This window comes from Accipiter gentilis, chromosome 16 (assembly GCF_929443795.1).
Source record: "Accipiter gentilis chromosome 16, bAccGen1.1, whole genome shotgun sequence".
Lineage (NCBI taxonomy): Eukaryota > Metazoa > Chordata > Aves > Accipitriformes > Accipitridae > Astur > Astur gentilis.
This window is the reverse complement of record NC_064895.1, coordinates 13,989,069-14,277,426: the sequence shown is the minus strand read 5'-3', so window position 1 is coordinate 14,277,426 and position 288,358 is coordinate 13,989,069. Positions and strand designations below refer to the sequence as shown.

The 288,358-nt window shown below is 39.9% G+C and overlaps 6 protein-coding genes across 18 annotated transcripts; 3 read left to right on the top strand and 3 right to left on the bottom strand.

The window, feature by feature from the left end:
- The first annotated feature begins 29,566 nt into the window (after positions 1-29,566).
- On the top strand, positions 29,567-52,955 carry YWHAQ (tyrosine 3-monooxygenase/tryptophan 5-monooxygenase activation protein theta). The gene is made up of 6 exons (XM_049818764.1): positions 29,567-29,729; positions 30,919-31,303; positions 47,538-47,661; positions 50,197-50,360; positions 50,729-50,824; positions 51,882-52,955. Exons 2-6 carry the CDS (start codon positions 31,010-31,012, stop codon positions 51,939-51,941), a joined length of 738 nt encoding a protein of 245 aa, XP_049674721.1. The 5' UTR covers positions 29,567-29,729; positions 30,919-31,009; the 3' UTR covers positions 51,942-52,955.
- A 30,661-nt stretch (positions 52,956-83,616) lies between these two features.
- ADAM17 (ADAM metallopeptidase domain 17) lies at positions 83,617-120,781 on the top strand. 4 transcript variants are annotated; one of them, XM_049818755.1, is made up of 19 exons: positions 83,617-83,830; positions 95,880-96,012; positions 98,638-98,771; positions 99,743-99,831; positions 101,874-102,042; positions 102,858-102,988; positions 104,756-104,845; positions 105,944-106,057; positions 106,588-106,732; positions 107,263-107,351; positions 109,517-109,669; positions 110,527-110,726; positions 111,761-111,864; positions 112,545-112,679; positions 114,245-114,375; positions 115,439-115,517; positions 116,687-116,775; positions 117,451-117,507; positions 119,436-120,781. In XM_049818755.1, exons 1-19 carry the CDS (start codon positions 83,734-83,736, stop codon positions 119,784-119,786), a joined length of 2,490 nt encoding a protein of 829 aa, XP_049674712.1. In that variant the 5' UTR covers positions 83,617-83,733; the 3' UTR covers positions 119,787-120,781. The 4 variants fall into 4 exon arrangements, with proteins under 4 accessions (XP_049674712.1, XP_049674714.1, XP_049674713.1 ...); XM_049818756.1 differs by lacking the exon at positions 83,617-83,830 and adding an exon at positions 85,666-86,342; XM_049818757.1 differs by lacking the exon at positions 112,545-112,679.
- Positions 120,782-123,088: 2,307 nt separating this feature from the next.
- IAH1 (isoamyl acetate hydrolyzing esterase 1 (putative)) lies at positions 123,089-130,890 on the bottom strand. The gene is made up of 6 exons (XM_049818765.1): positions 130,792-130,890; positions 129,156-129,208; positions 128,545-128,693; positions 127,529-127,690; positions 124,179-124,297; positions 123,089-123,447 (listed from the first exon to the last, which is right to left on the bottom strand). The coding sequence occupies exons 1-6, from the start codon at positions 130,870-130,872 to the stop codon at positions 123,280-123,282; spliced, it is 732 nt and encodes a 243-aa protein (XP_049674722.1). The 5' UTR covers positions 130,873-130,890; the 3' UTR covers positions 123,089-123,279.
- Positions 130,891-132,123: 1,233 nt separating this feature from the next.
- CPSF3 (cleavage and polyadenylation specific factor 3) lies at positions 132,124-153,927 on the bottom strand. Of its 3 annotated transcripts, none has more exons than XM_049818760.1 (18): positions 153,785-153,927; positions 152,849-152,912; positions 152,087-152,184; positions 151,020-151,148; positions 149,867-150,044; positions 148,120-148,209; positions 146,889-147,039; positions 144,432-144,607; positions 143,894-144,052; positions 142,971-143,117; positions 141,808-141,960; positions 140,700-140,808; positions 139,842-139,940; positions 138,678-138,772; positions 138,021-138,108; positions 134,694-134,763; positions 133,998-134,094; positions 132,124-132,315 (listed from the first exon to the last, which is right to left on the bottom strand). In XM_049818760.1, the coding sequence occupies exons 1-18, from the start codon at positions 153,853-153,855 to the stop codon at positions 132,214-132,216; spliced, it is 2,076 nt and encodes a 691-aa protein (XP_049674717.1). In that variant the 5' UTR covers positions 153,856-153,927; the 3' UTR covers positions 132,124-132,213. The 3 variants fall into 3 exon arrangements, with proteins under 3 accessions (XP_049674717.1, XP_049674718.1, XP_049674719.1); XM_049818761.1 differs by lacking the exon at positions 153,785-153,927 and adding an exon at positions 153,236-153,487; XM_049818762.1 differs by lacking the exons at positions 152,849-152,912; positions 153,785-153,927 and having other exon boundaries at positions 149,867-150,012; positions 152,087-152,182.
- A 35-nt stretch (positions 153,928-153,962) lies between these two features.
- ITGB1BP1 (integrin subunit beta 1 binding protein 1) lies at positions 153,963-162,839 on the top strand. Of its 5 annotated transcripts, none has more exons than XM_049818767.1 (7): positions 153,963-153,982; positions 155,438-155,538; positions 156,422-156,500; positions 157,216-157,352; positions 158,576-158,668; positions 161,580-161,729; positions 162,455-162,839. In XM_049818767.1, the coding sequence occupies exons 2-7, from the start codon at positions 155,467-155,469 to the stop codon at positions 162,524-162,526; spliced, it is 603 nt and encodes a 200-aa protein (XP_049674724.1). In that variant the 5' UTR covers positions 153,963-153,982; positions 155,438-155,466; the 3' UTR covers positions 162,527-162,839. The 5 variants fall into 5 exon arrangements, with proteins under 5 accessions (XP_049674724.1, XP_049674725.1, XP_049674726.1 ...); XM_049818768.1 differs by lacking the exon at positions 153,963-153,982 and adding an exon at positions 153,989-154,268; XM_049818769.1 differs by lacking the exon at positions 153,963-153,982 and having other exon boundaries at positions 155,436-155,538; positions 155,964-157,352.
- A 281-nt stretch (positions 162,840-163,120) lies between these two features.
- Positions 163,121-255,989, bottom strand: ASAP2 (ArfGAP with SH3 domain, ankyrin repeat and PH domain 2). Of its 4 annotated transcripts, none has more exons than XM_049818751.1 (28): positions 255,841-255,989; positions 232,787-232,859; positions 228,691-228,836; positions 219,719-219,793; positions 218,087-218,136; positions 207,070-207,199; positions 204,849-204,934; positions 203,385-203,460; positions 202,796-202,882; positions 196,862-196,965; positions 196,656-196,725; positions 191,124-191,211; positions 189,176-189,224; positions 188,900-189,066; positions 187,403-187,536; positions 186,562-186,656; positions 184,679-184,868; positions 184,159-184,244; positions 183,847-183,962; positions 183,303-183,370; positions 181,338-181,451; positions 177,943-178,198; positions 175,330-175,491; positions 174,275-174,443; positions 172,504-172,571; positions 170,729-170,841; positions 166,717-166,839; positions 163,121-165,766 (listed from the first exon to the last, which is right to left on the bottom strand). In XM_049818751.1, exons 1-28 carry the CDS (start codon positions 255,964-255,966, stop codon positions 165,692-165,694), a joined length of 3,096 nt encoding a protein of 1,031 aa, XP_049674708.1. In that variant the 5' UTR covers positions 255,967-255,989; the 3' UTR covers positions 163,121-165,691. The 4 variants fall into 4 exon arrangements, with proteins under 4 accessions (XP_049674708.1, XP_049674709.1, XP_049674710.1 ...); XM_049818752.1 differs by having other exon boundaries at positions 170,729-170,838; XM_049818753.1 differs by lacking the exon at positions 255,841-255,989 and adding an exon at positions 244,796-244,908.
- Between the last annotated feature and the right edge of the window lie 32,369 nt (positions 255,990-288,358).

The window sequence follows — 288,358 nt, the reverse complement described above, 5'->3', positions numbered from 1 at the left end:
GCATTTTACACACCACTGGACAGCTTGAGTTCACTATGCAACATTTTCTATTTTTAGAAATGTAAGAACATTTTCTATTTTTATTATCTGGTAAGGGCAGCCTAAAAGTCATGACATTACCTTTATACTTAACTTTTACAAGGTGCCATACAACCCTGGGATCAGAACCGTATGCTGCGCAAGAGGAAGATATTGTCATAACCACTGAGAGCAAAGGGTGATTGCTCTTTGTCAAGCCAGCTATATTTTTCTAATTGTGCTCTCTAGTAAATCATTTATAAATAGATCCATTGTGCAGTTAATGTAGGCTCTGAATGAAATGTAAGGTCATGCTAGGCACCTATACTAAGAAGTGAATAGAAATAACATTGGTGAATCTTCTAACCAAAGAAGAAAAGCTGCAGAAAGATCACAGGCTATGCCAAGAAAGTCTCTGCTTGTATGAATGCAAGCGCTTTAATCTGCATGACAAAGACTCCCTTCCCCTTCCAAACTGTTACTTCTTTCTGCTTTGTGAAATCAGGCGAAATAACATGGCATTCGCTATTCATTCCATGCAGTCTCCATGCTGCAGTATGGAAAAAGAGGCTGAACCAGCGCAGGCAGTGCTGTGAGTACACTTTACAAGACACAGACCACTAAATTCTCATCAAAATATGTGCATTCGATACCTTGCCTCTATGCAGGGCAGGACTGTACTCTGCATTTCCTTTGTACAGCAGTCAGTCCCTTCACTACACCAGAGATTTTGCAAGCCTGACTCTAAAATACATTGCAGACTTTCGATCATTCATTCCATATAAAATTTTGCATGGTAATAAGATGTCCCTTAGATGCAACTCCTGTGCTGCGGTTGACGCAGCAGAAATAGCACAGGAACAAAGGAAGGAGCGTGAACCACCAAAACCCACAGTAAAGCGAGATTCCAGTCTGAAACACAGGTTGCCTGTTGATACTGACTTTTTGGGGGAGAACCAGGGAGACCCCACTGAGCCCCACAGGGCACTGAGCGATCCGCTGGCTGGTGCCACCTGCAGACACGAGACCCTGCCCGGGGACGGAGCTGGTGCCAGGGCAGGGCAGCTCCCCAGCTGCCTGCAGGGCAAGCCCATCGGACCCGCTGCCTCCCCAAATGGTGCCAGCATTGTGGCAGGGATTCTTAAGCAGACCAGATTTCTTTAATCGAGTGGTATGTGTCACTTTTGACTCATGTGCTTCTGCTCCCAATTCACCTACCTGTCTACTTACTGTAAACGTGAACCAGACTGCAGTGCCAAGCTCTGCTATGAGCTGCATGGCAAAAGCTAAATTAACTCCAGTGAAGACAAAGCTTTGCACAGAGTAAACAAGCAGACATTAGCCTTTTTTCCCTTTACCACTGACTTCTTGCATTTCGTTCTAGCCAATTCTCTCCCATTTTTTTTGGCAGGATCCTCAATCTCTGATCAGACAGAGCTCTTGATAAAGACAAGATGGATTTTGCTTAGAGCAGAATCCTGTTAAAGACAAGGAGGGATTTGTTCAGAACAGGTTTGGTGTTTTTTTTAATTTGATCAAGTGGCAACTGGTAGGAGAAAAAACCAACAGACTTAAGGACCAATTTTTTTTTTTAAAAGTAACTATTTGCCCTTCAGATCTGTGCCCCAAAAATATTTGAGATGTTGAACTATAAGACTAACCCTTTTACTTGCTTGCTGATACTGACAGTTTAGTAGGTTGGGACTGCAGAAACCTCTTATCATGGGGTGCAGAGACACTGTACCAGATTCTGATCTCAACTGCATGTGGTGTAATTTACCTTATGTTCATATTTTACACTAGAATAACTGAGATGGAAACATGCTTCACCCTTCCCATCTTTTTGTCTTTGGAGTTGAAGCAAAGGGAAGCTTTCCTTCAAAATGTAAGATCAGTGAAATGATTAAAAAAAGCTAAATAGGGCAGTTTCAGGCTGAAAAATGTATGATTCATAGCAACTTGTTCAGACATATTCCTAAGTTATATACATTATGGCAATTTAATTATGCAATAGAAGGGATCATGTACTGTTGCGTGCCCACTCATCCAACTAAATGCAGATGGGCTTGCACTACACAGAAAGTAACAGACAAAAGAGAAGGAGAAAGAGAAAAGTGTTGCTGGAATTTAAGAAAAAAACCCATGTAGCAAAAATAATACCCAAATGGCAAGTTTTGCATACCACAAAGTATTCATTTGTTCAACTGTAGCAAAAGGCTGGGCAGAAAAGCGTCCCAGCAACAAGCCAAGGCAACCCCAGCGTAGGATTAATGCCATTAAATGGAAAGGAAATGTCACAGCATGCATAAGAAATCTGAAGACTTCAGACAAGCAAGTAGCACTGCTTTTGAGTGAATTCTCGAGTGAATGTGGGTGTTTTATTATAAAGCTTGATGTGGAATTTCACAGCCTTTCCAGTATGTTTCTCCACTTAACGCCAGAGGTTTAAAGGCTAGCAAGTGTTGCTTCAGCTTCTTTAGCATTCTGATAAAATCTAGCAGGTGATTTCTGAACAGTTTGAAGAGGGTGCAGGTATTTTGTAGACCACCCGCATGCTGGGACTGCATCTTCCATGAGCCCACAACACTACCTACTTCATTCAAAGAGGCACTGTCTTCAAAAAAAATCCTGCTTTGTTTATGTGATGGAATACTTATGTCTAGGGGAACATCCTCACAAATTTGTATCCTATCAATCTCTTTTGAAAATAGTGGTGGCAAATGGCAGCTGAACATGAGGGATGCAATGATGGCCGTGCTCACAGAGAAAAATTACTGTTCGCAGTGATGGGAAACTTCTGAAAAACTCATTCAGTCCCCTGAGGTGCCAAAAGTGACATCCTTCTTTTGATTGACCTTCATATCGCAGAACAACATTGGCACCATCTCCTGTAGCCATCCATCAATCCTGCTGAAGACCATTTCTTTATGAGAACTTGTGGCTGCGGTTATGCTATTGTCAACATCAGATTTGTGCAATAAGAGATAAACCACTGGTATGTATACAATCTAGATCTGGTACCAACATGTAATTACATTTATGTAGAATTAGTAGGATCAGATAATGCCAAGTTTGTGGTCACTTTATGCCTCCTTTTTCAGCTTTGGAAGAGCAGATAAGAACTGATAGGCCACGAGGTCCCTAGCATGCTCTGTGGTCCCTGGGACAGGGGCATCCCTTCCCCAGATCCTGCTACTGGGACCACATCCTGCCAGAGGGGATCGCTCCCAGCCCTGCTCCCCCCTGGCTGGGGGAAATATAAAATATTGCTCTCTATATATAACTAAATAATATATATAAAATATATATTCTATAAACTATATAATATAATATAAAATGTACATTTAAAAAATAAATAAAACTTAATGCACCTGGGCATGCCCCCCAGATACATGCTTGCTGTGCCAGATCTGGCAGGGCTATAAGTACACTGCTGCACTGGAGGGAAATCTGCCTAATTCCAGGTGAATGGCACCTGAGCCAGGGGCCACATAATTTAAAAAAAAAAAAATGTATAGGGCACACAGTGCAAATGGCCTCTGAGCAAACAGAGCAGGCACAGCCTCCAGCAAGCCTTGCTTCATCAGATTTGGCTGTTTCCCAGCGGGGGGAACAGGATGAGCAGGAGGCTGCTTGCTGGCCCAACACCTCGCCCTGGCCACCCAGATGTGCAGGGGGACACAGGGGGATGCAGATCCAGAGGATTGCAGGGGGATGCAGGCATAGGCAGGAGGAGGCAGGTGCTTATAGGAAGCAGAGGCAGCATGGGCAGCCCCAAGGGAAAAGGGACACCCCGCTGGCACGGAGCAAGGTGACATGTGGCGCTGCCACTGGCCAAAGCTTGCTCCCAGTGCGTGGTGGGATCTTACACCCCACAGAGAAGGCCTACTGCACAGGGGAGGTCCTCACACGTGGTGTAAGAAGGAAACCTTGATTTACTAACTTGTGTGCCCCATTAACCAGCAGAGCCAGGCTGTAGTATTTGCCCGCAGGATGTACAGGGAAAAAAATGTAAAGCAAGCCAGAAGAAATGGGGTTGATTGATTTAATGAAGAATAGGAAAGTGTAGGAGCCTCCTGCAGGACTGAGGTCTGGAAGGAGGAACAGCCCCCCCCCCCCCCGGTGATAAGCCACACTGTGTCTAGCTCACCACTCCTACAGGGAGAGCAGCCACCGCCACCCCAGCGCGTAGGGAAGCCATTAGCAGCATTACCTCATCCCACAGGAGTGACTCAGATCAGCAGTATCACCACCTCTGCATGCCAAACATATCAGGTCAATAAAATTATTTCAAAGTATTGAGGAAGCAGGTCTAGCATGTAAGACTCCCTCAAGGGAAAAGGAATATACACAAACTGTAAGGAAAGGCACATTATTGTGCATTCCTGTACATCATCCATCTATGTAGTTACACGCAGAGGTGATTGATGTCCATCAGCGGTGATACTTTTCCTTCTCTCCAGGAAGAGCGCGGCATAGTGATGCTTCAGGTGTATATCTTCCCCATCCCTGCTGTGTGCCGTTATCAGTGAAGACAGGGACAAAGAATTTCATCTGAGTTTGGAGCAGAAAGGGACATACTCCTAAGGGCTTGTAGAGCTGGTTGCACAATGTTCAGCTAGTCCCTGGAAAATCGCAGCTAAAGAAAAAGCCCGTATTGCACCATAAATATTCATCATCAAGTTTACAGATCAGCTCTCACGCAGGAAGACCTTTGGGCTCTATTTGCAGAATTATGGGGTTTTAAAGCTTGCTGGAGGCTGAGAAAGAGGAGGAAGTCTGATCACAGAAACCATTCTGGTCTGGGTGCAAGCTGGAATGGTATATTGTATGGGAAACTGCTCTGCAGCTATCACATAAAAATGTGGAGTTGTGCTTTGGGAGTGATGCAAGGGATACGCTTTAGCTTGCCTCACATTCTACAGCTTCAGGTGAGAGAAAGCTGTGTCTAGAGAGAAACAAAACCCAAGCCTGATCCCATCCTGACTTTATATGTCAGCGCCCTGCTGAGCTGCGATCCACGTGTATGACACCAGTTCTAAGCTGGGATCATCCCTGCTCAGGTACCGTGTGCTGTCCTCCACCAAAGAAAGCAGAAGGGGATTTTGGTGCACGTTCTTGTGGAGAAAGCAGGATTCAGGTTTTAACGTTTTTTAAATACGGTAAGGCATTGATCAAAACTGGCTCACTGACAAGTATAATTTAACACAGTTTTCCTTTAAAAAAAAAATACAGCTCTCGTGCTCAATGATGGGCATCATCTTATGACTGATTTAAACCTACCAGAAGCCTAGAATGCAGGAGGCAGATTACTGACCTCAGATTTCAGCTGTTGAACATTTATATAATCAAGTCGGGAGGCAGAAGCTATTTCTTCGTTCATCTTCAGTCACAGTGTTTTCAGCAGCTTTAAAGACATTTTGCACTTCTTTCTAACCTAAGTTTTCAAAGGTTTGCGTACACTAAAGCAAAACCACAGGATTTAATTTTCTTGATGGAAAGGAACAAGGAACGCATATATTTAATAATCACATGAAGAGTACCTGTTTTATTTCAGTTTGCCTTTAAACAGAATAAAAAGGCATCAACTCACCCAAAATGCAAGAACTACCAACAGCAAACCGTGGGGTCTCCTCACTGCTCTGTCCCCAGGGCAGGTCACCACCAATGGCACGGTGCATGGCATCCTGCCAGCCAAGGGGGATTTGCTGAAGAACAGCCTTTGTGGCATCAAGATGGCTGACTATAATATTTGATGATATGGCGTCCTTTTTGCCAGTCATATTGAGAAATGGAAGGGGATCATTCTAGCTCCTAAGCTGTAGCAGGTCATGACAAACAAGCAGCAGAAATGGCCCCGGGGGTAAAAGTCAGTCCTTATTGCCAGCACGAGTTCAGCCTTTGTGCAGAGACTTGAGCATATTTCTGTGCATATTGTTCCATTCTATTGGAGCTGATAAAACTAACCTGTCTAATGGGGGAAGAATTACTGAATTCACTAATTCTTTTAGAAGAAAACCATTGCTTGATGGAGTGAGCCCAGGGCTGGGAAACAAGACAAAGGTAACCCCTGGAGAATGGCTCTGTGGACTCTGGGCAAAAACCTGTCCTGCTACAACCCTCTCCAATTTCTGCCATTGGCATCAGTGAGGCCAAGATTTCATTTTTTGTACCAAGCACAAATAAACAAGGATGTAAAACTGGGAACAGTAATGTTTACTGGACACTATCCACTGCTCTGAGGTCTCAGGGACGTGATTACACCAGCAGCTTCTGGCTTTGCCCAGCCCAGGTGCAGCAGCAAAAAGGATCTTCCTGTTAAAATGTCAGAAATAAGGTTCTCTGTTCCAACAGCTCATTAGCAGCAGACTCTCAACAGAAGTTTAAAAAGGCTGCTAGAAGGATTAACACTGCCTTGAACCTGACACTAACCATGGATAAGGGGAATTACACCAGTATAAAGAAAGGTGTGAATTTAATTAATCATGCTGGCAACCTAATTCCCCATGTGAGTATTTCTCTTCCAATATGAACCGTGGCCATTTTGAACACAGTTGATGTTTCTTAAGAGGTAGTTTAAACTAAGCTGCAAAAAAGTCACTCTTTATCCTGTAATAAGGGGATCCACATGGGAGATTATACGGCATAACTGCAGCAATATATAATTGCAGTGATCTGACTTCCCATGCAGATGAATCCTGACTCGGGTAGAGTCAGGCACAATGAAGTCAATGTATCAAGCACAATTTACCCCAAATGAGGATATAACCCCAAAATCCTGTGAAGTTCAGCACTGCCTTTGTTAGGACCAGGTTTCATTCCACATGCAGGCGACAGTCCATACAGCAACTTTTAATTATTTGCATAAAAATTTGGCCAGGATATTAATATTAACAGCACAACTTCTGGAAAATAGTGCCATGCACTATCTTTAAAGTCTGTGGACTCTAGTCTTTCATCAGGCCACTGATATAAAAGTCAATTTATGAACTAGTTTCACTACTCTTCTAATCAGGGTCACGGCCAAGTAAGTGTAATGACTTGGGCTGAAAGACATTTTGTCTTGGCATAAGAACATCACATTTTCCGTACAGCAAAACTTTTCAGGTAAGCTATCATAAGTAAATAGCACATGAAACCAGGATTGCCTATTAAAACACTTTTCTTGATGAAATTTTCAATACATTTGTTAAATAACACATGCATACTCCTTATCTTCTTAAAAGAAAAAAAAAAATGTTCTTCTCTGCACAATGAATGGAAAAGGCAAAGAGTGAAGGGTCTCAGAAAGTTTTATCAATGGAAAACACCTCACTCCTAAGATATTAAAGAACGGGGCTTCTACTTTCTGTGTAAGGTGGAAATGCCTGGCCAAGGACTGCACCCCAGCAATGCAGGACACTCGCTTTGGAGAAGACCTTTTCTCCCTGCCCAGCCTTGCACAGCACAGGGGTCACACAGAGCATCCGTGGTGCACAAGGGGCAACAGGCAAAACCCGGGCCAGCTGAGATGCCAATGGATCCTATTTCCACAGGCATCATAGACGTGCCCAGAACATGGACAGAAACCTGAACACTAGATGACCATGACGATGCCCTGCCCTGGAGTAGAAAACACTATTAGGGGGAGAGGAGATCCTAGGGCAAAAGCACAGGAGGACTGAAACTCAACAGCAAAACACTTCTGGAACTAGGAAGAAGAAGAGCCAGGACAATCAGCATGTTGAGTGGATCACCTGGGCCATGTTAGTACATGAGGACACAAGCAAACCCAGGCAGAACTGTGGGAGATGAGTCATGGTGTTCTGACTCACTGAGGGGTAAATCCCACTCCTGTCATGGCAGGGGGCACCCACAAAAAACTCCCATAAGGAGAATCTTGACAGGTTTCATTCGCCTAGTTTGATCCTCTCATGTGTCTTCTGGAGAGGATATTCCTCCCTTTCTTGTTTGAGGGGTGTACATTCCTGAAAGAAAAGGGCTAGCTGCACCTGCGATGGCGGTGGGAAGGAGCATCAGCCCTGCAGGCTCTCCCTGTTGCACAGGAGAGCACATGCTGTGTCCAGAGGTGCCTTGGGATCAGACCAGGGCACAGACCCCTCAGTGTACTTGCTTTGCGTGCACAGTTGTCACAGTAACATGAAGCATGTCTGCAACTTGAACTGATACACTGCCCGCCAAGGACCTCCCTCTGGGGCCTCCTCTGAGCAGAGGATCCACAGCAGAGGCAGGGATGGCTCTGATGTCTATGTACGATCTTTGAACTGAAGATTAACAACAGTAATCAGTAAATGAGAATTTGGTCCTGTCATGGCTGCTGGGCCACAGACACTGCCCTCCCCTCTGGAGTCTCAGCAGGGATGCTCAGTGAGCAGAGGGGCTCAAGTCCCTCCTCTCCTGGGGGGTTTGCCAAGGCTCATGCTAAGCTGTGACCAACTACAGCTACTTCAGTTCTCCCAGAAAAAGGTTTGCTTTCCACCAGTCAATTGCTATGAATCTGCAGCTTCCCCCGCAAGAAACCTTTTTTATTCATCCCTACTAATAATCGAAGTGACACATGGCCAAGCTATAACCCCCTCAGCCACACATACTTCTCCCAGTATATTCCCTTACCTACATGAATCATCTCTGTTCCCAGCCCAGGAAAGTTCTGTTTGCTCATCCTCGGGGGTCGTAGGAGCAGCTGGCAGCCAGCTCCATCTCCAGCTTCCCACCGACACAACCCGGCAGCCCCCAGCTCCCTCCCTTGCTGCAAGGCTCCTACACTAGCAGTTCAGCTTGCCTGCCTCTCCCCAGTCTTCCCAAAGGAGCCTCTCAGGCAGGGGCTGGAGCTCAGGCATCCCTCTTCATCCCTTTCATCCTGGTTATCCATTTCTATCCGGGGGAATGGTTTTTATCCAAGGCATTGTTTTCTCTTTCCTGCCTGGCTTCTTTAGTAACTTCAGTACTGCCTCCTTTAACTCTGCGTTTCCAGTTAGCAGCACTGAACTGAGCTGGGAAAGCAAGTTGTAAGGCATAATCATAAAAATCCCAACAAACACTTTGGATGCTTTTCCCCCACTTGAAAAACTATGTAGAAATTGGGGTGCATAAAACAGGGATTTCCTGCCGAGGTGCTGAAGCCCAGAGGGGAGACCGTCAGAGGCTCCAGCGCTGAGTCACGCAGGCAGGCAGGGTGCTGGGGAAGGCAGTCTCCCCTGAGGTTTGGGCTTTCCTGTTTTCCAAATAATTGGACATGTTGAATCCCACAACGGGGTTAAGTTCACACCTTAAGTCAGTAGGCTGCTTCAGAGTCATAGGGTGTTTCACCATCCCTCCGCTCCTCCCTCACAGCAAACTGGCAGACTGTTCAGGTTTTTCTCTGCAAACTGCCAAACCACTATTAAGCCTTAAACTCATGCTGCTGGAGAGAGGAAACTATTTATAGAATAAAAAATTCAATGAGTTTGCTGGACCTAGTTCATATTTGGTGACTTCAAGAAGTTATATAAGGGCAGATTTCAAACCACCACCATTGGAGAATCCTTCTCAGACTTTTCCCAGTTTTTCCTGTTGTTTTGCTTTCCTCTGCTGATTAGAGCTGGGCACCATTCTGCAAGAGTATTTTAACTGGTATATTTTTGATGTTTTCTTTAGGTGAGGGTTCTGTTGCTGTGGCCTGGCCTGGCCTGAGCATCTCGCTCAAGGGCCTCGCTGCAGGCGGTGGGATCCAGCAGCCTCCAGAAGTCAAGGTGTAGGATTCCCCTGAAGTCTACTCATAAGCCTGACAGCATGACAATGATCTTGGAGGAAATGGAAGATGTTTCCTTCCTTCAAATTGTTTAGCATTTATCAAAAGCAAGTTCTGAAAAAATATTTCGTGTAAAAAGCACCGCAACTTAACTTGACCTATTGTTAACAAAAGAGCTTTATTAAAAATTATTTAATGGTTTGCATAACAAATGCAGGATGAATATCATAGTCAAATACATAAATTGAAACTCAGAACTGCGCTGCCAGAAGCCCAGGAATTGTGGATGCTCGGCACTTCTGAAATATTAGTTGTCTTCAAAAATTGAGATGCAGACAGCTGTGTTGATAAAATATTGACCTTTTCAGTAACACAATTCTGAATATGGAGACAAAATTAAGGACACAATTTATAATCCAGAGGAACAGAGAGACCTGTTGTGCTATTGAAAACTGCTCCTGCAAACTTCTGAGAACCCCTCACAAGATGGTATCAGCCCCAGCTGCCACTGAAGCCAAAGTGCTTATGCAGCATCTCCATGAAGTAGAGCTCTAGTTTGCAACTGGTGGGAAAGGATCCACATTATCAATAGGGCAGCGTATCCATATCAGCGTGCATCACTGCTTTCAACTTGTCAAGAAGAAGGGTTGCTTCTCTTATTTCAAGACACATCATAGCAATTTGGATTGGACAAGGTGCCTGGTGGGATCTTCAGAAGCATTGCATTGCTTTTTTACATCTCAGTGTCTGGGAGCTCACATGCGTTAAGAAATGCTGCAGCTTTTTACAAGATAGAGCAGCAGCCTCAGGATGGTTTTGGCATATCTGCCTACCTCAGGTCTGTGTGGCACCTTAGAAAGTAGATTCTCAGGTCACCTGGAAGGTGTGTCTTATTTCCTCCGGTTAATGGAGACAGGGAAGTAGCCCCTGGGGTCTGTGTTTTAGTTGTAGTACTTCCTTTGTTGTAAACAACAAGTTGTGCCCTAGGAAAGGACCTGCTAAAAGGATCTGGAGGGTGAAATGTGCTTTGCTTGTGGCTTGGATTTCCCTCCCGGCATCAGAGGCCAGTGCACCTGAGCAAGTGCCCAGCTCCCACAGCCTTTAATGATGCTTTTGAGGTATTTAACAAGGAATTAAGAGTCTAAATTGCATGACATCTGTCAACATAATCTCCATTTTCTTCATAAACTGAGGCAGTGGCAACATTTAGGAACTTTAGATCTGTGGGTAAAGCTGAACTTCCAAACTTTAAAAGGAGCTGAGAGGTGTTTCAGGCCTAAGGCTCAACCAGTCCTTCAGGGTTCCTAATGATGTCAGCTAAAATGATGAGTTATATACCAGTCCTTGGCTTGCAATTTAAATATTTTAAATATCTGTCACACACCAATCTCAATCATTTAAATATTGCGTGGGCATACACCAAAAAAACAGGTGAGGAAGCAGACCTTAAACAAAAGCAAGATGCTGCATTAAGTGCAAAAAGAAAGAAATTAAATGAATTGTTGGAATACAATTTAGATGTTTAATGTTCAGTTTTAACAAGGTCTCAAGCAGTGCTTGAAGCAGGGGTTAAATCTAATTCATGGATCAGACAAAGCCTGAAAAACTCCATGAGAGAAACATGATACTTCTTTGGGCTGGAGGTTATTAGCAGCACATAAGTGACATAAGAGAGCAGGGGCTGTGTCCAACAGCCTCCTGTATCTGCAGCTACTCGGGGTGAGCAAAGCTTTCCTGTGTGCACAAAAGAAGCGCTGTATTATGCTTCCAACACTTCTTCATTCGAAAGAGCCTAATGTCCTCCCCAGCTTCTGTAACTCTGGAAAGTCCTGAGATGGAGGCATGGAAGGGACTAAATAAACAAATACCACAGTAAACGCATACCTACAGGGATACTCACTCTGATGCGCCAATTACAGTCAGGATGACAAAGTGATAGGAGCTTCCCAAGGATACTATGGGCAGGGCATCACTGCCTGTTGCACAGCAATGCTTGAAAACACACATGACTCCACCTCACATTATTGCCTTTAAACTGCTTATAATCTCTTAATAGCTAGCTGACACATTTAGGGGAGGCAGTCACACTTTCAGCACCGGCCTGCGAGTTTTAATGTGGGCTCAGCCTCCTTGATGATGCAGAATGAAGACAGAAGGAAAATCACCAGGGTACTTTGTGGCAAGGGCAGCACAGATTAGCGTGCAAGTTCTGTTATCATGATTATAACACCTTTAACAGGCATGATGCACATCCTTGAAATGCTTTGACAGAGATCAGATTTCAGCTATAAAGTCCAGATTACTTGATGTCCTTCATTTTTCTATTCAATTAGATTGATACAAAAGACTGCGAGGCTTCTGTTTCACTTTGCTTTCTTTGAGCAGGAAAAAAAGCAACATTCCCAGCTTTATTTTCCCTAGCGGTGGGATGCAGTGTTGTGGCCATATTCCTCCTTTCAGCTCAGAAGTTAGCTTGGAGCAGGTTGCTGTGGTTTCTCAAGCTGTCCTTTGCTGGACATTACAAAGGAAGTGTCTCCTTTGGACAAATGCTTCAAAGGACAAATACTTGGAGAAAGCAAACATCATTCAGAGCAGATCCTTCCTGGCAGATGTATACCTGCATTACCATAGGAACTAAGCTACTCCCAAATATTTGGCAGTGAAAGCTTGCAGCCAAAATGGCCAGTACTGTACATGCAAGGCATAGTGCCTGCAGTGTACCTTAAAATGTGTGTCACATCCTCCTGGGAATGTGCTAGGAAGGTTCTGCCCAGATTTGGGGAAATATTAATGGTAAAATTCACACAGAAAGGTAGATAATATGATGTCCTGAGTTCAGGGACCAAATCTACTGCTGGTCCTGCCTTTTTCACTGGGGAGAGGGAACTGTTCCTCTCCCCATCATTGAAAGGGAGTAGATTTGAACAGAAGACTTTTGTCCACAATGCTCCCTCTCCTTTGCAGACACAGATCCCTAACCCTTCAGTGGAAAGAGTGAGATGCTTCACAAGGCACACACCCCCTCCTCCTGCAGGTGAACATTTGCTAAGGTTCATCCCTGTGCCTCAGGCCCACGGCTTTGCAGCAGACTCACAGTCTGTCTGGTTCTCACTCCAGACCCAGCCTTGACTGCGAAAGAATGCAAAGAATGTGGGGAAATGGAACAAAAGTGATCTCCTACAGTAAGGGATGAGCCAGGAGAGAGCTTTTTGTCTTTCCCTTTCCATGCCTAACTCCAGATGGATGGATGTCAGAGGGATAGGAGTTATGTATAGTGCATTTCACAAACTTGCTCTGAGTTTAATAGCATTGAGATGAACACTCAATGCATAGTAAACAACTGTGTCCAACTGGGAATGGCAATTTCTTCTCCAGTGGACTCAGAGGGCTGCTTAAGCCTAAGGACTCCAGCACCTCAATGTCTTTCCTGTAGTGAGGGGCCCAAAACTGAACACAGCATTCGAGGTGTGGCCTCACCAGTGACGATCACTGCCCTAGTCCTGCTGGCCACACTATTTCTGATATAAGCCAGGATGCCCTTGGCCTTCTTGGCCACCTGGGCACACTGCTGGCCCATATTCAGCCAGCTGTTGACCAGCACCCCCAGGTCTTTTGCTGCCGGGCAGCTTTCCAGCCACTCTTCCCCAAGCCTGTAGTGCTGCATCAGGTTGTTGTGACCCAAGTGCAGGACCTGGCACTGAGCCTGGCTGAACCTCATACAACTGGCCTTAGCCCATTGATCCAGCCTGTCCAGATCTCTCTGTAGAACCTTCTACCCTCCAGAAGATCGACACTCCCACCCAACCTGGTGTCCTCTGCAAACTTACTGAGGGTGCACTCGATCCTCTTATCCAGATCACTGATAAAGCTTGTTGCCTCCTCCTCCACTGAGCTAATTGCCCAGATGATAGGGCATTACATCAGTCAAAGGAATCCACAGGTAAAGGAAAACCACATCAGTTGGAAGGAAAAGTTCTTTTATTCTAACAGTGCTTACTGAACAAGGGGGAAAAAACTTCTAGAGACATGTTGCTGGCTTACAGTTTTATTGATGCCCTCAGCTTTGAGCCAGCATAAATTATTATTATGAGGGAAATCGCTGAGCTCAGGCTATGCAGACACTTGCCAAAGGAAAGGAGTTCTGACAGTTGCTATAGAGAATTCTCTGCAGTTTTCCTGTCATTCTGCAGTATACTTCATGCTGACCTGCTGGGATTAAATGAACTTACGCCAAAAGTAGTGCTCCCCCTTAGTATGGAGCCTGTGCATCAACACAGCTTTCTGGTGGTGCACGGACTGGGGGGAAGTGTGCTTCTGTCTATTGTGGGGCAAGTATTCTGGAGGAATAGGATGTATTTTTCCTCCTGTGTCCTTACCCTCATTAAAAAAAAATCTGATTCTGCCTGCTGGCAACAAGCTTGATAGTGACATCCTTCAAAGTGAGGACAGCCCTAAAGGTGCCCACTTACTAATTTGCCTCTCATGCACTTTACTACCCTATACAGAAAGCAGCCATCGACCCTCCCAACACAGGCACACATACACCCTGAAACCTCTCTCCAGTTAGCCTTCTAGCCTCCTGCTCCTTCCCTGGATATCTAAAAATCCATGCCGTGTTTAATAAATTTCTCCTTGAGTTATGAGAAAAGCACTGTCTTTATACAACAGGCCCAGGGGAACAGCAAAAATTTGGGAAGATGAAATCCTTGTAACTTCAGATTTGTTTAGGTCTGGAAAGAATCTGTGAGAATGAAGACCCAAACCTGAAGAAAAGGCAAAAGGACATCTGCACTGGGTTAATGCCTGTAAGTTGGAAAGGAATTTCTTGTTCTTCTCCTTTGTTTCCCCAGAGCTTCAGTGGAATAAAGAGAAGAGAGGCAGAAGAGGGCAAGAAAAGGGCTGATACGCTACAGCACACCAGCTCTTGGGGATCACGGAGGGGCAGGTAACCCTCCTAAAGCCCATGGGTTTTAATACTCCTAACTGCTTTTCAGATGCTTAATAATGTTTTTTTGCTCAATGTTTAGCTCTATGTACTCCTTGCTATTTATTAAAAAAAAAAAAGAAAAAAAAAAAGAAAATATCTTCCCATCCCACGGGAAGTACAATTGATTTTGTGCATAAAATAAGGTAAAAGGTACACATGAATCATGGTAATAGTATCCCATACACAAGAAGACATGCAATAAGCTTGACTAATGTTTTAAACAAAGACATATCTGTTTTTCACAAGCAGCTTTTTGAGTCACGCCAGAAGCACAATGCATTTCTGACTCTATGCCTCCAAGAACATACAGCATTTCTGTGAGGCTCCTTATCTGGCTATTCAGGGCATTCAGCTCGTGTATCCACTGCCTCTTCTCACATCTGCACAAGGCCCTCTCACTTTTTTTCTTTATAAAGTTGCTGCAAAATGCACTCAGCAGTAAAACACTAGTATTTCTGTCCTGCCTCCACCTCAACATCAGTGTTATCTATCCATGCTTCTTGCAAATCATATTTCATTGTCCTTGTAAAGCTACTCAGGCCATAGGACAAGGGACTGTTTTGCTATCGGTGTGCAGGACAAAAGACTGAAATGAAGCAGCATCCTTTGAATAACTAGAATAACTCTACAGAAGTCACTAGGATTAGGCTGATTTGCTCCCATGACAATCTGTGCTGTGTCCTTTGTTTATCTACAAAATGTGCCCTGCACAACCAATTAAGGCTTCTTCAAGCTTGGGACCTTGGAACTGATCTTATTTAATACTTTCATTAACGACCTTGGCACAAGAAAATGAAAACATGCTAATGAAACTAGAGCATATCACAAGATTCAAAGGCTGTGTCAGTGCAGAGGAAGATCAGAGTATTATACAGGTGGGCTAAGAGTAAAACAGACAGGATAAAACTGAAGATCATGGAGTATAAAGTCATGTATTTAGGGATTAACACCAGAATTTCTGCTATAAACTTAGAAGCCCATAATTTAGCAGCAAAATAGGAGCACCCAATATTTCTAGCTAAGCACAATCTGACAACCCCTTGCTAATGTGATGCAGGGCTGAGAAACCAAAGTGTGATGCCAAGAGGTATAAGAAGAGTCATTTTCACCGGTAATAAAGTGAATGTGCTAACACCAAAAGTCCTACTGGGATCTTGCTGGGATACTCTAAGACACTGGGGGTTTTGTGTTGAACAAAGACAGATTCAGTCTCAAGAGGTACTGAGGCTGTTTTGGTGGGGGGAAAAAGAGAGATGCAAAGGGGCTAGCATATAGGAGGTTTAGGCTACACTTGTGCAGGCAGTATGAGTGAATCGTAAGGTAGGATTGCAGCATTTGAGACAGACGCAGCCAAACAGGCATGCTCCTGCTTTGAAACGTGCAGAGAATTTGCTCTTGTGCTTCAGTGAACAAGTACAGAGCCTTCCAGCATTCCTCATACCGCCTTCCCAAAAGTACCCCCAGCATACTTTTACTGTTCATAACTAAAGACTTCATAACTGAGAGGGGAGACAGACCTGCAGGAACAACTCCCTCAGAAGCTGCCTTAGAGAAATGTTGAAAAGTGGATCTTCCTTGCCAGGTTGGACTAGACATAACCATCTCCTTCCAGCTAATGAAACACTTCTTTTTGTTCAGATTTCTCAGCTGGGACTCCTACCCTGGCATTTTGATATCTGATCCCATTTTTTCCCCATCTGTTCACACATTCTCTCCCCCCACACCCCAAAACCATTCCCTCCACAAGCTGCCTACATGCATTTGAGAGATGAGATGAACTACAGAAGGGAATGTCTCACATCAGGCTCTTGTACTTAAACACGGGCATTAAGTAGCTCTTCTGCAATGAAGCAGCATCAATATTTCAGCAGCATGAGAAGAGTGGAAAGCCCATAGCTGAGTAGGAGCCAGGCAATCATCTGGGAATGTAGAAGATGCCAGGACCTAGTCATCCTATGTTGGACCTTTGGGAATATAACATAGCAAAGAGAGCAGAGTTTCCAGGGATTGTGGACTTCCGTACTACCCCGGGCTTGTTGAATGAGCCACAGTGATGACAAGCTATGTGCAGAAATAACCCTTTCCTGTAACAACTAGAAAGACTGGTTGAAAGAGAAAAAACGTACAGAGCACCTTACATTGATACCAGTGCAATCGAGTCAGCTGTGTACCATCTCCAGTGCACCAGCCAGGCTTGTGCGTATTGTAGAGAGCAGAACACACACCCATTACCTTCACCCACACTTCACCTCCCACTCAAGAGGTCAGCTGCCGACCAGCAGCAGTCCAGGGTGGTTAGACTCCAGGTAACAAGTGCATGGCTCTGTAGGCTGTAGGAAATGCTCATCCATGGGCTCCACTCCTACAGGTTTCTTGGAACCACCCCGGGATTCTGATGCCACCACAGCTGCTCATAGCAGAATTTTTTAATCCAAACTGGTTCAAACTTCAGCCAATGCTAAAGTCTACAGGGACAAGAAGATTTTTTTAGCTGCCTTCTCAGCTGCATCCAGTTCTGCTGTTGCCACTGATGTAGACAAAAGAGTTTTGCTTTTTACTCAGGCCAAAGATGAACTGCACAGTGCCTCAAGATGCAGGCTACTGCTCCATGTCTTCACTAATAATCTGGAAAAGAGCGTGAGCCGGGCAAGTTTACAACTGATATACAATGTTATTTGACAGTCAAAACAGAAGCCTGAGATAAGGTTGTGAAAAAACTGAATACAGACCTAACAAATGCTGGTTGAATGGACAACACAAAACAGAGGAAACTCCATGTTATCGAGTACAGTCTTGGAAAAAATCATTTAAGTATTGATCTGGTCAGCAAAATAAGAACATTTGCACAATGTTCACCATCACTCTAAAAAGCTGACAGAATATGAGGAAGCACTGGACTGAGAAAAGTCCTGAAAGCATTAAACTGCTGTCTAAATCAATATAGTCTCACCTTGCAAGCAGTGTTAATTACCAAGTCTCCCATTGCAAATATATATGAGAAACAGAAAGTGTTCACAGAGGTATAATGAAGAATTTCAGAAGCAAGGATAGACTAAATGAGATTGTACAAATCCTACAATGGGCTTACAAGAAAAATCTTCAAGCAATTAATTAAATACAACAGAGACACATTCACAACAGGCAGCAATTTTCTCTGATTTACACCAGACAAAAATCAGGCCTTACACTTTTAATGCGAATCAAAGGGAGTTTGTGCTCTGTGAAAGCAAAGCACTAAATGACTCTTGATGAAAATCATCCTACTTATCAGGCCCTGCAACTACTGTTCATTCAAACCAATTAAAAGACTGTGTGCCAAGAATAACAATAAAACCAATTGCATCAGCAATACAGAATATTCCTCTCCACCTGAAAAAATATATGACTTTGAATGAAAGTATATCAGTATGATATAAAAGGCAAAAATCTAGGTAATTCAGCCCCCTAACAAATAACACTTTAAACAGTATGAAATTTAGCCCTATATACAGCCCTGATGACTGCTTATGTCCCTCCTGAGTGAACATAACCTGGACATAATTAGTATATAGTCTTTGTATTGGTCCATTAGTAGTAAATTTCAGCCATTATCAAATTGCTCTCATATTTGTAGACTTTGGTTTATGTTCAACCTATTTCATTTTATTTACTTGCTTAAGGATCTGGAAAGAGACACTTGCAGAGGCTTAGTGGGATGGGAAGAACTGTCCCCTGGAAATGCTTTCCATAGGCTACAGAGAGATGCTAGGACTATGACGCTAAAAAATTCAGCAACTTGGAACTATGTCATGGAAAAAGAGAGAAATCCATGTCTGTCTTTCAGTGGAGTGTCCTACAAAGTCTGGGGAAACAGACTTTACATTTCCAGGATACACCCTTCCATTAATCTATAAGGGACACCTTATTGCAGCCTTTCAATATATAAAGAAGGCTTATGAGAAGGACTTTTTAGCAGGGCCTGTAGTGACAGGACAAGGGGCAACAGTTTTAAACTGAAGGAAAGTAGATTTACATTGGACATAAGGAAGAAATTTTTTACAATGAGTGTGGTGAAACACTGGAACAGATTACCCAGAGAAGCTGTGAATGCCCCATCCCTGGAAGTGTTCATGGTCAGGTTGGATGGGGCTTTGAGCAACCTGGTCTAGTGGAAGGTGTCCCTGCCCATGGAAGGGGTGGGACTAGATGATCTTTAAGGTCCCTTCCAAACCAAACCATCCTATGATTGTGTGATTCTGTAAGAATAAAAATATATTCACTAAATATCCAATGAAGCATTTTTAATTATTCAATGAAATTGTTTCATAAGACTCCAAAAGGTGTTCTTGATTCCCCTGTAAACTTAACATAAAGCTGGAGAACTAATTATTTCTCAAATGATTGCTCATTGTATAAAGTCTTTGTTATTTCACCTCATTACTGTATAGACTACGTTTGTCCCCATCATGCCTAAATCTTATCTGGGCAGCTACCTAGCCAAGAATGCATCAGTTAGTTACAATACTCTCCTATGGACACAACCTTTTTCATTTAAGATTTTTCTGCCCTCAGTAATGACTACCTGCCAATTCTAAAAAATCTCAAATCCAATCACCTTTACCAAAGGAGCTTTTTCTTACAAACATATTTGGAATCAAGACAAGCTATTTGAAGTGGTAGAACTATCTTATAGTTCAAAAACCTCAACACAACACAGTGCTGGTCTAAGGAGAAAGTCTGCCCATTATGATACCCACTCTGAAGAACAGCACTTTGTGTGATGTCCCACTAACACTATTTCAAGCAGAAAGGACTTTCAGGCTTGAGACATATAGCTGATGGTCACTTTCTATCTAAAAGAATTAAAAAAAAAAATAAAAGAGACAGAATATATGGAGGATAGCAGAAATTGACTTTCATGAAGCAAGATCTGATACATTTGGCACACTGGACAAAGTAGATCATATCTGGGGAAAAAATGGTTCTTAAGGAGGCAGCATTGACTGTTGCCTTGAGAAGGATGAATTTTATTAGTTTGTTCATAGAAATTTTGCTTCTGGTAAGTTCTAGGAAAATGTCTTTCCAGTTTCTCCTCATGTAGCATTTTCTATGATTCTGATACAGATTCTGATACAGCATGAGGTAGTACAACAGCCACAACATATTTTTAAACTATGCGTGCTAAGAAGGAAAACCTACTTACAATTAGTATCGAAAGCTTAGCTTTCTGTATCATATTGTATAGCCAAACATTTCTTCAATATTATGCACATTGATTCCATTGTATGGGAAGGATGGAGATTTTATGTATTTATTTTTAGGGGAAATTTTGGCCTGAAGCCAGGAAGCAGAGTTATCTGCTGAAACATGGGAGGAGGGGCTGCTGGAAAATTAATGATCAATAAAACTTCTACTTTGAAAACTTTCTTATGTTGGAGATAAGGGAAAGACAGGAGAGATCACTCTACATTTAAAATAACCCAGTGAAGTAAAAAATTGCAAAATGGGAACTTGAAAATAGGTCTTGCATACCAGGTGAGCGCTTTCATTGATGTTGTAGACATAATGGTTTCTTTTTTTTATGAGGAAAGTTCTGTAACCTTCTGCAGGGTAAGAATTCTGAGTTCCTGAAGAGTTTGACAGAGCAGGACATTCATTTCCTACCCAGCTCTAATGACAGCAGCATGGGAACAATAAAGCAAAATGGCCAATCAGTACTCCTCCAATATCGCACCCGGGAAAGTAAGACGCCATCTCTCCAGGAAAACATTTGAATAAAATAGTTAAGAAAGGTGGTAATCTGTGATGCCAGAAAAACAGATTTATGGAATATTTGTTTCATTTAACATAACATTTTATACTAAAGCTTTCCCTTTAAGTATGTTATGATTTCAATGATCCATGCATAGCTTGTAAGCACAGGCAAAGATTTACAGAAACATTGCATTTAAACTTACTTAAATCAGATCAATTCATAGAATTGCCTGTTCTTAAGAAGGGGAGCAATGCTAACTACATAACAATAGCATCTAACCTTTCAAAAACACTTTACTGAAGGTTACACAAACAAGAATAATTTGAGAAGAACAGGAACCATTTAGCTGCCCTGGGAGGAAACCCATAAAGAAGCAGAATGAAATACTGGGATTTAATTACAGCTTTTCTGTGTGTTCTATTTGAAAGTCTCCAGTGTTCAAACACGTGGAAATTATATCTGAAAACATCTCCCAACATCACTGCTGTAACATTATGAACATGTAGCACCTTCAGACTAAACTCCTTATGTACTCATCCACAGGTTGGGACCACATGTGAATCTCTCTATTCAGAAGTATCTCCCACTGCAGAAATGGCATTACCTACCAACACAGCAAATGACAGCGTGTTATCTTACTCTTTGTTGGGCTATGTGTTGCAAGTGTAGCTCTTTACCTCAACAGAAACCTCTATTCTCTCATTAGCAGCAGAACACAAGAAGAGGGAAAGGGGGGATGTCTCTCTTCTTTAGGTTTCTCCAGAAGGCAAAACCTCCCATTGGTAAGCTCATCCCGCTTATGTAGGAGGCAACCCATTGCCTAGATACTTCTTTCACTGATCCAAAGCTTTTTTTTCTTGCTTGTAGCTCCATGAATGCTCATCCTGCGTATCTGAGGCTTCCTACAACATTAATGCAAGTAATTAAGGGATACAATTTGCATTAGCACAGGCCATCATTAAGCAGCTTGCTTATACTGATGGCAGATAAGTACAACGGTGATAAAATATTTCAGTAAAGCAAAGATGCAGTATGTTAGCTGCCAAAAAGAATTCAGTTACTAAAGATGTATGTATAGTGTCCTGTTCTTGGTTTGTCAATGAGCATTTCAGCCTAAAATATATATGTATATGTGTATATATATATATACATATATGCATATATAGATATATGCTTATATCTATATATGCATATGCCATCCACTTCTTCCACTGAAGCATTATTTCATTCTATATATAAATCATTATTAATGGTGTACCAGGTACATAATCATAACTAGCTAGAGATTTAACATGCAATTTTCATAGTCCTCAGATTTCTGATCTATATACAAGGAAGCCAGTACTGAGTCCTAATTAAACTCATAACCAAGAACCTTGTCATTACAAATTGTAAAGAAAAATTCAATACATGCAGATCCTACTGCCACATTGAATTGATAGAAGAGCAAGAACTCTTCAAAACTGAGTTTGAAAAAATATCTTGCCTTTGAACAAACTTCTGAGGCTCACTACAAGTTTTATTTTAGCCTATAAAGTTCATACAATAAAGCATAGTTATATCACATCTTCCGACAGGTATCTCTGGTTAACTGCTTGACTACCTTCTTTCCGTCTCTGTGTTTTCTGTCCTCTTCCTTTATTCTTATGGTTTGTCTACACTGGGAATAATCTGATAATTATAGTTTGTTGCTACTGCTCCCTTAGCAGGCACTGTATTTCAGAATAAAAGTGGCTTGCTTTCTAGAATGGAGTTTCCAAGTGGGGAATTACCCCAGCTTACCTACAGTGTACAGGTATAATTATTCATGATTCCTTTACCAATCAGTTTACCCTTACAGATGAACACTCAACCTTCAAATATCCATCAGCCTTAATATTACATGGCACAGAACAAAAAAGTATGTTTAGATTATACAGAGAAACTCCATTGGGTGCTCTCAGATCACATGCTTGTCTATTTTTCCAACTGTTAATTGATCTAGTAAGAGATACTGCCTCTCTGCACCAATTTTGCCTGCTGACATCCCTAGCCCATCACAGCTACACCAGTTTAGATAACCAAACCAATGAGAGTGGCCTGCAGTGACCTGCCTGCCGGACCTGAAGCTTTCTTACAACCTCACCATGCTCCTAACTACACCTCCAATGTCCCCTTGCCAGCCTCTGCTGTGTAAGCTGGTTGACTGATGTTCCTGTTCCCGTTTGGATAACATATTCATATGGCAGCTGCAGGGGAAAGAGAAGAAGATAGAGAGAAAAAGCAAGAAGTGCAGAGATCAAAGGCATAACAGACAGAGTTGTCCTTGAAATAATTAAACAACCGATTAAGCCTTTCCAAGTACCAGCGCACTTCTACACATTTTGTTAACTGCTCTGGGGCCCCCAGCATAAGAAGGACATGGACCTGTTGGAGCGAGTCCAGAGGAGGGCCATGGAGATGGTAAGAGGGCTGGAGCACCTCTCCTATGAAGACAGGCTCAGAGTTGGGTTTTTTCAGCCTGGAGAAGAGAAGGCTCCAGGGAGACCTTATAGCAGCCTTCCAGTACCTAAAGGGGGCCTACAGGAAAGCTGGAGAGGGACTTTTTACAAGGGCATGTAGTGATAGGACAAGGGGTAATGGCTTTAAACTGAAAGAGGGTAGATTTAGATTAGATGTAAGGAAGAAATTATTTTTTTTTAATGATGGCGGTGAGGCACTGGAACAGGTTGCCCAGAGAAGCTGTGGATGCCCCATCTCTGGAAATGTTCAAGGCCAGGTTGGATGGGGCTTTGATCAACTTGGTCTAGTGGAAGAGGTACCTGCCCATGGCAGGGAGGAGTGGAACTAGATGGCCTTTAAAGGTCCCTTCCAACCCAAACCATTCTGTGAATCTATGATTTTGGTCTTGTTCCCTAGTGTCTGCTTCCCCTCCAATACTTCTCGCTCCCTTAAAGACATGCCAAATGTGTGCAGGGCTTATGCTCTCTGCCCTCTGCATTTCATTTTTGCCTTGCACATCCCTTCCTGCTACCTGCTTTCTCATTTGCCCTGACCATTGGCAAAACGGCAGAAGAGCCAAGAATCTATATATATCTGTTGCAATATAGACATTTTCTGAAACCAGCAATCTCATAGTACCACAATAAACTGTTCATGGATGAGCAACTTTAATGTTCCACTCCCATAAATCGGGTAATTTTTCTTAGATAAAAACAAGCCATATAATTAGAAAAGGGAACTAGTTACTTGTAATGAAAGAATAATCAAATCACCATTAAAAGGAAATTAGCTGCATTTATCTTAATTCTAGGGGCCCTACTGTTGTCTCCTGATAGGAGGATAAAATTTACTTGACAATCTCGGTGACTTTTGCCACTCCTGTTTGTTAATGCAAGAAGGGGCCCTTTATCACATTTTGGCAGAGCAAGTTGCATTTAACTGAACAAAAGCCATTAAAAGGCTATTTGTTTCATTTCCATAAAAAAAGACACCTCAACTTTCAGGGATGCCACTGAGCTCCAGCTGGCTCCTCTGTCCTCCCACTTGCAAGTCACAATTGCTGGGACAGAGCCAGGGAGAGACCCAAGGGAGATCTGCAAAAGCTTTGTGTCCAACTAAACAGGTATAGGGTATTCTTGGAGAGGAATCCCCCATGGGACATCTCCACCAGCATCTCTTGGCAGTTGCAGCACAGGGAGGCCCCAGGGCTTTGGAGCCACTTCACAAGAGGTCCACTGGACCTGCTTAGGACCAAAACTGACAAACCTGTTTTTTTAATGCCAACAGCACAAAGAAGGGAATGGTTCTGTTTAGCCAGCGCCCTCCCTCCTTCACGGCCCATCAGGAGGAAAGGAAAGCTGTCTCAGGTGGGGAGATAGCTCACCCAGGTAACACAGGTTTGACTCTGCTCCCCAAAGTCTTTTCCATTCTTCAGTACCACATGCTGCTGAAGGAGAGGATGCAGAGAAACCCTGTTATGTTCAGTAAGGTGAACCCAGAAAAAGGAGTGGAATTTAACATCAACTACTGGAACGGCAGGAGGGAAGAAAAAGTGTCAAAGGCTGAGTCTTTACTACCAACCATGATCAGTAGCTGCTTCAGTGTATCAGACTACAGCAGCATTCACCCCGCAGCAGATACTGATATTCATCAATATCATCCTTTAGCAGCAAAGACCAAACTACTCCCAGCGTGGAGATACACTTACCCTGCAGCAAGTTAAACCAGACAAGTAGCACTCAGGAGCAAAACTGAGGTTTGGTACCACCCTCCCAGGCTGACAGTCACATTCCTAACTCAAGTATTCCCCGATTCCTCTTCTCCCAGCAGAAGAAAATGGTTTGCATAAAACAGCAACCACCGTTAGCTACACACGCAACAACTTCTTCAGAGGCTTGTCCTCCCTGAAGCGATTAGTTTAGCCCAGTAATGAACAACCCATGCAACTATTTTCAAAAATTTAAGAAGTCCTGTGGCCTTCCTCCCAGCACAGTACAGATACAATACAGAATCAGGCTAAATAATATTTAAAGAGCTTGATCCCACTAGCTCACATTTATTTGTTACTTACTGGACTTTGATGATGCTTTAGCCTCTTATGTAGGTGACTTTTTATTTTTAATATAAGTAGAAGAGCACTCATGCCAACCTCTAGCACCTTTACAATATGAACATAAATTACATTAGTGTAACAAAAGATCTTCTCCTTATCACTTCATTCCCAAGTCTCCAAACCAAGTGTGACATAAACAACTCTAAGTAGTATCTTACTTCATCTAGAAAAGTTGTGACCATCATTTTAGTTCCTCTCCAAAGGCTTAAATACAGATCAGTCTATATGAATACACTTAGAACGTTTTTCATGTTTCAGCCAGAATGGTTCAGCTGTTTCTCACAGAGAAAAATCAGAGGCAAATCCAGTTTTGCCTAGGCTAACAAACTTTATTACCATTTTGTTGAAGAATTCCAACACCTACAACCACCAGAGTGGCACCCTTAAACTCATCAAGAAGTTGGCCAGTTGGAAGTTAAGTGTTTTGCTGGTTTCATGAAAAACTACCCAAATATGGAAAACTCAACTTTAGTATGCTCAGTGGACATCTTAAAATTTGCTAGCAGAATTTCCTTAAGACTCCAGCTTTCACATAAGACTGCTAAACCTCCAGTCGTCCTAAGCAAGCCCTCTTCTCTGCCCAGAAGTTTTACTAGAAGTTGGAACAAGAAAAGAAGGGCAGAGAGTACAACTACAGAAAGAATGGCAGCAAGGAGAACCAGATGGGGAGTGTATGGGCAGGAGCTGAGCAGAAGGCAGGAATCAGGAGAGGAGATGGGATAGCAGTGTAAATTAGGGGGCAGATAATAAGGCAAAGAGGATGACAGGAAGCAGCATGAGAGCAAAAGAGAAAAGTCCTTAACCACCAGAACACAGGGCCTTTATAAACATTAAATACATCCTCTTGCCATTAAGCGAACAGACATGAGACTAGTTGTAAAGAATCTCCATCCCACTCAAGGCAGGACACAAAATGAGTAAGTTTTTCAACCACTACCCACGACAGGGCTATTTCAGATAGTACAGGAGTATGCTATGGATCCAAAGTGCTCAGTTCAGTGGCAGCCTGTGTAAATCCTATGAGAGAAGTCTGCTTTTGGGGGTTCTTCATTTGTGTGTTTACCTTAATTCACTGTGCTATATGTTTGCTTTGTGAGATGCTACCTTCACCTGCCATGTACCCATTGTACAGACTGTAGGAAAGGAAGCTGCTGTCTGTACCACCTCTACCTCATTTGCTACAGAGATGAAAAGCGTGTGATGGAAGGGGCTGGCTCTGCTGGGAAAAAGAAAGGAGAGTCTTACAGTTATGGCAAATAACTGAGCCTCTAGAAAACTGGATTCTAACTCTGTCGTCAAGTTCACATGTAAGTCCAAGGAATTTGCATTATATTCCTCGTTTTTCTCCCACACCCCAATTGAGTAATTTGTGGCATGAGCTGCTAAGATACTGAATGTGAGTACACGCATCTGAAGTCAGTGGGAGGTGGACTTTCAATACATGCCGAGTAGCATAAAGCATTTACCACCCTGGAAATGAAGGTCTTCGATTTAGAATTTACCACTCTGGAAATTAAGGTCTTATATTTCTCCGCATAGGTATCCTGAAGGGTTCATATTTTTCATTTCCTGGACGTAAGACAAGATAATGCCAACCATTTCATAATGGTGTGACAAGGGTAAAGTCATTAATGTTAGTAGGATGATAGCACTCCTGAAATGCTCTAAAGTAAATTAATTTTTTTTTTTTCAATGAAGGATAACGCTATGCAGGAAACTGTACATTACAGTATACATGGAATAAACAATCAAAGAAACATTAAATAGAAACACAGAATTGGAAAGCTTCTGGAGTTTAGTCTCCTGCTCTCTCAGGCAACTACATCATATAAGCACTTTTATAAATTGATCAGGCTCCACTTTCAAAGCGGATGGGCTTCCTGCCCTCAGCACAGGGATGTTGTTCAGCAGTCTCATTGCTCTGAAAATTCCAAATCTTCTAATTCACAGTCTAAATTCATTACTGCCCATTCTACACATATTTGTTTTCCATTTAAATAACAATTCTCCATCCATGTTGTTTGCTCTCCTTTTGAGACATCAAATCTACTCTTAACCTTTATTTTGCTAAACTAAACACAACGACTTCTTCAAGCCTCCTCTCATAAAAGCTCCCCAAAGAACATCATTCCTACTTAGCAATAGGGTTCCTCTGGGGAAATGAGCTTATGGCTATGTGATTAAAAAACCGTATCACAGTGCAGTCTTAAGGCACATAAGCCCACGGGACCCAAACCTGAAAAGCAAGTGGCACACAGGAGGTCTGAAGCCAGACACCCAGGCCATGCAGCTGCTCTGCACATACATATCAGACTCTACATCATGCATGCAGTTAAGTCTGGATCCATCACACAGCTCTAAGAACACAGACTTGCTATGACCAGCACTTCCCAACTTTTAAGATGGTTCTGCATTTCTTAATGCAACATCTCAGTAGGTGGGAGAGAGATATGAACTACATGGTATGAGGTTAATTCTAGTATCTTCCCCGTTTTTGAGGGGAATCAGTGAAGGAGGTAGCCTTGACTAGGTCACCTGTCCTTTCTCAAATAAAACCTACTCACCCATGCCCTGTAGGTAGAATGGTTAATTTTCTCTCTGATGAAGATACGATGTTAATCACAAAAGGTTTTGTTGCACAATTGGTCAATTTTGGTCTTTACTTCATGTGTAGATGAAGCTAATCATTAGGGACTTTGGTCATGCTGACAGGGAAGAATAAAAAGGCAACCTACAACTGTAGCAAGTTGCCAAGACAGTAATTTCTGGGGTAAAGTAATACATTTCCATAATGCTTTCTGAAAGAGTTTCATTAACTTTGAAAAAGGTGTTATCAATAGGTCCTTTTTTATAACAGAATAAATGCTTCCCAAACTCAAATGACAAAGAGAGTGGCTCGTTCGCAGCATAGATCCAATTTCCACGTACAGAACCCCAGTCCTAGTCCAAACACAGATCAAGAGCTTTATGAGTTGAGACAATAACATCCTGGGGTTGATTCAGAGAATTCATCATCCCATCTGGATGCTGAAGTTCCTCAGCATGACTATATTTGGCGATGCTGAAACCAAAGGTAAGAAGTCTCATCACTTTGCACAAAGACTTGGTACCGCACAAAGACATTGGTGAACGCAAAGTAGCCTGAGCCCTGACAGACCAGATGCATTTGATCCACGCCTGGGTTTATGTTTGCTGAAAGCCAGGACAAACAGCACAAACCCACTGTGTCCTTACCACACCCTCTGAGACGGAGGCAGCGCCAGTGTAGACAAAATCATGCACCAACCTGGCCAGCGTTTTGGACGTACATATGGCAATAGGCGCCCCGTGTTTATCCATTCATGGATGGGTAACATTTTATTATTTGTAAGTCATAGTATGGACCTAAAATTCCAGCCTGTGTCCATTGCACCTCTGGCCTCTTGAACATTAAGGTGAAATCAAGAAGGGGGGGCGGGGGTTGAAGTAAATCTATTGACGGTTACTGAAGTGAAATGCTTGCCTCCCCCTGCGTGGGGCCTCGGGAACACGAACTGTTCAGGAACACCCTCCAGTCACCCCAGCCCCCGGGGCAGAGCGCAGCCACCCTCACCGACAATGGCGTTTGAGAACCTGCCAGTGGGGGGAAAAAAACCCACCAAAATAAACCAAAACCGCCAGGAGAGGAGTCTCCGTGGCATTCCTGCCACCCCCACACCGGGCCGGGGCGCAGGCAGGCCGGGCCTAGAGGCGGCGGCCAGCCCCCCTCCGTCCCGGCCGCCGGAAGGCGGACTTTGTCCCCGCACAGCCGCTCCGGAAGAGCCCGGGGCCCTCACCGCCCACACCCGCTCCTCCCGCCCCTGCCGCGGGCCGGGCCGGGCCCGCCCCGCCCGAGCCACCTCAGGGGCAGCCGGCCAGGGCCGGGCCCGCCGCCCCGCTCTTGCGGGAGCTTCCGGCCGCCGGCGGCCGAGGGGATAGGCGGCCCGAGGGCGCAGCCAGCCACGGGCAGAAGAGCGGCCGCCGCTGCCCCTTCGGGCGGCGAAGGACCGACGGCCAGTGCCGGGGGGCCGCCTCACCTCGGCCTCGGCTCACCCCGCCCCGCCCCGCCGCGCAACGGGCACCGCCTTGGCCGGCGCCGCCTCCCAAGCGGCAGCTCCCGGCCCCCTCCCCCCACCCTGGCCGCGCGCCTCGTCCCCTCGCGCCACCGGTGCCGCCGCCGCTGGCCCGGCGCCCCCTGCACTGTCCCGTGCCGGGGCCGGGCCCCGGCTGCCGGGGCAGGGGGGAGGGGGACGGCGGGGGAGGGGAAGGAGAAGGGGGGAGTGATGTAGAAGCATCACCATGGCGACAGTGACGTCATCTCACCCTGGATCTAATTGGAGGAAACCCCGTGGCCCTAGCCGCAGCCCACGGGCCAACCGAGCTTGTGCCCTGCCCGCGCTCGCCCCCGCGGCGGCGCGCTCTGCTTGGATTGGCTATCGGGGCGCGGGGGGGCGGAGCCCGGCTCGCAGGCCAGGCCGCGATTGGCCGCGTGGGCGCGGGCTGAGCAGCGGGTAGGCTTGCCTGTGCCAACGCCCTTTAGCGCTGGCTCTCGCCGGAGACGGGAGCGGCTCTTTCTCTCCGCCACAGCCCCGAGCAAGGCAGCCGATCGGGTGGCGCCCGCGGCCCGGCCTACCGTCAGCGGACTCAGGTGAGCGCGGTGCCGCGTCCCGGCGGCGGGCTCAGCCGCCGCGTCCTCCATTTTGTGATCGCGGCGTGGAGCGCTCGGCGGCCCCGGGGAGCGGGAGGCGCAGCCAGCCAGCCAGCGCCGCCATTTCGCACCCGGCGAGGGCCGCCGGCTTCTTCTTTCCGCCCTGCCGCCGCGGGGGCAGCGCCGGCCGCCCTCCGTCCCGTCCCCGCGGCCCCCCCGCCTCCACCTCCCCACCCCCCGCCGTCCCCGGGGACGCGGCCGCCCCTGGCTCCCGCCCTCGCCGGAGCCGAGACCCCACCCACCGCCGTGCCACCGCGCTCCCCCACCGGCAGTGCGGAGCCGCCGCGCCCCCCGCCGCCTCCCGGGCCGCCGTCCCGGGGCCGGAGCTGCGGCCGCCGAGGCTGGGCGGGGAGTGTGGGGGAGGCAGGGAAGAAGCCCAGGCCCCGCCACGCCCCGCCGCCAGGAGGCGAAGCGGGGCCTCGGCCGCCGGCCTGGCCCCCGGGCCGCCCCGCCCCGGCCGCTGCGAGGTCCCCTCGCCTCGCTGGCCCCGCGGAGCGCGGGTGCCTGAGGGAGGCGTGTCCCGGGCCCGCTCTGCCAGCCCGTTGGGTTTTAACCCCTTCCTTGCCTCCCCAGGGACGAGCTCGTCCCGCTCTTTTTTTTTTTCCCGTTTGTCGCGGCTTTGGCATCCGCCTTTCTTCGGCTGTCACCTGCAGGGCTCGTGGCACACGGGGGGAAGGAAGGGCTTTGCGGCCAGCCCCCCCGGGCTTGGTGGTGGCTAGGTGTCCTTCTCCAGGTCCGTGTTTGACAGCATTTTAGTATGTTCACGTAAGGCAACGAAGAAAAAGCAGGGTGAGGACAAAAAGTCTCCTCTGGTGGAAAACCAGTTATTTCCAGCGCTTGGTCTTAAGGCTGCTGTCCCTTGGCTAGCACTGAGTGTGCCTTCCCCAGCTGGGTTTCTAGGTCGTGGTTTCCCTAGGGGTGGACCCTTGAGATGAGTGCCTCTCCCCTTAGCCCTGCGTGCAAGGCCAGGATGCTGCAGTCTGCCTCTCCACAAGAAGCACCTGGAGATGGGAAAGGGGAGGCGAGGCTCCCTGTGACCCTTGGGTTTTGGTAGGTTGTGAGGGGTGGCGTGAGATTGTGTTCTGTGGTGTTTATCCTAGCGTCATGATTACTGTCTTCTTTCCGGCAGGTTTTGAGGTGCATTCTCACATTGCTAGTGTGACGTCCCCAGCTTCTCCTGCTTTTGCTACTATACTGCTCTTGCCCCGCTGCCAGCCACCATGGATAAGACCGAGTTGATCCAGAAAGCCAAGCTGGCTGAGCAAGCTGAGCGCTATGACGATATGGCCACCTGCATGAAGGCAGTAACTGAGCAAGGTGCCGAGCTGTCCAACGAGGAGCGCAACCTGCTCTCGGTGGCCTACAAGAACGTAGTGGGGGGGCGGCGCTCTGCCTGGAGGGTCATCTCTAGCATTGAGCAGAAGACAGACACCAGTGACAAGAAGATGCAGCTTATCAAGGACTATCGGGAGAAGGTGGAGTCTGAGCTCAGGTCCATCTGCACCACTGTGCTGGTGAGTGTGAGCTTTCCTTTTTCTTCCATTCTTTTTAAAAGAAAGACAGTAGTCATGTGTGCTGCTGCACTGGGGGATAAGACTAGGAACTTGACTGGGGAATATCATGCGAAGTATTATGCTGGGGTAGGGGAAGTCAGTGCAGTAACTTCTGCAACTGTTACGTGGGTTACTGTGAGGAGGAAGATCATCTGCGCTGTGCTATGGGTCCTGTATGTGTAGAGGTATTTGAGGCACACGCTCAATTTTGAGTGTGTATTTGGAGTACGTTTTTGGATGGAGAGATCCATAGGCAGCATTGTGCTACATAATTGCAGAAATGCAGAGAATTTAGCCTTGTGCCTGTTTGTGCTGTGTTTAGTAAGCTTATCTATTCATAAGATAAGCTGTAACAAGAATGAGAAAACCCCTTTATATCTTCAGATCAAAGCTACCTGTTAAAAGCATTTGAAGTACTTGGGTGTGCATTTCATTTACTCCTTGTGAAGAAAAATACTCTCAAGGGGTCTTTAAGGGACGTTTTGAGGATTTTTTAAATATAAAATATGATTTTTATGAAGTAAGACATCTGTATTGAAGATGGGAAATAAAGATGTATAGAAATTTGCCTTGTCAGAGTCAAGCTGTCTTCTCAGGGGAATCTTTAAGATGAATTTGCAGTAATTATAGAATAATGTAAAACTAAGGTGTGAAGACTGGCATGACACCCCAGGCATGCATCAAAACCTAGGAATACATTTTGGTACAAGCAGCGGAATTCCAGACGCTATCAATAGCGAAACTGTACTGTACTGTAGTGGGAGCTGAAGAGACGCGCATTAGCAGTGTGGAGGCTGCTGGACCTTATTCTATGTGACCAGGGAGCTGTGGCTGCGGGAAGCTGCATGTGTGTAATGCAATAGTAATTGTGTGGCAGATAATCTTCAGAGGTTTACCTGCTCCTCTTAATTACTTTTTGTTGTTGTTCTTGTCTAGTATTGCTAACATGAGAACAGGAAGAAGCAAGTTGGTAAGGAAATAAACGATTTTGAGGTAAATGTAGCCTAGATTGGTTTAGGAGACCTGAATTTAAAGCAGACAGGTTTGGAAGTAACTGAATTTTCTTAAGCGTTCTGGTTCACATACAAGGGAGTGCTTCTTTCGATTGTGCTGAAAATACTTACATGCTTCCTTGCATACTGCCACCTAGGGTTTTTTTGTTTTCTAAATCAGTCAAAATGCGTTACCTTTGCTTGAAAATAATTTGGAAATTTATTAGCTTAATGAATCAGTTGAGTTAATTCCTTAACACATTTAAGAGTTCGTGGTCTTCCAAAGAAGCTGTTTCTACAGTTACAGGCATCATTAAGCTGTAGAACTTTCACCTTTGTGAAAATGATGTGACTTGTGTAGGGCACTGATTCCTATTTCCTGTGAAAAGAGTTTCACTAGAACCTGTGTGATGAGGTGCCATCATTCATGCTGTTGTCACTTCTCTCAATCTCCTCTACTCGGTGCCCCACTTCAGAACTACTTCTTAATCTCACTCTGTCCTTCTACCAAATCTAGTTCCTAAGAGAAGGTTATGCATAAAATCTCATACTGGTTGCTGTGCCATCTTGACAAGGAGCTCGTGTTTCCCTAGGGAGATTGAACATCTCTGAATAGTAAAGGTAGTGAGCTATTTCACGCATTGTCTATGCTGAAATTATTTCAGTCACATCAAATGGCAGACAGCAGGTAGTCTGGTAGCCATGCTAACACAAAGCTGATGTAGGGAAGGCAAGCTCTTCCTGTGCTAGCTGAATTTTTCCCTACATTCTAGTCTTTCCTTGTTCTCAGCAATGGCCTGGTTGGCAACTCTCTCTTCCCTTCTCTTCTGGAAGGCAGCAGAAAGTAGTGAAGACCAAAACCTGTGTTTTGCCCTGCTGGCAAAGATGTGCCTTCCTTTGGTAGGAGGAGATGTCAGCTATCTACTGGAAGCCTTCTGATTTTTAGTCCTTCTTTGAGGGCCATGTGCAGTTACGTTCTGTTCTGCTTCTCTGCCTTTCCTCTTCCATCTACCTCTCCTTTGATCCATAAGTCAGCATCCAGGAGGTTGGAATTCACAATGCACAGGCACTACAAAGGACCGATTTCCTAAAGCTGAGCCACAAAGTAGTTTTAACTCCTCCTTCTTTGAATGATAATTTCTTCTTTACTATAGTAACTGCTTGTAGCTTTTTTAAATCTCTTAAGTTGAATCTCAGAGGCGCTTTTTTAATTTTAGGAAGTAGGAAGGCAGCTAAGCTGAAACAACTGCTGGCAAGTAGTATGGAAAGGTTGCTTGTCATCTGGAGTATTTGGATTTAGCAAGGGTGGATGTATTGGGTGGAGTGTGACTGCTCTTAGTCATACTACTAACAGGTTTTTTTTGAAAGGCTTTTTTTTTTTTTTTTTTGTTACTGGCATGGTATACCTTTTCAAAATGAAGTAGATCTGTTGTAGAAACCTTCATTTAGAAATACTTGTGCTAGCATTACAAAATACTGCTAATTTTTTATTAAAAAGGCAACAACGCTGAATCTGCAATAACTTCTTTTCCTGTAAAGAATGTCTCAAGCTAATTAGGTAAGGCATTGTTTTAGGGCATGGTTTGATAAGAAACTTAAATTTAATCACCACTAGAATACAAACATCCAAAATCATGTTGAGATATACATATAGATACATAAATAAAAATAAACCTTTTACTAATTTAATTAACGTACAACCACCATCTGTGGTCACAGTAAGATATTCCATCTCATGCCAAGTGGTGAAGACCTTTCTTTAACTGCCTGTCTTGCAAGTAGGAGTAGATGTGATTTGAACCCTTTAACTGTTAATTTTGTGACAGGTCTTGCAGGTGAGAGTGGCTCTTTAATGAAGAAATGGTATGACTTTTTCAAACAACTTGCACAAATGTTTTATTTGAAAGGTATGGTAGGAGGTTTTATTGAAGTCTTTGTACTGATTGACTAATTCTTTGGTAATGTAGAGAATGAATGTTGAATCATCCCTTATTAGTCAACTCTCTTGTCCTTGAATAAAGAAACAGGTTTGCAACTTAACTTTTTTCAAGGTAAAGTTGAACTATGTTGTTTCATATACTCTGTGAGTGCAAAGTTCATTTTTCTTCATATTCTCTGAGTGATTTCAAGATGGGGATACTAGATAATGTAGAAGGGTTGGGTGCAGCAGCAACTTTCATGTCATTAGTGAAATAACGTGAAACTTTGAAGATCGGATGTACGATATAAGACTAATGCTTTATTGTATATACACCCTGCAGTTTAGTGACATCACATTTTCAAAAAATGTAACTTTTGAATTGGAACTTCTCTGGGGGAGTGGATCAAACTGCTGGGTTTTCTGAGATCCTCAATCCCAACTACTTGCCCACAGTTTAAAACTCGATGAAGATGCAATGGCTAAAATTATTAGGGCTTGTATCTTGATGGTTACTTACTCCTAATGTCTCTAGCTGAAACTTAAAAGTTTTATTTTAATATGCTTTTAAGTTTTTTGCATAGAAAAGTTACATATATGATGCTTTTCAGTTGTTCCCAAACATCTGTTTTTACCATGTCCTCTGTAAGCAGTTGTACATTGTACTGTGTCAGGCCCACGTTGGCCAGTTTCTCTAGAAATGAGCAAGGGCATCATGAACTTTTAAAAATGGACCAACAGTAACATTACTTGTGCTGTTGATTCTTTCTGTATCCTGTGACAGTGCCTGCAATGAAATAGTCTTGAGCTGTAAGGTGTATCTTATTTGAGTTTTTACTTCTTAAGGTTGAGAGGATGCTTGTAAATGTTTGATCTTCTGTGAGATTGCAGTGTTGATTGTTGAAGGCATGTATTAGTGTGTTGCTCTTGCCAGCTCCCCTTTCCCTCCTTCCCTCCTTCCCTCCTTCCGCCAAGGTTGCAATGTTGTTACTACTTCTGCTTTGTGTAATTAAGAAACAATAAATGCTAATAAAAACAAGGGTAAAAATCTATGTCCACTTCTGATTTTTATCCATTTTGTTGATCTAGTTCTAAAATTAATCACTTAAAACAAAAATCCCCATACTGGAACGTAATGGTCAAAGTGGCTTTTTTCAACAGGACAAGTTCATAGCTTCATTGAAAATGAAGTTGGCATTTTCTTGCAGCAGCAAATAGATTCCTCATGTCAGCTAAAATATCTGATGTGAGATGATGAATAAGCTTTGACCATAGCCCTGTTTTTTCCCTACTGTTACCTTTGGCCTACAGAAAAGTGAAATCTAGATTCTTTTTTTTACATGTGCAGAAATTTTGCAGATTCAGTAGGTACCAGCTTGATGCTGATATTAACAATGTGCTAGGGTTTCATGTCTTGTGACTCCTTTTTCTCTGCTTTCCTATTTTCAGTGAACAGCCAGAGTTTATACAGAAATACATAGTGTTGTAACAGTAAAACTCTGGCATCTGAGTAAAAGAATATTACAGTCTTTTGACACTGGGAACTATGCAGGATGCAGTTTTATTCTGAAGGTCAGGCTAACTAACCACTTAAGTTAATACTACTTTTGGACTTGAATTAGTTGTCCCAATAGTGGTTGGTACAGCACTTCAAGTATTTTTTTTTTTGCCTTTTGTAAATTAAAGCAAATGCGATTGACTCATCCTTTTTAAGTAACTGACTGAAAGGACTAGCTACTTCATGACTCAAAGCCAGACCTTAGGTTGGGAACGTTACTTCTTGGCAAATCCAGAATTGTGGAGTGAACGTTAACTGAATGTTTTCATTTGGAATAATGGTCATCTTTTTGATGAAAGGTAATACATGGGGAGAGAGTTGATTCTCCTTTGTGTTCTTAGCACAACTTCTAGCAAATGTCAACACATTTCTGGTAAGAATTGTGGAACTTAATGTGCAAATCTTTTCTAGTTTAATATGCTTGAAACTTAAATTCATGATCCAAACTTGCCTTATAGTTGTACCTTCTCTTACTCAGTTTTTGCCCTTCATTAGAATCTGCCGCTGGAGTACTACACTTTTGTGCAAGGAGAACTAAATTCGTTTCTAAGAAAGGACTGACACTTGCAGAAACAAAGCGTAGAATGCACTGAGGTTCTTGAATTGGCTGAAAACCCAACTAAAAATAGTTCAAGGAATACTGATGGTAGCTGAGGCCTCCATGCCATGCAGTCATTGCTTTCTGCCACTTACCCCTGCAACTGCATACTGAATTCCTAGAACATACAAGCAAGCTAGTGAAGGATACAAGATAAATGGCAGCAAGGTATTGTGCCTGAGGTTCTGAAAACTTGCGCCATTTATGTTATTTGCATGTGCAGTGTCATTTCCTTTTTCAGAAGCTACTGGGGTGAGTTTAGGTCACTGATTTGATTTGCATGGATATCTCCATCTTGAGGTAAAGCTGAGAATAGGGTAAACTTATGTCTGTTGAAAGTAGAAAAACCTGAAGATCAATGGCTTGTCTGTTCTTAAAAGTTTAAGAAATGACCATGAGAGAATTGCACTTCTCTAAAATCATAGCTCCCAACAGCTCCAAAAGGCTTGTCATGAATGTAAACATCCTGTAAGAAGCAGGATGTGGAGTAATTGAAAATAAGAAATCATAATACTGATGCAGGTGACTAGCTGTTGAGAATGGGGCAGCCAAAGCCCCATCTATCTCCAGCGTCAAATCCATTTTTTAATGAGGTTAAGCTATAGATTAACTAACCTGGTTGTAGTCAAGGCTCTTAAAGCTTCTTCCATACAATACCTCAGTCCACTTGTACAGTTAGAATTATTAAATTTCCTGGAGGACATTTACTGGTTTGGTGGCCGTGAGAAAGTAGGATGTGCTCACTAGGTAAGACTGGACAAAAAAGACACAAATTCAATTTTTCTGCTAATGCAGTGAAGCTTTTAACAGATTTTTGTAGATCACTGTCATGCTCACCTGCTAGACAGTTGTCTTGCAGGCGTTTCTACTACCTTAGATACTAACATGATGGATGCCTTTTTGAAGTAAAACATAGAAGGCTCTATATCAGAAAGATAGAACTTGATGAGGAAGAAGCACAGTCAAGCTTGAAGGTTATCAGCAGTTGATTTCTTTATGATGGCATAAATTGGGGTTGTTCAGCACATTATTAAAGCAGTAGATTTCTGTAGCATAATTTCTGTATTGGCACAGAAGCTTGGTATTCTGTTTCCAGTAATGGGGGATACCTGATTTTCAGAGGAAGGTAGTGAGGAAAATGGGGGTGGGGGGAGGGCGCTGGTAAAAATGCATGGTTATGCTTTCTTTGTAAGTTTGGTAGGTGAAGATGTATGCTTGATTAATAAGTGTTTTCTTATTTGTGTAGATCTTAACCCTTTTTTAGTTTTATGCTCTTGGTTTTAGCGAATGATGGGCCTAGTGCCTCTAGATGTTACTTGCTGTTTGTGTTTAAGTGCTTTTGTACTTGACCATAAACTTGAAGCTAATTTTATCACAGACTAACTAGGTAAGGTAAGTAAGACTGTTCTTGAACACCGCTTTTGTGGCACTTAATCCATATACCTCTACTAAGTTCACTGGCCTGACGTTTACATTCCTCCTCAACCTTTCTGCTTCCCAGGATGCTGGAACCAACATCAGAATGCTCCAGCTGAGCGTACAGCTGACTTGTAAGCTTGTAATTTTCTAATTCAGTCTGTACATCTGAATAACAGTCCACATGAACTGCGCACTTAGACATAGGAGGCAGTAAAAATAATTTAAGTGCCAGGTTTCACATCCTGTGGTTCTGTGCACCCACCAAAACATCAGATGCAAAGACCTATGAACTAGAAAGTCCTAAATTAGTTGTGATTTTGCTTGTGCCTTTCTCTTAATTTCTTAAAATAATCAAGGGTTTGATTTACCAGTTTCTAACATTGATAAAGGTTTATTCCTTGCTCTAGCAATCTTTATTCTGTCCCTTAATTTGTACGATCCATCCACTGAAGCAGCTGGATACAGGAGTCATGTTAGGCTCTGGAAATGGAGAACTTTCCATTTGCTCTGATAATACATCTTCTAAATACACTACATACACTCTTATGAGGCTGTCAGTCTGATATTTTCTGGATAAAATTTCTTCAGGAAGTTCTGTTCTGAAGTTGAATACATTTTGCAAAATTCTTGTAAGCAGAAATTGTTTTAAATGGAGGTAGGTAGCAGGGTCTTAGCAATAAAGTCAAGGTTCACTTGCTATTAGAAATTGTTATAGCAAGGTTATCTGAAATGTTGGCTTCTGGATTTTGTGACTTAAAGGTTAGACTTCATTGTTGTAGGTTTTTCTCACTTGGGGAGTAACCAATTACTGGCACATTTCTAATACACTGAATGAAATAATACATTGCTGGGTTTCTGTTGCGGGTGATCCACAGGGCACATCACACACAGACCAATGTGATCAAGTGAAGCCCCTTTACTACAACTTTTAGTACAGTTATATACCTTATGCGCTTATGCACACGCCTTATACAATACTCTAATTGGTACAATACCCTGTTTCACGCAGCGCTATCTTATCCTCTATTGGCTGTTCAAGCTTCTTCACGAGGTGTCCAGCGGTTACTTATCTCATTCTTCGGCATCCAGGAGTTGTTTGTCAGGCTCTTCTTATCTTCCTTTTCCCAGCGTACAAGGACACAGCGTCCTTGTCCGCTTCAGCACTTTGTAAACTTATGCTTCGTTCCCAGCTAAAGGCTGGATTACTCACATGCCCTCGCCCAGCCAAGAAGTCCTCAACACGTTTCCTTCAAGGTAAAGCTGGACAATGCAAAAGACTCTTGCAGCTGCACTAAGCAATGAGAAGAAAGTGCATCTGTTTCATTATCTTTCTGGATTTCAGTGATCACAAACCTCTGATCTAGGGCTTTGAAACACAGAGCAGAACTGAAGCAAGTAAAGCTTTTAGGCCCTCCAGGGTTTATTTTTTGTCATAAAAGGCTCAGTTACTTGCACAAGGGCAACATACCTTAAACCCATGTAACTCCTGTATGCTGCTGTTCATTTTGAGTATAGTTGGTCTAGATATATCTAAGTCAATCATTTAATCATACCTTATGGGCTTCTGTAGCTGCAGAACACAGAAATATTTTTAAATGCAGATTTAGACTTTTTCTATCACATTATGGAAGATCCAAAATGGAGGATGCTGGAAGAAACTTTTAGGTAGTCAGGATTCTGAAGGGAAGAACTTGATGACAGTAATGCATGTTTACCAAGAGGAAAATAACACTTGAAGTATTTTGAGGAATTAGAAATATGAAAAATGCAATCGTGGAAGAATGTTAGCATTAATTTGAGATAAATCTGTCTGATACCAAGAAAATTTTCCTGAAAGCTTTTGGCTGTGTTGTATGGTCATTACTTCAGCAAAAATTTACAATTATTGAAAAGGGGTATGACTTTTTTTTTGAGACTCATTTCTACATTTGGCAGGGGGAAACTGGAAAACTTTAGGCTCTTCCATAAAAACTTGAGTAATTCTTTGACTTTCACTGGATTGTTGGTTTTGTCTGATGAAAATCTATAGAAAGGAGAACTTGCATTTCCACACACTTCTAGTTCCTGTCTTACATAGTTCTTTGGGGACGACAGAACTTTCTAACTTCTTGTTTTAGGAGGAATGTGAGTAGTGAATGTAAATGTTAGATGAAATTAATTTCAACCCCAGGTGGGAATAGTGTGGGCAGATGTACTGCAGCTGAGGCTTCCAATGCATTTGTTAAGTGGGATTCCAGATACTTCGTTCAAGGCCAGTCCTAAATATTGACTGCCAGTTTTTAAAACTATGTAGACAAAGACTCAGAATCAAATGGAAAAGATGAATTAGGTCACACTGTCTGTTTCCATGCCAGGTATGTTTGTCTCTGCTTTTGACAGTGCTTTGTCAGGTCATCTTAAGGCCATGCCATTACTGGAAAGGCATACACATATTTTCTTCAATATATAAACTGAAATACTAATGGTCTTAAGAGGTCTGTATGAAAAGTATTTAATGTTCTCCCAAAAGGAGTTGATGCATAGAGCCTGAATCCAGAAGGATGAAGAACTTGCCTCTGCTGAATTACACTTTTGAAAGTGATCTTACTGTTGCAGCAGGGAACTCTCCCTTTCCTGTCAAGAAAACAAGGGCTGAATGTTAAAACACACCTAGGTTGCAGTGAGTCATACTGTGGACTTTGGAATGACTGATTATACTTGAAACAGTCAAGAAGTCTTAATACCAGTTTACTAGACGATTAAAATAGGCAGTCATTTGTGAGTAGAAGAATTATTGAAAGGTCTGGGCCTACGCCGATCATTTGTGCTGTCAAACACTTTGGAACATTTAATGTATTTAAGTTCACATTCAACAATCATATTAAGGGAGTATATTGGTCTGAGCTGCCTCACCAACTTCTTAGCTGTACTTGACTGCCACTGGGGTGGAAACCCTGTATGCTGTGCTTGTAGGTGGTTTTTCTCATTGGAGTTGGATGGACCTTCAGAAATACTTAAGACTGAAGAATTTTACCAAGTATTTTGCGTGCTGCAGCCCCGGCTGAATTTATGTAGTGTCACACGCTTCGTGTGGTGTGCCTGTTGGATGCAAGCTGCTCATCTAGATGGGACTGTGATGTAGAATCCATGTTCAGGGTGGTGGGTTAACTTGCTAAAAAACCTGGTGTTGACATGCACTCTGCATGTGCATTATTTTTAAGGAACCTTGTCTCAAAATAGTTTTATTTTGAAACAGTTTATTCACTTGCCTGTGACCATATGGTTCTGTGGGGTTTGGCCAATAAGTGTGCACTGTTATAGGCAAGTACAACATTAAGTAATCAGAGTTACTTGCTGTCACCCATATAACACATGTTCTGGTGGCTAACTTCGATACTCCTTAAAAAAAACAACAAAACAACCCAAAAGTACTTTAAAGCTCAAAATGGGGAACATTCAGTGTAAACTCAGGAAGGGAAGGAACACCTGGGAAACAGCCATAAAACTCAATCTAGTCTCTGTAAGACCTGTGAAAATCAGTACCGTCTGCTGGCAGGTCTGACAAGCACTTGGACAGTAGAGAACTTCTGAGCAGTTGATTTGAAGTTCACGCTGGTGTGTTTTGTTTTGTTTTTTTTCTTCACCTCATTGAACTTTTTCCATCATGGGTTGAGGAGGAATGTAAAAATTTTTTATATTATATGCATTGATATTGATTAGTTTGTTCTTGTATCAAAAAAGAGAAATATCACTGGATATTTTTTTCTCTAGATGTTTTTTGTGTCATGAGTTAAAGCCCAGCAGAGGACTTTGTCTTAAATTACTAAAACCTGCAAGTACAAATTACTTGCACAAACTGTTCTGATGTTTGCTTCTAAAGAATAGCATTTAAAATCATATGGCCAAAAGATGAAGATTGGAATAAGGTGTTTTAAACAACTTGAGGTAAGATATATGGGCCTTAGACTCAAGAATATTGCTGAAAAAGTCTGACTTGAAAATCAAACTGTATATAGACTTTAGTCACAAAATTCTATGCCAGCAATTTTGGACATCAGCACACTCCTTCCTCCTTGCTAAAATGCAGCAACTTCATCAGTTTATATTTATGGGAGCAAACTTTTGGAGAGCATTGCTGCTTATGATAGTTGCTTTTACATTGACTTTTTTTCCTTATGGTGGAGCAAAAGTAACAATATACTGTACTAAGTTGGTGAGAAATGCAAATGGAAATGTAGATCAGTCTTTTAATAGCATAACTTTAAATAACTTGGTGCTGGTGATGTGACCCAAACATGTCATAGGTGTTGACATCTGAGTGATGGTGGCATTGCAAATATTTTGAGTTACTTCAGTTTACCACATTGTGAACTTTTGTCGGTACCTAGGTACATGATATCTTTAGCTTGCTTTGAAAATTGACCTTAAACTACTTGTTTAAGTAGATAATCTCTGGAACTGACCTGGTTCGTGTTCGTCCTCTGGTATTTAATGGGTAAGTGTGAAGAATATATCTATTAGCTAATGGTATTGGAATATACGTGGAGACTTATGTATTTGCTTTTCTTATTGAAGTCCAATTCTGAATGACTCTCAAAGGTCAATTTGGTATTCAAGATTTTTTTTTAATTCAGATTGTTTATAGCTGAATATGTGGGAAGACAGAACAGCACAGATCAGATAGTGGTGGTATTTTTCTGCCACTTGAACCTACCACATAGTTAAATTGTATTAAAAGTATTTAGTGTACACTGTGGTTGAACTTGATGTCTCAATCAGGCCTGCCTTTTAAAAGAGGCTTAGATGGGGGAGGTTGGTGGGATTTTCTGTTTGGATGTCAGCTTTTAAAAGAAGGGGTTGTCTTGAAAACAGGTAACATAAAGCATGTGGAGTGGGACTGGTGCGTGAATTCCAGAGGAAGTGTGCATGGTGTATGTAAGGAGAGGCTGGCTGGATGCACATACAACAAATAATTATGAAGGAGCTGTGTCTTCAGGGAGCTTCTTTGTATCGGGCACTTCAAGTAAAGATATGGCTGGCATATTCCTTTAGGGCTTGCTTTTCATAAAGCTGAAATAATGGGGAAGTGATGAGAGCAGATGAATTAAGCTCAATGTTTCTGGCTCAGGTTAATCGCAGTGGTCTGATACTACAAGGGCATGTTCAACCCCTGTTCCTGCTTAAGCAGAGGGGAAAAGAGACTAAGAAAGGACAGTTACTCAGCTGGGAAAGAACCGGAGAAGGATCCAAAAAGGCAATTGAAATGTAACTTTCTCTCGGCATGTAAAGGAATAAGTCTGCCAATGGAGAGAAAAATAAAAGAAATAAATTTCAGCTTTAAAGGGGGAAGAAATGGATTGCTGCCAGATTCCTAGCCTGCTCCCCATGGCTCCTTCAGGCAGCTGCAGATCTGTTCCAGGGACTGGTAGCCCTTTGTTGCTGGCATCTCTTTAATAAATAAATAAGCCTGCCTTCTGTAGGAGGGGAAAAGAGTAAAAGAATATGATGCTATTAGGATGGCAAGAGTGTTAGCACACTGTGAAGGCAGAAATAAATTGAGATGGATGAGCAACACTAATGAGAAGTGGGGTGGGAAATCCTGTCACGCTACGGGAGGACCAGTGTGCCACTTGAGAATAATGTATTGGTGTGGGGGAAGTAGCAGAGACCAACCACAAGCTGTCACAGTGCAAACCTATTCTAATGTGACCACACCAGGACACAAAGGGTCTGGCTTGAGGATAGAGTTTTGTTTCCTGTGTCTTCTTACTGGTGGTGGTGGTTCTGAGAGTCTCTCACCAACAGGGCAGGCCTTCAGCTCGAACATCATGTGGCTTTTCATGGCAGCCTCTGACTGAGGCATGTGTGACATTGTAGAGCATGTAACTGCTGGTTGTTCAGGTCTTGGTTTAGAAGGTGATAAGAACAGTTGCAGTTCTTAGTGATGGTGACAACTATATTTTGATACATAACTTTCTCTAACAACAAAAAAAAAGTGACGGGTATGTTTGCTGTATGTGAACATGGATGGCAGTCTACTGTATTGGCTGACTTCATCACAGAATCATACCTGTGGCAGTGCCTGCCTCTCTTTAGGTAAAATTTATCATAATAGACTTTGAGGTTGGCTGTGGTCTGCTTCATTCTTCAGGTTGCCTCTATTAATTTTACTATCAACTGATGTTTAAAATGAGGGTTTCTGGCTGATTGCTGTCTGATGGAAAGGTAGAAAAGCCCAAGTGGGGAAAGATAGAGAACAGATGTAGGAAATATTGAGTTTTCCTGGCTATTACTGACTCACAAGAGTGTAAAGTAAATAATTTAGTTTATTGTGCTGTCTACTCTCACTGCCCTGCCAACATTTTGTCTGTTAGAGGGAGGGTAAGATGCCTTCGAAGAAAATATGATGATGTCCTGACATGAATGGCTCACTAAGTGTACCAAATACATTAATGATTTGAAAGATAACGTCTGGATAGATAATTAATTAGCTTTACTCAAAGTCTGTTTGTATTCTGTTCTATCCTACATGATTCATAAATGAGTTCTTGTTCCATTTAAGACTATTAAAAAACCAAAATCAGATACATGAAGTCCAGAACGAGGATGTTCCACCCTAGCTGATAGAGGCGCAGATCTCTCCCTTACCATGCACTGTGGTAAGGATTAGGAGGCCCTCAAGACGAACTGGGAGTGGGAGCTGCTGACTAGGCAGTTCAGCTCCTCCAACTGAGGAGAGCCTAGGAAATAAAGCACTGTATGTAACCCGCTCTTTGCTGTCTGAAAAACTGCAGTTCACTCCCAGCATCCACTTTTTTCTCTCAGTTTCTCAGAAATCTGCACAGAACCACTGTTTTTCAAACCTGCATAGTGGAGGCAGCGCTTTGAGAATGCACTGCCATACAGGCTGCAGCGCTACATGTTTGCGGTAGGAGTGGGGTCATGGCAGAATCCTTCTGTGCTCCTGGAAGAAGCGTGTGGCCTACCCCATCTGAAAGAAAAAAAAAAAAAAGTGGGCATTAATGCTCTAAGGAATGTAGGTTTGAGGCTCAGTTTAAATTAGATACGCTAAAGTTCTCCTGTAAACATTATTTAGCGTACACTAGATTTGTTAGTATTTTTAAGTTATAACCAAGCCACATCAGTTATGCATGGTACTCTACTGCTAGAGCTACCTTCCAAAGACAGACTTTTGTGATAAGATCAGTAATATTTTTTGTGTGCTAAGTTTACAATAAATCTTTAGGGTTTGGAAGGCAAAACCTAAACAATTCCCTTGTTGATGTAGTTGTAACATCTTGAGAAGTTTTATTTTAGCATTTAAAAGAAAAATGAGAGATGAAGTTATGTCAAATATCTGGTTTAAAATCCCATACAACATATCTTTCTTGGTTGTCTGGTCAGTGCTCCTTAGACTATGGCATAGTTTTTCAGATCTAGTCTGAGCACATGGATAAATAGCATCTCTGCTGCTTAATGCAGTCCCTGCCTTAGGATGGTCTTTAAAGGCTGGTCATGACTGATTTAAGGAACCTTTTTAAAAGTAGGTGTATTACATGTAAGCTTTCATCATTCTGGGCAGTTTCTTGTAAAAATCAAACTTCTGTATTAAACTTGAGGTTATTTCATTGTTGTCTCTGAGACTTTGAAACTGGTTTGTGTAGTGTTGTGCTTTTATGGCTGGCATTGACATCTGTCATAGGAGAAAAGCATCAAGAAAACATTGAGCCAAAATGTGAAGTTTTTCTCATTGCAGAAACCTGTAGGGTGGGAATAACTCATTTTAATACGGGGGATGTCTCATGCAAAATAACAGTATTAATATGGGGTTGTATTACCCATCTGCCTACTATGTCTTAACTGTTGTTTTGAAACATACCTAAGTTTTTGCTGCTTTTTCCATAACACCACTGAGGTGTACCATTCAACATGCTTGCGTGAGCCCTTGCATACTTCACTGTGTTAAACTGTTATACAAATTCCCCACTTATCCCTGTGCCATACTATCCAGTGTCTAGTCTCTGGCAGTGGTTTTCTAGCCTTACAGAAAGCCTTAAAAATGTCTGCTTCTGATTTGGTAAGTGGAAGGGTATGTCAGGCTCAGTATCATCTTACCTTCCTGCTGTTTTCTCTAGGGTGGTAATAAAAGCACTTGCAACTCTTTACTGTTTCTTAATGCTTTGGTAGGGGGATCTCTGAAGGGAGCTTGTCTGTGGAGCTATATGCAATATTACATCCGTGGTAAGCACACTGTGTGGACGCAAAGATGGTTTTTTTTCACCCAGTTGGAAGTACCCTACTACACGTGTTGATTTAAGATAATTGCCAACACCTCAATTGGAATTGGAATGAGTATGTGCTTTCAGCAGGATTGCTCTGCTACTGTTGATTATTAAAGGAAGTAATAATGGTATGGTCGCATGCTAGGGAGTAGGTCTGTGTCTCAAATTAGTTCATTTTGATTATAGTGCTACAGTTGCTAATTAAAATGCTCCTGGTTTTTGCCTTGAAATCGTACAGTTCCTTAAACACTTTCTTTGTAGCTGTTTCATGAAATTGGATACATGTTCCTGTAACAAAAATCTTACTTAACTAACCACAGTTTGCAAGCTTTGTGGAAACTTTCTGCTGCTTTTATGACCTGTTTGTTTTCCAAGTAACTGAATGCAGATCTTTATCACTTAAATTCTAAGTGTAAAGTTGCTCTGAGTATTGTGGGGTTTTCCTTGAGTCTATTAGAGCTTATTTGCATCTTTTGTCAACTCCAGAGAAGATGGGTCAGTTGTGGCAATGAGCTGGGTAAAATTGCCAGGGCCCAGGGACAAGGAGGTGAGCCAGACGCTGTTTTCCTCCTCGTCAGTTCTCTGAAGTACCCCCTTCACTGGGGAAAAATGCTGTGCCTCTTCTCTCCTTCACCTTCACCCCTGCCTTGGAAGGGCTAGGAGGCCTTGCAGCCTTGGAGAGAGACTTATCTCCTCTTGCTGGAGGCTTGTAAACCTTTCCCTGTCCCTCTGGCTATCAGATAGGAGAGCTGTGAGCCAAGGGAGCAACTTTAGCAGCAGTTCAGGGTGTGCTAGAGCACTTGATAGCTCTTCCCGTTCCTGGCAGCCGCAGGGCAGACGTGAAGGATGCCTCCCCGCTGCGCTGGAGCGGATGTTACTTTAGGGTGTTGCAAAGAGCTGGTATGGTTTGGTGAGGCTGGCTACCGACTAGATGCGTGTGAATCCTTGGTGCTCTCTGGTAGGTGGGCTGGAGATTCCTTATCACAAGTCTCATGAATGCAATTTATAAAAAAAATTAGCAGAGTTGTTTTTCTTACTTCTTTCCTGTGAAGTGGGAATAAGTTCTTATTTATAAATAGCTTTGAAACTTTCTGCATAGTGTTTCATTTTTCCAGTAAAAGCTTACTCATTTGCAACAACGTTTCTGAAATGAGAAGTGCATATCCTGAAAGTAAACTCGGTCCTGAAACTATATGCCAGTAAACCATTTCTTGTTACTTTTTCTGCAGTATGATCAGATGATGACTGGTCATTTTAATGTACTCTCTAGCTTTGTGCCTTTACACAGTTTGTTTAAATGAGTGTGCCTCTATCTAAAATGCCCTTAAAACTCCTTTTTTCCTTGGAGCAAACATTTGAGTCCATCCAAACTTTCTGGAGAGATGAAAAATAGATTGAACTAGTTGCAACAGTGTATGTAATATGTCATTGTCTTTTTTGTTGTTTCAGGAGCTGTTGGACAAATATTTAATAGCTAATGCAACTAATCCAGAGAGCAAGGTGTTCTACCTGAAGATGAAGGGAGACTACTTCCGATACCTTGCTGAAGTTGCCTGTGGTGATGACAGAAAACGTAAGTACCTTGTGGTCTTTGGGTCTTTGATAGCTAATGAACTTCAGTTTTGGGCCATGGGTGAGAACAGTAAATGAAGTACACATGCCAGTATCTTACTCTGAATTCACGTGAGTTAGATGAGTGGGAACAACTACGTTTCTGTTGGAAATCTCCAGTGTTTACACAGAGAGTAAAATTCTGAATAGACCTTAAGCATAGTAGGCTAGGGAATTTTAGCTGGTATTCCTGCCATCTATCCTAAATTTCTGGATAGATGTTCCATAATGCTTATTCAGAGCTTCTGGAAAACAACTTAAGTGAAGGTCTCCTAACATATTTAATGTCGTTTGTTTGTATTTATTTACTAAAATAAAGTTGGTGAGGAAGAGTAAACAGGTTTCTGCAACTTTTTTTTACTCCATGATGGAGTTCTGTTGATCTGTAAGTTTTAATCATTTCAGTGTGAAGCAGGCTTCGTTGTAGTCGCCTAAGGTTATAAAGAAGCAACAAAATTACTAGGTTGGTAAACTATCCAAAAAAGTGTGAGCTGCGCTCTGAAACGGTTGATCTTCACAGGGATAATACTGTCCCTGTAATTTTAGTTTGCCATTTTGGATCCAGCAGAAAAGGCCTGGAAAACTTCACAGCTGGTACTGTCACTTGATACTGGGCATCCTGAGAATGTAGAACATTCCTTGAAGTTGGAAGATGTGCATAGGTGGTTGTAAGTACCTCAGAAAGCTCTTCTGGGGAGGATTTTAAGTCTCTATTCAGAGGATGTATTGAATTAAGTGTTAGAACTGTCTTGCAAGGTGCCCAGATGCTGTTGTGATGTTAAAAACTCTTGGTATGGCATAAGCTAGTGACACGTTTTTACATAACAAACTAAAATTAGTCCTGCAGTGATGCTGTGACACAGAAAGGAGATGGTGTGTTGGAGTGGGCAGAGTGCTGAAGTGACTGTCCCTTTGGGTTGGGCATGGTAGGCATCTGACAGCGTTGGCTATTTTAAACTGATTGAATTGCAAAGTAGGAGGACAGAGCTGGTTGTCCTTTAAATAAAGGCTTTGTTAGCTTCCTTGTATTGTAGGAGCCTTTAAGTTGAAAGATGAAAATACACAAAATAGAGTAAAAGACTTTGCATTAATGAGTTGCATTCAGAAATTCTTAACCCTTTGCCTGATTCGAATGATAACAGCAGGTCCAAGTGTAGCAGAGATAACTTGGTTTTGGTTTTCACAAAGATAATCTGATTTATATTTTGTCTCAAGCAACAGTTACAAATCTGTGGGCTTGACTCAGCAGAGAAATACCAGTTTATCTTGGCTAAAAAGACTGCATTTGAAGTGATATGCATGCTGATATGGGTGTTTACTGTAGAAGAGGGACTGATTGATAAACTTATTAGCAGATCTTGGTGTTTTGCTGGGAAGTTACAGCTTATATGTATCAACATGCATACATTTTGTGCTTGGCTCTTTGCAAACTTCTAGGAGTTTTACTTGAAGCTTTTCTGATGTTCCACCTCTAAACATCTGTTTATTTTCTCAGTTTCAAATATATTTTATGTACTTATAAGCTAACTTATTTCCTGCATTTGCTAGGTTTCTTGCCTTTTTTCACCTGTTCTCAACAAATGAATAGTCCATTAGCACTCATTACAGTGTGAGTACTGAAAAAACCAAGTCTGTGTTGTGACTCTTTTGAATACTTAACAGATTTTACTTACCAAACTCTTTTTTTCTCAGCACTTTCTAGAGCAATTATGGTATTAGCTCCCTCAGAGAGCTCTATTCTGAGCTCTGACAATGGCCTTTCTTTTCATGCAGTCTCCTTCCATTCTGCAGGCATGTTTAGGGTAGCTGTTGGCCCTTTGGTTGTCTACCGGAAGAGAATCTGGAATAGACTATGTGTCATACTCTTAAAGTACTCACTCTGGCCTGGTAACCTCTTTTCTCTGTGGTATTTCTCCTGGTTATTTTGGGCACGACCTTGGTTTTTTTTATCTTGACCTATCTATGCCCAATTTTTGGAGGCAGACTTTCAGTTTTTCAGGAACTTGCAGTACATGCCTCCCAAACTTTCTCAAGAAGCAGTAGGGCTGTACAGACAGTAAGTAGCCTTCTTTACTCTGCATACTCAACTCACAGGAGCATGTCTGTCCTGTGCAAGGAATGAAGCAGGAGTTCTGTAGAAAAAGTAATGCACAGATATTTTTTTTTTTTGTACCTGAAGTATCAAAGGCCATTGAGGTAATACAGTCATCTTGGATGTTTGTATTTACTAATTTTTGCGTGTTTATCTGTCTTTTGAATACCTTTGCTCTGTAGTAGCTTAATTAGCTCCCTGTGTTTTGTCAGTGTGACAACTGTACTTTAAAATGGGTTTTAAATCATTGCTTTGATTAAAGTAAGTGCAGTGTTTTGCTAAGAGCGGGCTTAAATAGAGGACTATTCAGTCTCCTACTAATGGAGTACTTTAGGTAGTCATAGCTTATTTAAAAAAAAAAAAAAAGACCCCAAAAACCCTTAATGTTTCTCATTCTTTTAACAGAAACAATAGAAAACTCACAGGGAGCTTACCAGGAGGCATTTGATATCAGCAAGAAGGAGATGCAGCCAACACATCCAATTCGCTTGGGTCTAGCTCTTAACTTCTCTGTATTTTATTATGAGATTCTCAACAATCCTGAGCTTGCCTGCACACTGGCAAAGACAGTAAGTTACTTCTTTCTTCTGTATGCCTGCAGGGACAGTAGAAGAGAGTTTATGCTTAAAATAACACGAATGATTATTTCCTAGAGTTTATGCAGGAAATTATCCTATGTAATGTGTCTGGTTTCCAAGCTCATATTGTTAGTGGGATTAAAGGGGCACAAGCAGGCTGTGTTTACAATGTGACTTGAATTTTCAGCAACATGGCAAGCTTTTATTATGCCTTTATTATGCTTCTGTTTCAAACAAAGCAATTCAGGACATTAACTTCCAATGTAACTTTTTTTTAAGCTACCATTACTGATAGATTTAGCTTCTGGTTGTTTAATGATCAGTTAATAGAAAGACTAAAGATGGTTTAATTATTCCAGGCGTTTGATGAGGCTATTGCAGAACTTGATACACTGAACGAAGACTCGTACAAAGACAGTACTCTCATCATGCAGTTGCTTAGAGACAACCTAACAGTAAGTTGCCTTTTTATGTGCTATCTGGTTCTGTAACCATGTATTTGCTTAGTAGGACTGAATTTGTGATGAAACAAAACCCTTTTGCTCTGGCACAAAAACATAGCACTGATTTGGGCTGTTTACCCTACTATACCTTTTCATAATTTAGTTTGAATATAGTGTAAGTTGATGTCAGCAACTTCATGCTGTGTAATCTAGAATAACACCTTGGATAGCTCACATTCTTCATTGTTTGATGGCCTTTTCAGTGGAGGGGGAGAAGGTGCATTCAGCTAACGACGTACAAGATGGGACAAGGAGTCAAAAAATAGTAGTCTGTGATCTGTCAGGGATTCTTAATCAAGCTTTACCTCATTACCTCAGAAACAAAATATCTTTCCTGTTGTATATCCAGTGCAGCTTGCTTTATTCATTTTCCTGATTTTCATTTAAAAGATCCAGAATTTCAATGTATTAAGAATAAAATCAGTTGATGTTTGAGTACGTATTAGAATGATTAACCATTTAAGAAAAGTGCCTAATGGAACCACTAGGTTCTATTAAAATATGTAACTAAGTCAATTTTTTAGGGAATATCCCCTCTGGATTTCACTGCATTTAAAATTACAGCAACATTTATTATTTTGCAATACAACTTCAGTAGGAAAGTCTTTTATTAGCACTGTAAAATGCTTAGCTTCAATAACCAAAATGGCAATCTTCACTTTCAGGATTCGGACCGCTGCTTTTGAAATTGATGTTACTCTTGAAGCTACCATTCAGACTTGTTGAATGATCTAGAATCAATGACATAGCTTGCTATTAAACACAAAAGCCTGGATCTATTCAGAACACTGCTCTGCCTCTAATACCTGAGGTGCATAGCTAGTTGTGCCCTGTGCATGGGGAACGATTTCCAATTACCTCTCTCCAAGCAAGTGTACTTCCGTGCACTGGTACTTCGTAGACATCCTTAAGTCTAATTCATTATCATTTCTATACGGTCAATAGTTGTCCCTCTTTGGAAGTAAAGCTGTGCTTCTGAAAGCTGACACTGTTTTTCTTTTCTTTCTAGTTATGGACATCAGACAGTGCAGGAGAAGAATGTGATGCTGCAGAAGGTGCAGAAAACTAAACTGCACGTGGGGCATCATTCTCCCTTTCCTTCTCAAGAAACCTTTTTACACGTCTCCATTCCTTATAGCTCCACTTGGATTTCCTATAGCAAAGAAAACCCATCCATGTGTATGGAAATCAATTTATAGTCTTTTCACACTGCAGCTTTGGGAAAACTCCATTCCTTGATTTGTGTTTGTCCTGGCCTTCCTGGTGTGCGGTTACTGCTGTAGAAAAGTATTAATAGCTTCATTTCATATAAACATAAGTAACTTCCAAACACTTATGTAGCGGACTAAAGTGTACCTGGTATTTAAAAAGAAATCTGAACCAGTTCCTGCCAGTTGACTGTGTTTTGTATTACAGTAAGATATGAAAATGTAGTTAATTGCAACTAAAGAGTGTTCCACATAGCTTTTAATTCTCCACATTCCCTTCTTATTCTGCAGGGTTTCCTTTCCATAATTGACTTTCACGTGCTACTGTGTATTCTTTTCAGTAGGAATATGGAAGTATTGGGCCAGATCAAGTTGAGCATTTCTAGTTTGGAAAATGACAAATTGACTTGCTTCCTGTATCATGTAATACAGAAGCTTGTGTGTTTGAAAACAGGGGCTTCTCTTAATCTTCAGTTGCTGCTGTTTAAGTTGATATCCCTTCCCAATAAAAGTTCACTTACACTCCTGCCTTTGTAGTTCTGGTATTCACTTTACTATGTATTAGAAGCAGCATGTTACTACCGAAGTACAGGCAGTGCTTTTTGGCAGACTAAAGTGCATGTCATTTCTTAATACACTGGAATGGGAAAACCAATTGAAGTTCACATGTCCAAGTATAAAATTTAGTACTTTTCCATGCAGGTTTGTGCACATGTGAGAAGGTGTCAAGTTTGTCCAGTGATTGTTATTTAGAGAGTTTGGACCACTATTGTGTGTTGCTAATCATTGATTGTAGTCCCAAAAAAGCCTTGTGAAAATGTTATGCCCTCTGTAACAGCAAAGTAACATTAAATAAAATTACATTTTATAAACCACTTACTGTTGACTTGTAACAATTCCATGTAATCACTTAAGGGCTAAACTTAAATGTAAGTATCTTGTGCTAAGAAGTATCTTTCTCAAATTTAGTGCATACTTTTAAAAAGTCTGCTCTTAAATGAACTCATTTTATGAAAATATCCTGCATAACTTTTCATAGTTAACCTGACATGTGGACTTCTTAATAACTAAATCCACTTGAGCTAATGGCTTCACCTTAATAATGACCTAAGAAAAAATAGCCAATTTCTTGATATTCTTCCATGGCATGCAAATCTTCTCATCTAAATTATGCATTTTTTTTATAATTGCTTGCAATTCTGTGATCTGTTCTCCTGTTGTGTTTTTTCACTGATGGTCATCGTTATTATTACAGTGTTCCAGCTACACTTGTAGTAATGCAGAGGAATTTGTCCTGTTCTAGAACAGTAGTTCGTGTGATGCCACATCATAATCTGCTTTCTGTTGTTCTTAGACTGCTTTTAGTATTACTGTTTCCCCCAGTTCTTGGAGCTTTTTGTAATAATTCATGGCTCTGCTTTTTTTTTCCCCACCTTTTTTTTCTTTTCTTCTTTTCTCCCCTAGATCTCTTAAGAGTTTTTTCCTAAACCTCTACCTCTTAGTTTCGCATGTTGGTGGGTTTTTGAAAATATTTAACTCCTATTAGTGTCCTGGCTAGACAGGATATGACATTATGAAAAAGGACATATTTCTAGTCCTTGCAGGCTTCTGATGGTACAACTTCCACCTTCCATGTTTTTGTTCATTCTTTGAGTGTGCACAATGAGTGTTCCTACAATAAAACTGTTCAGATTATGTGCTTCAATTGACATGCATTGCTTTTAAAAAAACCAACCAAACAAAAAAACCCAACAAAAACTGTATCAATTCCATTTTCTTCATGCAGTCACTTTGAATTGCTGTCAAAGTATTGTGTGGCAGGATTCTACATAAACTCATATGCTTCTTAATTGGTGTTTTGGTTTCATAATTTATTCCCCTCCCCCATGCATTTCTTATTGATCCTTTATTTGTTTCATAAAGGTTTTTAACTCCGAAGTGCTCCCATTCTCTAGTAAAGATGTTTAGGTACTGATGTTAGCAATGAGCTTTATCTGCTCATTTAAGAGTTTGCTTTGTTTGCTGTCTTCTGGAGTGCTGCTGTCTTAGCGTGCATTACATTATCAGCTGACGCCGTTCTCTTGTTTCCTTCCTCTTGCAACTTGTTGGGAGAGCTGTCAGTTTTCCTTACAGGAACAGTATCTGGGGCTTGTATCTAGATTATAGCTTAATTTATTAAATGCTTTTTCTAATGTCTATCAAGCTGGGCAAATTCTAGCTGTCTCTTGTTCACTGCATCTACATTTTGCACAAAAAATAAGTCTTGAAACTGCAACATCAGCTCTTGAACTTTAATAATAATGAATGCAGCAGCATCTTTCTTCATACTATTACTTGCAGAATTTGGCCATTGATGTGTATTTTTTGGAAGGGGGAAGGAATGAAAGGTGTGTAGGGGAATAGGATGATGGTATGAAAAAGGAATAGACCGTAATTCCGAAAATGAATTTGCCTAGTCCCCCCCTCCCAGGTAAATTCATTATTAGTGCAACACCCCAAGTAATTAGGTGCATTCATGTGGTATTATGGTTTCCAGCTTCAGGAGATAATTTGCATGCACTTATATGCTGCTCCGCAGCTTAGGAAATGCTGGACAGACTAACACCTCAAATCCTGAACCATACTTAATCTTTGTGAGCCAGACATACAATTGACAATGCAATCTAAGACGCCTTAGTAAAACAACAGTGTTTTGTTAGATTAAGGATGGGATTTTCATATGCTGAATCCAGTTGTACACAATAAATTCTGGGGGGCAGAGTTATTGTCGTAACCTCTATAACAAGTTTCACATTAGTGCAGTAATCATCTCAACTTCCTTGTTAGTATTTTCAGAATATTGAGAAAAAACTGCCCTCTAGAATTCTCACTTTTCTGCCAGATGGTGATGGTAGTAGAGGTGGTACTTCATATAAAGCCATTTTCTTTTGAGGTATTTGTGCTGTAACTTAGTTCAGCAGCAAAACAAGGAGTTTTGTACTTAATTTCTCAGTATCTTTGTTGAAATGAGTAATGTCAACAAACCACACTCTTTTCTTCTCTCCAAGTGTAGTTGCAACATTCCTGGTGTGATAGCAGGCTACTTGTTATACCAGTAGAGAAATTATTTTATGATTCTGTAAAACAAATAGAGCAGTTGCTACATTGCACCTGACTTTGTTTTGTGCAGTACAGAGCAGTGTAGGGAGACCAGAGTAGGTTGGGGGAGGAGGTGGTGGTGTTTGTTTTTATTTTTTTAAAGCTTTTGACTTAGACACACATCCTCCCCACCCCCCACCCCCCAAAAAAAGCCAGTAGAAATGTTGATTGAGATAACCAGAATTTATGTGACCATACAAAATACACTAATATTTTAAATGTTAATGTCGTTTTCAAAGTAATAGTAACATCCTGAGTATGTCTGAGAATGGTCTGATACCACATAAACTTATCTTCCATATCAAACCAAGACTGTAAATTGGGCAGTAAATCATCATATATAGGAAAAGCATGAACTTTGAAATTTGTTCTTAATGTTACTGGAAGACTACAAACTTGAAATCCCAATTCTACAACTGAAATACCAGACCTCTGTAACAAGAACTAACTGCCCTTTTCTGTGTTAGCATAGCTAGATGACACAACTGCTGAAAGCTCCAGCAATTACAGCTTGGGCAGCTTTCAGATGAATAAAATGCCAGTGTGGGAAGGGTGAAATGTTAGTACCAGCTTTGGATTACTGCCATGATATTTTCCACTACACTGTGAAGACTTGCTAGAGGAATGCCTTTGTCATCTTCTGCCAGAATCCTTAGATTGATAAACAGACACAAGTACATCTCTGATAATAAAGTGTAGCCTCAAACTATGTGATCAAGTATTTTAAAACTTAAGTTTCTGTGTATGCAAACTTGTTTAAGGGAAGTTTGTCTGTAGTGGAGGATCTGTGACTTGACATCAGTGTAAGAATCCCTGAGCTGAGATTCTGTAAATGCCATTAGAAGTGGCTCATAAGCTCTTTTATTGCAAATTATATTCTCAGTTGTCCAATCTCTTTGCTTAGTTAAATCCTCATTCCTGCTGTTGTCATCATAATTGTAAAATCCCCCTACTTCTGGAAACAAAAGGACAGTTTGTAAAACCTGTTTGGGGGGAGCAGGGTGGGGTTGGGTTTTTTTAAGGTCTTGGCTTCAAATTATGTATGGCTGCTGATCTTGTTATTGCTGAGCAGATGCTGGGTATTTTAGATTTGTTGTAAATATGTTGGAAACAATAAAAGGGGCTCGTTATGGCCCTGTAAGAGAGGGAGGAAAAGAACAGGGAGATGTTTGTTTGTATGCTCTAGATTACTTAAACTGCACTCTCCAAGCAAAACTGATGTGTTATGGCCAGGGAGCAATAAAGTTTGGTCTCAGCAGTGACAGCAGTAACAAAGCTGTGTATTATAACATTCTTCACATAACTCACGTCTTCCAAAGAGATTTTGTGCATGTATTACAGATACTGTAGCCTCTGTGGTACAGGATCCATGAATCAGCCCAGTTAAGTTTAGATTAGAAAATACTTCAGTTTCTACTTGCAGAACAAATTATGCCAATGTCAACTGGGAGGCAACAGAATGCTTGGGGGGCTATTTTATAAAATGGCAGAATCAAGGGTTTGCTGTGCTCTCATCCCTTCTGAAAAATCCAGAGTGCTATAAAAAGTTGCTTTTGCTCTGTTAGCCTAATTACTATTGGTTTCAATATGTAGGTAGTGTAGATTCCATTTATGTAGCTAATTTGATCTGAATAAATGGTCTGAACAAGATCTTGCTATCTGATTTTAAAGTTTTCAGTCATTGGTGAACTTTATTCATCACTTAATTCACCTTTAACGTTAGAATTAATCAGTTTAAATACAGGACCTTGAGAATAGAACTCAATTTTCATACAAACACTATTAGCATTAGTTTTAGAGGTACCCATGCAAAATTTATTTTTATTCTGAGTCTTCAAAGTATATATATTTGTTAATATGTAGCCATGCCAAAATGCATTAAATAAATGTTAGTGCCCAGTAAATATTGCATCAAGTGGAAACTCTGTTACTCTCATGGGAGTTTGTTGCTGTTAAGCCTTGCCCTTGAGAGATGGCTGAGGTTTTTCTCAGTGGGAGGAACAGGAGGAACTTCTCAAGGAGTACCTAGCATCACTAGAGAAGTTTGTGTACAGTAGTATTGCAGCTAGAGCCAGTTTAACTGACTCCATGTTTTTGCTATTCCATTTTGTCCCTTCCCACAATTTTTATCCCATCTGTGACAGTTTCAATAAAGTAGGAGACAAAATGATGGCTTTTGCTAGGCCTACTCTTTAATAACTTACCAACTGAGTTCAGAACTACTCTGCTGTAAAACTTCTGTTCCTACAAATGTGTTTCTAATGTTCTGATTACTCTCCTGCTCTATTCCACTCCAGCTGTCCTTGGCCTTGCTCTTCCTTTCTACCCTGTCCTAAGGATCTGGAGCGAGGGCTGGGCCCGCTGTAAGGTTGGTGAAGAGATGCTGTTCTTGAAGGCACAAATGGTTCTCATCTCTTGCACCTTGAAAATACTTGTAGGAGGGGTTGGTTTCTGCACCCAGGTGCAAGGCGTGTAGGATCCTGGAGGAAAGAAGATACAGCAAGCTGTTTGCTACTGAAAGTGCACTGTAAGGCAAGAGAATAAAAAAAGGAAGACAGTGCATAAATCAGAGTAGTATTGAATGCCTCTTATTATTACCTCCAAAGTGGAAAGAACTTAAAATATCTTGTCACTTAAAACAGTGGTGCATGGATATACAGAGGCATAAAGGTCTCTTCTGTGGTAGAGGCTGAAAAGATGTTTATAGCTCCATGTCTGTGGCGCTCCATTCTTCTACAAGCAACAAGACAATACGTTGATGTGCTGTTCTGTATCAAGAGTGCACAGTCACCTCTGGTGGGGCTGCGGAATGTGGTTCAAAACCAGCAGCTTTGGTAAGTAACAAAAAATACTAATTTATAGAAATAATAATATAAATGGTTTCTGTGGAGAAGAAAGCCTTAAGTGTGCCAACCTAATCAATTAGAGACTTTTGCTTCAAAGTGGGACAACGTACGCTGTGGCTTATGCACTAAAAATAAGACTGGAGGAGACCCCCTAGATCATCACATCCCACTCAGTCCCATCATAGGCACTACACAGCGTGTTTATCAAGCCTTATATTTAGATTCTTCTCCTCCTTTGCTACTGGAAGCCTGTTCCAGGTCCTCACCCTGCTGATAGCTAGAAATCCAAATAAAAAGCTTATTCTTAGCCAGTTTATACCCACTTGTTTTTGTGTCAGTGCTGCCTGTTGGCTAAAATCTAGTAAGCATTCTGCTGTCAGGAGGTCTGCACAGGAAGAAATCTTGGATTAATAGATCAGAGTGCTCCAGGAACCTTTTGTGGTATACAGGGATGGTAGGAATTGCAAAGCTTTGATATATCTATAACAGTAACTGGTTGTCAGAGGCAGGTTCTAATGCTGCACATCTTTTTGCTCAAGGTTTTGCTGATTTTGGTGGGGGTTCCATTCCTAGATGGTTTTGCAATAGATTTGTATTTTGTCAATGGTTATTTGTTTGGTAAGGGGGACATTTTGTTTTGGTGTGCGTGTGCACATAATCTATATTGCAAAGGGAAAAAACAGCTGAGGAAGGAGGAATCTCTAAATTCTCATTTTGGTTGCCTAATAAAATGATCTTTAACAGCATGGGCATTGATGTTTCAAAGAAATAAACATTTTATTTTCTTTTTCCAAATTGCTGCTCTTTATAAAGGTGGCTCACTTGTTACTTCACTGTCTTAAAAGATAAAAGTTGTTAGTCATTGGCAGGAAATATTGCTTATCTGTCTGTCTTGACTGATGGGTCAACTGCAAATACTATTTTTGTCCAATTAGAACCAGAGGAGAAAAGGTGGATCATTCTTGTCAAAGGCGCTTCAATTTTTACAAGATGCTCAAGCCTTCCAAATGGAACATAGCATTTTTTTCAGGCAGACACAAATATGAGATCAATATTAGCATCCTGGAACTTCATACTTTATTTCCTGACTTTCCAGATTTCACTTGTCAAGACACCTAGGCAGGCCATCTTACTAATGAATAAATCATTGGAATTAAACAGTGCAGTAGGAAAAATAATGGGAAAGAAAACAAGTTGACTGTTCAGTTTCAGTGGATTTGTAATACTGGAATGTTTTTTTGTTTTCTCTAATAGTATGAAATTGCTACACCCAAAAAAGCACTATAATTTAGTATGTTCTCCTGTTAGTAATCACATCTTTCCTCATCAAGTAGAATCTAGAAACCTGTTACTTCAAGAAAACCCATGAAAGGTGTCACGTCAGTGTGGATCTAATAATTTTTGTTACAGTAAAGCTTTACAACCATGCTGTGGAGAGCATTACATAGGCAAGCATCCAGAAAAGTCGTGTCCCTAGGAACTCTCACCTGACATGCTAACGCTACTTTTGTGACTAATGACTTTTTGACAACCTTTGGTAACTAGCCGAGTGCTTCAATGACTACCTAAAACTATGGGGTAAAGCCCTAAAGCCCATTTAAATTAACACAAGGTCATTATTTATGTAAAAGAATGAAACACAGACTTCTCTCATGCACTTTAAAAGATAAGTAGCATAAGAGCTTGACAATGTCTTCTGGGTTTATAGTAGAGATGGAATCATTCTGTCATCTGTTTGTAGTCTTGAGTCCAATTTGCTGGAGACAAAAGGAAAAGCTATGTGGATTAATTTGGAGATTTAAGAAGGTAACTGTAGAGAATAACCTGTTGAACTCCTGAACTCAGAAGCACTGGAGAGCACTCTCCTCCTCTCTTGGAGAAGGGGAAAAGGCATCTTTCACCAAGAAAATCTTCTGGTTCCTCTTGTGGGACATAAAAAGCAACCCCATGCATTTGTACTTGAGATTGCAGTGGTTGTGATCTTTTCAGAGAAGTTCTAGAGAAATTATTCTCCTTTTGTCATGATGAGCTTGTTTCTAAACTGCTGGATTTCTGCTCAGTTTCCTTAAATGCTCTTGGGTCCTCTCCAGTGAAAATGTTGCTGCAAGGTGCAGTGTAAATAAAATTCTCCAGTGAAGCATGATTGTCTAAAAATGTCACTACGAGAACTGATGCAGATTAGCATGTGAAGGGAGAGAAGGATGAGAAATCGGTGGCAAAAGGAAATGCTGCAGCAAAGCTGAGCAGAGTTTGGAGAATCCCTACCTAACTTAAGAAAGTGAATCCTTAAACCAAACTACATGGTGGCACCTCCTGGTAAAAAGAAGCAAACAGGTCCTTTGGGAAAGGAGATCAACCTTAGGGAGGTATTTGGACTGCCACTTACTAATGCAAACCATTGCACTTGATGAGAGTGGTGATGTAGTCGAGGGGTAAAAGTTGGGGGTTATTCCTATTTGCAGGCAGCATGGAAGTTAGTAATGCTAAGGCTGCCAAAAAGGAAGTAGTTTGCCATTTCCTTACATGTGTTCTATCACTGTTTTTCCATTTGTGTGTGTTCATTTTTTTCCCTTAATAAACCAGTCCTGCTCTGTACAGTCTGGAGTGCTTGCACAGTGAGATGTTCTGCTGAATGATGGGGATCCAAGCACTTGGAATAATTTATCAAGGCAACCTGTAATACCTACAGTCAGCTAGCTCTAGTGCCAAGTCTCCTGATGAGAGTCTGGTCAGAGCATCACAAGTACTGGCTGCTTCCTAAAATACTAACTGAACTAGGGGGTTTTGGAGTTTGTTTTTTTTTCTTTTGGGGGGGGGGGTGGTGTTTAGCAGGAAATCTATTGTTTAATTTGTAGAATTGAGTCATAGAAACTATTTCCTGTCTGAATGAAAACAGTGTCCCTGATTATCCCAAATATTGCACAATTTTCTATTAAAAAGTTTTTACTGAGAATCAAATTCTGAGATTTGCTTTTTTTCTTTGAAATGTATTTAAAATTGTTAGCTCTGAGTCCCTCATTAGGCATTTTTGTCCAAATAAAAAGTCCTCAAAAGCTCTGATAGTCATAGCCAAATGGGACTCTGAATTGCATTTCCATCTTACAAAAGACAGTTGGAAAGATAACTGTGTGGGAAGCGATACATTGCAGGAACAGTCATGCCCTGGCAGTGGGGATGGACCAGATGACTTAATTTCTCTTTTCCATTAGAGCTGTCTCTGATTCCCCAGCTAGTCATGCAAGCACATGACTGACAATAAGGGTAGAAAAATATGGAAAACATATCTCCCAGCGTAACAAATAAATCCTTCTGTTCTTGATTCCATCACCTTGCAAGCACTGATTAATTGAACACCATATAGTGTTATATCATTATGTTGTTCTTCTAGATGAAACCTTTAAAACTGACTTGCCATCTGCTCTGCCTGGAATTCAGAACTGCTTTCTCAGCTGCATGAGACATCTGCTTGATGCAGCTGATGGGTGAATAAAAGGAAGATTTGAGAAGAACAGCTCAAAGAAGCAGTTGCAGGGTAATATACTCTATGCCCTGTTTTAATAATGTCCCATACAAGTCATCTACAAGATTGTGGATGTGCAGCACTGTGCTGACTACTTCTACGTTATCATACAAATGACATGGGCTTGCTGTGCCAACTCACACCAAGGTGTGAAATTACTGTCTGTGTAGTTGGTTAGACTGGTGTTAAGATGGCTTTTTGCTGCTGTTTGTAAATCAGCCATGACCTAGCTATTATGATCCAGAGGATTGGGGTTTTTTTGGGGGGGGGAGGGGGAGTAAAAACTTCCCTGACCATTTGCCAAATTTTCCTTCCCCATCACTTGGTGCTTCTTGCTAACTGACTGCTCTCCCTCAGCCAGGTAGCCTGTGGTCTTGCAGTGTCAGATCTTATCTGGGATATTAAGAATTTTGAAATCAGCATTTAGATTATTATCATTGGATAAGTCTTTGAAATATGTGTTATTAACCTCATGCTGCAGAGTTTGTACATGAAATTTCATTCCCACTTCATGCATCCCATCTGTATCATTCTCTATTAATGTTATTCATGTCATAATTACAAACAAAATCAAAGACCAAAGAATCCAGAATGTAGCATTAAGATGAGAATGGATTAAAAGAATGCACTTAGACAGACTCACATCTAGATGAAGAGAGATGAGGGTGTACAAGATAATTAACTTCAAAAGCAGAATACACTGACCAATAAAACACCATTGTTGTTTTGATGGAAGCTATACAAAAGCACACTATTGTCTGAAAGTGGATGTTTACCCTTGAGATTCCTCATAACTCTGATCTGCAAATACTAGATGGATGCTCATGTAGCCAACTGAGACCCAGGAGGAATTTGCCTCTCAGATCCATTTTGGAAGAACTGTTGTAACTTTTATTTCCTTCTCTGTAAGAGACAGTGGAGAAGCATGCTTCTTGCTGGAACTTTGTCATATACTTTCTACTACTGCAGAAATTTAGGGTCTCTGAAGTGTCCAGTGTCTCCTGACCTCTTCTTGTGGCTTTTTTTCTTAATAATTGTGGCTTTCAGTCTTTTTCTGTAGGTATTTTGTGTTACAGGATGTTGAAAACCTGTTTTGTTGCCCAGATTTATAGACTAGATGTTTTGTGGAGCCTTCTGAAGTAGATGTCTATTACATGCTTACTTGAATGTAAAAGGTTGGACCAGTCCTGTGTTCCTTTGGCACTGGTAATCAGCTGTTTTCTTCTCATGTGGGCCACAGGAAAAGTGCTCTCCACGCTGCCGCCTGTGGAGCCAGAGACAACGACAAGATAGAGGGATGTCAATTATTTTACATGCCCTGCATTCCTCTTCCCAAAGTATTTTCCTGTGCAGAGGGATCCCAACTTCTAAAACAGGCAATGAGAAAAAAATCTTCAATGTCTTAAGAAATATAAATAAATACATGTAGATTACAAAAATCTTATTGGTTAATAAGAATACTCTGATAATGAAGGAATTTTAACATTTAGAAATAAGGAATGTCTGACTACTGAGGGCCTTTTGTGGAAGAAATGACCAAAAATTCAAAATCCTACATTTAACAACATATTTCTTGTTTGTTGCTACTTGTTTTTTCTCTTGACTTGTGAAGTTTTTCCATGTTTTCTGTTTCCAAATGGAATAGAGAGATTGTTGCTGTGCAGGGAAACTGCCTCAGAGACCTACCTCATTGAGACAAAAGTAACTAGTAGATGTAGTTTGATGTATTTTTATTTGTTTTTTGTCCTCGTCACTCAGCTTTCATATTCGCTTGCATCCACCCACTCCCAAAACTTATTTGCTATTAGTAATGTGTTTACTTGTTTTCTTATTTCAAAGATCCTTGGCTTACAAACACTACACATTGCTTTTAAACAACATTGCAGCATGAAATGTATCAGTCTGAGCCTTATAAATTACAGCAACCCAAAGGCTATGCTGATTTATACTTGCTGCCAGTGGTGTCTGAGGACTCTTGCATTAAATGCGAATTGTCGCGGTACAAAGCTGCAGTGGCAGCCTGTCCTCCTGGGCTATGCTTTCTATACTGACAGCCAGATTCTGCACTGGATACGTGCTCTGGAGGATCCCTCTGAGGCCACAGCTATGTGGTCAGTTTGGTCCAACATAAATACATACTGCCTTCAGAAACTTCTGCTGTCTTATCTGTGTTTGTCCCTAGTGCCTCCCTTAGGCTGGCATAAGGCAGCCTGAATGCAGAACCCAATACGAAGGCAGACACCTTTCACTTACCACTTCCCCAGCCAGGTGCTGACCCACACACAGCCTGGTTCTGTAACAAGAGAAATGCATGGGAGGAGAGACCAGGAGGACTACCCCTCCCTATGGCAATGCAAATTATGTTGGACTGATTGTGGCTATGTGACAAAAGGACTGAGTATAAGGACTTTTGGAACACCCCTATCGGTCAGACTCAAGGTGGGTTTATTTGTCTGGTTTGCACTGGATTCTGAGTCTGGTCTTGTAATGTTTATTATTGACTTAAAGTAAGTGATACCAGATTCACACTCAGGGCTCCATGATAAAAATCTCCTTAGGAGTAATACTTTCCAGTAGTGAAAGCTCCCAAGACTCAAAAGTACATTGCAGAAAAAGAAGAGTTGTATCTAAAAGACAAAAATCATGATCCTCACCAAGGAAAGAACCTTGGTATCCTTAGCAGAACTGTCAGTCCAAATCATACCCTGGAAGAACATAGGCATGGTAAGCAAATACGTGTCTTACTACAATTTTCATGTATTCTGTAAGATCCAAATTTCTTCCTACCTTTGCAGTTGGATTTAGGGGTAAAAAAAAAATTTTAAGTATCAGAAGGCAAACGTTGTTTTCAGTCTTCCCATGCTTTATTGTGTGGGAGGCTGTTTCTGTAGTGTTCCAGAATGAAATGTCCTGGTACTGATGCCTGTAATGAAGGGAATGGGAGATTATGGGATTATTACAACAAACAAGATGATCTGATAATTTTCCACAGAAAATTAGTTCACTAAAAAAGTTTAACTGCTTAAAATGAAACTATCTAGGGCAAGACTCCTATTAATTTCAATCAGGAAGCCAAGAGTATTTGGAATCCCCACTTTAAAATTATAACCTAAAAGATGCTTCACATTCGTAGGAAGTAAAAGGGTGGGAAAACAATAAGTAGCATGCCAACTAGTTTCAGTTGTGCTGGTGTGTGTATACTGAAATATGTATTTTATTTATAAATATTATATTGTATATATTTTTATATGTATTTGTGTATATATTTATTTATTTATGAGATGTGACCATGTCTGCTTGCAGAATACTTACTCATTTCGTTTTGGAAATTAGTTATAATCAGATGGTAACAACTTTTTGTTACTAAGGACCTAGGCTGAACCCACGCCAGTAACTGCACATCATCAGCTGTAAGTTTGCAGTCATCTGAACCACTCATGCCTTTGCATAACTCAAATTTCTGGACTCAAATGGGGACAGAAAAATGTTATTAAAGTCAAAATTTTGCCCCAAATACATGACTTTGATTATGGCATCTTCTCTGAAGACTGTTTAGAAACCACATTTGACACAGTAATTACTGGTCATGTTGTCTGGAAAAACAAATAGAAGTATAAATCCTCAAAGATTGAGATAAACCCTTATTTTCTGTATGTTCTTGTAGACTTATATGAGAATAGCCAGTTAAATACCTATTCTTTAAGTAAATTTAACTTTTCAAGTAGCTCATTTGAACATTGTGTAAGTTATAGGGAATGCTAGAGGCTTGCACAGTAAAAACAATGTGAAAGTCTAATGAACTCATACGATGTAAAAAACTGCTCAGGTTTACTTACTATCATATATGCAGTATCTTTGCATTAATAAGAGCGAGACAAGTAATATACATTTAGAGATCTTAGAAAAACATCTCCTCATACTTAAACTGTTTCTCTACACTGCACAAATTGCACACGCATTTATAAAATACATATATATAATTACATAAAATATATAATTACTGATTATAACATTTTATAGCTTAACATCACACCTGCATTGCTCTTATCATTAGACAATGTTGTCAGCCACTAATGGGGCAAATATTTTAATAAATGCAGACTAGTTTTTTTAATGATTTAGAGTGATAAAATCATTAAGGCTGGAAGGGACCTCTGGAAATCATCGGGTTCAACTCTCCTCTCAGAGCAGGTCCGAATTCAAAGTTACAGGTTCCTCAGGGCCTTGTCTTTGAAACACACTTAATGCTAAATAGTCATAATACTCTACATAGCATTAAAAACATTAACATAGTTGTTCTCACTAGTCCACTGTCAAATGGATACATTAGACTTATCCTGTGTTAAAACTCAGCTACTATACTTACTTCTTCCTACATAAACAGCAATTTAGGGGTTTTTCTCTCAAGATCTTAACGGCTTTTATTTTTATACTATCTTTTATTTTATACCCCTTATTGCATAAAGCCAGTAAGTACAAATATGTTTGTATAGTCACTGGTGGTGGTTTTATTCTTGGTGAATTATCATTGCATTCTGAAGATTGGGGGTTGGTGAATTACACTTTAGACTGCTATTACTCAGATACTAATAAAAGCCAATAATCTGTATTCTTAAGGGAAAAAGACCTGGATTTATATCAGCTGTGATAAATGAGAAAACATGTCCAACAGCAACACACTAAAATTCAACTGGTTTGATTTTGTTCTAATCACTTTAGTGTTTGTAAAAGGTCCTGAAAAGTAATGTTTTCTCTAATCTCAGTATAATTGCACCAAAAAAAGTAGCAACACATCCTTGCTTACGCTGGCTCTAGTAATGTTTCTCATAAAAAGACATAGAAGAACTGGGATTTGGACCAAGAGGATGGTTTAATTTGCAGGGGACAGTCTGCTGATCTTACTAATCTTACAGCAAGGCCTTTGTAAGTACAGCTGGAAGATGCTGGTACATACATCTGATCAGTCTGTAATCCTGCTGAAAATACCCAACCAGGATGACTGTTGTTATGAGTCTAGGGGCCTCGTGATGCAGACACTGCTGCCCAAGAAGCTGTACTGAGAACAACTTCTATGTAAAAAGTAAGTGGAGGCCCATGGTACTCCATCACAAGTGTTATTGTCTGTGTCTGATTTTTCTCAGTCAGCTGTCTTTGATGAGTCTTCCAGATAACCCAGGGATCCAAACAGGAGTAGACCTTGTTTCTGCATGACTATTTACACCTTTCACTCCTTTTTGTTACCCATATTTGTGAAGAACACAAATAAGTGAAAAAACAGCCAACGAAAAAAACTATGAAAGTGCCTAAGAGTTCAGGGAAGTTAATTACAAATACATACAAGGACAAACCATATTCAACACCATTTAACTGGTCATCCTGGAACAGATTTTGTGAATCCCAAAGGGAAAAGGCAAGGCAGAGGAGAAGGAGGTATCAAGGGCAGAAGTGCAAGAGCAAAAGCTCTGATGGCTCTACACAGTTTGATTTTTTTCTCTTAAACTTTTTCTTGGTCACCTCGTTGACCTCATCTTTCATGGCCCTCTTTATGGCCTGTTTCAGAGTCCTTCTTTGCCCTGGTCCCATGGAGTCAGCTTTTCTCAGCATCCCAGAGAAAGCAGGAACAGTTACCCACTGCTGGTTTCTGACAGCAGAGTAAGTTTGATTCAGCTGAAGCAAGGTATACAAGTAGCATAAGATCAGAATCAGGTCTTCTGTGTGTGTCTTAAGAGATATGAACTGTATCCTTTGAACTGCATTCTTGATGATATTTGTCACACATTTCCTCATCAACTTCAAAAGTGTTTGAATGCTTTGATTACAGTGCTGTTTACCTACTATCTTAACGAACAGGCATTTGCTCGGAACAGACATTCACTCAAACACTTCCTTTATTGTCTTTTCCCTCAAGTGCAAAAATACTTTCATTTACAAACAGCCATATTAACATCCCTGGTTAAATATAAAGCAGTATTCTTTTGAGATCAAAAACATTTAAAAGAGTGATAACCAAGTATGAGTTTCTACCCTAGATTTGCAGTAAACTCCGTGCCTGTGTTTTCTGCTTTAGGGACCTTAGAAACTTCCTGCCTACCAGTTCTTCACCTTTAACAGTATACAGTCACATGTGAGAAACAGGAGCTGTATCAGTCTCACTTTTCATAAAGAAAATTGTCCCTTGTCTCTAAGATAATCACTTAAAAATGGGTCTAGCACTGTGCTTATATTCAGTTTATTTCCCAGTTCCTTTAAATCGGTGCTTTAGGTCAGCAGGTGTATAATAACTATGAATACTTGGCACTTACATTGCATACTTAATGTATATCAATATCCACACTCTACCATTGAAAAACTAATTCACACACAGAAAGGTGAAAACACTTGGCCGAAGGTCTCCCCACTTCTGTAGAGGTACCTTGAGTTACAACTGAAGAAGTATTTTGGCCAGTGTTTTCCTTACTGTGCCCCATGAGCCGCTGGTATGGGCTCTGCAGAACCATACAAAAACATGTTTTCAAGAAGAATTTTAATAACAGGCTACAGTAAGTTTTGAGAGTTGACTACACTCCAGTGGTCCAAACTGTTTGGAGACTACTGACCTAGACATTTGTGATCACAGAATCACCACAGTGCTCCCAGGTGCCTTACAATGTCACAGCTGCGTTACCAGCGCAATCTAAGTCACAGCTCAATGAATAAGAGAGCTCAGTGGCATATTTGCTGTCCCAGAGGGTAGACCTCTCAAGGTTTTTTACTACCACTATGCAGAGTATACTTCCAACCAAACCTCTCCAGGTAGGCCAGAAGGATGAGAGCCTGCACAGGTGTAGCAAGGAAACATGCCTTCTAGCAGTACTCTCCTGAGGCAGAAGTATCCCTTGGAAGTATGCTTCTCTGTCTTCCTGTTGTGTGCCCTGTATCAGATCTAGCTGGTGAAAAAAATCACAGAGGAGTGTAATCAGGTAGGGCTGGGGAGTGGCAATTGTATGAGTCACATTTTCACCATATGGAACTGAGAGGCCTGCAGTGGATGTAGCAATGAGGCACCATGAAAATGAGAGATCAAAGGCACATAAATACAAAGACATATAAAAATAATGGCTGAAATCTCAGCTGATGGGCAGGTGACTCTTGAATTGCATGTAGGTCTTAAGTGGTTCAAGTGTGGCTCCTGCATCAAAGCTCCATCATGAGGATGGCCAGTCTGGGTAATCTAAACCCCAGCTGTTAGATGAAGTGAGCTAACTGGTGCTCCCAAGCCTGACATCAGTAGGTTGTCTGCAAGTCAAAGACACATGCAGGCCCATTTTGCAGTGGTGAACTGGTGTCCCTGATGCAGGCTGCTCACAGAGATTTCCTTTTCTCTTTGGAAATAGCTAGCATGTGCAGATTCTGCTCACATGATGATTTTGGTATAGTGTTCATAGACCCAAGGCATTTGGTGAACGCCTTTTCTTTGCAAAGAAATGACTTAAAAATAAATCCTCTTGGTCTCACTCACATAGTCAGCAGAACTATTTTGTCTGAGAAAGAACTGTGAGGAGCTGGATCCACATTTCCTGCTCAGTGCAGTCGCACCTATTCAGAGTGTGAACTACTTGCTAGCCTGGAGCAGTAATGCTTCAGACTTACGTTGCTCACATACCAATGAGTTAACAGGGCCAAAAATAAATAAGGAGAATGAAACCTCTGAACAGGTTGATAGCTTGTTAACACTGAGGGCTGCACCAGCTCAGCAAAAAGCTGCCTGCATTCCTCGAGTTCTGAGGTGAACGGGTTCATTCAGCCAGTGGTGCAAGTTAGCATAAACCTGCCCTGTCCCGCTGCTGCAAAGCTACCAGGTCACTACAGAAGATCAGAATTTCTACTTCCTCTTGTCCTGGTCTTTTACCTCCACCGAGGCTTTAAGATGGTACCCAGAGGAGCATTAAGACAGACACGCAACATCTCATTGTGCAGGGGAGAATCACTGCATCAGAGCAGAATTTTTTTTCAAGAGCACCTGATTCTGCAAGAGGCTCTGGCTTCCTGTTCTCACCATGGAAGCCAAGGAAGATGCATGGTCTTATTTGCTTGGCTGAGACATTTGTCTCTTTTCAAGCAACTCTCAGCGATGCCACATACACAAGTGTGGTCTACTACAGCTCTAATGAGGAATACCAAGCAAAGTCTAATGCTACATTCCATGTATTCCATGAATTGCTCTGTATTTGAGATCTTGCCAAAAAAACTAGAAGGCATTAACTCATTTCAGCACAGCCTCTTTCTAGCCAACCCTATTTCTGTTTCTTTGTAATGCAGATTGCACAGCATTCAATACATTAATTTTTCATAGCAAGTTTAAGTCTCCATTTACACTTAAATCTCATATTGCCAATGTATCTTGTGAGGAAAAAACCCAACAGGAGTTCCACCTTGCAACTCTCACTCATTGGAAGCCACTGGATACTGATTTCAGAGTTTGCCCAAAAGTTTCATTTGTCTCTTACAAAGCTTCCCTTGCAGTTCTAAGCCTATACAGAGACTGTTTATATGTATATATAGAACGAGATACATATACATACACAGAGGTATATGACCAAAGCAGTCAACATAAAGTAGATTCCCAGAAGAGATTTCCAAATCCAAATGTGTGCAAATTTAATCAGTTAAAATTTCTGCAAATTTTTTTTTTTTTTTGCAGTTCAGTAGATGTTCAATTGTCCAGCTGCCAGGTTTTGCTTGGGTTGCTGAGGTATACTGGCAATCAGTTCCCTCTGTGTCTCATACACCAAAATAGTACAGCTTGAAACTAGCCGACATTTCATTACTTCCCAAAAGCTCCACATTAGTTGCCTTTACATTAACAACATTCCTGGAGCTATATTAGCCTGATCGGAAATATGGCCCAGAAGAAGTACATTTTATCTTAGCAAATACTTAGATTCTCTTTTCTTCTATTATATTTCAAATCAGAGAAGCTTTTTCTTAGGACACAAAAGAGAACCAATAAAAATATCTGATGTCCTCTGAAAAGCAGGAGATTGGTACCAGAGATGTTAACTTTTACCAGTGTCTGTGACAGCTGTTCTGTGGGTAAGAGAAATCACCAGGATATATGTTAAATCACCAGGATGTATTTGAGAACCAGAATATAACAAAACCTAGCAATTTTAAATCAGGTCCGGTTCTTTTTTTCTTTTTGTTTTTACTTTAGCCATGAGTGTTACCAAACAATTGCACTTGTGGAAAAAAAATCTGGTACCAAACAAACAAAGCTAAAACATGGATCCTTTGAATTTAAAAGGAAGTATGTTGATCTGTGACATTTATACATATTTATAAAAGTCACCTCAGTGCTGACAGTAGATTAAAAATTATGAATAAGTTATCACAATGGCCAAACAGAATAGAATGTGTCCCTCCATTACATATTGCAAGTTCTTTTCAGGCCAAATTTTGTGAAGTGTGCACAGTGGAAGGTGGAGCTGCAGGACCTGTTCACATCAGCATTGATGCAATGAGAACTGCCTAAATTGCCTAAAGTGCCTAAAGTGATTTAGGATGAGACTTAAAACCCCATCCTGCTTCCATTTAAAGCAGTGTCAAAGCTCTGGTTCGCTGAACAGGGCTGGGATGCCTGTGAAAGTATGAACCACCTTGCCAGAGTGCACCCAGAGATGTCTGTAAAGGTGAGAAAGGCAGGTGTGAAACTACCCAGAAAATCATAAAGATGAGTGGATTATATTCATCATCCTGTTATGGAACACTAGAAAACTCTGGAAAACTCCTGAATGGCTTTGCCATTGACATCTGATGGATCTTAAATATATATGTCCAGTGCTAAGACAGTAGCAAGCTTTAAATATGGAAAGGTGTTTTCTGTTTCCCTTAAGATCCCTATTAGGAAAAAAGTGCACCAGTCAGATGGCAGAAGTATCTTTGTTATTTATACACATAATTCTACATAAACATGTGCCACCTTTCCCAAGAACTGGAAAGAAATAGATGGAAGACTGGCAGCACCATCTCCTGGCAGATACAAGAAATAGGGACCACTTTGTGTCAGAGAGCAGGGCCAAGTAATTTCTTTGTGGATTTTAAAAAGACTGTAAGAGGAAGTAACTTCACAAGAGTATATTCCCTCCCTAGGAAGATTAACTTTGATATGCTTCAGGGAAGAAAAGCATTATATGTTATTATAATGATGGAGAACACATACTCACAATTATGAAGAACAAATTCAGATTGCTTCTGCATTTAAAAAGCTCTCTCATGTTGGTGCCTCTGTTTTCCTTTATAATGTAGTAATAGCAGATTTCAAAACCAGCAAAGCAGGTAAGTTAGTCCAGTTGCAGTGTATTAGTGTAGTCCTGGAAGACCACAGATGACCACAGAAGTTCCCTGTAACCAGAAAATAATGAAATATGTAGATTTCAAGAGATGCAGCCAAGTTCCTGTCTTTGCTGAGTAGGTAGGGGAAATAGCGGGAAAAGACTATTAATAAACTGCTGGAGCATTAATGTGGAATGTTATACATATTTAGAAAATGACAATGGGCCAAACAGCACTAAGTAAAGGTGAGGCCTTCAAAGTAATGAAAGGTTGTATGGGACAAAAAACATCTATGGAGATAGAGAGGAGACTAAGTCAGATGAGTTGGTGAAAGACAGCCATGGAAGAGAACAGAGGAGAAAACAAAAAGAAAAAGGTGAGGAAGAGAGGAATTCTAGAAACTTTTACCATTTTTCCTTGAACAGTACAGAACTGGTATGCCACAGGAGTCCAGATCATTTATCAGAACAGTCTCAATCAGCAAGAGGAAGAAGACTTTACCTCAGCGATCAAGATCTAAGTATACAGTAGTCTTGTCTGTTAACTCTTGCAGGTGTGTTCTTGCTATTAGGTCCCATGTTTCATGGTATTAAACAAACACAAAGCCCTCTTTGTGTTACAAAAACACAGATGACTGTTTGCTGTTGGGTTTTTTCCCATGTTTTGGAGGTTATTTTACTTTGAGAAAGTTTTAAGGAAATTTTTTGCAGATGATCATGAAAGTGGAAGAGACTTATGAACTCATTCATTCCATCCTCATCCCAAAGAAAGAACACTCCTTATAAGACACTGCACTTCCCAGAACTTCACCCAATTTAGGTTGAAAAGCCACAAGTAATAGGGGTTCCAATAATTCCCATGGGAAAATATGCAGCTTTATGCAGCCTACCGTCTCCCACATGGATGGGGTGGGGCTCTGCTTATCTCTTTAGCTCACAACCAAGATCAGGCCTTTTTCCTTGGGGCATCATTTACTATTCAAACATTCACAAAACAAAGGTAATCCTCCATCTTCCTCCAGGGCCTGCCACAAAATCTACTTTCCTTTCTAAGTGAATTATTAAACTGTGTATTATAGGAATCACTCTAGTTAGTGGGCTAAGCTCTTTTATCGAAGACATGTTCTTAAAGGAACTCTTCTTCTGGACAGGGTTAGCTGTCCAGTTAGTTATCTCTGCACTTCTCTAGCTTTTATTATTAACTCAGGAAAACACATTTTACTGGCTACATATATTAAATTCTTTTGTTTCTTTTTTTTATTCATGTGCTGTTCTTGTGCTACTCCTCACCAAAACACGCTACATGCTGTTTCCCGTTCGTTTCTAATCATATCCTATGTATTTATCATATCCTTGTTTAGGCCCTAATCACACTAATAACATGGCTCAAATTCCTTAATGGGGTAAGGGAAGAATGCATTTCTGTCAATACTGAGTATCAACACACTCCCAAGGTGCTCTTGTACTGGACACAAGAAGGTATGTTTGTATAAACAAATAAAAAACAAAAAAATCACACCCAGACCACCACATGCCATCAAACTAACCTACTAATACAAAATAAATTCTTTTTAGTAATGTGTAATAAACAATAATGCTAAATCAATTACACTTTTCCTAACTACTGTTTAATATTTTGCTATTATATTGTCGAAGCACCTTAATCTAACAATTCGACTGCGATGGGCTCTGTCAAAATGCAGATCACAAACAGTCTGTAACCCTAAAAATATTTACAAGTAATCAACTTTTATTAAGGTGTCCTTGTGAGATAAGAAGTAAATGGAGGAAAAAACATTCAGTGGGAAAATTCAAGTGATAACAGAAAAAGAAACCTTTTACCTGGCTTTCTGTATCTTGCTTTATAAGTTACAAAATAGTGAGAGAAAAGAAAGTCCACTCATCGATAAAAAAATGCATCTGTACTGGGACCTCTACAGTTTAATATACAATCTGAAAATACAGATAGTTTGCAGATAAAACAGATAAAACTATTCCAAAAAGCTCCATCTAAAGTTGATTCTAAGAGTTGCGGAAAGATCCTGCAATATTAAATGACATCTGATAAAAAGGCAAATGAAAATTGAAGTTTATAAATGCCAAGTATAACCTTCACCAAATACTCACAATAATGAGCACTTGTTTAGTAGTTACTACTTTGGAAAGAGATCTTGGAAAGCTAGTGGAGCATCAACTACCTGACACCTCAACTCTGTACTCAGTGGACATCAAAAAATAGGAAAGTCACTAGAATTAAGACATGAGCAGAGGAAAGGGATATATTATATGCTTCAGAAAGGGTATACTATATCTAAAAAAAAGGGATATATTATATGCTTCAGAAAGGGTATACTATATCTAAAAAAAAACACAGAAAGAGGTAACTAGAATAAACACAAATATGAAATAATTCCGCAAAATAAGACTTTTCAATTGAGGAAAAAAAAAAAGCCTCAGAGGGTTACAATAGGTCTCATGAATGCCATCAGAGGAAAGAGTGATAAAATGTATAAAACTTAATAATAAATGCTTTTCAAGAAGATTTGAAAGGATTTCAATAATCTTAGTGTTTCAAGTGCCAAAAGCTTGCTAGGTTCTGAAACCAACTTACTGACCTGGGCATAAAAGCAGCACTTGGAGATGATAAGGCCATAATGGAAAACCCAAGAGAACTTCCTGTGTTTGTGTTCCTCTGCTGGAACACTTCACCATTGTCCTTCTCTCTGATCTGTTTCAAACTGAGATGTTGACTTAAAGCAAGGTTCATGAATTAAGAATAAGACAAAATGAACAGTAACAGATTCTCAACAGATTCTCTCTGTTCATCCAAAAAACTCGAGGATGCAATAACTGAAATCCTAACTGTGGTGTAAATTCTTGCTTAAAACTTTCTTGGCATCTAAGGAGTGGATTGTATCAAATGTTCATTATTTATAAAAATGTTTCTAGGGGAAAGCTGGAGAACTACTACCATGAAAACTGACACCTGTTCTGCACAGACCAGCAACTAGAATTAGTGCATACATGGACATATATGATTTACTAGGGAAAGGTCAACATGGGTTTTGTCAACACTGTTTTTGCAAAGAGAAGTCTTGCCTTCTAAACTTGGTATGAAATTTTCTGAATGTGTCAGCAAGTACTCGGATAAAAGGGATTGGAGAGATCCAGTTTGCTGAGATTTCTGAAAGACTTTCAAGACTTTTTGGCCAAAGGCTCTTAAGGAGACTAAGCACCCATGGGATAAGAGAGAAGAACCCTGCATGGATTAAAATGTGGTTAAAAGACTAGGAGTAATAGGTCAGTTCTCACAGTGGAAGGAAGTCACTAATGCACCTTCACATATCTGTGCTTACTGATAAATAATTTGAATAAGAAGGTGAGGAATGACGAGACAAAGCTTGCTGATGATACTGTGTTATTCACGGAAGGAAAGAAAAGATGTGGCTGAGAAGAATTGCAAAAAGACCTTTCAATACTCAGGGCTCAATTACCCACACTCATGCTTTATGATATGGGACACATCTTAATGGTTCTGGCACAGGACCTAATGGAGACCCATGCTCTTCTGAAGTCTCGGTAAGACACCCTTGTGTCATCTGAAATAACACTAGACTCCTTCATATGGGCAACTGAATTGAGTCTTTGGTGACTGGCAGTAAAATGATAGATGATTGTGAATACAGACAGATGCAAAGTAATGCATGTGGGGAAAACACAGTTCTACATTACATGTAGAATAACGGTGTCTGAACTGACCATTACATTTCAGGAGTGAGATCTCAGAAACTGAATGTTACTTGTAGGACAATGTTGCGGTAGAGATGGACACGACAAGTGTCCATCAAAATGGATCATGCAAAATGGCTACTTTATTGTTCTAACACACCTTTTTATCCCGTTCTTCAGAGTATGTCTTAGTATATGATGGGTTTAGTTAGTAACTAACAATTCATGATTGGTGAGTTCGTTAGGACGGTTCTTCTTACCACTATCTTGTTTTTGTACCACTCTTCTCGGATCTTTCCAGACTTTCAAGGATACACTACAAGCTGCTCAAGGTCGCGCTGTTCTCGAACTATCAGGCATTCCGCAGACCCGTTGCATCCCCTGACAATTCCCCCTTTTTGTATTCATGCTAAAAATATTGTCCCAACTGCCCTCTGCAGTGCCCTTTGCAGAAGGCTGAAAAGACAGGGCAACATCAGGTGCACAGTTATCACAACCACGATCACTACCCCCACAGTCTTGAGCAGAGATATCAACCATCCAGACAATCCCCAACCCTCGAACATCTTTGTCAGCCAATCTAATTCATCGCTTTCTGTCAGCTTCCTGACTCCCTTCTTCAATTGTTGAATACTATTGAAAATGAATTCTGAGTGATCGGATAGATACATACAACACATCCCTTCAAACTCATCACAACCATGTCCTTGTGCTAAAAGCAAGAAATCAATTGCAGCTCTATTTTGTAGCGTAGCATGTCTGACACTATCAATGTCTAGCAGTAAATCAGATAATACTACACCAGTCTGTATTCAGGGACCCCAGAATTTGTGATTCCTGGGGTGGCAATGAGGGTGAACGCCCAATCCATGGAAACCAGGCATTCCCATCTATTGAGTCCATGACCTGCTGCACAGGGGTCTCCATCAATAAGTTCTTAAACTTTGCTGATGTCAGTGTAACCCCCTATTAAACCTGTGAAAAAGGTATTGCTTGGTGTTGCTGTACTAAGGTATAAGCAATCTTGTCTGGTCACATCAGCCAGGGTCATCCAGATGTTTTTTTTTGTTTGTGGCGGTATCCATGACTACGTCCATCTGAGGACTGTGAGGAAGATGAACCATCTGTACATTCTTGTGCTGTCTTGCTCCACGAACTCAGCCCAGCAATTGGTAGGTGCCAGCTTTACATGGGAGTCCCCACGGGGGCAACGATGGCCTTGCCGTACACCAGCCCGATGGTCTTCAGAAAATCCCGGTATTTATACATTTGCAGAGGAACGGATTTCAGCACATGTGGCCAGTGGGTGTCAAAATCCGCCTCAGTTGCAACCTATGATGCATGTGCTAGCTGGCCAGGCGTGCTGCACGAGTCATAGCTATCCTGTCTATTGGCTCATGGGCTTTGTGATGCAGTTGCAATGCAGAGAGAATCTTGACCTGTTATATTGGCCAAGGTGACCTACACGTTAGTTTTTGGCTAAGGTGGTATTCATATTGCCGCACCCTCTGGGATGTTCCAGATGATGATGATCGTACAAATCAAGCAGGAGTCCATTGTGGGCCTGTATCTGTGGAAACACAAGCATAACCTCGCCCCCAGGTTAATAGCTCACATGGCCCACTCCACTGAGCAGTAACTAAATCTTTAACATGTACTTTGATGTCTCTTTGTAAATTCTGTATTGAAGAAAGAGAAGAGAAATGTTGAAAAAGAAGAGGTAGAGAAGAATTATCCCCATAATGAAGAAATTTAAGAACATAAACTGCTTTATCTAAACATGCCTGTGGTGGCTCCCCAATCATTCCCCCTTTTTGTATTTTGAAGCAGCCGCTTCAGTGTGCCATGTGCACGCAGCTCTACTACTTGTGGAGAACCATTTTGATATACTATGTTGCTGTTCCAGTTGTTGTTTTCATACCATACTACTGCTGCTTTACCTGTTTTTTCAGAACCACAGTGGGGCCTTTCACAGGTTGTGGCTGGCTTAAATTTTTCTGACCAAATGGTATTTCTTGAGCAAATTTCAGTAGTGGGTGTGACGGTAGATGATACGAGATCCACCCTTGAAAACCCGCCATAGCTGCTTGCAGCTTGCAATTGTTTGCCAGACACCATTCAAAATACCAATTTTGAACAGGTAAAACAATTGTAGCTGGATCACGTCCTGTTAGTTCTACACATCATTTTCTGGCTTTTATGATTACATCAGCAATAAGTTCAAACAAGCCAGGAGCAGTTTTTCATGGCCAGAATGACAAAAACATCCATTCTAAAATATGTAATGGGTCATCCCACTCAGAATTCCACTGCACTAAAGCACCAAATGGCACAGTTTTGTCAATTAGTACAAAGAATTGTACCAATTGAGACAGATATATTCGAGAAACAAATTTCTTATATATACATTGTTCCACCATATGAATTACATTTAACGCTTCCTTATTTAATATTCTGGGTTCTGTTGGATCATTGGAATTTTTTAATAAGTCCAATAGAGGTTGTAACTGCTAATTGGTCAGTCCAAGATAGGGCCTCATCCGGTTCAAGGATCCCATTAAATTTCTGTACATCATTGAGTGTCTTAACAGCAAGGTTAAGTTTCACAGGTTGGGGCACAACCTGCTTGCTTGTAATTGTCATTCTCAAATATTTCCAGGGTTCTATTTTTTGCACTTTTTCAGGGGCAATAACTAGCCCATACTGTTGTAACGAATTTGTGGCCAAATTTTTCACGTCATTCAACTGCTCCTTGTTGTCCAATGCTAACAGAATGTCATCCATATAATGATAATAATAACTAGTAGGGAGTTTTTCCCTTACAGGTGACTTGTTTGTAGCTTGTGCTACGAACTATTGACAAATTGTTGGTGAATTTTTCATGCCCTGCGGCAGAACTCTCCATTGATATCTTTTTGCTGGTTCTGCATGATTGATAGAAGGCACAGAAAATGCAAATTTTTCTTTGTCTTGGGAAGCTAATGGAACTGTAAAAACAACAATCCTTAAGGTCCATGACAATGATTTCCCAATCTTAAGGGATCATGGCAGGTGAAGGCATGTCTGGTTGCAGAGCCCCCATCGTGGCCATGACAGCATTGACTTGCCGTGGGTCATGCTAGAATCGCCATTTTCCTGATTTCTTTTTTATCACAAACACTGGAGTATTCCATGGACTGTGAGAAGGTTCAATGTGTCTGGCAGCTAGTTGTTCTGCCACCAATTCTTGCAGGGCCTTCAATTTTTCAATTGGTAGGGGCCACTGATCCACCCACACAGGGTTATTTGTTAACCAAGTTAAAACAAGCGTGGGTTGTCTAACACCCTGCAGCACAGTGGCCCCCGTTAAAAATCCGTGGTAATTCTCACCCCCCACTGCGACCAGCAATCCCTCCCCCATAAATTGAGGGGAGCTGCCGTCACATATGGTTTAATAACTGTTTGTTGGCCCTCAGGATTGGTAATCAGAACTGGTGTGGCTGAGGTCTTTGCTCGCGCAGATCCTCCCAGCCCCATTACTCCCATACCAGCCTCCTCTGTTGGCCAGGTGGATGGCCACAGATAATCGGCAATAATAGTCACATTGGCTCTGGTGTCCAGGAGCCCTGCAAGCCTTACTGTAGTCGGTGATCTTCTGTGATTTGACAGCGTGTACGTCATATGTTGTTGGGATGATGAAACAGTCTGAGACCAGCAGACCTGAGGGGGTCCCGTAGAGCTGAAGCCTCTATCACATCACAGTCGCTGTTCTGCTTTCGAAATACAACTCGAAAAAAGAATAAGTTGAGCAATGTGAGTACCTTTTGGGATTGTTACTGGTGATAGGGGGTTGAAACCATCGCGCAAATTTGACCTGTAAAATCAGCATCAATAAATCCTACATGCACAATTAGTCCATTTAACATGCTACTTGATCTTCCTAGTAGCAATGCACTCAGTCCTCGTCCTATAGGACCCGTTGCATTAGGAGGGACCTTAACGATGTCTTTTGTGACTAGAGTGACTGTGTCGGGGGTGGATACATCCAGCCCTGCTGAGCCAGCTGTTGCGGCTGACAGTTTTTCGCAGAGGGGAATTGGTCAGCTGTTGGGAGGGGATTTGCTGTCTTCGTGCGTACTCTCGCGCTCTTTTTGTGGTTTCCCTGTAGCGGCTGTCCATTAGCATGAAATTTGGAACAACACTGTTTTGAAAAATGTCCTGATTTTCCGCATTTGTTGCAATTAATCTCCGGTGGGTTGTTCACCAGTTGTTTACCTGGTGGTGTTCTGTGTGGACAAGTTACCTTTATGTGCCCTTCTCTGCCACACCCAAAGCATTTTCCTGAATTTCTCATATCATTGGCTAGGGCGGCCACCGTGTGTTCCAGTGTCCCAACTTTAGAACATGCAGCTACCATGTCGGGAACAGAAGGATCTCCTGGCAGAGCCTGCATGATCTTTTGACAGTCCTCATTAGCATTATCTTTTGCCAACTGTTTGCATAGCATTTGCCTTAAGACCTCATCTTCTACCTGTTTTTCCAGGGCGGCAGATATTTTCTCTACAAACTGTAAAAAGGGTTCTGTGGGGCCTTGGCGGATAGTGATGTATTTTTGCTTCGGAGCTGCCATGTCCATGGTTCGCTTTATTGCCATAAGGCCTATATTTTGTGCCTGTTCGAGAGCAATCGGAGGCCATGTAGCCTGCAGCTGAGGGTTACTATACTGCCCTTCACCAAGCAAAGCATCCTCTCCAAGGCCTAATCTCGGGTCACCCTGTGGCAGTCGTAAATTATTCTGTGTTGCTGTGCGTGCCATCTGCCTCCAAGTAGATTGAAATACTTGCAATTGTACGGGCTGAAACAGCACTTGTGCGAGATGCATAATGTCATATGGACGCATCAGATCTGTGCTGATTACTCGAATAAGTTGCATCACCTCAGAAGAATTTATTCCAAATTTTTGTACTTTATTCTGCAAATCCTGCACCACTTTCCAGCCGATTGGATTGTGCTCATCGTGCTGGTTTGTGCCTGCAGCAGCTTTGAAAACAGGAAATGTAGCAGGAGCCTCTGCTGAGTTATCTAGAGGCTTTAGAAATGCTGGTGTTAGAGAGCATGGGCTGAGGTGTTCTACTAGATCCCAGTTGCCAGTGTTGGCAGCATATCTCTTAACTCCCTCCCAAAATTGATCAGGGGATCTTGGGACTACAGTTATTGTGGATGGGGGCAGAGTCCATGGCAAGGGTTCTTTCAGTAGGGTTTTATCTCCGAGCTGCAGAGATCGCATAGCGTCAATTAAAACTTCTTCTGCCTCACTTGCATTTCGGCTCTCACTTTCTGGCTTGGTGTTATTTGCCGGATTCTCCGTATTTTTCTCCTCGGGGAGGGCTGATGGAGTCACCCCTTCCGCTGCTGCACCAGTTGGTGAGGAGGGCCCCTCATTGCCCAGTAAGGTATTTAATGGCGCAGGAGGAGGAGGTGGATAAGGGAATGATCTGATTTTGCCCGTGAGGGGTTTTCTGCCTGCTACTGCTGATAAGGCAGCATCGGCTGCAGTTGTTACTTGATCAGAATCTTTTTCCTTGCTAACATGTTCTGGTTTCTCCTCTTTCTTTTGCTGATCATTCACATCACATTCTGCTTTCCATTTTTCAGAGTCTCAGTTAATAAACGCCATATGATAGCCAACTCGCACAGCTCTTTCTGCTCTTTAGAGATCTCATCAAACATTTTCAAGGCCACAGATTGCCATGCACCCACACTAAACGCAGTAAGTGTTGTGGCTTGAAAGCCTTGGGTCTTACACCATAATAAGACCCTTCTCAGGTTTTGTTCTGAGGTTTTAACCCCTTTTCTTTATAATAAGGGTTTCCAGGTAGACAAAATTGTCTCCTCTTCCTTAGTTAATTGCTGCCCCATTCTAACAGTTTAGTCTCCGGTGGCTCACCATATTAGGTGTCTAGGCTCAGGTCCAGACCAGGCAGATTCCACTGCTCTCAGCTTCACCAGGCTCCATCTCCGCAGCTCTTCTCGCCGCTAGTATACTCTTTCGCAGCTCTCATCGCTGCTGGTATACTTCTTGCTAGTGCAGGATTTATCGCCATTAGATGATCTGTTCGCTCAGATGCATTGGGGACACCATTTGTCGCGGTAGAGACGGGACACGACAAGTAATAGATCATGCAAAATGGCTACTTTATTGTTCTAACACACCTTTTTATCCCCTTCTTCAGAGTATGTCTTAGTATATGATTGGTTTAGTTAGTAACTAACAATTCATGATTGGTGAGTTCGTCAGGACGGTTCTTCTTACCACTGTCTTGTTTTTGTACCACTCTTCTCGGATCTTTCCAGACTTTCAAGGATACACTACAAGCTGCTCAAGGTCACGCTGTTCTCGAACTATCAGGCATTCCGCAGACCCATTGCATCCCCCGACAGGACAACATCAGCTCAACGTCAGCTCAGTGGAGATCAACAGCACATTGAATGTTAGAGATATTTAGGAACAATATTGAGAACAAGACAGGGAATATTGTGCCACTTTATAAATCCACTGTATGCAGTTCTAGTCCCACCACCACAAACAGGAATAGTAGAACTGGTAAAGTTCACAAAGTAGCAACAAACATCTTTTGTTGAAAGAACAACTATATTTCACTTGGACTTGTCAGTCTGCAAAAGAAGCCTCGCCAAACTGAAAGGGGATCTCATAGAAGCTATAAAGTGATGACTGGCATAAAGGAAGCAAAATTGTTTACTGTTCTTTCCAAAGCAAGAAGCAGGGGGTCATCAAACGGCATCACGAAATGTCAGGTTGAGAACAAAGAAAGTGATTCTTCATACATACAATTACACTGTGGAACTCCCTCCCAGCAGGATGTTATGGATGCTACAGGTTTACAAGCAGTAGAGGGTCAACCGGACAAATGTCTGGAGGAGATATATTGAGAGCTACTAAGGAAGAAGACATGACCTCTGACTTAGGGAGTCAGTAGATGCAAATTGTTGGAAATTCAAAGTGGACCCACCGGAAGCTTCACCAGCAGTTTGGCCTCTTATAATCTTCCCATCTTCAGAGACAAGAAGCTGGGAGATATACACTCTTAGTTTAAGCACTATGTTTGTCCATTGTTCTTATGAAATATTTAATTTTATTCATGTATAGCTATTTAAATATTTCAAATTAACTAATGATCAGTGTGGCAAAAAGCAGTATGTGCAATGGTGACGTTTTTTCCCCATTTTTCCTGAGTCCATCACTTGCAATCATTGTTGCTAGAGGCATCTGCAAATAGATACGAGATCAAGCTAATTCCAGAAAACATTAACTGGCACACTACAGCACAGCTGTAACTCAAGTATGTCTTCCTGGTTTTAATCGCAATAAGGTGTGCTGTTTGGCAACAGCTGACTCACAGACCCATCAATCATGATTTGTACCAAGTGCCACAATCCTCAGTCGGGCTAAGAAAAATACACAAAACCTAGTAAAGTCAGCTAGTGAAGTCACTCGCATGGACTGAGAAGAAACTACCTTCTGCGAGTTGCACACACCACTGTATGGGGGACATCGCTATGCATGTGAGAAGACGCGAGAGCGCTGGAGTCCTGCCCAGGGCGGGCCTGCACCCCGAGGTCACCCCAAAGAGGGGCTGCAGAGACACGGACCCCCCTGCCCTTCCGGGGGGGGAGGGGGGAGGGGGCAGAGGAGAGGCCTGTTCCCCCTCCAGGAGACCGGTAAGGGCACCGTGCTGAGGGATGCCCCGAGCGAGCGAGTGCCCCTGGGGGGAGGAATGCTGCACCTAGCGCCTCAACCCCTCACAGCGCGGCTGTCGCTGAAGCGAGCAGCCGCGGAGACACCCGCCGCACCGCCCTGAGGGCGGGCCGCCCCCCCAGCCGCCGCGGAGCAGCCAGACCCCCGGCCGGGCCTCGCCTCCCCTCAGTGCCCGCCCCCGCCGCCTGAGATGGCGGCCCCGCCCGCACCCATAATGCTCCGCGGGCAGCCGCCGCGCTTCCGGGTGCGGGACCAGGAGGGCGGCGGGCCTGGTGCGGCGTGAGGGGCCGCGGGGCGGGCGGAGGGCGAAGTTTCCCCGACCGGATGTGAACCGAACGAACGAGCGGACGGACCATGAGGCTCCGACTGTGGCTGGTCCCTGCCCTGGTGTTGCTGTGGGGGCCGGGCGGACTGGAGACGCTGGGGCGCCCGCCGCGCCGGCTGCGCTACGGTAAGGGGCAGGGCGGGACCACGGCAGCCGCGGGAGGGGGTGTGCGGGAGAGACCATTGCTGCGGGGCGGGGGGAGAGGGGCACGCTCGCCGCTGCCGAGGAGTATCGGTGGGGTGCGTGGGGTGGGGAGAGACCACTTCCCAGGGGCGGGGGTGGTGGTGGGGAGAGACCACCTTCTAGGGGCGGGAGGGGTAGTGGGGAGAGACCACTGCCGAGGCGCGGGCGTAGGAGAGGGGCTTCCAGCTACCGAGAGGTAGCAGTGGGGTGAGGGAGAGACCACCGAGGGGGTGTGGGGGGGAACTGGGGAGAGACTACTGCTGCGGGGCAGGGGGAGAGGGGCACACTCACCTCCGCTCGGGGTAGCGATGGGGTGATATGTGGGGTGGGGGAGAGACCACCTCCATGAGGCGGGGGGGTGGGCACACGCACCTCCGCCAGGGGGTGGCGGTGGGGAGAATGGGGAGAGGAGCCTGGGGCCCGGGTTGGAGCTGGGGACCCTCCGGCCTGCCTGATGGCCTTCCTGAAGGCCGGCCCGAGGCGGCGGGCGAGGCCGCGGCCTGCTCCCGTGCCCGCCGGCGGGCGGGTGGGTGCGTGTGCGCTGGGGACCCTGGGGACAGTGCAGGCCCTGTCCCCTCCCGGGGTGGCGGTGGCCCCCCTTCAGCTGAGGGCATCGCTGATGGGCAGCGTTTGGGGGTCATTGCTCTCTGCAGCGGGGTGACGAGTTCGTGTTATGTTAAGGCAGGATAATGATGTAAATGGCTTCCCTTCATAGTTCTGGTTGGAGAGTCACCGTTTGCAGAGAGAGCCTGAAGCTATTGGAGCTGAATGTGACTTCTAGAAAGCTTAACACGGAGGAGAACCGCCGCTTTATTTAACTTCCGTAAACTTAGTTTTGCATCTAAACTTTTACTTCAGAGTAAAGAAGTTGCAAACTTCTGTTCGATGAGAGCTTTTGCAAGAGGTGGTGGTCGTGTCTTGCCCAGTCAGATGTCCTGTTTCCAGTTGATGTGGCCTGTGGTGACTGCTTCATGTCCCCCTTCTTTGCTTAGATCTCTTGGCAGATTTCCCAACAGACATCCGGGCTGTGCCTCTGTCCTCCTCTCCTGCACCTGAGGTGGACTTGTAGTTCTGTGCAGGCCTCAGCAGTTGGTGACTGCAGGAAGCTGGGAAGGATAGGGTTCAGTCAGTGGTGGATGCTCCAGGAAGTGTAACAGAAGCAGAACAAACACAGCGTGTCTTTTCAACATCAGGGAGTTCAGGGAGCTCCTCAAACAGAGGTTGCATCTTAGGTCCTCTAGAAGGCATAAAAATCTGACAGCCCATCTGCTATGATTTGTATAATCTTTATCTGATAGCTTTTGTATTCTTGGCCTCCGTACCACCGTGCCTGGACTATGGGCTCTTCAATTTTATCAGATACTGCATGGAGGAAAAACTCTTTTCTTCTGTTTCTAAACATTGGCCATTTTTGTTGTCAGAAATGGTCAATATGGAAGAATTACTCATTTTCTTCACACCCTTAGGGACTTACAGACCTATGTAATTTTTCTCCTTTGTAATTTCTCTCTTTTTTTTTGAGTGGGAAAATCTTAGTCAATATAATAATTCTTAGTATGGGAAAAAATGACTTTATTGGTCTTTGTAACTTTTGTCTATACGTTTTCTTTTGTATTAGATTTTAATTTTTATTTGCAGTGTATGACCAGGACTGCAGGCAGTATTTGTGATACAAAGGTACCATGGTTTTATAGTGATGAATACTTTTGGTTTTGTTTTCTTTCTGAGTAGTTTTTTGGCCTTTTTTTTTTTTGCTGTCTAATAGTCATTCCAAGATCTCTCTCTCTTTTTTTTTTTCCTTTTAAAATTTTTGAGTGGTAATAACTATGCTGAAATACTTTGTTCAGATATAGTGAGAATTTTTTTCTTGTGTGTTATTTCACACTTACTCACATATTGAATGTCATCAAGCATTTTGTTGTTCTGTCATTCAGTAAACTAAATACATAAAAGCATTTTGTGAGGGAGTTTGAAAAATCCAGGTGTGCTCCTCTGTGTTACATTTATTGGCACATTTTGTACTTTCAGAATGCTAATATATATATGAGATACTACTTCCCTAGTGTCTTGGTTAGCCACAGGTCTAGTAATTCACAGTGTTTTTGTTATTATTACCTGTTTGTCAGATGAGGAAGTTGAGTGTATTTATTGTTTAGGCCCCTAGATAATACCTGGGCTGGAAATTGGTCCTGCGCTTACCACCTTTCAGGCCACCTGTAGCAAGACCAGTGGCACTGTATTTGCATACCAGGATTAGTAGTTGACCAGTTTCATTTTTTCTGTGCTTTATAACTCTTGGGTAAATACATTCATGTCCTGTTGACTTACTGCTCATTTTGTTGGTTTGTTCTAAAGACCCTTTTCTTGAGTCTTTAACTGGAGGCAGGTCTTTAGATTATCCTATCAAGACAAGCTTTTGGGGACCTTCTTGGTCACCTCTGCAGTGAATGCTAAGGTGAGTTAGTCTCTTACTTTTTAGTACTACCTTTAGCATCTGTTCATGGAGTCATCTTTGCAGCTTACTTGTTTTACAAGTCCTTTTGATTATTTGGCTGGGTTGTTTCTTTTGATATAATAAAAGCTATTTCAAGTACTAGCTTTATGCCTTTTACAAGCCACTCTTAAAAATATCTTTGCCTACTTTACTGTGGGTTTATGATCTTTTGCTGGAGTACTGTTGTCCTCATCTTGCACACAGCTTGGTTTTCTGAAATACCATCTTTTCCTTCTAATAACTTCAGCATTGCTATTTTGAGAGCTCTGTTTAACCACAGAGCTTGAGTTTTGTGAACCGAAATCAGATTTCTGGAGAGCAGTATCTTTAAGGAAGTTTCAAGGATTATCATTTTGTGGTTTCTATTAAGAACTTTCTTGCTTGTTTCTCTAAAATTTCAGTTTTTCAGAGAGGAAAAAAATTATTATACAGTGAAAACCAGAATGGAATAAGTAGATAAAGACATGGGTCCTTTCCCAGCATTTTTGAGCTGAAGTAATCTTAGGGTGTGGTGTTCCAGCAGTCTAAACGGATCTAAATTGGGACTGCCACAATCCTGCCCTCAGCTTTCTGATCCCTTCCCCATTCCTGTGAGCTAAGCTGCCTGGAAGCTAATCATTTTGGTTTTATTGGTAAGGGATAGGGTGTCTGTGTTCGGGTCTTTTCTGTTTGTGGAGTTTGCTCCCTGGACTAGCTCACAGCATGACTGTCCAAGTACCTGCCCTGTGTGTTGTGGGGTGGTAGTGGTTGTGCTCAAGATGAGGGATGAAGGTGGGATGGTATCCGCCTCAGTTTGTTGCCTTTAGATAGTTTGGAAGCAGTGCTCTTTTTAATAATGTTGACAGCAGGGATTAATTTATGGGATAAGTGTGACTCTACTAGTCAATACAATGACTGTTATAGTTTTGCCTCTGAAAAATTAAGGTAAACTCTTTTAACATTTTTCTCTCCATTGTCATTTATCTCTGAAGATAATCTTTTATAACTATTAAATATTAGTGCTGTTTGTCATGGAGCTCAGACATATCTGAATGATAACGGGGCTTAATATACCTGAAAAGAACAATGCAAATACCCAGCTTCAGTGCTGTTGAATATATCACTGAATATATCTAAAGAACTGCTTGAATCTATTTTACAACACAGTGATATTAGTAGTGTTCTGCTACGAAGGAGCATGTATCTGAGATTGCCAAGAATAGAGTCTGTATGTAAAATGTGTCTTACTCTACTGTTAACCGGTTTTGAATGAGATCTTTTTTTATCATAAGCTAAACAGGGAATTAAATAAGATATCTGCCCAGGATAGGAACAGCTGATATTCTTTGAATCACTCACTGCTAGTCTTTTTCTACCTGCTATATTGCACTAATAAAATCTGAGGCAGGTAAACTGGGCTTGAATTGTTTTTTCTCCACACTGCTCAAATGCCATGCAGAACTCAAAACGAACTGCCTGAGCAGAAGAAATGACCCATTATAAATGGTTCGGTACAAACCCGTGTAATACACATTAAAAGACTAGAATTTACAATTTGAGTGAAAAAAACAAATGATAGTGGTGTTGAATAAACTGGGGGAGCTGAGTGATGCAGAGGGCAGCATAAAATCATTTGCATTCAATTTTGAATTCTACTTCACACTTAGTGTGACAAAATGCATCACATGGAGGAGAATCCAAGAACACTCAGCCTAATAGCAGTATCTTGCAGTTCGTGATAGCTGCCTGGGATGCTGTGGGATTATTTCAAGATCATTGCAGGAATTTGTAGATGCAGTGTTTCCACAGGTGGTGTTACAGGCTAAGTGATAAAGTAGAGTCTTCTGTACACTTTGTCTTCATATGAACAGCAAATGCTTCATGTAGATGTGGCCTTATTGAATGCAAATTATCAATGTGATTTTTGTGTTGTGGATTGGCAATCTGTTCTGTGAAGGTACTTAATATTAAGGTTTTAAAGTACTTTTATTGGGTTTGTTTTCTTTTGTTCCTGTGAATCAGTCAACGTTTCCATTTCTAACTGGAAAAAAAAAAGTGATAAAAGTGTAATTCCTGAGAGAAGTACTCAAAGTCAACAAAGTGAAAAATGTCAACACTAGATTAAATTCTAATTATTAAGAATTACCCTTAATATTGCAAGACTTTTGTGATAGGAACATAATCAAGTGCTCAGTGTGAGTTTGGTTTTCAGTAGTGCTGATTTGGTCTGACTTCTAGGCAGGCCAAGAAGTAAAACTCTTGGTTGCATTTAAGATTTGGGGTAGTTTTATTTTTCTTTCCCCCCACTGTAAAAACTGATAACTTCCCTGCTACTGTTCATTGCTGATAGCAGCAGTGACTCATCTCAGTTTCACGCTTCTGCTACCCTGGAGTTTTTGTGTGTGTGTGCAGAAGCCCCAGCATGGCTTTCTGCTCTGCAGCTGGAACGGCTGAGCAAGGAAGCACAGCCAGCCAGCTCTTCAGTGCAGAGTTCTCCTGATTGCACTCTAATGTTACACCAGGATTTAATTATGTGTTTAGTAGTCAGTAGAGATTTATTTTTGAGATAGAAGTTTATATTTAACTTCTGTTATAAACAGGCTGACTTTTTTTTCCCCCCAGCTTTTTTATAAACTGCAGGAGTCCGAGTTTGCTTGTTTCCCAGACTGATCAAGGGCAGTCCTTTGCTGTGTGTAATAAAAGGTTAACCAAGAGCCAGGTTTCTTTAACAAAGAGCAGTACATCCTGCTGTCCTGTTCTACGGATTTCATATGCCACACTCAAACTTGCTTGTTTTGGGGATATCCTGCAACCCTCTCAATGGTTCTGATGGTCTTCCTGGTGTCTTATTCTTGCAGATGTATGTGACCATACTGCTCCTATTTATGTCGCTTGTGCCCTGCATCTCTTCACAGTATCCATCCTTGTCTTCCTGTGCTGCTCTTAATATGCATTGTTTGTACTTTTTTGTCCTCCTTGATACCTGCATTTTTAACCTATGTAGGTACATGGACTTGGGGGTGGTAAGGGAAGGGGGCCCTGTTGTGCAGGGAGGCACCTACAGCTGCCACCCACTTGATGTTGATCTATAATTACTGAGGTGTTGAACAAGAACATGGTATCCCTTGCAATCCTTGGTTTCCTTGCTCACCTTTTCAGATTGTTACTGAAATCATGGAGTTCTGCCCCTCAGTACCTGTGGCGTGCCTTGAATTTTGGAAGGTTGTGTCTGAGTGAGTCCAAAGTCGTATCTTCAAGAAGAGATGCAGTCAGATGGGGAGAAGAGGTTCATCTCACAAACATAGTCCAGACAGTAATTAGTCTTTACCTAGAATCAGCTGCACTCAAACTTATTTTGTGACACAGCATGATTTTGTGGTGTGGTATCTAAGCACAGTAGTGAGGCTGACAGTTTTTGGAGAGCCAGACAAATGATGTTTCCAGAGAACACTACATCCTGTGACTTGGCTGTTCTTCTCTGCAGGATATGTGAAAGCATCTGATTTTTGAGTTTTGGGGTTTTTTTTGAGCATCGAGTCATATGATGCTGTTCTAGTTTTAAGATGACACAGCTGTATTGCCCTTGTTTCACTTTAAATATGAGGATAATTCAGTGGGCTTCCTTATTTTTTATAACGTCAGTATTTGAGCAGGATATTGCATTCTTTTTTTTTTTCTCCATAAAGTGCCTTCTGCTTTGACTAATAGGACAGACTGAGTTATTAATCAAGTAGATCCAACAGAATAAATTTTGTTCCTCACTGTTCCTTATTTAAGATGTGTTCAGTGAAGGAGAAAATTTGCAAGGTCAGAAGAGCGTGAGGTAACATGTAAGAGCCATCGGGGGTATTCAGCTGTATTCAAAACCACCAGAAATAGCAGTTTAATTATCTGTACGGCTTCTGCTAAACAGAATTTGCACCCTTAAGGAAATATTCGCACTGTCTAGAAACAGATGTCTATTTTACCGTAGGGAAAAAACTTTGGAGTTGTATAAGGGTGCAGCTATATGAATAAATTTTTTCCTGAGATGAACTAAAAGGTGTTTTGTAAGTTGTTAGCTTTTCCATGGTATCCATCACTGGACACTTCTGAATTTGTGGTAAGTAGAGAGTAGTTTAACCGGTGTAACTGCAGGAAAAGTATACTGTGGAGTAGCTGGTAGATGGTAAATCAGCAGCCTACCTTACCTCCCAGTGTGAGGTCTGTGTAACCATACCCTGAGGCTTTGTCTGTACTGTGCTGGTGACTAACTGAATTTGGGCAGCTTGTTTTCCTCACATGGTTTAGCAAGTTTTGTGCAGTTGGGATCGAGTCAGAAGCATGTCTTTTAAAACATTCAGCAATGCTGACATGGCTGGCCATTCTTAATGACAGGTTTGTCTAGAAATGTGTTTAAACGGAGTGTAAACCTCTGTCCTGTTATGGTTTATAAGCAGGCTGACATACATTTGGTTCTTGCTTTGAACCCGTTTCTCACACAAGTTCTTCTGTTCATGTATACTCGATGAGCAAAACAGCAGCCCCTCTTTATGCAGTGGAAACAAGTAAACATGATTTATCTAAACTGTTAAAAGCATGGGCTGTTTCACAAGGGATAAGTGTTTCAATTCACTTTGTTTTCTGTCTTTGGCAATGGCTCTGTACCAGATGCACTGGAGAGAGATGTAGCAGCACGTGTAATGAGCTGTTACGGAACAGCTTTCCCACAGATGGATCTTCTCAACACATCCTCTTCATCAACAGTCTCCTAAAAGCAGTGTAAACTGTTCAGGGAAGGTACCCATAAACATTTAGGCATGACTGCATCACCTCCTGCCTGGTGAAGACTGTTTGTGTGCCTGGTTGAGATATGAATATATTGGCCTTCTCCATTAGCACTCCCTGGCATGGTGCTCCAGTCAAACCATCCCGCTATATTGCAGCCAGTAACCGGCTGTTACCACAAGCACGAGGGCAGCTGTTTTATGTAGGGTGGTGGTGACCTGCTTTAGCTCATGGTTAAGGTTGGAAAGACTCCAGTCTGTGTTTCCTGGTCCAAATTCTGACTGAGTCTGTGAATTATATTTGAAGTTACTTTATTTGGTTACTTTAATTAAAATATTTTAATGTAGGAAGAAGAGCATAATTTGGAGAATAAAAAATAAATAGTAACAATAAAGAATATGGAGCCCTTCAACCATTCAGTCACTCCCCAGCTGAATCAGAAAAATTGTTATTAGTTAGCTGCTCACAAGCTTTTGATAGGTATTTGATACCCATTGGAAGTCAGCTTGAGATCAGTACCTGGGTTGTAGTTGACAAGTGCCATGTAAAATACAGGCTGGAGGCCTTTTTTCAGTCTTGGACATGCCAGTGATTTAACAGTCACACTGCAAAATCCTCCCCAAGTGTGTTTGCTGTGTTTGTTCCAGGGCTACTGTCTGTAGGCTTGTCATCCCATTCCAGTGCCTTTTGACAGGAGATTTATTTCTGCTTTTATTCCCCTTGGGGTGGTTGGAGAAATAACTGCAATCATTCCTGCAAACCCCTCTGATGCTCTTGTGGTCATTTTTATATCCTGAAAGTAATGTTTTTTTTAAATATTGTTGGATCTTGTGTTTTAAGTAGAGACATTATCATGGGATAATTGTGAAGAGAGTTTTTAAAAAATATTAATTATATCTTCTGGGTTAAAACTTGATGCTTCTAGATAAGATTAACCTTTCTGTAAATAATGCAGTGCAAAAGAATGCTTATGAAATGGCTGACCTGCCACATTTACTTGTTGCTTTCTGGGCAATATGTTGGGCATGAGATCATGGGAATTTACTGTTCTGCTTATGAAAGCTGAGCTGATTGGAGAAGGATGCCATTGGTATTTGAATTGGTAGCTGAGCACTTGAAGAGAAACCTCTTCTTTTGAAATATATGCAGTGGCCTCCGACTCAGTGAGCTAAGCTGTTGTCCAGCACATTCTTGATATCTTTGCTGCTGGAGTAGCCTGCTGCAATGCATACTGGTCCATAATTTATTTAAAAGATACTTTCCTGTGTTAAGTTGCAAAGTCTAGCAGCAGTAGGCTTTTAGCCTTGAAACGAGGTGAAAGAAAAAGAGGAAACAATTAGTGAGTTCAAAGTTGGGGGCAGAGGAGAAGTCACTGTTGTGGATTTCTTTGTGAGAACTTCGGAGTATTGTCTTTGTCACCGATGTTCCTTCCCAGTTTCTTTTACATACCTGAGATGTGTATGTTCTGTGTCCGTCCCCACCCCCCCCCCCCCCCCCCATCCCAGGAGAGAAGGTGGAATGAGGTGAAGGCTGGCGATCATAAATAAATAAATATGTGGGATATCAGGATGAAATTAAGGTGTCCCTCTCCAAAAAGAGAGGAATGCAGAAATCTAAGAGGGGGTGGAAGGGAAGGAACCACAGGAAAGTGGTTTGGGAAAACCTGAGTCAGCTTGGTGCTGTTGAAGCCCGTGGGAAATGACTCTTGGACCATAGTGAAGATAATGAGGAAGGAATGCCAGAAAGATTATTAAACTTGAATAAAAAGTAGTCAAGTATATGCTTGCTGTGGCTCCCATCCACAGACTGCTGTACAGTTGGACTCTGTACAGCTCTGTATTTTGTTTTAAAATAACGACACTTCATCTTTCATTTTCAATAAGCCATGACCATGGATTCATTTTCACAGTATGGAAATTTTACAGAAAAATTTTGGTTTGAGTGTGTTACCAATATATTTTTTCCACATCTGTCTGACACCTGAATTAGTTCACGGATTTATGTCTAGCAGCAGCATGACTTTAAGTCTACTTGTGTCACAAGTAAAATTAAAAGCAAACAAATTTAGGAAGTGTAAGAGGAAATACGAACAAGTGCATTCTTGTTTCAGGGTAACAGGAACTAGGAGTGTCCTGTGTTTCATTTGTTACTTTAACAATCATCTTACTCATCTTCCTCAAGTCTGTAGGTCTTGTTCTTACTACCCATCCCCTGTCTCTGAGAGACATTTCCAGAAGGATATTTGTGTGTGCTGAGGTGGAGCAGGACTTCTGAAGTTCTCCTTGCCTACCAAATAAAAAAACCTAATTTCTTTAGCAGACTTCTCAGTTCTCTTGCCATCAAACCGAGACATTTTATTTGGCCATAGTGGCAGCTGCATCTTGCTCTTTGGCATGACCTTCCTCTGGTTCTGGGCTGTACTTTGCAGGCAGAGGTGGAAAAGGGCAGAGAGAGTAGTATTTTGCAGCTGGGGTTGTGCCTCTTGGGCAGACCTTGTGCTTGGCAAGTTGCTGTGTCAGTCCCCAGCAGCACAGCTCTGGTACCACACCTCTCTTGCTTCATGGCCCACATACCACACACTTGCTCTGTATCACAAACCGACGTTTGGTATCCTTTATGTCAACATTCACTTTAGTTGAGGGGTCTGCTCTGGCTGAGCGTGTTGAAAGAATCTCAGGTTTAATTAAAAGAATTTAGGACTAGACAGTTTAATGAGGCTTTTTTTCAGAATTGATTTTTCCTGCCTGTCCCTATCCTCCTCCCAGGTGGTTCTGGATGAAGGCAGGTGCCAGACCATAAGCAATGAATTGTAATAGACTTTTTAAATAAAAGGGATTTGGGAAGGGGATTTTTTTAGGTATTTGCTCACTGCGTGGCTCTAGTGAACCAGCTCTGCAGCCTCTGGCAAGCTAACGATGAAGGCACTGCCTGGCATGCCGTAAGTGTGCCCATAAGTGGAAAAAACCCACAACACAAAGGTGTTGGAAACTTGCCTTTGCATATAACCCTAAATGCATGGTAATCAATTGCAGGTGCTCTCAACCTGTGGGTTGTAAACAGAAATCAGGAAATGGCAACTGCACTGCCCTTCCTGTGTTGCTCAACAGCAGGGGAGGGAGAAGCCTGGGAGCCGCTGCTCGGTGGCTTCTGCTGCACAAGAAGGCAGCTGTGTCACTTTGATAGTCAGTCTGGTGCAGGGCCAAGAGGGCTGTGAGGGTCATCTTTGTTTCTGCAGCTTCCTTGCTTCCAGTGTACACAAGCATATGTGTGCACATACACTGGTGGTTAATTCTTCCCACCTGCCCCCTTGCAGTGAGGTGCTTGCCTTGGCCCAGGTAACATGCCCATTCTTAAAGGTTTTCTTGGGTTTTAGAGGCATGTATTTGGGGATAATTGATGGTACTGAGTGTCAAGTTTAAATAAATTTCAGGAGCTATATCAATCTGGATTTCAAGTTGGCCATCTTGGCTTGTTGCACAAGAACCAGTAAAATGCAGCTTCCTAGTGGTGCTGCTTACTAAAAGTCTAATAAAACATGTGAGGTTACTTGGCTGGGTGGTATAAGCTAGTGATTGGGGACTCTGAAGAAGTGAAAAGGCCATCTTCGTTAATAAAAACCCACTTTGATAGCTATCATGTCTGATTTAGAAGCACAGCTGAAATGAAGGGGAAAAAAAGGGATTTTTTTTTTTTTTTTTTTTTTTTTTTTTTTTAGTGAAGAATGGCTGGATGAGCACTTCTGCTTCTTGTAAAACATGGCTGACTCCTCATTTGGTTCATTGAAAAGAGTGAACACCTCTGGCAGAGAAGGAAGACAGTGATGTGGGAAAAAGGGCCTCTGTTTAGGGCTGTAAAGGGCAAATGAATTGATTGGCGCTGGTGGAAGTGAAGGTGGTTGTCAGGTGCCTTGCTGGCTGGTGGGTGCTCCAGAGGAGGAGTGTGGGTGGGTGCTCCCAGCGAAGGGATGGCTTACCAAGCAGCAGGAGGCTTTATCAGCAAGAGTCAGACACCATTGGCAGCCAGCATTATGCACTTGTTAATGGTGGAAGAATATGCAGAATATTGACCTGAATTTTTAATTTGTGTGCTGTTCCCCATAGGGGTTTGGGCGGGCCCTTGGTCTCCGTCCTCTGAATAAGTTCTTATGTTCAGAGTAGGGAAATCAAAGGAGTTTTGTGTGGTGGTAAGGTACTGGGAAACCAGGGTACCTGGAGGTGCCTCATATGAGGTGCCTTGTTAGTTATTTCTGATTGATTATGCTACACAGACACCTGTTTTCTGGCTACTGTTGGACAGAAAGGCAATAAATGCAGTCCTGATCTGTAGTGAATTTGGTAGAAGTTTCCTAGGTTAAATTATTTTCTTCCTTAGACTTGGATGAGGACCAGCAGGTGAGGAGAGTGATTCACTCCAGAGAAATGAGGATGTTCTCCCCCATTTAGTTTCCAGAGGGCAGCCAGGGAGGGCATTAGGTCTGCACAGCTGTGGCAATAAAAATGATAGGTTGGTTGCTCAAAAATTGCTATAAGAAGTGAACTAAATACTTTGCTTCTTTCAGATTGTGTCTTGCCTCACACTATGATTTCTGTTCACCTACACAAAATGTACCTTTACAGAAATGTACGATAGTTATCCTAAAATTAGAGCAAAATGTGGTCTTGCTGTTGAAATTGGAGGCTCTGTTTTGCTGGTTTATGTGTGCATTTGTGAAAGAGTCTCTTGAAACCAAAACTTTCCTTGTTGCTCTTCCAGACACAGTTGAGTCCATGCTTTCAGACTACGACATCCTTTCTCAGTCTAGCATCCAGCAACACTCACTGAAGAAGAGGGACCTCCAGCCTGAGACACATGTGGAGAGGCTCTTAAGTTTTTCAGCCCTGCAAAGGTAATTAACATCAGCAATGAAATAGTGTAATATTTTCCTTCAGTTTGTAATGAATAATGCACAGTTCCAAACCCAGAAATAGTTCTTGTTTTCTGTCATGACTGGCCAGTTCTAAGTTAGTGGTTATATGACTTCAGAGAGGCTCAGAGGAAACAGAAAACTAAGTTGCATTGTATTACTCTGCTGAAGTGGCAGTGATTTAAGATTTCTTTTGCTTTGTTCTTAGCTTTGGTTTTATGTAGATTACTTTCACTGATTAGGTTGGATCCCATTTATACCTCATCTGGCAACATTGTCATACTTCTTGACTGTCCTCTGGTTCTTGAAAATCTCTGCCTTTGCTTTGGGGAGCGTGTGTAGTGTGTTGCCCAAGAGATTTATTGTGTTTTTTTTCATGGAGGTTTAATCCTCTCCCTACTAAGTGAAAATTTCCCATTCAGTAAAACTCTTCTTTTAATCATTTTTTTCATAAGATGGGAAATAGAAGCACAGGTGAAAGGGGAAGAAGAGGTAGAAGAGAGCAGGCATAAAGGTTGTATGGATTTTACTGAGTGTCAGAAAAGCGTCTTACAGGTATTTGAGTGCTAAAATTGTGACTCTCAAATGGGGGAGCAGAGTGAGAATAATGTTTTGTATTAAGAAGTGTAGATCAATTTTTGTTCATCTGACATCTTTGTCTACTGTGTTCTCATGTGCCTTCCCCTGTCTGTCATCTACAACTACAACTGTCATGCAAGTTGTTGTGCATATTTTTTTAATCTCTAAATGTGTGGAGGGGGTAATTTTTAAGTACCAAGGGGGTAATTTTTAAGTACCAAGTATAAAAGGTTAATGGGATCAAATGTCTGGCTGTCCCTGTTTTGCACTGCCTCGTGCACCCTGACTTTATGGCGAGGTTGCAATATGGCCAATGATAATTACAGAATAATTGCAGAGGGGCATACCAAAAATCTTTGACCCAAAGCCCACGTAAACCAAGAGCCGATGAGGCTCCTTCCAGAGAAGGTTCTCTAGTTACTTCTTGGGATAGCCTTTAGTTTTTGTGACAATATATCTGTGATGGGTTAACCCTGGCTGAACACCAGGTGCCCACCAAAGCCGTTCTATCACTCCCCCATCCTCAGCTGGATAGGGGAGAGAAAATATAACAAAAGGCTCGCGGGTCGAGATAAGGACAGGAGAGATCATTCACTATTACCGTCACGGGCAAAACAGACTCAATTTGCAAAACATACTCAATTTATTACAAATCAACCAGAGCAAGGTAATGAGAAGTAAAATGAAATCTCAGAACACCTTCCCACCACCCCTCCGTTCTTCCCGGGCACAACTACCCTCCCGGATTTCACCACCAAGCCCCCCCAGCGGCACAGGGGGACAGGGATGGGGTTTATGGTCATCACACGTTATTTTCTGCCGCTTCACCTCCTCAGGACGAGGGCTGATCACACTCTTCCCCTGCTCCAGCGTGGGGTCCCACCCACGGGAGACAGTCCTCCACGAACTCCTCCAACGTGGGCCATTCCCACGGGCTGCAGTTCTTCACGAACTGCTCCAGCATGGGTCCATTCCACGGTGTGCAGTCCTTCAGGAGCACACTGCTCCAGCGCAGGTCCCCCACGGGGTCACAAGTCCTGCCAGAAAGCCTGCTCCGTGGGCTCCTCTCTCCACAGATCCGCAGGTCCTGCCAGGAACCTGCTCCAGCGCGGGGTTCCCACGGGGTCACAGCCTCCTTCGGGAACCCACCTGCTCCGGCGTGGGGTCCTCCACGGGCTACAGGTGGAGATCTGCTCCACCGTGGACCTCCCTGGACTGCAGGGGGACAGCCTGCCTCACCAGGGTCTTCCCCACGGGCTGCAGGGGAATCTTCGCTCCGGCGCCTGGAGCATCTCCTCCCCCTCCTTCTTCACTGACCTTGGTGTCCGCAGGCTTGTTTCTCTTACATGTTCTCACTCCTCACTCCGGCGGCAGTTTCTCTCCGTCCCAACTTTTTTTCCTTCTTAAAAATGTTATCACAGAGGCGTTACCACTATCACTGATTGGCTCGGCCTTGGCCGGCGGCGGGTCTGTCTCAGAGCCGGCTAATATGGGCTCGCTCTCTCTCGAACACAGGGGAAGCTTCCAGCAGCTTCTTACAGAAGCCACCCCTGTAACCCCCCCCCCCCCCCCCCCCCCGCTACCAAAACCTTGCCAAACAAAACCAATACAATATCATAGAAATCTACAGAGTTCAGATTTCTGTTTATGGTCTTCTGACTGTATTATTTCAGAAAATAAGAACTTCAAGGTAACTTAATTTCAAATACACGAACACATTCCTTGGTCTGATTTTCTTTAAATAGTTACCAGTAACTAGTTTTGTTTGACAGCAAATGGAGAAGATCCGTCATGAACAAACTGTGGCGGTTTTGGATTTTGGGGTTTATTTTTTATTTTTCTAATTAAACATCTTTGACTCTTTAAAAATATTTACAGTTATGAATTACATAGTATATGTTTTTGTAGCCTGCTTATCAGAATTAATGCTTTCTAACTTCTTTTGGGCCCTCAGTAAAATGGAAACTTGGATGTATCTGTTATGTGTATACTTTGCTTAAAAATAAATGGAAGTAAATTCTTTTACAGGCACTTTAAATTATACTTAACAGCAACTGCTGAACACTTTTCAGAAAAATTTCAAGCATTAATTGTGGATGGTGAAGGCAAGGAAAAGAAGCATCGTGTTCAGTGGCAAGACTTTTTTACCGGACATGTCGTTGGTTAGTATGGACTAGACTGTGTGTCAGTGCTGAGAAAGCACAGCTTTGAGTCTCTTGGCCAAAGTAAATGGTGTATTGCCCTCATTTTCATCAAATATGGTTAGGATAAACAAGTAAACTTAATTTTCATGTCCCTGGGGTTTTCTGGTTTTGTTTTTGTGGTGGGTTTGGGGGATTTTTTAGGTTTGGTGGGTGGTGGGGTTTGTTTTTTTTTTTTTTTTTTTCAGCTATTGCACCAAGGTTCTAAGATAGGACTCTTCTGTTTAGTTTGGCAGGACACAAAGGTATAATTTAGTCAAGCAGCAGCTTGTGTTTTTTTGTTTTGTTTTGGTTGTTTTTTTGGTTTTTCTTGAAAACTATGATGGTAGCTTTAATTCCAAGTGGAGTGTAAGACTTGAATGTTCATTGTCCCAGAACACAAAGCCTGGGTAGTAGTGATGCAGTGTTGCCCAGATTGTTATATTAAAAGACTTTAAGATGATTCTTTGCAGATTACTTTTCTGTGAAGAAGGGGTATCTTGCTCCACTTTAGTCCAGCACTAATGGTTCCGCTAAGTTGTTTTGATTTTTATGTTGCCTGTGTGATGTGGTAAAAGTCTTTTCCACTGGTATCCAGGCTGACGCCATGTCAGACTGCTGTCTGATAGTAGTAAGATGCAAGCTGCTTTTGTTGGCAGAAATATTCTGTGTCCTATTACTAATCCCCAGAGCCATCTCAACACTTTCTGCAAAATTGTCAATTAAATCTGAGTCTTGATGACTGTGACCACTAGGAAGTTAAGACTGGGGAGCAGTGCTGTTTCATTTCTTTTTTTCCTTTAAACTGGACAGTATAGTGTTCTTCAGAGAGTGAGGAAAGTAATTTGGCATGAAGTTTAGAAACAATTAAAAAAACCCAACAAACAGTGTCTATGCAGGAATATATGCAAATGGAGCTGAATTAATTTATTTTTTCCTTGCTTATGTTAAAGGAGAGCATAATTCCAAGGTTGTGGCACATATTGGGGATGAAGATTTTACAGTGAGAATCAATAGTGATGGAGAAGAATACAACGTTGAGGTATGTGGGTGTTTCTCTTTCTAGTTAGTCACAGTGACACCTCTGTAGCTCAAAATAGACTCGGTGGTGGTGTTTGTTTTGGGGTGTGTAGGGAGGAGGGAGAGAAATGTGAAACCGGTTTGACTTTTGCAAGTGTTGAGTTTCATTAGTGAGTTACAATCTCTGACATTCGCATGTTTTAGATACATTGGGGAGAAGGTATGTTTTAAACAGGAAAGGGTTTTAGAAACAGATATGGATAAAGTTAGTAATTAGTGGTGATCGTGTCCTCTAGAATAACAAACTGTGCAGCCTTCTGAGCAGAGTCAAGGTCTGTTGAGCTTTCTAAAATTTTGGCTTTGTTACGTCTTGGAATTTTTCCCATTCTTAGAGCTTTATTTGAAAATCTGGTATTTTTTCTCCCTTATTTGTGTTTTTCACCATTTTCATTGCTTGTGTTATTTTAAACTATTGGTTTAAAAAACATATTCAACAAATATATAATTAGAGACTATCTTATGGAGCTGTTCAGTGCAGTATATTCCCAGACACAAGCTGTATTAGAATGGCTGAATAACAATAATTGTGGCTGAGTGTTATATGGATATTGTAATTGTATCCAAACCCAAGAATATGCAGAATTATGGGTAAACCTGGGAAATCTAGTCATGTTAAAGTATGAAAATGTGATTAGAATACCCAAACCACTGTCCTTGCGTTTTACATTAAGAGCATATACTAGCTCTTTGTGATTTAAAGCGTTTTTGTGTTTGTGGTCCAGAGTAAGGTAAGCAAGTCTCATTCCTCAGTGCAGCCAACCCCCTTGCTTCTCCCTGGCTGTGTCTGTGCAGCTAAATAAAGGCAGACAATGGCGTGGAAGCTCTGGCTTGCCCATGCTGCCTAGCTGTTAGCATCTGTGGGTCAGCTTCAGCCCCTAACCAGCCGTGGGTGAGATGATGCCTGTGTGCAGTCAGAGATGGTGTGTGCCAGAGACCGTTGCCAAAAGGCAATGCGGACAAAGCCGCTCCACTGTTGCCTGCCTTTGCATCATGGTCCTCCTGTACTGTTCAGAAAGGCTGCGGACCTTTGTATAAAAGCCTGGTGCCCTCACACCTTGCCCTAGGGTGTGAAACATGTGCCTTCAGTTTTGTGCTACAGGCATGTGGCTGCTGGGCTGGCACAGCCTTCACATTTCAGGACCTTTTTGCTGTGATCTGAAAGCACAGTATAGTAAGTTATAGTTGTCTGAAGTTGAAAGAGCACTGCCTAAGGGCCAGAGGAGACCCAGACCTAGGTGCTCTGTATTGTGGATATGAGCAGTCTATGCTTCTTGGCCTTGCCTAAAGAACAGGCCCTGTCCATGTTGTATTTGTTGGTGTTGATGTAGCTGTTATGTACAGATAATAATAGGGACATGTCACTAAAGAAAAAAGATGGTTCGTATGCATCAGCTATGGGAATTAGTGTCTTACGTTGGCATTTCATGGTTTTCCCGTTTTCTTTGGTTTTGGAGAAATTTTCACACTTGTGACTTGGGTAGCTATCGAACATTGAAGAGCCTGCCTTCTGCTGTGAAGACTGCATTCTGCTGGGCGCTTAGATATTCTCTGTTATCTGCCAGCTCCTGTACATTTGGTCAGTGCGTTTGTTAGCATAGTTTAAGCACTTCCTCCCCGGCCGTGCCAGTATCCATACTGTTATGGAGGGAGCGGAGGAGCCTGAGATGCCCCTTTAGCTTGCTCATGTTCTGGAGAGGAAGAAAAAAATTCTGCCTCTTCTACAGCCTTATCCAGGTGGCTGCCACTGCTCTGTTGAGAGGATCTTAGATTTTTGGATGCCTGTGTAGCATAAAAGAGTTTAATTCTGTTGAATTTCTTGGGGACGTCGTTTTATCAGTAGATCTGTTGCTGTGGGTGAAATTATTGTAGTCCAACACATTTGTGTGTGTACACATAAAGCTGTGGAGATTTGATGGTACCTATGTCTAATTATTTACTTGTATAGACTTAGTCTTGGCATTCACTGTGTTCCTAATTGCATTTCTGTTATTCTTGTGCTGTCAGCCACTGTGGAGATTTGTAGATAATGTGCAAGATGAAAGACTGCTGGTCTACAGATCTGAAGATATTAAAGATTTCTCAAGATTACAGTCCCCCAAAGTGTGTGGTTATTTAAAGCTAAACGAAGAAGAACTGTTGCCAAAAGGACTGGAAGACAGGAAGCAAAACAAAGGTGAGTGTCTGTACCTTGGGAGAGCAGCCTCTTTGAAACAAATGCTTGAGTTCTGTCTGTGTCGGCAAGTAAGATAAGAACCTGGGCAATAATCTCTGTTGCTGCTTCTAGTTTAATTATTAGCTCTTTAAATTAATTGGTGGGGGGAAAAAAAGCAGCACTTTTCCTCATGCCCATTCACAACCCAAAAAAGCCCCAACAACTGATGAAAGGAAGAAACTGTCACTCAGGGCATGTTTCTTTCTGGCTTGTTGAAAGGGTTTGGCCCTCTGTGTAGGCTAAGGAAAGGAAGCTATTTCATAAGGTCTAAGTAGTTTTTGTTGTGATAGCTGGCAGCAATGTAGGTAAGCTTTCTGAGGCGAACATTAAAACAACTTTGCATTTCTGTGCACTGTGCAGCAGGACCTGTTTGGCCTTGGTGGTCACTCAAAGAATCCATCTTGAGCTATGATGGGTTTTTGAGAGTTCTTGGTCCCTTTTGCTGTGTCAGCAGAGGTTGGGATAATGACTAGGAATAGGAGGAGGAGATGTGTTAAGGTCGAGGTGATGACCATAAAAGCTCTATAGGTAAATCTGTTGAATAACTCAATTTCACTACTTTATGTTCCTTTCCTTACAACAAGTTTGAGGACTGTTAAGAAGACAAAATTTAAGTACAGTTATTTAAAAAAAAATAAAATGTAAACCTAAACATCCCCATTTTCCCCCCAAAAACCCACCTGAACTTGCAGTCATTTCTTATTTAAGGGTAATAGACACAGCAGTGGCAGTTTTACTGAATGATTATTTAATTGTATTTAAAATGTTCACGTTAGCAAGCATCCATCGGAAGAAAAGAGCTATTTCGGAGAACTCCAAAAACACATGCAAGATGTTGGTAGTGGCAGATCATCGTTTTTTCAAGTATATGGGCCGTGGGGAAGAGAGTACCACTATAAACTATTTGGTAAGTAAAGATACTCTGTTACAATTTGCTGGAATAAATGCAGGAAAAAATACTGAGTCAGTAGTTAAAAGAAGGTACATCTTATACTACTTTTGCACAATATAATGTATTTATGTGTCATGGCTGTGTGTGCTTTTTACCTGGGAAAGTGCTAAATCATGCTTTTAAGATATTTTATAATGGTGATACTATAGTTAAATAGTCTTCAAGTTTCACTTATAAACAAATCCCTTCCCTTCACAAACTTCTTGTGGCTATGCTATTTTCTGCCTAAGAAACTTTTTCCAGTTGGAGCTTTAGAATCTCCTGGATTTTGAAATCCACTGCAAATGATCCAGGCATCTTTGAAGTTCAAGCATGTATAAAGCTCATATGAGAGGCAAAAGCAACTTGTATAGATTTTTTTTTTCTTTTTTTCAAAATTCTTCCAGGATCCTTTGTCCAGAACAACAAAATTAGAAGCAGGCGTGGTAAACAATTCATTTGGTTGTACATGGGTGTTGTGGGTTAACCCCAGCAGGCAGCTCAGCCCCACCCAGCCACTTGCTCACTCTTCCCCGATGGGTTGGGGAGAGAATCAGAAGGGTAAAGGTGAGACAATTTGTGGGTTGAGAGAAAAACAGTTTAATAGGTAAAGCAAAAGCTGCATACACAAGCAAAGCAAAATAAGAAAGTAATTTACTGCTTCCCATCAGCAGGCAGGTGTTTAGCCATCCTCAGGAAGGGGGGGCTCTGTCATGTGTACTGGTTACCAAGTAACCCAGCCAAAACCAGTACAATGGGGTTGTCTACCTGACAAGTTTTTGTGAAATAGAATGCCTGCCCACAGCCTTTCAGCAGAAGTGGAGAGTATGGGTTTGGGGATGGGAGACAAAACCAAATGAAACTACTTTTTGGAGGTCTGTTGTTTGTCAAGAGTCTCTTTCTGAGCCTGAATCTTTGAAGTGCTAATCACTCTGTTCCACCTTTGCTGGCTTTTTGACCTTTCTGTCCCCTGAAATGTTTACATTCTTCAGGTAATGGAGCCTCAGTTCGTGTGTTTGCAGAGGTGCTATTATTTCAGCATCTGACACATGCTGAGGCTAACCTACTGTTGTGTTTCCTGGGTAGATGTGTACTGCTAACAACACAGTGATTGGAAAACTAAAGCATAAACTATTATCAAGTGTCTCTGAATGTCACTTTTCATTCTGAGCAAGTTTGATGGCTTATATTTAGTAGAAGGTGGTTTTTAGGAAGATGAGAACAGCTTGAAAAGGGAGGTATTGATAGCGAGCACTGAGAGACTTTCTGGAACCTTGTGCTTGAACCATAATAAGGAAAATAATAGGTTTTTGGCTGGGAGAGGGAAGCAAGCCTCAGGGGTCAGTTAAACTAGTTAAGCATTGTGCTAAAACAAAGCAGTAAAAACAACTCCTGCCTCTGCCCTTCCCCTCAAAGAAACCTGGAAAACTAGTATATGAACAAAGTGTTTCCTAAGATGTCTTATTCTTAATATTATCTTCCACTACACAAACAAAAGTGATAAAGGGGAAAGTTTGTACTATTTTTTTATGATGGAAAATTTTCAAGGATATTTGATAATACTCTCTGGATCCAAGTACTGTTGGTTTTGGATCAGTGAGTACAGTATGTCTGTTACATGAGGTTCAATTTTAATTTGAAGTGAGTGTTTCTAGATAACTATGTTGCAGCTTCTCTGAGTGTCTTGAACTTTATTACGTGAAAGCTTGGAACTTAAATAACTTGTTTTTCTTATCTACATAGATTGAATTGATAGACAGAGTAGATGACATCTACCGAAATACTTCCTGGGACAATGGAGCCTTCAATGGGTATGGCATACAGATAGAGCAGGTATTCACTGAACTATACAAAAGGTTTCCAATTTAATGGATAAGAACATGGTTTAGATATCAGGGTTTCTGATTATTTTATCTGGATTAGAGATAAAATAATCAAATCCTTTATTATTAACTCCAGCCAGGACCACTCTGAAATAGCATCTTACTAGTGGTGGTGTTACTGATCTGACACAGCATGCCCATTTTCAGTTCCTTGCAGCGTTTGAGATGGGACTTTTCAGGGGGAATCTTTCCATGTTTAATCTCAATTCAAAGGTGCTTTTTTTCCCTGAATATGGGGAATTCTTGTTTCTGTCAGACATACTCTTATGCATGCATTTAATGTTTGTGTCTATGACTAGTACTTAGCTTACAAAGCCTGAGTGGGCCTCAAACACAGATGAAAACACACAAATTCTGCCTGAACAGCTTTAATGACTCTCTTAGACATCATGGTATCATGATGTGATAGTGTAGAAGCTGCTGTAGGGTGGACACAGGGGATGTAGTGACTTCAATTTATATGATGGCTTCTGAAAGTTAGTGCACAGAAATCTGGAAAAAGGGCATTAAAACGAAGAGCAATCCATCAGCTCAGAGTACTGCAGGAGCTGTGATGTGGAACACGGAGGCTAATGGTACAAGCTAGCTGCCCCTTTACTGGGAAAAGGTCTGCAGGAACAAGGAAGGAGAGTTAATTGGGCAGGGAGGGGAAAAGAACATGATGCACTAATTCTAGGCTAGGAAAAGTAGCAATCCTTTAAAATATGTTTTGGTTAGCTAGAACTCTGAAATGAATAGGGGTTATTTATATTAGAGGTAAATCCTGGTAGTATTTGTTTTTTTTGATAGAGTAACATGCATCTCAAAGCAGAATGTTACAGTGAAAACTGTTGATGTTGCCCTGTAAAAGGGCTGGTATAGTTACTTATGATGTATTTGGTGTATCTTAACTAGCAGAGGCTGAAAAGTTAACATTAGAAGCATGCTGAGTCTGAATTTTTCTCCTTGCAGATCTATTGAGACATTTAAGATGACATTGAAAGCTTTTCTGTAACTACTAAATTGACCAAAATTCCTCTACATTGTTGTTGCCCTTTTTGAAATGTAGATTATCATCCACAATGAGCCAAATATTGTAAAACCTGGAGAAAAGCATTACAATATGGCAAAAAGTTACCCAGATGATAAGAAAGATGCCTGGGATGTGAAAATGCTGCTAGAGGTAGGTTGTAACCCTTAAAAAATTGTGCCCCTCACAGCGAATTACTCATTCATACAGCTGCTCTGTAGTAACAGATGAAACTCCTCTACTTCCTTTGCATGATGTGTAGATGTTACACAAACTAGCTGATGTGCCCTGTAGCCCATGGTAAAGGGCTCCATTGCATAATTACAGAGCCCGCATCAATTAGTAGTATTAGTATGTGGCCTGAGTAAGAAAGGCAGTCTTGATATATCTGGCCCTGAGACTGGCTGTCTTGTAACCTTCATAAAATTCTTGTACTTGGATTTTGCCTCTCTGTGAAAAGGGGAAATGAATAGACAAGTTATATAAATGAATGCATACAATGTACTTGGGTATTACTTTAATTTTCTACAGCTCTGTAGGACAGCTAAACAGCTGCTTTTTTTCTGACTTAACTGGATCTAGAAGGTGCCTGGTCTAGCTCATTAGATGAATGTTCTTTTTTATAGACTTCTAATGTGCACCATAAAGCGTCTTACAAAGATTTGATTTTTTTTTCCTTAAAGCAATTTAGCTTTGATATTGCTGAGAAAGCAGCTCATGTGTGCCTTGCTCATCTCTTCACATATCAAGATTTTGACATGGGAACACTTGGATTGGCTTATGTTGGCTCTCCCAGACCTAACAGCCATGGTGGCATTTGTCCTAAAGGCAAGGCTTCTTTTTCTTCTGTCCCAGTTCTAGGTTGAAAGCTAGTTTTTGTTATTTGTGTTTAATCCTCTTCTCTGACTTCCATGGAGCATGATGTGTTATTTGCCTAGACTCTAGTTGTTGGTTTTTGGATAGAATAGATGGCCGTTTTCTTGGCTGGAGCTGGAAAAAGGAGGGAGGGAAGGATAAAAGTCACTAAGCTATCTGGTGTGAACAAGCTGGCTAGAACAAACCCTAGACCAAGGGCTGCTTTGTGTGGGTGCATCTTGCAGCAGTTCTGGAACGGCAAATGCTATTGTCTTGGAAATTTCTTATATTTTCCCCTTTGCTGCAGTACGTGAGCTGTTTGTGCTGTGCTTGAAAGATTCCCCACTCCAAAAACTGGCAAGAGACAGGGTCTCACTGGTGAGCCTGTGAGAACAATAAAGCTGTTCATTTCCCCAAACAAGTATCCCTCTCTCCACCAAAAACCCCTGAAACCCAAGGAAAATGTTTGTCAATTTTTATTTGTTTATTTCTCACTTCTATAGCTTACTATAGTCAAACTGCAAAGAAGGACATCTATCTGAACAGTGGATTAACCAGCACCAAGAACTATGGGAAGACCATCCTCACAAAGGTAGGAGAGTATCCTCCTCTGCAGAGCGTGAATGTTCCCATGTATGTACATGCGTGTTGTGTGCCATGGGATTGTGACAAGCTTCCATGCTCTCTCAGAAATGAGCTGCTGGCTTTCCAATTGAGTCAGATCCTTGAGGACAAGGACATAGGTCACAAAACCAAAATAATCGTTTTTGTTCTTGCTGACAAGGAGAGTCAGGACTGAATGGAATTAGAAGATTGAATGCACTGTGGAGCAGGAATGAGGAAACATAGCTAGTGTCTAATAGAAGATGTAGTTGTCCACATATAAACAGGATTTTCAAAGGATGAACTTAAATGTATTTTGCTTTAAAAAAAACCAAAACAAAACCCAACAAACAAACCAAAACCAAACCCTCAAACAGAACAAGCAGTGTTATACAAGAAGTAGCCTTACAGTAAGAATAAAATTAGTCTGCTGACTCAAATAAGAAAAAACTCACGTTTGCTATTATGTACACCTACAACATGCAGATGGACTATTGTGTATGCTTGGTCTATTCCATTTGCAAGGTAAAGCAGTGAAAGTAGTGCAGGCAAAGTAGGTGGTTTAGTTTGGGCCTTTTAATGAAATCTGTCTATCTGATTTTTGTGTGTGTCCTGAATAAGTAGAGCAGAGAACAGTGTAATAGGGCTTATTAGTGCTAGTACAAAGCCTAATGTAAATTGATGTTGTCTGGATTTTTTTTATACTTGATGACACAGTAAATACGTAAAGGCCTGAATATGAGCTTTGTCTCACTTGTAAAGATACCAGAGCAGTGCTTGTGTTTGCATCTACGAAATCTCTGCAGTTGGGCATATTTCTCTCTTGCTGAATTCTGCTGACTTCTCAGCTGTGCTTTTCTGTAGCCTGATTGTAAAGGGAATTCATAATTGATGTGTGGGCTAAAACTTGGCACAGAAGTTGTCAAGAAGCTAGGAAAAAAAAAGACAGTGAAGCTTTGTGTGAGAGGGATGTCAACAAAGAGCTCTAGCTGTTGCCATGCTATTTGCATTTGTTGTTCCATCTCCAAGCTGGAGATTACAGCCTTGGATTACAAAGGAAATTGAGTTTGCTGTCTTTCTAGTGGCAGGCACAAAGCTTGGGATGAGGCAGTGGGAGCATTATGGATTGGTTTCACAGGGAGAGTGTCGCACAGTGTCCACTTGGGTTTTGAAAGACAAAAAATATCTGCTTAAAACCCTTCCCCAAATTAAACGCAATGAAGCACAGGACTGATCTCTGGGCAGCTCTCCTGTTAGCTATGCCAACACTGGGTACTGGTGCTGCTCATTGCAGTGCTTGGTCCTTCCTGTGCCTGCACAGCAGCTGAAACGATGGTTAGCTTGTCAAACTTGCGCCTCTCTCTCTTGTGAACTGCTCGGTCTCCTTGTGGTTAACTTTTATTTCTGTGCTAGTTTTATTTGTGGTTATCACCTTGTGAGCTTGACACCATCTGCTGGTCAAGGCACTGCAGGGAGGCACACAGCAGGGCAGAGCTGGTTTGGGATCCTCAGCAGAGGAAGTTGTGTCTGGCATAAATGGTGTTGGAAATCCATCCCTGTTGGGCCACGTTTTTAGATGTCTTTCCTAGTAATTGTGCAATAGAAGAGCTTATTCAGCACTCCTAATGTCATTCATTTAGAAGAAATAATTTTAATGGCAAGCTATGTTAAACAAGAGATTGGCTAATCATAGTAGCTGGTGTTTGTTTGGATTGTTTTTTGTTTCAACTCTTTATGCCTTCCAGCTATTTAAAAGCAAATTTTTGTATTTTAAGTTTCTGCATTGCATTGAAAACAAGATTGAATTGGTATTCTAGGACAGCATTTTGCCTTTAACAGTGGTTTAGTATTCAAACCTAGTCCTGGAACTTGTCTTTGGAAATGGACCATAATTTTACTTGCCTTCAGTTCTCCACTTCAAAAAAAAAAAACCAACCACAAACCACCAACAAACAAAAAAACCAAACCAAACCCAAAAAAACAACCAACAAAAAACCCCAACCCCTCAACCCCCCCCCAAAATGTTCATAAGAAAATCCCTTTCCATCTCAGTGTATCTTAGAATTGCTGGTGGCCTGGAAGTAGTTGGAATCTTCTGTCCTGTCCTGCTCGGAATAATTTTTTTCAATATTGCTTTTTTCATGTTCAAAAAAGGAGGCTGACCTTGTTACAACTCATGAACTTGGACATAATTTTGGAGCAGAGCATGATCCTGATAGTCTGCCAGAATGTGCCCCCACTGAAGACCAGGGAGGGAAATATGTTATGTATCCAATTGCTGTCAGTGGAGATCATGAAAACAACAAGGTATAGTTGCATAGTTTTGTTTCCAGGTACAAGTCTCTGCTATGGTCAATGACCATTTGCATGGCAAGTTTATTTAGTTAATGATTCCTGTAGCTTGAAACTGTCAGGATGTAATGGCTTAGCTATAAGAAGAAAACATACTTGCATGCTGTTGGGTTCTCTGCCACATAAGCTCATCTTTGGATTCTGAGTTTCACCAGAGTCATAGCATGCCCAGGTGCTTTTTTTTAATTAGTTGTCTAATTGGCTGTGGCCACATGCTCCTAAAAGCAGGTCATCAGCAAGAGCCAAATACAGGACCTTCAGTACCAAATTGTGTTTGGGTGGTCCGTAGCTATTCTTGTTGGAGAGAGACTGCCAGATGCCACAGCCATGGTGCTCGCCAGTCTCTGATGCTTGCACTGGCAGTGCAGACTTGGCATTGTGCCTGTTCTGCAGATGAGAAGCCAAGATTATCAAGGGAATGATTAGTCTGCAGTCTGGTCTGACTTGCTGTCGTTCACCCCTAGCCCTGCTGCCGAGAGGCAGTGCAGTCTCTCCCTGTTGCTACAACTTCACAGCCCTTCCTTCCTAGGGATGGTTGCTAGTGTTCCTGAAGCCATGGTAGAGCTGCAGCTGGTTCTGTGACCCTGAGCCAGACCGTGTGCAGGTGTCCCTGCATTGTAACGCAGCAATGTCCTTTATGGACCCAACCATTACTTTCCCATCTTAAAATTTTTCCAAGGTATCAAATTGACAGTATAGAGGGAATAACACCAGAATTTGGAGGTGTAAGGAGGCTGAGGCTGTCTTAGATGCCACTTGTTGACAGAAAGGTACGCTCCTCAGTGCTGCTCTTTCCCCTCGTGACTCTCTAGATGTTCTCAAGCTGCAGCAAAAAATCCATCCATAGGACCATAGAGATCAAGGCCCAGGAGTGCTTCAAAGAGCGCAACAACAAAGTGTGTGGGAACTCCAGAGTGGATGAAGGGGAGGAATGTGATCCTGGCCTCTTGTACCAACAGGCTGATCCCTGCTGCTCTGCAGACTGTAAACTGAAAGATGGTGCCAAATGCAGGTAAGGGGAAATAAGCTGCAACTTCTCTAAACATAGGAGAAAACAACAGGTTGGGCTGAAAGCTCCTAAAGCCACCTGCAGTGTCACAGACCTGTTTCCTGGCCTTAAGGTTAAATGTGTGAGCTGAAGACAATAAAGGACTTCAGGAAAGGCTGCTGTGTGCATGCACTGTTTGCATACATTGTTTTATAGCATTCTTTTACTTTTTTGTAGAAGTGTCAAGAGCTACAGGCTTGAAGATTATTATTGTTGTTGTTACTATTATTATTATGGAACTTTAGGCAGTCAAAAATTAATATTAAAAATTTCCTGGGCAAAAAGAACTTTTGCTTGTATGGCAAGGTGGCTTTGAACTGGGATCGCATACTGGTATTTTCAAGACTGCTGCAAAATGTGTTTGAGCAGACAACACAGTGACTGTGCTAAATGAGTCCTCTTTCTGTTTTTCTTGCTCTTGGGGTGTTCATGGCCCTGTTGCAGTGCAGTGTCCAGTCTGGTTTTTCAGAGTTCAGCTCTGCGCCATGTAACAGTAGAGAGCTTGTGCAACTCCTGTTGTTTAGCAAGAAATCCCTTGGTTTTAATGAGAGTTTTTGTACTAAGGGCCTTCTTGCATTAGGTGCAGAACAACAAGTATAAAGACAGTGCAGAATGAAGAGTAGTAAACTTCTAGGAAAAACAGAAGGTGGGGAAATGCATGGGGAAGAAAAGAGTAGAAGATCTTGTCCAAAGTTGCACAGCAAGTGACAAGAAGAGGATCCAATTGCCTTGAATAAATATAAGGGTGTCTGTGTTGTCTCTCAGTATGTTGTACTTTCTACATGCTTTTACCTTTGGTAAAAGAAGAGTGAGTGGGTGTGTCGAAAGGTGGTCGTGGGAGGGGGCAGAGAAGGTGAGGATTTTGAATCCGTGAGTCAATCTCCAAGAAGTAGCTTCTTCCCCCCCTAAAACGTCCTTTTTCCCTGGCTTTGTCACGCTTGTACTTCTTTTTAAAAGATGGCTTAATATTTCCTTCTTTCATTTTGATCTTTCCACAGTGATCGGAATAGTCCCTGCTGTAAAGGCTGTCAGTTTGAAAGTGCACAGAAGAAATGCCAAGAAGCCATAAATGCCACTTGTAAAGGAGAGTCTTTTTGCACTGGTAGGACGTGGTTCTGTCCCCTTCACGTCAGCTAGCCAAGTGCTTCAGGCTCAGTGTCCTGTTCAATCTGCTTTCAAACTAGTGCCCTTTATTCATCCGGTACATGTAATTTTAGACGCCAGTTAAGCATCACAAAATGGCCCTATAATGAGTTTCATTGTAGTTCAGGAGTCACTTGGTGATTTACTGCCCAGAACATGAAAAATGTTGTTTTTTTTTCTTTCTTCTTCTTTGTTTCTTTCCCTTAAAAGAAGAAAAAACAAAATAGTGTGTCACTGGGAGGGGACAAAGATGAGCTGAATCTTGCCATAGAAAGGGTGCAATTACTGCAACTCTGCTTCACTTCCCCACTTGTTTACTTCCTCCTCATAATCTGTCCTGGAGGCAAGGAGTCAAGTCAGAGCTGCTGCTTTGCTGATGGTGCCTGCAGGGTCTGCTACCTACTGCGTGGCTACCAAAGTGCCACAATGCCTGAGTTGCTGAAAGCTTCCAGAGCTTCTGCTGCCTCTCAGAGGAGCTGGCAGGCAGCCTGCAGATGAAAGCCGAGAACAAGCTATTGGGGTTCCTTCCTGGGATGAGTCTGGATTTCCTTTATTTTCATTTTTTCTTTTCCTGCATGCTTAGGTGCTCTGCCCTTTGGTCTAACACAGTCTTCCCACTCTGTTGACCCCCATCTGTAGGGAACAGCAGTGAGTGTCCCCCTCCAGGGAATGCTCCAGATGACACAGTCTGTGTGGACATGGGAAAGTGCAAGGATGGGGAGTGCGTCCCTTTCTGCGAAAGGGAGAAGAACCTACGGTCATGTGCGTGCAACGGTGGGTGACACAGGACTGAATTGAAGTGTGTGCTAAGGGGGACAGTTTCTGGTTTCTGAAAAAGCTTAAAGGTTGTTTTTTCAGGGCTAGTGTTTTCTCTTTGGAAAAAGAATGGAAATGTCCTCTTGTCCTCTGATGGTCTGGGTTTGAAGACATTTAGATGAGACTTAGAATCATAGAATCATTTATGGTGGAAAAGACCTTTAAGATCATCGATTCCAACTGTAAACCTGGGACTGCCAAGTCCACCACTAAACCATGTCCCTAAGCACCGTGTCTGTGTGTCTTTTAAATACCTCCAGGGGTGGTGACCCCACCACTTCCCTGGGCAGCCTGTTCCAATGCTTGACAACCCTTTCGTTGAAGAAATTTTTCCTACTATCCAGTCTAAACCTCCCCTGGTGCCACTTGAGGCTGTTCCTCTTGTCCTATCGCTTGGTACTTGGGAAAAGAGACCGACTCCCACCTCACTACAGCCCCCTTTTCAGGTAGTTGTAAAGAGCGATAAGGTCTCCCCTCAGCCTCCTTTTCTCCAAATTAAACCACTCCAGTTCCCTCAGCTGCTTCTCATAAGACTTGTGCTCTAGACCCTTCACCAGCTTTGTTGCCCTTCTCTGGACGTACTCCAGCACCTCAATGTCTGTCTTGTAGTGAGAGGCCCAAAACTGAACACAGCATTCGAGGTGTGGCCTCACCAGTGCCGAGTACAGGGGACGATCGCTTCCCTGCTCCTGCTGTGGCCACACTATTTTTTGATACAGGCCAGGATGCTGTTGGCCTTCTTGGCCACCTGGGCACACTGCTGGTGCCCAGGCATTTATGGTCTGGCACCCCAGTTAAAGGAGAGGGCACTCCCCCACCCTCTACCTCCTCTGCTACAGGAGGAGGGGAGGGAAAGTCTGACTGTTCTCTGAATGTAAGGAGATCCCAACCAACCTCTGGACCAGGCATCTGGCAGGGGAGTGGTGGCCTCCAACAAGTGATTAAAGAAAGATTTCAAAGAGTTTAAAGTGCCTTGAGAACACAGGATTCGCGAGTCCAGTCCCCTGCTGCTGCAAACCTGCCTGTCATATACTGCCATCAATAAGCTTCACTGTTCACTTGCTCCCCATCTGGGCTCTTAAATCCGGTAAAGCAGCTGGGAGCGGGAGGAAAGCTTCACAGGGCCAGTGCAAGGAAGCAGTGTGAGCCACACGGTTTGAGATGGAGGGCATAGCTAAGGAGAAAGGTGCCTAGAGGATCCAAGGTCCAAGAAATATTTAAATCTGTATCTTGGATGTGTTTGGAACTCTTCACCTGCCTGTTGATTTCTGCAGTATTGAGGTATCAGCTTGGAGAGCTTGGTCCCACTGTGTCCCTTAATATGTTGCACAGGCACCTGGTTGAGTTTCAGGCTTGGTCATTGGAGTAACTGAAACTGGGTGACTCGCACAGTCCTGCCTTCCCCCGGGAAGCTGGGCAGGAACACAGTGAGCCAGGGGACATGTGGGGTAATGTGTTTGCTGGTTATGGGTTGCAGGTGATTCTTGGTGCTTCTGAGGAATGAGTTTGTTGTTTTATTACAGAAACAGATAATTCCTGCAAGGTGTGCTGCCGGGATGAGCAGGATAGGTGCATACCATATGTTGATGCTAATGACCAGTTCTTGTTCCTGCGCAAGGGGAAGCCTTGCACTGTGGGCTTCTGCGATACAAATGTAAGTTTTCTGAGATGCCTATGCACTGCATGCTCTGCTTCTGTGGCAGGGTCTTTTAGTCTGTGATGAGGACTGTGCTAGTAAAGAGAAACTAAAGCTTGACGTGCTGCTGAGCAGGGTGATACTGTGTAAGTATCTCTCCATGGGGTAAATATTAAAGGATGTCTGAGGCTGCAGATGGAAGTTAGTTCTGCAGAGACCTGTGCAAGGTGAAGCTGTTACCTTCTACTGTTGCTTATTGCCCCCTTCTGCTGCTCCTCACAGCTCAGCCAGCTGGCAGTTTGTGTGAAGGAGGTGAACGAGCGCTGCTGTAAGCTTGGTTAGGTTTGCAGCACTTGCTATTTCAGTTGTTCACGTTAGCTCAATTAATTTTGACTAAAATAGTTCAGATCAGGGAGCAGTTACATGAAAATATAGCTGGCAGTATCTGAAAGGGGCAGTGAGCCCGTGGCAGGAAGATTGGTGGGTTGCTGGCAGTCAGTGACCGTTTCCATGTGGTACACCTGCACAGATAGTTGCGTCACCTGCAGACCCCAACAGTTGAAGCAAAACTGGATGTTGGCAGAAGTGAGTTTGGGAAGGTGTGCCCCAGCCCTTCCGCTGGCAGAGCTGAAAGTGTGATGATCTACTGTGTTAAACCAGCACAGCCAGATCTGGGAGTCTATCTGTCTGTAACCTTGGGCTCCTGAGAGCTGCAGCCTTCTCGGTGGGTAATGGGAACTGAGGCTTCCGGTGCTTAAACCTCTCCAGAAACTTCAGTTTTATGTTTTCCCTAACACGGGATGAGGGCAGGGTGGTTTTTGCACCTCTCAAATGTTAAAACTTCAGCTGTTTCAGACAGCAATAGAATTGAAACTGTTCTGGCAAAAATAAAGTCAGTAAAAATGGACTGCTGCTACCGGGCGTGAGTGTAAATCTGTATTCAGAAGGTGAGTCAAGTGCTGCTGTGTCTGGTTTTTTTCACTTCATTACTGTCTTTGTATCTTCTTCCCTCTCCAAGAAGGCAGTAGTTAATGCTTAGATAGCGTAAGATTATTTTGTAAATAAGTGTTTACTTTCACAGGGCAAATGTGAGAAGCAAGTACAGGATGTGATTGAACGATTTTGGGATTTCATAGACCAACTCAGCATCAATACTTTTGGTAAGATACATAACCGAATCCTTTGGGTTTGTTTTTTTTTTTAGTTCATGACACGAACCTCTAAACTCTTAGAGGGAGTTAGCTGGCTGGTTTTATTCACCTATATGCAAGAGTAGCTAGTAGCTGTGTTTCCGATACATAAAAATACATTTTTGCCTAAAGTTTGATGATACTGATCTTGCCTTTTAAAGCTGAAAGGACAGGGGATCATTTTGCATTTTTGCACTCCATTATTTTCTAGGCACCTTCCAAGCTTGTAAAGGAGATGATAGCTTCTTGTCTGAATACTAAGAAGTAGGTCAATTACAGACAGTCAGAGGTCTGCTAGACCTCTGAGGTCAGCTAGATTCAGCATAGTATACAGTGGGCCTCTTGGTGGGATTTAAATGTCAACAGACTGGGAGAGGAAAACTTAATTTCTTTCTTAGTTAAGAAAACCACTGAGGCCACGCATGTCAAGCTGAGTGCCTGTACTGAGTCACTGTCCAGCTATTGTGAGTGGGCCTCCTTGGTCTTGATCCCCACCATGCAATCCATGCAGGTAGCCCCCTGGTGTAACCCCCCGGTGTCTCACTCTATGTTACTGGAACCATACAAAACCTGTTAATAAGCTGGTGCTGTGTAATGACTGGGTAACTGCATACGCTCACGGTAATGTTGTGCCTACACAGCGTTATTATCTGGGTTTGGGGCTTTCAATCTTGAGTTCTAGGGTCCAAAAATTGTTTCTTAGGTAATTGTTAAAGCTATTTAGCCTGCTTAGTTAGAGGCAGTTTGTATGTCTTTGATGTACAAATATTTTGTTTGTGGAGGCAGGTAGTTATCACATTACTGTAAAATCAGAATTTGGTAACAAACTCACAGTGTGTCTTCTATAATCCAAAGGGCAGCTTGTCTAACTGTTCCCAATCAACTTATTAAATGTTACAGCCTGTCAGTATGTCTCATCAGAGAACAGAGGAGAAAAACTGTAATTGTTAACATATTGGATACAACTTTCTAAAAATGTATAATTTCTTTTATCTCAGCCTAGTCCTGCAGGCTGTGCTTCTCTGAGCAATTCTGTGGCTTGCCTTGCATGAGCAGTGGCTGCAGAATGGGGATATGGATGTGTATGTTCATGAAACAGTATTTGGTAGGTGACTAACAGATTTGAACTGATTTCACAGGGAAGTTCCTAGCGGATAATATAGTGGGCTCTGTGCTTGTCTTCTCCTTGCTTTTTTGGATTCCTCTCAGCATCCTTGTGCACTGCGTGGTGAGTAAGCTGTCTTTGAAATGAGTGCTCTGTTGGATTGAGCTGTAAGAGAACACCCTTCATGTACAAAATGGCACATGTCTGTGGGAAAAGGTGATGGGAAGCTTTTGGCAAACCCCGGGGGGCAATCCAGCATATGTAAGACCTACTGCTCCTTTCAGTCGGCAGAACTCCTGCTAAACTCTGCTGGGCTCTGGCAGACCCAGTGCTCCCATGACTATTCCCTGGAGCTCTTCTCATTCTTTCCTAGGCAGATTTTCTTCCTCTGCCTCCCGAATTCTCCCAAGTATAATTTTGGTAACTTCAAAGTTTTCTAAAGCCCTGCTAAGAAACAAGACATCCACATTTTGTTGGGAGACCCAGAGCAGGAAGTGGTCTTGTTTGAGCTTGGGTGGATGGGTAAAGAGAGAGAGCTCATGGCAACTGGGAGTGGGGGCATGTGGCGTGATGCTGACAGCAGCATGGGGTTAGAGCAGAGGGATGCTGCGTCTGCAAGCACTGCTGGGATGGATGGGAAGGCATGGGAGGTAGGGGAAGGGAAAAGAGCCCCAGGCACTGTTGTGTCCCTGCAGGGAAACGGGGACAGGGACCTTGCAACTGGGAAACTAACTTTCTTTCTTATTTTGTGTGTGTGTTTGTGTGTGTTTTGGTTTGCTTTTGTTTGTTTTCCAATAGGACAAGAAATTGGACAAGCAGTACGAGGAGAACACAAAGTCCTTGTTTTGCCCCAGTGTAAGTGGCTGTCTGAATATGAATTGGCAGAAAGCTATCCAATGTGTATTAGATAATCTGAACCTAAGGTGTGTACGGAGTGTTTATCAAAGAAGCAATAATAGGGAGACCTGGAGCCCTGTGCCTCACGCTGCAGATGGATGAATCAATTCGAGAGGAAACTTTTCTTGAACAAGCCTGTATTCGATATATCAAGCACTGCAGCTTGGTGGGGTCTGATTCTTCCTTCCTGTAAGAGCAGTGCCTTGACCTTGTTGACAAAGCAGCTGTCTTGCAGCAGCCGCAGCTCCCAGGGCAGGAAGCTCCTCTGCTCTGTGGAGCACCGCTTCACACAGCGGGCACCTGTGACGGGCTCCCCTCGGCATGAGCCATTCAGCAGCTTCAACCACAGACTGCTTGTTCCCAGCCAAGTGGTGTCAGTGAAGCACGAGGCTTAGCAGGCGATGCTGCAGAAAAATCTCTGCGAAATGTGGTGGTTTTGCTGCAGAATGGTCATTTGCAGGAGTCAGCTCCTAGTGGTGAGATGTGCTAAAGCCTTCCAGTTGCTTATGGGAGAGCTGGGACCCGACAATAACATTTCTCACCTTGTAGATACCAAGTTGGGAGAGGGGAAGAGCAAAAAAGTGCCTAGACAAATTTTAATTACAGTCCAGCACAGGGCACCTTCTGACATAGATTATATTTTTTGTGTGTGTGTCCTGTCCAGTGCTTTGACAACCCAATTATTACTAATAACTGAAACATTCAATTAAGGAAGTGTTGTTTTGTAACAGGAGGGGAAAAAAAAAGCCTTGCAGAGCTCCTTCTTGTATAGCCACTGGGGGAAGCATACTAAAGTCAAAGACCGCTGAGGCAGATTGCCTCTGTCATCTGCTTTGATGTAACTGAAAGCGATTTTAGTTCAAGTCCCCCATAGCTGGTCTTGAATGCCATAAGAAAAGTCACCTTAAAGTTTTATACCTGAATTCAATCAAGAACATCCCAGAAGGAGGTGTAGCAATAGAGCACAGATATAGTTAATGGGCTCCTTGCACCAGGAACAGTTTAACAAACAAATCTTGTGTCTTTTGGATCTGCTGAGGATTAAGTGGTTGGGAAATGCAGTACTGGTAGCAGGTAAACATCTCATCCTGCCCAATGTTAGCATTTACTAAGGTGCATGGGGATTTTTTTTGCCCAGAAATGTATGGGTATTTTCCAAACCATGCTCAGATAGAAGCAGAAATCAATGGGGTTTAAGTTAATCTGGGTTGTAGAATTTGGGTGTGATCACAGTGGTCCCTCCAGTCTTTGACCCTGTGTTCAGTGCAGCTTCTTGCATGTGAAACAGGGAACTCCTCAGGTTGGAAGAGGGGAGTAAGGTGTACTTTGGACTGATTCCCTGCACTGAGCTCTTAGTGTCATCCGGTGTGACCCTGCATTTCCAGTGCTAGGTTTTGCCGAAGCAGTGTTGGGCCCCAAGGAGGTGGGGCTGAGTCATCTGCTCTGTCCCAGTGAGGCTGCCACCTGTGGTGCTTTATATGGAGAAGGAACAAGCAGAGAGAAAAGGGCCCTTCTGCCTTTAGTGCTTAGTGTAGCTGATTTCATGAGGAAAAAACAGTGGAACAAATTACTTTTGTTGGATGCTCCCTTGCTCCTGTGTAAGTATAAATCTACTGTGGAGGAAAAGGAGTTGGATTTTCAATTTCATAGTGCAGTGGGTTCAGCCTGACTAGCACAGAGTAACCTGCAGTGGCACAAGGGCAGTCGGCACATCTCTGCTGGGAGTGGAGGGGAGGACACAGTAGCCTTTGAACGGTTCTAACAGGAGTGCAGGTGCTCCTCAGATGGTGCCTGTTGCCTGTTCCCTTTGAAAAGGGTGTAAAAACTGAACCCTGGACTAGATACTGGTTGCTTTTCCCAGTGATGTGGCTGCTTGTGTTTTGCAGAACGTGGAGATGCTCAGCAGCCTGGACTCTGCCTCTGTTCGAATCATCAAGCCCTTCCCCACGGCGCAGTCAACAAGCCGGCACCAGCCTCTGCAGCCCATCACGGCCGTGCCTGCCGTTGCTGCGGCACCCAAACAGGACCACCAAAGAATGGACACTATTCAGGAGGACCCAAGCACTGACTCTCATATTGACGAGGACGGGTTTGAGAAGGACCCTTTCCCAAATAACAGCTCAGCCGCCAAATCTTTTGAGGACTTGACAGACCATCCTGTCATTAGGAGTGAGAAAGCTTCGTCCTTTAAACTACAGCGCCAGAACCGGGTGGACAGCAAAGAAACAGAATGCTAGTGTCTTGCTGCCTTCTAAACATGACTTGTGTCTGCAAAACAAGGATCTGAAACCATTTCATTTATATAAATATAAATATATGTATATATATTTTTGTGAGGGAGTGGGAGAAATAAGGAAGTGACCTACTGCAGATGCTGGTCATGTGTATGACCTTCCTTAAATTACATTTATTAGAGCATTATATCTTTTAAAAAGGAAAATCCAAACTAAAACTGGCTTGTTTTTGAAGCTTATTGGATTTGTTTTTCTATTCCCTTGACCTTCAACATTTCCTTCAGCCTGTGGTGCAAAACCAAATATCCTGCTGGATATTGGATTATGTATATCAGCCTTTTTTATAATTTAATATTTTGTAGTCTGACAGCACTGATAGACAAAATTAAGGGACTTTTAAAAACAAAATGAAAACACTGCATTATGTTCCATATAGAGTAGATCATTTAGCAATTTAAGGTACATGTAAGCAAAGCCTAAACAGATGACTTCAGAACAACACAAGAGTAATGAAACAGATAAAAATAGTTGCACAGCATTGAATGAAGATGCATAATTGGAATCAAGCAACTTAAGATATACAGCTTCTAAATAAATAAAAGGATCATAGAGAGGCTGTTAAAAATGAAATGCTCCTCCAGCATGAAACTCTTTTGTCTCTAGTACTGAGGTTGTCTTTGTCTTCGTGGCAGAGAAAGGCTTTCCTTGGGAGTTCCCCACTCTGCATGAAGAGGCTTGCATGTTGCAGGTGTCTGGTAGAAGGAAGTGTAAGGGGAGAAATCATTTATGTGGATGAGGATTGCTTTAATGAACTGTTTACAGTAGTTGTTTCGGTGCAGAAATGTTTTTCCGAATGTTATTTTGAAATGGTTAACACTATTTTTGAGATGTTCAAAGAGGTGAGCCTCAGTTTTCAGCATCTGTGCGGCCTTTGGAAGCTCCTACTACATAAATAAATGGTGTGGGGGGAAATTCACTCCACTGCAGGGGGGGGGGGGCATTTGTTTAAAAACAATTGTGAATTTAATGAAAAAAGAAATAAACTTTTGTTAAACTTACAGGGCAAGTATTGGGAGGAGACTTCATGACTTCAAATTCCCACACAGTACAATGTGATGTTAAAAGTTGGTAATCTGATGGTGTTCTCTACTTTGATTCACTTGGAGATCTGCAAGGCGAGCTGGGAATGGCACAAGTGTTGTTTTAGCTTAGTAGCAGATAGACTGATGCAGTGGAGTCAGAGCAACACTCATGACAGTAAAGCAGCATCTTAAGCCTGCATTGGTTTTCTCCCATGATCTGTTGATAAAACTGACATAAAATGTCACCAACAGTAGAACCATTTTAACTGTTACAAGCCTGCACTCAGCTACAGGGGAACTGCAGCTGTGGAAAAGCCTTTGTGTTTTTAAATGTGAGGGGAAAGGAACCAAACCTGTGCTGAAAGGATTGTGGGAGTACCCCCCTCTCCTCCCCACCCAAGGATACTTGTTACACTAATACTTGAATGTGTGCCTTACGGTATTCGTATCTGACTAGCTATTGTGTTTTATGTACTGGTTTTGAACTTTGGGGTTTGTTTTGTTTTGTTTGGGTTTTCTTTTTTTGACTCAGTGCAAAGTATATGTGTGAGGAGTTAATTTAATTCCCAATACAATAAAAGCTTTTTATATTAAAAAAAAATAGTAAACAAAGCTGTTTCTGTGCAGTTAGAAGTCTGGGATGCAGCCAGGCTTGAGTCATTTATTTCTAACTGCTCCCCTCTGAAATGTGGCTGCTGTGGAGGCTGGACCCTGAGCATGAGCCTGTGGAGCCTGTGGGGCTGCACTGCTTCCCAGAGGGGATGGAGTTGGTCTTGCCCCCTGTCCTGTCAATTACGGTCAGTTCTGACAGCGAAATTTGTACCTAAGGTATGGCTGTGTGCTCAAATGCCTTTCCAGGTAGCATGTCTGTAAGTATGTGTTCTCAGCACTAAGGTCTTTACTTCCCAGGTGAAAATGAGGCAGTGGCAGGTGCTTGGGAGCATGAAAATAGAGGTTTGGAGCAGTCCTTGGACATCACAGAACCCATCCACCAATCTGAGCTGTATTCCAGAAACTGTCAAAACAGTTCTCATGCAGTTTCTTTGTAACTACAAACTACTGTAGCTACAGCTTCCACAGGAAGCCCCTTCTGCTTTACTGTAAGCATTTATTACAGAAAGGACAGTCCAGTTTAATATTCATAAATATTTATAAATCAGTGTGTGGTCTAGCTTCAGGCACATGAAAAATCACTACTTATGCTCCAGTTTATAACACAGTAGATGACAGGACAGGTTTTGGTCAGCTTGTCTTAAACAAAGCAAAGGCAGACTCATGGTGCTAACAACACCGAACAGCTTGATGCTCTCTCGTCAGTCTCCATCTTGCCCCACGTGCAATACATACATCACTATTGGCCTCATCTTTGTTTTGTGCCAATGTAACTGTTAATACAGTCCAGAATTATGTAGGAGTTTTATTTGCTGTGATACACTATTTACTATTACTATTTGTTTTTAATCCATGGCCCAGTAGTACCCTCATTTCTGCTGCTATCTGGCTGGTCACCCAATTTTTTCCCAAACTGCTTTTTCTCCATGCTTGTTGAAATCCACCTAGGTTTCAGGTAATCTTTTGCAGTTTGTAAAGGTAGTTTTGTCACTATACATAGTATGCCATTCTCATCTGTTACATCAGTTGTTAAATTATAGATGAGTACAAAAGCACACTTGAAAGGTCTCCTTAACTTGATAGCAAATGATAAATGGTGCAGCTTTGTCAGCAGAGATGCAGACCCTTTCTAGTCGTTTCTTCAAGCTCCAACCTCAAAATGAGCACGTGCATCACCAGTTTTGTACTACCCAAGAACATGCACTGCTTCTTTGAAATCTGTGTCTATATACAAAAGCCAGGTATAGAGAAGCTGGTGCCAAAGTAAGTTTAACTTAAAAAACCCTGCTCTGAACTATATCGCTACCAAAAGCCTTGTGAAAGCTCAGATAATGGCTTTTACTCCTGTATTACATCCAAATAAATTAATCTGGACTGACATGAATGGCTCATGACAAACTCTATGCTACTGCCTCTTATCAGATCCTAGGTGTTTAAAGCTAGTAGATGGTATAATCAAAGTGTAGTCCCCAATGCTCAGCTGGGCCAGGAACTCCTCAGGGCAGCCTCTGTCCCTTGGTCACAGGGCAGCCGAGACTTGCTCTCCTCCAAGCCTTCCACGCAAAGAGCTGCTCAACCCCACAAATGTTCAAACTACCAGCACAAGCAGCATGCAGACAAACCACCCCATTAGGGACCCTGAGTGGTCTCACCTTTATTCTCCCACAGACCAAGAGAAGGGTGCACAGAAGAGTATTGACAGGGGACTCCCCACTACCCTGTTCCCCAAGTACTGTGTTGCTGGATACTGGCTGTTTGTAAACAGAATGGCTTTGTCAGGCTTGTCCTTACTGCAGGGGATCTCACAGAAGACTGGCCTCGGGGTTTGTGTGGTTCACGTCACGCCAATAAGGAAGCAGTGAAGGAAGAGCAGACAGGTTTTTTTCCAGGCGTGACCAAAGTTGTGCTGCTAGAAAGCTGTTGCCTTTTGTCGATAAATGAAGACCATCAGACAAATAGGAAGAAAAATCCTACAGGGGAGGTTAAAACCATGCATTAATGTGTTTGCTAGTTGCAAATAGAAGGTCTTCAGTAATTTTTAAGTTAAGTTCTTCAAAGCCAGCTGGTATATATACTGGTTTTATTTTTCACTGTCTGTATTAAAATATTAAGAGAATGTTCTGATTGCCAAAGTCACTGCTATTCATCATGAAAAGATCACAGGATTAAGTGATGCAATCAAAATATTGAATCTGCTGCACTATTGAACAGCCTACCATACCAGGGAGCACAGGAGAGAGAAAAGATTCAGTGCCCAAACTGGAGTTATCCGCTTACAGGAAAAGTTTGCAATTTCTGTCACATGGACAAGTTTGGGTATTTGGTCAGAAGCACCAGCAAGGTACCCATGCAACCTGATCTAACTTTGAAGTCAACCCAGCGCTGTGCAGTGGGTTGGACTAGGTGCCTCCAGAGGCCCCTTCCAACCAAAACTATTCCATGATTCAAAGTCCAAGGAAAAGGTTATTTACATGTAATCATTCAGGGGACATTTGCTAACCAAATATAAGGGCCAGGTATTAAGCTTTATTTCTTGTAGCCCACTATGAAGCATTCTGGATTATTTTTTTCCTTCCCCAAAGTGTAATTTGGATGTATTTTGTATCATTTCAGTGATAATGCAGCACTACTGGTTCCTCTATGCTAAATGATGCATTTCACAATTCATGACAGTTTCAAAGTCTTTCTCATGTCATCATACCTCATCTTTTTGCATCATTGTCCAGAGGTCAAGTACATCTGTTCCACAGTCCCTTGCTACCTGAACACAGGCCTGGGCATATTCCCCAGTGGTGGCATTATGGCGATTTAATTTGTCACCTATCAATCAGAAACAAAGAAGACATTTCGCAATTGCAATTGATACAGCTTGATTTCAGTCTTCTGTGGTACACATGATGTGCAGATATAATCAATTACAAACTAAATCCGAAGCAGCTCAATTTAAGTGGCTGGAAGCTATAGCTCATTTAGTCTCTTTCAGGGCACCTTTTGTTTTTGAGGCATGTGAAATATGTTAGACAGAGGCAACAGCAACAAGCACACAGCTTTCACCTTCTGGCAAGGTTCAGGTGAAATCAGTGCATAGATATAAAACTCCTCATACACCTGCTACTAGCATGTAGAATAAAGTTAATGTAAATCTATTTACAAGCTTGCCTTCCACCTCCTGGATGACATCTGACGTTTAACATCTCCTTGCAGCAGTCTCCTCATTGTTAAAGTGCTGGTAAAACTGGGGTATGTTTAGGTCCAAAGCTTTACTAGCACTCATGACTGCTACATTTATGCGTGCAGTTATACTGGGCGCTGGACATTCGGTACATGCTTGGTGCCAGCTACTGTAAGCCAGCAGTTTTGCACAGACCATGGTCAAACTTTGGGGCAGGGTATTATTAAGTTACGTTGTTTTTCTTTTAGTGGTACCTACAATGCAATTCATCAACTCCTGCGCTACTCCCTCCTTGCATCTGATGATTCCCACTTCTTCACACTGCCACCTCTTTCATCCCATCATTTCTTGTCATCATAAAAATACCCTTGGCAGCCTCACCGGTCCCTCCCCACCACAGTACCTTTCCTAATTCTTGCTTTCTTCAACTTTCTTCCTGGTTCAACTCTCCCATAGACTGACTGGCCCTTCAGCTCACTCAGCCTCCACCACGCAGAGCTCCCTTTGTTGCCAAATTCCCTGTATTGATCACAGCCTCACCCCGCCAGGTGAGGTCCTGCAATCCTGTCCCTTTCCCTTTCTATGACTTCTCATCTAGCAGAGCTGATAATTTCTTATTCTCCCTTTGCCTTTTCTTTCATCATTAGGGTTACTTCTTGATTGTTTCATCTCCTCTTCCATTGCTGGAAGCACATGCCTGCTCTCAGTGTGCAGCTCTGTAGGAGCACCTGCTCAGTCTATAAGCTAAGAGCAGCAGCCAAAGGAAGCTCAGGGAATATGAAGATCTCCTGAGGAACCAGGGAGGCAACCTAGTGATCTATCCCAACCTGCATGTGCTCACCCAGCTCGGAATGGAGGACAGCCAACAGTGGGGAGCAATGGGTTACAGGATACTTGGAGACACCAGATATATCTGGGTGCATGGGACTGATCTGAAGGAGCTGCCTGTTGAATTGGTGAGGTCAATGCCTACCACCTACAAAAATTCATGGCTAACGGGAGACTCATGGTGACTGGAAGAAGGTTAATGTTATACCCATTTTTAAGAAAGGCAAGAAAAAGGACCCAGGGAACTGTTGATCACTCAGCTTCACCTCAGTGCTGGGAAAGACAGTGGGGTTACGTCCTCTTGGGATTCATTTCCAAACCCACGAAGGACAAGAAGGAACTATCAACACGAATTTAGCAAAGCCAGATAGTGCTTGATCAACTCAGCTGCCTTCTCTGATGAAATGATGGCTACACAGATGATGAACAGCTCTGACTTTAGTAAGGCCTTTGACTGTCTCCTACAGCACTCATTTGGAAGCTGAGTTTCTTTTCGCACCTGGATTAATGTTCCTGTGAACACCATCATCCCCTTGTTTCACATCTCTCCTTTGCTCTGATATCTATCCAACAAAACTAGAAATAAGCAGAACATTTCTCCTGGATACTAGTTGAGGGCAGATGAACCGATATTGCTGTTTACTGTGCCCACAATACTTTATTTGTGGTCTACGGTCTGAGATCACTGTGTCTTTTGTTCCATCCCTACACAGCAATCTCTTTTAGACAGATGCTGGCAGATTCAACACTGTAAATGCAAGTTTCCTCCCTACCTACCCCATAAAAAGGATAGCTTTAAGATGAAAATGAATAAGCAATATTTTAAAAGCATTACTTGATAGCTAGGAGCCAGATAAGCAGCATTCACAGACCTTCAGGACAATACGGGTGCATGTTTTGCAAACTACACCTGTAGCAGCTTAAGTGGGAGCTGGGCACACACACCAGGAAGGGCTGCTCTGCCCCTGACCGATCCCTTTTGCCCTATCCAAGGATGTACCACTGTCAGATATACAGTACTGGCCGTGTCTGATGTTTGATCTGACCTGCTACAGCTGCTACTGTCTTACACAATTTGTGAGTATTACCCCAGGACTTCCTCTCCTTTTCCAAATTAAATATAAAAACTGCCCTGCTGGATGAGACTGAAAGTCCATATATTCAAAACCTGTTTTGCACAGTGATCACTGCCACACACCAAAGCCTCCTAATGCAAAGTCATGCAATAACATAGTCTAATTTAATGCAGTTTGAACATGAGGTCATCTTCAAAATGTTACCGCTTTAACTGAGCACACAACTCAGTGACAGCTGCGTATTTACCTGAATCTAACTCACAAGTCTTTTATAAATGCGCAAGAACCGGACAAGCTGTCCCAATGGAAAAGAGGACATGCTCTCAGGAGGTATAAACGGTCACTGCTGGAGTCAGTGGGATTATGGCAATTTCCACCAGCTGAGTAATGTGAAATAAGCGGTGCTGTTATGTCTCTATTTTTAGAGTTAGCTTGAACAACATAATGAGAAATCATTTAATCACCTTCTGCTTCTTTTTCAGGTACTTTTATTAGCATCCTTAGAATATGATATTCTCTAGGGTTTTTTAAAATTTAAAATAAACCTGGCTAGGATATTACTGCTTATCTAAATAGACGTGAAATATGCTGTGACTATTATAAAATTTTCTAAGGCACACAATGCCAAAATTTCTTCCATTGTTCATGTTATTTTGGAAGGTGCTAGGACATGACATAGTAGTCTGCCTAGGACATCTCCACGAAGCCTATGTTCTCAAAGAGCTTCTGTCAGTTTTATGCACTAACAGATCAATCAACACTTGTGAAAGGACGTTACTATCTAGTTAGTAGTTACTCCACGACCTTATCCAAAAGCTCTTTAGCAAAACAGCTAGCAGTCCTTTTCCATCAACTCAAAGAACATGACTGCAATCTGGTACAAGCATGAAGCTAATCATCTGTCAGCCTGGGATCAGTAATTTACACTTTGCCGGTAAAATGCAGAAATTCTGCCCCTCTGTATCATTCTTTTACCTTTGGCAAGACACTCCTTTTCCCAAGCCGATTCCTGAAGAGGTGGTGGTGTTATCAAAATAATCCTGTCTTCAGTAATGTCTACTGACTTCAGATACTGTATCATGCTTTTCAAATTCGCAGAATATTCCTCCAAAGGAACATGTTGCTTAGGGTTCAGATCTGTTAGGGGATGGAGCACATGCATTAGTGATGTTAAACTGCTTACAGATTTATTAGACAACATAACGTGCTTTTTACACAGCGTATGAATGTGGGCACTCATTTTCAGTATGCAGTTAATCTCAACCATTGGTTCAGGAGGTGTGGTAGGAAAATGCCGTTCCTCAATATCCAAAGCAGACAAATCAAGAGTTTAAACACAGCACTTCCAACTAGAGCAAAGAAGGCACGGGCGGGGGGAGGGGGGGGACGGGGGACAGAAATCACCTTTTTTTTTTTTAAGATGCTTTTTCTTACAACTCTGTATCTTACTATTAAATCACATAATCTCCTCAAACCTCATCTGAAACAAAACCTAAGACTTTTAACTCTCTTGGATACAGAGAGTTCCCATGGACATACAGTCAGTCCTTCACGCACCAATGTTACCATTTTGATTAGACTAGCTCTGCGTGCTGCTATGCTTATCTTAAAGAGAATCCAAATGCTACCTTCCCTCATTTCTTCAACCTGTCTTCTAAGAACTCATCAGACTGCTTTAAAGGCAGAAAAATCAGCTAGATGCCCAACTCCAATTTTAGGTGATGGATATACGACTAACTCTCGAGCACCCTGAAATTTACTTCTAATATTAAAACTTGGTGAGAGGGAAAGAAATAGAAGGCACTGCACAGTTTAAATACAAATAAAATGGCTGAAAACAATCAACTCTAAAAATGAAAAGAGGGCAACTGGTTCACAGAGAAGCAGCAGGAAAAGTCCGTGTAATATTCTGCCTTTTCTGCTAAACTGTAAAACTGCCTTAAGAGAACAGATCATGGGGAAAAGAAAAAAAAAAAGGCAAGCTATCATACCTTTCAAAGCACTGTCATTAGCTCCAAAGAAAATAGTAACCGCAACAGTACTCTCAGCACTAGTGCTTCTAGTGATCAGTCTTGGAAGGATCAATTTAGCCCATCTGGTGTTGTACCCCGAGACCCCACGGTTCACAACATCACATTTTCTGAAACAGAGACACATATAAAAAAGAACATCTCTTCTCTTCCCACCAGAACAAAACTTGGAAAGTTTTGAACCATTCTGTCAGGATACCTGCCTCCATCCCTCTCAGAAACAATGAGATGTCACAGGAGTTTTCAGTGGGATTATAACTTTATGTTTTGAAAGTGCATGCATAGATTGCATGTGTAGCATTTACCTGTCACTTAGACTATGAAACCAGAACAACAATCTTGACAACCACTAAGGATTTTTTTCTTTCCACTCAGGCTTTGAGCAGAAAGAAACAGTCAATTAGTATTTCCACTAGTACTGGGCAGGTTACCACTAAGGCAGTTCCACTTCAATAAATAAACAAATGTTAATAAATAAATATAGATTAAATATTAACTTTGTTGGTTTACTTTTAGAAAAGCTGCATGACTTCTTGCATGCTAGAAATCAGTTTTGAAATTTAAGCTCTTACCTGACCAGTCTCTCGGCAAGGGACGACCCCCAGCCATTTTCCTGGAAGGAGAACTGAAAGCAAGGAAAACTGTTAGACCCTCACTGGAAGAACTCCGTCGCCAGCAGGTCAGTCCCACCCCTGGCACCTTCCCTCCTCAAGAGCTTTTAATGCAGGGCCTCTGGCACTGCTGCAGCAGCACTTCCTCCCTCCCAGCCTGCCCTGTCCCTGCAGAGATCAAACACCCCCGGTCTTACCTAGATGCATGGCTGGCATCAAAGGCAATATGGAACCGTACCTACAGAGGGACGGACCCTGTGGTCCCTTTGTAATCAAAACTGACTGCTGTCAGGCTGTAGTTCCATTTTGGCCAGTGAAGCTTTTTTTTTTCTCCTTGTAATTTTCTAACTTATTTCTAAGATCCTTTCATTGCACCTTCATTCTGAGAGCACATGCTGCTTTGGAGTGCAGTTCAAAACCTACCTCTTCTAGTAGTGGAAAAATGAATCCCTTCTTATTCCCACTGCTGCACCATCCTCCCTGTTATAATGCTGCGCAGTGAGTCAGCTTAGACAACTGATCTCCCATTAAAGATAACCTTTCTCTTCAGCCAAATCTTTTCTCATCAGAGCAGCTCTGTGACCCACTCCACCACGCAACCCATGCAACAGAAAGCAGGAACACAAAATAAAAACTAAAAAGCTGCTGCTGCCTCAAAGGAGACATTCACCAAGCCACGGCCTGGTCATATCAACGCAGAACGTGCCTCCGGGGCAGGCGAGCGAGCTCGATGCAGGGAGCTGCACAGAGACACACCAGGAGCTGGGACGGGGAGAGCGTGGGGGTCAATACAGACAACAGGCTGTCGTCCCTCTCTGGAAAATGACACTGCCACCAAAATACCAGAAGCTAGACTTTTACCAGATCACACTTATAACACAGGTACTTTATGAATTTCTGCAAAAAGGCTCTAAATCTCATAACAGGCCATCAGGTATGAAAGCTCCTGGAGCGCTCTTGTGGGAGATCCAGCAGGGAGGTAACTATGCTGGGCTGCACTCCTGTTCCACCGGTCTCCTTCCCGCCTCACGGTGCCAGGCCGATTGCCGCCATCCGCCATGCCGGCCAGCCTCTGTCAAAGCGGGTTTTGAGAGCAGTTCCCCCGGCTGCCTGACCGCAGGCTGCCACGGCGGCCGGCCTGCTCTGGCAGCCCCTGAGGAGAGTGGCTCAGGGGCTCTGTCACCGTGATCCCGCCGGACAGGCTTCTCCTGCGCCAGCCGAGGTGGGGACCGGCCGGCGAGGTGAGGCAAGGCAAGGCAAGGCGAGGCGAGGCTGGGGGCCCCACACTAGGACACACAGATCCTCTCCCGCTCCAGCCGCCGGCTGCTCCTTTTCCCTTAAAAATTAGCGTCGAGTAAGGCCCTGTGCTTGGCCCAGGCGCTCGGCCCAACGCCGGGCTGCTGCTGGCGTGGCCTCCAAGGGACACCGGGGCTCAGTCCGCCCCCGGTAGGAGGAACGGGGACGTTCATGGGGCTCCGCCGCTGCAGGCGGGAACGGCGGAGCCCGCCGGTCCCGCTCAGGGCGGCGCGGCGACCCCGGCGGCCCCGCGGCCAGGGGTGGCGGCGCGGCCCCCTCGGGGCTGCCGCAGGACCGCTACCTCAGTGATGGAGTCTCCGAAGAGGACGACGCGGGGCCAGAGCAGCAGCCTCCCGCGAGCGCCCGTCTCCGCCAGCGCCATGGCCGCCGCCGGACGTCCGCCGGGCGAGGAGGAGGAGGAGGAAGAGGAGGAGGAAGAGGAGGAAGAGGAGGCCTCGCCGCTTCGTCTGCGGCGGTAAACGCGCGGGCAGCGGCCGAGATCTGCATTAAAAACCGGCCCGCGGGGAGCAGCAGCACGGATAATACGGTGTTGGGGGCCTAACCCGCCCACACATTTACATACGTTGGCTGAAAGCACATTTCAGAAAACATGCATAATTTAAAAAAATAAGATTTTTATCTGCTCCACAGAGACACTTCCTTTTAAGAAAGTACAGTTATCGCCTTCATGGGCGATACTTCAGTATGAAAGTCTTCATGCTGTTAGCTAATGACATACAGTCTGGGGAGGGAAGCTGTCGTTAATTTTGCTAACAATAATAATGCGCTAATTCTGCTAATGCTAATACGCTAACACTGCTATAAAGATCATCAGGTGCCAATTCAATCAGCTGAGAAAAAGGGGGAAAACCAAGGAAAGTTCTGTAGAAAACTCACTTTCTGTGGACGTTTTTCAGCATGCTTTACTGGTTGGTAGCAACTCCAGCTAACTCGGAGTATCCCGTTCCTGTCTGAAATTCTCTACACACTGCAGTTTCTGATATTCCATTTCACTTTGCCCAGGAAGACCATCTCAGCAGCACCAAGTGACAGGGCTGTCAGCAGGAGGAGATGCGTGCTGACTGTCACAGAAATAGTGACAGGAGCCATTTGCACTTGAGGCTGTTACAGGTCATAAGCACTGGCTTCGCCTGAAGCTGGTTCTGTTCATCTAGCCCAGTTAACGGCAATGCCTGCGTAGATAGTTTTAAAGCTCCAGCTAAACCCAGTACGCAAACACAGATTCCACTTTAAATGTGTTCGAGCCCCCTCTGACTTAAAGCAGATACAAGCATGCAGGTAGTCGCTTCCTTGACAGGAACGAAATGATATACAAGCTTGATTCTGAGCATATGCAAACCCAAACCATCCAATTTATCCTCCAACTGGTTGTTGATCTTCAAAAATATAAACCTCTCTCAATTTAATTTTTGTAATTCTACTTTTAGATAGGTTAAGAATTTTTTCTTATTTCTCGTATGTGCACATAAGAAAAAAGAACATATGCACACTTTACCTGATTTTATTATGATCTATATGCACAAATATAGTTGCTATAAGGTTGTTCATCCATGATTTGAAATAACTCAGTAGTTTCACAGTCACAGAATTGATACTTTTGACTTACAGAAGAAAAAAAAATTTATTTACTCTTAAAAAATAGTCCAAATAAATTGAACATTTAAAAGATTTTTTTTTTATGTGTCCTAGGTATCTACAGAGGTCAGTATACTGGGCTGAGGGCATCATAAAGCCTCTGTGCAGCCAGCTCCACCATTTCACGAAGGGATTCATCATCTTCGCTTCCTGGCTCACAGTCAACTGTCTGGGAACAAAAAAAGAAGTATGTTAGAACAACTAGCACTTCATATTCCTTTTCAGCATGTGAAGGATGCTCATAAGGGGAAAGGAAAAAGTAGTCAATGCAAATTGAAAAGAAAGTTATCAAGAGCAGCACTGTATGTTTTTAAATGGTCTGCCAACATATAGAAGAGTTCAGAGAAGACTTATGCAAGTCCTGCTGATGAACAAGAAGCTTAATTGAGTTTTACATTTGATTAATAAATTGTTTCAAAACTACTATGTAAAATACATTAAGTTGTCTAGATTGCATTTAATTCAAAATCAAATAAAATCACACAAGGTTCAGTCCTTGGAAATGTCATTTTATCTGTGAATTCACCCACATTGCATTTACGTACTGTAAAAGAGGTGCATTCATCACAGAGGTACAGGCACCTGTACTCAGGGAGTCTCCACACTGATGTTCCCACACCCATAAGGTAACATTTACATCAAAATAAAACCCCAAAGAGATTAATTCATCACTAAAACAAATCTTACTAGAGAAAGATGCCCATCACAAACATGCAAGTTGATCAACATTCAACCCAATCCCCTGACTGCTCTATCTCAAAAACAAAGGGCAGCATTTGCATAGTAATACTATTCTTGATCCTAGAGAAAGTACTAGGACTGTACCTTCTCCAATTCAGCATTAACTCATTACTCTTCTGAACAAGTAACTCTTTTCAACAGTAAAGGTGTTTTTTTTGGGGGGGGGGGGGGCATTTGAAACAGCAAACATGCTTTTAATGTTATCTAACAATACTGTTAAAAGCATGTTAACTGTAAAAGCACTGTGTTAAGAGTTAACATGGAAAAAATAAAACCACATGTCCCACCATATAGTTAGATCTATACTAAACAGCTTTTTATTTTAAAGCTATTAAAGTTTTATAAGAAGATACATATGCACATAAAGAAGGACAGATCTTTCTTGTAAGACTTGGTTCACAATGGCATATGCTTGCCATTGCCCACACAGTATGTAAAATGAGTATTAGAAAGATACATGCTGTTGCAGTTAAGCTGCCATTAGGGTTTTTGTCAGTACACAAGTCTTTTAATAATAATGACATACCTTAGTATTATATATTATATATGAAAATGAAACCTAACTTCTTGATTAAGCAGTATGCAGTTTTTTTCAGTCTGGTTACTTTTTTCTCTACTTTTCATCAGTCCCGTATTTTTCTGTACTATATACACATGGAAATGTAGCATAAGTTTATTAAAACACTGAAAAAAATTGTGGGTTAAATCAGTTTCTCCTCTACAATCTTTCTTCATTCATTTTTATACAAGTAGAGAGCTGCTGAAAAATACTGGGTGTTCTTCCAAATTTACTGTGTTTGTTACATAAATGCTGCTAGCATTTTTTTAATGAACCAAAGTCTCTAGGAAATGCTTCTGTAACAAACTCAGTAAACTCAGCTTGCAGACTGGATCAGTATTTCTCTCAGAAAGGCTGGGTACTGATCGACTGATGAGAATGTCAATGAAATTAATGGAAAGTGAATAGCCTTAAGCTGTTTTGATACCAAATACAAAAACATTTCCTTAGCAAAAGGGTACATGATATTCTAGGCAGCACTGTACACTAGACAGGTGACTCACCTCTGCTAAACATAGTGCATACAAAAGCAAGTGCTTTGCTGTACATACCCGAGTGTCCAGTGAAATGTTTGCAGTCTTTCCATCAACCGTGATGCATAGGACAGAGCCATCTTTTGAACTCACACAGTCTTCTCCAAACATATCCCTAAAACAAAGACATATGTGTGTAAGACGTGGCCAAACAGCAAACTTTTGCTTTTCTATTAACTTCAGTGTTCCAAAGGCATTTTGTCAGCAGAGTATCTCCTTTCAGCAACATTATTTAACCCACTCAGATATAATTAACAAATACCAATCTAAACTATTATGAGAGTGGATGTCACATAACAGTACATATTTTACCAAAATAAATCTTATCATAAATGAAGGGAAGGATTCCTTTGATTTCAAAAGAGGCAAGATTTCTACATAAATAACAGAATATACATTAGAGTACATTTTAAAAGAGATGTGATCCAAAAACATATTTTCACAACCATTCATAGCATAATTTTAGGGGACAACTTAAAAATCTGCTTCTGGAAGAAATAACTGTGCCTTGTATTCAAAATTTAATGATGCTGAGAACTTTTTACTGCACCTCCTTCATTACTTAATTCCTGGCCTTCACAGAAATTAAAGTGAAGTACATTTGCATAAAGTATTTTTAAATAACTGTATCTTTAAACTGTATTATTCTAAAATTATTGTATTTACATGACTAACAGTGATCATTTTCCTTTAGAAAAATATATGCCAACTTACTGAAGCATGATCTCCATTCTCTTCCTGTACACCTCCATATCTACTTTTTTTGAAATTTTATGTACTGCAGCTGAAAAGAAAAAGTAATTTCACTTTCACAGACATTTGCTGGGAGGGAAAATTGGCTAACTGATACATCTTGGCTCCCAACTGACTTTAATGAAAAACAATCCAAAAGCTACATAAGATACCTATGTTTAAACAATTTATAAAGAAAATGTATTAAAAAAAGATGGAAAAAAAAGATGAAAGAGTCAAGGAAGTACATACATGCCAAATATAAGTTCCCTGTACTTACCACATTTTAAAATAGAAAACTTTTCAAATCTAATTCTTACTATTTAATGCTCCTTTTAACTGTTAATGCTCATTACTTCTCACATTTCCTTTACTTAAAAGGGAAAATAATCTACTTCCATTATTTGTTTATAATCCCTCCATTTTCTATTATTATAGGAAAATACCACACCATGGAGGCTAGGAGCATGCAGACAATACATAAAGTAAAAACAGACACCAAACATGAATAGCAGTAATAGGCACAGACATTCCTAGAATATGTTTCAGCACATAGAGGTTGAAATAATGATACTGTTTTTAGACTTGGTTTCAAAATTAAGAGGTAGTTTAAACCAAGTAATTTTCTATTGAAAATAATTATTTAAGTATTTGATTGTTAAAGGATTCGGAAGTCTATAGGAAGAGCTAATTGTGAAAATCACTACCTTTTCCACTGGTGGATAAACAAAACAGGTAAGGCTTTTGAAAAACCAGTTTTCAATACTTCTGTATCAGCTGAAGAATTCAGAAAACTGAACACAATGGTAGTTAGAAATTCTTTGAAGAACTTCGTAATTGCAAGAGACCAAGCAAGTGTATCTTAAAAATTTACCATCCCTTAGATAAGATGCAGTAACTGAATGTACTAAGCAAAATAACTTTATACTGGAAATGAGGTAAGAACAGGCACGTGGTCAGCTGAGCAGCAGTAATTTAAGAGATTTTAATTCAATTGCTTGTGATCCTGTGAACATACTCTAAAATATACAAGTGCGAGAACTACTTGGAATGTGGTTTTACCTCAAATAAGGACAAAAAAAAATCCTGCAAGAAACCACACCTGAGACTAGCTGACAGAATCACCAGCATGAAACATCATGAGAAATAATGCTAAAAGGCACATAAAAATACAAAGAGGAATTAACTGGGGGGGGAGGGAGCTGGACACTGGCACTAACAAATCATACAGAGAAAGTGGGGACTACCAAAAGTCAGGCCAAGTCAGATATTACAATAAGAAATTTAAAAAATTAGCAAAACAGCAGAAGTTTTTTTCAGCCATATAAAGGATAGGGGAAAAAAACTGAACCCAAAACACCCCCAAAAAGGAGGTCAAAGTACCACTCAAAAATAAAATTTGTATTTTTGGTTAGTTTCAGTAGAGCAGAACATAAGGGTGTGGCTACAAGGGCTGATATAAACTGAAAGTGATCACAACCAAGATAAGAAAATTACAATCTGAATTTGCTTAGATCAAGGTGGCTGGTAAACCTTTATCCCCAAATAAAGTAAGAACTGCTATGTGACTTTATAAACCTATGAAAAAGGATTTTTTTAAAAAATTTGTTGAGTCAGGTATGGGACTAGGCACCTAAAGAACACTGATTACTATTTTATATAAAATCATTAAAATATATAATAAAAAGACAAGCGGAGTAACCCAGGGAAAATAAACACCCATTGGTCCATATAGCTCTAGTGCTTTCCGTGCTGGTTGGGAAAGAAAAATCTACTAGAAGTGTTATGAATAAAACATCACATGGGGTTCACAGAGACAGATCAATCCAGACCCCTCACTATCAGTCTCTGGTAATTTAAAATTATCAGTTATTTTAAGGATACACTGTAGACCTTGACCATCAGCCTTCACTATAGGATCTGATATAGAATGACATGAAAAACCCTGAGGTAAGATGAGAAGATGTGTACGAATTTTTAACATTGGAACTGGTTAAAAGGAGGATGATCGCAGAATGAGTTGACAGGGAAGTCGGAGGCCCATGGGGTGATAAGTACAGGATACGGCACTGAGACTGCTTTGAAGGCTTCTGGGTTCAAGCACACACCTCAGATGTATCCTAGGTTCATGTCAGAAGGACCTCCTCACCTCCGCCTCAGTACTCTAGTTACCACACAAAGAAAAAATGGGCACCAAGGTCACATCTGCCACTGGTCCCCTATTTTATGGTCACAGAACACACCTGCTGGGCATTACAGACATACCCCTTGAGTTTGACCTTGGGATTAATTTAAGAAGATGTCTACTCATATTGCCCTTTTGCTGAAAAAGCCCTACAAAACCAACCACCAAATGGTACTACTTTTATGTAACACCCAAGGAACAGAATTTTGGGATCTGCTTGCCTAACCATATCCAAACTGCAGATGAATAATGCTCTAAGATGGATACCCAAATGTCACTTATTTCACTAGGTGAGCAAGGGTACACAAAGGCAGAATTTAATAAGATCTTCGTAAGTAAAATAATGTAGGTAGTGACAAAAAAGTGATTCAAGCCCCTAGAAAATAAAAAAAATAATTCCTTATTTTATTTTGATAAATGGATTATCATTAAATTATCTGTGTTACTGTGTTGCCAAGCTGCCAACATTTATCCTCACTGGCCAACCCAATATTCAATACTTTCTCCAGATTCTTAGCACACTACATACATGTTCAAAAGCAAAACAGTGGAACAAAAACTATAAACCACCATCACTAGTAATCCCAACAAAATTGCTGTGATTCTTGAACAGCAATGTCAAACCCAGCATCTGATGATGCTATCACTACCCAATAATGTTACTTAGTTACAGGGTCTGCGTAAGTGTAATTGTGAAGTTAGTCTGGCTTTTTTTCAGCATTGTCTACCTAACTCTTTCTGGTGTACACTCATAGGAATACCACTCATGAATGGTAATCACAACTTTCAAATAAGAAACTGAAATATTTAAATGGGATATCATAAATTGTTTATGTACAAAAAGGTAGAGTAACATTTAACTGATTTTTAAATAAGGTCACGTTTTCCATCAGCTACCAGTTGCCCTATAAAAGAAAGTTTCAACAAATGAACGTGTTACAAATAATGAAGACCAAGTTGTAATTCTGTTTTTAAGTAGCAAATCTTACTTGCTAAATCATAAGAGGAGGAAGTACAATTGGGGGATTGCAATCTATTGCAAGGCATTATATCCCTCTAAGCTTGACATGAAAAAAATTAAGAAGAAATGCCTCAGTTAAATAAGCTTACACTAAACTTACTACCTTTCTGTATTTTGGGATTTGACTGAACTTCCAGTATCACTGTTGTCACGGTGTCTGCATACATATCATTAGCAGGATTTGCCACCCACTGGAAGATAAAAAAAAAATTCATAATTTGACCTCATTATTTGGGCTGAGTGAATAATGCAACAGAAAAACAATGTAACATGCATTGCGTTCTATTTGCTTTTCTCTGAATTTTAGCTTCAAATGACTGTCATACATTTTATACCAAATTATTAACTACTTCTAACTTGGTATATTCCCGTAACTTCCCATGAAAAGTTCAAGCTGTTGAATGTTTTTGAGCACATTTATGGAATAGTTATTAATTACCACAACTATTTTGGGGGTGGGGAAAGGGGAAGGAAGGAACACCATTTGACATTATTTCCAATTACTATTTGCCAAATAAAAAAGGGCACTCAATCTGCCATTATACTCTTGAGTCACAGCAAAAAAGAAACTAGCAGTGGCTAAATAAAACAACATGCACCAACACAGGACCATAGCTCAAGGAGAACTTCATTCTAGCTTTCATTCTATTTGTCATCCAACAGAAAATCACTTAAAACATTTAACTCTGCATGGCATCTATATGATACTATTCCAGAAACTGGAGAACAAAGTACTTCTTTCTCCCTCACCAATGCCCACCTCAAGGACTACCATGCCTGGTTCCTGGATCACAGTAATATTTTTGAAAACCTTCAGGGCTGGTTTTTGTTGGATCTCTATTTCTTCTACATCACCTAAAAAGTGACAACAAATGGTTAGCAAGAATAAAATTACACTGAAAGCAAGAATATCTTTATCTGCATAAGAAAATGGGTCATTATCACAACTGCTCAGAGCAGCTCACAAAATGGAAGCGCATACTCTTTTCCCTTACTTGACAATGTTATTTTCTTTGTTCTGGATTGTTTGGGGTTTTTTAGTATGAAATATTGGCCATTTTACTTGTTTTGAATTCTCATATTTGACTGGCACACTGATGTGAGTACACGAATGAAAAAGAAAACAAATGAGAAATTCAGTACTCCGTTTGCAGAATTAACCAGCTCCTCTTATACTCTTAAAGGATAACCCACTGCTTACATAAGCATAGAGTTTAAACCAAAGCATGTGTGCCAAGTAGCACTCAGGTTGAGACTTGAACATCTAATAAATACAGGTTTTCTCTTCACTAGTGATATAGAATTAGATTCTGACACTAGGGAAGAAAAAAAATTCCTGAGCTTTAAATCTGAGAAGGATCCTGCCTTTAATGAACTAGGACAGGAGTTGCCTCTAACCTTTAAGAAAGCTAGACAGGGGCACTGGGGATCACACTAGTGGCAGATTTAAATAGCTTCTGACTCAGAAAAAGCCAACAAGGTTAGATTCTTGCCTCTTGGGGAAGGACATAAGAGGCTGTCTGTCACAAAGGAGGACAGAGCTTTTGTTTTTATTAATTGGATGGCATTACCCATGCTATTTTGGGGCTGGAGATAAAAGATCAATTAATAAATTTTACATCAGAGTGGCTATAGCAGTCACTTTGGGAGCTGACAGGAGACAAAAATTGGCCTAGGCTCTATATTGGTATATGCTCATGATTCTGTAATACAACTACAGTAGAATTCCCCCAAAACAATGTGACATACTCATGAACTGGATCTGGCAGAAGCTGCATAATCTAATGAAAGTTGTAAAATATGAAATTGTGGCATTTCAGTTACTGGTGAAGAAATTTCCACTCAGAAGACCTCTGAAGACTGGAAGTTGTTTTAAAACAAGTTGAGCACTAGAAATCATGACCATGTCTTTCCAAATACGCACCAGTAAGTTTTTGTAGCTGATAATAAAGCAGATTAAAAGGGCCTGTATATGGAATGGCTTGTGTCTGTGTTACAGTGCTCATCGCCAAGTCTGTATAATCTGAAAGAATTTTTAAAAGTATGTATTAAAAATTATCCTTTTACTTCTTAAAAAATAAAAATGCCACTATAGATAAATAATGGCACTGATAGATTTAAGACAGAGGGTTGAAAAGAACAGTTTGTAAAGATGGGGGTCATGCGTCTACTGTACGATAAATAATATATTTGTGGTTAAGAAACCAGCAAGAGCTTGTTATTTTATCATACCCGTTAGAGGCAAACAATGAACTAAGACAGCAGAATTTCTTTCCCTCAAGCTCTTCTGACCTTACATATAATTATTCTTCTATTTTGAAAACAGATCAATTTCTTTAGTAATAAATAGCATAGGAGCAATATACAAATATTTTCACTGTACTGTAACTTTTTACACTAAAAACTAGTAACATTTTAGAAACTGGCAGGACAATTGATCAAGGTGCTTTTCTGTTCTCACTGGCATGTTTTATGCCATTTCATGCAGAGGAAGAAGTTTTAAGTAACTAGAAGGGAGATGGAATTTTGCTGCTTCTCAGTTATTGAAAGAATAGAGAAGATTTTAAACTTCAGTGGACAATGAATTGGATGCTTTTCTTCTCACTACAACGGTTCACAACTTTAGGCAAACCTAAACCAAAATAAAACCAAGCTGTTCACTAACTGCTTACCAAACACAAAATTACAGAAAAAAACCCAGTATGGTATATGTTTTAATGAAAAAAAGAAGGATACAGTAAGTTTCAAATTATCTACTGAGCACATCACTGTCTTTACTTACTGGAGAGGTCACATGGAGAAAGGATGTGATAGTTAAAGTTTCTTTTAACTAGGATTCCAGAAATTCTCTGTCCTTGCTCTGGTTTCTTATCTGCTAAAGAACCCATCACCTGGAAAGAAAAAACACACATAGTGCAACAGGACAATCTGAAGTATTCATTGCTATGGAGATGTGTTGTGGTTTAACCCCAGCTGGCAACTAAGCACCACACAGCCGCTCGCTTACTCCCCTCACAGTGGGATGGGAGAGAGAGAATAGGAAAGAGTAAAACTGAGAAACTCGTGGGCTGAAATAAAGACAGTTTAATAGGTAAAGCAAAAGCCACGCATGCAAGCAAAGCAAATCAAGGAATTAATTCACTGCTTCCCTTGGGCAGGCAGGTGTTCAGCCATCTCCAGGAAAGCAGGGCTCCATCATACCTAAGGGTTACTTTGGGAAGACAAATGCCATCACACTGAATGTCCCCCCTTCCTTCTTCCCCCAGCTTTATATGTTGAGCATGACATCATATGGTCTGGGATATCCCTTTGGTCAGTTGGAGTCAGCTGTCCCAGCTGTGTCCCCTCCCAACTTATTGTGCCCCCCAGCCTCCTCGCTGGTGGGGTGGGGTGGGGTGAGAAGCAGACAAGGCCTTGACTCTGTGTAAGCACTGCTTAGCAGTAACTAAAACATCTTGGCATTATCGACACTGTTTCCAGCACAAATCCAAAACATAGCCCCATACCAGCTACTATAAAGAAAATTAACTCTACCCCAGCCAAAACCAGCAGAAGATGAAATGTAGTTTTCTCAGAAAAATCAAACGTAGTATAATATTAACTCTGAAAATAAAAGGTTAGAGTAACCAACAAACATTCTGAGATGTAACACAAGAAAAGGTTGGAAGAGTGAAGAGCCAAACAAAAACAAAACAAAAAAAACCCACCAAAAAAACCCCCAAAACTAAACCCCAAATACAACACTAAACACAAAACATTCACATAGGTTGAGTCCCTGGGAAACATACACGATCCAAAACCAATTAAAAATAGAGGCTTGGAAGAAAATGTGTAGTTTTTATCCCAGATGAAAATACTGTCGTACAGGTAAGAAAACACTGATTTTATACCTTGGCAAGTTTTTCTCCTCTGAAGTTTAATGTCACAGCTTCAGTATTCCTAGGATTATGAACTTCTATATGAACTTCATCATTATCCTCATATTCCCGTATCAATGCTGCTTTCAATCTGGCCATTTCATTCTGCTCACCATGAACTAAAATCTATAGGAAAGACAGTTTTTCTTTTAGCAGAAGTTATTTGTCCAACCAGACATGTTTGGTAAACAAATTATCCAAGAAAACTGCTGTCATGTGCCTCATCTTTATAAAAATGTAATTTCATGACATCACAATATATGAAACATTAGCTTAATTATATTACGTAGTTCTAAGTTTGTCTTTGAATTCTATGCATCATTCAAAGGCCTAGATTTCATGATCCTGAGTATTAGTGGAAAAAAACATGCAAATAAGCAGAACGCATTACAGAAACTCCATTTATCTTTTCAAACACAAACACATTGTATTATGAAAGGGAAGTATTAACTTAAATTCAACAATAAAATCTAGTTAGCTTTACAGTTTTGTGTCTGCATGTAGATAAACATAATAAACATGCAATTCAGAGAGGATGCTTCACAGTTCGCAATTCACAATTTTCTTTGCCAAGTTAAATCCTCTCTTCTTCTGCTATGATTTGTCTTCTTTCTTACCTGTGCTTGCACACTGATTCTCTTCCAGCCTCAGTAAGTTTCAGATCCTAGTCCCCATTTTCATATTCTGATCCTTCACACCTCCTGCTCCCTGTGATTTACTCACTCTTTTACCTGCAAGTGCTGCCTTTGTCTTTTGGTGCCTGCTACATACCTTCAAATCAATGCTGTCTTGTTTATTTTGGGGCAAATTCCAGTGAACTATTCCAACACCAGTGTCCCCAACTTAATGTTGTCCTATACTGTATCTTACTTGTGCAAAACACTGCTGAAACAGTTTATGGACCATACCACTTTCCTGAAAGTCATCCCCAGATATCCCACATGCAGACAGTCAAGAGCAAGTTCCTCTACTTTGCTAAGATAACATGACAAAAAACGGTTAAAATCTCCACCTTTTATTATTCAAGGCATAGGGATACTGGCTACTGACAGACACCAGTACCTGCCTTGATGCTGCAAGGCTGTGAACCGGTTTGATGAATCCCACTCTGGAGAAATGGCAGCATGTATACTAACCACATGTGGAGGTTTCAGCGCCCGGATAAATTCACTAGTTTGTTGATAATCTGTGTGAGCAGAGAAAGAAATGTAATCCACAGACATCTTCAGTGGGAGTTTTTGCCCTGACATAGTTGTGATCTCTTCAGGTTCAGACATGATGTGCTAGAAAAATAACAGAGCACTTTAAATAAAAAATGGAAAGCTTCCTACAGACACCATATAACTAATGCTTTACACTTCAAAAAATCAATGAAATAATATTGGCAGCCAGGTTGAATATGAAGAACTGAAAAAAAAAAATCTCTAATTTCACAACACACTCACTCACAAATGAAAAGAACATGCACAACACATACCATTTCATCTTTTGCATCCTCAGCAGATCTGGGAGTTCATTCTTCTTCCAGATACATCTCTCTCAAATTTACATTAAAATTATAACAAGCGTGTGACTTCTATCTCTAAAGGCAAAACTAGATGCTCTGGTTGCCCATAGCTGCTGGAATTTGGAAGGAAGGATTTCATTCTCTACAACCAGACAGTGGCACAACATGTGCAAGGCAGTCTGATCTCTGACACCTAAGCAATGTTAGATTTAACTACTCCTCTATAATTAGGGTTAGGGCACCCCTCTCAAAAAGTTAAACATTGGAGGGGTCTAAAGATGGAGAAAAGTATCAATCATTCTTTGTCATGACAAGATAACTGCTCCTAGAAAAGATTATTTTGTATAACATCACTGGAAATAGCCATATGCAAATTTTCTGTACTTTTCATTAGTATTAGCCAAAAGCAGTAAGTTTTGACTACATAATTATGCATACCTGACAATGCAGGTTGTCAGTAAATCCATATAAAGTTGCTATTGGCCAATTCTTTTTAAACACAACATGGAATACTACTTCATATGAAGAAGTTGTGATGCATTAGCAACTCACCTTAGCAAGCGTTCCTTCAACACAGTACCCTGCTATAATTACTCCGTTTCTCTTATCTGTGCACCAGCTCTCAAACAACTCTCTAGATAAGCCACTTTGCATCATACCTGGGGAAGCCATCACAACACTTGGGCCAATATCATCAAAATGATCCATACTCTAAATGGACAAACAGCATGAATATCAGTTACCATAACTCACTTAAACGAAGGACAGCCTAGCTGTACCCTTGAACAACATACAAATAGAGCCCTATGTTCACCAGTTATATCCCATCCTCATAAAAAGTGCCCTTTGCAGGAAAGTTCCTCCTATTGATGCCCATAAAGAGCAAACCATAAGCACAGGGATCAAGAGGAAGAAAAGTTGGGGCATAAGCTCCCCTCAACCAGCCCTCTAAATACTGGGATAGCAGATAACTCATATATAAACCTGTACCGAATGAATCTATTGGATAGTAAACATGCAAACTATTCAGCAAATACGAACCCTTCTGTTACCCTTCCTCTTTTGTAAGACAACCTTATCTCAAGCTTACCTTCAGATTACTAATATGCTTGAAAACAAATGGATTGTTGATGTTAATTTGCTTGCGGATTTTGTCATTCATGGCATTGACATACGTCTGATAAACTGCCATACATTTCTTTGCCAAAGAGGAGGCATAGTATATAGGGATATCATGGAGTTCAGGATGATTCTGCCAGTATTCATCTAAAAAACCAAAAACAATGAAAAAAACCCACCCAAACCCCCGTAACCACCAACCAAAAAACACACAACCCTGTCCAAAGCATTATCTCCAAAATGCACGCTTCTCAGAAATGTTAATACTTCTTGTAAAACATTAGCCGTGGGGTTTTTTATTTTTATTACAGAAAATGACAGACTTACTTTTTTTTCACCTGCTCTACTAAAGAAGAAAAAGCAATCACCAACTAAAAATGTATACAACTAGTACAAACAAACAGGCAAACAAACAAGAAAAAGATGAACTTCTGATATTTTTGGCAGGTCAAATTCCAATCAACCACCGACTTCAGCTGCAAAGGATAAAGCGTACACGGTATTACACAGCAATAAATCTACATTTACAACAATGCAAGTTTTACTATACCACTGCAATACAGCTAAAATGTCTCTGTCAAATATTAATTATACATTTAACAGCTAGGGACATCTGCACGTAGATATGTTGGTGAGAATTCACTGTATCAAAGTTCTGTAAAACAAATGTGTGGAGTTCAAGGCATGTAGGTATCACCCAGTTATCAAGCCTGGTTTCCTGTATATCACCAACAGTTATATTTTACAAGCTTAACTGAAACAAAACCAGGAAGAAAGCCTTCACTAACCACAATTTATTTTATCACTGATGACAGTAGCCATAACCTTTATTAAACACAAAGAAGAGATCTGAATGCAGCTACACAAACATAACTTATTTGTTTTCCCACTTGGATACAGTTCTGCTAGTCTAAAACATATTTATATTGCATAAGTGAGGAACAATAATCCAAAAATAGAGGTACACTCTTTTGGCTGTATTTATACATTTAAAATGATACAGCTTTTAACCTAACATTTTTCATCTGCAGACAAAGCTATTCAGAACATGTCAGAGAGGCTCACTGCCATGATTATCTTAATAAGCCCAAGTGTAAGGTGGAAACGGCCAATAAAAAGATAACCAACAGCAGGACTTAAGAGTGACAGTAAAAGACTGTACTCATTGTCACAATTTTCTATACCATAACACAGTATTTTATTTTTTGTCATACACTTGTGGAAAGAAGAAAAACAAACACAGAAGTCTGCGGGCTCAGTTGTGTAGACATGTGAGATGCAATTGCATTTTCTAATTAAGCATCCAACTGCATGTCTAGCTTTACTAGATGTGTTTACAAGCTTATCTTTAGAAACTCATTTTAATATCTACACACAGCAAGGAGAGGCCAACAAATTACAAACTAATGGCTACACAAGATTTAAAATGTTCAGTTTTTATCTCCTCTATAAAATAAAAAACCTTCAATCAATGATAAGTAGTAAATAATCCTACAACATCGAATATTACCCCATGCCTAGATCCAAATTTATTAACATTTGAATAGACCAGTAACACATTTTGAAAACAAACTAGTTTCTAAACTGAAACGGAAAGTGAGAAGAATTTCAAGTATATTAGGTAACACTTTAGATTCAATATTCCTAAAAATAAGTATTTTAATTTGGAGACAGTTACCTTTTGATCTTGCCAGCATTTGCATGAACAAAAAGACTAGTGAAAAATCATGTAACATAGTACAAATTAAATGAGCTAAAAGGAAGCAAAGAAACCTGGAAATAATGTATTTAAAAACTGTTTTATCCTAAGTACCTTGTAACAACTACCTATATATTTTATGTGAAGTGGCTTGTTATGATCATGTATAACTCTGCACCCCCCCACTCCCGCCCCCCATTTTTGCTCTTCTTAACAAAGCCTAATGTACTTTCCCATTATCATTAGGACTTTAGAAATACTGGAAGTGTCTGTTATGGTCTTTTCAGTTTTTCCTATAATGAATTCTTCATATAGGTTTCTGAACTAAAGGGCAAAGATAGTGAAACTTTGCAACAAAATACACCTTTTCTAAGCAGTACCGTTTAAATAGAACAGTTGTTGTGATTGCTTACTTTTCAAGCTGTAATAATAGTCCCTATTTGCTGAAATCCTGGTTCAACAAGATTCAAAAGTAAAACACATACTACCATGCCATTACCCTTTCCTTTCTATGTCTCCGTCCTACCTCACAAAGCAGAACTGCCTTGATTGGTTTATTGGACTTTTTGCATTTGAACAAACATGCATTATATATTCTCAGGTAATTAACATGCTGGAAAATGGCTGAAGTGTTGCTTAAAAAATTGTTATATCTGAAAGACTGCACATGAAAACATTCTCGTTTAACTTTATATGCCTTTTATAAAGAGGAGCTGGAAAGGTACATACCTAAAATTAAAAGTAGTTCTTGAGCTCGTCCCAGGGCAAACACAGGAATAAGACCTCTACCTCCTCTATTTACAATGTCATGAACAGTATTACAGAATCTTGCCTCTCGTTCTTCCCTTTTTTCATGAATATGAGTACCATACGTGGATTCCTACATATAGAGAAACTGAATATTAAAAGTACTGACACAGAGACTAATTCTTGCTCTTCTGCTCTGAATCCAACAAGAAAATGCAGAAAAACATACTGGTGTTAACATGGTGGGGAGGGGAAGGAGAGGTGAAGAGAAAAATTAAAACCCACCCCCAAATTCCCGCAACCACCTCCACTAAGATAAATAACCAAAACTTCCCCTCTCCCAAACCCCTCCCAGCAATTTGGAAAGACAGATCCTGTTGGGGGAGGGGGGCGGGGAGGAAGAAAACACCAACAACACTATTAATTTTGATGCTTCTTTTAAGAGCTTTCAAATTTAACATACTTATTTTCCTAAGTAGAAATGCTGCCACTGCTTTGATGAAGGTGTTACCACATTAACATGGCTCACTAGTGGTACATGTGCCACAGTTTAGAAACACCTAGCCTACCATATAGGAATTACACAAAATACAAGATTTTGATGTGACTTAGAATGACATTATCAGTTACAGAAAGCAGTTTGAAGGGACACAATAAATGAAATAATTTTAAGTGTTACTCTCAAAGATCCCACTGTTCATTTCCAGATAAAACTGTTACTTCTAAAGTTTCCCCTAAGCTTCTGATTTTCCAAACATGGATTCGGAATAAACCCATATTGCTCAGAAACCAAAACAATATAAAACAAAAAATACAGTATAACACACAGGCTACTTCTACCCAGGACAAATTCTAAACATAGTTGGAAGTAGGTTAGTATCTACTAAAGAAATATCTGGCTAAATTGGGGTTTGTACAGCACATCTAGGAAAGACCAGTCAAAACCTAATAAATCTCCCATCTTGAAAAGGTTTGTCTAGAGGCTTAAGGAACTTCATCAGAAGAATTATAAAATGGAAACTAGACTTTTTAATAGAGTGAAAAGAAATGTTGGAGTGTACTGAACACCCAAGCATTCAGACGTTTAACACAAATCACAAATTTACTACCATTAAATCTCAACTGTCTTTCTCATTCCATTTTAGCTTTATTTAAGTAATACCCCTATACATATTTAATTCCTAATATAATGAAATAATTTGGTAAAACTTACAATTATAAGAATATCGGGTTTAATGTTGGGAATCTCAGCTGCCATCAGATGTCTATCTTCCTGTCTTGAGAAATCACCTGTATATAAAAGCTATTGGAGACAAAGAGAAGCAGTTATTCTGATTACAGGTTCTACCAGGTCAGCAGACTTTAAAAAGCTGTTGTATAGGAATGATATTTTTTAAGTAAAGATAATTTTAAGGAATTTATGATAAAAAGATCACTTGTACTTTAACTGAAGACTCCTCTCGCGTGGACAGTGCTTACAAGATTAGGTCAATAGTACTACAACACAAATATTTTACCCACAATAAGTAAAGGTATTTCAAGCAGTACCATAATTCCAACATAACTAGGTGAACAATTATTAAGATTTTATTTTTTGTTTGGGATATAAAGGTGCCATTTTCAGCCTTTTCCATACATGCACTGACCATTAAGAAGTAAAAACTGACATAACAGAAAATACAGCAGGTCCTAAGTAAAAAGTAGGTAAAACTGCATTTACATATCAGAATGCAAATATAATGAATAATCCAATAAAATTACTTATTAAAAATTCTTCTAAGATTTTCTGATAGTAAAAGAAAAGGCTGTAATCTAGCAGATTTTCCAAACAGAATGATCATGTTCCCCATTACACGAAGAAGTAATTTGTAACTGTTAGTAATTTTTAATGGATTCTTAACTGCAGGGTGGAATGCAGCTCTCTGTGGCCAAAATGATGGTTTGAAAACTGAGTATTTTTTACTTAACAATCATTCCTTGGATGAAAATGTGAATAATAATAAAACATAGTCAGCAACAGCAGATAACTGGTCTATAAGTAATCTATCATCACATTTCTCATTTACTTCACAGGGAATTAAAGAAAATAATGGATATTAAAACTCAATCCATTTGAGTCATGCATAGCAAGAGGGAAATCTCTTTCTCCATCATGCCTTAATCAGAAAAAAACCCGCAAAAAAGGCAGTAAGACATCTAAATTTTTTTGTAATCATTGTAAATCCAGTTCTATTTCTATACTTTTTTTAAACTTTAAACTTTTAAAATCCTCAATCATTATAAACCATGAACAAAGTCCTACTAGACAGCAAGCCTCAGGACCACCACCTCTCTTCCCTCTTCACGGCTGCATGAAACTTTTCTTGGGCAGTGATTATCCTACTGCATTCCAATTCATGAGATTAGTTACATGTATCTGGTTTTGACACAGTGCTGCCTGATTATATGATGACTTATTTAATCTCTCTATGCCTAAAATTAATAATAATCCTATTTCTTTAGGTACTTTAGCATAAGAGTGTTATGAGAAAAACATAACTCACATACTTAGACAAATGCCATTTAAGCATCAAGACAGGCAGACATGGTAAATCGGAATTACAAAACCAAACATCTGTTTGTAGATTTTACTAAAATGCAGCTTCCATAAGACTGCCTCAGCTATCAGCTACCTCTGAGCAGACCAGCAGGAAAACTACATTTTTACTGATTCCAAGTCTGACTCATAACTCACTGCCATAAAATCCAAACATCCTACCTGGTTCAATACACGTATCACTTGCTAGTTCTAATCAATGAGCAAATACATGGTCTAAAGTCAAGGCCTCCCACCTTGACTTGAGTCCAAGTCTATCTGACAGCTCCAGCCACAGTGGTGGGGCTTAACAGACAATAATAAATAATTAATGACTACATTAGAATTCAGGCATGATTTCAACTTTATAATAAAAAGAAAATACCTTCACACCAGCTATTTCAATCATAAACATGGCTGCTCCCAGAACATGGCCTGCGTGGTAACACCAGAATTTGATTCCTGCCACCTCTTTCACTTCATGGAAGTTGATGGTCTCAATCTTGTCCATGCTTTCTTCAAGGTCTGTTTCTGTATATAGCATGTCATCCGCTGATATATTACTGGATATAAGTGAAATGGCTAAATATCAGCTCATCTTACCAGCTTAGAATATGTAACAGTTGGAAAAAACTTTTCCTGGATTTTCTCCCACTGACAGTAAGACTTCCATTCAGTAACACTACGTCTCCTACATTGGAAATCAAGTCCAGATACTCTAATGTAGTTCACCTAAGAAGAGATAAAGCATCTTTCTTTTGAAAGGCCATGCTAGACTAGTCTTTTCAGTTCAGGATCTGCTCTGTGTTTGTCTAGAAGACCAACAGATTCCCAGCCCTGGACAGAAATCTGCCACTCTGCTTGTAACAGTCCTCAAAAACTAAACTAAACCACACTTTTCCCATCAGCCCAGAGCAAACAAGTTAAAAGAGGACTGTTTATCAGGTTTCTGACCCAAGCTGGAATCTGCTGAGTTGAGATATGCTCAGGAGCGTTGCATTCACACAGAAAGGATATATCAAGATATGTAACAGAAGAGAAAAGAAAAAAAAAAAAAAAAAAAAAGAGAAAAAACCCCAACAACATGTAAGTAACAGAGCACTCTTTGTATATTTAATATTTAATCTGACCTTGTCCTGAAGAGTGATTTGTATCTTTAGGGGCTTAAAATTCACTACTTCTGTGAAGCTTAAGAAAAAACAGCCATTAAAAAGCATGAGAACAAAAGAGTGTCTTAAGAAAGACAGATGGGGAAAAAACAGGATACTATTAAAGGTCCAAATAAGGCAAATGAAAAAAATGAGAGGAAAGAAGGGAAGTTGGTTTTTTTTTTTTTTATTGATAGGAAATTATTTGAGACACACATTATCCATGAGGCAGTAAAATGATTCATTACTTCTAAACTGGTTATAACGTTGCTACTTGTGGCAACATCCAGGTTCATCCAGCCACCTTTGGTGGGTTCATCTTAAGTTTCCTCTGGGATATATAGGCAAAATAATTCAGGAGTTGAAGAGACAACCCCAGGGTCAGCTTACCTGACTTTGACATAGTCTGAAAGAAGCCATCTGTAAATAGCTTTTGTGGCATGAGTCATAAACGTCCTTCCTTTAAAACTTGTTTTCTGCAAAAACCATGGTAAAGCCCCACAGTGATCTAAATGGAAACTTAAAATAGAGACACAAATCCAGTTAATACATTAACATGACACAACACTAATACATATCATATAATTCATTACTTCACTGGATTAACATAGCATCATGAAAATCCAAAAATCCAGAAAGAGAATTTTCAACCTTGTTGTTAACCATGCTGGTCTATATTCTGTACGCTAGTGACTAGAAACGTAATGAAGAAAAGATGAGAGTAATACAGGAAATTTTCCATTAATCACAAAGGTTTTATCCATATAATTTCAGAATTAACTTTTCTGTAATTTACATATAAATTTTGAGGGAGAAAAATAACAGGAACCAGGAACACAATAAATGTCAAAGATACAAGAAAGCTAACAAACGTGATCCTCAGTTTGCATGTTGGACACCATGGATTAAAACATGAACTACTATAATAAAATTATCTGGCCACGCTTCTAGCTTGACCTATCTTAAGGAAGTACTTTTGAAATACAGGTAGAACAAGCATACACCATGAAAACTCAAGATTTTATAAAGAACCAGTTATTACTGGTTAAATCATTTAGAAATGGCTCTCCTCATCTCTCAGCCCCTAGACAATATTTAAATGACATTCAAAGCTTGTGTAAGTCTCTGAGAACCTTTTTCGTTCAAAACCAATACAGCAAAAACCCACAACCAATACTTTTCAGCAGTCTTTATGTGGAAAACTCATTCTAGAAGCTGTCACAATGGTGTTAAAGCAGGTCAGATTATAAAAAAGTCAGACATCACGGTGAGCTCAGAGGGGAGTTGTAATGTCAAAAGTGACCAAACATCCTTAATTTAAAAAAAGTTGGAAACTTAAATTTTGCCATGCCACTACCATCTATATAACACTTATTTTCAGCCTCTCTTAATAACCTACAAGTGAACACAGCTCAGACCATGACCTCAGTATATTTGTTGTTTTAGGTGCAACTTACTGACTAATTAGGAGGAGATCAATCTCAGCAGGATCTATTAAATCAATGTAAGGAAGAGCATCCATTCCTTCCAGTCCAGGATGGATTCCACAATCAAGCTGAAAAATAAAACAAAGTTAAAGCTTCTAACAGAACATATAAAAAAACCCTCTTCCATTTTGGTCTAAATTATAGTTACTAGTGACTGGTAACATTTAGCATCATGCAAAACCCCCTATTTTTATCTTAAGCACTGCTTTTAGCACTAGATTTCACATCTTGGGCTTCTAAATGACTTATCTCCACCGGGAAATCTTTCAAAAGATTCCAGTCTTTGTTTATAATTTTGTACCTATGCAAGCCCTCATTCACCTTCAACAACACGTGAATACACAGAACCAGCATATGCAAGTTATTTTAGCCACCATCTCAGAAGACAGCTGGAAAAAGGAAAGAGAACATGTATGTGTTTATATGTGACTGTTTACGCATAACTGTTGGGAAACATTAGCCTTAGGTTCCACTGAAACCTAATACGTGTGAATTTTAGAATTCACACTTCAGACACATATATTCTGTTTGGGGATATGGATTTATTTTATATGACAGCCTCTGTAATGCCTACTATCATGTACGCTATATTGTTCCAGAAAGCTACAAAATGTGCCTGTTCTACCACAGTGGCTGACTTCAGTGCAGAGGCTGAATTTAATCTGTAACATCTTTTTGTGATCTTAAGTACTGTAATGACAGGGCATACAAATACATTAATGCAATAATTACCATTATTTTTCTTCCTTTAAACTCCAGAATAATGCATGACCTTCCTACTTCTTGGCCAGCACCTCTGCAAAAGGATGTCAAAGTCATCAAAATTAAAACAACGTACAATGTATAGATGGAACTGTATGCTGGATGCCTTTAGTGGGATTGTATTTCTGTGTGGAAATAATGACTGCACAGTCCTTTTAAGCTCAGGTGTTTAAAGTAACTGAACAGTTATATTTATCTCAATGGAAATGAGACCCTATTTAATGCAGCAGAAATAAAAATAATCTGTTTGGGGAAATTATTTTAGTCTCTTCTGGTTTTTATTGCATGCCTGTGCACTCGACTCTCAAAGTATTGAAATGTACAATGAACGGAAAGTTTACTTAAGTAACAGATCACCTTGGGCTGAATAAGCTTGAAGTAGCATCTTCAGGTTGTCCAGAAGACAACTCTTGTGATCATACCAGAAACACCTTCAAATTGCACCGGCATCTTTACCAGAGAAAGAAAAATTCAACCTGGAACACTACACAACGCTGTCAAAGCGCAAAAAGCAAAAAAGAGGTTTTTTTGCTCAGACAACACTTCAACTGCGCGTAAGGGAAAGGACGCAACCCTTCTAACCGGGTGTGACCGCTATCCCGCAGGCTGCGGGCTGCCTGCTCGTTGCAAGAGCAAGCGACGACAAGCCGGGAGGGGAGAACCGCCCCCCCCCCCCCCCCCCCCCCCCCCCCAGCAGCCCGGGATTTCGCGGCCTCGAGCAGGGCTTCCCTCCGAGCGCGCTCCCGCCTCACCAGCTGCGGCGGCACAACCGGCGCCCCGGGGAGGCGCCGGCCCGCGGCCGGGCGCACCCCCCACCCCCGCGGGACGGGCCTTCCGCCCGCCCGGCGACACCCGCCCCAGGCCCAACGCGCGGCTCCGGCCGTGGCGCCCGCCCCGAAGGCTCACAGGGGCCGGATGAGCAGCTGATCGCTCTCCTCCGCCGGGATCAGGGCCTCAGCTTTCCGCTTCGCCGACATGGTGGCGTGAAGCCCGCCGGCACCCGGCACCCGTCCCCCCGCCCGCCTTCCGCTTCCGCCGCGCCTGCGCCTGCGGGGGGGCGGAGCGACCCGGACGTGCAAATTTGCGTGCGGGCGGCAGACGGAGGTGAGGGGTTGGTGGCTAGTGGGGCCTGGGCGCAGCCGGGGGAGGCCTTCGCCCGGCTGTTGTGGTCCTTGAGGTGTCGGCGGCGGCGCTGGGAGGAAGGGGCTGACGCCAAGCGTCCCCCGGAGGCGTGGGAGGGGGCCAGGCAAGCGGCCCCCTTGCTGCCGCCTGCTACGACGGCGGCCGCGCTCCTGCCGTCCGCCAGCCCCCGGGGGTTCGGCCTCTCGCCCTTCTGTGGGAAGCGGGTTTACCGGTTTATCATCGATCGGGTTTTCGTTTGGGGATAGAGGTATCGAACGGGAAGCAGATAGAGCAAACCGCGGGATGCGGTGCTACCCGGCCTGGCTTCTCTGCGCCTCGTATTAAAAAAGCTTGCGAAGTAGCGAGTGTTGAGCTGTGCCTTCCTCAGAAGCGACCGGCAGAACCAGCGGATTTGCCTGCGTTCTAGCAGCAGCCCCTCCGTGCTGGTGGCTGGAAGGAGCCCCGAGGGACGTGGGTGTGCAGGGTACCGCGGTGCCTTGCTGCACCCCTTGTCGCTGAGGGTGGCTTTTGGTCTGCCAGGGACCAAGTGTTTGCTTCATGGCCAACACAGCAGCGGTCTGGGGGCGGACTTGTAGTCCAGCACTGCATCGCAGGTCCAAGCTTCCCCTTATGCGTCTTCCATTATTTTCTGCAGTGTGAACTGTCTTCCTCCTTTGTGCTCTTTCTTCCATCTGCTCAAAATTTCTGAAGCTTTGTAATTAAAATATTCTTCTCCAAAGCTGGGAAATAGGGTTTCAGCACTTCCTGACTGGGAGCTAGCATTCTGCTTCTTGACACTGGCCGGCCAAATGTTAAGTGCAGCAAGTGAAGTAGTAGGGTGGATACAGGAAAAACACTTCCGAAATACTCTCAGAACTCTCAGTAACTCAGTTCTAAGGCAGTACATGTAACATGCTTTTTGCTTTAAGTTTCAGGAACATGTTAAGTAGTAATGGTTTCTCCTAGAAGTATTACAGTTAGTAGTTCTTCAGAAGTAGGGGTTTGGGGTTCGATTTATTTTTTTAAATGGGAGCATAATCTGTGGAGGAGGGATTGCATTGGATGCACTTTGTAGGGCGCTTAGGTTCTAGTTACAAATAAAAATAATCTAATGCTTTTAAGTGGGAATATACATTTTAAATTTTGTCTCTAAATCTGTATCTTTATACACATTACAAACTGACCTTTGCAATAGTCTGTAAACTGGGTGGCAGCATTTTTTTGATGAATCAAAAGAATGGGGAAGTTTTAGCAGAGAGCTTGAGGGACCTTTCCCAGTCACACATAAAGAGCACCAGAGGAACATTCCTACTTCGTTCTCAAAGTCCTTTACAAGTTTCCAGTTTTTGTCCACTTTGGATACAGTCACTCTGCTGTTTGCCAGGAACTCCTTCTCTTGATGATATGACAGCTTTAATTTTTATTTTTCCTACCTAGAAGATCTTCCTTGATCCAATTATGAAAAAATGTTTAGAAAAGGAAAAAAACGACACAGCAGCAGCAGCTCACAAAGCAGTGAAATCAGTACTAAAAGCAAGGTAAGTTAAGTTTGGTATATACTCTGTTTATGGAAGCACAAGTTGACAGTTCAGTGGTTTGCTTGCACTGATGGTAGGATGTGATTTCCACAAAATGCCATGTTGCTCTAGGAGAACTTCCTACTTCTATTATTCCTCGGGTTGTTTTATGAGAGTTAAAAAACCCTATTCATTATAAAGCCCTTGTATTCTGAGATGAATGCTTGATTGCTTCCATAGTGAAGCCCACAAACACAAGAGTTTCTGGCAGCACATAGTAAGGTTTGGAGGAAAATGTAGTATGTTTGTTCTGTACTAATATTGTCTTTAAGAAGGTGCCTGGTGCTAGGTACCAGGAATGAGTTTATTCTTCAGTACTAGTTGGTTACTCAGTATCTCTAAAAAGTATTCTTCATTTTCAATAATGTGTCCATTTTGTCTGATAGGTTTTGGAATGATCAGTTGAATATTCTGGATTTTCCAAGGTGCCGTTTCACTTCCCTTGCACTGCTATGTTATTTCAAGCATTGGTGACAAGCATATAGTTGTCAATTTCTTCAAGTTAAGATGCAGTACCAGAAAAGTCTGGACATAACCTTAAGGTTCATTTTCTCTTTTTCTTTTATTTCCTCCTCCTTTCAAAATATTTGTGGACTTCTCAGGGGTTCCTGCTGAATTTGTATCAGTCTAATCTACAATGAAGCAGAAGGATAACTTCAGGAAAGAAATAGGTGTTGGTGTTTTTTTCTCCCCATTTTGCAGTGCTGCTTAAGTAATTAGAACATAAACACTAGTTTATGTAAAAAAAAAAAAAAGAAAAAAAAAAGAGTTTAGGCAGGGCATATAAAAGTGAATTGTTACTATGTTCTCAGTAACTTTCTGATTATATGAATTTTTTTCTTAGTCTGTAGATTCCAGTCTTGGGGGACTTTCCAGGTCTAGTACTGTGGCTAGTCTAGATACAGACTCCACAAAAAGTTCAGGTATGTAATCAGAGTTTGAGCAGATAAGGAACAGTATTAACTTTGTGTTTGTATAAAAGAGCAGAAAATGGAAAAGGTTAAAGTATGTATTTTCAATAATTGTGAGTGAATCTGTTAGATAGCCTGTTGACTAATTCATGCATAGCTCTAGGTTTCTAAAGTATTATTAATGGTTCATTTAGGATTAAGTCACTGTTTCCAAAGTAAAGTGTCTGAGTAAGAAAAACTTAGTTGCGTTAACAGTCTGTTACACAGCCTAAATCTGGTATAATCTTCTGGAAGCTATGCTTCCTGCTTTTGTGAGTTTACATTTGCACTGAAATAATGGAAGTAAGATTTAATTTTACTTCTTCTTGCTCAACAGATGACAGCGGATCACTGTTGGACCAAACAGTTCATTTAAAACAAATATATATATAAAAGTAGAACCAGCTTTTCTGTTTTCTGATTCAAGGTTGTTAACTCCAAATTTGAATTAGTATAAACAGTGTTGTATTATGGATTCATACGAAATTGTTGCCTTTACCAAGGGCTGTTCTGAATCAACCCAGGACAGTTCATTAAAGAGAGGAGTTAATATAGGGTGGTAAGGTTAAGTGTTTGATGAAAGTCTGCAAAAGTTATGGAATTTAGTATGTTAGCCCCATTAACACCAATTAGAACAGCATTACTGTTCTGGAATTCTTCAGAATTGCTTTGTTTTATTTTGTTGCAGGACAAAGCAATAGTAATTCTGATACTTGTGCAGAATTCAGAGTTAAGTATGTTGGTGCCATTGAAAAATTGAACTATAGTGAGAGCAAAAGTCTGGAAGGGCCATTGGACTTGATAAATTACATAGATGTTGCACAGGTAAGTGGATTACAAAAGACAATACCAGCAACGTCAGAACATCTTAAGCTTAGGTATATTTCTTTCATATTATCCCTAGATCTAACATATTTCTTTGTAAATTTTAGACTTAGTCGAATAAAATAGCTTACTTTAAAAAACATTAAGCTATGAATCTCAAAACCTGTCATGCTCAATTCCATCCTGTTGAGCAACTGGAGAAGATGCACCCAAAAAGCTGTTCTGAAGAAGCAGGCTCAGAGCAAAGGCCCTTCTGATGAGTCACTACTGAACAAGTATCCCAACTGAAAGTTGTTATATTGTCTTCAGCACGGCTAGGATTAGTAACCAGGAAAGAATATCTCCTCCAGATTTCCTCAGTACTGTAGAAGTTTTCCCATAGAGGAAAATGTTAAGTTTCTGCTTACAATCACTTATGAACCTCTGACCAATGAACCTGAATAATATTTGGGTAACCCTTGACAAACTGTGGTTGCTTATACTTGTTTTTGTGCTGAAAGCCGTTAACTGGTTGTTCTCATTAGGTAGCTGATCATTTGTAGCTTTAAAAACACAGAATGTCTGTTTATCTTACAGCAACTTGAAATTCAAGTATCTGAATATATGCTAAAACTATTTTTACAGCACAATTACAAAATTGCTGCCAGTGTGGAACATAGATCACCCAGGGTCAGTGCATCATGACGGGGCATGCATTATTTTTCAGCCCATCTGATTTGACCACAGTACCAAACTCTCCCCTGAGATGATAAATTTAATTCTGGAATCATGTAATATTTGGAATAGAATAGACTAGACTATTCCAGTTGGAGGGGACCTACAACAGTCGTCTAGTACAACTGCCTGACCACTTCAGGGCTGACCAAAAGTTAAAGCATGTTGTTAAGGGCATTGTCCAAATGCCTCTGAATGCTGACAGGCTTGGGGCATCGATCACCTCTCTAGGAAGCCTGTTCCAGTGTTTGACCACCCTCTTGGTAAAGAAATGCTTCCTGATATCCAGTCTAAGCCTTCAAGCCTCCCCTGAATGTATTTCACATTACGTTAAGAGATTGGACGAGTGCAAGAGTGGCAGGCAAACTCCACACAGCAAGATACAAGCAGGGTTAGGTGATGTTTCTGATCCACTGGACTAAAGTACACATAAACCCATTTTCTATTATGTATCTGTTGTTCATGTTCTTCTGTCTGCACTAAAGGCTTTTGTTTGTTTCCCTCCAAAGCAAGATGGAAAGTTACCTTTTGTTCCAGGTGAAGAGGAGTTTATTATGGGAGTTTCCAAATACGGCATTAAAGTTTCAACATCTGATCAGTATGTAAGTGATTTGCAGCAAACTGTCTTTTTGGTGAGAGTTGAAAAGTGCTTTTACTTATTTCTCTGATAGATGATCTGTGTGACCAAAATGTCACTTCTGGCTTTAAGCAAAAGTTAAACAAACGAACAAAAAAGCTCTGACAGCAGTACAGCTTCGTGTTGTATCTCCTCAGGGCTGTCTGTATTTTCCTGGTTGGATTGGTTGGATTTATGACAAAAATCTATTCCTTTTGAGATAGAGCACCAGACAAAAGGCAAGCAAGCCTTTATGCTCTTCGGGCACATCTTCCTTCCTCTGTGGCTGTTCTGCTATTCTCTCAGATGGACAAGTAGCATGACTGTGGTGGCCAAGACCACAGGTTCCTCAGCCTGAGTTAGTAATGCAATTCCTGCTGATGTTATTGTCAAGAGGAAAAAACAAAGGATGTTTTTTTCAAGAATACCTGAGTTGTCGTCTTCTTTAAAGTTCCAGCCTTGCACTCCTAATTCAAGAGTGGGAGTTCACTCCAGCATTAAAGCCTCATGATTCCACTTTATTGATCAAGCGTATTTTTTGTTTGCATCATTTCCTACATGTAGTTTATTTTCCTTTAGCACACTTCAAGTAGCTCTTTTGCTAAAAATAAAAATCCGGTCTCTTCCCCAGGGCCCTCCAGTTGCCTTTGTGTAGCTTTGTATTGCAGCCATGTGGTTTCCTTCTGGTTGCCCTCAGAGCCCCAGATACCATAAACACTTGGCCTTGTGAAGTCATGAGCCATCAACAACCCAGCAATGCCTCTTCATAAAAGCCTTGAGTATGAGGACAGTGAATAGCACTGCTCAATAGCTGAATACTCTGAAGGGAGCTAAAAAGTTTTGTTTGGTCCCTTCAGAAAATAAAACATTTGTTTCTCATGCCTGGGAGGAAGTGTTGTAGTTTACTCAAACTTTGAATTCTTTTGGGTTCTGTTCTTACTGTGCTTCTAAATTCTTAATTCTCATTAAGAATATAGGTTACACTATTATTTAAATTCTTTTGTAATTTGATAAAGATGAAATAGGTAATTTTAAGACTTTTATCTATCATTCTTCTGTCTTCAAGCTGAAAGCATGCACAAGCTGATAAAGCTGCCTGTGATTAAGCTAGCTTGCACTGGCATTTTATTGCATTGCATTCTGTTTCCCAAATTCTGGCTTTTTGCATCTGTGTCACTGTTGACATTTAATTTGTCCTTGTGTTAGTCCACCTAACTCTTTTCATAGAGTTCCAAGATGAAAAGGTTTTCTCTGCATTTGTACAAAGAATTCAGTCCTTTTACGACTTTGGGGGAAAGGTGAGAGTTCTGTGATTTGTAGATACCTTTGCAGGTGAACAGGCAGCTATTTATTTCAGATGCCAAAAAAGAGAATGATTGCAGAATACAAAATTTTTTCTCATGGATTTCAGCCAACATTTGAGAAATTATTTATTTCATTAGTGACTGAAATATGTACAGATATGTAATTCACTCATACACTTCCGGTGTTTGTGGATGCAACCACTGGAAACCAAAGGCGAAGCATTTATAGAAGTCACACTGACGCTTTGGCCTTCTTCACATTCTGATTGTGTGTATTTGTACATTATATGTATGTACATACACCCATGGCATAGTTTGTCCATCTGCCATCTCATTTCTCTCTCAGCTGCAGAATCCCCTCATAGCCACATACTGGAAGAAGAGGAGGAAATTAAAGGGGGACTGTGTACTTTAAAGAATGCTATCCTTCCTTCTTTTAGTGATAATCTACATGCACATTAGCACTGTAGCAAGTTCCAAGCAAGTAACTCTAAGAAAGTTACAAGTAATTTGGAGGGAAATCTTGGCATCTTTCATACTGAGACTGGAGGCTTGATCCAGTAGGTCCCACATCAGCTCCAGCTGCCTTCTGTGTGGTATGGTGGTTAGTGATGGTATGAATAATTGTGAGCGATTGCTGAGTGAATGTCAGGGATGGAGATGTTTTTCAGCAAGGTGATCTCAGGAGCTCTAGTAGAGGGCTCTCCTTTGAGGGTTTCATAGCAGGCATCAAGCTCACTGTCCATTTTTACAGCTTCTCTATCAAAGTGGACATTTCTTTAGACCCTTCGGCTCTTGATAGGGACAAGGTGTTCAATGCTATGAACATAGAAAAAGAGCTGTCTTGAAGTCATAAGACCCAAGAGGTGGTATGACTGGAATAAACCAGATGAATATTAACGGTTGGGTTGGATGGCTTGAGAAGAAAGGCTTTGTGTAGTATAGGTCTGCAAAGACCTTGTACGGGGCATCAGCCAATCCCTTTGTGGAATGGCCAAGATAGAACTGTTGGGACTATGGTGAAACCCTGCAACTGCAGTGCAGAGCAGCAAGTTTCCCAGGCTAGATCTCTGCAAGTCAAGACCCATGCTGTGGCTCAGGCCACATGGCTACCACACCCCTCCTGCCCCAAAGCAACTAACCTTGTCTATACCCTCTTCTGGGAACAGTTTCTTGCTTGTACCCTTCCCGGAACTGAGACGGGACTGTCTGGAAAAATACTGGAAAAGTAATAGTTGTTTTAAGGTTTTAAGTTACCTCTGTGCCAGAGGTAGAGTGTACCGCCTGTCCTACTCACAGAGGGCAAGTGAGGATAGGTGGGAAACAAATGTGTATTTTTTTAGTATGGGCAGTAATATAGTCCACATATGAATGCAATTCTAATATAGAAGCAAAAATTAAAGCTAAAATTGTGCTAAACCACCATTTAATCTTGACTAAACTCTCAATTAAAAAATTATAAGTTTACCAAGGAATACTTTTCTTTTGTAAATAAATCTGAAGTATTCTTTTGTGAGAGAATCAAAACAGGTGGGAAACTGAAATAGCTGTTGCACTGTTCCAGAGTAACTTTTATTTGCCACATGGTTTCAGGATGTGTTACATAGGCATGCTCTCTATTTAATTGTACGGATGGTCTGCTATGATGATGGTCTGGGAGCAGGAAAAAGTTTACTGGCTTTGAAGACAACAGATGCAGCCTCTGAAGAATGCAGCCTCTGGGTATATCAGTGCAATAGTTTGGTAAGAGTTTATGTTTATAGTATTTAATTTAGGTATCAGTATTTTGATTGTAAAGGGAGATTCTAGGCCCTTGTGAAGGCTTTTTGGCAGAAGGGGGATTGCTCAATTAAAAAGAGTATACATGTGCCCTGGCTGAGGAAGGGAGAAAAGCCCTGCTGACCGCATTTGATCAGCTTTGAGGAAAAATACCTACATTCCCTAAAATTGCCAATGAAAGTACATGTCTGAGAAAGCTCTTTGCAATCTAAAGAGTGCTATTGTAGCTGATAAGTACAATCCTCCGTTTTTATTTTCAAAGACAAAAATCTCTTAAGATTGAACAGAGCAGGGAGGGATTGAGTAACAATTCTGGTAGTAGAGCATGCATGCATATTCATAAGCAAGGGAAGTGATCCCTTCTTACGAGTAGGAGAATTCATTGTGAAGGTGCTATGATGTGACACACACCCTTAGCAGCACTGGGGGAACACACAAACTGACTTTCTGAATGCTAGTGTCATGCTATGATGAAAGCTAACAACTCTGACTTGTTTCAAAAGAGCTCATTTAAAACAGCTTCCCACATGTCACTGCAGACCACAGAAATCAAATTAAATCTCACTTGTGCTACTCCATTTTGCATGTCTCTGCCAAAAGAATGATAAAGGTCACATTCTCCTTTAAATGAGTTTTGAGACACTCAATTTTTTCAGAAAGTGTTAATGTGAATATTTGGATTTTTTTAGGAACAAGCACAAGCTATTTGCAAAGTGTTATCTACAGCCTTTGATTCAGTTCTAATGTCGGAGAAGTCCTGATTTTCTTCAGCAGCACGTGACTGTGTAGTACAAGAGGCCTTTGTGTGAGGAGGGAATGGGGCTCCTTTGTGATACCACAGACTAGCAGTAGCTACATCCAAACCTAGAAAAAAAGACTTGCTGTGCAAAGAGCCATACAACCTTGCACATGGTACTTTGTCATTCCCCACCCATCATGACTTGAAGAAATTATTCCATCTTCAGTTTCCAAGACAACACAGAATTTTATATTTAACATGAATATTTTTCCTAAATCATGTTTTGTATATTAATGTCAATATTGTAGAAATGTAAAATAAAACTGACACTTCTATCTCTTTGTCTGAAAATCAATTTGTTAATATAGACTTCAGTATTGCTTAGCCTAGGTATTAGAACAAAACAAGAGGAAAGTGATAACAGGTAGTCATTTGGTGCTTTACACCTCTAATTTAATCTTAGCTGACATCTACACAGTTTCTGTCTTCAACTAAAAATCCACAAGATGCACCTTTTTTTTGCTCAAGTGCTACTTGTTGGTATTTCTCATTTTACACCTTGAAAAAAAGAATAGTGCCTAAGCAATGCCAAGTAACAGAAGAGAAGTAGCCAAAGTGATTTTAAAAGTAGTTTTATTTTTCCAGACATTTGACTGGTTAACAAGAGTAAAATTTATTAATCATGCTCTAATTATAAATCACTGCATCCAGGACATTGAAAATAAGAGTTGATTTTAGGTTATACAATATATACAGTTGCTCTGCAACTAAACAAAATAAAAACAACTGAATTGAATATTATACATCTCATAGCATTCTAAGCTGCATTTTAAGTGTCACTTGCTCCTTTTTAAACAGTTAACACAGCAACCTAATAGTCTGCCTATTAACAGGTTTTCTGAATCATTATTTAATCAGATTTGAAAAGTTGTATGAAATATGCCAAAATTTTGGACTTAAAATTCTTAATTTTATATTATAAATAGATATCTACAGGCTCTAGAATTTCTTTTTCCTCTGCCAGAGGAGCAGACTTTGAGAAACATGAAAAATCTAGGGATAAATTTTGCTTAGCTGCTCTTTATTGGTCCTCAAGATTTTGTCTGTCTGCACTGCTAGTGCTATTAAGTTGTATTCTACAAGTTTCCTAGTTTCTAAGTGACCATTGAACAAGGCTGTGACATTTTAAAGTGTATTCCTCTTCTAGCAGAACACAAGGAAAATTTGCATCATTGTTTAACTTTATGAGTTGTTACATACACTATAAGATTCTGTGTTAAAAATACTGTACATTAGGAGATCTGTGCAAAATAATATGCCCATTTACTCTCTAAACTCTATCAGGGATAGAAACATACAAAATAGTGTTGCAAACTGAACATATCAGTAAGTGAATAAACTGTAGTGCTAAACTATTACTCTATCATTTTACTGGGAACTTTGAAAATACAGACTAATTTGCTTCAACTTGCAACAAAAATATCTTGAAACGTTCCAGTTTGTTCCCCATTTATACTGCAGCAACAGCATCTAGGAAATGAAAGTTATGCATATACTTGGCTGTACCCACACATTTGAGAGGCTATCAACCAGCTGTACCATTTAGGAAAGGTGATACAAGGTAAGATCAGTTTTGCTCTTCCAGCACTAACACAATGTGTTATTTCTCCAAATAAGCATATATGGTGGTGGCCTATTTTCCATTCCGTTCATTATGAAATGGCCAATTTAAACACCATTTGTCAGAAATTCAAAGTTCTCTTGATAAATCTAGAGATAAAATATTCACGAAACATGATCAAAGCCAATGTGACCTAGTCATGGATTTTTCTTATTTTATGCCATCAGTTGTTTCCTGTAGCCTAAGCAAAACCTGGTACAATTTCACAATATACAAACATCAAAACGACGTCGGATTTGTGTTGGTGTTTTGTATTCCATCAACCAACTGGGAACTACCCATGGCCTAGCCTTTGTTCACAAATTAGTAAAACAAATTTAACAACAGTGTAGCTACCATTTATGTGGGTATATTATATAAATACAGAGTGAGTGAGCAAACTAGCATTGTTTGCAATGTAGTGGCACACAAATTTTATAGAACAGAACATAACGTGGTGTACTTGTGAGGTGTCATATATCTTATTGACCCATGATAATTATCTAAATGTTCCACCAATATGTTCTCTCTGTGAACACATTGCTGGATGATTTAAGAAAATTCAAGAATTTAAAAACAAAGTCTAAACACTATATAATGAGACAAGTAAGAAATGCTCTGCAATCCATCATCATAGTTAAGTATATTTCAGGAAGTGCAGTTTTCATATCCTTGAGTTAATGTAGTAACTCATTAATATTGCCATAGTTTAGTTAACCAGCAGTAGTCACATTAAATGACCAAAATGGATGTAACATAAAGAACATTGAAAAAACAGGTTCTACACACATGCAGCATAGAAAAATGAAACAGTCTTAAGCTCACAAAATTAGAACTAGAAAGTTCAACGACTAACACAGATTTCAGATAACTTTAAGCAAATATCTACATCCATTCTGAAAGAAAGAAGTTTCTCCTGTGGTAAACTGAAATACTTTTTTACTTTTACCTGGCCAAAGACACCCAATTAAAGTTGTTTCTTCTGTAATTGTTGACATCCTGGATGACAGCCAGTATGGCACGATGCTAAACAGTCCAATTTAGAAGTACACAGCAGCTTGCATGTTTTGGTTCCAACACTTCAAATGGTATCGAGAATTGGATAAATTCACTGCCCTGTTAGACGCACACAATTTCTTTGACTGGGGAAGCAACACTGAACTGTGGTATTGTCATGTTACAAAAGGGAGAATAAAATTACAGTGAATTGATGGAAAAGAACATTCGTAATATTGTGATGTTCATACACATGGATTTTGATTGTTAAAGCTTTTCAGTTCACCTTGAAAAATACAGGAAGAGTTGTTTTTTTAAAGTGTAAACTGCTCATGAGAAGTTTTCACATAGAAGAAAAGTTTTAGAAGTCCCAAAATCAGAACGATGGCAATAAAAAAGTAAGCTACAGTACCTAGGACTTGGGCAGTGCTCTGGCAAGGTGTCTGCAGATAGGTAGATGAAATGCAATAGAGTAAAACTTAATTCTGTGACCGCTGGAAATGAGCAATGTCTTCACTTATCAGTAGCAATTTAGTCAACAATAAAGTGCACAAATGATACAGGGAAAGCTCCTTTCCGACTGGGATCTCCATCAATATGACCAATCTGAAAGAGTCCAGATATTTTTCAAATTAATCTCAAAATGGCATTTCAGTATCACTAAAATGAATACCAGTGACCTTCCTGCCTGTAGTACAAGCCTCTCCTTCCATCTTTTCTACGGTAGTGGTGTTTTAATTTTGTGAACGGGAATTCAGTCCTACAGGGTGCATTTGTTTTTCAGCTATAGACTTTTTTTTTTTTTTTCAAATTCCAATGTTTTATCCAGTACTTTGAAAGTAACACCTCTTAATGCAATATCACTGCTGCACCATTTCAGTGCATTCTGTAATGCCTGGCAGCCCATATTCTGCCTCTGTTAAGTTGCTTCTGCTTCCCCCTCTTAACAATCACTGAAAGGCAAAAGGATGGATCAAGCTTCAACAGTTTTGACTTTTACCTAAATCTATTTGTGTTTATACAGCATTATTGTCAATTTAGATGCAATTGGAAGTTCTATTCTTTGCTAGCTAACAAAGGCAACTGTTTTCATGCACAACAATTTCCCAAGACTTTGCTTTAGCTGATGAGACTCTGGAATGTAAACAGTTGAGATGGTTTCCCAGCTCAAATAGACCATTTCTCAATCTCAATCAGCTGAAGAATTAGGACAATAGAAAGCTGTCCTCTGAGGCACACCACACAGCATCTGAAATAGTAGCAGATTCTTAAATTGTTGACACCCCTCAAGAATTTATTGAATCACACAGACCATGTTCCCTGTATATTGTGAACCCTACTAATCAGATTTAGCTTTTCTCATTTAGAAAAAAAAAAAAGAAAAGTTTGAGGTTTGATTTTTTTGAACAAAAGAAATTTCTGGAATCAGGTTTACATGAGATGAAACTTTTCTTGTTATCTAGAAACCCAGCCGGGGATCTTCTGAAGTCAGTGTCAACCTCTAGATCTCATTTATTTCCTTCAAAGCGTATTGATAGAAAATGCAAAATACTCACCCACCACTCCTGATCTTCTTCACCATCGACTACAATAATATCTCCCTCCGAAAAAGTTAACTCATCTGGGTTATCTGCTACACAGTTGTAAATTGCTTTTACTCTCTTCGGTTTAGTTTTTGACTGAAATATAAAAACAAGTAAATGTAAATAATACAGCATGGAAGAGACAAAACAGACTTGGAGCTGATCTAAAGAAAGCTTCAGAACTGCTTCCAACTGTTATTTTCCGTAGGTTAGAGTTCAGCTGCATTTTTTATGCTGGGTGCTCATGCTTCAGGTTGAATTTGGCAGCATCCAAACCCTTTTGGAACCACTGCGCCACCAACATGGGCCAGGTTTCCCTTAGCAAGCTTTCACTTTGGCTTATCCAAACCTGTCTTCAGAGCTCTATATCATTGTAGCGAGTACGATTTTATTCAGAAGATAGGGTGATCAAGATCAAGTGGTATGGAGCAAGTGTAACAGCAGCAGCATTATCAAAAAGAGGCCTGAGCCACCTGCCAATATACCCCTTCTTAATTTCCTAAAACCATTTCAGGAGTGTACAGACCCTCCAAAACATCCTCTACCTCTCTGTAGTGTTTTGAGGACTGCAAGTGACAGAGCGGTTTGGCAATTCTTCCAGTAAGAAAGTTTAGTAGGGAGTTGCAATATTCCAATATTGCAGTGGGACTCCAATCCTAGTTGTGTTCTATTTGAAGTGATGCCAAAATTGTTTTGCTGTGGTATCACAGTATCCACCATCCTAATCTCACACCTCTCCTGGTGCAACCTGGCCTGCTGCTCCTTGTTCTCTGTTGCAGACCAACAATAATGCTACCTACATAGTGTTTCCATGCAAGGAGCGGAGAGGCACAGGACCTGGAGGCAGAGCATAAGCTTTCTACCAGGAGTCTACCCTTCTCCCCAGTTTGCACAGCCATAGCCAGCAAAAATCTCTCCTTTCTACCCTAAGATGCCAGAGCAGAGCTGTAAATACCATTTAGGTCAAGAGATGTCTGTTAATGCAGTGGGTGTTTGGGACAGAGGCTCCAGATGGTATAAGGAAAAGAATCACCATCCTAGAGTCCCCCAGGGACTGGTCCCAGTCTTTAGTTAGGTCAGCCATGGAGCAGGAAGCCTGTAAGAGGAGAAGGGACTCCATTCACAAGTCTACTTCTCTCCACCAGCAAAATGCTCCAGCAGCAAAATGTGGACAGTACTGCCCAACAGCTTCTTAATGTGCCATTTTGTTAGAGCTGAGCACCATGCAGAAAAAGGAGGATGTGGATGGGGAAGGAAGGAGGTAGCATGATCACTATGCTCCTCTGTAAGCATCCATTTACATTTTAGTATAGAAAACCTGACCTGCCCAGACCAGGCATATCCTTAGGCTCTATCCGTGGGGTACACCCCTGTGAGTTGGCAGCCTTGCACTGCATCATAGCAATTTTGCCAGATGTTCCATCTCAGTCAAGTTACAGTTTGAACCACAAACACCTTTTAGGTCAAGAGGGAAAAGCTTCACGTCAGTACAACAGTGATATAATCACTAACTTCAAAGTGCAGTAATTACAGGTATTTCTTGTTCTTTAGAAGGCAAGGAAATTAAAATAGATACCATTCCCAGAACACTAAAATCTTCCAGGAAAGTTTCCCATGTATCTACAATATGGTTTCAAAAATCTAAAATATACATTTAAAAAAAAAAAAAAGCATCAGGAATTTCCATCTGAAAAACAGGCTATTGGGCAAACGCACTATATAGGAGACAAGCCACTGGCTACATGGACATGTACAACCAGACCTCTTTTTTCTTTACTCAAGGAGCACTTCTGCAATCATTTCCTAAATCTGGGCTGGCCTCTGGATTCTCTGGCAAAGTAAAGATTTAGCAAAAAAGGCTGGAGTATAAGACTAAATGGAGCAATTTAGCCAAAGTACTTTAGCTAGACTGATCTAGCTAAAGCTCTTTACCTGAGGGGCCCCTGACTAAACCTCAGCTAAGATGCTTTAGCTAGATTGACTTAGCTAAAGCACCTTAAATAGCAGCACACACTCCCTGAGCCAGGTTTCCCTTACTTCTCTGTCCTATGACAGAAGAAAATCATCCAGCTAATTTTCTAAGTCTCACAAAATTCACCCTACTGAAGCCATCGAGACTTCTGGAGAGTCAGATTTGCTCTTCCTATTATGTGCAATTAATATTGAACAGTGAGAGACTGACTGTTCCTAGAAACTACCCAGGATAGCCCATTCACTCATAACTAAAGCAATTTGTCCTATAAAACAAAAAAGGAGACAAGACAGAGAAACTACTACAACTTTAATTTATACAGAAAGCCAGGAAAGGAGCTGTTTCAGAACCAACGGATGTGTTGAAAGGATGTAGCCAGTGCTCACACCTGAATCCCAGAACACACAACAGAAATTGTGATCAGGGTCCAACAGCTTCACAAAGTAAATACGGCAGTTCCCTCGGATCATGTAAGCAAAAAGGATAGACTCCATTTTACGCTACTTAGACCATTTAATTTTATTGTGGCCTAAACCATGAAAATTATTTTGATGCAAGACAGACAGTAACTTGGTTGAACAAGAGTGGGGGAGGCAAAAACCCAGAAGATTTCATACTCCCAAGTAATGCAAGACGAACTCCGTATGTCTCTGTGGCTTTTCAGCATTATCAGATGAGAAACAGCTAATAGGAGTTCTAAGGGCTCAAGACAAATGTGCAAGGCTATGCACACAAACACACTGAGGCCTGTCCTGGAGAGTTACTATTTCAGTAGACATGGTTAAGGAAAAAGGGATGAAGGGAGAGAGACAGAGGACTGAAAAAGGCAGGTCTTTTTGTTACAGCCCATTAATAAGAGAATTTGCAGAGCCAGGAACAGCATGTCTCCTACCTCTCAGTTTATTATTTACCTACTGAACCACACTCCTACACAGAATGTAAAGCATGAAGCAGCCCAGACCTAGTCACATACAGCATCTCAGAAAGTATGGACTCTCTATATTATGATTTTCTTACTGCAGAGAAATACTGTCATGATCAAGCATACTGATGTTTTATGTCTATCACACAAGAGAGCAACATAAAATTGGAGCAAGGACAAAGACCTAGCTGAACTACATGATGTACAGCTCAGCTGACTTTACCTACACCACTATAAGAATACAGGTATTGACACTAATATGTGTTAGCATTCACAGTCCTAGATTATAAATAATAAATAAGAGTATAAAAAGGCCACACAATTGGATCAAGAGTCCATTTAAATCCAGTATCTCTTTTTTAACAGCCACTGTAAGGCTGGGGAAGGAAGAAGAAAAATACACAATACTTCCAGCCTTCCCCTTCACCCTTCAATCACCTTCTGGTCAGGGATGTCTCAAGTCAGATGTGGTTTCTGTATACTTAACAAGAGATTTTCCTCCTGCCACCCAGTGCATGCATGATGAAGAGATGCAAAGAGAACCAACTGCACAAAGAACCAATTTCTTTTGTTTTGAGCTTGACTCCTACTAGTCTTGTCTGAAACCATTTGATCTACCAATGTGAACAACTGTATCTACTCCCATTATAAAGTAAGCACAAAAGCTCCCTTATTACTTACTTCGCTCAAGTTTAAGAATGAAGTTACATATGATCTACAAGTGACTTGCTCACCAAACTCGACTAACTTATGAAGCTTACTTACCTTCAGTAAGTCACGCCATACATTCTGTGGATTGTGTTGGTCACATTTGGACACAAGCAAAGAATCCATACTTCTTTTTCTTTGGTTTCTCTTTGGTTTTTGTTATTTTTTTATTTTTTTTTTAAATTTAAAATCACATACTATCATATAGGAAATGCAAGAAAAGCAAAGTTTTCATAAATACTTAGTACATGTCATGCAGATGTTTAACACAGGATACAGGCTTTGTATTTTTCATGATTCTCACACTTTCTCCACTATGTCAACAGTGTGTTTGATAGAATATGGAAGATTTAATAAAATCAAACTCCAGACTGTCTACTTACGATTTGTGATTTCCTTGGCATTGGTGCTGGTGGCTGGATTTGTGCCAAAATATTTGTTGTAGAACCAGTCTGTGTTACTGGAATTTCGCAAACAGAAGATGACTCTCCTGCTGCTAAGGTAAGTAAAACAAGTAAATTTTAAGCATGCTTTAAAAAAAAAGTAACAGTGATGATACAAATTGGAACCAAATTAATTTTTCTTTAAAGGATACAAATTATTTTATATCCCATGAGTATTTAAATTTTAATGGTTCTTTCTAAAAAACAGAATTTTTCTACCCTTTTCCTTACCAAAAAAGGTTTCTTCTCCAAAGACAACTACCTAAGACCTTCAATACTGTAGATATGCTAAAAGAGAAAAAAGTCTATAAAACAGATGAGAGCAGAACCAAATATCCCATTTTCCCATTCGCTCACTACAGACTGTGTGCTTTTAGAACCCTGCTTCCCTAGCAAAGACCATCATTATCAAGATGCTGTATCCTTCACAGGAGACTCCTGACACAGATGGCAACTAGTCATTAGTAAATTCCCCTTGGGTATATCAAGGGGAAATAAAAAAGAATCACAGTAAGAACCTATGAACATAATATATACAATGGAAGGGTAAACTGGGCAGGAGACATTCCACTACAACCACCATAGAATCCACACAAACCTTACTTTGGACATTTTACTGAGATGACATTATTGTAATATCGCAAAGTAGTAGTTACTTTGAACAATGAAAAGTGCAGAATGAATAATGAACTCTGAATAATGAAGTCTGTTCATTATAACGAAAAAAGCAATATCAATTTGCAATTTAATTAAATGTGGCACTATATGAGCTTTAGATTTTCAAACTAGAAACACATTTTTCTATTCTAAAATGTGTGTCTATTACCTTGTTTATGACACATGCAAACAAGAGAGTAAACTAATTTAAGTTTTCATAATGCATCCTTTGTTTGAGTGGGGTTTAGGTGAGGTTAGGAAAGCTAAAGCCCAACTGGAATTAAATTTTGCAAGGGATGCCAAAGACAACAAGAAGGGCTTCTATAAATATGCAGATATCAAAAAGAAAATCAGGGAAAACATGGGCCCATTGCTCAGTGAGATGGGGATCTGGTTACACAGGACATGGAACAGGCTGAGGTACTGAATGCCTTCTTTGCCTCAGCCTTTACTAGCAAGACAGGTCTTCAGGAATCCTGGGTGCCAGAGACCTGGGGAAAATTTGGACCAAGGAAGTGCAAAATCCTGCACCTGGGGACAAACAAGCCCATGCACCAATATATGCTGGTGGCCACCCAGCTGGAAAGCAGGACCAGAGGCAATGGGCACAAACCAAAAAACAGGAGGTGCTGCCTGAACATCAGGAAACACATTGTTACTGTGAGGGTGATCCAGCACTGGCACAGGTTGCCCAGGGATGCTGTGGAGTCTCCATCCTTCAGGATACTCAAAAGCCATCTGAACATGGTCTTGGGCACCTGGCTTTTGGTGGCCCTGCTTGAACTGAGGGGTTGGGCCAGATAACCTCCAGAGGTCCCTCTCAACATCAACCATTCTGTGATTCTGTTTCTTATTGCATGGCTCCATTATTTACATTAATTGGCCCATAACTCTGTTCATGCAGAAGAGCTTGAGGCATCAGGGCCTACAGTCAAGAAGAGAAACAATAATAATGCTGGTACTGACTGTATTTAGGTGTGTAAGGTAAATACCCCCCCCCTTAGGCTGTTATAATGATAGCTTAATTACAATAAAATATGTCTTTAAATCACCATTACCGGTTTGTTGTAGAGACCCAAGTCCTCTGGACTGCCCTTTGTTAGTTAAGCCAGACGACTTCTCAGTCCTGTACAGAAAGTTAGAAATTCATCCATTTAAGAACAAACAAAAACTTGAAATGCAACAATACAGGGTATTTTTCAAATTATAAAATTCTTGTCATGTCTTCAGTGTATTCTGGTAACAGCTATTTGGCTTTTTAAAAATACTACTTTGCTTCCATATTTTTGATTACACCAATCGTAAGTTGCATTTAATTTAAAAAGGTAATGCAGAAGAATAACATAGGTTCAATTACTGCAATTTGTGTAGCGCAGATTTTCTTTTCCTAAGTTCTGAAATTCCTTTCACTGTTATTTTAAAATTCTGTGTTAAAATTATGTATCCATATTAGTCTGTACATCACAGCAAGCTTCAGCAAGTTGCTTCTCCCTTTTACTTAGTATGGTATACTCAATCAAAGGACAAGAAAGGGAGCTCAAAGGTCAAAGGTTGTTTACCTCTTTAATTCACAAAGGATCAACCATATATATTATTTCTCACATATACATATACACATACATGTCCCTGTATCTTATAACTATCTAAGTTTGTATAGGGTGTACTCTGTCAAATTTTCAGTGTCAGAGAATCCAAAAACTCAGACAAGTTACTATGATATTTCCCTATGCTTACTTTTGGAAAGCTTTCCCTAGTGTCTAACTAAATTATTCTTGCCAAAACTTAAATGAAAGTCTTCTTTTTTAGAGCCATCATGGGATGTAAAAAGGAATGGCATAATCCAACACTTTGTACATATTTGAAGATGTGTATCTATGCTACAATTTCTTTTTCAGAAAACGTAAGAGAATCTTATTTCTTCCAAACTTTTCTCACAGGTTGTCTTTTCTAGACTTCTCATTACCTTACTGGTCTCCCCTGGTTTCTGCCTCACTATTTTGTACCTTTATTTTATTGCAATGCCCCAAACTGAACACAGTAGTCCAGCTGAGGCATTACTGATGTGGAGTCAATTGGAAGGATTATTTTACATGGTTTGCAGGCTACAATCAAACAATACTATTTCTCTGACTCTTCCACAACGGCATGAGTCGTCTGACTTACTTTTATTTATGATTCACTATGTCCTTGTAGATCCTTCTCTTAAGGACTTGTGCTTAATCATACTCTGCTGTTCTCCAGTTTTTGTAGTTGATTGTTCTTAAGTAGTAAGTGTTGCTTACTGAATAACACCCCTCTTCTCCCTTGACCACTACTCCAGTTTCTCAAGGCTGCTTTGGATATAATCCTGTCTTCCAGTACACTTGTCCCTCCTAACTTTGATTCCTGCAAATTTAAAACTGGTATTTTCTGTTCCACATCTCTCTACTCCTGCCATGAATGAAAATATTGAATGGAACTGAAGACACAGAAAGCATGTGAACAATAAATGGCATAATCAGACATAAGATCCCATTTTATCTTCTTCATTATTAGATGAGAATTAGAAATGGATTATTCTTTGTGGCTTCTTATTTCCATCACGGCTAAGCATTCTGTAGATATTCCGCAAGTCATACAATCTTAAATCACTGGGCTGTCTTGTTTTTACTGTGTGAATCCTTGCAAACTGCTCCCTTAGTGTCTGCCTTTTGTTCATTCCCATACTCTAGAACACATAATTGGCAAAAATATGTATGCTTTATAGATGACTTGCATGTTATATACCATAAAATTGAAAAGTTACTAATAAATATGAAATATATAAAATACTAAAATGACATCAATTACCCAGGAATAGGCTTTCTTTGAGAGATTCTACTAGGAGGTTGTGGGGGCAGTGGTGGTGCGGTTGGCTTAGTTTGTGGAGGAGGTGGTTGCTGTTTAGATTGCTGGTTCAAAGCTTCAATAATGCTGGCTGTCTTTGCCACTGGAGGCGGTGGTGCTGGAGAAAGCACATCTATGGAAAAAAGTTAGACAGTGAAATGAATTAAATTTCTATTTACCATTTTGGTTTTTTGGGTTCTCATCCACAGGTTTTGCCATTACAGGATTTACCCCCATCCATGAAAAATGCTTTACTAATGTACTCAATAACTTGAACAGAAAGCAATCCTCCCATTGGAAGGAGACCTCTTTGGAAAGAGGTCTACCTTTTGTTTCACCTAGTCAAGGTCTGAGAGCTCACAGGTACTTCAATTCGTTCAAGTATTAAAGTACAAGGAAAGAAAATTCTTACTGAAGTCAGTCATATTCTTGAAAATAGTAGCTCAGAATGTATGTAATAAAGTGCTAATATTGTTTGCTCAACCAAGGCCTTCAGTTTGTGTTTTACAGAGAAGTAACTGAGTGAATAATATCTGAGAAATATTATTTAGAGGAACGTCTTTTCTTAAAGTCCTGTTACGATTAACATCTAACTTCACATTAGGTTTAGCAATTAATTAAAATTTCTACTGAATTCTTGAAACCACCACAACAGCAGCTGGCAATGCATTAAAACATCGTTTTGCATTCCTGCAAGAACAATGCAGAGACATAGCCCCAGACCTACATGTAACATTCATCTTTACAAATAGTGAGAAATGCAGCATTGAAACTATATATACACAAAGTGAAGAGCTCTTTAGCTCTAGTAATAGATAGTATTTCCTGTTGACCCTGCACTACACTATAGAGTCCTCACTGGAACATCAGAGAAGACAGTTCATACAAAGTTACTGGATGGGAACGATAGGCCAAAGCTACAGTCACCAAAAGAGGAAGTATGAGTTGTGGAAATGGAAAAATAAGCCAACTATGATTAGATACAGCAGAAGGGAAAACAAGGGAAAGTGGAAACATACTTGTAGATGTTACACGCAATGGCGGCACAGGGGGATGAATAGCTGGTGGATCTGATGAAGACCTCTGCCTGCTTATACTTTCCACTCCTAAAGAATTTGTCTTCCACATTGCATTAGATGAAGAAATTGTCTGAATACCACTGCCAAGAACTGAAGGCTGAACTAAAAAGAGAGGAAAATACTGTATTATTATTATTGCTTACCCTAAGCACAAAGTGTTAATATTCACACCCGTGCTTTTTAAAATGGTGCAGCTAGACCACTATATTCAGCAATAGGAACCACTGCCATCCTGCTGGAATGCCAGAGCAGAAATCAAGAGTCTGGTGTAAAAAATTACACAGAAGTTTCTGGGTGAAGTCTTACTAACACTTTACCTAAGTAAAATTTGTCTCCGGTCATTACTTTAAAATATGTCAATACTTGAATAAGCAGAAATTTCTCAACAAGATGACAGAAGGCACGTCTTGCTACCTTCTTTAATCCCTGACTGATAGCTGTAATCTTCTCAGGTACTGCACGAAAAGGACCTCACTCTTGAGTGACCATTAGCAGACATTGCTGACTCAAAGTGAAACATCAGGTTTGACTTGGAATTGACATAAAACTGTAATTCTGAATTTCACCCAAGCAAAAAGCTATAATAACTACTCATGAAACAGTTACAAAGTAGGACTTCTTCGGGGCCTCCTAAATGACTCCATTCTTACGCTGACGAGCTGCCTGCCCATTTCATAAAAACACACTACAGATTTTCTTCATAATGCCAATATTTAGCACATATCATGCCACTTCTCTCTACTCAGCACATGAGCATCATATTAAGAAAAGATGAAACAGAGTAAGGTATGAATAAATACTAGGTTGCAGGGAAAAGCATAAAAGGCCCAGAAAGCTTTAGGGTGTTCTCCAAGTCAAGAGGATAAAAGAGTAATGATACACCATAAGCATAACATCAACAACATCAGCAATCAACAAGAAGCTAAGATTGATGATACTATTATAGCTTTTAACTAAGAATATAAAATAATAGGCTAATACATTGCTAGAGTAAAGAATATGAGCTAATAATCTAAGCCAGGCAGCTTGCTTTCTTGGCATGAGTTGCATTGTACTGGTGCAGTCTGGGGTTGGGAAAGAAATTAAAATGACACTCTTTGAAAAGTGTCATTTAATCAAGGGCAAACAGTGGGTAAAATAGTATGGTTGGCCATGATTAAAACAATATCAAAGGGTAAAACAGTCTTTTGAACTATCCAATTGTATTACTAACTTCGAGATAGAATCTAACAGTTAAACAGACTATGCAAGCTCCTTGGTGATTTTTCCTGTTTGGTGAGGGAAACATTCTTTTCCATCAAGTAATAAAAGTGTCTAGATATTAAGCTTCGACTTCATGCAAAAATGTTACATGAAAGGAATCCCACCTTGGTTAAGTTTTATATGCTGCTAAACTTCCCCCAGTCCCACGCTACTGTTCTCAGTTTTTCCACCCCCAAAAGAACATTTTAATCCGACTTTTATGCTGCAGCCATTCTTCCTGTGAGAGCAATAACTGACTTTTCATATTACATGGATGTTCAATTTGCCACCTCAGACACAATCACTGGTGTACGGCATCTTGCATTCTGACCTCTGCACAGTGCTCCCAAAGGCAGAAGCCGCTCGCATACGCCTAGAACATTCCCCACTCATATCTCCTCTTACAGAGTCTGAATGACATCACCATAGAAAACCACGCGTTTACATAGTCATTTTTCTTGAATTGAACTTTACATAAATTTAGCATCAATGAAAGCTGCTGGATTAACAAAGCTATTAGAACAATGAAACACACTGAACATGTATGGTACAAAGAGGACCTATACAGATTTCTCTACGCTTCTTTAATATGATCCAAAGAGATTATATGTGAAGGTAAGAATGAAGTTCACAGCATCAGCTTTAATGGTAGATTTCGCAAGCACACAACCCTTCTGAACCAGGATGATACATGTACATTTTACATTGCTGATCAGGGTATAACCAGTAATTGGCAGTTACTTTTTCAGTCAGCTACCTGTTCTCTAAAATGATCCATCATGACACTTACACTTTTATTTAAACAACCTTGAAGTATATATTTATTAAGAGAAAACTTTGCAAGATTAAAACCTCTCAAGTTCTGCATACACTCTCCATTTGCCCAGGTCTTAAAACAATTTTCCACAGCAGCCAAATGCTATTGAAATGGTACATTTAAATTGAACTCTGACAATGACATCTTCAAGAAACAAAAGTATGAGAAGATGGAATATAACAACAACAACAAAATTGCTGAACTAAATTGACTGCAGCCCTCCTTTTAATAAATTGTTTAGATCTATTGAGGTTACCTGGGCATTGTCTTCCCAAACACTACTGTGTACTTTCTTGCAGGTACACTGAAAATCAAAATCAGAACAGGTTGTGCAGATTCACTTCAAGTATATAAAATGAAGTCATCAATAAACTGTTCCAATACTTACCCGTGCAAAATAACTGTGAAAGAAAACCTAAAATTGTACCAATAATAAAAAAATACATTATGATCCCATTCTTCTAACGTACAATGATATTTTCCAGTGTTAGTACCTTTGCCAATATTCCTTGGAGGTAGAGGAGGTGCACTACTTGTAACAGGTACTGCAGGCTGAATAGGAGGTGGACTGCTACTGAGTATTGCTCCATATGTTTCGTTCTGTAATATACTCGGCATAAATCCTCTTTGTTTATCCTTAGCAATGTTCGCTGCATCTCTTGCCAAGGATGCTACATTAGGCTGAAGTTGGTTTGATCCAAGTTGATAGAAGCTGACAGGCCTGTCCTCTCTCCGATTGGGACTGGGTTGCTTAAACACAATAACAGAAGTACTGACTCATACCACATTAGTTGTACTCATTTTGTTGATTAGTTGATAAACAGTTATTAGTTTCTAGAAAGAAAAAATGGCTTCTAAAATGCATTTTTGTTGCTTTTAATACGTAATTATTGTTGTTGAATGATAATTAAAATATCTGGAGTTATAAATTCATGTGGTTAGTATAGGAATGGGTTGTAACAATCCACAGCACAGAGAGCATAAATGTGCCTTTAGAAATAGCATTAGATAAACATGTCACTAATGTACTGTCTGTATGAAATTAAAATAAACATTTATAGTAATAGCATTTAGGCAGAATAAAGATTTATTCTAACAGTATCACAAATAAGCAATTGATTTTCCTCTGAATATATTCAATGCTTACTCTGGATTGATCATGTAGGGCTTTTAGACATGTTACAGCACAGCATTATAGTTCAAAGATTTATGAGAATGATGTATGTGACAGCCAAATGCATTAATCCCTACCTCTACTTTGCCTCAGCAGCCTCACTCCTCACTGGCTGACACTCTCCGTTCCCTGACCTCTCCACTGTCCTGGTTCTGGTATTTGTTTCAGCCCACACTTGCTTCTGCTTTCTAAACCAGCACAAAGTTCTTTTTTATTTTGTTGACTTAGCATTTCACTGGTTTACCAAACTGGAAGAGCTCAATACTGGGACAAATGTGTGCCAGAATGGAGGCAAAAGATGAGGTAGAACCAGGCAGCCAGGGTGTGGAACAGCAGCATAAACCAGTTGGACTGTCTTAGTCTTCTTTTAGGTTAGACTTTTTTTATATGAAAACTTCTGGACTAAAAGAACTTCAATTGCAGACATGAACTTCTCTGATGAACATTACAAAATCTATTCAAATTGCTTTATGAGAAAGAGAGACAAGCTTGACATCTACAAACAGAACTCTGAGGCGATCCTAAGCAATAGCAGTATTCACCAGTGCATTCAATGTAGTCACAGACACTAGTCTGTGATTAATAGTCCTTAATCTCCTTTCTAAACTCCCTGTAGTATAAGCCTATTAATAGTAGTCAGTGAAGTAGCAGTTTCATTACTTCAGCCTCATTGCTAAGTAGCAGATAACTGCCTATATGAGATCAAGCTCAGGGACTAGACAAAACCAGAACACTCAACTGAAGAAGGCAACTGGCAACAACAAAAGACGTGAAGGAAAAAACAGATCAAAAATACAAATTTAAAGTGTCCCAGAAAGGGACTTGCTAGGTATCTAGCTGTAAATTACCCAAAAGGTTTTACAGAAATTTCATTTTTTCCGGCTAAAACATAACAGAAAGTTTCAAGCTGCTTCATCAAAAAGGTCATTACCGCTGTTATTATCCGAATGGTGATACAATATACAGGAATAAGTAAATACCGGGACATAATACGAAAGCTCACCCAGAAGAACTGAGTTTAGCAGCTCACGGATTCCAGACTCTTGCACAGATACCAAAATTCTCAAGAAAAATCTTCAGAAAAGTCTCAGAAGGTAACAATTGTGCTTTGAAAGTGATGGCTCGTGATATGTTTTTTGTTCATTGTTGCTAACTAGTCCAAGTCAAGCACCCGACGTAATAGCTACCTTGGACTAAAGAGACAGGACATGGGGAGAAGAATCCTATGCAGACAAAATCTTGCAAAAATGGTATTCTGCAACAGAGGAAACTTACTGATGTCAAAATTAGTCTCCAAAAGATTAAGCCAATTCAATGCTCTGATGACGTAGCATTTTTAAAGATGTTCTGTGAAGGCAAAGAAAATGAACCTATGGCTGTCAGGGTTTAATATTTCTGAAAACAAAGAAAAACCCAACACACAAGATTTGGTTTTATGTTACTAATTAGAGTATTAGTAATTCATGCTCTAGCTGAGATGGAGGATTTGCAAGAGAAGTATCAAAATGCTAAAACTTGTAGAAAAAAAAAAAAAGGTCAAATTTCATTATCCAGAAGAGAAAAGGGTTTTTGTTAGCTACTTTCAAGAGGAAAAAAAAAGATTGTGCTAACATCTGAAGGTTAACTAATATAAAGCCTATTGTGTATTCCTTGCACTTTGTAAAGGAAGCAGAAAAGACAAAAGCAATTACAACACTGCACACGCAACAAGGAAAACGTGTTCAGTGCTTCTCTGGAATACTTCAAATTATGAAAGTTTCAGAATGTCATTAGTCTTTAGGAGCCTATATGTCATTTCAAATTACTTGGCCCCTAGAAATACAAGCCTATTTTAAGTGTTGTTCAGGTATCAAAACATGGTAATTTGTTCCCTGCCTGTATGTTTAGGTGCTTAAATACTTTTTGAAGTTGGTCCCTAAATTGGGAAATTAAATTTTGAAGATGGAACGAAGTTCCTATGCTACTGGAATACTTTGTAATACTTGTAATATGACCATCCTTGGAGATATTCAAAAGCCATCTGGTCATGGACCTGAGCAACTGGCTATAGGTAACCCTGCTATAGCAGGGGGTTGGACCAGATGACCTTCAGAGGTCCCTCCCAATCCCAACCATTCTGTGATTCTCGATGCAATAGCACCACAACACCACCACAAATTTCAGGTATGAAAAGGGAGAAGACCAAAAATATTTTTACATGAAGATTCAGAATCAAGACCCTACCCTACTATTAATGGATAAAACTTATTTAATGCACTAGTTTAGTTTCACTAAAGACAAGCCAATGCATAAACTGTTTCAAAATTAAAGCCATCTACTGGAGCTCTTTCACAAACATGAGGTGATACTATAAGGTGCCTCTCTTTTTATAAAGGCAATTTTCCTAGCTCATGTTAGTTCTGCTTCACAGTCAGCAGATCTAAATATTCCTGATGTACTGAAACAAACTATTGACTCCATTAAAAAAGAGATACATCTGGCTAATCACAGTATGATCATCACCACAGTCATATGTTTCATACCTTACATTAAAGAGGAAAAAGAAGACAAACTATAATTTAAGGAACTAAAATTTAAGTTCCTACATTTTACTACAGAACTTCATTTCACAGTGCCTTCATACCTATAGTAAAAAGTAGTGTTACTGAAATCATTATGAACACCATGCTTACACATATATGTGTACAGAAAAATAATAAATGTATTGATACAAACCTGCAGCTTTTCATCCACATCATCATCACTTTCATCCAGATCTTCATGGAGTAACCGCCATTCATATTCTACATGAACATGAGAATTAAATCTTCCGGACAGTGCTTGAGTAAGCTAAAGAAAAAAAGATGACTGTTGACACCTATGCTATGTGCAGTACTTATTTTAAAACAACGTATTTAAAAACTCAGCAAAACAACATACAGAAGGAACCTTGGTTTTTAAGTACAAATATTACTTTTATTTTAAAAACAGATGTCAGTAATTTAGAAAGTTACTGCACTGGGGTAAGTTTAAAGAATTCAGCTCTGTGACCAAATACGACACAAGTAAATGAAAAGCAACTAGTCTTTTCATTAACCACTGTAGGTCCACTATCCATTTTCTGACAAACACCACATCCTATTTGCTTTGATCTAGAAATTGCACGTCAAAGAAATTAACTGCAATGGCATATGTTTTTCAGACTCACTTAGCAAGAAGCCTTGACCCCACTAATCCATTTATCTTGCTCACTAAAAGTAGTGATGGTAGCCAACTTCTCATAGAATCACAGAATGGGTTGGGTTGGAATGGACCTTTAAAGACCATCTAGTCCACCACCCCCACCCCCTCCTCCCCTGTCATAGGCATGGACATTTTCCACTAGATCAGATTGCTCAAAGTCCCATCCAACCTGACATTGGACACTTCCAATGATGGGGCATCCACAACTTCTCTGGGCAACAAGAAAATGGCTGTCATCCATGGCCTTCACCCATAATAAATACTTTAGTGATTAGATTTCAATGAGATGTCAGATACTCAGAATCACAGAATCGCTTAGGTTGGAAAGGACCTTTAAGATAGAGTCCAACCATAAACCTAACACTGACAAGTCCACCACTAAACCATGTCCCTAAGCACCACTTCTACACACCTTTTAAATACCTCCAGGAGTGGTGACTCAACCAATTCCCTGGGAAGCCTGTTCCAGTGCTTGACAACCCTTTCGATGAAGAAATTTTTCCTAATATCCAACCTAAACCTCCTCTGAGGTTTAGGCCATTGAACTTGAGGCTGTTTCCTCTCATCCTATCACTTGTTACTTGGGAGACCAACCCCCACCTTGCTACAACCTCCTTTCAGGTAGTTGTAGAGAGTTATAAGGTCTCCCCTCAGCCTCCTTTTCTCCAGGCTAAACAACCCCAGTTCCCTCAGCCACTCCTCATAAGACTTGTGCTTTAGACCCTTCACCAGCTTTGTTGCCCTTCTCTGGACACGCTCCAGCACCTCAACGTCTGTCTTGTAGTGAGGGGCCCAAAACAGAACACAGTACTCGAGGTGCGGCCTCACCAGTGCTGAATACAGCGGGACGATCACTACCCTAGTCCTGCTGGCCACACTATTTCTGATACAAGCCAGGATGCCCTTGGCCTTCTTGGCCACCTGGGCACACTGCTGGCTCATATTCAGCTGGCTGTTGACTAATACATTGTCCCTTTCCACCAGGCAGCTTTCCAGCCACTCTTCCCCAAGCCTGTAGCATTGCATGGGGTTGTTGTGACCCAAGTGCAGGACCCGGCACGTGGCCTTGTTGAACCTCATACACTTATCCTCAGCCCATCGATCTAGCCTGTCCAGATCCCTCTGTAGAGCCTTCCTACCCCCAAGCAGATCAACACTCCCGCCCAACTTGGTGTTGTCTGCAAACTTACTGTGGGGATCTTACTTGTGGATCTGGGACTATTAGCTCCAACAGAATCATACCCTGGCCCCAAGAAGTTTAGCATTTCCAAAGCATCTAAAAAGAAATATGATTTTCTTCTTAAAAGCATATAAGTTGATATAAGCATATAACTATTTCTAAGTGTACAACTATTCCATCTGGAATATATTCATTGAATATTCAACTGTAAACTGTTAAATATTCAGACATGATTCTGCTTATAAATGCACAAACACACAGAAAGATGCAACACTTACCAACTCTTCACAGTGAGTATGTTTTAAACGTTTAGCTATATCAAGTGGTGTCTCTCCTGATTCATTAGCTGTATTACAGCAAGAAAAGAAAGTTATGATGATAGGTGTCACTATTAACATGTCCATTACTAAAGATAAAGACAAATCTGTAGCTACATAGTGAAATAGTAGACCAACACACTCTAAAATTAATCTCTTTCCTCTGTATGTAGGTCTAACTCATACCAATCCCCTGAACATGACAAGCAGTAGCAACTCAACATGCCATATATATGGCATGAAATGGCAGTATATAACTAGGCAACAAGATAGCAGTTAAAAATCTTGGTACTTACTTATCTAAATTTGTGTAAAAAACAAGTGTAATGTATAAGTCAATTTTAAACTTGAAATAAACTGTGAATATTAGGGTTTTTTAATGATGAAGATTATATTTACAGAATTATGATAAACAGTTGAGGAGAAAACACATTTATTCCACCTTCACTGTTTCTTATCTGAAGCAGTGACAAATATGAAATTGAAGTACAAATTACCCTTTTACCTATTTCAATAGAAGCCTTTCCTCTCAGCAGCAGTTTGAGGCACTCAACGTTGTCCGTCAGACAGCAGTAATGCAGGGCTGTGCTACCTTTACATGTTTGCTTATCTAGATTGCCACTATTGGAGTATAAGAAAGAAGAAAACTAATTTAGTTTCCTACCCTATATTAATAAACCTTATTACAAGATTTTCAAAGAATAAAATTGCATTTGCAATACTAGAATTAGTTTTACTACTTGTATTCATTTAGTATTTGTATTACTTGACATAAAAGCAGCATCAATAATATTTTAGTAGTTTTCCATACACTTACCTGTTCTGCACTAAAAAGTCAACTATATGAAGGGATGTTCGATCAACTGACCTAACAGCAAGGTGAAGTGCTGTTTCGTCTTGCTCCTAAGAATAAAACAAAAGAACATATTTGTTTCTTCTGATCTACAGAGAAGCAGAAATTTTAGTAAGACATACATTAGATCAAATAAAACATTTAATTTCAAAGATTTAGACATGCTACCATGAAAATATTTCTTGTAAAGACTTTTATTGCTTCCCTTTCTTTCCTTTAAAGTAAACAAATGGGTTGAAAACTAATAGATTATTGGATGATTTATGTTTAATGTTTTAATATGTTTAAAATATGACAGTATTTGGAAAAAATTTAGATTAAACTATTTAATATCTTTTGTTATTGTTAAATTACATCATTAAAAGGACAAGTGTTCAAAACTGTTTCAAATCTTATTTTCAAATAAGAAAAAAATAGTCCTTTTTAATTAATGAAAACATATTGCACTTATAACAATTTGTCTAATAAAATTTACAACACTTACATGGCCATTGGCCAGTGGAATTTTTTCTGTGAGATCCACACCGTCAGCATATACTTGGACTAATCCAAGAATGTCTCTTGATTTGACTGCTTCACAAAGAGCGTGCAATTTAGCTGCATTATCAGCATGCTTCTTCCTTGCATATTTTCTCTCAATATACTTGGCAGTAATATAATCTTTTCTTGCATTCCTGAAATTGAATATAATTTATTTCTATAACTTTTAGCAGAAGATACACATTAGGATTTCCATAAATACATGCAAGTTATTTGAAATAAAATCTGGGAAAGACTATTTCTCATTCATTATGATAATTTTTGTTTTTAAATAACCACATAAGCCATGCAGTCTCATATTTCCAGTATGAAATGCAGCTACAGAAGATGAATCAAATATCTAGTACAAAGACAGACTGTGAATTTTCCCTTCTGAACTCTGGTGTGAAGTTGAGATCAAGATTACCGAGCTCTATGTACAAAAGATACATCAAAGCTTCATAATGCTGGTTTGCTAACAGCAGCCTTGCAGGTTTGTGTTTACCTGACTTGTACTCCTACATATGCTGGAAAGGGATGGAAGGCATGGGATACAAAAATCTGTCTTATACCTCTGCACAGACTATCCAGGTCTTGGATCTGTATTCACAGCAGTTAGTATGTTCTGTAAAGCAACTCTTCACCACAACTGTAACAGGGAGGATGTAATGGATTTTTTTAGTTTTGTCTCTAAACTGAGGCGAAAACTTAGTACACTTGAATCAGCATGAGTTATCACTTTTGCTGTTGATAACCCAGCTAACAAATGGCTACTCCTCTTCCCATCACAGCAAGACAAGAAGTTGCATGCCTCCCAAAGGCATAACTCCTTACCAGCTCTTGGGATGTACACAACATTGCACAGAAGACATTTAACAAAGGCATACTTCATCATCTAGATACTATATAATGAGCAAAAAGAAAAAAATCCAAATAATAATAAACTGAATCAATGGATAGCTCTTATTCCTAAAGCATATGACAGTATTCCTTCATAGTTTAAAAAAGTGTCTGTCTTCAGGTTCTCATTTCATTAAAAAAGCCCCAAATTCAATACGTAGATTTATCAAAATAAATGATTTTTTTAAAATATCAATTTTTAGCAGTCTTCTTATACTAACGATTTAGCATTCAGTAAAATTAATATTAATATTCTATATTATTACTGATAGTGGTAGTCAAAAATTATTTAAACTGCACGGTTTAACATTGGTTCTGTCAGAATGGTGAAAGTCCAGATAATGTAAAATCAGCTTCATCCAAAGCCAATTCTTCTGAGTTTGTTTCTGCATCATTTACTAGGTCTTTTACGATGAAGTAGTATCCAGCAAAGTAGGCAGCTGTCCTTGCTGTGTCTCTGCCATCACTGTTCAGTGGTTTTGAGGAATTCAATTCTGTCTTTATTCCGTTCTGTCTTTATTCCATATAGTTACAGACTTAAGTCCTAGGTGTAGTTTCTAAACACTAGGTGTTCAGTATCTTTCAGGCAAAATGTACACCTTACTTCAGTTTCTATTTTGTGTTTAAATAGCACAAAAATAGCTTTTTTTTAATCCCTACCCTTGTGTGTTTTTAAAATTCCCAGCAAGTCATGTTTAATTTGTTTCTGTGCCCCAAACCATGATTCAGAGAGTTGGTAAAATAATCCTTATTAGGGAAGATATGATCAGATAAAGTTCAATAAAACACACACAAAGCATCAGAAAAAAGGTTCACTCCTTGGCTATAATGCTATGCATAAAGACATATACCTTCCACGGCCTGCTGGTGCAAACCATAATGGCACAACCCATTAGCAATATTAAATTAAACGCCTGCCTTTTTCAGAAGTAGTGGCTCTTTACTTACATATCGCTGCTTGGATTTGGTTTGACCATCTCATCAACTGGCAGACAGAATTCCATAATCTCATTAAACCCGGCATTCCCAATATTCTTTGCAAGCTGATTAAAAAAAAAATAAAAAAAATCCACAGCTCACTTAAGAAACATGTTCGGTTATTGGCCATGTACGTACTAGTGGGAGGACAAGGGAAAATGGGGCTTGGGACTTTTTAGTTCTGATTCCTAGTTCTGCTACTATGTCAGTGATCGGGAACAAAGTAGGTACCTTTTTGGATGTCGGTTTTCAGCTAGGATTTAATACACAAACAAGTAACTGCAGAATAATCCATTAAGACACCAGATCATAGAATAAATGCAAAATACTTCGTGCTGGGTAAGAACACACATACGAAGTGTCACAGAGCAGCTGATATATGGTAACGTCTCTGTGTAGCAAAGCTGAATACATTTTTTTTCCTGTGAGGATTAAAGTTCTCCTCTAAAATAATGCTAAATAATTAATGGAATAAGTACTTGTGAAGTCCTTCAATTTTTAATCCGAGAGGCACATTTGTATGTCAAACAGCTGTGCTCCTTTAAAAAGCAACCAAGGATAAAAAGGTTTGGAAATACAAAAAATATGAAGCCTCTACTAATTTGAATTTTAAGATCAGGCAAAGTTTTCAGTAAGACACTATGTTCCAGGAGCTTCCCTGTAACTTGAAGAATTAAGCTTTCCTAAATTATGTTTATCCAGAGGCAACTTTCAAGATTGGAACAACATTATTGTTAAAGTGACAAAAATATACTTATGTTGGAAGTCTTTTATAGTACTATTTTTAAGTTAATAAAAGCAGTTTCATTACCAGAAGTTCAGATGTTCCCAGCACATCTAATGTAAGTGATTGCATTCTGGAATAGTGAACACCAAGTTCTCTATGGATTCCTGAGCATTCAATGCAAGTTAGAATTCCCAAATTTGTTGAAAGCCACGTAGGATCTGAAACAGAAAGTACCCACAGAATTAAAATTTGTTCAGGTAATTATTTTATTCTAGAAAGTGTAGTATACAGAAATGAAATTCTGTAAAGTAAAATTCCTGCATGTGAATTATCAGGTTTTTTTTAAATTTATATCTTTACATTTACTGTATTGGGAAACACAAATCAATTTTTTTTTTTAATGGTAAGAGAAGTGAAGATGCAAAATTTTTTTATCAAGGACATTGCTATCCAAGTGAGCTGCTCAAACAGTCCAGTTTGTCATTCTCCACATGGCTTTCAGGAACTGTGTTTTTCTACCACCAATGCAATGGTGTCACATTCTCAGCTGGGGGTATAGGTGCAGTTCAGACTGAAATAACAATACCTACAGGGTTGGGTTTTTTTTTTGTATTTCAAGTATAAACTTTAGACTAAGTGAAGCAGCAGTGATTCTGAAGTATACATACAGCACTGCACTACAATGGACTCTCACTCAACTATTTCAAAGATACTAAGACTCATCCCTCTCCTTCTGTTACTCCTGCTTGTCTTTTCTCCTGGTATTTTGCATTCTTACTGTAACAGTCCCTCATCTTCCAGAGAAATAATTAATTTCTGAAGATTTAGACAGCTTAGAAATTAATTTATTTGATAAAGGTTTGGTAGTAGCTGTTTACAATCTTTTCCTTTAAAGACAACAGGATTGACTCTTCCCATAGTTTTATACAGTATCTATTGCTGGAAGTTACTATTGATTTATAAAGTGCATACAGCTTCAGAACTGATGTTTTCAGCTACAGTTTCAGATCAAAAAAATCTTAAGTCCTGCAGTGCCTCTGTAACATAAAAGAACACAGGAAACAGCACTATTTAAAAAATAATTTGAAGAGGATTAAAGTAGAAATTCATCGATCAACAAAACCAACACTGCAAACACTGTGAACCATAGTCAGCAGGTGCCTTCTTTTCCAAATAAGCAGTCTTAAACATATTCATATAAGTCAAACATAAAAGTTAAAAGAAAAATTGAGGTTTATTAGGAAAATGCTTCAAATATCTTACTGCTTTCCAGTTTTACCTAAATCTTATGTAAAATATGGGCTAATAAAATAAGTTCAATTGATTTATATAAGCAACAGTTTCAATTAGCAAAATACATGGGAGAAAAGTAAGCACTTTTTACTAACTTTTCTCCCCACTGACAATATGCATATAGCAAATCAATCTTAGTAAAACAGTGCAATTAAATTGTTAGCACATTCTACTACGTGTATAATCTTTGTGAGATAAGGAGTAAACGTGAAAGCATAAAACATCAGCTTAAATAGTCTCATGAGACACAGAATTTTTACCAATTAGAAATATGCTTAATTAAGTCACCTTGTGCTCCACAGTCACAACACACATCATTTCCAGTCATCCTCTGGACTTCAGATATAATTTCTTTTGTCAGTTCCTGGACAATATTATTTTCTCCTGTGTTATCATCTCCTTTGAATGCATTATTTAAAGCTTCCTCTTTGCTGTTTTGTAGCACAGATGTCCATCTAAAATGGCAGTAATATTTTGCTATTAAATGTTTCGGCACTTCTAACGTTCAAGGTAACGTCTCAGTAGAACACCAGTATCAAAAATAAAATTAGCAAAGTAACTCACATTTGACATTCCTGTTCATCCTCTGCTTGAAAGTGGTACGTTCTGTCATCTGCACAATAAATAATTCACATACTGATTAAAAAAAAAGATTGAAAAACTGATTTTGCAGAAATCTCTCAAAAAAATCTAAAATTAATGTATGACTCCTGAGGTCTCCAATCTCATCACTGGAGCGTTGACAGGCAAAAGTCTATTTATTAGCAAGTTTCACTCTTACTACCTACAGTTCATCTATGTTTATACCTATGTTTACACAAGGTGGCTTGTTGCTCTTTAAACAGAAACCGTTTTCTTCAATGCTGTGCTTCTGTTGCATAAGCAGCAGAAGAGCGTAGTAATTTATCCATATTCTGGATTTAACCTCAGTAACCACAAGTCTAAAATTCTGCTGGGGCGGGGGGGGAGTGGTGAGTAAAATATAGAGTCCATATTTCAGTTTATCTGCATATGTAAGGAAGATACAAAGTTTCCAAATGAGCTCTTAAAACCACAGTAATCAAAAATGGCAAAACAAATTTGCCAAACTCCGAACTACTATCAGAATAAGCCCCAAGCTGTTTCAATTAAATCAGGCTCAAAATTTTCAATTTACGACTACTTTTGTAATTCTAAGCATTGTTATCATAGTGTACTATTAAAGAAAAAAGCATAATACATTTTAAGTCTATGAAACAAATGAGATAAGATATAGTTTAATGATTGAGTTGGAGTTAAAATTAGAATAGTTGATAAGAAGAACAGAGCTAAAGCTACTGTCAAAAAGATATTCTAGGCTGAAAATTCCTAAAGTTTGAAAAATATTCAGGCAAAAAGGTATTAAAAGATTGTTTCAAACATGGGAAATTGTAAGAGAGTGAGGATATAAGAAAGGACAGAAAGGGAAGTGCTAGATAAAGAATAAGAGATTTTATCTTGCCATGATACAGCAATTCGCAGTTTTTAAAAAACAAGAAATGTGTTTAAACTCTAGTAAAACAAAAAGAAAAAGTCATCTGGAGAAGGCTAAGAGGCTGGTTATGCCTTGTCATATGTATGATGGGCAAACGATAATGTTGTGATAAGTTGATATTGGGCAAAATGTGATGTGGTCATCAACAAAGAAAGAAAGCTTAAAAGTAAACAGGGAAGACCACTTGCTTGTACAGAGATGGAAAAGCTGTATATTGCATACATGAGTACTAGTCTATTAACAGAAGTAGCAATATCTTACATTTACAAATAGAAAAGAACTTTATGCTCCATAAAGGAACAAATGACGAATAGATTTACATTCTTCTCACCAAATAATTTCAGATATATATTTTAGTAATATATTTTTATTGAGTCCGTAAATAGAATACTAAAATGTCCCAGTGAGAAAAAAAAAAGGAAACCTGATACTATACAATGTTGTATCATCCCATTCAGTTCCCAAAATTATTCAGTTTTGGTGTTTTTAGTATGTAGACTCTTTATCTCACCTTTGTATGTATTATGAGATTACAAAACTAAAAAAGTTTTCAGTATTTTCTTCACAGTTGCATAGAGACCACTATGCTTAGATTTTAAGAAGTTTTGTCATGGTTTAAAAGCTTCTTTTGATTTTGTACAAAAATCATAACTTTTCCAGACGATCAGCTATGACATTTTCAATATAAAGAATGATGTCACAGAAAAAACATTGTTACTCTATTGTAAGGTAGCACAAAATGATGTAGAAAGAAGGAGTAAAGACAGCTTTAAAAACAAGTGGTTTTCCAAAGATACAGGTACAATTAGTTGCATTATGCTAAAATAAGTGAAATGGGAAATTGTCATAGGAAGGGCATTTTATAAAGGGAAGTTTTACAAGTTTTACAAGTTCTACAATTGCAAAAATGTTTAAGTGGGTTATTGAAACATCTACAGAAATAATGCAAAACTCTTTTGATATTAGCTGCAAGTAAGAAGACCTAAACAACAAACCTACGTGATATGAGGTCAAAACATTTTTTCTCCTCTGGGTTTGTTTTCACTTGGCAGGTTAACAGATTGAGCTTTGCTGGAGGTCGGTTAGCCTATTTGAAGATAAAACATACACATTTTAGTATATTGATACTGACTGAGCCCTGCAGTCCAGAAACAGGATAACATCCCACTGGCCAAAAAGCCTTGACAAATGGCTGTTACTTTAATTTTCAAGGTACTCAGATTTTGATTTATGTTTTCTTCTGCATCTTCGTTTGTAAACTTCATTATCTTATATCAGGCTGTTTTGTTCACTGATAACTGGATAGACACTAGAATTTTGAAAGGGGAGAGGGGTAAAATCACTTTAATTATCACTACTCCGATCACCTTACCAGTAACACTTATCTGAAGGAATCAGGTATGACAAGGAGACAGATTGATTCTACCTAAGTTTAATCCTCCAATATTTAGACATTTAGTTTAAAAAAAATTAGTTGTCTAGGTTTTCAATAATCAAATAATTTTACTCCTGCTAACGTTTTTAAAGAAAGCCTAGATAACCAGTTTAGAAAAACTGCTCAACTTTTAAACCAGTGAAGGGACACATTAAAGGAATATAAGAAGTTTGCACAGAGAAGTCTTGCAACAAATATATGCAAAACTAAATTGGAGATAGTTCATTACTAAAAAATGTAGTGAAACAAAATATAGTCTATAATGATATACATTTTCTAGTCAAATTCCTCTCAGCTATTTCAGTTCCTTATTGAGTAGAAAGTGGCAATGTTTTACTAAAAGCAAAAAGCACAAGCAAAATTAGTTTTGAAAAAGTCTCATAAAGGGTACAAAAACTTTTCAAATAGCATCTCTGTAGTATTCTCTTCTTTCCCTTAACCTGCCTGTCCTGCAGACCTGAGGTAGGACCTAGAAAGACATTGTGTTTGCAATCTCGATTTTAGGAATGGCTTGCACTTGCTACAATGGATAACTAGTTTCACTCTTGTTTTAGAATAATTAAAGCAGATTTAACTAGAGAGACTCTGCTCTATACAATAGCATCTGAAAAACAGTAATTTAAATCATTAGGAAAGTGCTATTACAAAGATAGCAATATACATAAACACATGACCACACTTACTGTTGCGTTCTAACAATTTTAATCTACCAAGTTGCTAAAACAAGATTTAATCATCTAAACAAGAACTATCAAATGAAGCTGAACTACCAGATAATGTAATTAACTTGCAATTAATCATAAGATATGTAGACCTTCACAATCTCTTCTAAACTTATTGATGAAAATATTTCATTCAAAAAGAAGGGAGAACAAATCTGAAGAGTACAGATCTCCTTGAAACAATCTCATAAAACAATGTAGCTGACCAAAAAACAACATCATCATATCTGAAGACCAGTAAAAAACCAAAACCATGGAGAAACATAAGGAGGGAAACAATTACTTTTTTTTTCCCCTTTTAAAAAAAAGGGGGGGAGGGGCAGAGAAAAAAAATAAGCATGGTGTCCTTGAAACAGCACACTCATGTTTTGCCTGATGTAAGCAGTAGACATAACAACATCATGCATGCTTTGAAACAACAAACCTGCAGGTCACTTGCTGGGCAATGTAAAAGAAATTGTGCCCAAGAGAGGTTCTGGAGGCAGCAAGATGACAATTAATTAGCAACTTCATTGTATACTCTGCCTAGTAAACAGTTTTAAAATTCCAGACATGCCTCTTAGTAGTAAAACTGCATGCAGTTTTCATTATTTTAGCCTATCAACAAGAGTTCTTTTTAACTAGAAGTATACAAGAAAACATCTTGAAAAATGCTAGCTTGGGCCCATTTTCTCAGTTAAATATACTTCCTATCTATAGCACTGAAGTTTCCAGTGTTTACATTCTTAACGTAACTGTCTAAGAAGTGTCCAGAAGCTGCATATAATGAAAATACAAAATAAAGCAAACAAAAATCAAAATATAAGTATTTGGTAAACAAGCCGCAGGGCAACTCATATATACCTTTCTCACAGGCTCTGTGAGAATGTAAAAATGCAAGTAGATTCAGGTTAAGCAAGAATCCACTTGCTCCAGGACTTGGACCTGAAGCGCATTCAGGACCTAACTAGTTTTCTATAACTTACAAAAAATGAAGCTGTAAACGGATCCACTAAAATGCTTGAGAGAGCTCTGAAGAACCATTATACACAGAACTCATCTCTCTCAGTAGGAGAATGCAGCGTAAGAACTCCATATCAGGATATGAGAACCCAAAGAAATGGCTGCAACAACTTAAAACACATCCTGGGCCAATGTGCTGATCTTGGAATCCAAACATATTCCAAAGCTTTTAACTGAGGACCTCCCAACCTCAAGTCAAAATTAGCAAGGGTATTAAAAAACCCTGACATCTCCACATGTATGTGGCTGATACCACTTCATTCATGCTTCTACCCTAGAGCCAAATAACAGTGTCTCCCCCCCCCCCGCATCTGCCCGTTACTTGGCAGACAACACACTTCCACCACATGGCAGATGATGCTTGGGGAGAAGTCAGCACCACACGACAAAGTGAGGTAAGGCTGTATAAATTCCTTAGCCACACAAGGCTGTAGGTGGATCTGGACATTTGGCAGGATTAGGAGACACTAGAAGCAGAAAATGGTAACAAATGTGTAACTGCTACTACAGTATTTGTTTGAAACCTCTGAGCTTTTTTTCTTGCTCGAGTCCCTGATTAGACAATTAAATTTCACACTACTGCTGAATTTTTGGACACCCATGTTAACATATCAACACCCTGAAAAGATGCGCTGCCACCTTTCATGCCATACACGCATACGTCAGCATCAACTCATGTTCCTTCCTGCAGAAACGGTAACCCTCTATCCTACAAAATTGACTTAAAATCTGTTCTGGCAATAATCAGTAAGTGTAGGAATCAAAAGTTTAGGCCTCTAAGACAATACCGAGGAGTGCCATGATGCAGAGCTGATTTTTACAAAAGGCAAAAGCAAATGTGTCCACTTACTTAGCAGACTGGTTGGCTGATTTCATTGTGCATTTTTTCTGGGTATCACAGTGATTTACTTAAGAATCAAAAGATTAAATCTGATTCTTTTGCCTTCAGATTGTCCTGTTAATCATAATGGTAGATAAAGTTTCCAGCAGTAAAGAAAGAACAACAACAACAAAAAGATTCCTTGATATTCTTTGATTACATTCCTTTTTTTTGCAGACAACCAGCAAATTCCATTTAAGCTCTTTAAACACAAATCAATTTTGAGGAATTTGAGGTTCCTCAAATGTATGTTTTTCCCTTATGACTTCTTGATCTGGAAACCACTTAGGAATTCCTATTTACATGGTTCAACCTGCTTCTATCATTGTTTTTTTCATTCACATGCGTTAAATTGCAGTCAGGTAGATATCAGAAAATTTCCAACTGCTAATAATTACACAAAGGAGCAGCATCTGGTTTTCCATCAACCATTGCCTTGCACGTTGCTCTATGAATACTAATTTCTTTGAAGCTTTTAGTTGTCTAGAAGTATAATTTTTGTACATATACCAAAGCAGACACGTATATTCAGCAGTACAGATGGGTGACTGACGAAGAACCAACCATACTCTCCCCCCATCCATATCAGGAGAGCACTTGGCAGGCAAGTTAAGTCAGAATACAGCATGTGCAACTGCCTGAAGATAGCTGTTCTGGAAACTAACTAAAAAGACAGTCCCTCATAAATAGAGACTACTCGAACAAAAAACAGAAAGCCATGAAGAATACTTTGCCTTTAGAGGAAAAAGCATTGACAAATTTGAATTTGACAAAGCAAGCAAAACTGACAACTGAATTTCTGAGAGATGGTTCATTTTGATGAACAGCTGGGAAGAGAGAATGACACGCCATATTTGAGAGACCAGAAGATACCAACCCTGAGAAATCTTGGAAATCAACATTGCTTGAGTTCAGAGCAGCCCAGAAAATTCTTAACAAACAGAAATTACTTCTACCCATTCCCATGTATATAAAACAAGCATCAATTTAAATTTTACACAAAACTGCTATCAACACATAAGGGGAAAGTGAGCAAATAAGTAAAAATACTTCTTAGGAGTATATTTTAAACAAGAAGGTAATTGTTTATTTTGTAATATAAAAAGATCAAGACCAAACCTGTGAAGCCCACATAACTAAACCCACATTTAAGTATCTACCTTAGCAACTGATTTCCAGCTACAGCTCCACTGATTTCAGTGGGAACTTACTGCTTCTAAAAATGTTAGACCATCTGGTAGACAGCTTATAAAAAAAGAAGAACAACAGTATCTTGATAGACTCAGTAACTGTACTTCCATGTGAAAGTTTTAAAATTCTGCTCTAAAAGTGGATTTTGTAGCCTCTGCCAGCTCTGAGCTGCCCTAGCTACACTCCTACTGGTACCACTACTGCTTGTTCAATGCCAAATGCATTTACAGCACATGGAGACACCAATATAGAATGGACTAACAGACTTTTCTCTGAGAAAGACACCCTCATATGCACTCAAATGAGAACAGGGATAAACTGGTGGACAATCCCGAAGCCATAGTAATGGCTCTACTTTGCAGGCCTGGTTTTGCACTCCTCCTTAACTCCTGGTTGTCAACTCAGAAGGCAACAGCTTGTGGTTAGATGCACAAATGAGAGATTGATTAATTTTTGCTGCCAGGGTCAACTTGTAGTCATAGCAACAGGCATAACAGGATGAAGAACAGAACAGTTCATAACAGGATCAAGAAACAGGACTGTTTATTAGACCAAGAATGGGAAATATTGTCACCGAGTTGATTTTTGCCTTAAGAAACTTTTTTAAAAGTTTTGAGAAAGCAATATAAAAAGAGAAAAGTTATGGGAAAGCAAAACCAGCTGAGTTCAAAGCCAAGCGTAGCAGGTCCAAAACATGAAAGTATACAGTTTTAAAACTTTAAGTATAAATATAAGAAGTTTTTTAATGCATTTCAAAGATTGGTAGCCAAGAAAGAGGGACTTCTAACTCTCTAGTCATTCTGGTAGAAGTTGCCTTCAGAGTTGCTTTTCCCCTACAGCTATTCCCCAGGAAAGCTACCTTCGTAACAGATTACCCATATAGCAGCAAAGCTGGGGGAGAGAAGAGATTCAGCATTCTCTCAGTTTGTCTTGTAAATACGAAAAGTTGTTTAACCCATATCTAAAAGATGGCTTAATGCCCAACCATATCTTTCCAAAAAAACGAAGTTAGAATTTGTATTTTTAGATAGCCTAGTACAATATGAACACTTTACATGAACTGAGTCATTAAAAAAACCATTTTTTTCCCATTAACAGTCATGAGCATTAAAACAGTTGTATTTTTAGATGCTGTGTATGTCTTGACATAGTTCTGAAAGACTGCCTTAAAAAATGTATCCATCATATTCAAAACACTGCATCAGGAATCTAGCTAATTCCAAATTATAAATATAGAGCGGCATAGCTTGCCTTTTTGTATTAGCAACCATGTACATAAAATGTTGTAAACAAATACTTACTGTACCATGGGAAATTGTAAGAAAGCCATTTTTAACTGAGCACTTCCTTTTCTGCCACACTTTTCTGATTCTGGTTTGGGGGGGGGGGGGGGAGGGAGAGAGAAAGAAAAAAAAGTGACTCAGTTTTTAATACATTTAGTATTACGTCACTTCAGCTCTTAGGACCTAATTTATTTTTTTTTCCAGTAGAATCCACCAGTACTTACCCATCACTTTTCTTGTACAGACTACCATTTCGTTCAGTGCCATGTTCCTTGTTTCCCTGAGGCTGATGTAAGCTGTAAGCTGTACTCTGACGAATCTGAGAATCCTGAAATATACAGAACAGCAATTTGCAATGCATTCCACCATTTCAACCAAAATATCCCCCCTATTAATGAGTTTCAGAGCCTTTCCCTCCTCGTCTAATCCTACAGGCCAAACAAAGCATATTTTTCCTCCTCAGTGAGAGAGAACAAGATCCATTTCTTTTTTCAGAGTGCACAAAAAACATTTGAGAAGTAGCCATTATCAGCACCTGCCAAAATCCTCTTACTTGTTTTTATTTTAGCTTTGCTATTGGCCTTAATATATGGTGTTTTTAACCCAAAATTTAATTGAGCAGCGGGCTTTCCAACCCATGCAAACACTGCAGTGTACAAACACTAAAGATTATTACCACATGCAATTCCTAGGGCACCTTTCCATTGTAAAAAGATTACATAGATAAATTTGAAGAAGTGGTCTTTCTTGTGGAAACTGAGTCAAGTTATTGTCTGAAAAGCAGAAGAGACCTCCTGGAAACATAGTTCAGGAGGCATACAGCAAAATCGAGAAGTTATTTTTGTAAGAAGAATAATTTAAACCAAAATATCTTGAACAAAGTAGAATTCTGGGACAGGAAGTGACAAGGATTAACTAACCTTCTCACTGCTCTCAGAACTACCCAGAGGCAGGACCCACTGTTGCCAGAGTCCAACTTCTTAAAAAATAAGAACCTGATAATGAGGAATCTCATGTATCATGCTATATTAGCAGAAGTAACATGATGGGGTGGACTTTGCAATGCCTACAATAACAATGACTGGTACTTATAATATTTATTGTTTTCTTTTCTACTATCTTTGCTCTATGGACATAATACACCTCTGTTATATATGGCAGATAATACAAGCATAGCAAGGAAAAAAGACACAAAGAAAGCAGCTCACTTAAAAGACTGTCTGAGCTATTCTAAGCAAAAACCTAAGACTTATTAAGAAATAAACTTACTAATTTGATAAAAAAAAATCTCTTTTGCTAAAGAGATAGTGTGTCTCAGATATACTGGGAGTACAATCACAGGATACATCATTTGGGGCTTTCAGAGTGCACACATGATAAAATAGAATATACAGTGATCTAAAAAGTATGAATTAAGAAGATAGTTTCTCTCTAACTACAGTTAGCGTCATACACTTTATTAGCCTAAGTATAAGACATCTCTGAATAAAAGCAAGGGGAAGAGACCAGCTAGAACCAAGACACACTTGGACTGTCCTTTTCCCCAGAGAATGCCAGCTCAGATGCAATGTTGCTCCTTTACAAGCTCCAGCAGTAGATTCTGCTACAAAAGCTAATAATGCAGCCAAAGGTGTTCAGGATCCTCCTCAACAGTAGTGACAACGCAACATGCCCAAAATATGATGGTAGGGACAGAGCTACCACCTACACCCCTCTTCTGTGCACTTGGGCACCTTCTGTGCACCTCCAAGCTGCAGGATTTCAGGCTCATCCTGAATACAGCACTGGAGCTCAGTGGTCCTGAGAACCATGAGCCAAGCTCTAGGCAGGCTGCAGCACTGCTTGGTGCTCCTTTTCAGCAGAAGCAACCTGTGCCCACTTCCCTGCCTCTCAGCTAGTGATCTAGAAACCTGTATCAGGTAGCTACAACATTAATCTGAGGTTTTTAAAAGCACTATATAACCACCACTTAAATGTCAGTACCTGACAAAGCATCCCTTTAGATTTAAACCAGTCTGTTTACTGTTCCTCTGCAGCCTGTTTACACAGAATTATTTGGGATTGCACTCTGGCTGCCCAACAGAAGAACAGCACATTTAAAAAAATTCTCGACACTCATTAAGAACCACTGCATGCATACATTTACTGACTTCTGAAGAAAATCTGATCTGACATTGCCTGTTGTGTCTTACTAATGCCTTGATCTCTGCCTCCCATTAGTCAGTAAAGTGACTCCATTCCCAAGAAGATTAGAGGCCTTACAGGAAATTAATTTCAGTTCTCCACATCCTCAATTACGTAAAGATTTCAGATGACCTGCAACACCTGCCCATAAGACCATTCCCATTACTTAAGACTGTGCTGCTACTTTTTGTGCATTATTTTCTGCTACATTTCAGCTACCTCCCTTCAGCTGTTTTTTACGCTCAGCTGCTGTGTTTGGCCAAACTGGCAAGCCAATAATACAAGCTTCCTGCCTCATTTCAACCAGAGAGGAAGCTGCTGTAGCTGACATGTATTTCCACACATTCGCTACTATGAGCAGTATCTTTAAAAAACATAATACCATTTCATGAAAAGAACTTAAGGATAAGCCAAGGAGATTTTCATTTTAAATCCTTGATTCAGGCCACATCAAAATCAATAGTGTCCAACATAATTGCCAGATAATGGATTTCCACAACTCTTTGACAAACAAGTTCATGATTTTGATCTAGCTCCTAACAGACGGGATGCCATACTGCAAACCACTATTACAATTAACATCCTTCCAGGCAATTTCAGCATGCCTTTTCCATATGCAGGCTCCCCCAAGTATCTTCCCTTATTTCTGGTTTGCATATTGCACATAACAGGAGTACAAATCACAGATAACAGTGTCAGACCCAATGGCCTCATCAGAGGAGCAGGAACAATGTACATTACCTATGGGAGGAAATAGATCACTGCAGGGTATAGGACATACCTAGCACAGAGTATTGTAATTTTAAATATCTCTTGAAAATAACAAGATCAGACAAGACTGAAGTACACAAGCCTAAGAAACTGAACTTTGTCCACTTTATCAGCTTTGAAATACAGATAGGCATACCAAAATAAAAAAAAAAAAAAAAAAGCCAAGTCATTTCATTGCAGCATGTTTATAGTGAATCACCTTGCTGACTGTAAAGAGGCTTGAAATGATCTCTTCCAAAGCTTTATAAAGACCGACTGACTTCTAAATCAAGCTGAATAGCATAGCTAAAAGTGAAAGAAATGTGAAAACAGTATTCTGTAAAGATGGTCTGTGACTACTGATAAGAGAGATTCTAAAAACCTACTTATCAGCCCCACTATTTGAACACAACTTTCCATACAAGATGCCTTAACTTATACACAGCAAATTTTAGCTAGCCATTCCACAGCTCCCATGGAGCAGGATTTTAGACTGTCTGGATCACACCTGTGCGTAAAGCTGCCGAAAAGCCCTTACAGCTCTCCAAGAGCCTGAGCTTCTCTTGCATCTGCAGGATCATTGCCAAAAGGATGTTTCAGAGGTCCATCCCTTATCTATTACAGCCCCACAAAGCCTCCAACAGATATATCTGCCAGAACCCCCTGCAGGCAGCCTCTCCTATAGCACAGCCACCATAATTTTTGCCAAGAAACACAAAATTTATCCTATTTTCCAGTGACCTAAATAGATTACAGGTCCTCCCAAACATGTGGAAGCAGCAGAAGCAAATCTCAACATGACAGTAAGGCTACCTTCAGAGAGGACACAGGAAAAGAGAGAAATGAAGGCAATACAACTCTAAGGTTGACCCCGAAACTTGTAGGAGCTCTACAGTTTGAAAAATAGAAGTTTAAATATTAAAAATTATGGAGGTGTACACGCAATGACATTTCAAAAAGAAGTTTCAATACAAACTAGGTTTGAGGAAGTTCTGTGCAGGAGGAAACTACATACACAGGCACAACAAAAAAGGTTCACCATGAGTGTTTCTGTCCTTTTTTTTTTTTTTTAAAAAAGAAATATAACAGAAACAGTATTTGTCAATGTTCTATTATTTCATACATGAAGTCCATTTTAATTGAAAATACATATATCTTGAAAATCTTGCAAATCAAGCAACTGGATTTAGTTCCCAAAAGAGAGTGAAAAGGAAATCACAAATTTGTATTGCAACAATTTTCTTTCCCAAGAAAAACTCTTTTTTTTTTTTTTTTTTTTTGTAATACAAAAAACAGAAGAGGAGAATAAAAGAACCAGTCTTTTCATACGAACAGAAAAAAGCTCAGAGGAAAAAATCCAGTTTCTTGAAATCTGAATGGAAATCATGCGAACTATTTTCATTAAAACATAGTAACACTTACTCTCCTAGACTTCGGTCACAAAACGTAAATGCGTTTCAGGAAGGAAAAAGAAATCAGTTATAGTAAAAGAAATTACTGTGCAACAAGAATAATATTAGTGGGTCATACAGTAAATTATACCAGGATTGTTTGGCATCCCACTGATTAATTGATGTTTTCAAAAAACTTTAAAAATAATTATAGTACTTCTCATTCTCTGTAGGTAAGCATCTATATCTAAATTTGCAGAATAAATAAATAATGAATATAGCATAAAGCACTTTTTACACTTTTATTTTTAAATGCAACAAAACCAGTACAAATAATAAATTTGTGTATTATTACATTTTTCAGTCTGTGAAAAGATGTGTGCTCACCACATTTTCCATATACATTTAATACCAGTATCAGTGATAAACAGGTAAACATAGAGAAGCAACACTCCCAGCAACCATGAAACCCAACTGCTTCTATTACCTCTCTTAAACAAAGACCCAAATAAAATAGGAAGCCTGCTAACACACCCTAAACAGCAAAGACTCCTCACTGAGAGTGGACAATCAACGGTGAATCCCAAGTAGTCACCATTTCCATGAGGATCACTAGGCTTTCATTCCACAGAGCTCAAATTTGGAAGTTTTTAGCAAATGCACCCCTCAGTGAGTCCTAAATGCCAGGCAGAATCTAAGAAAGTGCCTGCAAACTGTATGGACTTTGTACACAATGGTCATTATCACAAACTTCACATGTAACAAACAGCACCTCAAAGTGAAGAGTGTTTAAGACTGTTCAAATGCCTATCAGCAAGTCATAGAATAACAGAATGGTCTGGGTTGGAAGGGACCTTTAAAGATCATCTAGTCCAATCCCTGGGCCATGGGCAGGGACATGTTTCACTAGATTAGATTGCTCAACAACCATCATCTGGCCACCAGTAAGAGCTGGGAGTCACCACAACCTTTATGGGAAGGTGAAAGCAAGACTGGAAAAGATCAAGGAAGTCTGAGCTCTACAAGACTAAACTATTTCACTGTGATCCCTCTCAGAAACAGAATCTGAAAAGGGGGGGAATAGGCTCATTCATCACTTACGCATGGCCCTGCAACCACACAAAGGAAGCTAGCTGGCATTTATTTATATGAAGAGGAAGCACTAGCAATCTGAAACAAAAGTAGACCCAGTATTTAGGATTGGATTATACAAAAGATGCTTGCTTCCAGATCATAGTTTGCCGAATAGAACTACTCCAGAATTCTTTGAATCTAACAGCAATCATAACTGAAACTCAAAAAATACTTACTTGTTAGATTGCCTAACTGACCCAGCTCTTACATGTTTGAAAACTGGCATCTTGCAGCAGAGTAGCAAACTTAATTGTCATTTTTGCAGAGGATGACAAGAGGTGTTTTGGGATTTGAAGTTCAGTTTTACATAATCTTTATATAGTTTGGAATATTGTTCTGAGATAAGACTGTACTAATGGAGTCTCCTTGATACTGACAAAGTTCTTCCATTCTCAGTTCGAGCAACATAGACACCAGTGTCTATTAGTTCACATACTGTGCACCATCATAAGTATTTTTCTTTTTGTTACCAATATTGCAATTATTTTACAGTAAGTCTCATATTTTTAGTGGGAATTTGTTTAAAAAAAAAAAAGCCTTTGTCAGAAACATTCACAGTATCAGCATCAAAACAAATATGAATAAATAAAAGAAATTAGATGGCTGATCAAAGTTAAAACAACTCTATTTCAACTACTAACATTACATTAGAAGTAATTAAAATGGGTATTCCAAAGTTAAACCACCTTATATGCTCACCTCTTTCTGATCAACCTGAAGTGCTGATTTTAAAATATCTCTAAGCTGTGTTAATTGTCGTCTTTCCTCATCTTGTGCTTGTTTAATCTTGAATGAAGAAAAACACAGGTTAAAAATAACATTATTGTTTCTTTTCAACACAGTTCTTCCAAACTTGCTACTGAATTGGTTCATTTTTCTGAGAAATGTTCAGGAAGAATGAAAACACAAAGAGAAAAGATAATGTGATCAGTTTATTTTCCTTTATATGTTCAGAAAACTTGATAATGGCTAGGATGTTGCTGGCTTAAGACTTTGATATTGCCTCACACTGTTCTTACTTCCTTGTGTTCAGTTTGAAACCATGTTATTTTCCACTTAGTCAGTACACATTTTAGAGCAAAGGCTGTTTTCCTAACATTTTACACAGTGGGGTCCTGAACTAAAACTAAAGCTTCTGGATATGATATTAAACCAAAATTTTACTCAAAAATCTACTCAAAACCTTAAAATGCTGACTATTAAAACAGTCACCAAACCTGAACCAAAATGATCACAGTTCTACTATAAAAAACTGTTTACAACACAAATGTGAAAGGTTGCTACTCACTGTATAAAGATCTGTGGAGAGTGTCTCAATTGAAGGCTTGAGACTTTCAACTGCTTTTAACCCATCCTGAAAGAAACTTAAAAACAAAAAGCAAACTGTTATTAAATTTTACTTTGTATTTTCTATTTAAAACATTGCCAAAGGAAGGTGTGCATATTATTATGCCATGCCATAAATTTCAAAACATTAAACATTTTTTTATGCATCTTTGACAGATCCATCTCTTTATTCCCACCATAGCTTATTCTAACATGCAAAATCCCCAATTAGATTCAGAACTGCCACAATCCACTGCCTCATAAGTTTTCCTCATTCTCACCTTAAACACAGGTTCTCATCCCACTTTTTGAAGGCCCAGAACAAGCAAGATTCATCTGTAGAACAGCAAAAAAGCTCTAGCAGATGCAAAATAATTGTGACTTCTTGGAGCCCAATAATTTAATGTCTGATGCAATCTTCTTACTAAAGGAAAACCCCTTTGTTTCCCAATCATTAATTATGGCCTATATGCAAACTGAATAGGAGACACATTACAGTATCATATCTATTTTTGTATTGGCACAGTAATATAATCTATGCCATGTATTCCAGGTCTTAAAAAAAAAAGAAAAAAAAAGTGAGATTTGAAAAATAAATTTAAAGAAACCACAACTACACACACATTTGATTAAAAATTGGTGCACCATTTGCAACAGAAATATTTTCACTCTGGGAAGCAGACATGAAAGTGACAACACAACACAGCATTTATGTTGTTGAAGCTTTATTAAATGGACAGAGCAGATGGTGAATCTGATTTTTAAAGTGACATAGCTATATAAGGAAAAAACCTACATAGATGCAGACTGGTCTTTTAAGATGAAAACTTACTGTTATAACAGGTTAACAGCAGCTTTTTCAAGTTTATAGCTATGATTTTACTGCTATATTATTGATCTGTAAGACTACCATAAAAAAGTACACAATTCTAATGAGAGCTTCATGTTTTATTACTGAGTCCTCCAATTAATTAGAAAAAAATATATTTTTATTCAATATAGTTTTCAATATAGTTTTATTCCACTGCTTATGCAATTTATTTTTCATGAGCATAGAATTAATTTAGATCATTGCTAGATACACTCAAAAAACCCCATCAAAACTAATGGACCACTAACTAATAGACAAAACTAATAGCTCTGTTTCAAGAGTAGTTTATGAAATATGCCAAATTATTGTGCGTCACTCCTTTGGTACAGACAATTATATTCTATGGTACTAGCTCAACCTCATTACATGTTTTGGTATACAGTACAAAAGCAATGACTAATCTCTGAGAAAAGCAATTTGTCAAAAGACATTAGCAAGAACAGCTGAATCTTGCATTTATTTTGAAAAATTTTAAAAAGTGTTATAATGATGTCAAACGTTAAAACAAAATATTGCTCCAGTTATTGTGTAGATATAAAAAAAACTAAAACATACTTGCACTGAGCATGAAAATACTTGATCAAGTTCTGAAGCAAGTCCACTCCTTTTTTAATCTTGATTTCATTGACTTTCAGCAGGTACTGTTAAAACAGTAATTCACAAAAGAAACTAATTATTACTGCTACAGTATTTTTTTAACATTTTATTTTCAGCTATATTTCAACAGGCTTTAACAGTTGCAGCCTTAGAAGACCCAAAAAAGAACGCATCAAACAACGTCTTCAAGGGTTAATCACACAAAAGCAATTGTTGTCACCACTGATTTTTGATGCCCTGTGGGGATACTTCACTGTGATTAGTTCAAATTGTTAAAACAGCCTTCATGGCTCCTAGTGGAAGCCTGTGTTAAAATAAGCATAAAAGAGGTTGTATAGTAAATTTAGGAACCCATTCTTAAACCTAGCAGCCCATCTAGGTATCCATCTCACTAGTTGTTAAATTCATTGCTAAATAGATGTCATTGAGGAAGAAAGCAACTTAAAAAAAGTGAGTGATTATTTTAAGCATTTTTAAAATCTGCCTTCTAATTTTATCATTACCTCTATCAATTCCTTATACACAGTAATTACAGCAAATTACAGTTTAGCAAGAGATTTTTAAAATTTACTGTCAAGCTAAAAAAAAAAAAGTGTAATTAGTGTCCTTTTGCATAAGACACAATCAAAGTCCACATTAAGTGACAGCTCCTCCCCTGAATGCCATAGCATGAAAGATGTCAGTCATGCAAGCAGAAGTTAGAGGCTGACCAAATATTTACAGGAGTCTTTATCTGTCCATCAAATGACAATTTTTAACCCCTGCTTAGACAGTGACCTCCAAGCAAAGGAATGAACATCTTCTCAGCAATGCTCTAATGCATCCGGTTTTCCCCTACTTGCAGTACACCCTGAATGTTTTAAACCCACTGAAATAAGGTAGTATCCACGTGCCAGTTGGCGATGTTGCAGCTTTTTACACTGGTTCAGGTGAACAGATGATTAGCCTAAATGTAGACATGTGCACTGGATAGTATTCAATTAGAAGAATGACCTCTCTAACTCCTGTTAATTTAAAAAGTAGCTCTAGGCATCTGGTATTCAGTTCACTTTCACAATTTATAGAGAACTAGCTTGTACTTATGATACAACTTCAATATGTCACACATCTGATTTACTAACAAAATCAAAACAAAGTCCCCTTTTAAGACTATTCAGAGGTAACTGAGTTTAAACTTCTTTTCCCCCAAATCAGAAGAATACAGGATACACTTCAGCTATTCCACATTTAAGGTAACTTGATTCAATTTCACAGACTTCACCCTGCATTTTACTATCACTACAACTGACAAAAGTGAACTCCTCCTATGCTGTGACACAGGAAGAGAGAAGCATCTGTTCCTAGTTGTTTTTTAGGAAGGATACAGATGGGCAATTAGCTGGCAACATCCATATGTTTATTGGGTACTCAAATCCCTTCATCAGTTTTGAATACTTTAGTTTGACTCTGTATGGGAATGTGAAGCTTTCCTACTAAGTATCAGTGCATGCAGTTACTAAAAGTGGTATTCTGGACAACTCTTATTAAGCTATGTTGGCATATGAGTGAAATTAGCTCTAATCATCATAGTAAAAACAGAAGAAACACCCGTGGTGTATTTTGAGTCAACACATAGAAAGAACGAACACAGCAACTTGAATTCCAAAGCACGGAACCTGACATGCCCTTAAGTGAACTGAACCAAAAATATTCACATCAGATTTAATATACTGCAAAATCACAAAGATTTCTAAGTAGAAACATTCTGAAATATCTTGAAAGACAACTGGATTCCATCCTTAGCACTTTTTTTTTTCAGCACCAGCCCAACAGTGTGCTAGACTTGAGTCTCTCCTCATAATAATGCAACAGCTGTCAGCGTAGGGAACAATTCAGAGTATGATCTAGGGCTTAACTTACAGTGAAGTAGGAGTATAAAGGCTTACTTATTATCATCTCTCATTCTTTAAATGAGCTTTGAATTATTTATTTTTTCTACAACTTACTTGCTAAGTGAAATTAGATCTAAATTCCCTGCAGAGTTAGCACATCAGGATAATAAAAAAGTGCTTTAGCAAATGGAGTCCACTAATAACTTAGCATTTCCTTTTAACATCACAGTTGCCATTAAATAATTTCGGTTTACAAAATTTTCCTAAAAATATTAACAGAACAATATGAATTTCATGTTAAGTCTTACCTCACACATCTGTAACTGGAAGAACCTTCTTTCTTTCTCCATTTCTTCTGCAATTTCAGCTCCACTTATTTCTGTACGGATCATCCCATGCAGCTTAGCATGCTCTTTTTTCTCCTTCTCTATTTTTGTACTACAAGGCAAAGAATCAGTCAATGAAGTGAGAAATCCACAGCCTCTCAGGAAATCTGATTATTCACAAAGACTGCTGACAGATGCAAAGCCAAACTCTTGTAGCTTTGCATATGACTTACTTCCAGATAACATTTCGTTTGAAATTTGACAATGACTAAAAGATCAGCAATGACATACAGTAGCTGAAATTTAATTCAATCATCTGTTAAAATAATGTCCTGACAGATATTCCAAATGAAGATACTAAACAAGAGGAAGATACTAAGTTCTTGCACTGAAGAAAAAAAATCCAGAAACAAAATAATGAATTTTAATTGAAAACATAGGGGATGTTTAAACCCAACTGACCAAACACTGGTTAACAGAGTTCAATTATGTCACCAGTTTTATTGAGTCTTTCCTGTCATCAAGTCATCTTCTATATATACAGGGTTTCCTAAGCCAAAATCACGTTTGCCATCTCTACTTGCTACTCAGCCAGTTGGCACTGGGAATGCCGGCCAGCCGGCTGTGTTGCAGACTTCAAAGTCTGCTAGACCAGCTGTCCTAATTCCCTAAAAGTTTCCATGAACATTTTCCAAGAGCTCTGAATAAAACAAGTTCTCCTGCAGAATGTAAATTAATAACCAATGCCTGCCATACAGTATAACTCCCCTAAACACACTTGTGCATTTGTTACAGCTATTCTACATATTATTCCAAAAGGTGGTAGTATAATTATACTACACAGACAAGCCTGACATGAAAAAAGATTATTCATAAAAGAAAATACATGAGGGTATTTACTTTTCAGAGAAATACTTTTAGTTTGCCACTTGCACTGTTTAGAAGCTGAAAATTCTGGAAAGAGTTTCCTGAGGAAATGCTATACTGCTTTTGAACAAGAGGAAGCATTATACAGGAAGCAGATGAGAGGAACAAATAACACGTGGACTGTTGTACCTCCTCTTGGGCAGTCAAGTGTCTCTCAGCTCTCTCTCTGAAAAGATGACATGTCCCAAGTGCTCTCTTAACCTGATGTTAACATTACCATAGCAGCTTATGGGGAAATGTCCTAGATGGTCTAAGGACTTCCAGTCAACAATATATTCTGTACTTATACTTCTCAAGAATGAGGAACTGCCTCCTCTTACACCTCAAGCAGCAAGGGAAAACTAGAATTAATCCCATTAATCCCATCCTGTAACCTTCCCACAGGGAAAAATTTTGAACAGCAATTCAAAAGGCCCCACTGTGCTCTCCGTTCTGGCAGGCACAGCAGAGCCAGCCCCATGGAGTATTCCAGCTGCTAGCACATTCAGCCAGCACTATGCTCCTTCTCAGCCCATCACATCCCCCCAGAAGCAGACATTCGGAGGGAAACTCCTCTCCTTTGAAATAAATATTCTGAAAACCTTCACTCACCTGAATAAAACCTCCAGATTCCAGAATGTTCTGTTTTCATCAAAATAAGTCTGTACTCTTACCCACTTACTACCAATTATGCCATTTTGTAGCCACAGAACACAGAGTCCAAACACAAGAATTAACAAGACATCAACAGTGAACAAAGAAGACAAACCATTACAAAAAGATTCACAAAAAATTACAAATATGCAGCTCCTCTCTAGCACACACACTAGGAGAGTTTACATTGTATCATACTTGATAGTTCTAAAAAAGTCGAACCTCAGAGCAAAGATCCAGGATGTTTTTAGTTCTCTCAATTTCCACAATTAATCTAATTGTTAATCTAACAATTCATGAGGCCAGAGAATTCACTGAAACATGAGTCAAGCCTAATAACTATCAATTGCTATTGTACTGTATTTTCATTGTTTACAGAGAACAATACTTGAACATAGGATGACATAACCACCTCCAAAATTTTAAGAGCTTATTAACATGTCATAAGGTGTCTCTAAATGCTAGTTAAAAGTCAACTAAAACTGCCAAAGAGTCAAACATTATGCACAGTATTACAGCATACGTTGTTTTGAGAAACTGAATTCCTTTTAAAAAGCAAGCTAGATTTCAGTGAAAAAGTCCTTTCTATTATTTAAAGGATAAATCATACTCCACAGGCAAAAAGTAGTTAAACCAAGACTGAAGCATACCAGCATCTACCAAGTAATTCACAGAAATAAGATATCCTTGAAGCCATTTGCTGGAGCTTAAGGCTCCATGGCTTCAAAAACTTCAGAGATGCTTTACAAAAAACCCAAACTATCTCTTGGTGACAAGTACCAGAGATACATGATGGTGCATTTCATATTTGCATTTCCTTATTATTTATGCTTTTAGTCTCTAACTACATTTTCAGTTTTGTAATCCAGAATTTAACCTGTTGTTTTGCTACAGTAACATGCTACCTCCTATCTGACTGATACTACAGGGCACTTTGTTTCTAGGGAAACAAATCAACCATGTACAGCAGTGTTGCATGCAAATCCGAGTGCTAAAGGTTGGCCGTGTTTCCTGTCCAAGTGTAAGGGTCAGCTCAGCTTCCAGTGTCACTCTACTATGACATTAACCAAATCCTTCTGGCAAAGACAGTTCTATGATGTACCGCTGTCGGATTTCCAAATATTGCAGGGTATTCAGATTTTCCAGACAAATCAATTAAGCAAAATTAATAAGAAAATTGGGCAAACTAGAAAAATCCTCCAGAAGCAATAAGAAGGAAGCAGATGTTTTGTAAAGCTGCTGTTCTTGAAGTGCATGCAGCACATATCACATATATAGATTTTGCTGACTAGGATTAAAATCTGAGCACACTTCAGTCCATTTACAATGTAGCTACACATGACTAATACACAGTGAGCTGAGATTTGTGTAACAGACAAGTAAAGCTGAAATACAGGATGAACAATTACAACAGAAAAGTTGATCAGATACAAAATAAACAGGCTTGCCCATTCAGCTTCCACTATATGACTATTTTTACAGTTTCAATTTGAAATACAACTGTTTTTCAATATAAATTTTAATTTGTCTTTAAAAAAAAAATCAATTCTGTCATACAGATCATAGTATAAATAAACATCAAAGTACGGATTTTTATTTTTTTAAACTTTAAAAAGGACAGGACCTATTTTACTGTTTAACATGCCAAAGACTGGTATTTATTTTCAGCCCACAGACAAGGGTAAACAACTAGAACACCCTGTATACATGCAACAGTAGTGAACTGGCTGGCTGGGCAGCAACTCTGTCTTTCTTCCTCTCCTTCCCCATACACAAGTAAGCAAGGCTGAGTCCGGGTACATATATGAGAAGGTGCAGAGACCAGGAACAGCATCTGGAAGGCACAGACTTGAAGTACTCTGGAAAATGGATTGCTCCCAAGCACTATTTTGTTTGACAAAATAATATTACACATTTTCATTTCAAATATCCTTTTTTGTCTAGTCTTCCTTTTCAGTCTGACTCAAGTCCAGCTCTGGCATCCTAGCCTTTCAGTGAAAGAGCCACCATCTTATTTTATCCTACTGTCTGTCAAGGCTGACAGTAAAGCACGACTCTCTCTCTTATAACCCAAGTCTTGAATGGAGAAGTCATCTTTTCCCTTTAGAAATACAGGAAAGCTTTTTTCTTTCACTCATCCTGCGCTGGAGGATGGGGAAGAGGGCAGAATGAGCAAAACATGTCCAGATGTTTCCATTATTTCATCCATAATAGCTGCAGATTCATTCAGAGCTTTCTCCATTTCATTTGCAGGTAATCTCTTTCAAAATAAAAATACTTAATATGAAATCTCAGGCTCAGAGCAGAATATTGTGGGTGTTGTTTTCCTGGACTTTAGCGAAGACTTTGACAATGTTTCCCACAGTATTCTCCTAAAGAAGCTGGCTGCTCATGGCTTGGACATGAGTACTCTTCACTGGGTAAAAAACTGGCTAGATGGCCAAGCCGAGAGAGTTGTGGTGAATGGAGTTAAATCCAGTTGGCGGTTGGTCACAAGTGGTGTTCCTCAGGGCTCAGTACTGGGGCCAGTTGTCTTTAATATCTTTATCAATGATTTGGACAAGGAGATCAAGGGCACCCTCAGTAAGTTTGCAGACAACACCAAGTTGGGCGGGAGTGTTGATCTGCTTGGGGGTAGGAAGGCTCTACAGAGGGATCTGGACAGGCTGGATCAATGGGCTGAGGATAACGGTATGAGGTTCAACAAGGCCACGTGCCGGGTCCTGCACTTGGGTCACAACAACCCCATGCAATGCTACAGGCTTGGGGAAGAGTGGCTGGAAAGCTGCCTGGTGGAACGGGACAATGTATTAGTCAACAGCCAGCTGAATATGAGCCAGCAGTGTGCCCAGGTGGCCAAGAAGGCCAAGGGCATCCTGGCTTGTATCAGAAATAGTGTGGCCAGCAGGACTAGGGTAGTGATCGTCCCGCTGTATTCAGCACTGGTGAGGCCGCACCTCGAGTACTGTGTTCTGTTTTGGGCCCCTCACTACAAGACAGACGTTGAGGTGCTGGAGTGTGTCCAGAGAAGGGCAACAAAGCTGGTGAAGGGTCTAAAGCACAAGTCTTATGAGGAGTGGCTGAGGGAACTGGGGTTGTTTAGCCTGGAGAAAAGGAGGCTGAGGGGAGACCTTATAACTCCCTACAACTACCTGAAAGGAGGTTGTAGCAAGGTGGGGGTTGGTCTCTTTTCCCAAGTAACAAGCGATGGGATGAGAGGAAACGGCCTCAAGTGGCACCAGAGGAGGTTTAGGTTGGATATTAGGAAAAATTTCTTCATCGAAAGGGTTGTCAAGCACTGGAACAGGCTTCCCAGGGAATTGGTTGAGTCACCACTCCTGGAGGTATTTAAAAGGTGTGTAGAAGTGGTGCTTAGGAATATAGTTTAGTGGTGGACTTGTCAGTGTTAGGTTTACAGTTGGACTCGATCTTAAACGTCTTTTCCAACCTAAATGTTTCCAGTATTCTATTCTATGATTCTACATTGAAGCTACCTTGTTTAGCACTTTCATTCTGCCACTGTTTTCAAGATGTGACCTCGACTTTGTCTTACGTACATGCTTTAAAAGGAAACATGGCAGAAATATCTACAATCTACGAATATCAATAATCTACTGAGTCAAGTTAGAGCTCTGAAGAAGTAATTTGAGAAGAGCTGGCAGAATTTTCAGATAAATTTTTTTAGATATTGTTTTAAAAATGAGTTTACCAAACTGGAAACACCATTACTTAATCAAATAGCTAGGCAGACATCTTCACAGAAGACTGTAATACGAATTTGTTCATTCTTCCATTGACTTCAAATGGTTCAGAAACAACTCATTAATGATAGAGATCTACCTAGGTAAGAGTGCTTGCGTTTCTGCACAGTAACATAATGCACCTCAGCCTACTGCCTTGATCCTATAATCCCATAAGCACATTCAAACAACTTGTTCTCTTCACTCAGTTGTGCATAAAAGACCTCATGCTTGGCTTTTAAAAGGAGAATGGGAAAGAAGGAGAGGGAGCCAGCCTTCCCAGGAAAAGCTTGTTAGTTTTTATTAAGCATTTATGTTTCATGGCATTAGCATAACACTTATTAGCAGAGGACTTCTGAAGATAATATATATTTACAGGCCTAAAAATAAGACACCTTTACTTAAAAAAGAAACATTTCTTTCTTTTCAGGAAAGACAGGTTTATGTCTGGAATACAGAATGTTCAGCTAAAAAATGAGTAAATAATATGCTTCAGTAAGTTTATGCTTCTATTTCCTGTGCAAATTTGACACAGTGTCTTTACCTCAAAATCTACCACAACAGGACCCATTAAACTGAAGAATGTGGGTGAAACCTGGCTCACTGCCTTGTTGAATACAGTCTGCCTGCTGGGAGAATGAGCAGTTTTCATGACGTGTGTACTCCTTCCCCATATGCTCCCCCAGCGTGTCTGCCATTAGTGTTTAAGTACATGGGGGAAAGAAACCGCCTCATAACAGAAAGAGCCCAGTCTGCACCAATTCTAGCCAAAGGACACAGACTAGTCCCACTGCAGTGCTGTAGTAGCAGGCAGCATTGACCACCTCTATATGGGAAACAAAGACTGTAACTGAGGTCCTAGAGAAATGCACTGCTTTTAACTACTTTAAAGCTTTGAAAGTATTTTAAAATCTTTATGGCTTCAACTGAAGTGTGTTAATGACTGATGGTGAGAAAAGATTAATTATTCATGAATGTCACCTCAGGATGTACCCAATTTTTAATTGAGGTAGGCTGGCATAAAGCTATGGGTTACTTGCTCCTTTTACTCCCTTATTCAATAACAGTCCCAGGGTATAAAAAAAAATAAATGGATCCAGCCTCCCTGAGTTACTTCAGCTAAGGTGCTCTTCAGGAAAATACTCCAAGAAGTTAGGTAGCTACGGGGTGAAGAAATTGCATAATAATCAACATTGATGGATGGTGATCCAAGAGTGTAAGAATAGATCTTAATATCACTGTCCCACACAAGACTAGATACATGGCAATTTTTAAACACACTTAATTACATACAGAGCTTGAAGTAGCAGCTCAGAAATTGTTACAGGGAAAAAGCAAAACAAATGCCATTTTTTAATTAACTGAATTTCTTTTGAAATAGGTCACACCTGGGTATTTTAGCACCTGATATGTCGTCACACAGGTGCAAATAAGAGAGACGAGATATTGAGGCAAATAAGCTCCAATTCTTCCCTATAAAGATAGCCTATCAAGACACAAATCAGGATGAAGGCACTTGTCACTTCCCCACAGACTAGAAAAATACCACTTTGATATCTGGCACTTAGCTTCACAGGTCTGTACTTGTGACTAGGAAATGCAGGTGAACAGTATGATTTTTAAGCATGTGATACAGAGGGATACACAAAGAGCAGCCTAGCTGTCTTGAACGGTTTGTTAACACAAAGGGAAAGAAAAAGAAAGGAGAAAAAAAAAGAATAAAAAGAGATACTTACATAATTGAAGAAGCATCACTGGAAAAGATAGCTAACTAAGCATAAACCTAGGACTGGTTTTAGGTGCAGTGCAAACAAGGAGTCATCTAAGGTAACAGATTGAAGAAGGCTGAGCAAACCTCTGGTTATCAACACCTACATCCACCAGCACCATCCCACTCCAGCAACACAAGCTGTAGGTGAGACTGAGATTAGTTCTCCCAGGCTCTTTGCCTTTTTTGTTAAGACAGAGACTGAAGATACTACAACAAAGAAATCCAGTTAGTGATTAAGAATTCTTGAGATAACTCTGCATCCACCCACTGCTACAGATGACCAAAATGCACAGCTATAAGGAAGTTCAGACCCATTTGGGACAGCCACAGAATCAAAACAGTTATTATCTCAAGAAACCTCAGTGGCATGTATAATAACAACCCAGAAAAACCTCACTGTTTTCCTATGTCCAATATTTAGTAGATGATAAAGCTGACCTGAACAGATTCAGGCTCAAATTAATATTCTCAGCCTAGCTTCAAAATCTCCTCATTAAACTTCCTGTCTCAGATTTGTAAAGACCAACACCCAATGACAGCTGGCAACATCTCAACTTATCTGGGAACTGATCATACACACAAAAGGGCCTGACAAATCCCGCAGTCCTACTGCAGGGGCCGGGGTCTCATAGAAGTTGCAGTCTGAATTTAACTGAACAGAACTATGGAAAACTGGCCTGCTCCTTGGTAGAAGGGCAGCTTGCACTGAAAAACAGTATTCCCTGACTGCCAAATGTAAGCCACAATAACTAAAGTCTGCTGTTGTAAAACAACCACAAGAAAAAAATGGAAGGGGGAAAAAAAACCAACAAAAAAAAAAACACCCCAAAACCAAACCCCCCTTGTTTTAAAGAATTTTCCTGTGCACAGAATTCCCAGGCTCCCTATCTCAAGCCTCAAGCAGATGATCCTTTGGTCTTGATCAAAGTGAAGGAGTCCAACAGGCTAGACTAAGAGCTTTAAACTCCAGCACATTAATGTGGAGCTTGCATGCAACCACTTAAAAAAAACTAGAGCACACAGCAATTGCACCAGCCCACCACCTGAAAATATCACTGCAAATGGTAATGGATCTGAAAGAATTTCCTGATGAACATGTGCTACCTTCAGTTTTTGCATGTTGAATAACCTGACATGTAAATAGCTTAGAAATAAGAATTGTCAAGGAGGTGTGCTTCATTTGTTCAAAAATCTTGCAGAAACTACAGAGGTAACTTGGAAAGAGGTATCTCCTTACAATAGAAAAAGAAACCTGTTTCAGATCAAAACCTAAGTGTCTTATTTGAAAGCAAAGTCATAAAGCAGGCTTTCTAAAGGACTGTTGGTTAAAAGGAAAAAAAAAATATCTCATGATATCATACAAGCAGCATTGGACTCAATTCCACAGACAGAAAATAAACACAATATCAACATCACATTTTCAGGTCCTTAATGCACTAACATACACACTAATGTTTCCAGGTATCTACTGTCCTTAAACTCAAATGAGAATCCCCAAATATACGGATTCAAATACATTTTCTATGGGTATTTTTACTTCTCAAGCATTTAACTAAGTTAAAAAAAATTTAAAATATTTCTGGAGTACCTGACTCTGAAACAGACTACCTGCTCTGACCAAACTGAGGATCAAAGTACATATCTTCACATCACTGCCAACATTCATCCTAGTGAATATTCTACCAGAAAATCTAAAAGCATCAGAGATCTTGGTCCAGTAGTAACAGTGTTCTTGATATATGTCCCAGCAGTGTGCAAATGTATTTTAAGTTCTTCACATAAACTCTATGGGATGTCACTATCAAGAAGTTATACATAAGTAAACAAGCTTTCAGATCCAGCAATCAAGCACTGGTAGGCAATAACAGACTAAATTACAGGACTGTTCTTTATGGCCCATCCTCAGAGATCAACTACTGCCATAGGCAATGATTAGAAATCTTAATTACTTCAACAGCCAATAACTGGCATGGCACCAAATGAGATTGTTCACTGGTATTAAGAACATGAAACACTGGAGCCATCACAATCTTCCAAGGATTCAGACTGGACATTTATCTCACTGTTTCAGAATGTCTTGTTATGAAAATCCAGCTATAGCTAGGCAGTTTCAAAAACCAAAAGCCACTCAGGTCCTCCTCACAAACTGAGCCTAGAAAGCAGTAATTAGACTGTTCTCATTGTTATTCACAAAAGGAATAATGACATTTAGCTAACTTGCTAAACTTGTTGCTTTTGTGAGTAAACCACCTATAGGAATAATTTCTGAAGAGTATTTGCACACAACTTCAGATGGGCCAACTCAGTGGGCACCAGAAAATCGTTGTAACTTTGTGCAATTAAAAAAAAATAAAATTAAAATGGTGCTAGATTATCTAGGTGGCTGGTAATCTGCAAGCTATTTATGTTAAACACTGTCATATGTGATTCTTCTGGACCTGATGGTCTGATACATGCAGCACTATCTCAGGAGATCAAAGATGCTGGATGTGTGACATGAAACTCGGCTGATAGTCACAATCCAGTTAATACTGGAATAAGGAATAAAACCCACTACAAAACTCTACTTCAGAGACTATCAGCTATGGATACAATTGACTTGGCCAACCCAGGAAACAACTGTTCTTGATGTAGGGCACTAAATCACTTGAAGATTTATGAGGTATCGAAGTTAATTATGTTTGATCTTAGGTGCTGAGCTTTGGTGACTCATTTGATTCATTTAGCTGGATATGAAATTGTGTTATTAAAACTGATTTTTTAGCTGTTTATATTGTGCATCAGGTACCTTCAAACAAGTGGCTTATGGTAAGCTGGGCTAGACACACAACATGGGACACAGTTGATATAACTTAGATAGGTGTTTATCTACTTCTAGTACATAATACACCTGCTGAGAGCATCCAACCTTAGCATTAAATGCAGAAAACATCCACATCTTTAAACAAACTTCACTAATTAAATGTGGCTTACTAAGGTTCCTGATAGTGGATCAATCTGGAATTGTGCAGTTTTGGAATGGTAGCAGCAAACACCCCCACCAGCCCTACCACCTCGTCAGTAAGTGCTGAAGGCTCAGCATCAAATAAGGTGTTCCTAGAGACCTCAGCCTTGGGCAGAGTCTCAGAAGATGTGCTAGAGCCAGAGACATTACAGGGGTTTTAGGCTAACAAATCCAGAATTAAATCTTGCATACTCTTGATACTTTTTGTCAAGACATTTCAAAACACTCAGGCATAAAGTGTATAATTTCTTCTGTGTTCTTCAACTAAAGAAACTTGCTAATTATAGTGAATAATAATTAGTCACTGATGAGGAGAAGGAAAAACCCAAGAACAACAAATACTTAAAAGGACATCAAGTACAATTATGTTGCTGCACTTTTGGTAGTTAAGGATGAAAATACAGGGTGGATAACTTTTCATTTTTCATAGTAGTGTCCTCCAAAAATAGAGGAAGGCAGAAAAGGAAGTCCACTTTCACATGTAGTAGATTACAGGGTAGTAATACGGATACTATAAAAAATTTTAAAAATTTCTTTCCTAATTAAAGCAAAACTTTCTCAATTGAAGTGGAAGAATATGCAGTGGAAGAACATGCACTGGGAGATTATGCTCATTACTTGGAACTTCATTAAGTAAAGAGGTCTACCCCAGACACTATCTGTCATGGCACAACACACACACACACACACACACACACACACACAACGGTTTACTCATTAAATAAGTTGTATATTACAGAATTTGAATTGATTGTGTCTATGCAATTGTATTTTCACACAGGTCCAGGTTTTAAGAAAAAAAAAAAAAAAAAAAAAAGCTCAGCTTCCTAGCTAGGACTTCTGGCTGGGACCTTAACATTAAATAATGACCTTTATAGATTTCAGTTATACTTCCCTTTTAAATAAAGTTTAAAAGATACATACACTTTTGTTTCATAGTCCTTCCAAGCTTTATCAAAGGGTTTTTTAAGGTCCTGTCAAGAAAAAAAATACAGTTATTTACATGAAACATACTGTGGATCTAACAATGAAGACACACCTTGGCCATCTGCAGCATCTACTAGAATAAGGGACTCCGCTCTCTCTTGAATAGCTCACCTAAGGATTGTGTAAAAGCAGTCTTGCATGTATGAAAAACAATCTTATACACAGAATTAATACGCTCATGCTTTTAAAAGTATCTCTAGGATACTTTTTACAGCTCTATTTTACTCCTCAAAAGGTATAACCACATGTCATCCTAAGAGCACACTATGCAATTAATCAAATCAGCTATTTTCTCATCATTCCATCTCTGTCTCCAGAGGAAAGAAGCGCCTGTCCTGAGGCTGTGGTATAGCCTTGGCTAAGGACTTGATTCAACCCACTAAAGTTAAAGAAATCAGTTTCCCACTGACTTAATGGGAACAGTATAGGCCATATGGCTTGACATAACTAATTCTGTGAGAATTTTGAATTACTTATATTCCAAACCCCTTTATTTTTTCCCTCTGAAGAAGCCAATTTGGATAAAATCATCTCAACAAGTTGTAAAACTATTTCGCTGATATCTAGAAATGCAGCAGTTGAAATTCTGCTGCAGTTCAAGAGATTAGCCAGCTACAAAAAAAATATTGTTAACTGTCAGACACTGGAAAAACTTTGCAACTACAGATTATGAATTAATTCTTACATGTCAGCTAGTTATTTTGACAATTAAGAAATTAATTAAAGCAGCATTCGATTATTTTCAAGTCAGGAACACGGGGCAAGACTCTGTCGTAATAAATGTATTTATTCGGACATAGAAATAGAGAAGAACAAGAGAAGTGAATTGTGGTAAGCAAGCAACACAAAGTTAATAAGCCTATCTTACTAAATAATCTCTTTATCCTCCAGTAGTTTAGAGACCATTTTTAGTCTGTACATTTTTCTTCATCCTTCGATGTCCTAGAATAATAGCTGCCAGTCACTTCCTGTTTACTCAGTAGTAAACAATGTGTAAGTCAAAGAAGTTTGTTGGCTATAGGCTTTGAAATTTATTATAAACATATCATCATTTGAGTCCTAAGTTGTTATTATTTCAAATAGGAAATATCCTCAGGGCACAAGCAGATTTCAGCTTTTTTAAGAAAAATCCTATGCTCATGCAATCTAATCTGTCTTTATTAACAATCCCTGTAGTTCCAGGTACGTTTAGAATGCTAAATAAATATATTAATAATAATCCTTTTAAATAAAGTAATACCCCCTCCTCAACTAAGCAAATATCTAAAATTTTACACCTCTTTCTCTGCTTATCTTCTATATCCCAGGGCTACTTTTAAAGCTTCTCAAATGTTTTGTATACATAGTCAAAAGTATGTTGTATGTGAAACCACAAACAGAAGGGATGACTCAATTCACACACAAAAAAACCCCCAACAAAACAAAACAAAAAAAACCAAACAAAAAACAAACCTCTTGTTTATTCAGCTAATACATGACTTCAGTATCCCATGCCTTCCATCGAATAAGATTAATACACTAGCTAAATGTATTGTACCATTAATAATTTTATATATAAGATGAACATACCCCTTTTACTCCTTTCAGATCTCCCTTCAGCAAACTGTCCAATGGAAAAGTAATTATGTTGTTCATATTCTGAATCTGTAACAAGAAAATTACATCAAAACATTTGATATATTTTAACACAGAACATACACTGTCTCAATTCACACATTTCAGAAAGTTTCACAAGGAAATCTTATATATTATTTTTCTAACCCTGCTTTATGTTTATCAGTACAGCCAGTAATCAAAGATGGAGGCAACATCAGTTAATTAAACTTATTCTGGAAACTCTATAACTCAAGCCAGTAGGAAACCTGCAGAATTACTGCCAATGATAAATATCTCATCCAACAGTGACCGCAAAGTAAGACCACTAATATTTACATTGCCTGATTTCACTGTTTAAATAATATGAAAACAATCATACAGTTTTTCACCACTTAAAATATATAAGTTCATCACTATATTTTAATCTTGTTTACTTTCCAGTCTCTTCAGACCTATTCCATAAAACGTATCTGCTATTCCCACAATACATGGCATCTTACTCTGACAGAAGTTATAAAGACAAAGAATGCTGGCCTGTACCACTATTAAAATATTTTCCTTATATTTCTAAAAAGTAATACATCTGCCTTATTTATCTCATACAAACTTTGGAATAAGAATTTTATGAGGTCTTGAGTATTCAAGTAATTCAAGAGTAAACAAGTAATTAAAGAAGAAAAAAGAATAATTCCAAATGAAGACAACAGTAAAATAATCATGGTTTTAGATAAGTATCTGTTTGATAATACTTTGATAAAGAAGAAGAATGAAGAAAGACAGTAAGAGTAAGAGAGTTAGTAGCATACAGCAGGAAAAGACAGACTTCATGTCCAATCCTTTATGATTCAGGGAAAATGTTCAAGGTATGGGCCCTGATGTCTTAGGCACAGAGTTTAAACTGTAACGATTAAATGGACTGCACTGAAGAGTAAAAAACAGAGTATTTTAGAACCACACGATTGAAAAAATCAGAGTAACTTTTACAGCAGTTTGGTGAAGGTTGCCTTTGGATAGGTTTCTTTTTTTGATGTTATTGTTAGCTGTTCTTTTAAAATGTGGTTTTTTTCAAGAAGCGCTGAAATGCATATATGAAGATGGATTTCAAATGTTCAAAGCATAGAAAGAACTTTGCATCATGTAGCAACAAATCCTTCTGTTTCTTCAGGAACAATGTCAGGAACATCAAAGTCCCTTTTAGCACAACCCTCCCAGAGAAGAAAGGACACTAATGGAAACTTCAAGAAAAAAATATTTCCAATTGTGATGCTTCAGCCTCCCCAGAATGGAAAAATACAAAACACTATCACCTTATAGTTACTTGGTGGCCTCACTAGAACAGATGCAGGGGTCTCATCCCCAGTGGTACTCAACAGCTGCTATTAAAACAAAGCCCCCAAGCCCCCACACTTCCTCTTGAAAGATACTACCTTACTGTGTTTGCTTGAAATTTCCGCCAGTAATCAAAGACAAAGTGAACATACATCAATATTAAAGGTTAAACAGATTGCCTATGCATGGGAAGGTTGAAGAAATACAGAAAATCTAGTCTTTTAACTCAAATCACATTTCCCTTCCTCCACTCTACTTTTCCTCGTCCCTCAAAAGCTGCAGGACTCAGCCACAGCCCTTTAGAATCAACAAGTTAAGTTTCAACTCTGTGTTTTTTTAAAAAAATAATTTCTATAAAAATTGAATGAGCAACATCTACACATGCTTAGCTGGCAGTGCTGGAAACCATCCACCTCATAAGTTCTCAGCAGTACTACATCATCTGCATAGCAACATAACCATGCTCAGGTTTACTAAAATTGTATGTTGTAGATATAGGAGATGAGTGAAAAGGTTTAAATCACACAAAACTTAGGTAAAAAAAATAAAAACTTCTAGAAGACAACAGATGGAACACGTACACCTATGGACACACACATCCAGAATAGCTATCCAGGTGGAGAAGCAGAAGAGGTCTCATCTAATATAACATTCCATGCAGTTTTCTACTTTGTTATTGTATTTTATTAGTATGATGCAGTCAAATGTCTAACGTAAAGATCAATACTTTCATACCCTCCATTTAATTATTCCTCACATCCAGATAAACAGGCAGAAAGCATTTCTCAACAGCAGACACAAGACAAAATTATGTCAGACCCTGAAGGATTATCCCTGATATATTCACGTAAACATTAATCAGCCTCCAAAACAGTTCTGGAGGTTTCCTAGATTTTCAAGTCATGAGGCCTGAAGTCCAAAGCACCTTTAGAAAAAAGAATAGGAAAAAAACCCCAACATTCTTTTTACAAGTTTGGAGAATATTTGCCTATTCAAATTAATTCCTCCTGTGTGCTATCAGTCTATTGTATTCCCTATGCTCCTATTTTATTTGCAACAAATGTAAACATACATAATGCATGAATTTGTCATTATTAACCCAGTTAGATGAATCATACTTGCTCATATTTATAAATCACCAAGCAATATAGAGAAGAAAGATCTTACATGGTTTTTCCCTCTTTCTTGAGAAGCTTAAACTTAACTACCTAAAAATATAGATCCATTTTTGGTATGCAGAGAAGCATTAACATGCTGCAGTTCCTACTCTGTGTGTATACAGGGAGCTAAAATGTATACAATTGCCTCTAATGTCTGTGAAGCTTTCCTGCACCTTTGTGCATGTTTCTTTTTAAAGAATATTTTAAAACATAAAATAGTCAAAATGTAAAGTCATCCTGTGTCAGAGGAACACTAGCAAGTTCCACATATTTTTAAAAAAATAAAGAAGAAAAAAAAAAATAGTTGACCTGGTTTCCGCTTCTAACACTGCTGCTTTGGCAGACTCACGGTTTTCCCCTGACAGCTTCAACAAGGTAAGATGACAGAGACAGGGTAATAAATTAAAATTCCCCAAGTTGGAGAAGGCTCAGAGGAGAAGAAGAAATAGCAGGGGGGAGAACATAAAAATAAACAAACACATAGCTGCCAGAAGTGATGGTAGAGGCAACAGCCAAGCCAACATTTGCAAAGGGGAAAGAAGATTTTTCAAGTGGATTCAGAGCCTATGGCTAAACACTGAAGTTCTTCTTTTGCCAGCCCTCCTGATTACTCTAACGAGTCTTTTCCAGAACAGCTTTGGATACTAGTGTCTGCAGTACTTCAACAGGTTTTGTTTTCTAAATAAAATTAATAAATAAATAAAAATAATTTTTAAAAAGCGCCTTTTCACTATTTCAGAAGTTAAATACTTTTCTTAACATGCAGATAAACAGAGTGGACCTTAAAACATTTTCAATTTAAATTAAAATTCAGGCAGTCAAACGGTGTATGATATGACTCCTGTTGCCATTACTAAATTCTAGATGCAGTCCATGTACATGGCTGTGGGCTTCTCACCCACCAATGAACTTGGGTGTGTGAAAGTGACAGTAGTACTGTCTGCTGACAAATCATTGTTTAAGTTATTTTCATTTTTTTTATGGCAAGTACTATTGGTTTTAATACTTTCCAAGAGTTTTCCCAGTGATGTGAGCATTAATATTAATAGGACAAGGCCAATCAACAGAGCAGGGAGCAAGTGGAAATCTGCTATTGATGAGACGCAGTTTGTTTGTCTGAACTTTAACCTCTTAGCATCTAACCCCAAGACTTCAGAAAATCGCGTAACAAAGACTTGTAGCACAAACTTTCATCTTTGCACCATGTCTCCCTCTCACACACAAGGACAAAACACTGCCTTTCTGCTGTCCTCACCCCCTGCCCCACCTGCAGCGCATTGGCATGTCCCATAGCACAAACTGCATCCCACCAGGCCAGTGGCTGAGGTAGGACATCACCCACCACCCGTCTATGCTGTAAGAAAACTGACTCCGGCAAAGCAGGAGCTGAACACCACTAAGTGCCCACATGGAGCTGCTGGCTCAGCTGCCTGAGCTGCCTAGAAAAATGCTTTTGCACAAGATGCTGAGTGTTGTCACCATGTACTACTTGGGAACAGCCCCTGTACTATCACCGATACACAAACTACAAGCTGGGAACATCTCCATTAGGAAGTGCAAGCGCAAAATGACTGGAAATACATTTTTAAAGGTATTCTTAAAAGCAGAAAGTGAAGAATTTTAAAAGCAAAGGAAGAGAGAGACTTGAGGTTATTCCATCTTCCTTGACGGTGGAGAATTCTCAATTGCACATTTTCTAACCTAGGTTAAAACACCTAAGTGGTAAGCATCTATTGCTTTCACTGGGACACCTCATCTAATATTTTCACAGTGAGATCCCATTTATATGCAATTTATTATTTTCCTCTTCCACAATCACAGTTATCTGTGAGGCAACCATACATTTCAAATTCTTCTAAGCTTTCCTCATAAATCAACCTTTCCAAGCCCTGATCATTTTTTGTTACTGTCCTCTGAAATTTCTTCCAGTTGGATCGGTATCTTTTTGGCAAAGAAATAAAGACAAGATTCCAGGTGTAGCTAAACCCATGCCACTAAGGAAGAATTATTACAATTTGGTTTATGTCTTTACAAGCATAAATCAAACAGTACTCTTGGTTTTTTTCCTCTCACCGTTAAGCCAATATTTCCTCAAGGGTACCAGTGAAAAACAGAAACACCACAACTTAAATCATTAAGCTTCACATATAATACTCCAACCTCAAATATGTATACCTGTAGCTGGTTTTTATGCTCAGCTAAGATGAGTCCTTCTAAATAAAATATGCTTGTGAAGGTTCAGGCACCAAATATTCTTTTAAAACCTTAGTCTGAACTATTACCCTGGAAAGAAAATTCTGGGCTTAAATTTCTTAATTTCATTATACAATACAAAAAAGATATTTCCTTCAGTTTTGTCATTAGTTACCTTTCACATTTAAGCAAATCTCCTTCTTACATTTAAAATATGAAGTAAAACAGGAACATATGGTCAGAAAAATATTATCACTGTTCTTCCATTTCTACTGGCTAAAAATCCAAGGATTATTAAGAGAAAAACTTCTCACATGGAATCTCTTCGTCCCAGCTACCTTCCACAGAGTGGAAATATCAGATTCCCATCCTCCCAATCCAGCATGTTTCATTAGCTTTAAATTTAAATAAATGAAAAAGAAAGGACAAGAATATATAGAAGAACAACAAACAGAGAAAATGGAATTTGTTAAATAGGTACTTCATCCTCACACCCTTTTCAAGGAGTGCTGACAGAGATGACAGGCAACTACAGATTTTATTTCTTCTTGGCGTAGCAATCCAAGAATAGGATTTAAAGGAAAAAATATCTGAAGTGCAAACATGTTGCAATGAGCCTTTACTTGTCCTGACATTTTTCATATTAAGACTCACACCATTATCACTTGGCACTAAATTTACTAGGAAGACAGAGTAATTTACACTATAAGCAAGTGCCATACAGACCTAACCTATCAGGGAACTGTGGGTGCTACCATTCTATCAGGAATTAGCAGCGAGGGTAGCATCAAGAAGCAGTACTGCACATGCCACAAAAGGTACCATGTTACCTCTGAAAATGCCTCTAGTATTTTCTGATAGTTCACTACCAAAAAAGACATACTGATTGCTCAATCTTCTTAAAAACATTTCTAATCCAAAAGAAGTTGAAGAAAAATTTGTAGCTTGATATTGGAGCTATGGCAAAAGAAAAGAAAAATGCACAGCATATCATAAACTGATCCAAACGATGTGTTAGAAAGGCTGAAGTTAGTAGTTACAAGGACCTGATATACTGTAAATGTCAATTTATTTCTTCTCTTAAAGATGTGTTTTATGAATCACTTCAAATGTGAAGAACCAAAGTTCTTCAAAGTTTTTATTTTTTTGAGTTTTATGCACTATTTATAAGTACACACATAAAAGAAGCATAGCAAAACACATATAAAACACCCAAGACCTGAACTTTAACTTGAATAGATTACAGTTGAATAATTGGATTCCAGGAAAAAAAACCTTCAGCTGTTAATGAGGTATTTTAAAACATTGATGCCCTGATAAGACCATAAAAACATAAAAGTATTCTGGGAAACCTTTAAAAATATTACATAAAACAAGAACCTAAATCCCCTATTAAAGTAGAACAACTTTATAATGGCTTTCTTTTACCTTACTAAAGACAAGTTTAACAAAATTTTTTCTGCAGAAGCACTTTAGAGCTACAGCTCTAAATGCCACCCAGGCCAAGAGCTGACAGAACACATCAGCTTCTAGAAAGAAAAACAAAATATATGACAAAGCAAAACTTGACAGTAGCCTTAAAGCTTTGCCAGTGTTAATAGCTTTGGCATCTGTTCCAGTCTGAACATGTCCTCTCACTTCCTTGCACATTCCCCACTCATTTCAGCTAAAATCTGTGGAAGTTCAGCACCCTATGAAACACCAGGGATAGGTCTATTTAAAAAGACTACCTTTAGGAATGTTTTTTTAACAGTAGCAGGTTGTAAGGCCGTGGCTACATTTTTGATGAAACTATTTACAACCAAAATATGTCAGGTGCTACAAGGAATCACTAGAGGAGAGGGATGTTTTCACTGCCGACATGCTTAAAGCCTTCGGAGTTGGATACTTTACCACAGTCAGAATGCATAGGGCTTGTTTCACATATGACTACGACTATAAAAAAACAGCACCCCAAATTATTTCCAACTACTGTATAGGACTTTTTACACGGGTCAATACTCTTGTAACCTCTTAGAAAACTAGACCTCCAACTTATGAACAGATTTTCAAAGTGACCAGTTACCAAAAATTTATTCTAGTGGTATTAAGTTCTAATAGGCAAAGTTACATAAAACTATAGTTTCGTTTTATAATTCTTTTATAATTCTATAATTCTTGTTTATAAATATGGTATTCTCAAGCAATAATGAAGTTTACATCTCTTTTTCATACGTACTTCTTCCTGGAGGAAACTATTTTCCTACAGAGACACCAAATTCAAGGACCATTAGGTTCCTCTACTTCTTCAGTTTTCCTTTGCTAATCAGGAGAAAACAAAAAACTTCAAACCTCAACAATATGAAGCATATTAGGAAAGAGCAGAAGCTTACAGAGACCTGTCCTTTACCAGACAGTATTAAAGAAGACAGAAGGTGCCTGTGATATTGCAATGTAAAAAAAAAAAAAAATTCACATACACGCAAAATTATTATTTGCTTCAAAAATAGAAAAAATCAGAATAACAAACTGAGAAAAACTAAGGACTTAGCTACTATCTCATGACATATCCTCCTCTTATACATACAAGCTGAAGCAAAAATACGTAGTTGCTAGTGAAAAAGCATTACACTGCAAAAAAGATTTAGAAATATTCCTTGGAGAAGACACACAAAATGCTTACATGGATAAGAAAAGCAATAAAAATATGCACCCCACTTCCTATAGATATTTATTTTGTTTTTATTTTCCTTTCCAGTTTTGGGGGAAAAAGTTATTCTTGTCAGAAACATTTTGCAAAGTTAGTAATTACTGGTTTTAAGAGAACAAGTAGGTAAGATTTTTCATAAAACAGCAACTTTTTTTAGCTTTTAAAAGTCATCTTGAAATGCAATACATTAAAAGGTTTTTCTGGGGAGGGGGTGCAGCTTTTAGTAGATTGCTTTTTAAAACCACCTAACCATCACATTTCCCAGATCCATTTCCCTAATGAAGTCACCATATTGCAATTAACTTATGATAGAGAGGGGTTTTTAGTCAACAGAAGGTATCAATTAGAAGACCCATTCTATTTCCCCTTCCATATGAGCAGTCTACCTCTGTATGGGAGACTCAGGATAATGGACTGACTCGCACTCAATAAGCATACCTCTTTTGATATGTTATTCTCAGGTAATATTGTACATCCAGAAATATTCAAATCAATACGACAAATATGAAATACATTTCACTGTTGATAAATACATTTGGGGCTAGATTCGCTCTCATCAATATCACAATTGGGTAAAAAGAGAGGACAGCATCAGGGACAGAATGGGACTACCCTAAATCCCATCAGCTGGAAACATTCCCCAAAGAACTGATTATGACCAGCTGTCTGCAAACTACAGACATTTGGTCTAGACTCTCAAAAACATTTGATGTGTCTCCATCCCACTGATTTCAGCAGGCACAGACTTTTAAATGCATGCAGGAATCTGGGTCATCTCCCCTTCATAGCCCCTGGTTTAAGAATTCTGTGGTTTCAAGTAAATTTGGGACTTACTTAGACATCGGAAGCCTCTAGCTAATAGGTTGTAGTCAGAATCTGCTCTTTTCGTGCCCTCTGATTAATGTGAAATCGAGGCTGAAAATTTTCCATTCATAATTAAAACTCCAGTTCTTCCATTTGGCCCCATCCCGTTTGGCTCACTGAAGAGTGCTTTTAAGCCTTACGGGCTTCATTTGCAAGATTAGTCCCCAGTGGACACTACTGTCATTGTACCATTATGTTTGATTTTGTTTTCCTGAGAAGCAAGAGACTCTCTCTCTTCCAGGGACACTAAAATCTCCCTTTATAAATACAAACAGAAAGCATGAAAAAGTAAAGTAAAAGCAACATGAACACAGAGTAAACCAAGTTGGGTTTTGCTGGTTTCACAATTTCAAAGCAAATTTATACATGCATTTTATAATACATGTTATAACTACTTTATTGTGGGAAGCTTTTAGGTGTGAGAATTATTGGAAGAGTATTTTTTGTTGCATTTATTTGGTTTTTGTGGTAATTTGTTTTTTATTTTGGGGGTTTGGGGTTTTTTGGTTGGTTTGGGGGTTTTTTTAGTTTTTAATTTTGCAAGGTGAAAGGCTAGGCCATGAGACATCTTCCTAAGGCAAGAATTTTTTAAGAACAGTGGTTGCTAAAACACAAATTGTCTTCAACATGAAGAGCTGTTATAGTTCACAAATACAGCCTTTGTAATGGCCTTAAAAAATTTCAACATGTTTTTCTTAAGTAATTCTTACCAAATTTTTGAAGAGTGCAGTTAATTCCTTTGTAAACACAGAAAATTTTAAAAATGCTGTTCCCAAATCTGGGTCATCCCGGCAAACACAGTTGCCTCCGAATTTCTCCAGTGCTTGTGTATACTGTTCTTCATTTTCCACGTGAGCTTCAAAAAGAGCAAAACATGAAAATATCATCAGTAGATAAAAGGTTATTGAAATTACAACTGAGGGTTTTTTTTAAAAAAAACCCAGCTTTTCAGAAGATTTCTCGCTAAAAATGTTGACTTGATACAATAAACATTTATTATTCATATTTTAACGCTGATATGCCAGAAGTATGACGTATCTCACTAATTCTGGTTTACATGTATCTATCCACATGCTGTACAAAGGACAATGTGTCATCAAGACAAGACAACCATCTGACAGGAATCCACTCTAGAAAGATCCACGATATTTCTGCACCATAGCTAAGATCACATAACAATTACCAACTCCTATAATGAACTTCTAGAGTCTTTTATTAATGGTCTCAAATTTTAACTGTGTGCTGAACAAAGAAACAGAGGAGATCAAGCGTGTTGGCAGAGTTCTGGATCCGTACAATAGAAGGCAATAGATCAAATAAGACTCTCAAGTCATCTTAGGAAACAGGACTACAAACTACATTACAGATGAGGACAAAACCCATATCTATGTTAACTCTCTGATTCAGAGCAGCAGTGGGAATCAGAAGCAAATCCTAGCAGTCTGCATTTACCACAGACCAGTTCAGTTCTCAAAGCAGTTTTGGTTCACAACAACTAGATTCCTTTCTAAGACAATGAAACCAGAGGCTCTGCCGCAGAAATGGTCCAGTACTTAACAGAGACAGCAGGTTCTGAATCACTGTATGGGCTGCACCAATGCAAGTCATCCAACACGCAGCTAATGCTTCTGCCCTTCAGAAAGCTTTGAGCTGCACATATTGGGGGGTTATTCAGCCCAGGGAATGAGATGAAATCTAGGCCTAGAGCAAGTTCTCTTGACTCAAATACAAAGGAAATCTGAAGGGCATCAGACTTAACTACTTTGACCTACTGATTTACTCCTAGGACACCAGATTACTTGCTTCTGTAGACACACATAAGAAGTCCCTGTCAATTTGATGTATGGAATAAAACAAAAAGTGTTTCTGAACCCAACCTTAGTGACCACGTCAAGCTTGAGCACATAGACAAAGCACACCAAGTTAGCACCTGTGAAAGTTAATGTTGCCTAGTTCTTATTCTAGCTGTGGCCAATTTCTAACACTTCAGAGGAAGTCAGGAAAAAAAGCCCATATCCTAGAAAAACAAGTTATGCATTAATAAGAACAAAGACCCTTTCTTGGTCATCACATGAGACCAGCATAAACCCTGAAGATTATTTGGAGAGGATTAATCTGTTCAAACAAGCAATGATCTGATTTCATTTCAAGCCCATTTGTACATGTCAACACATTTAATATCCAAAGGATTCTTGATGCAATGCCCTTTCTCCAAATTTCTATGAATTAGTTATACAACCCATTCAATAAACCTAGCACGCTCCAACTTAAAATCAAGCCTGTCTGTTCATATTCCTATTTGGACAGCCATTCAAGAACTTTATTTCTCAAGTAGCTTTAATTTCCAATACATGAAACTAAAACCCTGTGGAGTAGTAGTATAATATCATGTAATTAAAGACTGTTATAATGTGCATGCAGATTTGAAGTTACACAAACGGCATTAATTCTACAAGTTTCTATCTTAAGCACTGGAATTTGCAGCCTGTAAAAGATAGTTTGCATATAGCCATTCAATTTAAAAACTAAGCCCTAGCACTGAACTGTACTTAGTTTTCATCAGCATCCACAGCAGAGGCTGTGCACTTACCAAACCTTTTGCTACCTGAGCTGTAGGATGAAGTAAGGATATTCAACTAATACTATTGTGTGATGTACGCACACCTGAACAAGCTTTGAACGAACTGGTACAGACAGCAAAAGAGTGGATGTGGCAGGTCACAACTCCTCTAGTTCACACAGCTATCCAGCAAGGTGAATTATTTCCATATTGCTTTCTGTATTCTTACTGGTTCCTGCATCCAGCTTGGTGTATCTGAACCCAGGTGAGGGTAGAGGTCAGGGCACAATTCATACAGCAAAAAGAGAAGGCTGCCATTGCCTAAAAACAAGGTGAGAAGACTGCTACCATTAATTGTTGTAGTTAGATGTGCAGTCAGCAGCTGAACCATGCTGACTTTTCACCTTAGGAAACAAAAGCTTTTATTCCATACAGCATCCCCAAGAGTATTCTATTCCCCAGCATCCTAGGGACTGTTCTTCTGGGTCTATGTGTCAGATTAAAGAAAGCCAACAAACCAGCAGCTCAACAGCAATTCTGAGACATTCCCCAGAATGCTGATGGTAGTTATTGCAACAATACTATCAGCTGAGCTAGTACTCCACATGTGCTTCCGAAGAACACAAAATTGTATTTTGTCATGGAACCCTCCAAAATACTCTCCCTGCCTTGTGTTTTCTTCCTGATGGATTTTAAAAGTTTCTCTACAAACAAAAGGTTTGGAATCTATAAAAAAAAAAAAAAAAAAAAGAAATCTGAGCCAGGTTTGTTTGAGGGTTTAGAGGCTTTTTTTTAAGTAAGAAACTAAATTATGTATAAATTGGAGTCACTATGTAATCCTCCATAACAGTTTCTAAATTCACACATTAAAAAAGAAAGCCAAAACACGTATACTTAATATTCAGGGAACCTATATTAAAAATCCAGTAACTGTGTTTTTATGAGTGCAGGGCCACAGTTTTTGTTTTGTCTAAAGAAACCCCAAGGGCTGGCAAGTGGCTGGGTTAGTGATATTTCTACTGGTAGAAGAGAAATACCTCCAAACCTTTATTGTCAAGATTGGGCAGCATGAATTTAAAAACTAGGCAAGGTACTGATTTTACGCAAAAACTGTAGTGATTTGCTACAATGCTGTAACAAGTACATTGATTATGAAGCATAGTCAAGCACTTAAAAATTAAACAAACAAACAAAAAAACCAAACAGAAGAAAGGCTGCCAAATAAATATGTAACAGATGACATAGCTCCAGATGAATCTTGAACTGGACCCTCCACAATCCAAAGATAACAGCTTCATTACATTAGGCAAGAAGGAACTTCCTTTTCAATTAGCCAATAAGAATTACATCATAACAGCAGTTCCTGTTATAACCTTGTATCTGAACACCAACAGGCCCACAAGTTCTGTCAGTTATTGGTGGCTCTCCAAGGTTGCCAGGCCTATCTATTTTGCATATAATATAGGTTTTGTTAGCTGTAATTGCTATGAACTGCAAAGCGAGAACAAATGCCAACAAAATGCTGTTTCTTATCCACAAAAACAAATGCCACTACTTATTTACAAAATGTTGCTGATCCACAAAAACAAAAGCTTCAGTTATTTTTTCAAAGATAAACACACAAAACTCCATGAGATTGGCACACATAAAAACACATGCAGCAATAGTTCTTTGTATTTTTATCAGTGTTGTAAGAGAAACATCTGACTTTGCAGCTCATCAGCTCTCTCCTGTCATGAAGTTCTCAACATACATAACTGGAAGCCACCAGAAGGGTGAGGTTTCACAAAGCAGGAGAGCCAATGTAGTTTCTTACTGCTGCCAAAGAGAGTAATTTCACCACTCCCATGCCCTCAGCTCTCGATGATACATGTGTCTTACCATTTCAGGTGCTCATCTAATCCCAGTTGATTTCACTGCCTATGCAGCTTTATGAGCTAAAAATCTCATCAAGGGATCTGCCAAGCACCAGGGGTGGCAGAAGGAGCAGGTAGCCCAGACCTGGTAGAAACAGGAGAGCACAGCTTCCCCACTTGGTAGCAGTATGCCAGCTAGATAGCTTCAGCTACCTCGAAAAATTTCATGCTCATCATCAAGCAGCTAGTTCAAGACTGCTATTTAAAATGTAAATTCTTCTCTTCTCAGAGTTACCTACCATATAACTCTTTCTGATTCAGTAAGACGACTGACTGTTTAAATCCTCCAATTTCACCAATATAAACTACCAGGAATTATTATGTACTTACCCAGACCAGATATGTTTATGGCTTTGACAGATTTCTTCATTTTATAGAGAACAGTTCGGTCAACATCCAGAGCCTAGAACAAAAGAGAAAAATTAAATGTAAAATATTGGATTGTGCCCTGGAAAACCTGTGCCCTGGAAACCTTCTGTAATTATAACACTATTATGTTAGTTAATTTTATTTCTGTAATTAATAAATTACTTGCCAGTTGCTCCCATCACCATCCATACAACCTATTCTGTCCTCTTCTCCACAGAAATACATCCTCCCTCTTTTGCTGATGACCAGCATCATGTATACACAGCAGCATCTGAAATGAAACTATTTATACAATACCTTCTTCCTATGTTAAAATATTAAAGAAGCTTAAAACAGTTTCAACCTACTGTATGTTCTGACACTGCTGAAGAAACAAGCAATATCACTTCCCCAGGCAGAATACTAAAAATGGAATTTAATTTCAGTTTTCCTGAATAATTTAGTTAATTAATTGCACTCCCAACCATGTGAACTTTCTCACTGCTGTGCTGCAAAAAAATAAATTGCATATGTCTCAAATATCTTTCACACATTTTATCACTAGGCAAAGTTTTTTCAAAGAAAGAAGTGGAAGCAGACCATCATTTTGCTTACTGAAGTGAAATATGGGCAGACCCAAAAACGTACAATTGTTCCAGAACAGAGATGCAGAATTATGGTTACACAAGTTACTAAAAAAACACAACCCAAAACCAAACACCAACCCTTGTGAAACTGCAAGAAAATTTAAGTATGAATTCCAGAGATGGTGATGTCTTTAGACCCCACTGAAGAACAATACCAAACACTACAAATTGTACTATACCAAGAGCTGTTTAACATGACAGATACTTAAAAAACAAACAAAACCCACCAAATTCATTCCAGTTTTCATTCAAAATATTTCAGTGAATCACAGCAGCTACATATCTGACCTACTGTTGTTTTATTGTTAATAATTTGTGTAAGAGAAATGAAGTGGAAAAGCCAGTCCCTAGGACCCTATCCAATTATTTTAACAAACTGAATGCAAAAAGAAATATTATCCCTCACATTTACAGGAGTATTCTTAAACTGAATCCATTCAGACCACAAATAGCTGGGCAAAATCTCTGCAGCATTCCATGGAAACCAACCGTTTTAGATGTTGCCTTAACATTAACGTTATAGTGTCATGGTACAGATATATCCATTGAAAGTTTTACCTCCAGCATCTTTATAGTTCACATCTGAAACATTAGCAGGAGAAATGCAGAGGCCTTTTCACCTGGAATTCTGAAGAACAGAGGAAGGGGAAAAAAAGCCCTAAGAAAGCCCATAAAAGTTACACACAGCTCTATTCACCCTCTTCAGCAATCTGAATTGCACCCACTATAACAAACCTGTAAACAGTGCGATCTCAAAGGTTAGATTAGTCATCTGCCTGGATGGGAGTACACGAACTGAACTCCCTCATTGTGTATTTGGTGATTTCTAAAAATAATCTCAGAAAAGCACCATCTGATCAGCTGACTACAGAGGAATGAAAATTTCATCGATGACTGCATCAAAGGCAACTACCCTCTTGGAGACAAAGCAAAAAGTAGGTCTCCAACTACAAGTAATATAAATAACAGTCCAAAGAGAAGCCTGATGGCCAGAGACTGAAAAGTTACAGATTCAGCTCCCAGCTAAGTCTCAGATTTGCATATGTAGTTGATAAATTATTTGACCTCCGCACCTTAGTTTGGGGGAGGGAGAGAAGAAAAAAAAGAAGACAGTACTTCTTAAAAAAAGAGAAGTGTTGGAAAGATACATGCATTGTATGAATTACGAACCACTTGTACTACTGTGGTCAGGGATCCAGACAGACCTATGGATTCATAAAATCTTCTGGCCCATGACTGCCTCACTCAGGAAACATAGACTCTGGGTAAGGGAAAAACTTCAAGTCCTCTTCCTCAACCAAAGTCATCATTTTGGTTTGCAACTTCTCTCAATCAAGTCCCGCTTTCACTGGGATTAGGCAGCAGAAGAGCAAACCTGTAAGGCACAGCATAGCCAGGGTCCAAAAGGAATGATAGCTAATGTCCCTAACATACCAGTGATGACAATTCTAGCATCTAGCTATCTCAGCCAGCCGGTCCACGTAAAAATTCAAAACAAGGATGACAGGAAAAAAAAAACCCACAGACAGTACTGCGGTCACCAGAATGAGCAAAACCTAAAGCCCTAGTGTGGTGAAAATGTACAGGACTGCCAGGTCAGGCTTCCTAGGGTCCTCCCTTCTTCCCCTGCCTGCCTTTTCAGCTGTGCCAGTTGCAAGTGCTTGCAGGGATGTGTCATAAAATTGCAGAAGAGAAGTGATCCATGTTTAAAATGGTACAAAGGGGAAAAAAAAAGAAGTTATTTTTCAGTTGGGTCAACTTTCCAGCCCTGGCTAACAGGCAGTCCCTTGATACAACCCAACAGAAAAGACAACGGGAAAAACAGGAATGAATAGGACGACTAACATATTCAGGTGCTGCTGCTGAAGAATCCTCCAGGGACATTTCTGAACAAGAATTCAGTAGCTGCATGAGTGTGGCAAGCACTTTCACTATGCTGTTGTCTTTACCAGCTACATCTTTTTTAACCCTTAGCATTACATTAGTCTCAACATTTCTTCACATATTCAGTCACCACAATAGAACAGGCTTTGTGTCTGTCTGGGAACTGCTACCACATTTTTATGGTGATAACAGACACCAAGTCTGTATAACAATGCTGAAACATCCAGGGAACCAATAAGACTGGAGCAGGCTAAACACCACCTTGACTAACACTGACTTTGCTAGCCAAGGACTTAGCTTCTGTTGAGGTAGATGATCCACTCCAAAAGCCATAAAAAACAGAGAAAAATTATCCCAGTAGCAAACTATCCTACCTTTGTATCAAAGCAACATAGACTCAACTGGTTATTTCTTCCCTCTCCCAGCCAAAAGAAAAAACCCAACCAAAAAAAGTGAGGAATTGAAGTAATTTGTGACAGTCAGTACTCCATGCAATTTCATTTGCATATAAAACCTAAAAGTATATTGTAATTAGCAAAATGAACAAACTCACAAAAATAAACTATGTTTCACTCTTCAAAATATGAGCATTTTAATCACATAAATGAATTGAATCGACAGTAATGAGAATGGGAAGAAATTCAACAGTAAAGTCTGCAAAGTTGTGTATCCAAGTTAAAAACACATATACGAACTGGGAGATCAGTCAGAAAAAACTAAGGAGAATAAAGGGATCTGGTTTACCAGATGTTTGCAGTATCACTGCAGGGTGCCAAAGTGATATAGTCACGAAAAACAAAACCATGAAGATACAGGAGATCATCTTACCTCAAAGACAAGGAAACAAACAAAAGAAACAAAATCCCAAACCCCACCTCACTGAATACTACATACTCTTTGAAATGCAAAAAAAGGTCCAAAATGTTGGTCTTGACAGCTTACATGTCTCTCTCAACCACTGGATTTTTGCCTCTGATAAACGTTTATGAAGAAATTACACAGACAAAATGGGAGGCAATGTAGGTGTTGCTTTCATCTGCTAGTATGTGAAGCATGGAATGGAACAAAAAGTGTTTCTTGAACTGCTCTGGTTTTATAATTACATTACTGGGAATAAGCTGTAGTAAACTTAAAATCGGCTAGGTCAAGCAGATAGCTAGAGGGAATTGGAATGTACTCATTAAATAAACAAACAAAAAAATCACAACATGCTTAAATAAATAAATAATTTTAAAAAATTAAAAAGCACGAAATGTAGGAAGAACAGGCTGCCTTCCCGAAATGATCCCTAGTCACTCAAGGTGTTTGGGCTATCATCTAGGGAACTAATGATCAATAGGATTTTGTTTGGATAATATGGCACTGATTGCCTATACCTTGTGCTTGTCCAGTTACCCTCACAGATAGGCTGTAGGTAGCCTCCTCTCTCCTGAATGGAGAGGGTCCTACCTAAATTCCTTACTGGTGGTAACAAAGAAGGAAAAGAAATATTTAAGCTAAAAAATAATGTTAGTATAAGAACAGCTGAGTAAAAGCTGTACCTGAACAAACTGTGACTAGAAATTGGGAAAAACAAATCCAATTCTGTAAAGCTTTCCAAACAGAGGATAAAGGGTAACAGATACCTAGCCATTTCAAGAGGGACCTGAATAAATTTAGGAAAGATTATTATGTTGTTTCCTATCATGGTAAGAAATTAAGACTTGCTCCTGTAGGAGGTTTCTTCTAGTCCTCCATTCCTTTGCAAAATCTTTTGGTAATGCTGCATTTAAGAGTGGCTACGTATGCCTACAGATTAATGGACAAAATACTGAAAAACTTTGTATCTTTAATGCTGTATTTTAGTCTTGCTTATAGACCAAATGACTTTGCCTTTGTTTAAATGAAAGACATTGGCACCTATTCACAACTAGTGTTTCAAAGGAGTCATTTCAGCATAAAATTGGAAAATGTTAGTTCTTTAGTACCATACTTCATATTTTCTCATCCTTTTCTTCATCCAAATCTTAGCACTTAGAAATCAGTTTAAATACAGCTGTAGCTTTATTATACTCTGAATTTTTGATCCTGTATTTATTTCATAAATATACACACACCACACCAATGCACACACGCCAAAATGCTACCCTCCCCTAATTCAACTGCTTTGTGCACTTCAGTACAGTTTTAGAAGCAGTGAAATTTAAAATGGCTTCTGACATTGCATATTCTAGCATTTCTTTTTACCCACTTAAAATGCCCAGTAAATCTCTGAACAAGAAGATAAGTGACTATGTAATTCAGATAGTGGAATCATTTTCTACTCTCATGTAATGCTGCTAGTTTTGACTCAGAAAACTCTATTGTAAGACTGTTTATTTTGGCATCTGTTTATTTCAGTGCAATGTAGTCAAAGAGGCCATATAAATAATTTTCATAGTCCCACTCTACTGATGAGCACTCAGCCTTCCCTCTTGTTAAAAACAGTAAATTGACCTTTGATTTAGGGAAAAAACCACCACATTCTATACAGTACATTAGAGAAGAAGCTACTTCATTGTAGAAGCGGTTCTATGCACTGTGAACTGAAACAAACTCAAAAGTGACCTTCCTGACTGTGCCCTTCTCAGTGCAATATGTTTCTGAATGCAGTATTTATGTCTTCTGTTCATTTGTTTTTATGTGACTTCTAACGTTAATCTTCTGAAACCATTTTTAAGGTGAATTACTTTTTATATCAGAATCTATGTGGTGTTGCTGTAGCATATCCAGAGATCACAGAGATCACTTGTTTGACAAGCCTAAAACAATATGTTATGATCAGCCTGGTATTGATTTTGTTATCCTGATGTGAATTTCAAGGCTTCTAAATAAATGGCAATATTGGATTAAAATACATGACTATTAGGAAATTTATTATCAAACCCAGTGCTCACATCAGTACTCTTCTTCAAAATGCATAGCTAATCTCTCTTAAAATGGGATAGAAACATGATTCAGTTTGAAAACTGTTTACCTTACAACCTAAGGCCACACAGTGAAAACAATTACAAAAGATGTCTAAGTTCATTTGCCATGCTTGAAAAAGCTGTAATTTTTCACTGTTCTTGCTGTAGCTTCAACTAGTTTATCACTGTGCAGTTACCACACATGATCATACACCCCACAAAAACCCCAGCCCTAAAATTACCTGCAATATTTTCAAATTTTTTTAAAATTGTAATTCATGTTGGGTTTTTTTTCTAGCAAGCTGAGGCTAACATTTTGTCAGCCATCACAGATATGCTTTGGACACACTGCTAATGTATTTTTCACAAGGTATTCAGCAATACAAGCATTAGGTATTTGGGGTGCCACAGGCTGAAAATTTCAAAATTCCGATAATGAAGTAAATGTATTTCTGAGGCCCATATAGAGTGTAGAACCAACAATTCAAATCATTACACAACGTATTTTAAAGTTCTATATGCCTCAGGAGAATTTAGCAACAAACATGCCTGCAATAAGTATTATAGGGAGAGCAACAAGCATAACAAAATAAACAGAAGAAAACACAGCTTTTAAGGTGAACACTAGAGAAAGAAGGACTCAACTACCAGTGATCAGTAGTAAAGCTTTTTTCCTTATGGAGGAACAATGTCCAGTTTCACTTGCCAAAGGCCAATTTCCATTTTAACTGCTTCAAAGCTTTCTACTCTGAACAATAAAATGTGCCAACTAATTAGAACCAGACCCATCTTACCAGGACGAGGTTACTGAAACTTCCTGAAATGTTATTCTACATCCTACTTCATATGCCACAATCTGCTCTGACACTTTAAAATAATAAGAACAAAGCTGTTCCAAGTCTGCTTCACATTGCCTAGAAAGATTTAAGCCCACTGGGAAATACAACATTCAAGCATTTAATTGCTGCTTCCCCCCCAAAAAAAACCCAACTCAAAACTAGCATCAATCCAAAAATCTGTATAGTCTAAATGGATTTGTGCAATATATAGGCTTCCTTCTTCTGGAAGGGGTATCGGCTCAAATTAATAAATACATTTAATACATTTCAGGTTGGCACAAAAAATGAATGTGTTATTTGCTCTTTTCAGTGGAGTGGGGGGAAAACAAACTGTGCTATTTTTAGCATATTTAATTGGGGGAGGGAAAAAAAGCAGGAAGGCAGAAACTGAGTAACTGAACATCCCAAAGATGATTTTGGCACCTTTTACAGAAGCAAAGGGTATGGGGAAAAACAGGGCAGTAGCAGCATAAATAGAGTCCCCAAACTCAAGTGGTTAGATGTTCATTAAACATATTTTCTGTCAAACTTACAGCAGAAGTCTGTGCCTTTATCTTATGTAAGTGTCCTTACACCAGTGCCTTATTTCTTTGTGGCCCAGAAAATAATTATTTATCTGTAGAGGAACAGAAAAATAGCCATACTGGGTCAGATCAACACTCCATTTAACCTGATAGAGGATATCAGTAGTGGCCAACAGCAGATGTTTAGGGCAGCAAGCAAAGAAAAGCAAATACACATCCATCTCCCAGTTTCCAGCAATCAGTTTACGAAGAAAAGACTGAGACATTCTCAACCAGAAACACTACATAGCCGAACAGGCTATTCTCAAGAGAAACAAGAAGCCCAAGTTTTCTAACTCCAGACAAGGGAAAGAAAAAAACCCTAAACTTGACTTCTCGCAGCTCCGTATGAGTGTGACAGCCTATTGCGGGAAGTAATCAGGGAGGAAGGGGAAGGAGTCAGCCATCATCTTTGCTCTATTTTTTATTTAAAACAGTTGAAAGTCTCTAATACATTCCTTTCTTCTTATCTGCAGCAGCTTCATTTTAGAAACGCTAAAATTAACTGTTTCACATTTTGGGTTATTTAGGTGGGGTTTTTGCTGAAAGTATTCATAGAATTGGATCTGAATTTGTGAAAAGCGTATGGAAACTTTTTTTTCTTTTCTTTTTTTTTTTAAATAAAGAGTCCATTGGAACAACAACAACAAAAATGCTTGGAAGTACTGTTAAAGTAGTTACAAAATTTTGGGAAATAAATTGTCAAGTAATTTGAAAAATAATCTTGGAGACAGGAAACTATGTGTTCTTCTCCATACTGCACATCTAACTGACAAAGATACAAATAAAATATCAACATACTGACTTTAGATCCAATATAAACAATTATCTTAACCACTATATCTTTAAAACAAAAATCTAATCTCACTCTCAATTTTAGCAATTTGCATTAACATATCGGGCTACTCAACAGCCATAAATCCTTCCTTACTTCACCCATTCCAGTATTTCAGAGTAAGTAATAATGCCAGAGCCTGCTGCAGATGCTGAACACAAATAGGAATGTCCTTCTCAAAAATAAAAGGATGCACAAAGAACCTTGGTCAGTTAGTAAGGAAAACAGAAGTAATCAAATAACTACTGTGGAGACAGCAGAGCACGAACCAGCTCTTGTGCCTTACTGGACTGGTCTTGTTTAAAAAGTAGCAGTATCAAGTTTTGAAGTCTTACCCAGCAAGCACAATCATTTGGCTTTTCTGGTGTATCTTTACAGGCAATCTGATACTTGCTGTAATTAATCCTCTGTGACTCAAAAGATCAGAGATATCCACAGACATTCTATCTCAGTTTGTTATTTTTCTATTAGAAATGAACTGTCTACACTGCTGGCCTCAATCCACCTTTCTGTTACAGAAGGTGGTAAAAAACTTCCTACATTATGTTATTCCCCTCCCAAACCCTCTTTCCATTCTCCTACTGTTACGTCATTTCCTCCCTCCATGTATTAGTTTCTTTTCTAAATCCTCTCCAGTTTCCTTCCACTGATCACCTGGAACATTCAGGGAGGGACTGATACAAAGGGTAGAAAAAAACTTCACAGGCATAGTTTGGGGCAAGGCATTCCAGCCTCTGAACATATTCTAGAAGAATAATAGTTTTTAAAACTTTAGCTTTGGGTAATTACTTTATTTGGAGCGTGCATGTGAAGAAATGTTCCAGAACATTATATTATATAGTAGCTATGACTTGTATAAATAAGCTCTTAGGCATAAGACTTGTCTGCTTAAAGAGACTGTGAAGGTACAGAGACAGACATGCGATAAAAAGGATAGGGTCCCTTTCCTGAAAAGCATTATTTCTCCAGCATCTGGGTTTGTCGTTCTTGTGGGCCCAATGCCAAGGCAATCTGTTTGAACAAGCACTGGTCTATCTGGCAGAAAAACGTAGTAAACATTTTGGCTCTAAACTATGCATACCCTTAGCTGTATGCATGATAGTGGAAAGAGGTAATACAGCTGCTTTGGGAAATTAATACTTGTAAGTAAAAGGTAATTCTGTTGCAAAGGTAAAAGATGGGAAAATTTGACACTCCTCAATGTTGTCTACAAAAACCATAATTGAGCATGACAACTTTGTATAATTACTCCATTTTTTATTGAAACAAAGAAGTTATGCCTAAAACTCAGAATTCTTTAACAAACCACTTTTATCAACAGAGAAACCCCAAATTAAGAGGTTCAGAACCTACAAAATCTTACATCATTAATACATGTCACTACATGGTACTGTTGCACACTGAACAAAAAAGGTTCTGTATTTATGTATTAATCATTCAATTTCCACACACTTCCCTCGCTACATTAAGTTGGAAATGCGAAAGATACTTAAGCGGGGGGCGGGGGCAGGGCGGGACTGGACAACACCAAGCATTTTTGTATAATAAAACCTCTTGCCTAAGAGAAAAGAACAGAGGCCACTTATGTTAACTATTTCTCCAGAACACATCCACCTCCTGCATTAACCAACTTTTATACTGAGAAATACATTTTCCTTCTCTTTTCATAATTTCACCACCAACATTGCAGCTACCTGCTTTCAAAGACAAGATGACTGGACTTCACATACAGATCTCATAAGCAACATAATAGACTTGATGCCCTTCCTCTTTACGGTGGCTCATTTTTAAACAAAAGGTGTTAAAATAAAACTCCCTTATTTATTATTTAATTGTTGTTTAATTTTTCAGTGGCACTAGCCAATTGCTGATATCCATATCTATGTATTTAGTATTACATGCTTCAACGTGCTAAGATATAGATAAGATAAAGTTCCAGTGAGGACTGTCTTGAACAGCCAAGTAAACTTTTACCACCCCTTTATCCGTGTCAAAATTCTCTGGTCCTCAGCCTGCAAGAAACTTTTCTCTAGCTTCAGGTTTTTGCATTTCTGTCTGCTGTCAGCATCCATCAAAGCCCTTCATGGTTTGGAGCCCAGGTGTTGGAAGAGGCTGATCCTCACACTGCACTACTCAACAGCATTTACGATGAGCTAGCCTGATGGGATTTTCCTTTTGCAGACTTCTCAATACAGTACTCTTTTCCCTAGTATTAAGTCCTTTTATACATCATCAGAGCCAATGAGAATTCATCTTTGCAGAACAAAATGCCCTTTTATTCTGCATATGACAAGCTTTTTAACTAGAGAATTTTGTTATTTATGGGAGTACTCAACAAGCAAAACACTTTCCAGATGCTCAAAAGTTCCTGTATCAATAGTCTAATTTGGTTTTAGTAGTCTTGAAACCCTGTACTTGAAATGGGCAGATATCCCAGTTGCAATCTCTATAAAATGAAGAAAAACTAAATAGTAAGTTTTCCCTATATATGATGCACTTACTTTACCCTAAAAATGAAAAGCTTTGTGGTGTGTGCACATATCAACTGGATGCCATAAACTGACCCATACCTCCCCATCCAGCACTCCTTTGACTTTTTCTTCATTTATCTTATTTATCTTTATTTATCTTTATTATAATTCTAGGGACCAGAAATTGACCAAGAAAAGAAGAGAGTCTACAGCAACGTAGCACAATCAAACCTCAATCTTAACAGGCCTCTGAAAACTCCTTAACAGAAATAAATAATAAAATCTGTATTACAAACATTTTTGGCAGAGATATATATGAAGAGGGCATTCTGAAAGGGAATAAAAGGCACACAAACTTTTATCTAGTTCATGATACAACTGGAACTTTTAGGACACCATACTCCCACAACAAAGAATGGCAGGTAACTAGAGGGGACTCCAGAAGAGACAAAAGACAAATCACCTCAAATGTACCAAGTATTCCTAGGGAAACACTGAACCAGCTGTCAAAATTAGGATAAGCAGAAGTAAAGCAATACATCAGACATCACCTCTCTATTATTAGGGTAGAAGTTTATGAAAGGCATCAATCTATAACACTGGTGGCGTATTCATTACTACAGCTTAGTTTTCTTCAGTGGAGAGTTATTTCCTTTTACAATTTAATACATTTTGTATAGTTAACCTTTCTGTTTCATTCACCAGTTCTTACATGAAAGCCCACTGTCAAATGATAAAACTCATTTCTCTTGAAACACTGTAAAATTATTTGTATTCTATAGTAGCTTCCAGACTTCAGCCTGTGATTTTCACTCCAACCTCTCTATAATTCAGAATACCATGTTCAAAAAAATCTCTGCATGGTCTCTCAGCATTAAAACTTTTTTTCCCCATTAAAGTAACTGTATGACAGCATAATTAACAGCAGCTAATGCAAATATAAGATTAACCCACTTATGGCCATCAAACATTTGATAACATCAGTATCTTCTTCTTGTGGTTAAATGGGAAAAGGAAATCACACTAATTTAATTTTGTTGATGCTTTGTCATGCTGTAGCTATTGGTAAAGAGCTTGAGTTCTTGTATAAATGCATAAACATAATATTCTATTAATTTCCATTTGGGAATTTTTAAGTGAATGAATGCATCCAACCTGTCATATATTGTCATTCATTTTAGGTGCCCGACTAGAGAAATCTCAAGACACTATTACAGTCTTGAAAACAATGATCTTAAATCCTGCTGGAATTTCAACAGCTTAAAGTGTAACTGAAATTAACAGTTCAGGCACTCCTGTCATGAAGGTCAGCTTCCTAGAAGTGTAAGTGAATCTTAAGTCACACAATTATTAGTGTACCAAACAGTAGATATAAAATACCCATTTACATCATATTTGATGTAAAACTAAAAGCTTTTCCCCCAGGGTGACCTTTGCCAAAGTAATTAGGGAGTTCGTGCACATAGAAGATACCTACAAAGTGGAGTAAAGAGTACTTCCCTATACCACTGAGCATTAGGAAGGCAAATTTGTACACAGCTGCTACCTAAGACAAAACACTGAACAACTTCTGTATTTAAAATTGAAGCAGTTTAGAACAGAGAAGCAGGTCCAGGCTTATGAGCACTTTTGTTCTGTTCTTAAAAGAAACAGGAAAGAGCTACTGAATCAACTGACTGAAACTGAAGAGACAAATGCCTGAATCTATACGTAACCACACGTCCTTGCACGATCACCACATCCATATGGCTTGGTGGACAGGGAAGGCAGTGGCAAACCCTACTACTCCATCCCTAGCACAGAAAGACTGACTGAAGATACTTACGTGAAAAGCTTGTCACCCACAACCAGAGCAGTTAAGCAACAGAAGAGAATGAACTAAGCAAAAAAATGAATGAAACCAAACAAAAAGCAGCTTGCAAAAGATTTACTACTTCATTGCTTCTTCAATGCTACTCTCTTCAGCACCGCTAGCATCTAGTCTACATGGAGCTCAAAGTGTAGGAGGACTCTGCTGGTTATTTTTTCTGTTGTTGTGTAACATACACCTACAGGTCTGGAAAACAAACAAATGATTAAAAACATGTGCCTTGCAAGACTCTATACTGCATGTTTTGCATGTGACAACAGAGCAGGGGCTCTGTTTTTGCATGTGCTAAGGAAATTTCCACTCCTATTGCTATAGCCAAACAGTAATCCTGTTTGATTGAAGGGGCTTAAAATGATTAGTAAATGCATTTATTTCTAAGTTGACTTCCCTAGAATACAGTCTAAGCTTCCATGAAATTGCATATCCTAGGAAAGAAATCTTTCACTAACAAAGAACAGAAACCATAAAACATGAGAAAATAATCTGTATGAATGTTCACATCACTCCACTCCTTTTTTCCCTTCCTACATGCCTTCTATATGTAGAACAAAGCTTTCAGGAACATAAAAGTAATTTGTTCAGCTCTAATCACTTCAGCTCTTTTGATGTATCTACACACATACTTAGCATAATGCCTAGACAGAATTATAGATTTCAGACTAGAACTACATCGATAATCTGATCTTTAATCAGGGATAGCTGAGGGGTCCACAAACAGCAGATGGTTCTATATAGCATATTGCTCCAAGACAATGAGGAGCAGAGTTTCAGCCTTCCCTCTCAATTCTCTATTTCTTCTTGGTTTAACAAGTCAGATGCTAGAATTTATACTGCAGGTTCTTTCACGTTAACTTTTACAGCCACCTCTTAAAGAATATACGCCAAAGAAACACACTTCATTGCACAACGTCACTGCCATAGTAAATATTTCTGTGAAACAGAGTTCCCACATACAAAGAAGCAAATTTTTCAAATTCTGTCCAACACCTACTCACTTGAAAACAAAGCCTACTACTCTAGATGAGAACTACTGAACCACACTACCCAAGCTTATTTCCTGCAAAGCAGTGTTGCTCACAAGAAAAAAGCTATTCAGTTACAGTGCTGTATCTCAGCTCCTCCATCAATAAATTCTCCCCCATAAGGTAAATTATTCTCTCTTTCCAAATAAAATTGATATATATATAACAGCTAATAAAGTCTGCATAATACTCAGTACTATGTCCCATTTTCTGGATATATAACATGCAGAACTCTTCTTCCACTCTCCTAAAGTATAGGGTAGGATGTAGCTATGACACTACCATTATCCACTTTCCTCCATCACTATCCCTTCCCTATATCCCTGCCTGCCTCCTTACTGTACTGATCCTTTTCACATTAGCCCTCCCTGCACATTATCCGCCTGGCGTTTTCATGGTACTTCCTGCATAAACACTGCCGCATTCCCTCTTCCTTTGCAGTTCCTGTCAGTTCTGGTTCCTCTGAACTTCCTTAGACTTTTGATGCATTTCCTTATCCCCTCCTTAATGCTTCTGCCTACTTGCCAATTCCTGACCCTCCACTCCTCATACGCTATCATAGTACTTCTGCCTCTGCATGACTCTCTCAAATCCCAGTTTGTCTTAAATGCAGATTCCATTTTCTTGCTCTTCACTTTCAACTGATCCTCATATTACCTCTTAGACACATCAACTGTCTATTACTTTCCAAGTCTTACTTTTTCCAGTGTTCCCATTTTTTGTTGTTTCCTAGCCAAATTTACTCCTCCACTTAATCCCTACACAGATGTAAACTTCATGAAAGAAGTCTGGATTTAGTCCAAATAAAAGAACAACTGCATACAGCAAGCATACAGAAGAGCTGAAGCTTTGTGCTAACAAACATGAGACTGTGTGGGGAAAAGGCCAGGAACAAAAGAGAAACAATCCTACCATCAGCTTGCAATAAAATCAATAGTTACGAGCACCAAACTTCTGTTTGTCCCATAACTTGATATACATTTTCTAGCTGTTGGTTTTTGGTTTTTGTTTTCGGTTGTTTTTTTTTTTTTTTTGGGGGGGGGGGGGGGGGGCAGACTCTGTCTCCATTAAAATGGACCAAAGCAGAGATTTTAACTTTACATGAAACCTGGGTGTAATCAACCTCTACAGCTTTACAAGTATGATTCTCAGTAATTCTGTTTTTCCATAAGAAATTGCCAGCACTGAGGCAAGTGTAAACAAGGAGCCACATAAACTCTCCTGATGTGAAGTTCTTGCACATCTGACTATGCTACAATTTAAAAAAATGAAAGCAAATGGGAAAGTACCATCTTCTTGCATAGCAGTGACAGTTGCTGTAAATACTTGTTTACAGTATTTTTCAAGCATTTCTGGAAGCAGAAAAGGGAACTGGTTACTTTGCTAGCCTGCCACTCACCCAGGGATACTTGCAATCTTTGAGTAGAACATATCTCCTCCTTGATTTAACAGTCATGGTCTGCATTTCTGCATCCATTGCAATCATTTTTACTAGCTGTAAATACTTCTCCTTTTCTCTCCATTCCTGCTTTTTTAACCCTCTGTGCTTTAATCACATATCATCCTATTCTTTACAGGATTTGTTAGCAGTATTTGCTAGTCATCATCCTAGTTCTTTCTGTATCCTGGAAAATAAGTTAACCAGCCCCAACAAACTAAGTGCTTTCAGCTCACAGTTTTGTTTGTTGCTTTGGTTACTTGCATCTCTATTCTTACTATCCATTGTACCTTCTCCCATACTTTGAGCTCAAAAACTGCAGCAGAGCACTCATTTAGATTTGGCAGTACCTACATTATCTTTAATACTACTACATTCTAACTGTGTATTATCCTTTCTTTTTCTCCTCAAAATGCTACATGCTTGAAGAGTGTTTTTGTTTTCTTTACTGCCTGCTGTCATTCCTAAAGAAACTTGACTTTTGCAAATTTGTCTTTTATCTTTACACATACTCTTTAATGAAAAACTTTCTTCTGACTACCTGGCTTTTTCTTCCCATTTGTGACATTCTTCTTGGGGTGTTTCATGTCTGTAGTTTTTCCCATAATTTTCCCCTTTCTTGGGATACTTCATGAACATTCTTCATGCTTTATTACATAAACTCTTCAGTTCTGCTGACCTCACCAGCTCTCAGTTTAATGACTTTTTCTCCAAATACAATTTTTTTCTCATTTTGCCTTGTTTTTGCTTTTCTTTGTCTTGCTTTTAGTACACAATGAATTGAGCCACAACTATTCAACAAACACTTCACTTGTTTCCAGTCTGATCAACAACATCCACTTGATTCCTGCCTTTAAATCAGTGATTCTCACATTAGCTTCTCCTGCTTCTGTCTGTTTCCTTCTGTAAAAGTAAGCATCTTGGCTTGTCATCACAGATGCCTGACCATGTGTCTGAAATACAGCTCTTAATTATTCCTCTTGCACTATTTCTCCATGCTTGCTGTGTTAGCAGACAGCCCACTTTACCAGACCATAACCAACAGGTTCTCTTAAATGGAAACCTGTTTATCATATAGCCTTTCACTCTAAGCTAAGGTTTCTACCCATGATCTCATAATTTAATTTTGATTATTTCAACATTCTGGCTTTGACAAATACAGTCTTCCTCAGTCACATCCACTCATGACACTAAACCATTCAGTTTGTCTTCTATGCAATGAACCCCTCTCCATACTTGTAACAGCACTCTCCTTTGCATTAAATGTAAGACAGTGGTCTTTGATTCTAATTCTTACTAGTAGGCAACACCAATCATCTCCTGTTCACTCATGACTCCCCCTCCCTCTGATCAGACTAACTCCAGCCACAAACACCCATATTTTTTTTTTTAGAATCACCCCTTCATGTTTCCTACCAATGCTTAGTTGGTACTTATCTTGCCAATAATTACATTTTATAACATCCACAAACTCTTCTGAGGTCTACAGATCATTAAAAATAGACTGGGAAGGGGAGCAACGGTGGAAGATATCCCCGCAGCTGGAGAAGCTGCAGAAAGATTTCACTAAGAGAATATCTTTTCTTCCCTCTCTAGCAACTTCATGAAGAATATAACATTTATTTAGAGCCAGTGAGGATGGAGGGCAAGTGAAGACTCTTGCTGCTAGCCCATCTTTGAGAGACAGTCCAGCTTAGCATGAAGCCCATCTGAGCTCCAGCCATGGCTGTAGTACCATGGACAGGGCTGGGCCAAGGCTGCTGCAGAGGGGGCAAGGCTAGGGAGTTCCATGAGGTAGGGCAAAGCACCAATAACCTCTGTAGCAAAGGAGTTTCAAGAAATTAAGAGAGATTAGGAGACTGAAAACATTGAGAAAGTATCGAGAAACTTGATACCCAAGATGATAGAGGGAAGAGCTAACCTAAATTGGGCTAAGCCCAACTTTTCTGGAGCTTCAGGTGCAAAGGTTGTTTCTGGGGAAACAGGGCAGACAGATAGTGTGGGTTAATAGTGAGGCTCAGAAGCTGGGGAACAGGATTTTAGACAGGGAATGGTTGTACATAATACATATACTTATATACATGCACGTGGAAGGTGGAAATTATAAAAAACATAGAAGATTTAAGAGTTGAACTAAAATGTTTGAGAACCACTGCTTTAATGCATATGAATAAAAAGAAACAATTTCACAGTGGTTCAGGTACAAACACAGTACACTAGTCAGGTGCACCAAGTTTTCTTGGATTCCTCCACATGTATTCATCAGCAGTGTCCATTTGACATGTGGACTGTAAAGTGCTTTGGAGCAGGGATTAGCTTTTGTCCTGTGACTTTGCCTTTCAGAACGAAGGCCTCACCTTTACCCAGCATTGCTGTATATTATGGTACACAGAGAACAACGTGAAGATGAGAAGAGGAAGTGAAGGTGGGTTAAACCTGAGCAGAATTTTTTAGCATCAGCATGAAATACACTAAATCCAGATAACATGGTTCTGAGAAATGCAGCAGCACTAGGAAAAAATCAAAAGACAAAAACCACAGTTAGTAAAATACTTCAGAAATTTACATATTTCCCATTGATCCTCCTACAGGGATTGGGCATTTGGTAATAGGAAGCAAATGCATCATCGGATGCACCAAGGTAAGGTGCACAGCAATCTACTTATATGATTTGAAATTGTTTTAACCGACTGCACAGTGTCTGTACGTTGAAGGTTTTACGATTTAAAGTCTGTATTGTAAAATATGCACAAAGCTCCAGCTGAAGACCTACAGTTTCCCTCCTGTATTTCTGCAACTTCCATCCTCTATACTCCTCTCAAAAAGAAAAAAATTCCCACACTCCTTTTGAAATCATCATGCCACTTGTGTCATAATGACTTTCCCAGAAACCTCTTTGGATGCTGATGACAGAATCACGATTCCAGGAAGGAAGCAGAAGTGAAACACAAGAAAAGTTTTAAACAACATGTATTTATGGAACTGTATTTAGTAATGAGGTAAGAAAAGTGTGCAAATATGCTCTACCAGAGAGCAGGTTATAGTGGGCACAAAGATATATTTTATTAAAAGGAAATATACAAACAATAGTAGTAAATTTCCCAAAATGCACTACAGTATATGACATTTCCTACAGCTTCTCAAAGTATACGAAAACACCTTCATCACATAGCTTTCAAAAGCAAGTCACAATCACGTAGTGTGGGAAGACAGAACTCCAGTCCTAAAGACCTAACAAGCAAAAAATACATGATGGGGAAAGTATAAATTTTAAAAACACACGTGTATACATGTATCCAGTCTCACACTCACCCATCCTACCAAGCTGTTATCACTTCTCACCTGTTAGCTCTGCAGAACCAAAATGGAGCAGAGAGAATTACAGAATTTTAATGTACAAGAGAGAATGCAATTCAATAAGCATCGATCCCTTACGCCTCTCCAAGCCAGCTGAAAACCGTGGGATTGCCTTAGGTGGCAAGAAGTCATTACCATTTCTGATACAAAAACTTGCATTCTAAGTGACGGTGAGGAAGAAAAGGATTTGATACTGAAATGACATGCTGCATTCCTAGGAGTGGAAATTACAAAAAAACCACAACAAAACAACAAAAACAACAAAACCCCCCCTTTTAAATTGTAAAAGAACAGAATCATTGAGCTGCAATAATCATGGAATAGGACCTATAGAACAAAGGCAAGTAGAGAACTGAAATTACAAGTTATGGCTTTAATGTTAATTTCACAGATTTTACAAAATTCTTGGAGACCGGCTTCTAAATGGACCCCAGACAATTAAAATCTACTTCTATCCAGAGAACTAAGACCGTCTTTGGTACCACTATACTATTTCTTTTGGTTGTATGTTTTAAATCTTTCCACCACGTTTATCCTGTCTACTTCTTACAACACATTTATCCCAGTAGCAAACGCTACTATGCCGCAGAGGGCGTTCCAGTAACCTATTAAACTTCTCCCAACGTTTCCATTCTCCTCTCTCTATCTGTGGAAATCTGTGCATGGAGTGAAGTTTTAAGCAGATGCGGTAAACTTTGTATCTCAAGTTCTGACTTGGAAATGTCTTCAGCACATGAACTGTCTGCTACTTCGTTTACATAGCAGCCTGCACAACAGCCCCCCACCTTTCTTTCTTGGTCCACAAGCACTGGACCATGATAAACAGGTAGAATAAACGGGTAGGATTTTTATGGGCTTCAGTTCCAGCCTTTATTGTAAAACTTAACCCATGCTTCAAAAAAAAGTGGGACACTTGGATTCTAGTCATTAAATCACTCTATAAAATAATTTCTAAAAATCTTTAATGATCACAGCTATTAGGACCACTTTGCAGGCTCTGTTACAGTTCAGGGACTATTTTATTTAACTTATAGCACATAAAAGAGAGAAGTGTATGTTCTAAGTAATAGCAGTACTAAAATCAGATTTTTAAGTGTTCATAGCTTAAGAACGGTCACCACACATTTTTAGATCCTGGGACCTTTAATAGAAACAGTCAACTAAAAAGACTGCATTTGTCAGACTCGATTACTGATTTCAAGCAACCCCTCCACCACGCATGTGACTATGCCCTGCACTCTATCAATTAAAACTTGTTTAATCTTAGTCACTATCATACATGCAAAGATTAAACAGTAACCTGTAATGGCCTGTGATGTATACTGCTCACTTGTAATTTTGTTCTAGCAGCAGCTAAAGATTCCCACCATTTTGCTAAGCAACATCCTAATCTGTGAACAATGCAGAAATTATATGATTCCTTTTCCTTTGAAATCACGTTGTGTTCTACGAGCATGCCTTTCCTAATCCCTTTTCCACGACTGAGAGCAAAGGATCAGATCCTCTTTCTCCAAGTGTTTGAATAGGCATCAGTTCCCAAACTGCAATGAAGGCACTTCTGGTGATCTCAAGGCCATGATCCTGGGTCTGTAATCAGTCTATACAGTCACATAAAACAGTAAAAGTCAAAGTATTTTCAACTGATACTAAAAATCAATCATATTCTGCAACTGACAGAGGTCAGTTAATCCAAGTTCAGAAAATACTCATTTAAGGCAATACCATTGCCCACAGAGACATATCGGTAAATTATACACTTATAATTGTCCAATATCTTATTGATTTCCTCACTTTACAAGCCTTTTCCACTCTGTCACTGAAAGCAAGGCTTCACTAACTAAACTTTTAAGACACAATTAGATACCTGCTAATTAACTAAGACAGAATTACAAAACCGATAGCCAGCAGTGTTAATGATAAGTGCAGAAGACTTCCCATTGGGATCTGGAAACAGCTATCTGTGTTTGCACAGAGCTGAGCTCAGGCTAATAAGTCACACTAGCCCCCGCCTCCTGTGCTTTTGCACTGCCTCCCCCTCTGCCTCTGCTCCCAAGGGAGTGCAAGGCTTGGGAGACTCAAGCTGGCTTCATGCAGGCAGTTGCACAGTCCATTCCAGAACCAGATTTGCTGGGAAAACCAGTTAAGAGACATCCTCAAAGTATGAGCATTAACCAGTTAATTTGTTGATTTAACACATGTATACAATATCCTGGAAAATGAAAACTTAACTGTCCTCCATTAATAAACTAGCTCTTACAGTCACTTGTTAAAATCAATGTATACACAAAGCCAACAGTCAGCACGGATTCAACTTACCTATTAACAGTTTTGAATAACACATTTCCTAAATCATACACAGCCAGACTTCCTAGTTTTCAGAACTGTACTGTCTACAGCAATAGAGCAGCGCGCACTGGAAACTGATGCTTCACAGTACTTGCGACACTGGAAATACACAATTCTTTTTATTACCTGTACATTTTTAGACACATTCTTTACTAAATCTTAGCTCATAACAAGCTGATGAACTAATTCTTGCCTAGCCTTTTAGAAAAAAAGGTGCTGAGTACTGACTTCTCTATTACACAATTTATAGACAGCTTTTTATCAAAGCATCACATTTAACCTGAAAAACCAGGCACGTCATGCTAAAGGACCTGACTATTTCCAAACCAAGGAAGTCTAAGTCTGAAAAAAGATTTCACAGTTTTGAAACCATGAAAAATTTGTTTGTTGCTCTCAATAAATCACAAAGAAAAAACTTCAGTAGTCATTTCAACACATGCTTTAGGACAGCAGCACAAACAGGCAGCAACTGCTGATATTTTGCCAGAAGTGCTAGATAGATCAATACTATTAAAAGCAGCTATAGCCAGTGCAATCTCTCATCTCCTGCCTTGCAAACTTTAATTAGATCTGTAAGACACTAGGCACATTCTTTATCATCATTATCATAAAAGATAATTTTTGTACCTAAGCTAGCAGACAGTGTCTAATATCTGAAATATGCAGAGAAACAAAGATGTAACATACTGATTGAGTTTCTTTAAAAATCAACAGCATCTTATCAGAGATTACATGAAAACAAATGCCAAGCAGATTAGGAATCCACCATATTCAAATTTTTAAATTAATATCATTCTCTTAATGTGAAAAAAAAAATGTTGTCAAGACGCAACTTACTGAGTTAAATCTTTAACAGACCTTAATATACGTATGTTACAAATTTCATGGTATCATATATGAATTTTGTATCATCAGACATGAAAATGAAAACCAAAAACTTCTTTGCATGTTTTTTCTGAGAAATGATATCACATTTTTGCAACCATACAGCTTTGCAAATTGAGGGTTAGAGAAAGACCAATTTTTGTGAGACGTGTAATAAAAATCTCTAAATCTAGCAAAACTGCTTTTGACCCAAACACTTGCACTAACTTTGATTTTGTGTTAATCAATTATTAAGCAGCTCTACCTTACAACTAAAATCATTCACTATTATAAATATTCTTTAAGAAAAAGTTGTCTTTGATACAGAATTGTTGATCTTAAGTCTATCAGGCTAATAAGTTATAATTAAATCCAGGCATTTAAGTGCAAGCTTGCAGGGAAGAAAATTACCTCAGGAACAAAACAGTAATTCCTTCTGTGCAGATTATTTTGAATTCAACTCCTTGCTTTAGTGGTTTTGGGAACTGGCAAAACAGGAAAATCTTGAAGAGGGTGTTTAAACACCTAACCTGGGTTTTGTTCACTTAAGACACGTTAATAATCCATTGCTACTGGCAGTTCTTTTGTAAGAAGGGACATCAACTACTGACAAGATTCTTTTTGCTGAAGAGGCTCTTTTTAAAATATATGCTTACTGCAAAACAAATCAATTAAATGCACACCGTAAGAACTGATGTAACAGGTAGATGGAGCAAATTAATCTGCATCACAAGTAAGATTTCCCCCCTCCCACAAGTTACTTCACAGAAGCTGCTAGGGGAATCAAGATACACAGACGCTTCTCATTTCATTGTGCGTGTATGACTGGGATGTGGAATGTGCTCTCACTGTGTTCAGACCTGTCCCAGATTTCCCTCTGATTTGAAACAGGAGGGAAAAGAGTCTCTCTCTCACTCTCCCCCCCTCTAGTGCTGGCAGCCACCCTCCGCGGTACGGAGGGCTCTTACCGTCAGGTTCAACGGCACGTTTCAAGTATCTTTAAAGAAAGAAAAACAAACAGGTCTCTTTGCGAGACAAAAGCGGCTCACACAAAGTATCCGCAGCCCAGGCTGTCCAAGAGGAGGCAAAAAAAGAGGGGGCTCAGGCTCCCGCGCACCGAGGGGAGGCTGAACCGGCGCCGCTTTGGGGTCGGCGTGTTCTCGCCTCCCCGGGAAGGGCAGGCATCGCCTCACGAGCCTGGAGGAGCGATTCCTGAGGGAAGGCTACCTTAAAGCATATGCCCGAACGAGGGGGGGGGGGTGGGGGTGGGGTGTGTGTTAAATTTCTACATGCGGGGACTGGAAAGAAGATTAAATCCCACCTGTGCCAGGAGGCAGGCAGACAAACACACACGGGGGAAAGGACACTCCAACCCCCTAGACCGCCGGGGCTGCCAGGCCCCAAGCCCCAAACGGCAGCTGGCGGGGCGGGAAGGAGGCGCGGCGGGCCCGAGCCGAGGCGGCTCAGGTGTCGCTGTGAAGCAAGAGGCAGAGCGGGGAGGCTGGAGAGTTCAAGACTCCCTCCAGGTAAGAAGGCAGACGGGCGGAAGCGACCGGCTCGGGGCTCCTCGGGCGCCAGGAGGAGAGAGAAACGAGCGCTCGGGCTCCTCCACCCCCAGGCTGAGAGACGCGGCGGTGGAGGGCGGCCAGAGCCCCTGCCCCGCCGTGCGCGGAGGGGCGAGCTCAGAGCGGGGAGGCGGGCGGAGCGCGAGCCCCGCGGGCCGGGGGGCAGCAGTGCCTCAGCCCTTCCCCCCTCTCCTTTTCTTTCCCCTCTCCACCCGGGCGAGCCCCATTTCCTCTCAGTGGCAGCCGAGGGCGCTCCTCGGGGCCGGGCGGGGAGAGGGAGCGGCAGGAGCCAGCGCTGGTAGCGCCTTGCTCTCTGCTGCTACTGCTGCCGCCGCGGCGGGCAGCCAGGCCGGAGGGGGCTGCGCAGCCCGCTCCCCGCCCCGCCGCGCCTCCCCTCCCGGGGCTCACCTCCTCGATGGCCGCCACCGTGTTCCTGCACTGGGCCATCCGGGTGGTGAAGTTGGAGGCGGTAGGTGACTTGTAATCCTCATTGGTCTCGGACACGAATTCCGACACGGAGATCTGGTCCGGCATGGCGGGGCGGGGATGAGTGAGGGGAGGGGGGGGAAGCAGGCGGCTCCGGGGGGAGGGTAGGGGAGGGCCCGGGGGGGCTCCCCCCTCACATCGCTCGGCAACGGGCGGCAGCAGCGCCTTCCTCGCAGCCCCGCCGTCTAGAGCGGTGTTGTTCCTCCGCCGCCACACAAGGAAATTCCCCGCACCCACACTCCTCCTCCTCCTCCTCCTCCTCCCCCCCCCCCCCCCGCGCGGTCACGCAGCACCGGGGGCCGGGCACACGCCCATCGGCGGGCTGGGGGGAGGTGGCGGCGGCGGGAGCCCTCCCTCTCGCTTTCTCCCTCTCGCTTTCTCCTTCTCACACACACAAGGGCGGAGGCAGGCCGAGGCGCGGCCGCATGACGCCCCCCCCCTTCAGTCTCCACGCACCCGGAGGAGACCTGCCGCCAGGCACTCGCCCCCCGGCGCCCGCCTTGAGAAGATGGCGGCTCCTGCCCTCCTTCCCGACCCCCGCCGGGGAGAGAGGAGTGGGCTGAGGTGGGGGGGAACAGCGCGGCTCTAACGGCGGGCACCGGCTGGGTAATCCCAGGGATAGGCAGGACAAATCCAGCCGTGTAATTAAGGCCGTGTTTAACAACAACAAAAACCCAAGGGCAGGGGAAGGTGAGGCGCGATGCCTACCTGATGCAAGGAGGGGCGGGTGGAAGCCCACAGGACAGGTCTCCGCACTGTCACCTCTGTGGCTGCCCGGAGGTGGCAGGAACAGTCACTTCCCTCACAGTTCATAATCTATATTTCGACAGTTTAATCTGTTTGATGAGTTCACTGCCTAGTTTCAAGGGAGCTAAAGTTTCTGAGAGGTCTGTGTGAAAATACTTCTGGGCTAAGTAACGTTTATATCTAGATTCTTAGAAAGCTTTTTCTGTACTCAGAAGAGGAAGCATTGTTATCAGAGGAGGAGATGCTTTGTTCTTTAATATAAAGTCACAAGGATTAATTGAGGCAGAACAGGTGAAACTCAGCCCCAGCAATGGCATTCATGACTGACGCGGCAGAAGGGAGATTGGCAAGGTGTCACTGAGTGGGCATGGTGCTTGTTTGCGTTGGGAATCCGGGGATGGGATCCACGCTGGTGGTTTCTCTTGGCCTCAAAGCTTTTACAACTTCCAGCCTGTTAGTGCAGAAAGCTTTGGAAGTCTGTATTTTGGCCCAGAAACTCTCCTGTGGCTCTTTCGCTCCCCTCTGGTGATACAGTTATTAGCTTTCTATAAGTGATTCTTTATTACTGTGATTTAAAACACTCAAGGGAATTCAGATGAGTAAGCAGGTTCTCTTTTGCTGCAGTTTGTAAAATGTCCAAATAAATAACTGCAGGCCTACCGAGATGTTACTGCCCTTTGTAATCCTTGCTAGTGTTATGAGAAGTTCTCCTTTAATATAAATGATTAAGCTTGTCAACCATATTTATTTTACTGGTTGTAGCAAAGCAGATGAATGAACAGTGACTATATGCATGTTCTTTCCTTTTTTAACTCTTACTAGTTTCTCCATTCTAATTGTTCCTAATTTTCTCTCATAAAAATTGCCACCATTATTTTGCTTTTCACTTCTGTCTCCATATAACTTTGTATTTTATAATACAAACCCCTCTCCTTGTTAAGACTTCTGCATGTTTCAGTTAATGGGGCATGTACAGGTATAAATTGTTCTGATGCTAATGCATTAAAATTCCTGTCTGTATTTGTATGTCACATAATAAATGAGTGTGACTAGGTTGAGTATAAATATTCATTCTTGCTAAAAATGTATGATCTTGCATCTCCATTTTTGTATCAGCTGATGGTGATATTTTTAGAGCAATACTTATCACACTATTATCCAAACTTAGTAAACAGTAGCATTCTTAAACTGTCTATCCTACCTTCCAATGTGATATATTTATTTAGAAATTTTGAAGGTGATAAAAAACTTGGGGTCTGAAGGCGAATAATACTAGATTTTAACTTTTTACAACTGCTCTTCTATCAGGTATAGTCCCAATCTGCAGCATATCAATGCAGTCTCTAGTGGTTGCATTTTCAGTTTGATTTTGGAATATATACAACTAAGACAGTATCATCATGCAATGAATCTTTAAATTCTATAGACCATATTTACACCAGGTTAGGTGAGATGATTGCAGTGATATCTTCTGATCTTTAACTTAATAGATCAAAAAATTTGCCATCCTAATGAAACTTTGAGGCCTTTTTGCTTGACAGACTGAGCATTTGACTCAGCTTTCCTTTTTCTGAACCTAAAGATTTGTGCTTGGGTGAACCTTCTAGAAGATGTCCAGTCTTGATATCAAAACTCAACAGCTTGGAGAATCCGCTGCTTCTGTTAGTGTTTTATGACAGTGACTGGTCATGATTACTGTGTCTTCCAGCCATTGCTTGTTATTACAATTTTTTCAGTAGGTTAAGGAGCTATTCAGTACTCAGACTTTTCTCCCTGTGAGCGTTCTTGTACACTGTAGTAAAATAATTTCTCAGTTTTGTTTCTTGATAAACCAAGCTGATCAACTCCTCTCTTTTAAAGAGGGCTGAGCTAATTTGAATTGCTTTGCATTGGCCACAAACCAAGATTGAGTACACAGATGGTGACTGTGGGTCAACTGACATGTGGCAACTCGTTACTCTGCAGTAACACTAGTGTGTGCGAGTCCTGCATCTCATTGAAAGGATGTTTTCTCAGCCCTTCCATAATTTTTATAGTGCTAACACCTCAGTAAATTATTATCCTGGTTTTCTACTCCCTCACTGTTACATTCAAGAGTATCATTAGACTTTCTGGTCCCCGTATCATATTGGCTCATCTACATGTCCACTCTGGCCTCTAGGTGTTTATGAGCGACACTTAATTTCAGCATCCAGCCCCATTCTTTGAATCTGTGAATAAGTGTTGCAGTGGAATGGCTCAATAATGAGACAGCTGTGAACGAGGCTTGCTTATGCGGGATTTGGTACTACTATTTTGTCTCTAGGTTTTTCCTGCTTGCTTGCTCACCATTGCTCCTTCTACTCTGGCTTTGGACACTTCTTTCCTTTCTTTCTTTCTTTCTTTACTAGACAAAATGTCACTGTCTTCTTTGACACAGTCATGCAGTTAGAGTTCTTCTACTGAAGAGAAATAAATAACAAAAACTCTTTCCAACGATCCAAGCTCTGCACATTCCTGAAAAGCTTCTAGTCTTGTGGATATGCTTAGACTACAACTCTGTAAAGCGGTGTGAAATATCAGGGTTTAGGTCTCTTTCCCTTGCAGAAGATAAGAAAATCAGAATACTTGCTTTGTACCAACATTTCCTCCTACCCTGACTTCAAACCAGCATTAATGGTTTTATCAGTCAGTGTTGTTGAAATGACAGACCTTCAAAATCATAAAGTAGATTTAAAAATAACTAATTTTGTTCTCTCTCTGGTTTTTGAGCCTCTAGAAATCTTATCTGTATGTCAAAATATTTATTTGCATCACTGCCAGTAAGAACCCAAACCAAGGACCAGGTGCTATACAAACACAGAACAATAAGGCAGCCTCTGGTGATCTAAGCATCTAAAATTAGCTAATGGAAAGGCAATTGAGTGAATATAAGGAAATATTGGAACATTATTGGTCTGTATGACAGTCTGTGATCTTTGCACACTATTGCATGAATGTTTCTCGAGACATTTTAAGTAGGGTTTTCAAGAAGGATTACGAGATAGACTGGGATGTTTAAAGGGGAGTTACTACAAGAATGAGGGTCAGGGTGAGAAAAAGTGCACAAGACCTTGTGTCTTTGAAATTTAACAGTTCGGAGTTGGATGTTAACATGGATCAAACAGAGGCAAAAGTTAATGTCTGTTTAATGAAAGGACATGCTAAAAGAGTTGTGAGAATAGCAGAGAGGGAACATGATGAGCTGGTTAGCATATGCGATGTTCTTTCAAGCAGCTGCCTGGATAGGACTCAAAATGTGTAAGGGATTTTTTTTTTTTCCACAGCAGTCGTGTCATTGCCCTTCAGTGACTAGCTCAATAACAGATTGTTTCACAGTATTTGCTCTGTCTATCTTTCTTTGATATCAGTGTTTTTTTCACAGAATTTCTTTCTTTGATAGCTTCAGATATTTTTTCTTGGCCTTCTTTGTATGTACTCAGTATTTACAAGGATTCTGAGGTGTATTATTAATTCTGTTAAAGGTGGTTTGAGGGAACACAAGAAGGTAGTTCATAGGAAATCTCATTATCCTCATTGCTTATCTTTGAACTTAAAAAATAAGCATGCAAATAGATGTTGTCTGTCAGCTGCTAATTACTGGGTGACAATTTTCAGGCAGGTAGATGTTAAACTCAGAAATTTGTGTAGTACACATGAGTCACAGCAGATAAGTAAAACACTGTGTGATAAGCTTTGTTACTGGATCCTGTCATTTTATACCAAGTCTTAACATTTTTTTTCTTGAGGTATCAATCCCTGCTGTTCAGTTAAACACTTTCAAAACAGATTCCACTTTTGAAAATTAGTTCCAACAGTTTTGGAGAAAGGCTTCTTGTGATTTCTAAAGGTACAAATCCCCAAAAGAGCAGATATTTGGTTATTTTTAAGTTTCTGCTATGATTTTAGAGGTCTAACTCATGTTTTCATGATACCGATTACAGCGTGTAGCAGCTTTAGAATAGCAAATGTGTCTGCTCTTTAATGAATGAATTCGTGGCATTATTCTGTTGAAAATAATTCCTACTTGAAAATATCCTTGCTCTCATAGGTATGTTTCTAGAGATTTATTTCTACAAATAAGTGCAAATTCTGCAAATTTAAAAAGATATTTCAGGAAAGTATATTTTTCTCAGGTCTTTTTACATTCGGAATTGCCTACTTGGGAACTCTGTTTCAAGCACATGGGATTATATGCTTTTTGTACTCTTACTATGTAATTGTGTTCCCTTGCATTGCTCTTAGACTTCTGTGGAGAATTTACAAAGATGTGATTTTCCTAGTATTCATAGTAACAACAACACCTGCAACTGAAGTGGTAGCATGTAGACAAAGGCAAGAAAGAAAACACAGAGAAGAGTGTTGGTATTTTGTGCTGTTGCCCTCAAAACTCCTAAAAGATATTATTTTAACCAGGGGAGTAGCAGGGGAGTATGCTACTTAAAGGGTGAAACTGGACAGGACTGAGTCTGTACACCTTTCAGCGTAATGAGAGTTTGGCAAAACTGTACCATAGTTTTAAATTTGAATTTGGTAATAATATCTTATGGTCACAGTATTTGTAAGGTATGTCCTAGGTGAATGTGTGTACTCCCGTGTGTTATAGAAGAATGTTTCAGGTTTTTGGAATCCAGTGTTCTTTTCAGTGAATCAGGCTGGATAAGTCTGCACTGGTCTCTCAGGATGCCCTCAAGTGCTGCCCTTCTCATGGTGCCTCAGGCTGGATCAAGCCGCAGGCCCCTGGGCCATCTCTAGAGCACACATCAGATGGGAAGCCCTCAGGGATACTGACTGCTGAAGAGTTACCTTGCTACAGTCCCAGAAAGATTCTTCTAATACTCATGCTATACAGATTGGTTTTCCCCTGGGTGGCTTGCTTCCTCACCCTTTGTCATTATCCCTAACCACCACAACTTTTCAGTCTCTGCACTGGTCTCATAAACCAGCCTGCTCACAGAAGGGGAGGAGAGTAACATCAGAGAGGGAAACTCAGTCTCTCTAGTCTTTCTAGGCAATTATAAACACTACTGCCATTGCAAATATTCACAAGAACAAGCACATCATGAAGGGTCACTTCTGAAGCCTCATGTCACCTGGAACCACGTCATTCCTGTTGGCAGTTCAGCTGTGCCCAAAGAAGATAACACAATGGAGGTAGACTGCCTTTCCATAGACATGCCTTTTTGATCTTACTCTGATCCTACAGCTCCAGATCACCAGTGAAAATAGTCAAGATCAGCAGTCTGTGAGCCACTTTTGAACTCACCAGACCATATTCAGCACACTGCACTCTGTTGTATCAGCTCCCTGGTGTATAACTTGGGATAATGTAATATCTTTTCTGAGAAATTACAGAATTATAATTCGGTCCCAGAATCAGAAAAGTTTCAGGTGACAGGACTTACATGGAAGACAACTGAATCATGTTTAGAAGTGAAGAGGCATTATTTCCCATGGGCACAAAGTGAAGAGACAAGAGGAATGTTCTTGGATTCAAGAATTTTTGGAAAGAGGAAAAAAACCCCAACCTGTATTGTTGTCGAACACAAAGCAGCTTCATTTCTTCCATAAATTTGCTGTCAAGGACAGACTTCTGAAAGTCAGTTCAGAAAACAGCACTGCTCCATTGCCCCACTGGAATTTGGAAACTAGAAAGTGGTCTCTCTTCAAAAAGACAAATTAGAATACTATGAAACCCTAAGAAATTAAATGCAGTTTCATCTGACTAGGGCCTGAGTGGGACAGAGAAAGAAAGACTGTCAAAAAAGAGAAGTAAGACTGAAGTTCACCTGGCTTTAACATGGAAAATAGGCATAGAAATTCAAAGTTTCCCCATTGTAATGAAGCGTGGCTCAAAACAAAGTGGAATTTAACAAAAGCGCATAACTCTATTTTCTTGCCCAGAGTCAGGCTTCCAATCAAGAGTGAAGCATATGTGATCATGTACTTCATGAATGTCTGTTAAATAAAATATGATCACCTTTAAAGTGGAGAATACATTTAGAAACAAAGATAAGTGTTCTAGCCTGAAGTCTCCTATCCTTGTATGATAAAGTCCTCACCTCACCTATTCAAACTTAATGCCAGATCACCTGCCTTGAATGGGAATATCTGGCAGTGATGAACTGGCTGCCTTGGATGCCTTTCAGGGGCCATCCTTTGCTGCATTGGTTGCTTGTCTGCAGCTGATGATCTGGAATTCATGGAAAGTGGTAGCAAATGTTAGATTACTCTGCAGGACAACTGCTTGGTGATGGGGGCATGGCAGACCCTAGGCAGTGCAGAAAGGAACTCCCTTCAGAGGTCGTGGTTCTGCTCTTGAATTCTACCTGAGCAAGGTCCTGCTCTGCAGGTGCTTCTGACACTTGTACTTGGCTAGTTTGGCATTCCAGACCTAGAAAAGGCCTGCATCCTCCTGGGGGAAATGCTTATAGCAGCTTTGAGTAGTAGGGAAAGAGCCTACAGAATCTGTACAATTTGGCCCAACCCATGCCTCAGGAGGCTCTCAGGCAGGAAGGATTCCGTGGAGAAGGTCATTCCCTCAAGTTATACCAAGAAGACATAGTTGTATAGCACAGCACCATGACTATACGAATAGAATAGAATATTTCAGTTGGAAGGGACCCACAATGATCATCTAGTCCAACTGCCCGACCAATTCAGGGCTGACCAAAAGTTAAAGCATGTTATTAAGGCCATTGTCCAAATGCCTGTTAAACAGACAGGCTTGGGGCATCGACCACTTCTCTAGGAAGCCTGTTCCAGTGTTTGACCACCCTCTCGGTAAGAAACGTTTCCTGATGTCAAGTCTGAACCTCCCCTGGCACAGCTTTGAACCATTCCCACACATCCTATCACTGGATCCCAGGGAGAAGAGCTCAGGACCTCCCTCTCTACTTCCCCTCCTCAGGAACCTGTAGAGAGCAATGAGGTCACCCCTCAGCCTCCTCTTCTCCAAACTAGACTAACCCAAAGTCCTTAGCTGCTCCTCACAGGACATTCCTTCCAGCCCTTTCACCAGCTTTGTTGCCCTCCTCTGGGCGCATTCGAGTATGTTCACATCCTTAAATTGTGGGGCCCAGAACTGCACACAGTATTCAAGGTGAGGCTGCACCAACACTGAATACATTATCATCGCCTCTTTTGACTGGCTGGTTATGCTGTGTTTGATGCCTCCCAGGATGCAGTCTGCTCTCTTGGCTGCCAGGGCACACTGCTGACTCATATTTAGCCTGCTGTCAAGAGCTTTATAGTAAAAAACTCTACATTTTTCTTGGAGATCGCTAAGATGTGCCCAGAATATTAGGGAGGAACTCTTACATAGTTTTCACAAATTTGTAAAAAATATTAGGACAGCTGTAGGTGAAAACTTTTGTGGGGTATGAGTCCAGTGCAAGAAGAACCCTGTCTCAGAGCAGAGCTCTTCCTTTTATAGTCAGTAAGGAAATAGCTGTCTTATCTAGGCAAGTTATCTTAGGAAAGCTACATAACGCAGATGTCTGCTGGTTACGCTCAGTCGAATTGACTGCTGACCTTTGTCAATAGAAAGCCCCAATTCTCACTTCTGAATCTAATTGCCACAAACCCTTTTTGGCTATCTTTTGAGGTTACTCATACTTTTAATAAATTTCCATTTTTTATTTTTTTTTCTTAATGTTATTTTCTAGTACTTGGCATACTGAAATGTGGAATAAGTTAGTATGAGGTGTCTTAATGGCCTACAAACTTCAGCCCAAGAATTAATTTCTGGAGAAAGGGGAACTGAGAGTGAAGGCTGGGAGTGGAAAAAAATTAGGATTAGGTTGTCCTTATGGATTAGTGCTGTCTGCACTGTTGCAGATATGGCCTACTGTCTGTGCTTCTAAGGCATCCCTGCAAGGAGATGCTTTACCAGGCACCACAGTATCAGAATGGCAATGACACCTGGTTTATTATACCATGATACCATGAGATTGTGCAGCATGAGACATCAACCTGAGGCAAATCTGCCTCCTCTGCCTTGGCCAATTTCCCAAGGGTCACACGGCAGCCCAAGCCTCAGGTTCCCACATGGAGTTCCAGCCTGACTGCTCAGCTCCTTCTTGGAAGTGGACTTGTGTGATCTGAAGGACCTCACATAACTTGTACCAGAGTTTGAGGGTTAATAGCCGGTAGCATTGAATGGTGTGATAGCAAGGAAGTGGTCTTTGGAAGGGGAAGAGGAAGTAATAAGGATAGAGAGTGAAGATGAAGGAGTAGTGTATCCTGTCTTGTTCATTGTACAGGATGAGTCATGGTAGTGCAGGACCACGTGATGAACTGTATTTGCAACATCTGCTTAAAACTTAGAGCTGAGCTGTCCATAGAGTTTGGCAGCTCTTGGAAGAAAAAAGAAAAACTTCATCTCATCTCTACAGTATATTGCCAGTCCATCTCTGTGCTGGAGGGTGATGGACTGGAGAAGACTCAGAATGCAAATAGGCTCTAGGCCATGCAGTGCATTCCCCTTGCAGTACAGAGAATGTTAAATCTCAAATTAATATAATATTTTTACTTGTGTGCTCTTGTGTTCTTGTGCACTGGCTACAGGCAGAAGTAGTGATTGTTCAAGAGTACGATCACTGCCTATCTCAGTTGCTTCTGCCTGGGGAAAGCGAATTGAGGCAGCACATCACAACAGACAGGCTTCTCAAAAGCACGTAGTATAGAAGGCAGGTTTTGAGTGGCTAGCAACCTTGGGCTGAGATGAGTGTGGGCGTAGGTGTCTGACATTTAATGTAGGGGTATTTTCTCACTGGCTTAATCAGAGTTGGTTGATTTGACCCTGATGCTGTCTCTGAGGGTGATTTTACAGGGTAGGATTGGTGCAGCCATTCTGTCTGCCATTTCAGACTGTGCTTTGTGTATTAGGATTTTAGTTACAAAGCTTTGATTCAATTGTGGGTCTGATTTTGTGGAGTCATCAAGTAGGAAGTGCTTCCAGACTGGTGGGCAGTGTATTTAGAATTGTGAATATGTCTGTCTTAAGTTTCCATTAATAGCCAGTCAACATCTAGAGAGTTTGGATTTTTTTCTTTTACATCAGGGACTTTGTCTTGAGATACAGAAGTCAACAATTAAAATCTATGGCTTAGGTGAGTTCTCTGCCTTCTAGACTTGAGACATTGTCCCTCTTTTTCAGAAGATGTTTAAGTAATTGATGCAACTGAACATAATCAGCAGGCAAGACTGAGAACAGCCCCACTGAAATGGTGCATCTCCGTTGAGAGGGGCAGCTCTTCACTCCTGTAGTGGTAAGTTAAAAGTAAAAAAATGCAGCATGCATCCTGGAGTGCAATCAGCCATATTACTAAGTTGTTAGAACAGTCCCTGGCATAATAAGAATTTTGAATTCTTGAAGTCTTCCAGAGGATGTGTAAGCACACTTTGGGAGATAGAACAGTGTACTAATGTACACTAATATACACTACTAAATGTACCCTGTGTTTTAAAATCCCTTAAGACAGACAACAAGTTTGAGGATTACTATAAGAATGTTGTAATCATTGGACTTTAAAAACAGCCATGTCTTCTGCACTAGTTCTATGAGTCTAACCTTGCTTTCTTGGTATTTAGGTTCTGAAAGTAAAACATTCTGATTCCAATTTAAGAACAAAATTAATCTAAGAAAACATTTTTAATTTCCTTTGAGAAAAGCGAAACAAAAAGTACTTTGGTCAATACGATCCCTCTTCTCATGTAGTTCAATTTAACTGCTGATATGCTTATCCATCTCTTTATGTCTGATACCCATAAAGGGGCGAGACTGATATATATATATATATATATATATATATATATATGAGATTAGTTCTTCATCCTTTCCCTCTTGGCATCATTTTTAGGAGCCTGTTTTGAACGTGGATCTCTCCCAAACTGTTGGGCTCATCCTAAATATGTTAACTAATGCTACAGCTGTCACCTCACTTCACTAAATCTAGCTGCTTCAGTCACAGTGGCCCTGCACTCTGTAGGTTTGAATGTAGCATTCTGTGGGGTTTAAGCACACCATTGTATTTCCTATGCTGTCATCTAAATAATTATGCAGTCTGCTCTCATTGCACTTATCATAGCACTACAGTCTTAACTTTGCTTGCATCTTACCTATTTATGCACAACCTATTACTATGTCATTACCCTCCAACCCTAGTAGCTATCCATTTTAAAATGCAGTCCTAAGTATGGAATTGCTGCCAGGCACTTTTAGAATTCATGGGAGAGTCTGGCAGTGTTCCTGCAGTTGCAGGACAGTGGATGCAGGGACTATACTTGGATAATGCTGTTCGGTGTTAAATTAGACTTGATATGATAATAGAGTTTCTTAGAGTACAATTATAATGTTTTTAAGTACATAATAAAATTATGTGGGAAATGGTAAACAGCTGAAAAAGCAAAGCATAAGTATTTAAATAATCTCTGAGGCTGTTTCAAGAAGAGCAGAGGCACTTAGGCAGTAGAAAGATGCGCATGTCAGAAATTAATAGATTAGATAGGACCTGAAGGCTTACAGACTTCAGAGAGAAAACAGAATGAACTAAAACTAAATCAATATGGCAAGATGTATATTAATTTTCCAGTCTTGCTCATTACTTATTAAACACAGTTTAAGGAAACAAAATAATTTCATTAAACAGGGAGGACTGGGATAAGTAACTATCTTTAACTCTTTGAAGATAACATTTATAATGGTAATAATAAATCCACTACAGGCGAAACACTCTAGCTTTGAACTTTCTCAATGCAATCATTATTTTGCCACTGAAGAGAAGGCCAAAAAAATCAAATGTTTATTTATGAGACGTTTATTGTGGATAGAGAATTAAATCATAAGCATGAATTGTAAATAAAAACATTGGTGGTTAATGGAAATAACAGGAAAAAACAAAGAAAAATACAGATTTGTCTGGAGCACTGAATTATATACACTGTTAATGTTTGCTAAGTAACAGACAATCTGAATGAGGCGTAGAAGGTCTTCAATATGTACAAAACCCCAAGAGTGTTATAACAAAGACCCTCTTTCATTAGTGTTATCAGCAGCTGATCCCTACCAAGCTTTTTAGGATTAGTGGCAGACAATGACGAACCTCAGTAGAAATGTACAGACTTGTGGGTGCCACAAGGTTCAGTCCTTCTACATCAGCTTTATTTGTGTTTGAGCAGAGTTGCACTAACTCTCTTAAGGTATCTGCCAGTCTTTATTTTGGTGTCACTAATGACTAAAAGGTAGTGACAAGTGGTAATGAGAACACAGTTCTCAGTGGCTAAAAGAATGTATCATCAGTACGTAGAGGAAAAAGAGAAAACAACGCATTGTTAATGTCTAGATAAGAAGAAAAAGGGACACAATCATGATGTGCCTTAAAGTAACAAAAAAAGAGATTGCTGCCTCTAAAAATAGTTTAAATAGTCCATGAAGAGTACTGACGTTTAGAATCCAAGGAGATGTAATACCCTGTGCTGTAAGTAATGGACTTTTCACGCCTTGGCACAAAAAGCTATGAGCGTATTATCAATTAAGAGAAACAAATCACATGCCAGCATGTTGCTTTCTGTGTAGTAGCTAGTAAGTTTATCTAATTAAAAATAATAATTTAAAAAATCCTTCATTTATGTTAACATTAACATTTACAGTATCCTACGAAGAAAATAAAAAAAATAATTACTAACAACTGACTTGCCATTAAGAATTCAAATGCACTAGTGCTTATATGCATTGCAGTTGCTTTCTGTGATGCATGTAAGGAGCCTAAGGTAGCCCCTTAGTTCCTCTGCACTAACATCCCAAGTAGTGGTACATGAAGATCTGGCTCCACGGAACTGGACTGTCCATATGGGTCAGAGTAAGCTGAGCATGAGAATTTGCCCCATAATTGCCATGTGAATGAATGGCATGTCATGGAAAGTATCTTCACTGGATTGAGAGTTGATGTTATCCACTCCCTCCTGGGACCAACAGTGGAGCTGCCCAGGAGATTCAGGCTCTCTGAGCTCAGCTTACTAATTGACTGTTAGCTTTTCCTAGCCTAAATTTAAAATATATGAACAATATTTTTATTAAACTTACAGATCCAAATCTAAATCCTCCTTGCTTGGTTATCCACATGACCAGCCTCATTCATCTGAATTAGATTATCATCATGAATTAAAAAAGCAGGATTTGATCATTATTTATGTGTGATTCATTTAGGTTTAGGTTAACAGTATCTATAAATAATGTAACACAGTCTGAAATTATTTTCAGAAAAATAGAGACACCACAGTTTCCACAGTTGTAAATGGACCATGTGGTTTCTGAACACCTCTGAAATGAGGCTTCTCTGGTGCAAAGTGCAAGCAACGTAATTGACATTTATGGCTTTACAATCTAATTTTGTCCTGTAAGAGAGTAATAGTTTCTGCAAAAACTTCTAATGAATTCCCTTATATGCTTCAAAGCACTTATTCCATTTTGAAAGCAGCTCAGACTTTTTCTGAAGCATTTTTTAAGTGTTTGAAAACTTGTTGAGTAAATACTACATTGTTTCATTTCTAACCAAGGAAAAAGAATAGTGCAATAATTTGAAAGCAATTTATGAGATTCAATCAAGAGATTTAATATAACATTCCAAGGAAGTCACATGATTTCCATTCACATATTTTCATTATCTTTACACTTTACATCTCCAAAGCTATTGTCTTATGATAACTCTCATAAGAGAGCCATTACAGTACACAGTTGCTTTTGGCTGAAGGTAGAGAAGATTTGCATTATGATACCTATCTCTTTGGAAAAAAAAATACATGTGGAGGAAGTTCATTAATGCAGGATGTCTGATTATTTGATCAGAGTGGTCTGTGGTCCTTATGGCTTGAGTAGCTCTGTATTTACTTTTCCATATGTACAACTGCAAAATCAGCAGGGTAGGTACACTCTACCAAAGAAAATTCTTCATTTCCTGCACTTAATCAAAAAAACAGTCTAGATATTGGCAGCTCCTTTTAAAAAAATGGAGAGATACCACTTTTCCCAAGTAGGAAAAGGATAAATGTAGCTGCAGACAGTTTTTCAGCTTCTATAAATGTACTAAAAAAAGGGAGAATGAAGACAAAAATACTTAGCCCATATTTATAAACCAGTTTTACAGGACAATTTATGGAAACCCAGAAAGTGGAGTTAATTTTCATGTACATATATAATGAAATTTAAAGTGCATGTATGTTAAATATGTATCATACTGATGGTTTCTTTATAAATGTGTAAGAGAGAGATTTATTATTTATATTGCTCCAGGACTGTACTAGGTTCTTTTCAATAAAAAGCAGGATGATGTGTTTTCTTCCTCAAAGAATATAAAACTCCACTTAAGCAAATAGATTGGATTCTGTACCTTTAATTTGAAACAAGCTATTCTATGGGGATGGGATGGTGTGCAAAATGAAATATAACCATAGTTGTTAAGGTTTGTGACATACTGTGTATGGCTTAAGCTGTTATATCTATTCTTATATACATTCAGTTAAAGAACCTATCTTCAATGTTGTATTCTAGGACACTCCTGGGAACTAATCCAATGTCTTTAGCTATCTGTTTTACATGAAACCAATTATTGTAATATCTCTAATGTCTAAGTGGTATTGTCATGAGTGCCATTTTAGCATGGTCCAAAGTATTTATTTCTATGAGATTATCCATCTAATCTTCAAATTTATTATGCTTTCAAGAATATCCACAGTCACATTAGCATTTTTGTATCCCACAGCCAAATGTTCAAGCAAAATTTAATATGAGATAAATAATCATCTGACTAAATTCAGTGCTTTCCACTTCTGTTCACATAAATTGACCTCTTGCTGGTGCTTAACCTCTCTCTATCCTCATTCTAAGTTCACTGTGACAGCCTATGTGCATTATTTGTTATAATCCTCTGTTTTTCCCTGGTGCTGTGTGATGCTAGCTCAGCTCTGCTATAGACGACAATCACTGTCTGGAAAACTCGGGGAATGAGAATGAAAGGAATGTTATAGGAGTTTTCAGAATAAGGGTTCTGTCTCATGTTAGCACAAATTATCATTTTACAGCAGTAACAAAACGTACCCACAAGCACTGAGGTCCCATTTGTGCCACTATTTGACCATGTGTCTGAGCTAGTGCAGTTTTCCTTTGTACAATTCTGCCTTTCCAGAAGTACAGTGGGAATAATTATCTAGTCCAAAAGAGTGTTTAGACTTCGTGCATTAACATAATGCTTGCTTGTTGCAAAACAGTATGTCATTTTCCTAAGTTATTATTAGCAGATTCTGACTTCCTATTTGCATGTAAAGTGCTGGTTTTGTGGAAAACTCCAAACAACTGTGAGGTAGCTAGCTATCATTATCATTACTATTGCCATTGTCATGATTTGTTACTGGTAACTCACTTTTACTAGTTGACATTGTGTAACAGGCACTGTATGAGCTCTTCAGTGACCTAATATAGAAGTTCTTTATTGAACTCATTTTATAACAAAATTTTCATTTATGCCAAGAAGTTATAAAACCTATCATCAGAACAAGTGGAGAACTTTGATTTAGTGATGCTTTGGACTCACTTTATAAAAGGAAAATAGCTAAAATGTAATGGAGTGGCAAAACACAGTACTTGCATCTGAAGCACAGGAATGGGAGGTATGCAATGATTCAGTGGCAAGGTACAGTGGGATGACCTGCTTTTTCATTTGAGTGAATTTACTGTATGTCTCATAAGGAACTTGCCCAACAAAGGTTTAAAGACTACGTGTTAGGGTCTGTCTTGTTAGGGAGGACCCAGGATGATTTAAAGCTTTTCACATGAGACATGTACATACAGCAAAGTGTGTTGTCTCAAAGGAAAAAAAATGTACTTACTGGTATGACTATGGGGAGGCAGTAGTAACACTGCATTGATGGACGGGTGCCTGTCTACATGAGTAGCACTTTAAAGGTGGACTATAGCAAGACTGAATATCTAGCTGGAAGCTCATCTTCTAAGCTGCTCTTGTCACCTGCTAGCAGAAATGTTGCATGCCACGGTCATTCTAGTGTAAGATCTCTCAGTGCAAAAATTCTGAGATCCTGTCTCTTCTTTCTGAGGAGTCTTCTGTTGGAAAAACATGCAGTTAGCCTTTCTTCCACTAGGACTGGAAGTCTATTGAGTCTGCAAACTGGAAATGAGCCTTGAGCTGAATCAGAATTACTGACTCAGTATTAATGGGAAATACACTTCTGTTGGCTCCTTCTGTCATACACTTATCAAAAATGCTATTACATTAAGAGCATTTTGATTCTGTATGCAATGTGCAATATAAATAATAAATTCTTTGACTTTCACTTCATGAAGGATTGTGTATACTACATAGCTGATCTGTAGCTGCTTTTGCTTTCATTTTCCTAATTTCTGTGACTTAAATTCTTAATTACTAGCCTGCACTAACAACTTCTTGAATTAAGCTTCCTCAGGCTGGTAGTGATGGTGATTCTCAGCTAAAACAGTAGTAAACATGCATTGGAATAAACATTATACAACGGTAGATGTTAACAGAAAGGAAATTATTATTTATTGAGTCTTGCTGGATGGGCTAAAATAGTATAAATAGACAGAAGAAAAGACAAAGACCAAGGGAAGTACAGTCTACAAAGCTAATTTAAGCATATTTGAAACCGGTGCAAAATTCAGATGAAAAATGAAAGGATTGCTTTATGATATTCTTCTCGCGTTGGCCTGAAGTCTTATACTACAGTAAAAAATAAGGATTTATCAGCAAGGGTGAGAATGTTGGTATGTATAGAGCATTGTAGGATTCCTCATTTAAGAAGAACTCCAAGAAGTTACTAAACACTTCAGTGGAAAAAAGCAGCTGAAACAACAGCAGGCTCCACCCTAAAGAAAGCATATATCAGCAGAGGAATGTGTTGGGTATTGCTTTGTTCTTTTTTTGCTTGTCTTTACAAAAGAAGGCCGAAACATCACTCAGATAAATAAATATGGAACAGGGCACACCCACAGAAGTCTGGTACTGTGACCTGAGAAAAAGCTGAGAAAGAAAAAGAGATTTTTGATCAGGTTTTGGATGGGAGAGATTTGGGGATAGGAGCTGTAGGATTATGTACTATTATTTTTATTTTTCTTGTATTTAGAGTAAAAGAACCTGTTTGTAAATAAAGGAAAGAAACACAGTAATTTAATTTCCCCAACATAAGCTCCCCCTTCTCCCTGGAATGACCCACTCAGAACCCAGAAAACGAGCTAACCTTTTGGATCAAAAGGCAGTAAGAGTGTGTGTGTGGAAGCAGGAGATAGGAAATATTAATAGGTGTTCCAGAATGTCTATTCTCCCAGGATTCATTTTACCACCACAAAATCTGGAATTGGATGGTCATAACATATTTTACATTGTCATTCAGCACTGGAGTATAAGCAATAGCAAAGCAAAGCACTAAACAACATGTCAGCCTTTCCTTTTGGAGGCAACCTGGCCTGCTTCCGGGCTTCCTCCTCCTTGTAGCACTGTGTAAGCACACCCAGACAGTTGAAATGGAACAAGCAATGAGATTCAGGTACACAAGTGCACCAGTAAAAGGGCCAGATATCTGCTAAAGGACCAGCAAAGACAGGCGAAGCTTAGCAAAATGAACATTCCATAGAGGATTTAAGTGAGGAGTTGGGGACTGTTAAAGCAGTTTCTGTGCTGATCTTCTATTTCATTGTTATCACTACTTTGCATAGTCAAATCAGGCCATGCAGGTAGTTCAGTAAAATGGGTTTGATTGACAGAATAATTACTGGAACCATTCTAATGCTATCTTAAAAAAAATCTTAAAAAATAGGAGGTGATTACAGAAGCATTTCTCCAGAGCTACTTGTTAGTGCAATACACTGAAGGACTTAAGAAGAGCTGGATGAAGAACTTAATGTGGTTTAGCAGTATTAAATCCACAGAATAGTGCCCAAATGGTATTTGCATTTGCTCCTGCAAATACCATTGCCCAAATAGGTGGCAACATATTCTATTTATACAAATCCAAGTTATAAAATACTGGTTTTGGTAAATACGAGTAATTCTTTTTTCTTTGAGTAAAATTAATTAAAACAGATTGTAATAAAGGTAATTAAAAGAGCAATTGAATAATAACTTGAAGACTTAAGAGGAATGGCATCAGTAGTATGGCTTGCAGAGTTGTCTGGGCCTCTGATTTCTGAGCAAGGATCCTTTCAGTGTAATAAGAGGGGACTCTGATTACAGCAATATTCTTAACTAAATCCCTGTAATCCTCTTCCATATCTAATGAATCTCTTTACGGCTTTGTCTGCTCTAGGATGCAAATGCAATGATGTGTATTAACTATAAAATCATAAAAATTTAGGCAGATGTGGCGCAGCCCACCAATTCATCCCAAGATAGTACCAACGTGTTCCTCACGGGGCCTTGTGTGAGCAGCTCCTAAAGGCTGAGTGAGTGTAATCACTGCAAACAGATTATTCCAGTGCTGTACTTCTCACCATTAGAAAGTTTTAAAGACTGTTATGAGGCCTTCCTTCGTCTTTCCTCCACAGAATAAATAGCCTTTATTCTTCTAATCTTTCCTTACGGTTCTAGACCTCCAATTGCTCTTATTGCTCCCTTATGGATTCTGTCCAGGTGATCATGTCTTCTGTGGTTTTGTTGGAGTGAGAGCAGATGATGGAGAGTTAGTGCCGGTGGCCAAGAGGCTGCTGCATGGTCTGCCACATTCTGCGTATCTGCAGCTTCCTCCACCACATGACCCTCAGCTTTTGTGCCCTAAGTGTGGCAGTTCCTGTATTTTCCCAGAAGACCAAAATGCCTTCTAGTGCTGAGAAATACTTTCTACTGAGGAACAGCAGATTGTAAGGTCACTAAATGGGATGGATGCAGCAGGACATATGATGCAGCACAACAAGTCTGGGATTTAAATCATTGCAGTTGCCCATACACCCTGTCTTTCAGAGCTACCATTGCCTTTGTGTAGTTCAGCCCTTTGTTACATTTTAACAAATTCTGTTACACTTTACCAGATTTGGGTTGTGTTTGCACTTGCCTTTTGCCAAGCAGAAAAGTTGCAATAATAATTTTGGGGGCTATTAAGACAGCATTGGGAATAATCAATGAAATAACAGCCTGGTCTGGTGTAGGCTGGGGGTCTAGGATGCAGAGCAGGGCAAGCACCATTAAAAAAAGACAGGGACCAAGATTTGCAGAAAGCAATTGTTTATTGCTTTCACTCCAGCATATGCATAATTTCACAGCACAGCAAGCAGCAGTCAGGGATTTTGCATAAAATAGTCAGTCAGGGCATTTTGAACAATTTGCCCCTCTCATTTATTCTGGGTGAGTGAACAAGCTGTGGCAGGCACAGGTGGTGACCGTGGCTCCATTTGGTCTTCTCGCTCTCTGCCTTTTGCCATCTGCTCCTCTTTGCTCCTGCAAAGACCATGCAGGAGACAGCAGAGAAGCAGAATCCTGTTAAGGTTAGTCTGAGATCTGACTCTCTTCCTTTTAAGGGCTATTCCTGTGGCCCTCAGGTGATCAAGCACATTTTCTACAGCCAGTTCCCCCATATTTGGAGCTCTTGTCATAGCTATGAGACATCTCTTCTCATGGGACAAGATGGTTTTGGAGGGGGAGTCACTGTATCTTCATGGCTAGAGTGAATTCTTCACAGAGAAGTCTTAGTTGAGTCCTCTCTTTAGTGCTGCGGTACCTGAAACTGATCACATCTGGGCTGCTCTGGTCCTGCTGTTCCTCTTAACCCCAGATGCCTGTTCCTATCCCTTGCGTTGCACAAGCTCATATAATTATGTGGTGAGCTGGCTCTGGAAGCTGCTCTGGCTGAGAAATAATCACTTTCTTGGTGGAGCCAGCTGTCAGCCCCCTGAACTGTCTCAGTGTGTGGTTGCATTAGAAGCAGTGCTGGCAAAAAGAAATGGATGGAAATGTAGTTGGGAAGTCCTGCAGGTGGCAGGACTACAGCAGCCCAGATTTAGTACCATTGACTGCCGTACAATTGCACTGGCCTTTTCTGCCTGTACTCACCTTGATGTGTGTGATTTACTTTGAATGGGTCCATGCCTCTTCATGCAGCTCTCTGACCACTTCCAAGTAGATATCCAGCCTGCTGCTTGAGGTAGAGGTGAAAGTGGTGTGTTGCTCATGCTGTAATAGGTTACAAACAGCGGCGTTAAACATTTTATCTGCTACTGCACTAGGTGGTAATGGTAGGTGATTGAGCAGTGCACAGATCTCCCACTTACAACTGTGGAAACATGGCCTAGATCTCACACTTATGATTGTGGAAACGTACCCCAGATCTCACACTTAGGATTGTGGAAACATGGCCTAAGCGTACAGCTTTGCATCACTTCCTCTGAATTCCCTCTCCTATCTTCTTCTGAATATTTTTCAGAATGTGAATATGTTTTATATGTCAAAATCATTTGAATTCTAATCCTGTCAGCCAATACCCTTTCAGTCCCCTGCAGTTTCATGTTGTCTGCAAATTTAATAGAAATGTTCTCCAGTCCATCATCCAGATTGCAAATGAAACTTTGAATGAAACTGGACCTGGGCCAGATTCCTATAGCCCCAAGCTTGATAGAAAAATGGTGCTTGATTGATCCCTCAATTTTAACAGTGGTCCGCTTAGCATATTCTTATCCACTTAGGTTTTGTACCTACCTTCCATTTGTTTCAACTAAAAGTCTTCTAAAATTCATCCTTCCCAACTGCATCCCACCTTCACTGTATTAATGTGTTCTCATATACCAAGATGATGGGCACTTTCAGGCAGAGTTTAATTACCTCTGAAGGCAGCTTATTTCTACACTTAAGGCCACTTGAACACATAGTATCTAATCCCCCCACAATGGTGAGAAATTAATATGGTGATTTCACAACAGAATGACAATAAATAAATTGCCTGTCACTGGAGTACATTTTCTGTTAGCATTTGCAGAGTCTGGAAGTCAGCATCTTCCCCTACCCTTTCTTTCATGCCTGTGAATGAAAAAGATCTTCTGACTTTTTTCACAGAAAAGCAAAAAAAGCAAAGCCTCATTAGTGGTGACTGTTCTCCGTAGTTTTGTAACCAGCAAGGCTGTTTGTGCTTTTCTTGGTTGAAGTGGAACATGTATGTGGTGTCCCCATGGCAGTAAAGCTCACACATTGTTTAAAACAATAGCTCCTTGCACACATTGATAAGCAGTTGGGGCTGCAAACCAAGCTGCTCCCAAAGTAAGCCTTTATGTCTACATGCTATGATATAGCATCTTTAGTGTTGTTCTTTAAAGTACTAGGTTTGTTCTTTTCTCTCACTGTTTTACAGTTCCCTACTTGCTGCACGTAATTGTCACTAATGTGGAGGAGATGGCAGGTAATCCCTGCCTCATGGGTGTTCTCTCTTTAGCCTTTCAGTGGTAAACTGAAAGACAAGGAAAAAGGTGCATGGCAGTGGAACTAGAGAAATAATGTCAATTAATAATAGCTAAAGAAAGGAAAAAGGCCACTCAATCTTGCCCTCAGCAATTTGCAGAGGAAAGCTTAACTGAAGTCTTAAGACCAATACAATTCAATTCCATACATAAACCAGTTGCCACCTCCATTTTTTCCTGGAGGCCAATGCTTGCAGTCTGGCTGCAGTAGGTTTTGTATAGAGGCATCTTGGGGTTTGCTTAGTGAGAAGGTACTGTTTGAAGTGTGCACATGTATGCTGCCAACCTTGAAGACATGAAATCTCCTTTACACATAAGCAATCGTCTAACAGAGTATAAAATAGCTTACCACAATCACTTTAAGGTGAGTGAGGAAATACTTTCTGCCACTGGATAGCATTTGTATGGTGATACAAGTTCACTGTGGTGGTGGTAGTCAGCTCGGAGACGTTATTTTCTCTCTTCTTATACAAGAGAGAAATTGTAGAAATTACCAGGTTTTTTTCTCTTCTAAGTGAATAATTTTGCTGGTTGTGATAAAGAAGTCTCTGTAGTAAGTTGGGTAGAATTAGGTCATGGCAACACGCAGTCAGTCTCTGAGTCTGCCAGATATTTCAGTTTTGACCTTTACTGTTCACAGTACTGGAGTTAATTATGACTAGAGAGTACTTACCATTTTTAGTCTTCACACAAATCTCTTAGCCAAACTGCTTACTAATGATAACGTAGTGTCCGTTGGTAGCTTGTTGTGTTTTTTTTTAAGACTGTGTGGCATCTACCACCATTGTAGCAGACCATGATAATGACCTTCAAAATTGCATTATGTTTAGATGTTACATCTGGACATCACTTAGCACAATGTTACTATGTCTATACAGTACAGGGGACATGAATTCCCTTTGGCCTGCATCTTGCTAGGTAGTGCATATTGCTATAAATTCAAGGTAAATGTGATACCGCTCTGATATTTACTATTTGATACTCACTTTCTGGGATATAAATTAGTACCTGATTCAGGGCAGTGAAGAAAACATCTTCGGGCAGAAAGACATTAAGTCCGTATCTTCCCCTGTGGCTGGCAGAAAATCTGTAGTGTGTGGTATTGCATGTCTAATTGTGACTTAGCACGTTCAGAAGCTGCCAGAGAACTTCCAGAAAGATGTTGATCCTGCCCCGCTACTTGGAAGTAGTAGGAAAAATATAACAGGAAAGGCAGGAAAGCCCCAGTCACCCACAGAAGACTGCTATCTTGACATAGAGAAACTTAATCTGACAGCACCAAATAGGAACAGTTCTTTCAGAAAAAGGCTCAAGGTCTCTTTCAGGGGTATGTCTACTGGAGAAGCATTGGGTTAATGTCTCCTGCAAGCAGCAAAAAGATCACAGTAACAAAAAGAGCTGTGTGGGAGGTCCTTCACAATATGCTTTGATTAAAGAAAGATGAGTATGTGTTTAATTCTAATGTTACTGTCTGAAAGAAGAAATATAATGCTTAAGAAAAATGTATTCCTAAACTCAGTGAAATCCACCACAGTCTAATAGCTTTAATAACAAGATATCTGCCCACAGTCTAATCAGAGAGATGTTTTATGAAGCAAACAGCTTCTGACACTACTATGACAGTGTCAGCCAACTCTTGCTTGAATAAAGCAGCCAATAAAGCTACATAGCATGTAATTTAAGAATTTTCTAAGCTGCTGATTTCACAACTATGGAGATTTTTCTCCTTAAAGCAAAGGAAGTAGGAATATTAGTAACTGCTATTGTAGGTTACCACCCTCCAGACTTCTTATGAATAAGTTCTAACATTTCAAGCTTTAAGCCCTCATTAATTTTTTTTAGCTCCCAGGAACTACAGTACCCATTTTATTAAATACCCTTTGAAGCTTCTCAGCAAGTTTCCTCATGAAATCCTGCTAGTTAATTCTGGTATCATTAACTAATACTCTTTTTTCCTAAAAAGTTTACCCTTCTTTATCAGTTCAGATAAAAATCTAATTGACCCAAAGCATCACAATAAAGCAATGATGCATCCCAGATGAAAAGACAAAGTGTAGAGAAGGATTCCTATAAGGGGGGAATTTTCACAGTCGTAGTTTCCCCCCACCCCCCACAACCAATTCTTATTCTATTTGTTTAAACGTTGAAGGCATTCTTTTTTTCAAAAAGACTTTTTTTCCATAAAGTTCATGCCTTAATATAATAAATCTACAGATTATGTCAAGGTAGAAAACATACTTCAGCTACAAGTTTCCAAGGATATATTATGAACAGTTGTCTGCAGAAATGTTGTTTTAACACCTCTTCCTCATAGACATCCTGGATACTCATGTCACATATTGATTGTCAGCAAATGTTTGCAACAACTTGCAAAAAGATTTGGGCATTTGCCCACAGCCTAAATTTAATGCAACTCAAGATATAAATATCACTGGTTTCAGCCTTTGCAGTATATTAGAGACAGCAACTAGGTTTTCAGCATTTGTTTTTATATGGTTCCCTACAGAGACTGAAGAGACTAATTTCTTTCCCCAAGCACAGGAATAACAGATGGTGTCAGTCAGGTAGACCTGCCAGGGTGCAGAGGAACAGACAATCATGGGATGAGAAGATTTACTTTGGAAACACAATAGAGAACAACAGCCAAAACATCCCTTTTCATAATTGCTTGGGCAAGAAACTTCTCCTTCCTTCTTTCTTCTTCTTCTGAGTCCAGGACAGCGGTAGGGGGATCAGCTCAGATGTATTTGGATGCAGCTTCAAATTTAAAAAGGGGGGTTGGAGCAGGGACCAGACTGAAGGTCCTGCAGGAGGGGCTTGACTTCTGAACTGTTGAGCAGAAGGGACTGTCAGAAACTATGTTAACTTTGCTCTTCTCTTTAAAAGTTTGTGATGGATAGGTAGTGAAGAGCACACATAAGGCCTTTCTGTCTCTAAAATCTAAGAATATGTTCAAGTGCTGGCTTGCAAAAACACTTTTCTGTGTTGCGGCAAGCTGCTTCTGATTGTAGAGTTCATGGTAGTTTTGTGTCCAAGTGGGATTTGTAGTCCACCAAAGATGTCCCTGTGGGAGCTTTGGGTCAGTGAGAAGCTGCTCATGAAGCCAGTCACCATTTAATGAGGACAGGTGGGCTATGGTACAAAGTAGTGGCTCAGGGTCTCATGCTGAGAAAGAACAATTCCAGAAAATACGCAAAAAATGTGGAATAATCTCCTGGAACTGAGGCAGCATCCTACAGCACTTGAGGTTTTCTCACATTTACATTTCATTTTTCAGAGAATTCCTGACAGAAGAGTTTACATGAAAACCCATACATTTTCCATCCAAGAACCAAGGTATTGCTTCATAGAAAACCACAAAAAAATTGAACATGCAAATCATATGCACAGCTTTTCTCATGACAAAAGGTTGGTGTATCTCCATTCATAGAGCATTTTGAGTGAGAGTGTGAGGCTGTTTAGCCTCATCCGGCAAAGTCCTTTCAGCTTGGTCACAGCTCTGCCCATTTCATATCTGTATGACCCATTCTTGATCAACAAAAAAGGTGTGATTTCCTGTCATGGTAGCTCAGGGCAGGACATATCTGTTTGTGCAGGTGTAGACCACAGCAATACAAGGTGCCTGATAAGAGCCCGGTGTGGTGTCTACGTGGTGATGGTGTTTGAAGCAGATTGCTCTGTTTCAATACCCTCTCTCTAAAATGGAGTAACGTTAGCTTAAAAAAAAAAATTAGTGGAAAAGTTTAAAAACATATATTCAAGTGAATATTGTTTTGTTCTACCTCCTTAAAAGGTTAATGTGTTAAGGAAGGAAATGTTTCACTTCTGTGTTACCATGCCTTTTTATAACTTTTATATTTATACTTACAATTAAAATATTTTAGAATTTCTCATTTTAGAAAAAAATGCTACTTTTTTGTCCTGATTTAGGGCAAAATACTAAAAAAGTATCTGGTTTTGTTTCTGACCAGCTCTAATTATTGATATCAGCATCTACATACAGGCAAAGCTGCTTTATTTTCAAGCAATTTTGTCAGCTCTTCAAGGAAACTGTGAAATGAGTGAGGAGGGCACAAGAGCTATATATTTATAGAGCTCAGTTCCAAGTCATCTTGAGCCTGTGACAACAGCACACAAGACAGCCTGGCCCTGAAGCGCTCAGGCAGGATGGCTGGTTTGTTGTCCATCTGGAGCACTGTATTCTGACACTTGAGATCATGGGATATTGAAAACACAATTTGCTGGATATCGTTCCCTGCCACCCACATGACAGTGGTCCTCTTCACACAGCTATTGGCCTTGAAATTCCTGCCTCCTAAATTCCCTCTCCCCCCTCCAAAAAAAAAGCAAAGGCACTTAGTTGTCGCTTGATAGCCTGGGTAACTGCTAGGATGCTGGGAAAAGAGGCAGCTTGAGGCAGAAAGTCAGGTAATAAGTAGCCTTTGTGGCAGATTGATCACAGGAGTTTGTCAAATACTGCTTCCTACAGGGATTCCGGGCGGACTTAGATGGGGATTAACCAAGACCACTGACTGTAGGTTCGACTTTACGCTTAGGCTGGCTGCTGCAGGAAGGATGTAGCTCTTTCCACAATACTGCTCTAAAGCCCCTTGCAGCTCTTCCCGGAGATCATAGTATCCTGTTATTACAATAAATTATATTCTAGACTACACAGGCATATATATAGAAGTATAACTACTTTTCAAGTAAATGTGAGAAAGACAGCCCTTTCTGAGCAGGAATGTTTCTTCCATTCACAGCTGTTCCTCTCCTTGGAGGTTTAGTCTGTTCCAGCTTACCCAGAAAATTTACTCAAACTCCTGAGCCAGCAAAAAACCAAACAAACCCCCCCACCAACCCGCCCCCCCAAAAAAAAACTCCTTAGGGAAGCAAGCTGGGTTATTCATCTCACTTCCAAAAATCACCTAATGCTTTGGTATTAAGCGGTGGTGCTCAGGAAGCAGGAGCTGAGGACCTTTCAGGAAGTTGCACACATACCTGGTCTCTGCTTCCGTTGCTTCCTGAGGACTCCAGCACTCATGGAGCCACAAAGAGCCCTGAAAAACCCTGATACTTCAGGTTTTATATTAAAATTCTAGTTTCTTAGGAATACAAAGATAATTTTTTTTTAGACCTTACCCTTTATTGGCATGATGATTTATAGCTCTGTCTGTAGCATTAGTCGCAATATTTTGGAATTTATTTCAGTAACTGTTAAGAATTCTGCTTTCAGATCTGAAGTGCAGCTGAAAACCACACTAATGTAAAGAATGGGTAGGAAGAGTGGGGATTACCCAGGCTACTGGAAAAACTTACTCCATCCTGCAGTCAAATTCCTCATGCACTCAAAGGGGAAAGCAGAGGCTTTTAGTGAGTATAAATTAGTCTGGCAACAATAACTTTAATTATGGTACAACCACGAGAAAATTCTAAGTCCACTTCATCCTTCCTTTCCAAAAGTCAATTCAGCTTTCTTCTGAGAGATGCATATTAAAGATTTTAAAAACAATTCTGTGTTCCATTTCCTGCGTGGGACCTTAATCTTGTCAAAAATATTCATTGCGCTCAAAGGTTATTTCTGTCTTGTTTTGACGCTACAGATTTAAAGAATGAGATCATTTCTGTTGGATGCCCAGCTGTTTAAGAATCTGCATCTCTTTTTAAGAAGCATGAGAGGAAAACACAGTGTCCTTGCCAGAAAAACAATCAGATAATAAGATTGCATTTTATTTAATTGGGAAAAAAGAATCAGACATAACGTGATGTGTGGATGGATCAGCACAGACAAGAATGCCTGTGACCCAAAAAATGTTAAATCTTGAAGTGACTGCCATACTGTGTGTGGAATTACTTTTACCTCTTGCACTGTAGTTTTCCATCTTCACTGCATAATATTCCTAATATGCTACATTTCTGTGTTGTGCTAATTCTGCTGATTTTTATCACAAGTCTTAGAACCATTGTTTGTCTTCTTAAGGCCCAGTTCTAGAGGTGGTAGAGAGGAATCTTGGATATCATTTTAGTTAAAGGTTAAATTTTAAACATAATGAAGATCAACCTAGAGTTTCTACAGTATTTCTGCTGCTCATCACTTGATTTTTTTTTAAAGCTGGGCACTAGCAGAAGAGCTTATGTGTTTTAGATCCTTACACAGTTAAAAACACCAGTGGAAGTTAAGTAGAAGCTGCAACATGCAGCAAGATTATTATTCCAAATTTTATACCAGGGGAAGGTGAAAGAGAAATGCTATGCAGTTTGCTCAGTGGTTAACATGCAGTCACTGCCTTGCTGTTGCTAGACATTTTGGATAGGATACAATAAGGTCACTATGTTTCCAGATAAATGATCTTTTTCGTCCCTTTACCATTCCTTTAAATTATTTCTTATTTAAGCATTGTTTATGGGCTTTGAATTTAAAGGACCATTATCAGAGTTTGAGATACAAGAATTACAGTAATTTGAACAAATTTTGGCATGCTGATTGATTTATTATTATGTTTGTAGCATAGAGTGTTTAATAATGGCAGAAGGCACTTTTCCTTTACATGGAGTTGTTCAATTATGAATTCTGTGATGGCTCTAGAAGTGGAAAGAATGACTGAACTTGAACAATAAAGCAAAAGACAGACACTGCTAATTCTATGCTGGGATGCAGTTAAAGACAAAGCTCATGGGAAAGCAAAGTACTCGCACAAATACAATCATTATATCATCAATTAATTATTATTCAGGATATTTTCCACCAAATTCTTAATGCTGAATGCTGATAAATGGAAACAAATTCTGAAGCCATCCCTGCTGGTATACCCTTACCCTTCTGAAGGGGTGTGCAGCTTTATTACAACTGCTGAAGACAGAGATACAGAAAGTCTTACATTTGGTCTGTTTTGATGATGTCTTGATAATTTGCTACAGTGGCAAACAGTTATACAAGGATATACTGGATATTAGGCAGAATTTCCCAAAAACACCTTCAGTATTTTTGTAACCAAAATACTGTTGAAATTTTAAAAAGGTAACATTCCACTGAATATTTTTATTATGTTCCTAGTCTATATGTTGACAGTTATAAATCCTACTCTACTTGAGGAGGCTGAGCCATTTTCCTGTGGAGGCTGAGCCATTTTCCTGTTCAGCTGTTCTCTATATCTACTGAATTTTGTGTCTTTATTCTGCCACTGTCTTCTACTTACAAACTGTCACAATGGAACAATCACTCTTAAACTGACAAAAGACTTTTTTTGTACAACGTTAAATAACATCATGAACTTTCAGCTACCTGAGGCCAAAAGACCAGCAGGATTTTAAAAGGAAAACAAACCCTTGTTCTCACAGGGATATTTGGAGCTTTCACAAGCATGGGATGTGAATGCTAAGAGGATATATAAGCCACCCTGAATTTTACTTTCATGTTCTGAACACCTATAGAGCATGCAATATGCTGAAGTGCTTTTCAACCCCTTGTTATCACACACTGCTGTATCGTTACCATGTTAAAATCACACCTTGTGTCTTCTTGACCTCTGGTCATGATGCCTTTTGCATCTTTCATAACTCTTCTCCTTTTGGAAAGCAGAATGTTTGCCAGAGAACAGTGAGCCTTTCATGAGGACCTGGGCATGGCCTGCTGGAGCAGGCCCCTCTCTGTGCAGCACCGTCTCCAGCAGTGGCACTGGGAGGTAGGATAGGTGTCTTGGGGGCACATCTTTGAAATCTGCTTTACAAGTCTGAAGAGCAGATGGAGGGAGTAACTTGGAAGTCCAAACAGTCCCTTGATCATATGTGGGATGCTGATGTAGCAAAAGAAGGAGGAAGAAGATATATATGAAAATTCTCAAAGTCCTTTGATTGGAACTGATTTTTTTCTTCAAGTTAACTCGCAAAAATTGCATCCAATTGAAGACAGCTAAGTATAGCTAGATGTTATAATAGTTAACGTCTGAAGAGGACCTTAATTATAGAGACAAAACTTAAAAGACTCTTAACCCACAAAAGAAAGGCTACACAAAAATCAGTCACAAAGGGGAAATAGAAGGCAGAAAGGGATAGATTTCAATTTGATGATCCACGTAAGCTGAGGCAACAAATGCTGCCAAAACAGACACCCCTGCTTGATCCCATCTCCATGCTACAGCTGCCTGTTCCCATGCCCTCCCTTGCACTGGCGCTTGTCTGACCACCTAGTGCATGAGCTAAAGGAGTTGCACTAGCAAAAAATGTATTGACTTCTGTTTTTTTTAATTGGTAGCATGTTTTCTGTTAGTTTAGATTTTTTTCTCTGGCCTGTGATAGGATCAGGCAAGCATCAGCCCAAGGGCTAAGGCCGAGGGTGAGGGGGACTGCATTTTAGCAGCAGCTTACCCTTGGAACAGCTTTGCTGTGTTTAAAATCATACCCTTAAAGTCACTTCTTTAGAAAGTGTTTTGCTTTGTAGTTCCAACATCACCAATCACAAAAGAACATCCCTCCTCTAATCTCATTGTTAAATAATCTGCAAGGAGTGGGAAGCAGTAAACATTGTTGTGGTTGTAACTACTGCTTTCTCCTATGTTAGTCTGCTTTATTTCTTCCTGAAGCAAATGATGCAAAGAGCCTGTAGCTACAAGAGCCTTTACAAATCCATTTTATCTCCCTTTTCTTTCTTATGGTTTGTGCTTTTTTTTGAATAATGGAACAAAAACAGTTTCAAAAGACACAGCTGTTAAGTTAGCTTTTAACAGGAGAATGGTATATAGAGCAATTGTGACAAACTTTAAATCCATTTAATTCAGATTGTCATATTTTTACATGTCACACTTTTTTGAAGAGATACATAGTTTCTTGCTTAATCAGTACTTGCAGCCATAAAATCTTCTCTGCAGTTCTTCAAGGAGTGAAGTACTGTTTCTTTTTCCCTTCCTCATCTTAAAAACCATCTTGGAAGAGCCATAAGGACCACTTATCATCTTATAATCTAATATTTTTATCTCTGGGATTTCCAGACTGTCCACAGCAAGCATGGAAAGAGCAAAACCAAATCAAACGTACTAAGCCCAACCTGTAGTTTCTAGATGATGCATGGTCAGCTGCACCCTGGAGCTGTGGTCATGTTAGTCTTGTACTGATAATGAGTTTTACAGGTGCATTCACCCTCCTCACCTGCAAATCCTTCCCAAGATTCCTACCCTGCTCCATCCCAGTCCACATCCAGCTTGCTGTGAACTCTGCTGAGAAAACTCCTTGCCAAATTAGAACAAGTTGTACCAGCTGGTACAGTCACCTTAACTGTATAAACAATTTTAACAATATTTATGTGTTTTTCTGGCTTAGCTAAGCACCCTTCTGGAACTCTATCTTTACAAATGATGGAGTAAAATACTGCTTAACATGTTCCGAGTGTCATAGTGTAAATGCACTGTGAGCCTGTCCTGAGAACCTCTCAAGAAAATGGAGTTGACTCTATAGGTCTAAAATTCCTTTTAATATAAATTACCATCTTGAGGAGTTAGCCTCAGACACAAATAATTTGCTGTCCATATCATCATAACTTTCAGAACGATTTCTGAGATTGCAAGTCAAGCACAAAACCTTCCATAACTGAATGAAAATAAAGGACATTTCTGAAGAAAGATACAGCAGCCACTCAGTAAAATGTGTTTTTTAAGATGAAAGATTTTTTTGTTGAAAGAACAATATTAATTCAGACATATATATGTTGATAATATATACACCATCCAGCATAAAAAAAATAATATCTGTGTATTGCAGGTATTTTACTCGTGGCTACATCGCACAGTGTGGTGATCAAGAGTAGCCCATGGACCTTATGCAGCAGCGCCTCTTAGCGATAGAAGTAAATTCTGCATTTAGTTGGTATAGGAGCAGAAATATTTTTACTTGCCTTACCTTTTACTCGGTTCCAAAGTCACTAACACAGCAGACAAACATTTTAACTTCTAGTAACTTATATCTGAGAGTTATTCTTACTATTCAAGCCATAGTTCTTCTTACATTTATGGTTATGCATGGACATGCACTGCAATCTCCCCTTTAGATCATGGGTTGACATTTATATTTTTTTAGCTTAGATATACTTTTAAAACCTGAGAAAATCTATTAGCTGTTATTTTTAAAAAAATTCATCTTAAATGTACTAAAGATGCTTTTTGATTATGAGATGTTCAATTGCTAACCATTGGAATTTCAAAAGAGATTGTGGTCTGAATTCTTTAGTCAAGAATTTTATAACAGTTAAACTGACTGAAATTCAACAGAAGCCTTTTATTTATACACAGGCATTGATATTACAGTATAACTTTTCAAACAACTTTTGCAACTCGCTGTGTTTAAGTCTGATGACATCCTTTAAAAGTGTAACAGAGGCCAGCTTGTTAGTGGGATACCTGATCAACATGAGTTTAAAAGATTCATGAAAGTTAAAAAAAAAAAGGAGTACAAGAAGAGTGGGAAGTACTAAGTGAAACTCATTTAATCCAACATGTTCTCTACAATAAAGGTTGATTCTAAGTTCTCAACACAGATTATGCCAGTTAACAGAAAAAAGGCATGTTTATTATTTTTAAACTCACAACTGTAAAGCTTTTATAACATCTAGAATATTTTGTTGGGAAAAACTGGTAGCCTATGTATCTTTCTTCCTATGCCTAGAAATACTTCATTGGATGCCAAGGATATCTGGGAAAAAAAAAAAAAGAAAAAAGTGATTCAACAGGTCAGATGGGGGACTATGATAATGAAGGTAAGTATATAATTCTGTAATACATGTGGCACTAATCCTTGAACATGTCTAAAGACCTAAGTAGTTAATTCTGGCTTTCTTTTATGCTTTTCAAACATTTGCATTAGAAGCTTTATTATGGGTTGGTTTAGAGTTTCCTCTGGTTCCTTATCTTCTTTGTGAGACTCATTTTCTGTCAGACTACTTTTTTCCCATGCTAACATTGGTGTTACTTGTCAGATAAGCTGGGGTTGTGTCCTTCTGAGCAAAATCAAGGAAGGAATCCCCACTGCCACTGGGCACTGCTTGCTTGGCAACGCCTGGCCCGATGTCCAGTGCACAGAAACAGCCTCATCTCTTCTCCCTGCTTTTCTGTTGTGGTGGAGGGGGAAGAGGTGTCTGTCCATGAGCTTTTGAAGCTGCTGGCGAATTGCAGCCACATTTGGCAGAAGGTTTGGGTTTGTAAGGCAAATCAGAAAGCAAGGACATCCAGCCCG

Coding starts and splice junctions, on each gene's coding strand:
- YWHAQ (XM_049818764.1), top strand. CDS start 31,010: ATGGATAAGACCGAGTTGATCCAGAAAGCCAAGCTGGCTGAGCAAGCT. Junction 47,662..50,196: donor CTGTGGTGATGACAGAAAAC/GTAAGTACCTTG, acceptor TTCTTTTAACAG/AAACAATAGAAAACTCACAG. Junction 50,361..50,728: donor CCTGCACACTGGCAAAGACA/GTAAGTTACTTC, acceptor TAATTATTCCAG/GCGTTTGATGAGGCTATTGC.
- ADAM17 (XM_049818755.1), top strand. CDS start 83,734: ATGAGGCTCCGACTGTGGCTGGTCCCTGCCCTGGTGTTGCTGTGGGGG. Junction 102,043..102,857: donor AGACAGGAAGCAAAACAAAG/GTGAGTGTCTGT, acceptor TGTTCACGTTAG/CAAGCATCCATCGGAAGAAA. Junction 114,376..115,438: donor TGGGCTTCTGCGATACAAAT/GTAAGTTTTCTG, acceptor TTACTTTCACAG/GGCAAATGTGAGAAGCAAGT.
- IAH1 (XM_049818765.1), bottom strand. CDS start 130,872: ATGGCGCTGGCGGAGACGGGCGCTCGCGGGAGGCTGCTGCTCTGGCCC. Junction 128,694..129,155: donor CTTGCCGAGAGACTGGTCAG/GTAAGAGCTTAA, acceptor TCTCTGTTTCAG/AAAATGTGATGTTGTGAACC. Junction 127,691..128,544: donor TAATGACAGTGCTTTGAAAG/GTATGATAGCTT, acceptor ATCCCCTAACAG/ATCTGAACCCTAAGCAACAT.
- CPSF3 (XM_049818760.1), bottom strand. CDS start 153,855: ATGTCGGCGAAGCGGAAAGCTGAGGCCCTGATCCCGGCGGAGGAGAGC. Junction 152,913..153,784: donor CAGCTGCTCATCCGGCCCCT/GTGAGCCTTCGG, acceptor ATCCTTTTGCAG/AGGTGCTGGCCAAGAAGTAG. Junction 140,809..141,807: donor GAGGAGAAAAACTTGCCAAG/GTATAAAATCAG, acceptor TTTTCTTTCCAG/GTGATGGGTTCTTTAGCAGA.
- ITGB1BP1 (XM_049818767.1), top strand. CDS start 155,467: ATGTTTAGAAAAGGAAAAAAACGACACAGCAGCAGCAGCTCACAAAGC. Junction 158,669..161,579: donor TTTCAACATCTGATCAGTAT/GTAAGTGATTTG, acceptor ACATGGTTTCAG/GATGTGTTACATAGGCATGC. Junction 161,730..162,454: donor TATATCAGTGCAATAGTTTG/GTAAGAGTTTAT, acceptor GGATTTTTTTAG/GAACAAGCACAAGCTATTTG.
- ASAP2 (XM_049818751.1), bottom strand. CDS start 255,966: ATGCCGGACCAGATCTCCGTGTCGGAATTCGTGTCCGAGACCAATGAG. Junction 191,212..196,655: donor TTACAATTTCCCATGGTACA/GTAAGTATTTGT, acceptor ATCTTCAAATAG/GCTAACCGACCTCCAGCAAA. Junction 184,869..186,561: donor CCAAATCCAAGCAGCGATAT/GTAAGTAAAGAG, acceptor ATTCAATTTCAG/GAATGCAAGAAAAGATTATA.